Below are 288,358 nucleotides of genomic sequence, written 5' to 3' on the forward strand. Positions count from 1 at the left end.
TCTTTCCTTACACACTTCCTAATTACTGCGAGTTTGCTATTATTCTTGGCTTCTGTCTTTTGATTTATTTTAAGCTCAAGATAAGGCAATTTTGTCTGACAATATGCCAAGTAAAAAAAAAAAAATAAATAAAAAAATATTGTGAATCATAGTACATACAACTTACCATCATCACTCTTAACACAGACTGCACTGTATTCTTTTTTGAGATCTTTATGGATACTTATTTGAACTATAGCTTTCTCCATCAACTTTGCACTTCACATTTTAAATTACAAATTGTGACAAAGATTACTAAAAATAAACTGCAGCATGCAGTGGAGAGAGCTTTTCTTCTGTGTTTAACTTAAGATACTGATATTCAAGACAAACAATGAGTACTTTGACTGACAGCACCATGTCATACAAACAATGAAATTAATTTGCAATAATTCTTATGTACTTTCATACATTTGCAAGATGCTCACTGAAAAAGAAGACACAATCCAGATCCGTGCCAAGGAAATTGATATGAGCACAGAAATGATACTTCATATACACAAAATTTTCATAAATATCTTCAACAAACTTTTGAGACAAACAAAAAATATATGTATATATGTACAAGAATGTGCATACACATGTATGTCCATCCACATAACAACATGTGCACATGCATAGTAGTATGCATGTTTACACACACACACACACACACACACACACACACACACACACACACACACACACACACTTTCACACAAAGCAATACTAAAAAAATCATCAACGATTATTGATCTGCACTGCTCAGTTTTGACTCCCGTCATGCTGCAAGCCTACACAAACTCTTTATGTGGCTTTAGCAAGTTATTCCAGAAGGCTTCTGGTGAGTCAGGAAAGGAACACACTATAGAGTGGCGGCAGACGTACACGCTGAAGATGCCCACCAAGCTCCAAGAGTCAGCACAGCACGAGCACGACCAGAATGGGCACCTGCCGCCCTGCGACACCTGTCACAGCAGCAGTCAGGGCAGGATTCTTGCTATACCACAGTTCCTCCAGGCATGGAAGTAACAGCTCCAGCTGGTGTGGATGTAGAAGGGGCAGTCACCGCAGTTGGACTCGATGGAATATGTGGCACTGGTCCCTAGAATATGCAGAATGTCTTAAGTAGTAGTACTTTACTGATCAAAATATTTTCTAGGTAACTCCTGAAGAAAAATAAACTTACAGTAAAATAATAACTAACGACTGAAGAACAATCTCTGATCAAGTTGTTTGGAGTTAAATGGTCATTAGATGTTGAATCAAGCTCAATCTCAAAAGGATGCAACAGAAACTGATCAAACGTTTTTCTCTTGACAGGACATCCACAACTGTTGTATATATTATCTGCGAGTGATAATATCACCTACAGTTGTATAATTTTTTTTTTTTTTCCAATTAACGTAGAGCGCAAACAGGTGTCAGGACAACAGTCCCATTTTCAGGTGCATACAATGCTCATATGAGTTAACTAACAAGGATTAAGACAGCGATTCTCCGGAACATGACGTTTAATCAGAAAATCCATCTCATCTATATCTAGGCTTCTTGGGAAACCTCTCTAAGAACGGGGCAAAGGCCCAGGCTTAAGGATCTGAATAACATGTTTCCACATAAAGCAAGATAACCATACATTCCCATCCTACCACATAGATGCCCATGTAACACTGTACCAACCACACATCGACATTCAAACGTGGTTGGTACAGCACTAAATGGGTGTGTATGCAGCACTGTGTGCGATTGTACGGTCCTCTCGCTATATGCGGAAATGTGTTATTCACATTCTTAAGCCTGGACCATTGCCCTGTTTGTCGAAAGGTTTTCCACGTAGCCTAGGAATCTATGAGATGGATTTTCTGCTTACACACCGTGTATGTTAGAATCACAATATTTACCCCAGTTAGTCAATTCCTACTCATGTTAGTTGACTTGTACTACATTCTACGCACCTGAAGATGGGGCTGTTGACCTGAAACCTGATTGTGCTTTCCTTTTATTGGAAAATAAAATTTATACAACTGTCATGGAAGTTAACTACTATGAATAAACTAGTCACAGCCTTGTTATGTGTAAGAAGATAGCCTGACATTCAAATTTCACGATTTAAGACAGCCAAGAGACACCAAAAAGACATACGTGTAAATGGATTTGAATGCTGCTCTTACTAATGTGAACCAGCATACTAATCAAAGGTCCACTTTATTACTGGTCATTACTTAAACAATATGTCTTGTGCCATAGGTAACCATTGCACTGTCTTATACGAAAGTCGTGATTATCCTTATGCATTCAGTTTAGTAACTTACTGCTTTGTGTGAAGGCAGTCATCCTCTGACCTTTGCTTTGGACTTTAAATGAATCTTGCATGGTAATATTGGCCAATGACAACATAATATTAAAGGAAACCTGGTTACATGATGTAGCCCAACAGAAGATAATCATATCACATGACTTCAACAATCTTGGTCCTCCAAAAACAAGTCTTATGTCTTAACTTTAGTGGCACCTTGCTCTGTTGGAAAATCTTAAAAGGTACTTAATTACTAAAATATAGATCAAAATGTAGACTGAAAGCCCATTTGACTCTTCCTGTTGCTCTAGTACTAGGGTTCATTTAAGCATTCACCATGAGTAATTTTGGGAAATCAGAAAAACTTAAACCCCAAGGATATGAACCTTTCGTCTCAAATATGAGTCTAGTATCTTAACAGTGCTGGTATTTCACAGATAGTATGATTTACAAGTGTGTCTTGACTGAACATCTTGTAGGAACATTGGACACTAGATGTTGGAACTTTCATCAAGAACAGAAAGCGCCTATCAATTAGCTTCAAAAAAAGTGAAATTCCCTCCACCTCGAGGCAGCGTCCTACTCTGACACACAAATGGAAACATATATGTGATGTATATTGCCTTTCCACAAAACATCAGGCGACTACCAAGGAGGTTTCTGTATATTCAAAAGGTTTTACAGTAACAATAAAGCCAACAGTGCCATACATTACAAGATGAACACCACTAGTGTTAACTGTGTCAATCAGCTTTGCAGCTACTAACCATTTGCAACAAAACAATTAAGTGGTGGAAAAAAATTCTTGCACATTTTCCTAATGTGTAATGTGAATGGTTTTAATTTGTACAAGGATGTCACCAAGCAAAAAATATCTCTAGCAGACTTTATAAAAAAATTAGCATGGACTTTGTAGCTGCAGGACACCAACATTTATGCTAGGAACAAATTTTCATCACAGTTTTCCAGAAAAGGTACCACAAACTGCCAACAACGTAAATGCCACATGCTACAGTAAAGTTTGCTTTTGAAACACATACACACTTATGAAATTATGTTTTTGTTTTATTTCTACTTGAAACCTGTGTGTGTGTGTGTGTGTGTGTGTGTGTGTGTGTGTGTGTGTGTGTGTGTGTTTAAGATGCATGACTATTATGTAATTATTCCTTCTAATTTAGATAGCAGTGTTGAACGTGTTAAAGGGGGATAAGGGCAAGGGGAAAATTGTGTGTGTATAGGGGGAGGGAAGTCTTTTCCCCCCAGCAGATCTTGTTAAGTTAAAAACTGTTATGGAAGCCAGCAAAGCTGCAGAATGTTAAACGTTTTATGTTAGTTTTATAAAAAACAACTGACATTTTTTCTGCTTAAAGCATGCCTGTACATCTTGAGATAATCCTATATATAGCAATGTTCATTCTGATGGTATAACTTAAATACATAATATTAATTTTTTTCTTCATAGTGGGTACCACAGAATGAAGGCATGATTTTTCCACTGTGAATAAAAATTTATCAAGATGACCTCTTCAACAAACAGCCAGTTTACAAACTATAAGGATTGTAAACCATCATCATAAATGGAAGTATATTGTGCAGCTTGTGTGTTTGCTGCATTTTTTTTTGTACGTGGCACCTTGTTTTGGCTATCAAATTTTTTATTATTTAGTTATTCAAATAACCCTTTTGGATGGTATGATCAATCAACTTTGGTTTTGCTTCCTGATGTTTATTTTTCGTTGCTCCTAAGACTTACTTAATCCTTCAAGAGCGTCATTGCCTTTCTTCATGGGTCCACTTCTCTCATTTTGCAGACCTCTTCCTGTTCTGAAATCCTGCCTTTCATGTCCCTTCTTTAAAAATATTTTTTTGTATGTTGTATCCATTCAAATTCCAGTATTTTTGTATCTTTGTCAATTTCAGTGCACCATGTGGGTTTGGATTTGCAGCTGTGTAGTTTAAGATCTGCTGGGTTAATCTGTTATTTTCCATTCAGTATGTGTGTCCATAATACTTTTCATTGCATCAGTTAGCTTTTCCATTTTCAAACAGAGCTCTTTGTTTGCTCTTAGCTTGTATTCAACATTACTATTACTTCCAGGCCCCAATATTTTCCTTAGAATTCTTCTTTCAACTTTTTTCAGTTTTTCAGTATCCTTAAATCTTGTTAGTTTAAGTGTTTCTGGCCTTATCAGTGTTTGAGAGTGTCTTAGTTTTGCGTTACAGAACAAAGATTTTTTGTTATACATCATATCAAATGCCCTTTCCATTGATGTGTTCTATTTTCTATGGCTACCTTTTCTTTTGTAGTGTTTGTTACCCATTCTCCAAGGTATTTAAAGCAGTTTGTTTTACATATTGTGTTGTTATGAATATTAAGAGTTTTGGGATTGGGGGCATCACTGATATTTGTCATGAACAGTGTTTTTTCAAATGATATTTTTAAGTCCTATTTCATCTGCTTGTTTCTGTAGTTCTGCGATTAACTCTTTGGTACAATCCTCTGAGGCAGTAATTAATGCAATGTCACCTGCAAAAGCTAGACAATCTACGGTGATTTTATTTGGATTTCCTTGTAGTTGAACACCCCTTGTATAGTGGGATTTCGTTCATCCTCTCACTACTTTCTCTAATGGGCAACTGAAAAGTAGGGGTGGTAGATCATCTCTGCCTTGAAGTTAAAATATTCTGGGTTATTAGATTGAGTCATATTTTCTATAAAATAATTGACGTTTCTACCCCTCTGCTGGGATATTCCTCAGGATCTTCCGGTATCCAATACTGCTAGAACACTGTCAGAGATCAGTGTCACGTTCTCTTATAAAGGGGAGTTTTCCTGTGTTCGTGCTGGAGTAGTGGTGGCATTGGTTAAAATTCTTATGGCTACCATTGGTGAGCCATTATCATTGGCTAATATTCCTGCACTGATGTAGAAGAAGGGGCATTATTGGCTAAATTCATATGGGTACTATTGGTGCCCCATTGTTATTGGATAGAAAGGCAGTATTCCACACTAATGCTGGAGAAGAGTTATTGATTGAAATTCCTCCTAATGCTATTGGTTGGCCGTCGTCATTGGCTAGATGCGAAACGGAGAGAGAAAGAGAGAGGGGCATGTTTATCCAAAATATTATAGCCAGCCGAGGCGACTTGCAGTGCATTGTTTATGTTGCTCGCTCACCGCAGCCGCATATTCACTTTCTTGATGGCAGGGAGCCATGATGCTGGAAGCCTATAGCCGTCCTCTCTACTGAAATTAGATGCATTGTTGGAAATTCCAACCGCTTCTGCATCAGTGCAGGTATGTTAGCCAATGATGATGGCCCACCAATGATAGCAATAAGAATTTTAACCAATACTAGCACTTCTCCAGCACGAACACAGGAAAACTCCCCTTTATAAGACAACGCGACACTGGTCTCTGACAGTGTTCTAGCAGTAGTGGACAAAGGAAGATCCTGAGGAATATCCCAGCAGAGGGGGTCAAAATGTCAATTATTTTATAGGAACTGTGACATGGCCTAATAAGCCAGAAGATTTTAACTTCAGTGACAATGGCCACAGAAGCCTGCAGACTTGCAACTCTGCCTTACTCCTGATTTTATTTCATAACATTTCAATAGTTACCCCGTAATTTTTACTTTTGATGTGCTTGCTAATGTTCCTTTAATTATTTCTGTTGCTTCATCATCAAGTCCAAATTCCTTTATTAGGTTGCTCAGTGTATTTCTATTAACTGTGTTGTATGCCTTTCGAAAATCTAAAATAGTTATCAAGTATTTCAAGTTTCTGATTTTCTTCATTTCCATTAGGTTATTTAGAATCAGTACTTGCTCTGCACAAGACCTTCTCTATTTTCTATTATATGACATTCAAACTACTGTGTTCCTGTTTCATGTCAGTAATACGACTTGTTTTCTACAGAGTGGTCAGAAACTGTCTGATAAAGCTTGCAAGGGTGTTGCAATGGAGGCTGTGCTGAGAAATGATTGATATGAAAAAAATTCAGTATGTTGCACTGTTTCCAAGTTATTTAGCACTGAAGTTAGCGACTCAGGTTGTTGCGCGCAAAAATTCAAGCAGCCCGCCAGAGACAGTCTCGCTAAATGTTTTCTTTGCTTGGTTTCCTAACTTAAATCCACCCCGTTTCATAGAAGGCACATTTTAACTGGTTATGAGCATTTGAAAAAGAGATATTGCACGGACTCTCAGAAGTCTGTGCATTATCACACTGTAGTGCGTGCAAGGTCTTGAATGTGTGTGCACAATGACCTGACCATCTAACTTTAACACTAAATAACTCTGAAATGAAGCAAATTATCAAATTCTTTTCTTAACAATTATTTTTCAGCTGAAACTCCATTGCAACGTCCTTACAAGCTTTTCAGACTGTTTCTGACCACCCTATATACACGCAAGCACTTAAAAACAGTTACATTAGCTACTACTAATCTGTGTGGCATAAGAGGTGGTCTTATTACAACTTAGTGGAAAAGTTAAGGTACAAGTAATATTATTTTGTTTTCTTGCTTTGGCTTTAGTTTCCACATAGAAATTGGCTAATCACTCTTCCTCAATTTGGCACAAACAATGATACACGTCAAAATCACACAAAAGTGTGGCACAAAGCAGCTCATTTAATTAAAGTATTTGCGCTCACTCTAAAATCTACTCTGCTCTCCACGACTGATTGTAAAGTTTTACCAGAAATGTTTGCATATTATTTTCCTACCTACTTAAATATTTCCAATTTCATTTTTTCAGCACTGCAAGGGCTATTTAATGTACATACACTGATGGAAGTGGAAATGCACTGTGGATCATCAATTGTTATGTACTAGTTTTGCATCACAGGATGTATGTATCACAGAAAATACTTATGATGGTCTAATAACTAAACTGCCAACTATAGCTATGGAAGAGTGCCTCTTTTATGGTGTCTAACAAGATGATGAACATAGTCCTGTGTTGAACTCACTGTTTATTAATAATAACCTTTGATTACTGGCTGGAAAGATAGAGCCAATACAGAGTGCGCAATTGCCTGAGACTTACTTACAGTGGACCAGCTGAAGTGCAACTCATATGAAAAGTGTTACATAAAGGCAGTTCAGTAGCAGTGGAATTTGTTCATAAATAATGTCTTCAGTCATTTCAGAGGAGAATGCACTGGAGAGGAGATGAATTCTAGTGATCAGTGAAGAGAGAGACTGTTTCATATTTCTACCACTAAACTTCTACACACTAGCAGAGCGGTAAGATGGACAGTTACTAATTCTGACCAACAGTTATTCAAGAATAAATGATAAGTGCTTTGCCAATCCACACATCATTAAGCTTATCATCCAGTCATACGTTATACTCTATAGCAATTTTTTTTTTATTTTTTTTTTACAATTGATTATGGAGCTTTTGATTCACTGAGCATGTGTAAAACATCTCAGAATTTTATATCTGACCTCCAGCTTGATCCAAACAACAAATAATTTTCAATAGCACCATGATGCAGGGCAAGAAGGATAGGATACAGTGCTCAGGTAAACATTCAACTTTTGACTGAAAGTTACTGAACTCCCTGTGCTTACATTTAATATTAAGTAATCTATTTTGAGTACTTCTATCCCCTATACAAAATATTCTGAAAGTTTCATGTGGTGCACGTTCTTATTTGGATAACTCCATCTGCCTTGCCTATGAACTATGACATGAATATGCTCATTGTATAACCAAATTCTATTGGCATGAACTTAAACAAACTAAAATAACAAGAGCACAGTGAATCATCAATACTTAGCTACATTACACAACTCAAAACACTAAAATTACTGACTTAAGTTTGATCATTCTTGTAATATCACAAGTTTATTTTTTACCAACATTCTCTATTGTAACACTTTAGTCTGTTGGACAATAAATACTAATATAAATGCAGAGATAAACCCTTACAAGATCTCATTTCAAATATGAAATAAACATCATGTCCCAAACTATTTAACAATCCAAAATGAATTTTTCACTTTGCAGCGTAATGTGCATTGATTTGGAAATTCCTGGCAGATTAAAACTGTGAACCACTTCAGGACTTGAATCCGAAACTTTTGCCTTCTGCGGGTAACCACTTTACTGACTGAGCTCTCCAGGCACAACTGATAACATGCCTTCACAACATAACTTCCATCAATATCTCTCTCCTAACTTGAAAATTCATATTTCTTCCGGGATACCCAGCAGGACTAAGTATACAGGAAAACTACAATCAAATTACCTTCCATTAGGAAAGTGGTTGCACTCAATGACTGTGATAAGTACTAGGACATATATTGATACTATGAAATAGTGCACTGATAATGGCTAGGCACTACTTGAAATCTCCATTTGCTTACTGAAACCTGCTGTGCTCCACCTTTTTGAAACCCATACAAATTTTGGGAGGAAGGCGAGAGGTTATTGCAGAAGTAAGATGTGAAGGCAGGTCATCAGTCTTGCCCGGGTAACCCAGTTTTACAGCAATTGCCCGCTGAAAGCAAAGTTTCCAACTGCAAGCCCCAGTCTGACACAAAGTTTTAATCTGCCAGGAAGTTATTTACACACCATTTTCTGGAAATTCCCTCAGGGTAGGGTACCCGCCACTCTAGTATTTATGTGGGTAACATGTAACTGAAGTTTAAATATTCTACATGGAGAAAGGGAGGACTTGTTAACAAGCGATAAATCACAGTAACTACTGTGTTGAAGTATTTGCCTACTATCCAGCACATCCACCAACATAATGTGAAATAATTATGCCAATGAAAAGTACAGCAGGGACAATAGCTTAAAACTAGCAACCTGTGTATCTTATGATTAAACTGCTGTACACATACCTAATTCACATACAACTGGTATAAAAAACACAATACATCAAATACTTCATTGTAAAGAGATGTACATTCTTTGGACTATGAGTCAACTAACTGCCACACAAACACTTGGTGTACCTTGATGAAACATTTTGTGATGACATATCACAGAACAACAATTCTTAAAATAATAATCATGATGGAAAAGCTTGTATGACAATGTTGTTATATTGAAAGATGCTAAATGAGATCAAATGGGTTGAGGGCATGACAGTATTGTGCAAAAAACAATTATTTCTCAGCCAAAGTATGTAACGATCAGTGTTGCAGCTGTCATGTGTGAGCAAGCATTACTGGGGTGGAAACATAACCATACTTTAACACATCCCATTATTTGGATTACATGACAGTTTATGTCAACTAGTGAAATAAGTGTTTAGACCTAAGGGTGAACATTTTTTCAAAAAACTGACCAGCAATACAACTTGTATGTCCCAAGGCAGGGTGCAGGATTTCTGAGGGATCAGGACTATTACAGTCTTCTTCTGCATCAACAATGTGTGTATACACTGTGCAAAGTGGTTTTGTTTCTAGAGTCTCACGTCACGTTTTGACCCACAGTCATGAACCAATCCGAACCTTGCAGTATACACATAATGTAACTTTTGGTGGTACTTTGTTAGCACAGGTGAGATCCAAGGGGCACACAATATCAAGAAATCAAGCTTGACTGACACAACTAAATGCAGGAGAGACACAGGAAATTTGCACAGGTACAGTTGTCACCTTTAACCATCAATCCTCCCCAATATTTTCTACCATAACATGAAGCAGTTCATATACAGCCCGACACAGCTGTCCACCACGTTCTCTCCAAATGCTTGCCATTTTGCTTTCCACTCAAAAGTTGCATGCAGCTTCACACCACTGTCACACTCCTGATCAGTTTACATTCACTTCACAAATCAGTGATTAGGAAGACTCCACATTCTATTTACTATCAATCACTTGTGATGTTTATGTTTTCCCTAATAGTGTGAGTACTTGGTCCAGAGATTGGGGCTAGTGTTTGATGTGCAAACACATCCTTTGAACTGCAACACAGCTGTGATAAATTCAAAATGAGTGCACCTTCTGCGTACTATTACGCAGTATCCTCTCTGAGTCTAGGCAGCAAATGCACACAATAATTACTTGCTCTAGTCTACTTGAGCCAACTCGGCCCATCACTGAAATAGTGTGTGCAAAAAAGGAAAGTCAACTATGCTACAAACCCAAAAATATATCTGTAATATTGGCTTTAAGTTAGAATAACTACAGAACAAAATAACTAATATGGTAGACTTAGATTTCAGGGTATGTCCTGCTCACTGTAATTCCAATGTTTTATTGCAACTCCTTCACAGTTTAGTGTTGTCCTTTTGGGTGTTCAGCCAAGTTGCAGAGTCAATTTTTATGCACAATATTTGTTTATAGCCAAGTTCAACTCCCACCATCCACTATCCCCTTAGATGCTCATTTACTTTTCAGGACCTGCACTGCTATATTGTGATATGTATATTCTCTCTCAATGTACCAGGTCTGTTGGATGAGATGGCTAATATCTTAATACACTGGATGCTGGGCACCAAACCCTGTTTGAATTGAAACCTCTATTTCCGTTGACTACGTTTTCTGACATATCTGTTCTGACAGACTCATTAACTACACCATCCTAGAAACTTGGCTTTCACCCAGTATCTACATATGTATCTATATTCTGTAAACCATCTTATGGTGTGTTGAAGACAATACTTTGTTGACTGGGATTAAAGAAGGGCCTAAAGAGCTTATTTACTAGTCCCTCAGTCAAAGGGTAGTTCATCTGGAATTGGTGACACGTGTCTGAAATTTTTTTAGCCGACGAAAATGTGTAGGAGTAGTAAGAATCAAGGCATTGAAAGCATTCTAATGCCAGAGTTGAGAAATAATTTACAGATAAGCGAAAGTGCGTAGATCGGGGCAGTAAGCAGGTCAGAGTAGATGAAGGTTTTCCCAGGTTTCATCGGTGCCAAGTGAAACCACATCCACATCTGACATCCCACAAACCTGATTAACGTGAGGACAGTTACGGAGAAAAGAATGCCTTGTAGCTAGGAGATTCAGAACTGTAAAAGCAAGAAGGCTAAAAATGTAATGTACATCAGATGGACCTTGAATAACAAAACAAGATGAGAGAAATAGTTAAGGTAGCAGGTAGACGCCCCACAGGGCTCTGCGTACAATAGGAGCCGTCCCTCCCACAGCCATCCCACCTGCCGATCTGTTATAACCAAAGTGTTAAAATGAGGAACAGCACCCAATATTCAACAGTGATACGCTGTAAATGAGATATAGGTTGCTGCAGACAAAGAGTGAAACTGTATCTAAAAGCAATTAAGAAAGATTAAAAATGGTATAACAGAGGCGGTGCCCTAGAGATAATTTAAAACATTATATCTGAGAATAAAATCCACTTTCACAGAGAAAACGGAATATCAGTTCAACTTATGTGAGCTGTCCACCAATATTAGAAACAAAGAATTTGGAAGAGCCAAACTGAGGGTGCATTCCACCACAACCACAACATGGTGGTGGCTCATAACATAAAATAAAACAAAGGGTTGTCTGTTACGGCTGATGTGGATTTGATAGAGGATGGTGGGTTCCTTCTAGGATGGACAGAGGGAGGAGTGCCATGCAGCAGTAGTCTCACTGATAGTGTGTAGTTTATTAGAGGAGGCAGTATAATACCACATGCTGTTCCATCTTCAGAGTGAGTAGAGGCCTTATTTGTACCGGGGATCATAAAAGAAAATGTGGGAAGAATAATCTCATCTCTAGCCAAAAGACTGGCGAGTTCATTCCCTGAGATATGCACACAACTTGGGACGTTGTGTGAGACAACTGAGGAGGGAGGGCAACAAGGTCAGAGAGAGGGTAATGAATAGCAAAGTGACAAGTGGCATGTAGGCTGCTCATCAAGTCACTATGAAATTAAAATGCAGTCAAGTGAGACCTGCACAATAAAAAGTAGGACTCTGTTAATGGCTAACAGCTCTGCCATGAAAAGATTATACAGGGTGCCCGAAACTGTTATGACAAACTTTTTGAGGTGTTGTAGAGGGTCTTTAGAGGAACAAATTGTGCCCAGAAATGACATCCAATGACATTACAGACCATCAATGTTACAGGCACCGGTGCCTGCCAAAACACCATCCCCTTCGCAGCAACTGTGCCTTTGTACACTTACGGACCATAGGCAGAACATCTTGCAAGGTTCTTTGTTTTTCAGTGATAGCGACTGACTCCCATGATCGCCAGTGGAAAAGATGGGAATAACAGCTTCATAGCAGGCCTTGTACCCTATGAATGCAATGCTCTGTGGGCCTGGTGGATGAATGTTTCGGATATGGGTTTCCATCTGTGTTTATTTTTCTCCTGTACAGCAAAAACATTTGGAGATTTTAAAGGGTCCCAGGAGAAAAACTGGATATGGAAACCCACGCCTGAAACTATCATACATGAAGGCAACAGACCATCACATTCATAGGCAACAAGACCTTTCTACATGGCAGCTAGCTCCATCTTCCCCACTGGTAATTGTGGCAGTCGGCTGTGATCATCGAATAACAAACAACATTGAGAGATGTTCTGCATATGGTCTGTCAGCGTATAGTCATATTTGCTACCAAAGCGATGGCCTAGTGGCAAACACTGGCACCTGTAACTTCGATGCTCTGTACTATCGTAGGATGGCAGTTTTGGACACAGGTACATCTCCTCAATTCATTCCTCCAGACAATCTCTACAACCTCTCAAAGTCTGTCGCAGCATTTCTGGGACATCCTTTATGTTCACACCAATAGAAGCTGCTCTTGGCTGGTGGTAGATGTAAAACCATATACCTCCCTATCCAGAGTTTTAGAAGTGTCAGTGCAAATGACACATCCTGATACTCCTGAAGGATTGAAAGGAACAGATGTTAATTAGTCATGGGGCTACTGGAACTTTAGGACCTCAAACAGATTGGTCCTAATTAGGGGACTGTGTACTAACCAAGGGCACATACGTGGGAAAACACAGAGAGTGCATTCTAAGGAGGTTAGGCAGAGCTACCAGCAGAGGGCTGCAAGGCAGAGCTACCAGTAGAGGGCTGTCAGGCACATTCCAACAAGAAATCCTGAAAGGGAGCGAGTGTCAGTGGTTCGAATGTGATAAGTGGAATGATTAGGAAACTGTCAGATGGTGATTACATAAGTGAGCAACAAATAGTACCATCATAACTGAAGAAGGAAGATTTTCAAATCAGTAAGGAGAATCTCTGGTGGGCTAGTCTGGATGGTGCCAGTGGCCAGGTGAACTCCACAATGATGGACTGAACTTAATAATTTGGAACCTAAAGGTGCTGCTGGGCCATAAATTTGGCAACCATCGTCTAATCTGTATAAGACCTGGTAAATACTGAGGCAAGCAGCCCAAGTTGCACCACAAGAGGCATGGGCAAAGAAGAAGGCTGCATTAAGCTTCTGCAAGCAGTCGGTCTTCAGTTGATGAATATGGGGCAGCCAAGACTGCTTTACATCAAAGAGGAGTCCCAAAAATTTGGATTGTGCAACACTGTCCAACACTGTGTGTCCAAGAAGAGTTCTGTGTCAGCATAGACCATGGCACAATGACAGAAATGACGGAACTAGAAACCATGACAAAGGGTCCAAGAAAGGGGGCCCTTCAGGTGAAACCTGGAAGCTGGTATTGAGCCGTGGTTACAGAGTGAGAGCTGTACCAAATGTACAAGTTGTCAACATACAGTGCAGGGGTAACCAGCAGCCTGACAGAGCTCTGCAGGATGCAGTTGTCTTGGGTCCAGAAAAGCTGAAATCTGGTACTATCTCTAATCCAAAACAACGAGCTGGGTAAAGGTTGACAAAATTGGAAGGGAACCTTGGAATACCCAGGTGTGGAGGCTAAGTAAAATGTGACGGTACGAAGAAGTGTGGTATTCCTTAGGTAGGTCAGAAAAGACTGCGATGAGATGTTAGTGCATAGCAGAAGCCTCTTTGATTATTGTTTCAAATGTAACCAGATGGACCAACATTGTGGTGAGTGCCTACCTGGGGGTGAACAAACATTACAAACTGCGATCGCTAAGGTAGATAGCACTCATACCACTACTGCTTCCAATGAGATATGGAGGGGAAGCCACTAACTGAAGATATCTGCATCAACCAATGCTCAGATCCCCCCCAGGTGCCCTCTCAGGGCCAGTATGGTACCAACAAAATGCATGGTAGCCTCTAAATGCTCAGGAATAGCCAAGCCCATCGAGTTGCCTCAGCATCTACACGAGGCTTTTGTGCTTACTAAATGAAACTAATGAAATATGCTGCTGTTCTTTGGATCTTCTCTGTTTCTTCTATCAGTCCTATCTGGTATGGATCCCAGACTGACCACCATTAATCAACTATTGGTCAAACAAAAGTTTTGTAGGATACCTTCGTCGTGGGTGGACTACATTTCCTTAGGATTTTTACAATGGACTGAGTCTGGCATCTGCCTTACCTACTATTAGTTTTGTGTGTTTGCTCCACTTCAAATCACTACATACCCATACTCTTAGATATTTAATGGATGTGGCTGCCTCCAGCGATTGCAGAGTAATCATATAATCATACAGTAATGGGTTTTTGATTATTTACACTGAGGTGGTTAAAGTCATGGAATACCTCCAAATATTGTGTCAGAGGTCCTTTTACTAGATGTAGTGCAGCAACTCGACGTGGCATGAACTCAACAAGTTGTTCTAAGTCCCCTGCAGAAATATTGAGCCATGCTATTTTTTTGGCCGTCCATAATTGTGAAGGTGTCACCAGTGCAGGATTTTGTGCATGAACTGGCACTTCGGTTGTGTAACATGAATGTTCAGTGGGACTCATGTCAGGTGGTCTGGGTAGCCAAATCATTTGCTTGAATTATCAAGAATGTTCTTCAAACCAATCGCAAACAACTGTGGCTTGGTGACACGGCGCATTGTCATCCGTAATAATTCCACCATTTCTTGAGAACATGAAGTCCACAAACAGCTACAAATGGTCTCCAAATAGCCAAACATAACCAGGACCCGGTCCACTGCATGTAAACACAGCCTATACCATTACGGAGCCACCACCAGCTTGCGCAGTGTGTTGTTGACAACTTGGGTCCATGGCTTTGTGGGGTCTGCATCACACTCAAATCCTACCATAAGGTCTTATCGACTGATGTTGGGATACATCTGACCAGGCTTCAGTTTTTCCTTGTTGTCTAGGGTCCAACTGATATGGGCACGAGCCCAAGAGAGGCACTGCAGGCGGTGATGTGCTGCTAGCAAAGGCACTCATATCTCTTAGCTGCTGCCATGGCTCATTAGTGCCAAATTTCACAGCACTGTCCTAACGGATACATCTGTCATACATCCCACACTGATTTCTGTGGTTACTTCACATAGTTATGCTTGGATGTTGGTACTGAGAAATATACGCAAATGCCGCTGCTCTTGGTCATTAAGTGAAGGCCATTGGCTACTGCTTTGTTGGTAGTGAGAGGTAATGCTTGAAATTTGGTATACTTGGCATATTCTTGATATTGTGGATCTCGGAACATGGAATTCCATAATGATTTCTGAAATGGAATGTCCCATGCTTCTAGCTCCAACTACCATTCTGCATTTCACAGTCAATTAATATGGCCACAATCATATCAAAAACCTTTTTACATGAATCAGCTGAGTACAAATGACAGCTCCACCAATGCACTGTCCCTTTACAATTCATGTACACAATACTATTGCCATCTGTATATGTGCATCTCACTATCTCATGACTTATCACCTCAGTGTATGCATAATATGTTGCATTTGTTTAAGTTGGGAGTCAACTGACAATACCTACAGCAACTGTCATTCTCTGCAAGTCTTCCTGCATTTCGCTATAATTTTTTAGCATGGTCCCTGTGTACAACAGCTTCATATGCATAAAGCTTCTTAGAAATTTCGATGTTATCCACAAACTCGTTTAAATATAATGTGAACTGCAACAGTCCAACAATGCTCCCAAGGGGTGTACCTGAAGTTAGTTTCAGTCACAAAAATTTCTCTCTGTTAAGAATGATGTGCTGTGTTCTGTTTTCTAGAAATTCTTCAATCCACTCATACAGCTGGTCTGTTATTCCACATGCTCATATTTTGTTTATTAGGTGGCAGTGTGGAATTTACTGAATATCTACCAGAAGTCAAGGAAGATGGTGTAAATCTGGGTGCTGGTATCTATTGTTTTTTGAGTCTTGCAAACGGACAGAGCTAGCTGGGTTCCACATTATCTTTGTTTACAGAACGCATGTTAGTTTCTTAAGAGGAGATTTTTAGTTTCTAGAAATGGCATACTACACAAACAGAAAAAAATGTTCCACAATTCTACAACAGACCAACTCCAGACACACAGACCTATAGTTTTATATAAAAATAATTCCAATTAGCTGCTGAAAGGTTTATTGATCCCGTACTATAGGTCTAGTTCACCATTAGTTTTGTTTTCTAGTATGGCCTGCAGTTAATACAGAGAGTACAGATATTGTGTACTTGGTGGTAGTTTAAGTAAAGGGTGTTTGACAATTTCATTTACATTTAAGTTTTCTTAATGTATGTACATACTGCATCTTCACGAGGTTGTTTTTTCTATCCATTGTGAAATGTTACCTACTTAAAATAATTTTGACAGCTGGTTTGAAGTTTCACAGCTATTGAACATACTTCAAAGATACTGTATGTTTACATTTATTTATACATTAAAGTGCCAAAGAAACTGGTAAAGGCATGTGTATTCAAATACAGAGAGATGTAAACAGGCAGAATATGGTGCAGCAGTCAGCAATGTCTATATAAGACAACACGTGTCTGATGCAGTTGTTAGACCTGTTCCTGCTGCTACAATGGCAGGTTATCAAGATTTAAGGAAGTCTGAACGTGGTTTTCTAGTCAGCGCATGAGCAATGAGACGCAGCAGCTCCAAGATAGCGATGAAGTGGAGATTTTCCCATACGATCATTTCATGAGTATACTATGAATATCAGGAATCCGGTGAAACATCAAATCTCTGGCATCCCTGCAGCCAGAAAAAGATCCTGCAAGAACGGGACAAACGACGACTGAAGAGAATCGTTCAATGTGACAGAAGTGCAACCCTTCCGCAAATTGCTTCAGATTTCAATGCTAGGCCATCAATAAGTGTCAGCGTGCAAACCATTCAACAGAACATCATCAATATGGGCTTTCGGAGCTGAAGGCCCACTCGTGTACCTTTGATGACTGCACAACACAAAGCTTTACGCCTCGCCTGGGCCTGTCAACACCAACATTGGACTGTTGATGACTGGGAACAAGTTGCCTGGTCAGAAGAATCCCACTTCAAATTGTATCGAGCAGATGGATGTGTTCAGGTACGCAGACAACCTCATGAATCCATGGACCTGCATCATGTCAGCCGAGGTCTGTTCAAGCTAGTGGAGACTCTGTAATGGTGTGGGGACTGTGCACTTGGTGTGACATACTTAACCTATGACTTATCTTAGAAACTAGGTTAAGGAAAGGCAAATCTAAGTTTCTAGCAGTTGCAGACTTAAGAGATAGATTTTGAGAGAGGGGTATGAAAGGGAAGCAGTGGTTGAGATGGGAGTGAGACAGGCTTGTAACCTATCCTGGATGTTATTCAATCTGTATATTGAGCAACCAGTAAAGGAAACAAAAGAAAAATTTGAGAATAAGAATTAAAATCCATGGAGAAGAAATAAAAATGTTTGTTTGGTGATGACATTGTAACTCTGTCGGAAACAGCAAAGGACCTAGAAGAGCAGTTGAACGGCATGGAAAGAGTCTTAGAGTCTTCGGAGGATGATATAAAATGAATATCAACAAAAGCAAAACAAGGATAATGGAATGTACTCAATTGAAATAAGACAATGCTGAGGGAATTAGATTAGGAAATGAGACACGTAAAGTAGTAAATGAGTATTGTTATTTGGGGAGCAAAATACCTGATGGTGGTTGAAGAAGAGAGGATATATAATGTAGACTGGCTATGCAAGGAAAGCATTTCTGAAGAAGAGAAATTTGTTAACACTGAGTATTGATTTAAGTGTCAGGGGGTCTTTTCTGAAAGTATTTGTATGGAGTGTAGCCATGAATGGAAGAGAAACATGGACGATAAATAGTTTAGACAAGAAGAGAATAGAAGCTTTTGAAATGTGGTGCTACAGAAGAATGCTGAAGATTAGATGGGTAGGTCACATAACTAATGAAGAGGAAATTGTGGCACAACTTGACTAGAAGAAGGGATTGGTTGGTAGGACACATTCTGAGGCATCAAGGGCTCACCAATTTAGTATTGGAGGGAAGCTTGGAGTGTAACAATCGTAGAGGGAGACCAAGAGATGACTACACTAGACGGATTCAGAAGGATGTAGGTTGCAGTAGTTACTCGGAGATGAAGAAGCTTGTACAGAATAGAGTAGCATGGAGAGCTGCATTAAACCAGTCTCTGAACTGAAGACCACAACAACAACATTAATACATTACTAAGGAGAAATTTTTTTTCATTAATATAGAAACGAAATCAGAAAAATGTATAGAAATTTTGTATATAATTGAAGTATATATCTTTGATAAATTTTGCATGATAAACATATTTATGACATATTAGGAAACAAAGAATTATTAGGCTTGCAGTATGTTAAATATAGAGAAGAACTTAAAGAGATAGTTATCTTCAAGGAAGGATTTTGGTGTTTGGTGTAATCTGTGCCACGTTTGTAATTTATATCTCAATGCCCATAGTTAAGTTTTGATTTTCTTATCATTTTTTTAAAAACAGTGCCGTTTACACAATATTATAAACATATTGATGTTAAAAAAAGAACAACAACAAAACTCATAAAATTTTAACCACAGTAGTACTGTGTTCATCTACAATGCAAATGTCGCCTGGTGTCTAAGTTACTCAGTGTGGATGTGAGTTGAATGACAATCATCTCACACAGGAAATAACATTAACCTATATAGTATACCAATATATAGAATAAATTTTAAACCATCTTGGCTTGTGAAGGTACCTTTAATTACTATATTTATCATAGACGATGTATAGGTTGCTGTCTGTAATTGTTATGTGTGTAACCTGTGGGTTTTGGTTCTATATGGTTCATTGTCTTAGAAGGTCAATAAAACTTTCTAGATAGTGAGTGAGTGTGTGTGTGTGTGTGTGTGTGTGTCCTTTTTTTTTAAAAGTATGTTCATTTAAAAAACTTTGCAGTCAATAGAAAAATCCACAAACAGAAGGAGTAGGTGTGGGCAGCATAACAGCCAGAAAAAATAGCCGATATCTTCTTAATCAAACAGTGGAAAGAGAGAAGGAAAGTTGCTACTCACCATATAGCGGAGACGCTGAGCCGCGATAAGCACAATAAAAAGATTGTGTGAATCTTTTAATTGTGCCTATCGCAGCTCAGGATCACCGCTATGTGGTGAGAAGCAACTTTCCTTCTCTCGTATTGTTACGATATCTTCTTAAATAAGATAGAAGAAAAATTTTCCACATGAGAAAAACCACTCTTAAACAAAATCATCTATTATTATGGATATGCAGCTGTTAAATTACATCTCACTAAGGGAACAAAGCTAGCCACCCAACTAACCCAGCAAGAACTTATAGATTACACTGAAAAATAAAATTTATCATGCAAATGGAAATGAATAAGTCCACTGCCTTCTTGGACCTAAAAATAAGCAATATTAACAACATGCATACTTTTGAAATATACAGGAAACCAACAAAAACTGACACTATAAAAAATTAATACTTGTGCCATCCAAAACCTCAAAAATATGCCTTTTCAATGCAATGATAAACAGAATTATACATTTACCATTGGGACAAAGATGCACACACAAATAACTAATAACACTGAGCTACATAGCATATAAAAATAACTTCAACCCAAAAAGGAAAGGGACATTTAGCATTTTGGCCTTCTTTGTGTCATCCTCTGTTTTGACGTCATTATGGTCACAGAGCAGCTGGTTAGAGTGCTATTTTCGTTAACTGATTTAACATAAGACCGAAACTTCTTAGTATTTTACTTTTGAATTTCCTGACTGCTTCCCAAATGACAGTCCTTATGCTAATTTTTGCTTTGTTCAATTTTTATTTGCCTGTGAAGGTTTGGCTACAGTTAAATTAGCAGTGACGCTCGTTTTTGTGACAGCTTTCTAACATGGCTTCTGAACTACAGTAAGTCTTTCCCATCCCTCACAACTTTGCTTGGTGCATGCCTGTTTTAAATGTATTGCGCAGTACTTGAACTTTTTACATTGATGCTCAACACTGTCAGTACTGGAGATGAAACCAGATCCTGTTTTAGTTGAGTGTGTCCTCAAATATTTTAATATTATGCCCCATGTAAAACATTCCATGTTCATGATGAATATGGTACACATCCAGCTTTCTGAGGTGTGTATCACATTTAACATTACATAGAAGACTTTCTATCTTTGTTGACTGTTATGAACTACTCTGGATACCATGTACAATGGCATGCAGAAGTGCAAGAAACGTCAACGACATACCCGAATAAAAGATCCAAGCAAATCAATGGTCACCGAGCACTGCCCTGAATATAACAGAGAAATTAAATACTGTGACAATATTTCATGGTGCAACTGGAAGGTTTCAGGGACAGTGAAGTTGTGGAATCCATTGAAAAAAATGTTGGAAAACCTAATGCACCTGAATGGATGTTACAATTTAAACAAGGCTTGGGGTCTAGCACCCAATTTATTAAAATATTGCAGGCCACTTCACCCACCAGAGTTGGCAAACACTGAGAGAATGTATTTCATGGAGTAAGAATGCAGGGAGGGGAAAAAATGAGCATCTATGGGTGTAGTCTGGTTGGAATTCAGGTAGTTAGTGCAAATACAATACAGCCCCTAACACCTACAGAAGATGATGGGATAGATTGTTGAAATATTGTTCATAAAAATGGAATCATCATAAATAATGCCGAGAAAGGCTACATAAGTTCTGTCCTTCACATGTATTGTATGAAATTAAATATATGTGTAATGTCAAAAATAAGCTGTGTTTATTGTATTAATACCTAGGACGTTTCAAGCTGCTGGCATAGTTCAAATTCTCGTGCTTTGAAAACTACATAAATTTGCCGAAGTTACTCCCAAACAGAATTTGATGTGCAAGATGTGCTAGAGAATGAAAAAGTTTTTATTTTATTAATGACTGTAAATTTTTTGAGTTATGCATTGCACAAGACTTAGCACCCAAGGATACACGAGATGCACTGAGACCACAGATCAACAAAGGACACAATGTATGAAAGCAATGTATAATATGGGAGTTTCTTTTACAAGGGTAATCATTAAGCATAAATTAACAGTTAGTGGTAATTCAGTGCAATCGTATGGCTTTCAGATTTCAGCATGTGTATTTCCAAGATTTTTTGTGAAATAAAAAAAGGGTGGGACAGTTTGCTGAAGGAGCAGAACAGCTGGAAACTTTAAATTCCACTGAGATAAGTGGTTGTGAACAATACAAGAAATGAATCCTGAATTTATTCTCCCTGTGTGTGTGTGTGTGTGTGTTTTTTTTTTTTTTTTTTTTTTTTTTTGGGTGGGGGGGGGGGGGGGTGTTTGCTTTGAGTCATGGTGCTCTTCAAGTTAGTAGAGGCTGGAAATCAGAAATGGATTCCCACATCTTTATTTAAAAAAGCTGCTTCTTAACAAAATGTCTAACTATGACTGTGGCCAACTTTCATAGACTCAAAACTGTCTCGTAGAACACTTACACCAAGTAAAACAGGAACTACACCCTACTGTACCATTGCATCAGTTCATCACACAAACAGCTTAAATTTAATTTTGCATGAAGTCTCTTAGCTTCAAGTACTCTTCAAAGAAAAATTCCAAAAGCAATATTGCAGCCTTTTTGGTTGTAGCTGGTGTATGCTATATTTGGATGCCACTTCAACTAGATCATGGGAGTTTTTACTCTGTATCATTCATTACTACGCTACGATATAACAACGGTACTATCAATGATCTACAGATTTTTCTAAGGGGATAATATATTTGCAGTTGTTAGTGGCATGTGATGTGTGAGGCAGCTTTGGGATGAGGCCAGTGGCACGTACTGCACCTGTCATTGTCAAAGTTTCTATAGTTAAACATTCTTGCACCAAGAATGGGCAACTACGTTTATATTTTTAAATTGGATGACTGGATCAACACAGTTAACCCAGTCACAAGTTAGTATCAAACAAACAATTTGAAGGCAAGGACAAAGCTTATAACATGTACTTTCATGGAAAAAACCATTTTACAATGACAGCGGGGCTGAGGAGGAGGAACACAGCAGAGACTGAAAGGAGAGTGACATCAACTGTAGTTCTTCTGAGCCTGCCACTGAAATGCATTTAAGTGTTTCAACAGGAATATTATTGGTTCAAATAGCAGGCCATCTAACTCAGAGTTCAAACATTCTAGTCAGAAAATACACAACCAATATTCACGCAAAACTTTCTTGACAAAAGCAGTTTTTCCCTGGATGCAACATCTCAACATCTCACAATATAGCTGGAGCAATATGTTCAGCTATAAAGATAGAGGTAAGCTGTATACTGATGGGCAGATGTGTACAGTCCTTCTGCTATTCAAAATCTTCCCTACACTCATTTGACATTGGGTTGTGGTCATTTAAAAAGGAAGCAAGTTTAATGCTATGCTGTAAACAAGAAAAGGCAGCCTTCACTGTTAAGGCCACTAAACTGCATGGAATGGTGGAGATGTGCCAAGAGAGATGTAATGGAGTTTGACAGTGAAATAGTCAGTGTTTTGTTAGTCTACGGAGTTTCCATAAGTAACACAAAGCCAGCATTCCAGAAGAAATGGTAATATATTATTCTTAACCATCTGCTAAAGTATCAGAATTAGCCATATGCCAAAATCTCAAACCTGAGAGAATGAGAGTTATGGTGTCAATCTGCATAAAAACGATATACAAGGTCCAGCAGAAAAACCTCCCCTTTAAGGAAAGCCAATAAAAACAAAACCAAATAAGGTAGAACAATTTTATTTATACTAAATAAAAGTACATATTATGCCATTTTAGAAAATACTCTTATGGTCTTACTTTTTAAATAAAACATCCCTTAAATGGCTTCCTGCACTGTCGACACACTGATTGAGTCTTTCCCTGAAGTTATTCATTACTCTTTGAGTCATTTCAGGTGGAATAGCTTCAACCTCTTGTGTAATTGCTTCTTTCAGGGCTCGTAAAGATTGTGGACGTTGTTCATAAACTTTTGCTTTTAAATAGCCCCAAAGAAAGAAATCACAGGGCGTTAAGTCCGGCGATCGTGGGGGCCAGCCAATGTCTCCACGCAACGAGATCACATGTCCAGGAAACATTTCCTTCACCAATGCCAGTGACTACCGCGCTGTGTGGGCTGTAGCACCATCTTGCTGGAACCACACGTTCTCTATTTCACCAAAAAGCTCCCTTAGTTGCGGTTGGAGAAAGTCGCGGAGCATGGCACAATAGCGTTCACTGTTGACGGTTAAATTCCTGTCATTTTCTTCGAAAAAGTAAGGACCGATCACTCCGGAATTGTAAACAGCACACCATACTGTTACTTTAGGGCTATGAAGTGGTCGTTGATGAAGTTCTTGGGGATTGTGTTCACACCAGTACCTGCAATTTTGGCTGTTCACTGTTCCGGCAAGGTGAAAGTGTGCTTCATCAGAAAAAAATCACAATATCGTTGGGACGAATGTTCCGAAGAAGGTCTTGGCACAAACTTACACGGACACCACAGTCTCGTTCACTCAGTTCCTGCGTAGTTACAATTTTGTAAGGATGCATTTTAAGATCTCGATGCAAGATTCTTCTCACACTTCAATCAGATATCCGTAATGCTGCCGCATGCTTTTAAGCGGATCGTCGAGGAGATTGTTGAACTGAAGCTCTAACTGCATCAACATTTCCGGGGCCTGTTGCAGTCCGTGGTCGTCCAGGTGGTTTCCTTTTTAATGCGGAACCTGTCTCACGAAAGTTAGCAACCCAAGAATAAATTGTTTTCTTATCGGGAACAGGGTCCCGTCGTCCGAGCGCAAAGCGAACGCGAAAAGCACGTTGAGTATTAATAGGCGATTCGCCATTTTGAATAAAATCTTCCACTACGAAGACACGATGTTCACCAGACCACGCCATGGCGTACACTGAAAACGGCACGTAGGCAGCTACTTAACGACGCGCCCCCCACCACTCTGCTCCTTCTACTGTCCGCTGCACGTTACTTTGTAATCGGGGAGTTTTTTATGCCGGACCCTGTACTTGGAATAGAGCAGCAATATAAAACAAAATCAGAACTTCTGTGTATGTTTCTAACAAGGATAACGATTTATATATATTGAGCAATGCAACATAATAAAGCAAGAAGCAAAAATAATTGCACAAGTAGTGGGAATTCTAAAGCTCTGGACCTGTGGAGAGTAAACCGTACTTCTGCTAACTTTCTGCCATATTGCTACATAGCGCCAAACATCAGTAGGCAAAGATCACACAATAGTATCATGTAGCTCTGTTTTTGCTAATGCAAAACCCAATATTCTGTAATCAAGGTTTATAACAAGTTACTGAAAAATGTAGTATGGTTATATTTTCACTAACACCAAATATAAACACATGACCTTTGATTGCTACACCATGCTGGCAGTATCTGTTCAATGACACTGGTCCCAGGTTCAATTCCTGGATATCAACTCCAATTTTTCTGGTGACACAAAGGCCTGCAACAAGGTCTACTTATCCTTATGAAATGAAATAAGAATCCTCGCTAATTAATAAGGAGTGAAACTGACAGGAAAGCAGCAAAATAACATTAAAACTAGCCTTGCAGGAGAACAATATGGTATTTATTACTTACCCTAGTAGCATCATTCCAAAAAAGAAACATTCAAAAATTTTAACCCGACATTAAATGGACTCCATAGAAACCCCAAGGATAACCCAACACGGCCAGCTGCCCCTACCAGTCTTCTGAAGTCTCTCACAAGCAGGTCTGGTTAAACAGTAGTACAATTTCCTTGATGGGTAGGTAATGCTTTCTAAATTCTAGCAACATTGTTGGAAGTGGGGATGTGTAAACTTTATTGCTAGAAGAAACCTCATACTACATTTCAGTGCGCAGTGTGTTCATGTGCAGAATATAGAGTAGAGATGGAGTAATGAGATCCCTGACAGCTCTTGCCACTGCTGTCAGCTTTCAACAGTGAAGTTCGTATGGCTGCAGGCTAAAACAGTAGCCATCCACACAGTTGTGACAATACTGAGGCATACGCATAGAGACATTTACAAAATCGTCTTACGTTATTGATAAAGGAAGGCTCACGAAGCTGCTGCACCCAACCCACTACAACTGTCATGGATTAACTTATATCGACTCAACTATAGAAACATAGAAATACAACACAGAAACTGCTACCTGAAGGCTTTTCAAACTGCACCAGAACTGTTTATTCACACACATTAAAGCACTCACCAATTACGAAGGGTCAGTAATTCATTTATGTTCTCTAAAAATAACAATGCACATCATTAAATGGCACATGCAAACAAAAACTCAGGTTGAAAGCTTAAATTTTCCTCTGTCTGGGTCATAAAATGATGTCTTTATAAAAGGTATAAAGCACGTCTTCATAAAATATAGCCTCACGAAAACTGAAATACTTATTAATCTTCATATGCGACCACTTGTGTCGTCAGCTAATAATCACCATTTTAGGTGAACTGGATGGTGTAGGTATGTGATACCCATTCTTACCTATTGCAGCAGACATACATGTGTGCCTTTGAAAAATTAGCATTCTCTTCTGTATCACTGTGTTCAAACTGCTGACTTCAATATGTGGACAATAAATTAATAATCGGTCCTGAAGAATCAGAGGAACTCTGCAATTCCACACACTATCTTAATCAATAGCATGCAAACATTCAATTTTAGGTGCAAATAGAACAGGGCATTGTGCTCCCCTTCATGAAAGTGAAAGTACTGAGAACACCAGAAGGCAAGTTGCTAACTGTGTACAGGAAAACCACAAATACCAATAGATACCTGCATGCAATCAATTTCCCACCCATCACATACATATCTGCTACACATGTTAACTAAGGTGGCACATCAGATGAGCAACACAGGATGAAACAGCAAAAGCTACATACCACCCTCAGAGTAAATTGTTGACCATAAGACAATAACCCACAAAACGATGATAATACATAATTAGGCTGGCAGTGGAGAGGAAATAGAGTAATGGCACATTCTACAGTACGTGCAAGGAGGCAGCAACCAACCTGGGTCTTCTTCGGTTGAGTAGGCCTCAATCCTGGCTGACACACAAGCAACAATCCATGAAAAATGGTTTTGATATGTGGCACACGTCTGGTGTTTATGATGTGTGCTGATACGGATAAGTTTACAGTGGTGAGTTTGGGAAACCTATTCTCTCTCTCTCTCTCTCTCTCTCGCTCACACACACACACACACACACACACACACACACACACACGCGCGCGCGCACACAATGAATTATGAGGTTCACACACTATTCAGACAACACAGCAAGTCACCAGCAGCAGAACATGAAAATGTGTGCGATGGGTGTACATGTTCCAGGAAGCCTGTGAACTTGCTAAGCAGCCACTTACCATCAACAGGAAGATATGAGAGGTGATTCAAATAGTTAAGCGGCTTGCTAACATGAACTGCGATGATGGATAGAAGCTTCTGTTGTCCTGGTTGCCAGCAATAGCTGGCCTATGGGTTGACAGTGCTCGTGTGGCTGCCCCAAGAGACACGGCTGTAAACATTGTAGCTGAAAGAACAAGTCGCACTGACATGTGGCAACCACCACCGAACATTGTGGGAGCAGTGCTATGTCACGGCAGTGGCTCCCCTCTGATTTGCCAATATCAGTCAATACAAAACAAACAAATAAATCATCAATGGATCATCTGAGTCCAGTCCTTTCACCAAATCAGAAGAACCTGATGATGACCATACGTAATAAAATGACAAGGAGGAACAGTAGTACAGAGTCCTAGTTGGAACTGGCCTGTAAGTCTATATCATCACCCTGATGAAGGTCACCAGTAAAAGTGGCTGAAACAGTGGAAAAATTTATAAAGTGATGCAATCTCAGAGCAAGAATATTTTTACTGAGCACCATTCTCACTCAACTGTAGGATTAACAAAAATCCTACAGCTGTGTCAGTTAACTGACTACTATCTTTTATCCAAACTACTGTACACCTGAAAGAACAAATGATAAAAGTGAACTGAATACAAGAGCTGTGACTTCAACTACTAATTTAGCTTTTTCAATGGGTGAACTGTGTCCCATAATTGAACTTAATACACCCACGTGTAAGCATTGAAACTAATTGTGTGAAGCTACACTTCCATGTTGATAAAATCTCATTCCTCTCCCTCTGGAGAGTAATGTCAAATTATTTTGCGTCTGATACACAGAGCTGGTACACAATTTAGTATCTGGGCCAGGGGTCCAGCTTCTGCCTTCTTTCCACAATGGGTGTTAATAAATGAAATTCTGTACATCATAAGGGTCTAAACTGGCAGTGGCCAGTAGGAGTTGGCAGAAACACATGAAGTGTTAAAATAACTGTCCTAAAAACTACAAATATTTGCATAAAAAACTAGTGTAACATGATAGTGTGATTAAGAATAGTGTGCAGGTTCTTCTTACATAATAAGAAATGGAAGCTACATATCTACCTCACAAAATAAAAATGTGAAATACAAATATTTTGCTATGTCGATTACACTAAGAAAAAAGTACTGACAGTAAATTCTACAATAATACAGAAGAAATAATGTCAGGTACATACCATTTTCCCAGGTCGGGCCCACGTGTAGACGTATCCATCCTGGCATGCTGTCACAAAACAGTCCTCTCTAAACACGAGTGCAGTTAACCTTTCATGAGCTATCTTTTTACACACAAGCGGTTCTAACACAGGACACTCGTCAAATCGAGGACAAGCAGCTGTTCCAATGAGTTTCATCGGATCATCGGCAGTAGAACGATTAGCTGCCGAATGACCACTCTTTTCTGCACTCCCACTTCCACTACCACCTCGAGATGCTAGGCTGAAGTTCCGTTTATGAGCATCCTTTCTGTCACCAAACCCAAAACCTGCTAACCTCTGTGTTAGAGACGGACCAGTAGAATTGTGCATATGTGATGAGAGGTTACCATCAGCTACACAGTCCTTATCTTTCCCTGATGGGTTATCAGTCTGTTGCGGAGAAGAAGTGTTGCCTCGAGATGCTCCTACAGCATTAGCACGACATGTTGTTCCATTTGCATTTGACAAACTAGATGTTGTGGTTCCAGTTACCCTGGGCTTTGGTGGACATGGTGGTTGCTTGAGAATATCTTCCGTTATGTCCCACAAACATAACTGAGTGTCTTGCCCAACAGACCCTAGCCTATAACACGTAGCTGTGTTAACACGCCCTAGTTCATTGTTTACTGGGTGCCTTTCTGTTGGATCGTCCTCATCTGAACCTCCACTAAAATCATCATGACTGCTATACGATGTATAAGGATCAAAAGCTACAACACTGACCCAACTTCGATGCCCCTGACCACGTGCCACAACACGCCTCTCTGCGAAACTCCACACAGTGACTAGGTCATCCTCACCACCGACAACAACATAACGTTCATCAGGTGACCAGCACACGCACAAAAAACCACCAAAGTAACTACGTGCAATCCCAGCAGGTTCCATAGTGTCATAGTTGAAAACACGCAAGAAACCATCTTGTGAGACGACGGCAAGATGAGTACCACTTGGTGAAAATGCAAACTCGTTAACACAACAACCCTCTGATCCAACAACCCATCTGTATAATGGATTGCGTGTGCTCTTTGTCTTGCACGTATGCACAGTGTAACCATCACCTTGTTTGAAAGTTTGATAGTGAGGAGGTGCAGTGCCACATGGAAGCTCTTCATTGTACAGGTACAGTTGTCCACTACTGTGCGAGACCAAGAAAAGGTTTGTCGAACCAGGGACCCATCGGATGCAGGTTACTTTTGTTTTGTCGATCAGCCTCTGTCAACAAAATAGTTTTAGTTAAAAAATATATATCAAAATATATATCATAATATATTTTGTAATCTTTGTTAATTTATATAATATCACTATGTTTTTTCTGTAATAGTTAATACCAATTACATCATGGAAAATTATACAGGTCTACAAATGTGTAAGAGTAAGGTGCTAAGTTTCTTGTCTAGTGATGAAATAATATGCTCTTTAGGTACAATGAAGGATTTATTTTTGTGCTGCTGTAATCTTTTTACTGAACTCAGAATGATTTTGCCACGGGAAGTTTCTTTAGACAGGGAAACAGATGGAAGCAAAAGGTAGCCAAATCCACTGAACAGAGCAGATGTTCCAGGACTTTACTTTAAATCCATCAGTTTTCACACTCCCAAACCAAATTTCACTGTCCTTACTGAAGGACCCCTTTGTCTTTTGTGACCCATACCTTTTCTCTTCAATTTTTGTATTCGGCTGACCGAGTAATTCTGTAGTGTTTATCAGTTATTGTTTTACTCTTTGCAAAGCAGTCATTATACAGATTCCCATTTACATCAAAGTTAAAAATAGATTGGCACCTTCCTAGCACATATTTCTCTAGAGCCTCTCCCACTACAAACGCCCTGTAAGGCTGGAAAACAACCCTCCTGTTTATAAGGAGCACAAAAGAAAGGACGAAAAAAAATTAAGAGCAATATCTATAATCACAGTCTGCTACAAGATTCTCCAATCTTATCTCAAGTTGAACATAAACGTGTTCCTTGAGAAAAGGGAAGTTCTCTCAAAGTAGCAGGACAAGCACAAGAAATGCCACTTGTGTGAAAAGAGCTCAGTTTTTTCACTCAAATCCTTCATAGATGCAGTAGGTTTACTCTGTGCTCCTACATTCTTTAAAAGTGTTTTGACATTGTATCACGTAATCAGCTTATAACCAAAATATTATCATTTGGAATATCTCCTCAGGTATGTGCTTGTCTCAAGGAATTTATGACCAATAGAACTCAATACATTATTTGGATGTGGACTGTTCAATTGAAACTATGCCTCAAGGAAGCATAACAGAACTATTAATGTTTCCAGTACACATAAAGGGTTAATGACACTCCAGATTGCTTGATGGTGATTTTTTTTTGTATAAGAAGTTCATTGCTGGGTGATTGTAAGGAACTTAAGATGACAGAATTTCCACATGGATATTTGGTCAAGCTATCATAAATTGAAGGATTCTTATTAGAATGTGTCTGCGGTCTTATGATCTATACGATGAAAATAAAATCCACTGACTGCAACTTAATTTACATAGCTATAAGATGTAATGCAAGATTTAAATCTACATAACCAGTTTTGGAACTTTGTTTTTTTCCCTCAGATGTTCCTCTACATAAGAAAAATCAATAAATAAATATAATCCACATTTTGTAATTACAAAACTAAACTGTGATAATAAAAGCTCATAAATTGCTGAAATTTTAGCATCTTCCATTACATCAGCACTGAGCTGTATGTTTTGGGACAATTTTTACAAAAACTGTACATGTTTAATAATTATTAAAAGATAATACCATCTGCACCGACAACAATCCCACAATCCCACATTGCATAGGACAAAAGACCAAACCACACACGGTCAATCACAAAAAGAAAAGGAAAACATGTTTTGCTACTACATATCCAAGTCTTGTGTCACTGTTTGTTTGGTACGATCTGATATGTTACAGTGCGTCTCCCTACTTTGTGAATCTACTCCCAAGTTGAAGTTTTTGTTGTCATCTTGCATAAGATGGACATAGGCTAAGCTAGATGGTAATTGAATTTGTTGCTTGTTTACATAGCACACAGTCATGTGGATCCACTACCAGAATTGTATGTTCTACCTAGTGGTAACAGAAGTCCTCTGCACAAGACCATGTACACATGTTCTAATTACATTATCTTATGGTATATTGCTTGGTTATATGAAAGTATGTACAAGAAGACAAGTTGCAATACAGAGGTTTTTGTTACAAAAACATAACTTTCAGCACTGAGGGGTTAAGGTGTAACGTATCATTTCCATTGAAAATGTGTTGCTCATTGTCAACAGTACCAGTGAATGATGCTCACCAAACATACAGTTCATTTTTATTAGTAGTTTTAGGAAGTTTTGGATATGCATATTGTGTAGGGAAATGTATTATTCACTTACTTAGTGGTCATTCCATGCAGCTCAATCAAGCTCATTTCAGCATTCCAAACAATAGAAACTACAGGGTGGGTTTTGGGTTTGAGCTGCTGGAGACTGTGGTCAAGTGTGCGTGAGTTGTGCTTGCTTCTGTGAATGTGTGTTTTCCTATCTGAAGAAGGTTTTGGCCTGTCTGCAACCCAAGGTACCATCTTTGCAGTGATTATCAATCTGTCATTTCAGCATGTTTTGCATTTGAAAGTATGTCTCATAGTCATTAAGTACACATTACACTCATAGTATAGCTTGTTTTCTGCATACTTCCATTCTTTGCTGTTGCATGAAATTATTTTTTGAACCAATACAGTTGAAGTAAGTAAAGTATTTACAAATTATAGGACTCACAGTGTTTATCATGTTTTAATAAGAAAAGCCACTGAGAAAGCACAATCATATACTTTATATTGCTTAAGATTTTCTGATGGCTGTAAAGCTTAAACCTTATCTGCTCAAATAAACTAAAATGTGGAAACTGCAAATTCTGCAATTTATTTCAATGTCAAGGTCACATCCAAAGATCAAACTGACCTCATGCCATAAACATATTATTCAATAAAAGTGAGATGTCTGAATACAGAGTAAAAGAGACACAGGGGCATTTTCAAAGATCTTCGTGTACATTTTCATGGGTTCTGTATTCCATTGCGACAAGTTGCAAATAAGCTCCCAACACAAATAAAACATATTTAGAATCTCTACAAATTCAAAACAAAATTTCATAAAAGTAAGATGATTAGCTAAACCTACAAATTATCTGATTATTTAGATTAAGAAATCGAAGATCCCTCTTTACTGCATGACAAGTACTAAGGCCTATTGCAACAGACATCTGTTCTTGTGGCACATACATAATTATTGTCCTCTGATAAATATTAGTACAATTATATTTTCTTCAAGGTAGCACCTTAAATTTAACTTGAACATGCACAAAAAGTTTACAGAAACTCAGCAACAGTCATTCAAACAGCTTCATAGTTAGTTAACACATACCTTGCCTCTTTCCCCAACGGCTCTCCTACAAGATGGGCTCTACGAGACATTATGGATGATTGGATAAATGCAGGGTAACCTCCATAAACAAGACAAAGAAACCTTTACTAACTAATTGCAATATTATTGGTACGCTTATGGCGTATACTACATTACATAAATCAGTATGGACAATACAACAACTTGGTATGATATGGAAAGAAAAGAACTAACTAGTAGGAAATGTGATCAGACAACTTACATTCTTTGAGAGTATTCTGTGAAAGTTCAAAGCAACTGTTACGGTGACCATAAGGCACTAATGTGATCTTCTCTGTCCCTGTATTTCGGCCCATATCAAGTAAGCCAGATAACAAGTATCACAGAAATTGAAAGATGCACTGCAAAAATTATAAAAGGTTGGTATTGCTTGTACAGAAATGCTCATGTAACTTGTAATCTTTGCAACACATGTGATATTGTTATTGTGAAATTCTACTGCTTTCTCTCATAGGGCATTCATAAGAAGAAGAAGATAGACAGACTAGTGAGTCTGCAGAAATCACCCCTGCCCCGCTACTCTACTATGAGTGTATAGGACAGGGCATTGCTAATATTGGTAACAGTTAGCCTCTGCCTTGCACTGAGCACTGTCTTTTTTACATAAGTATATGTACGTAGAAACAGAATTGCAAATATTGGTAAAAGGTAACATTTGCCTTGCACTGTGCACTGCTTTATTAGTGTGACGTGGATATAGACAAAAGTTCATTCTTTCTGAAAGATGAAATTGTTGTTACCTTCTTTGGTACAGTGCCACCCGGTAGGTGGGAAGTAATGATGCCCAATTTCTTTACCAGAATGCACGTGAAAGCTAAGGTCATATTCTTAACAATTAATTAACCCTTTCAGACCTGATTTTTTATTTACTTATTAAAAAAATATATGACATCATTTTTACATTCAGGTGAGTCTCCTGACAACATTTTTCTAAGAAAAAATTTCATATGATCTCTAGTTTTCTAGATATTTAATGTACACAATTGTGTTCATCAGGTCTCGAGCTTCATGTCATACATTACGGAGGTTAACACTGTGGATCGAGTATGCCACTCTTTATTTCACTTTAAAACAGAAGAAACAATAAAAATAATTCCAAATTACAGTTATTATTTAAACAACAATGATCAAAACACTGATTTTAAGGTTTTGTATGAAACTGTACAAAAAAATTCTGTCCTTTTGGAGACATAAGTGTACTTTACATTTTCTGCACTGAATTCTAGAAATTGGAAATTTGCAGTGACTTGGAGCTCCTACATCATGCAAAGGCAAATGGTCAATGGAATCAAACTGTATCTCTGTAGCTGGTCATAATTATCCTCTTTTTCTTGGTATGACTCTCATGTCTGAAGCCAGTCCTTCATCAGACAGATGCTCCCTCTTCTTTTCAGTCACTTTCTTCTGGCACAGTATCAATCCATCTGCTGCCCTGATACGAAAGGAAAGAAGTTCCATTTGCTTCTTCTTTGGGATAGACAGGTTGTCTGCATCTCATCTGTATGCCAACCAACTCTGCACGCTGGCAAAGTCAACAGCGTGAAAAATCATACGGAAAGGCCATTTTTGAGATCTGATGAAAACTCTGTAGTAGCTTATCAATTGATCAAATAGGTCCACATGATCCATTGCATGATTATATCTTCTCAATATTTCAGGTCTTTCTACTTTCACCCATTTATGGTGTTTTTTGTCCCAACACTCAACTTCATCCACTGAGCCTATACCACCAAACTTTAAACACTTACACATGGTAATGTCATCAGCACTAGTGATTATTCTCAGTAACCTCTGGTTTGTTTCATTATTGTTTTATCATCTAAAAAAGGCAAGTTCTTTCCAAATCTGTTTTGACGGACAGTACCTGCTGCACTGATGCCTTGAGATTTCAGAACTTGAAACAAGTGATAAGGTGAAAAGAAGTTGTCAAAGTATAATTTATGACCTTTACTTTTTCATAGTGGAACAGAAAATTCTAAACCAACAGCAGGACCTAACACAAATTTTTTATAGTATGCGGTATTTAGTTCAGTTGTAGCACCTTGATACAAAAGAAACTCATGCACTATTCCACTCTTTTCACATGAAGACTTTGATTCCCCATGGACTTGGTTTCTGCTTGACGTACTGCTTTGCAGAAAACTTCCCAGTGAAAGGAATAATTCCTTCACTGACACTAACATTCTCTTCTATAGGAAGTTGACTGCAGCATTTTCAAATGGCTGAGTAAATTGGCCTGACTTTGTAAAATTTATCTTTATTTTCAGATGGCTTTTCCAGATTGTTCATCAAGAGTAAATTTGTTTATAATTCTAAAAATCTGTCTCTTGACATGTTTTCCCAACACACATTTACCTTCAGGCTTGTATCCCAATACATTCATAATCTGGGAAATTTCAAGGTGCCAGTCAATATATGCAGACCAAATAGCATCTCTAGTGCTTGAGGAGTTGTCTGCTTGAATGAGGATTTGCCTCGTTGTAATGCATAAATATGAGTGTGTGCTGCCATGCTAGTGAACAAATCATCTGGTATATATCCTTTTTAGTACTGCATTGGAGAACACAAGAGAGATTCTTCATAATTTGGAGATTTGTATGTTTCTGCAATGGTACTTAGAGGCTTTCATTTCCATTTTATGGATTCTTTAGGTGTCATCATTATGTTGTCACACAGGTTATGCAATTCTGGGTTGTTTTCATTGCATAAAAAGTTCATTTCAGCATCCACCACCTCTCCATCCTCATCATCTTCAGATATGGTGTCTCTACACACATCATTCACGCCCACTTTATTTACTCCAACACGTTTTACTATTTGTGGAGCTTGCCTTTCAATAAGTGGTACACTGTCATCCTCATCTCCACTCAAACTAATATCAGAAACGCCACCATTTTCAATTATGTCCATAATCAAGTCCCAATCTTTCTCCACATAAAGATATTCCTTATCCATATTTGTAAGTCAAAAGCCAGCAATATAAAATAAAATCATATGTACAGGTCACTTATTCTCCTACTTGCTGCTGGTACCGAAATTAATGGAAAAATTACCACACATAACTACCATAGCTATGCAAATATAGCTGAGACTCATTTTGGGTTATTTTTCCTATTTTACACCATTAAGGACCTGTTGTACACAAATGTGTACATTAATCTTACCTGACACATAACACAAATATGAATTGAATGAAATTGCTGAAAATTCCACTGAAAGATCGTCTAATGTTTCCAAAAGAAGGAAACCACACAAAACATTCATAGACAAAACCCACAAAGTGACTATAATAGCAATAAAGTCAATGAGTAATGGCTTCCCACAGAGAGACAACACCAGAGAGTATATTTTACTATGTGGTTCACAGACTGCTCACAAGAGAGCAGCAGCTGCTGGAGCATGGCTAAAAGAAACATACACAGATGTCCACAGTGGGTTTGGATACACCTGACATTTCTTGTCAGCGAAATATTAGCGAACAAACTTTATGTACACAATTGTGACCACCAGGTCTGAAAGGGTTAATTTAGAAAAGTTTCTTTTCTTCTTTACTTCCCATTTTATTGTTCCATTCCATTCTGGATCTTCCATTGTTCACTTTATTGCAGGTGCCTTTACCTTAATCATACATTATACTACAGCCAAGTCATCTGAACCATTGCTCGTAATTTTACTGCAATACGAGTGTTTCCCTATTAAAACCACTGTTTTAGTTTTTGCACAAAAAAGCATTCCAAATAAATTACATCTTTTTCTCACTCGTTTGTCTACTGGTTTTTGACTCAGATCCAACAAAACTGCTATTTACGTATATGCTAATTATTGTTGTAAGATACAAAATTCACTCCAAAATATGCTGCTTGGAAACTTTCTCAGGCTTCTCTCTAAAGCAATAACCTACGCAAACCTCATGTAGCTACTGCAATGTACATCCATGTGCACCTCCTTACTCTGGTCAAGCTTTTAGCTCCCTCTACAATTTTTACTCACCCCCCCCCCCAAACCTTCCTTCCATTATCAAATTGACTATGCCTTGATGCCTCCTCAAAATGAGTCTCATCAACCAATCATTTCATTTCGTTAAGTTGCACCACAAATTTATTTTCCCCCAATTCAACTCATTAGTTATCCAATGTAGGCTTACTCCTCTGATCTTCAGCATTCTCATGTAGTCACACATTCCAAAAGCCTCTAGTCTCTTCTTTGATTGAGTTTTTTGTTGTCCACACTTCACTTCATTACCAGTGTCCTCCCCCACCACACCCACACCCGACAAGCAAAGCAAATACAATATTAATAAATTCCTCTTTTTCAGAAATGCTTTTATTCCCACTGACAGTCTGTATTTCATATCCTCTCTACTTTCACCATCCTCATTTATTTAACTCCCCATACAGTAAAATTCATAGATTACTTTTAGTGTCCTTTTCTTAAGTCAATTCCCTCAGCATAGCACAATTTGATTTGACTTTCCATTACGTCTTTTTCATCTTTGTCTGAAAAAACTGAGTTAAATTTCAGGCCCTCCAGGTTTATGAATACTATGTTGAACAGAATTTTGAATGTTGCACGACAAGACGCGGTAATGGACTAGCAAACAAAACAGCTATATAGATCGCTGACAAGAAGTGTCTTAACCTTAATAAAGCAGCTAGAAAAGTGTTGTAGTGAGATTATGTTGACTTCAATGGAAAATCATTGTTTGTGGAGATTGTTGTGTTGACTTCCTGCCAGATAGTACTGACTGGGTAGAAAACTGGTAGACCTGATAGCACAGCAAATAAATAAATGATGTGACAACGATGTAGTTAATCTATTTGTTTTCTACACTGATGGCGTTATTCATGGATCAATATTTAACAAAAAAACTCTGGGATACAGCTGAATGATCTGTCAGCATTAAAAGCACTCTTCCACACTGAAGCCCTTACACTGATTTCAAGGAAGGGCGGGGGGAGGAGGGGAGGTATCTTCACACAACTACTCAGGACTTGGACAAAATACACTACAAAGATATCATGGAAATTTCAGTACAGGAAATTAAAGTAATGGCTTTTATAGGTTAACACTTATATTGCACCTATGTGGATTGAAGTGCAACAGCTATTGACAATTTGGTTATGCACACAAAAATCTGCAGTGATTTAGCTGTAAAACCAATAATCAAAGGTTTATGACGGTCAAATGTTAAAAATAAAATTAACTGACCAGTTAGGTACAGATCACAGAGGAAAGTATTGTATTGTTCTGTAGAATCACGAACAATGACTCAATCACAGTGTTTAACAGAGAAAACATGGGAAGAATGCTGGGGAGAAATCTGTAGTACAGTGTTGATGGAAAATCTAACTATTTATGAAACATATTCGTATAGCATTTTGAATTTTATTTGTCCCTAAAACAAATACGGGCAAAATTGAACAGAAGCAAGGATAAGCAGAGGATAGCTCCTGGGACTGAAGTATGTTTTGCTAGGAAGAGAGAGCTCTGAATAATTCAAAGAGTGAGTAATAAACAAGATCAGAAACACCTACACTACTGTCAAATCCTCCATATGTCATTAAAAAGCAAAACTTATGGACAATGCTACAAAAATAAAACACTCCAAGAATAAGTAAATCACTATATGGAACATTATTAAACAAGAAACAAACTAAACTACTCATTCTAATGATAGTGAGCCCCAGAAAATAGCTCTGGCAGAAATGGTGGCAGTTTCAAATCACTGACCACCAAATTCAATGATTACTTCCCAACACTGGTGGCAAGCAGTACATCCAGCCATTAACAACCCAATAGAGCTGCTTGCTGGCCATACTTGTGTTTCCAGTTGGAATATTAAAAATCTTATTCTGACTTAAGAGAATTACCCTAAGCCACCCTTGTAACCAAACAATATTTCCTAACAGAGTTCAATACGATCTACGAGGGTTGCCCAGAAAGTAACACACCACATTTTTTTCCCCCTACAACAGTTCTTTGTGGAACATAATGAGAATTACACACATGAAAGAATGGTGTCTTATCTACATACCCTATTTTTCCATGTAATCTCCATCCCATTGTATGGCCTTCCTCCAGTGCGAAACAAGGGTGCGTATGCCCTGTCGGTACCAACCCTTCTCTTGTTGGTGGAGCCAGTGCTTCACTGTGTGAACTTTCTTTGCTTATGACAGATGCAGCACTAACTGCTGATGCTTCTGTCCTTGCAAACGACATCAGCTTGCTGCAACATCTCAGGTGTGACAGCTGTGGATGGTCTCCTCGACCGCTGCAAATCGTGGAGCTCCGCCGAACCGTCTTCTGGTGACCTCACCCTCCTTGCCAAGCGACTAACTGTGCTTCTGTCAACAGCAGATGCTCCATAGACTCTGCACATGCATTTGTGAATATTCCCCACAGTTTCTTTCTAAGCAGTGAAAAATTCAATGAAGTCATATTGCTTGTAATGTACATCACCTACAGACACCATTTTGAAACTGGCCTGCAGCTACACTATCTGTCAGAAGTGACGGAAACTTGGCGCGCTCACTCAGGAGACTTCAAATAACACATACATAGGGTTTCGCATTCATAGCATTGTTTTTGACTGAGAAAAAAAAAAAAGTTATCATTGCTTGGTTTGATACACAGCTAACATGTCAGTGTAAGAAATTCTTCAATCTCTTGCTTAACAGCAGCAAGCTCTCGTCAACTAGCAGCAAGCTCTCTCCGGGGCACTAAACAATTTGTCAGCCTCATTGATGTGCCAGGTTCCACTGCAGTTGATGCAAGCCCCGCCGTTTCCTCTGCATGATAATTCTGAGGAAGATCAGGATGCATAGGAAAAAATGCCTTCGGCAACATTTTCAAGTTTTTTTAAAATTTGTTGACCCCCAATTTGTGTAAGGCTTTATTTTTGTCATCTATTTCTCCTCACGTTTTCACCTTTTGTGTCACAGCTACATTCTTTTCAGAAACATGTCAGTTTTCTTTCCATGAAATGTATCAACAGTTTTCCAATTTTTATTCCAAGCATACTTGTGTTATTGTTGCTTGTGTTGAGTTCTACTACTGTCAAAAATAGCTGCAAGAGTCGTACAGAGCTTGGCCAGGGGAACTTCATGGGCTTAACAGTCATTGCTAGTTTGTTACTGGGACCTACCAGGACACACATGCAGGTTCGATTATTTGCGACGCTACAATACACCTACAATACAATGATAGAGAAGTTCGTGAACATGCTTTACAATGTGAAAATCCCTCTCTCACAGATGTTCTGAACAGTGCTCAGTCTTTTGAAGAAGATAGGGCAGCAATAAATGAGAAGCATGGTGTGAAATAGCCCCCCACTGCTTCCTCTCCTCCTCGGCTGCTATTGGTTAGCTTACGTGAGGGGGGTGAGAGAAGACTTTGCGGATATGTGACCACAGCCTCCACGTCATATGGGACAGTGCCATGCTAAGCAGGAATAGCGGCTTGTTAGCATCACATTGGTAGCTGCGGGCTGCTCCTCCACTGTACCCTTATTATTTTGTTCAAAATGAGCGGACCACGTGCCCAAAGCTTTGGGCAACATGCAACCACTGTAAAAAAAAAAGGGACATTTTGCATCTGTGTGCAACTCTCAACCTCATTCACCAGGCATGAAAATTGATGTGCACACTGTTTTCCAAGTGATGGTAGCCTCAAACAGGCTCTATACTGAAATACGTGTGATGGACAAAATGTTAAAACTGCTTGTGGACACAGGTGTAGCAGTAACTTTGTTAAATTTTCCAAGCTATGTGAATCTTGGATCACCGTTATTGTACCCTGTATCTTGTCCATTGGTGAGTTACATCTAATACCCATATTGAGACAGTTTTCTACTTCCATAGTGTACAAAGCAGCTGTTCGGCATTTGACCTTTCTAGTAGTGGATGATGCCACCACTGAAAACTTACTTGGTTTAGACACCTTCAAATATTTTGGGTTCTCTATATCTGATTAAGTGCATCTAGTCAGTTTCCTTAGCAACAACTGGGTGCACTCTGCCCAGATTTATTTCATCCTGTTTTTGGAAGGTTTAGGATGTTGTTCCAATTTCAAGGCTCACATCACAATGAAACCCTATAGAATGCCCCCTTTTTTGTGTCTGCCCAGTCCCAGTAGCTTTATGGTAGCAGGTCAAATTGGAACTTGACTAACTCAGATCTTTGGGTGTTATAATGCCTGTCTCCTCTAATAAATGGTCTATTCCGTTGGTAATTGTAAAAAAAAAAAAAACCCTAATGGCAACTTTCAACGCTTGGTGATTTTAAAATGTGTGTAAATTCATAGTATATTACTGATATGTATCCCTTATCTCAACAAGATGAACTCTTAATATGGCTTTCAGGGACCAATATCTTTCCAAAATAGATCAGTTAGAAGCCTACTTACAACTGCCTCTTGACGATTATTCCGAATGTATACTCATAGTGAATACCCCCTTCGGGTTATATCAACACCCTAGCCTGTCATTCAGCATGGCTGGTGCCCCTGCCATTTTCCAATGATTTTTGGAGCAACTCACAGCCTCTGTGCAAGGGTCCATTAACTATCTGGATGATATCGTGGTCTCAGGTTTCTCAACAGATGAACATTTGTCGAACATCTGTGCCTTGTTCATGGTGCTACAGGCCAACAGTTTGAAATGTGACTTACGCAAGTCATAATTTTTTCAGCCATCTATCGCCTTTCTCAGTTTTAAGTCTTCCATGCTGGTGTCAAGCCTTTATGCTAGCATGTCGCTGCCATTTTAGCTTTGTCGTGTCCTACCAATATCAGAGTTTTATGCTTTTCTTGGAAAGATTACATGCTACTATAAATTTATTATTGGTGCAGCTACAATGGCATCAGCCACTTCATGCTCTCTCATATAAAGATGTCTCTTTTCACTTATCATACACCTGCAAGTGTGCTTTTAGCCTATTAAGGTCAAAATTACACCAAGCACCTTGGTTGGTTACCTTCCAACCAGGCCACAGGCTCTCCAGTATGGCCTCCGAGCTATTCTCATGTACAAATATGGAGACGGTTCTGAATGTCCTATTGTGTACGCTTCCAAAACTTTGATTTAGGTGCGACAGCACTACTCATTCATAGAAAAAGGAGCCTTTGCTATTGTGTACATACTGAAAAACTTCCGTGTTTTCTTATACAATTTTAAGTTTAATTTGATTCCTGATCATAAATCTCTGGTCTCTCTTTTCATCCTTCAGCATCTATACCAGACAAAGCAACCCATCAGCTGCTACTCAAGACACTGTTTTTGCCAAGCTATAACTACGAGACTCATTTCTGGCCCAAAGCACAACACGCCAATGCGGATGTTCTTCTTGATTGCCAATTGGCCCCCATCCAGCATTTAATAAGGATGAACTGTGGCGTTTCCATTTAGTCATCTATGCCTGAAACACCATGGATGTTTTTCCCATTATCAGTTCTCTGATTTCGGTGTCTGTCACGGCCAATCCTTTCTACATCTGGTTGTTCAATCTGTCCATCACTAATGGCCAGATAAACCAGCGGTCACGCATCAGATCGTTTGCATGATTATTATACTCTCCGCCTCTGCCTCTCACAAGGGAACCTCCCCATCGCACCCCCCTCAGATTTAGTTATAAGCTGGCACAGTGGATAGGCTTTGAAATACTGAACACAGATCAATCGAGAAAACAGGAAGAAGTTGTATGGAACTATGAAAAAATAAGCAAAATATACAAACTAAGTAGTCCATGTGCAAGATAGGCAACATCAAGGATGATGTGAGTTCAGGAGCGCCATGGTCCCGTGGTTAGCGTGAGCAGCTGTTGAACGAGAGGTCCTTGGTTCAAGTCTTCACTCGAGTGAAAAGTTTAATTTTTTATTTTCAGTTTATGTGACAAGCTCTTATGTTTTCATCACTTTTTTGGGAGTGATTATCACATCCACAAGAAAACCTAAATCGGGCAAGGTAGAAGAATCTTTTTACCCATTCGCCAAGTGTACAAGTTAGGTGGGTCGACAACATATTCCTGTCATGTGACGCGCATGCCATCACCAGTGTCGTATAGAATATATCAGACGTGTTTTCCTGTGGAGGAATCGGTTGAACTATGACCTTGCAATCAAATGTTTTCGGTTCCCATTGGAGAGGCACGTCCTTTCGTCTACTAATCGCACGGTTTTGCGGTGCGGTCGCAAAACACAGACACTAAACTCATTACAGTGAACACAGACGTCAATGAACGAATGGACAGATCATAACTTTGCGAAAATAAAGAAGGTAAATTTTTCACTTGAGGGAAGACTTGAACCACGGACCTCTCGTTCCGCAGCTGCTCACGCTAACCACGGGACCACTGCCCTCCTGAGTTCACATTCTCCTTGATGTTGCCTATCTTGCAAATGGACTACTCAGTTTGTATATTTTGCTTATTTTTTTCATAGTTCCACACAACTTCTTCCTGTTTTCTCGATTGATCTGTGTTCAGTTTTTCAAGGCCTATCCACTGTGCCAACTTATAACTAAATCTGAGGGGGGTGCGATGGGGAGGTTCCCTTGTCAGTTCTTAGTGGTGTGTTACTGTTAGTTACTGAAGAGTTGGCAGCCAGGGTTGTGAGCCCTTTCTTTGAAAGGGCACAGGAGATTTCCTTTCCCTTCCTTGAAACATTACAAGCATATGCTCCGCCTCTAATGACCTCAATATTCATAGGGTGTTAAGCCCTGATCTTCCTTTCTTTACTACTTGCTGAACTAAAGATTGAATAATGTTAGGGAAACACACAACTTGGTATCCCTTCTCAACATGTCTATTGAGTGTTAAAACTGCAGTCTGGTTTCTGTAAACGTTCTAATTTACCTTTTGCTCTCTGCATTTTATTCCTATTGTAGCTTATGTATTTTACACTGTCAAAAGTTTTCAAACCTAAATATGCTATAAATGTAGATTTGCCATTCTTCAGTTTATATCCTAAGATACGAAGTAGGTCCAATATTGCCTCTCATGTTCCTACATTTCTCCAGAACCCAAACTGATCTTCTTCTAGGTTGACTAACAGTTTTTACATTCTTATTATCTAAATTATTTGTGGCAATAATTCACAACTATGACTTAGAATTGACTGGTTGGTTTAAAAGAGGAGGGGAGGGACCAAACTGATAGGTCATCGGTCCCTCGTTCCGATTAAAATAATTCTGCAAGGGTGGGAGTAAAATAATTGAGACATACAAAACATAGCAGGAAGAAAGGAGAAAACCACAAGAATGACAGAAGGGCAACTAACACTAAAATGGACAAAATCGGACAATAAAACCAGAGACACGCAAGAAACATGTAGAAGAGATAAAAACAAGAGAGCAGATTACCATGGATGGCTGACCATGAGAATAAAAAGGAGAAGCCAGCCACTCTGTAAAAAATTAAAACCTCCACCCTAAAAGCACTAGGGTGGAGGACACAGAGGGGCAAAGGACATGGGCTAAAACTTAGATCAAATGATAAAACTGACCCTCACGAATAAAACTTAAAACTAAAGCTGCTGTTGAGGCATTGCCGCCCAACACTGAAGGTAGGGTGCTGAGAAAGTTAAAAGTATGCCGCAGAGCTGCTAAAAGTGGGCAGTCCAGCAAAAGGTGGACGACCATCATTTGCGAGCCACAGCAACACCGAGGTGGGTCCTCACGGCAGAGGAGGCAACCATGCGTTAGCCACATATGGCCAATGCGGAGCCGGCAGAGGACAACCGATTCCCCGCGAGAGTACCACATGGAAGACTTCCACACATTTGTAGTGTCCTTAATGACACACAGTTTGTTGTACATACTGTTATGCCATTCCGTCTCCCAAAGCCGAAAAACCCTGCGGCATAAGACAGAACGCAGCTCAGTTTTGGAGACATCCATCTCCAGAAGCGGTTTTCGTATAGCCTGTTTGACCAGCCTATTGGCAAGTTCATTGCCTGGGATTCTGACGTGTCCTGGAGTCCACACAAAAACACCACTGAACGATGGGACCGTTCCAGGGCATAGATGAACTCCTGAATGGACTCTACAAAGAATGGTGAGGGTAGCACTGGTCGATAGCTTGTAGGTTGCTCAAGTAGTCAGCACACAGGAGAAATGACTCGCCAGGGCATGAGCAGACGTGCTCAAGAGCACGAGATATGGCCACCAGCTCTGCAGCCATCTTGCAAGGAGTGCTGTTCAATATGTTCTCCATGAACATATGCAAAGCCTATGTGACAATGAGCTGTCAGTGTAAACCACTTAATGGCCCTGGAACAGGTTGAGAAGCGAGAGGAAGTGATAGTGGAGAGCCGTAGAGTTAACAGAGTCGTTAGGGCCATGCGAAAGGTGCAGAATTATCTGCAGCCTAGGTGTACACCATGGAGGTGAACATGAATTGACCTCAAGGAGAGGTGGTAACAGGAAGGATTCCAGTTCAGACAGAAGGGACCAGATGCAAACCAGAATCGTAAGCCCTGACCTGGGCCACTGATGCAGGAGATGAACCGCTGTGGTTGGGAAAAGGAGATGGTAATTTGGATGTGCAGGAGAACTAAAAACGTGTGCAACATAACTGGCGAGCATTTGTGCATGCTTAACCTTCAATGGAAGACTCCGGCCTCCACCAGGACACTGGTCACCGGACTCGTTCTAAAAGCTCCCGTCACTAGGTGAAGGCCACAGTGGTGCACTGGGTCAAGTAAACACAATGCTGAAGATGCCGCCGAACTGTAAACCAGACTCCCATAGTTAAGGCGGGATTGAACAAGGGCTCTGTATAGCTGCAGCAGTGTAGAGCTATTTGCACCCCAGTTGGCATTGAGGTGCTGGCAACACTTCAACTTAAGCTGATGAAGATGAGGTAGCCAAGACAATTGGGCATCGAGAACCAGTCCTAAGAATTGATATGTCTCCACTACAGTGAGTGGATCATAATTAAGGTAAAGTTCTGGTTCTGGATGAACGGTGTGAAGCCAACAGAAATGCATGACACACGACTTTACGGCTGAAAACTGGAAGCTGTGCACTAGAGCACCTTGTGAATGGCTCATTGTAGGTGCCACTCAGCAACGCCAGTACTGGAGGAGCAGTACAAAATGCAGAAGTCATCTGCATAGAGAGAAGGTGAGGCCGCTGGCCCTACAGCTCCTGCTAGACTGTTAATAGCCACTAAAAATAGAGACACTCAATACAGAGCCCTGCGGAATGCCATTCTCCTGAATATGGGGGGGGGACTATGGGATGCACCAACTTGGACACAGAAAGTACAGAGCGAAAGGAAGTTTTGGATAAAAATCAGGAGCGAGGCTCAGAGACCCCACTCATACGATGTGGCAAGGATATGATGTCGCCAGGTCGTGTAGAATACTTTACATAAGTAAAAAAAGATGGCAACCAGGTGTTGGCTTCAGGGAAAGGCTATTCGGATGGCAAACTTGAGGGAAACTAGATTATTAGTAGTAGAGTTACTCTGGTAGAAGGCGCCCTGACATGGAGCCAGTGGGCCACGTGACTCCAGGATCCAACCCAATTGCTGACACACCATACATTCCAGCAGCTAACAAAGAAATTTGGTGAGGCTGATGGGCCAGTAGCTATCCACATCAAGCGGGTTTTGACCAGGTTTGAGCACCAGAATGATGGTACTCTCTCACCATTGCAATGGAAGGATGCCATCACACCAGATCCAATTGAAGATGATGAGGAAATGTCGCTTGCAGTCAGACGAGAGATGTTTAATCATCTGACTGTGGATCTGATCCAGCCAAGGAGCTGTGTCAGGGCAATGTGCAAGGGCACTGAGGAGCTTCCACTCTGTAAATGGGGCTGGATAGGGTTCACTGTGGCGTGTAGTGAACGAGAGAACTTTCAGTTCCATCCGCCATTTGAGGGTGCGAAAGGCTGAGGGGTAGTTCTCAGATGCAGATGCTCGGCAAAGTGCTCGGCTCGGCAAAGTGCTCATCAATTGCGTTTGTGTCAGTAGACATCAAGTCATTGATTTTAATGCCAGGGACACCTGTTGGGGTCTGGTACCCAAAAAGACGTCTGATCTTCGTCCAAACTTGGGAAGGTGACGTATGGCACCCAACAGTCGACACGTCTGTTTCCGTTGTTTTATAAGCTGGCGAATGCGGGCACGGAGGCGGTTAAAGGCTATAAGGTGCTCTGGGGAAGGGTGCCACTTATGTTGTTGTACAGCTTGCCGATGATCTACCGTATTTACTCGAATATAAGCCGCACTTTTTTTCCATTTTTTGTAATCCAAAAAACCACCTGTGGCTTAGAATCGAGTGCAAAGCAAGCGGAAGTTCTGAAAAATGATGGTGGGTGCCACCACAACTAACTTCTGCTGTCGAATATATGTAGCGCTACACAGGCATGGTTTGTAGGCACAAAGATAAATACTGGCGCCTAAACCTCTGCGTCAGTAATAATAATAAAAAAAAATAAAAATAAAAATAAAAAAATAAAAAAATAAAAAAAAAAAGGTGGAAGACGAGCTTTTTTTCCCTCCGCCCTGAGTTTCGACCACTGTATTTTCATACATTATCCAATGAAGTAAATACAAAATCCATATTGTTCATCTTCGAATGTAGCAGCATTTCAATGTACTACAAAAATCCGACTGGCAAGACTGTTTGGGATGTTTGTCAATATGGCCAACTCTCCGTTCTGAATTTTTTCTTACCTGTGAGAAGAGATGGTTGCTAATAGGAAATTTTATGAATTGTGAATCACATGCAGTATTCTCTTCACCATAAGAACAATACGAATATAAACATTTTGACATGTATTGTTTCGTGTTTGCTGCTGTCTCATTTAAATCATGTCTGCCTAATAAACTATGAAACTAGAGTGAGACAACAGCAAACGCAGAAGAATAAACATATCATGTCATGTTTATATTCGTATTATTCTTATACCTAATAGTGATAGTCATAAATGAAGCATGGCAATTGACTAGATTTTTAAATCTAAGATGACTAATTTCTGTGCAGAATGTAACATACTAAAGAGGCGCCTTCAAAGATTTTCAAATGGAGAAAAATTTTCGCTAAACTCTCGTTCAGAACATTTTCTATCATACGCAGTCTATTATTTGGTTCTTGTTGATCATTATCAAAGAAAGCAGCAGTGTGAGTAACAACAAATAGCAGTCTCTTGTCATTGTTTCGTTAATGAGATGACTCCTCTCTTTTTTTTTTAACTGTAAGCGGCGGTAGCGCGCACAAAAGCAAGCCATGCCACGAGCGGTGACAGGCCGTAAACATGCACTCATGACACAGTACGGTAATGCATTTTCAGCTTAGAAGGATGTAAACACCTATAACAAAGAAAACGGTGCTTATCAGATCAAAGAAAAATAAGCAATCAGTTCAAACCAGACAAAGCACGTGAAAAAGGAAGGGTATCCGTATAAATACAGACGGAGCGCCTGACGCATAGCAATGTCTACCTGGTAAAGCTTAACTGCTAAGCTTACGACTCGAACCAAACTAATGTAGCTGTATCGTCATTCATTCGACCTAAATTGTGTCTCATATTACAATGGACCAACTTTGTTTCGATTTGGAGATGCGGCCTAAAACTTTTCTCTCCCCTTGAATTTCGAGTCTCAAATTTTAGGTGCGGCTTAGATTCGGGAAAATTTTTTTTCCTTGATTTAGAGTCTCATTTTTCAGGTGCGGCTTAGATTCGAGTAAATACGGTAGGTACTGTGTTTCGCTGGGGGCACCCTAAACGATGAGGGCTCGCATTTTGCGCAGCAGAAACGATAGTTGTAGTGACCTGCTCAACGACAACATCGATGGCACCATGTGGGGGAGATTCAGCGGTGACAGCAGAGGTGAAGGCTTCCCGGTTTGCCTTGTGTAAAGCCCATCTGGGTAAGTGTCTGTGGGCATGACGCTGCGGGAGTGACAGAAAGATGGCAAAGTGGTCACTACAAGTTTACATACCAACTAGCTCCACAGATGATTAAGAGATGATGCGATAAAAGAAAATATTCAGATAGTGAAGGGAGACGAAAATTTAATAGTCATGGGGGACTGGAATTCGATAGTAGGAAAAGGAAGGTAAAGTAGTAGGTAAATATGGAATGGGGGTAAGGAATGAAAAAGTAAGCCGCCTGGTAGAATTTTGCACCGAGCATAGCTTAATCACAGCTAACACTTGGTTTAAGAATCATGAAAGAAAGCTGTATACATGGAAGAGGCCTGAAGACACTGGAAGATTTCAGATGGATTATACAGGGTGATTCAAAAAGAAAACCACAACTTTAAAAATGTGTATTTAATGAAAGAAACATAATATAACCTTCTGTTATACATCATTACAAAGAGTATTTAAAAAGGTTTTTTTTCACTCAAAAAGAAGTTCAGAGATGTTCACACACACGAGCAATATCAACCCGATACTCCAACTCGTTCCACACTCTCTGTAGCATATCAGGCGTAACAGTTTGGATAGCTGCTGTTATTTCTCGTTTCAAATCATCAATGGTGGCTGGGAGAGGTGGCTGAAACACCATATCCTTAACATACCCCCATAAGAAAAAATCGCAGGGGGTAAGATCAGGGCTTCTTGGAGGCCAGTGATGAAGTGCTCTGTCACGGGCTGCCTGGCGGCCGATCCATCGCCTCGGGTAGTTGACGTTCAGGTAGTTACGGACAGATAAGTGCCAATGTGGTGGCGCTCCATCCTGCTGAAATATGAATTGTTGTGCTTCTTGTTCGAGCTGAGGGAACAGCCAATTCTCTAACATCTCCAGATACTGTAGTCCAGTTACAGTAGCACCTTCGAAGAAAAAGGGACCAAAAACTTTATTGGCTGAAATGGCACAGAAAACATTCACCTTAGGCGAGTCACGTTCATACTGAGTTGTTTCCCGCGGATTCTCAGTGCCCCATATACAGACATTGTGACGGTTGACTTTCCCGTTAGTGTGGAAAGTTGCGTCATCACTAAACACAATCTTTGAAACGAAAGATTCATCTGTTTCCATTTGAGCAAGGATAAAATCACAGAAATCGATTCTTTTAATCTTATCAGCTGCAGACAGTGCTTGAACCAATTTCAGATGATAAGGTTTCATAACTAACCTTTTTCGTAGGACTCTCCATACAGTTGATTGTGAAATTTGCAGCTCTCTGCTAGCTCTGCGAGTCGATTTTCCTGGGCTGCGAACAAATGCTTGCTGGATGCGTGCTACATTTTCATCACTCGTTCTCGGCCGTCCAGAACTTTTCCCTTTGCACAAACACCCATTCTCTGTAAACTGTTTATACCAACGTTTAATACACCACCTATCAGGAGGTTTAACACCATACTTCGTTCGAAATGCACGCTGAACAACTGTCGTCGATTCACTTCTGCAGTACTCAATAACACAAAAAGCTTTCTGTTGAGCGGTCGCCATCTTAGCATCAACTGACGCTGACGCCTAGTCAACAGCGCCTCAAGCGAACAAATGTACAACTAAATGAAACTTTATAGCTCCCTTAATTCGCCGACAGATAGTGCTTAGCTCTGCCTTTTGTCGTTGCAGAGTTTTAAATTCCTAAAGTTGTGGTATTCTTTTTGAATCACCCTGTATAATGGTAAGACAGATTTAGGAACCAGATTTTAAATTGTAAGACATTTCCAGGGGCAGATGTGGACTCCGACCACAATTTATTGATTATGAACTGTAGATTAAAACTAAAGGAACCTCAAAAAGGTGGCATTTTGAGGAGATGGGACGTGGATAAACTGAAAGAACCAGGAGTAGAGGATTTCAGAGAAAGTTTTAGGGGACGATTGACAAGAACGGAGGAAAGAAATACAGCAGAGGAAAAATGGTAACCAGAAGGAAGTCATTAGAGTAGAGGGGCATGAAAGGGAAGCAGTGGTTGAGAAGGGAGTGAAATAGTGCTGTAGTCTATCCATTATGTTATTCAATTTGTGTATTGAGCAAGCAATAAAGGACACAAAAACTTTGGAGCAGGAATTAAGAGTCTAGGAGGAAGAAATAAAAGCTTTGAGGTTTGCCAATGACATTGTAATTCTGTCAGAGACAGGAAATTACTTGGAAGGGCAGCTGAATGGAACAGACAGTGTATTGAAAGAAGGACATAAGATGAACATCAACAAAAGCAAAACAAGGATAATGGAATGTAGTCAAATTAAATCAGGTAATGTTGGGGGAATTAGATTAGGAAATGAGACAGTTGAAGTAGTAAATGAGTTTTGCTACTTGGAAAGCAAAGTGACTGATGATGGTCAAAGTAGAGAGGGTATAAAATGTAGACTGGCAATAGCAAGGAAAGTGTTTCTGAAAAACAGAAATTTGTTAACACTGAGTATAGACTTAAGTGTCCGAAGTCTTTTCAGAAAGTATTTGTATGGAGTTTAGCCATGAACGGAAGTGAAACATGGACGATAAATAGTTTAGACAAGAAAAGAATAGAAGCTTTGAAATGTCGTGCTACAGAAGAATGCTGAAGATTAGACGGGTAGGTCACATAACTAATGAGGAGGTACTGAACAGAATTGGGGAGAAGAGGAATCTGTGGCACTACTTGACTAGAAGAAGTGATCGTTTGGTGGGACACATTCTGAGGCATGAAGGGATCACCTTTTTAGTATTGGAGGGAAGTGTGAGGGGTAAAAACCGTAGAGGGAGACCAAGGAATGAACACACTAAGCAGATTCAGAAGGATGTAGGTTGCAGTAGTTACTCAGAGATGAAGAAGCTTGCACAGGAGAAGGTAGCATGGAGACCTGCATCAAACCGGTCTCTGCACTGAAGACCGTAACGACAACAAGGTGCAAAAATTGGCAATCGGCCCTAAATCATACAGATGATGCTACAAGGAACATCATTGTTACACGATAAATCAGTCATATCTATAGGCCATCAATTCAACTAAATATCTACAATGTAGGAAAAGAGAGATTGTTACTTACTGTAAATAAAACATTTGAAGTTGGAGAAAGGCACAACCAAAAGACTTCCTCCTGGTGCTGCACCTCTTAGCAGTCTAGCCCTGCACACTCCAGACAGCGTTCAACTCTCTCCCCTCCCATACACTACTATCCCTTCCCTTTCCCCATCCCCTCCAGACTGTTGCTTACATCTCACATGATAGTTGCATTCCAATCCGAGATGCTGGAGCTGACAGTTGTGTGTGCATCAGGTGTTCTCACTTGCATGTGTGAAGGTGTGTCCCTCTCCCTTACTGATGAAGGCTGTAGCTGAAACTTTATGTGAGTGTCTTGTACTAGTGCCTGTCGGCAACTTTGTGTGTCTTCTTTATGGTGAGTAGCAATATGTCTTTTCCTACATTATTGATATTCCTACATGAAGTTTCCATTGTTCAACTAAATACTTAGGAATTATAATTACAAACAACTGGAGTTGGAAAGAACACACAGAATATGTTTTGGTAAAGACAAACTAAAGACTGCATTTTATTGGCAGAAGACTTAGAAAATGTAACAGATCTACTAAAGAGAGTGCCTACATTACACTTGACTGTCCTCTTTTCGGAGTACTGCTGTGCAGTCTGGGATCCTTACCAGATAGGATTAATGGAGTACATAGAGAAAATTCAAACAAGACCAGCACGTTTTGTATTATCGGGGTATAGAGGAGACAGTGTCACTGACATGATACAGGATTTTGAGTGAACATCATTAAAATAAAAATGTTTTTTTGTTGCAGTGGAATCTTCTTGTAAAATTTCAATTGCCTACTTTCTCCCCGAAATGCAAAAATATTTTGTTGATGCCAGCCTACAGATGGAGACATGATCATCATAATAAAATAAGAGAAATAAGAGCTTGCTTGGAAGGATATAGATGTTCGTTTTTTCCGCACATTGTTTGAGATTCGAATAATAGAGAATTATTGTGAAGGTGGTTCAACGAACTCTCTGCACAGGCACTTAACTATGATTTGCAGAGTATCCATGTAGATGTAGATGCAGAGGAGAGATGGAAGAGGAAACAACTTAAGTTCAGAGAGAAGGGGCTGGATGTGGATTGTGACCATAATGCGTGATCTGGCAGCCATCGCAGGAGATGGATTTCCATATTTGGAAAGAGAAGATGGTAGTTCGGACACTTAGGCGAGCTGCAAACATGGGTATCATAATTGACAAGCTTTTGTTGACACCTGATCGATAATGGATGAATCCCAGCCTCCATGAATAAGCTGTACACAGGGCTAGTTCGAAAGGACCCTGTTGAAAGTGGTGTACTGGACCCAGTATCTGCAAAGCTGAGCATGATGCCGAACAGTATGCCAGACTCCCATAATCAAGATGGGATTGTATCAGGGCTTTGTAAAGCTGCTGAAGGATCATGCGATCTACACCCCAGCTGGTGTTACTCAGGCAGCAAAATGGAATAAGTTGCAGCCACCACTTTGGCTTAAGCTGGCGAAGATGGGGAATCCATGTCAACCGAGAATCAAAGACCTATCCTAATACGTGATAAGTCCCCAGTAGATTGAGCAGTTGGTTGTCGAGGTAAACTTCTGGTTGGGTGAATGGTATGACAGAGACAGAAGTGCATCACTCAAATCTTGGTGGCTGAAATCCGAAAGCCACGGCTGAGGGCCCATGTCAGGACCTTTCGAACAGTGCCTTGCACTTGACATTCAGCATCACCCACACTAGAGGAGCAATAGCAGAGGCAAAAGTTGCCAGTGTGCAAGGACTGACAACCCCACAGCTGTTTCAATATGATTGATGGCTACTAGAAAGAGAGGGGCACTCACTGGTAAACTCTGGGACTCCATTCTCTTACTTATGTGGAGTACTGTGGAAAGCACCAACTTGAACCCAGAAAGTATGGTGCGACAGGAAGTTCTGGATAAAAATCGGGAGAGGCTCCGGAGACCACACTCGCATAAGGCAAAGAGGATGTGGTGTCGCCATGTGGTGTTAAAGTCTTGTGCAGGTTGAAGAAGAAGTCTATAACATGAAGACATCAGGCAGAAGTTGTTTGCATGGCATGCTCCAGGTAAACCAGATAAGTAGCAGAACAGCCTTGGCAAAAAAACTACCTTGGGATGGAACCAGAAGACTCCCGAGACTCCAGCAGCCAACACAGCTGCCTGCTGACCATGGATTCAAGCAAATTGCAGAGAACATTGGTGAGACTAATTGGATGATAACTGTCCATCTCTAGAGAGTGCTTACTCAGTTTCAGTACTGGAACGATGATGCTTTCTCACCAATGTAATGGGAACTCACTAACAGGTGCTTCATCATTTGGTTGTGGATGTGGTCTGGCCCTGGGACTGTATCAGGGCAGTGGGCTAGGATGCTGGCGATATCCTATTATCTGAATGGAACATTAAATGGCACCAGGTGGCATACAGTAAAGGACAACTGCTTTTGCTCTACACACTGTTGTAGGACATGAAAGACAAGTAGATAATTCTCAGATGCTAAGGCTCGAGCATAATGCAGAGGAAAATGTTCAGCAACGGCATCTGGGTTAGTCTAGAAAGGGCCATTAAGGGTAATACCAGGTACACCTGCAGGTGTCTGGTATCCATAGAGACATCTTATGTTTGCCCAAACTTGCAAAGAAGAGGTATGTGGTCCAATGGTTGAAATGTATTGTTCCCAGCACTCTCACTTCCACTGTTGTATTTGGTGGCCGGCTCAGATACGGAGCTGCTTAAAGGCAATGAGGTGCTCCATCAATGGGTGCAACTTATGGTGTTGGAGAGCCCACATATAGTCTATAATGGCCTCTATGATTTCTGATGACTGCTATGTTACTGTCTTTCGTCGAGGTGGGCCCGAAACAGGGGTTGCTAAATCAGCTGCCAAAACAATGACTGTAGTTCTATACTGGACTGTCTCATTGATATCTCCATGAGGTGGGGAGCCAAGAGTGACAGCAGAGGAGAATACACCCCAGTCAGCATTTTTGTGAGCCCATCTGAGTCGGCATCCAGGTAAGTGACACTAGGGGAGGGGCAGGAAGATTGGGAAAGGGTCACCATCACACAGGTCATCATGGACTCCCAGTGGATGGATGGGAGAAGACATGGGCAGCAGATGGAAATGTCAATGTCCGGAAAGTTCTGTGTGCCACACTAAAGTGTGTGGGAGCACCAGCTTTCAAGAGGCAATGGTCAAGTTGTGCCAGTAAGTTTTCGACATCTTTACCATGGTCAGGGATGGTGGTTGCACCCCACAAGGTGTTATGGGCATTGAAATCACCCAAAATCAGGAAAGGTAGGGTAGCTGACAAACCAATGCAAACAATATGTTCCGAGACACTCCTCCATCAGGAGGTAGGTAAATATTGTGGATGGTAATATCTTGAAATGCCCTTCCCCGAATAGCCACAGCCTCAAGAAGGTGTATTAAGAGGCACAAGTTCGCTATGTAAAGTGTTCAGAAAATGCGCGTGGAACTCCAACCGACACCCTGTCATTGGGAGAACGATTCTTATAATATGCTCACAAGGGAACCTCCGCATCGCACCCCCCTCAGATTTAGTTATAAGTTGGCACAGTGGATAGGCCTTGATAAACTGAACACAGATCAATTGAGAAAACAGGAAGAAGTTGCGTGGAACTGTGAAAAAATAAGCAAAATATACAAACTGAGTAGTCCATGGGCCACATAGGCAACATCATGGACAATGTGAGTTCAGGAGCGCCGTGGTCTTGTGGTAGTGTGAGCAGCTGCAGAACGAAAGGTCCTTGGTTCAAGTCTTCCCTCCAGGGAGAATTTTACTTTCTTTATTTTTACATCGTTATTATCGGTCCGTTCGTTCATTGACGTCTCTGTTCGCTGTAGTAAGTTTAGTGTCTGTGTCTTGCGACCGCATCGCAAAACCGTGCAATTAGTAGACGAAAGGACGTGCCTTTCCAATGGGAACCGAAAACATTTGATCGCAAGGTCATAGGTCAACCGATTCCTCCACAGGAAAACACATCTGATATATTCTATACGACACTGGTAACGGCATGTGCGTCACATGACAGGAATATGTTGTCGACCCACCTAACTTGTACACTTGGCGAATGGGTAAAAAGATTCTTCTACCTTGCCCGATTTAGGTTTTCTTGTGGATGTGATAATCACTCCCAAAAAAGTGATGAAAACACAATAGTTTGTCACATAAACTGAAAATAAAAAATTAAACTTTTCACTCGATGGAGGATTTGAACCAAGGACCTCTCGTTCCGCAGCTGCTCACGTTACCACGAGACCATGGCGCTCCTATGTTCATAGAGTCCTTGATGTCGCCTATCTTCCCATGAACTACTCAGTTTGTATATTTTGCTTATTTTTTCACAGTTCCACACAACTTCTTCCTGTTTTCTCAATTGATCTGTGTTCAGTTTTTCAGGGCCTATCCACTGTGCCAACTTATAACTAAATCTGAGGGGGGTGCGATGGGGAGGTTCCCTTGTCAGTATTGACAAAGAGCTGGGGTCTGCATTGCTGGAAATCAAGTCTCCTGAAGGTCAATGAGTAAGGCAAGGGAAGTGTTTGAAAGATGTTGGAGCTCAGTCAGATGTGTGTGTGTGTGTGGGGGGGGGGCGGGGGGGGGGGGGGAAGACTACTGGAATCTCCGCCTCAGCCACAACAGTGGAACAGGTGGGGTTTGGTGGCGTGGGGGCCACCAGAATGCCAATCTTCTTGGAGGACTACTTGATTGATTGAGTGATTAATTGAGAGAAGTTATGGGACCAAAAGCTGAAGTCATCAGTCCCATGATTCTGGAGTGAGTCACAGACGAAAGAGGGTGTGCGAAAAGTGGACGGGTACAGTCAGGGGAGTCAAATTATAAAATAATGAACAGTAGAACATACAGTAAAGGCAAAACAGGTGAGACCAAATCAAAAAACTGGGAAAAAAGGGGGAGGGGTGGCCATGGGGTCACAGACCGAGAAGATTGTAGAAGTCCTAACTACAACCAGCCCACCCCTGCTCCAAGACTGAAGGAGAAATAAAAACCACTGTCATGGAGGAAGCTGAGGACCAGTTCAACCATCCATGGATCGTCTGCTTATATTAAATTTAAGGAATTGGGAAGACTACACTTAACACAAAGGGCCGAAAGAAGGGGACATTCCAGCAATGTGAGATATTGTCAGTCTGGCTCCACAACCACATTGTGGGGTGGGCAGTTCCGTAGGAGGAAACAATGGGTGAACTGGGTACGATCAATGTGTAAACAGCATAAAACCATGGACTCCTTTCAAGAGGAGTGGAAGAAAGAGTGCCAAACTTCAGTAGACCGCTTGATTGTGCAGAATTTATTACAACGAGCAGTAGCATTCCAAATGGATAGCAGAGACCAAAGGGTGACGAGAGTAGCACCAGTCGATAGCCTGCAGGCTGCTCATGGAGTCTGAACAAATTAAAACACTGTGAAGGGAGGTCCGAGAAACAAAAAGGAGAGTCCCGTGAATGGCTAGAAGCTCTGCTGTGAACATGCTACACGATTCTGGCAATAAATGGTGATCGAAGCCAGTAGTCTCCTACCTTATTGATAGTCTTAGAACCATCAGTATAAAAGATGGTGGCACCCTGGAACTGTGCAAGAATGGTATAGACAAGACGCTGGAAAGCGATATGAATGATGTAGATCCGCAGTTGGAATCATGAAAGGAAATGGAGGTAAGTATCTGCTTCTCCAGCCAAATGGTCAGCCAGTTCATTCCCTGGGATGGCACCCGGGACCCTGGAACAGATCAGTCTTAATCAATGGACTAGGCACCATCCAAGGGGAGGGGAAGTGTATGGAGGAAAAACACGGAGTGCAGTCCAATGAGAGGAGATGCCAACAGGGGAAAGTGAGACGCATGCCAACCAGCAATCCCACCTATGGGTGGGAGAAAAGTGGAAGCCATGGGCAGTGGCTCATGCCTGTCGGATGGCGCCTTGGAGCTGGAGCTCAGCAGACGCTACCGAGTAGGAGCTGCACCAGATGCAAAAATCGTCGATGTACAATGCCAGGGTAACCAGAGGCCCAACTGAGGTCACAAGCCCCTTGACGGTACTGAGGAAGAGTGTGATACTTAGCACAGAACCCTGTGGGATTCTCCTGAATCTGAGGGGCAGTGAGTGAAGTACCAACTCGAACCCGGAAAAGGCGGGATAAAAACTCACAGACAAAGATCTGAAGGGGACCACAGAAGCCCAAGTCATGGAGGGTAACTAAAATGTGATGGCGCCAAGCCATTTCATATGCCTTATGTAGGCCAAAGAAGACCGCGACAAGATGCTGGTGGTAAGTAAAAACCTGTCTGATGGCTGATTCCAATTAGAGTAAATGGTCAGTTGGAGATCACCCTGCCTGGAAGTCACACTGATACAGGGACAAAAGGCGCCAAGATTCGAGAACAAACATTATCTGAAGTTGACCATCCTTTCGAGCTATTGCTTCCAAGTTGGCACATAGGGGGATCCAGTCACTAATGACATTGGAGCAAACCAAAGTGCAGACTGAACCAGATGCTACCCTAGAGCCAGCACAGTTCAGACAGAGCACCCAATAACCGTGAAAATTTGGAGAATGGTATCACGGAAATGCATTTCTTGAAGAACAAGATAGAACGCGGAATAAGAGGAGACAAGATGTTGCATTTCCAGTAGGTGACGTTAGTATCCATTGCAATTACAATGGATGATCATGTGGCGTGAGTCCAAGATAAACATGAAGCAGCCAAGGAGGAGGTCATGTCACTGTCAGTAGTTGTCACTGACAAGGATGGGGTGACATCCGTAAATAAGACGTGAGACTCAGGTTGTGAGGGGGGAGATGACACCTCCGAGGGCACCTTATCTTGGGATTTCTTCTTCTTCTCCTTCTCCTCCTTTTTCTGAGGTGGAGGAGGGCAGGGCACAGGGGTAGTACAGGCTTCTGTAAGATCAGGAACCGAGAGAGTGGAAGACCTTGGGGCACATAGATGGTGTGCCTCGTGGACAAGTGGTGGTAACAGTCTTCTGGCCTGAGAGATGACAAGGCGAGGGGTCCCGGGAGGGAGCCTGATCGCCGGCAGATTCCGAAGAAGGGAGGCACTTCTTCAGCCAGCGAGGGAGAACGGCTCCCTGACAGGAGGTCGTGGGAACTGTAGGGGGGAGGGGGGCAGGCTGAGGTAAGGATGAGGGATAAGAAAGAAAGGAAGTAACAGAGGCAAAGGTTGCAGATAGTGACACTGGATGGATTCTCTCTACTTTTGGGGAGTCTCAGCATAAGAAAGGCGATCCAGGGACTTCTAATCTTGGATCTTCTTTCCTCTCTTTTTAAGATGGGCAATCTGGCAAGCAAGAGGAGTGGCAGTCAGCACAATTGACACACACAGGCAGTGGAACACAGGAGCTTCCATCATGCAGTGGGTGGCCACGGTCATCATGAGAAGGGTCCGTCGTACAGCAGGAAGACATATTCTCAAAACACAAGCACCGCATAAGTGGAGGAATGTACGGCCTTCACGTAAAATCTAACATAACCTTGACCTCCCCTGGAAGGGTATCCCCCTCGAAAGCCAGAATGAAGGCGCCAGTATCTGTGCTGTTACCTTTGCAACCCTTCCCTATACGTCGAACAAAATGAACACCATGCCAATCCAGATTAGCCGGAGTTCCTCTCAGTTTGCAGGATGAGGTCTCTATGAAAAATTATTGCCTGGACCATATTCAGAGATTGGTGAGGAGTGATAGACATCAGGACATTGCCAAGATGAACACAGGCATGAAGAGCTGCGGATTGGGTGGAAGAAGAAGCTCTGATCAACAGCGAGCCTGACCGCATCTTACCAAGAGACTCGTCTTCACCAAACTTGTCCTCAATATTTTCCATGAAAAACAATGGCTTTGTGGCGGTGAATGTGTCCCCATTCATCCTAGTACAGATGAGGTAACAGGGAAAGGGATTCATCTCAAGACGGTGAGCCTGGCCATCCTCCCATGCTGAAGCCAGGGAAGGGAAGGTTACTGGGTCATACAAAGCAGCATTCAAGGATCCTTCACCATTCAAAGAGACAGCCGTTTGAGAATGGCCAGATTTTTGCTGCTTGATATGCTTCAGGCACCAAACATCTGCCCTGATACCACCCACTCTGACTAGGGGCTCTCGCCATGGGCACCACCCAGAAATAGAAAGGGCTGTCTGGCACAGCGAGCGTTGCTGGGAGTTCCGAAGAGGATAAGCAACCACTCCTTGGCACACATGGGGAGGGAACAGCTCAGGTATCAGTAGTGTGATCCCAGTGTTGTCAGGGGGCTCAGCCATATGGGTACATAACAGTTCCAATACACTGACTGTCTACACATGCTGGTAACCTAGCAGGGTGTAAGGGGGCTACAGTGGGGAAGAGAGAGGGGAAGGAAGGGGGGGGGGGGGGCAGAGGAATCCACACCATAGATGCTAGGGAGAAAGTTCTTCCCCATACAGCTCACAGTAAAAACAGGACATTTTGAAGTGGAGGTCAAACCTCAAGTGGGGACCTAAACGCCAAAAAGGATGAAAGAACAAGCAAAAGTAACAAAATTGCAACCAATACAGGAAACCAAGTGGATAGCCAGGCTCTCTTCCTGGTAAGAAAAGCTGGAAGAAGGTGATATGTCTCTGGCTTTGAGGTGGGGACCAATGTCCCTGGAGGGTGGGAAGCCATCTATCCCAAAGTAAGTGTGGAGGAAGTAGCAAGAGGGCATCTCCCAACCATCAGTGGGGCAGGCATCCATTGTTGAGCGATCCTGAGGACCCACTATGGGAGATGTAAAGGGCAGGACTTCCATCACCATAGAGGGTGATGTCGTCGTAGCTGTAGCATATGACACCGTTTGACATGATGGCTGAAACTGCTTGTACTTCTTCTTGGCCTCTTGATAAGTTAGTTTGTCCAGAGTCTTGCATTCTTGTATTTTCTTATCTCTCTGTAAAACAGTGTGATCTGGTGAGTAGGGAGAATGGTGCTTTCCATAAATGACACAGACGGGGGAGGGGCACAAGGAGTGTTCGCGGGCGGCACTCAACCACAATCTCTACAGATGGGGCTAACGCTACAAAGTGAAGACATGTGCCTGAATTCCAAGCACTTTGTAAGCACCACATGGAGGGGAGGGTCCCACATCGCATTGGTATACCATCAGCTAGACCTTTTCAGGCAATGAATCACCCTTAAAGATCAAGATGAAGTCACTGGTAGCAACCTTATTGTCCTTTGGCCCCCTAGATATATGACAAAGTGCACACACAATCGCTCCAAGTTGGCACGTAGCTTATCATCAGATGGCAAGAGCAGGTCTCAATGGAAAATGATGCCCTGATTATTATGGGGAGTGACGGTCAACAGTATGTGACTCAGCTTCTTACAAGAAAGGGGCAGGGGATGCTGTTTTGATCAAAATTGACCCACTTTACATTTTAGAAATGGCTGCCACTTTCACACACTCGTCATCTTAGTTCTCCACAAAGAATAAGGGCTTTTGTGGCCAAGATAGAATCCCCACCAGTTGTGCAAACCAAGTAGTGCGGGGAATACTTCTGTGCTTTCCGCTTAGCTGTATGTTTCTCCTACAGCGCATCCATGGCAGGGAACATTTTAGGGTCATATCTCTCTGCATTAAAAGATGACTTTCCTTCCACAGAGAATGCTGGGGCCATATGACACCAGCAGGAGATAGCTTCATATGCAGCTCATCTGCCATGGTGCCACCCACTCCGAATGAGGGCTCTCCCCATGGGTGCTATCCAGCCTCAGCAACAGCTGACTGGCCAGTAATCCGTTGCTCGGAGTCCCTGTGCCCCAGCCACAATGGGCTCATACTCCTTCGCATGTATTCAGAGTTTCCACCTCAGGCACCAACACTGCAATCCCGGCATGGTCAGGTGTATAACTCTGCAGGTACTTGACAGCCACCTGCCACAATGGGTTGGCTACCTTGCTGGGTTAGGGGTGTATTATGCCATTAAAGGGAAGGGTGTGACGATGGAAAGCAAAAAGGTGGAGCATACACTAAACTGGGCCACCTTCCCTGTATAGCCCACACTTCTGGAGAATTCTGAAAACCCAACAATGGCGACCATGTGTTGATTTAATGAAATGTAGAAAACGATGGAAGTGGAATCTCGAGTCCCAAATCATAAATCACGTCTGCCCCAAGAAAACCATCCAATGGAGAGGCAAGGGGGAAAGGGATAGTGGCAGTATAAGCTTTCAACACGGAAAGAAAGTAATGCTGCAAAGCCTGGGGGCACCTTGTAGCCAAGCACATACTCACAAAAGAGTTGTGAGCCACCTGGGAGGTGGTGGAACTGTCATTTGTACTCAGATGATTCGTGTGAAAAGGTATCTAATGTGATTATGGCTGCACAATCGGAATCAAACAACTTTGAATAACTAATGGTAGGTGTTGGAGCTAGAGACATGGGACATTCCATTTCAGAAACTGTTGGGCATTTCATTATACCAAGATCCACAGTGTCAAGAGTGTGCTGAGAATACTATATATCAGGCATTCCCTTTCACCACAGACAAATGTGGTGGCCGATAGCCTTCACCTAACAACCGAGAGCAGCAGCGTTTGCACAGACTTGTAAGTGCTAACAGACAAGCAACATTGTGTGAAATGCCGGGCAAAAGGGACTCTGACACAATATTAAGAGGTAGCCCATGACTTGTCACCTCAGTGTGTTTTGCACATTAGGTGAGATAGTTGTGCCATGGCCGGCTATCCGAAGGGTCTCAATAATTCTGAGATAATGTGGTCTGCTCCAAACAGGGGCAACAAACTTATCAGACAGACATATGTGCTGCCTGCAATGAAATATCCTTCCTAGATGCCTCCAAAATGGTAGCAGGGCCATTCCGTGCCAAGTGGTCTAATATCGAGACATGTTCCCACATGACCATCATGGATTTTGATGAAATTTTGTATGAACATTCACACATGTTCTCAATGAACACTGGTAAAGTTTCAGATTCAGAAATTCAATACTTTTGGAGATACAGTCACTTGTTTAAGACCATAGCACAGCTTTCTATAGTGTGTCCTTGAATTTTCAGCAACTTTGAGATATCTCTGTAAGTATTTGCATGAAAGAAACAAAACTTGACCATCTTATACAACTTTTAGAGCTCTTTAAAGTAAAATATTAAGAAAAGGATTTCTGAGCAATTTTCATATAGATAATTTGAAGCAAAGTTGGGCGAAAAAATAGCTGTTTAAAAAAATACGAACTTTAGTTTTTTATATCTCCAAAAGTAATTGCGGGATGTACATGAAACTTTGCACACCATAACTCACCAACACAGGGTCTTAGAATATAAAATTTCATTCTCCTATTGCTTTCCATTATTTCACAAATCTAGGGTGAAGTTGACGATTTTTCAAAAAGTGCTAAAAATGGGTATTTTTAGTCAAATTTTTCAAAAAAGTGTTTTCCCCAAACTCTTCTAAACTATGGTCATTAGAAAGAGCATATTCTAAACTATCTAGAAAAGTGGATTTGGTTTTGCAATGCAAGCATATAAGTCCCTAAAAAGTAGCATCATCAAAGAGGCACACTGGAGGTTTGAACACATTTTTCTGGCACTCAAATTATACCTGAAACCTTTTATTATGCCTAATAAATGTTTATTAGTGCCTTGAATAATTGAAATAAAAAGATCTGGTAAATAGGCAATGAGACTGTCAGAAAAACTTGAAAACTATGAGAAGTAGTCCTTCTGCTTTTATCGTAAGTGTTCATCTGCATACAACTCAAAAAAAGTAAAGAATTCAATGAATAATAGTTTCATATTTTTTGGACTTCTCAAAATTGTAAATATTTACAAGTGGAAAATGAAGACCTAATTTTTTGATTCAATTGTATAAAACATTTTTCCAAAAAAGAATCGGTTTGCTTGAATCATGCATCAAGTGATGTAAATTTTCCAATCAATATTGCAGAGATTTTAGTACCTAGGTGTTGTAACCTGTGAATTTTTGTTTTAAAGTTATTAGGGAAACATGTGAAATTGGTTGGTTAAACATGTAAGAGTTTTAATTTAGTATTTAATCACACTTAAATGTAGCCTACTTCCTTGGTAAATACATAACCACTAGTTTCACAGAGAAAATTCACAAGATTCACCGTTTATAGAAAATATAATGGCAACATTTACTTTATCAATCAGATTGTTTCATTATTGTGAGCCTTGTTTGAACAATCAGTATTTCAGTGGTGTGTCTGCAGCCTAGTGAGTGGGTTCTCTTGGACCGAGTGTGGCTTGTTAAGTGATTCGTAAGACCATCAAAGTTTGTAATCTAATTTACAAAAAATTGTTTTGATTGTGTCTTTTATTGCACATATCTCTTATTAGATTTTTTCATTGGTATTATACATTGTGTATAATTTCATTCAGTAGCAATTTGTCTGAAATTTAAGCAGATTATAATTCGCACTTAGAGGCCAAATACATTATTTAGTTACTGATTAGAGATGGATGCAGAAGGGAACAGCATACCTTCCTGTTCAATTGGGCAAGGAGATAGTGGAACAAAGTGTCATGTCACTTTCTTTGTCAAAAAAGCTGCTTTAAAATGGTTTGCGGATTTTAGTGATGAGGAAAAAGAGTTGTTAGTCTGATGTTCTGAAGCAAAGCTGGACAATACCTATCAAGTTTGCCTACACCATGAAGCCCTGTTATTGACACAATATGAGAGGTTACAAAAGAAAAAATGCTTCTAACCCTTTGGGAAGGTGAATCATAATGTTAAGGCAGGAATTCGCACTCTTGATACTGAAACAGCTAATAAGGCTTTTGATATGTTGAAGAAGCAGCTTGTTAATAACATAAAGCCAGGTCAGGAAATTTGTCCGGCTTGCAGGACTACCTTAAATAAACACTTGGACGAAGCTTTATCAGCCCCATGATCACATTCTGATGAGGACTTTACACCAAAAGAATAATTAAATAGTAGCTTATTGTCTATCGGTATTTCAACCCTGAAGAGAACAGTAAGCTACAGAGATAAGCCCCAATATGTGAAGAAGAAAATTCAAAAGGCTCAAAATGTGATAAAAAACAGAATTGTAAATGCAATGGGAGTTAACCGACAAATTGAAGATGCTAGTGAAATTAAGGAATGTGAAAACTGTGCCGACTATGCACATTTGCTGACTGAACTGAAAGCCAAGACGCAGAATGCAATTCATAAAGAACAGATTCAAATTTTAACCTTGGCACCTGTACGTTGGACAGTCAGACAAACAGCAGGTCAGTTCGGCGTGTCCGAAAGAATGGTGAAGAATGCTCGGAAGCTTAAGGCAGAGAAGGGCATTCTGGCACTTCCCGAAAATAGGCAAAGCAGGAAATTACCAGCATAAGTTACTAGTAGAGTGCGAAATTTTTTTTTAAGATTATGAGTATAGTAGGGTGTGCCCTGGAAAAAAAGATAGTATTTCAGTTAGACTTTTAGATAGAAAGACATACATTCAGAAAAGATTGTTACTTTGCAATTTACGGGAAATGTATGTTATCTATAAGAATATAAATGGTCCAGAAATAGGGTTCTCAAAGTTTTGTGAACTTAGACCCAAATGGTGTGTAACAGTAGGATCAGCCGGAATGCATGCAGTTTGCGTCTGTGCAATTCACCAAAATGTTAAGCTTATGCTTAGCAGAGCTGGTATACGTGAAAATTATAAGGAGATTCTCAGCAAGGTAGTTTGCAGTTTGAACTCCAAACAGTGCATGCTACATCGCTGTGAAAGGTGCCCGGGCCCGAAGCTATAGCATCTGAAATTGCCAGCTATTTCCTAGATCATGAGCCACAGGAAGTTATTGTGTTTAAGCAATGGATGCATATCGATCGGACCACACTGGACACGAAGCAAATGGTAGTGGATGAATTTATGGAAGATGTAAAAAATAAAATATGGAGTCTGTCATGCCATCATTACATTGCCAAGCATCAAAGCTTGCATCTTAAAGGCCTTAAATGTCATCTGAAAGATGAAGAGCTTGTGCTCCTAATGGATTTTGCAGAAAATTATTCTTTTATCATTCAGGATGCTGTGCAAGGCTTCCACTGTGACAATAGTCAAGCAACAATTCATCCATTTGTTATCTACCTCTGTCAAAATGAGAAAGCAGAATCTTTAAGTTTTTGCATTATCAGTGATTTTATCAAGGAGCTCATCAAATATATAAAAGCACGGTTTGCACAGATGTCCCAAATTCATTATTTCAGTGATGGCTCCAGTGCTCAATATAAAAATTTCAAGAATTTTCTAAATTTGTGCTATCTTAATTTTTTTGCTACTAGTCATGGGAAACCACCTTGTGGTGGGATTGGAGGTATAACAAAGTGGTTAGCAGCAAGAGCAAGCTTGCAACGACCACTTAATGGACAAATTCTTACTCTCCTAGATCTGTTTCACTTCTGCTCTGAAAACATTAATGGAATTAAATTTGTTTTCGTCGGTAAAGATGAAATTGAAAAAAATATTGTGTCACAAGAAGAGAGGTTTAAACCTAGACAAACTAGCAGGCACTAGAGAAAATCATCACTTTTTACCTATTCATGAAACAACAATTCAGGTCAGCAGAGTTTCAAATGACTGTTTATCTTTTCTAGCAAAAATGGGTCACAGTAATGAAGGAGGCATATTAATGTCTGCTCTCCAACCAGGACAATATGTTGCATGCCTCTATGAAAACGTGTGGTGGATTGGGAATATCTGAGAGACCTCCACAGAGCAAAGGGATGCATTAATAAACTTCATGCACCCACATGGTCCAGCAAATTCATTTTATTGGCCACCAAGAAGTGACAAGTGCTGGGTTCTGGAACACCACATTATTGCAGTTATTCCAGCTCCATCAGTAAATTCGTCTGGCCGGCAATACACCATTCCTCTTTATATTCATCAGAAAATTAATGTAGCATATCAAAAATTGAAATAGGTTAGAGGAAACAATCTAAGGAACCCAAGAGTGCATTCTAATTTTACACAGGGCACTTAATTTTACTATCAGGCTTGGGATCCTGTGGTAAAGAAACCCACCCGTGGCTCTTGTTGCTAAGCTATTGGGCGTGGCCTCTATGGCAACGGGAATGCAGGTTTTCTCAGATGAAATGAAACTAGCAGTGGTTAAGCCACCATGGACCATAGCAACTCATTTATACACTTCTTTTCCAATCAGTAAGCTGGTGTTGTTCATTAAACAGGCAACTAATAAATAGATGATTATGCAAATAAATTCTATGATTTACATTCATTCTTAATAATAATTGTGTGTGTGTGTGTGTGTGTGTGTGTGTGTGTGTGTGTGTGTGGAAGAGGTAGAGGGGGGGGGGGTGACAATTAAGAAATAACATTGTTTCTATTTCTATTCTTTTGCTATTCGGACTTAAGCTAGGTCCTATTCATCAGGACTTCTTATTTCACTTATCCCAGACATTAATAAACATATATAAGGCAAAATAAAAGATTTCAGGTATAATTTGAGTGCCAGAAAAATGTGTTCAAACTTCCAGTGCGCCTCTTTGATGATGCTACTTTTTAGGGACTTATATGCTTGCATTGCAAAACCAAATCCACTTTTCTAGATAGTTTAGAATATGCTCTTTCTAATGACCATAGTTTAGAAGAGTTTGGGGAAAACACGTTTTTGAAAAATTTGACTAAAAATACCCATTTTTTAGCACTTTTTGAAAAATTGTCAACTTTACCCTAGATTTGTGAAATAATGGAAAGCAATAGGAGAGTGAAATTTTATATTCTAAGACCTTGTGTTGGTGAGGTATAGTGTGCAAAGTTTCATGTACATCCCACAATTACTTTTGGAGACATAAAAAACTAAAGTTCGCATTTTTTTTTTGAACAGCTATTTTTTCGCCCAACTTTGCTTCAAATTATCTATATGAAAATTGCTCAGAAATCTTTTTCTTAATATTTTACTTTAAAGAGCTCTAAAAGTTGTATAAGATGGCCAAGTTTTGTTTCTTCATGCAAATACTTACAGAGATATCTCAAAGTTGCTGAAAATTCAAGGGCGCACTATAGAAAGCTGTGCTATGTTCTTAAACAAGTGACTGTATCTCCGAAAGTATAAAATTTCCGAATCTGAAACTTTACCAGTGTTCATTGAGAACATGTGTGAATGTTCATACAAAATTTCATCACAATCCATGAGGGTCATGTGGGAGCCTCTAGACCACTTGGCATGGAATGACCCAGCATGAAGTTTATGCTCACCTGATTTTGGAAGGAAACAGCTGCTGGGAGCTGAAATAAGTGCTACTGACCCAGAACACTGCACAGTTCAATATACTGTATGATCAAAAAGTGGAGACTGTGGTTTACGAGATGTCTGCCAATGGAATTAAATGAAAAATACATAAACTTAAAATTTTCCCTTTTTTTGATAAGTTAATATAGGCTACTTTAATATAATTAGGTTTATGATTCTTGTGGTGATTTGTCTCTCAAGTTGAAAGCTTGTGCTTCCAATATACGTCAGTTTTAACGTAATCAGATTTTCAAGTGACTAATATTATACATGTGGTTGAGCTATATTATTTTCTTATATTGTTACATAACAAACTGCATACCCCTCTTCCACTAGGTTACGTACAAAATTAAAGAAACCTTAACCATATTTATTTTACTTTAACAAAGTTTTCTTCTTTAATGGTTTAAAACATAGGCATTAGATGCACAATGTTTCCTTCTAAACATAAGAAACAGGCACTAAGACTTAATTTCTTCACTAGTATCCTGATGTGAACTACATTCATTTGCAGAATGGACAAAAATTGCTGTCAACTTATCTCCAATGACAGTAACAAAAATCGCAATAGATATGGATATAGATTTACTTTTCATTGCAATTGATCTGTAGTGAGGAGATCCTACTTTACTCATATATCATCAAATAAAAAAATTAAATAAAATATATTTTGCAATACTTATTTACAATGGTCAGATTACTGTACAAGATTTGTCCTGAAGTCAGAGTGTACGCAATGTTCAGGTATGTGATATTATTAATAACATATGCATCAAGCGGTTCTGCTACGAAATTCACCAACGAATACATTGAATTTGGTCACCAGTAAATCCTTAGAACTCTTCTCAAACTGAGCTTTACTGTTAGTTAAGATTTTCATGGCTGCTGGCATGCTATTGAAAATGTGTATTGCTGAATAGTGGACACCTTTCTGGGTCACTGTTAAGTGACTTTAAATCTTTATGAAAGTTATTCTTCTTTCTAGTAATTACGACATGAACTGAGCTGTTGACCAAACTGCTATTAAACGTAGTAACAGGGGATTTTGCAACAGAGAAAAACGAGTACAATGAATACGCAATCAAAGTAAAAGATTGTACGGTGGAAGGAAGCTAGCTGAACATGAGAAACCTTCATACATAAAAGGCACGATTACAAATACCCGTTTGAATTGGAAATATCACCCAGCCATAACATTTTATCCATAGTAATGAATCTTCACAATATTACCCAACTTGAGTCACATGTAAACATTCACAAAACTGGTTGATTTACAATCACGATTTATTAATGGAGAACAACATCCTAAAAATAATAAGTTGCTATACAACTATTTTAGAATAAAATGTAATATCATACCTCTTCATTGTATAGTTTACTCAGTTCTTTCTTGATAGGGTCTATGAGCTGAATTTGCCCAGTGGAGAAACCGATTACCAGTGAAACACTATCGGGTGTCATTGTAACGACGTTAAAATCGTGGCACGTTGGGTTTGTTCCTTTATACATCTTCTTATCTACGGGCTTCGTGAGATCTGCTGCCTACAATCCAATTTCACTCAGTAAATTAGAAAGAACAGTAGATAATCTACAGGACCAAACATATCGTTAGGTTATGTTGATCGCCGTTTTAAGTCTACAAATTACTAGCAGCTACGAAATGACTTTGAAGAGCCTATATCGTGGAATAATGTGAATAACCTACAGTATATTTATTGTCTTACCTTTTTAACACCTTTATAAACATAAACATAAAGTTCCCTGCCAAAATTGAAACAAATCCTGTCACCGTTGCCACTTGGATCAGGCAACGTAACAAACGACACACGAACAGCAGCATTGCCTTGATTGTTGGTATAACCGACCCTGGTGGGTCTTGAATATTCCGAAAGGGTCATCAATCTGTAAGTTCCTTCCCTTGTTATAAACTGTGTTTTTAACTCATCCTTTCCCCCACCATCTTGCACCGCCATTTTCATTCACCGCAGATTTTGGCAGTGGGGATAGCTATTCGATTCATCGTTGGTCGACAGTTGAACTTGTCTGCTAAATTACGACAGAAAATTTGACTGTCTTTGTTGACATTGTGTAAAGTTGTTGTAACCACGTGAGTTTTAAGGTTATGGGTCGTGGGAGGCACAAAGGTTCTTTTAACAAGAAGCGTGGCTCTCACCGAAAAAAGAAGTCTTTTTCCGAAAAGCATTTAAAAACATATTCGTCTGAGATTGTTACCCACGATACAAACAGCAAAAAACGGATAAACCACATTGCAGAAAGAAATGTTTCTTATGCGAAGACGAAGAAAAGTGTCAGACCTGAAGACTTAAATATTGACAGTGGTTCAAGTGAGGAAGAAAATGATTATAGGCAACTACTTTCAACATTGAAAGAAGTGAGTAATGCAGAAAGATTAGAAGTAGGAAGTGATGATGATTTCATTAGCTCTGAGGAGGAAGGAACTCAGGAGAGCTCTCTGCCTGGCAGGGAAGTTTTCCTAAACAAGAACATAGCTTCCAAAGCTTCCAGCCAAATCACGGATCCAGAGAGGAAACGCCCAGGCGACATTCCAAGCAGCCAAAACGCAAATGAGGTAAACATGCCCTTTAGTGCTCTTACATTGCCATGAAATTTATTGTGCACGGTGTTTTACCCAGTGATGAGTATTTAAAAACAATTAAACTCATTGCCTAGGACTGAGTAACTGTTGTTTCACTTGTTGAATTTTATTATATATATATGGAGACTATATGCTAATAATGAGAGAAGGATTAGAAGTTGTCGAGAGCACTTTAAAGATTCATTCATAAATATTACTACTGGTTTTCCATCTCATTTTAGATGCTCTCGAAAGGAGGAGCATCAATGTTCAGCAATCATGCTTGCCTACACTGTTTGAATTTTTTTCTTGAATGCTACTGTGCTTTTCTTGATAAACATGAAGTTCCTTACCACAACTGAAACAAATCCACGAATCGCCATTGCTACCTGGCTAAGATTACATGACAAACGACGTATCATCATCAATATTGTCTTGATTAATGGAATAACAAAAACAAGCCACACCGTACACGTATGCTGCTGTGGGGTTCATAGAGAGCAGCCCCACATCTGCTGCACATTAATTAATTAAGTAATCCATTGTGTTCTGTAGATCCTGCAAGGAGAACCTTCACGGAAATGGAAGAAGCAACTGTGTCTTAATTTCTACTCCCACTGAGAGAAATCAATCATTGAATCAGGCAGCATTGATTTCAGTGTATAATCATGTCTGAGTATGATAGTGCCCCCACACCCCTGTGGTATCTAGAATAAAGGTTGTTTTAACGGATTGTTACAACTGTTGCTCAATATTTTTTCACGCCATATTTAATGCATATTTATTTGTGAAAGCAAGAATTCGAGAAAAGCTTGTAGATAACTGACAGATGTGTGACAAGTATTTTGATACATATTATGTAAGTACATCATACATAAAGTAAAAAAAATATGGAGGGAGGGGGAGCACTTCATAGTAACCTTTACCCATTTCTGCCACAGCTATTTCCTGAAAAATCTTGTTTCATTTGCATTACTATAACTGTTCGTTTCGTGTTTAATTTGAAGGAAGCCCGTCTTAATAGTAAAATTTGTTTTAGTTTTGTTCTTAGTCCATTGTACTTTTACCCCTTTTTTAGATCCTTGTAGTGAGTGCTTTGTCCTTTTTGGTGCAAGTATGTATTTCTTTTGTATTATATGCAATCAATTTTTTTGAAGTGAATTGTTGACATGTCACGTACTATTGTTAAAATGATCCATGGGCAAATAGATGAATGAATTTTTTGTGCATAGTTATGTGTTTTCCTTTTTTAATAACTGCCTTGATGATTTTAACAATGCTAATGGAGATGAAATCTCTACTCTTGACTGCAACTTGTCCTCAGACTTAGATAGAACTCTCTCCCCCTAACAAAAGATTTGGTACTTTAATCCCATGGCTTAACCATGATTTCTACCTATCACACTCAATTTGTGCATTGCTTATAAACAAGCAAATTGGCACAGTATTGTTAGTCTTTGTTACTGCTGAATAGCAATTATAAAACATTCATGAGTCCCATTTACCTGAAATGAATGGAGACCGAGTTTCTACATGAATCTAGATCTGGGGAAATCGGGTGTCAGGCAGAGATTTGTCAGCCTGCTTAGCTGAGTGGTAATGTGCTTGCCTCCCATGCAGTGGGCCCGGGTTCAATTCCTGGCCGGGTTGGAGATTTTCTCCGCTCGTGGACTGGGTGTTGTGTTGTACTCATCATCATTTCATCCTCATTACCAGCATGCAAGTCGCCCAATGTGGCGTCAGCTGAAATAAGACTTGCACTCGGTGCCAAACTTCCCTGGATTGGGCCTCCCGGCCAAAAATGCCACATCATCATTTCATTTTCATGAGAGAAAGTAAATAAAAGAAAAGAATACCACCTTTTATTCACAAATGTGGTTTTTATTTAAAGCGTGGTGCATTTTGAATCCTGCAGTCCAATCATCAAGTCTGTAACATATTATTTTGTCATTATTTTTGTGTGTAGATGGAGGTCTGCTGGGCATCTTACCTAAAGAAACAACATTTTTTTCTGAAAGGTTATAGTCTCTCCTTTATATTTTATAAAAGTAAATCAGTTTAGGCTCCAACAATTACACCTATGGACAACAGAGTTAAAGACCTTGAGTAACAGATGTCAACTGATGGTGCTAATGAAGTTGACTCAGAAGGGTAGGGCCTCAGGTACAGCTAATCGATTCAGCACATATTTGATAAGTCACTTATGTATGATCTAAAATGAAAGATATTGAAGATTCAGTACCTGAACCCTGCCTCCCAAACCCATTTTTCAGTAAGTCAACCTTAATGTTCATTATGTACAGTCAACTCATAGTTGATGGGGTTGATAGATAATTGAAAATTGGGTAGTTTTCATCATCATATATAGGGGTCTGCAAATGCATATTCTACTAGAAACTGAGGAAAGACACTTTTATGACTACAATTTAAATACCTGTAAGGCAAAGAGTGTCACTGGTTTAGCAACCAAGACATCTTGCTGTTGTGCTTCTGGAAACCTGGCAGGAATTGCACAACCATGTGGATGCAGTATTTTTTTAATATAAACCTAATCTGTTTTACACCAGAGGTTTGGAAGGAAAGATTAGTCATTCCATGTCAAACCAACACACCTATTTTACCTCACCCTCTTAGATTTTGCTGAAAGTTGGTATACTTATAGTGGGCACTGAGACTAAGAAAAATACCAAATTTCAATTTTTTATCTCAAACCATTCCTGAAATATGGCTATATAAACTTTTCAAAAACCAGCCAAATTGCCCTAATTGAGCTAGAGAACTGGGAAAGCTGTCATTTTGCAGCATTTTACATGCTCTTTGCAGGGATATGCAACAAAACATAGCTTCTAATTAATAACCTTTTTAAAAATACTAATTAATATTTTGATTTAATTTTAATATTTTTACAAAACGTACATAATTGAAAATTTTCAAAATATTTCCATAACTACTTCATACTATTGTAAATCACATGGCAAAATATAAATCTGGGATGATGATGGATTCATTGTTTAAAAAAATTATTCCGGACTCTTGTTTTTCACTAACGGCCCTAGTTTGACCAAATTGACCTTTAACAAACAGGAATTTCTTTAAAATATACTGAAAGGTAAGTAAAAAGGTATTAGAAATATCAAAACATCACCTTATTAAACCAGAACTAATCCGCATATTTTATAATTAAGTTGATTACTTATTTTAATTTCATGCAACTTCACTAACAGTATATTAACCGATATAACAAAAGGAAGAAATTGAGCATTTAACTACAAACTGAAATAAAGTATGAATAAGTACAAGTATTTACATAATAGTTCTGGTCCATGATGTTTGAAATGGAACTATTAAACAAATTTAATATGTAATGCTTGTTTTTGAGTAACAGGGTTCTGTACATAGCTAAATTTAACACAATAGGTACTAAAAATGATTTTGAAACAACTTTCTATAAAATATACATTAACACTAACCTGAGACAAAAATTAAGTTTTGAGTTGAAAGCAGTTTCCCAATAAATTGTCTTTGAACTTCACATATTACATTTTAATAAAGCTGACTGGGTTTGGTTTACATCACTTTCATTAAGAATGTATGTTCTCCCTGTCGGAGTAAATGGATTCACTTTTGTGAGAACATCCACAACTGACACCCACAGGACATCTGCATGTGCAGGATAAGAGAATGACTTAGCTGGTCCACATGGATGAAGAAAAGTTATTTTCACTTCATCAAGTTCTTCGTTTTTTTCTAAAATGTACCCAAGCCACCAGTTTAAGCCATATACCGTGGTGACGTAGCCTGATACATCTTGTAACTTCAATTTCTCTGGTGATGTAGTTACTTCCCTCTCCCAACTCTGCATATCACCTGAGAAGTATTTGACTATTAATTTTGATGTAGTGTTGGGAATGAAAGTGTGAAATTGCTGTGTTCCTTTGATTGTCAATGCTTCTTCAAGTCAGCTTTTTAAGAATATTTCTGAAGCAGCGTAATCTTCTTGAGTGGAATATGCAAAATCAACATTTGTGATATTATCTGCTGCCCACTCAAATAGACATCGTGCGGTTTGGATCTGAGTTTGGTTTGGCCTTTGCAAACTTCCATGAGCTACCAGTCTCTTTACTGAACCCTCTACTCCATCACAAGGCCCTTTCCCATGTGCTGTGGCTGAAAAGTGCCACTCAGCTTTTATGTTGAAGTCTTTCTCATGAAGGCAAAGGTTCAGGAAGTTTTTCTTATTTTTATACTGAGTGGCAGAACCGTCAGAATAATAGTAGGCCTATATCTTTTTTGGAATCTTTTGAAATTTATTTGTTAGATATGAAATTAGCTTCTTTTGAAAGGTGTAAACCACAGTTGTATTGTGCTCCAGGCAATCAGAAACAATGACAAAGCTCATATGCTCAATTTTGTCTTCCTGTTTGTAATATATAACAAAAGGATGAATGGTAATCTATTGTCTTGTCCAGTGGAAACTCTGAGCTTCATCCTGTAGAACTATACTGTAATTTTCTGAAAAATCACATATGACAACAAATTCAGATTCCATATGGTTTTCTCTTGTGGAGTTAAGGAATGTTCGTAGTTGCTTGGCAATGAAGTCGTGCCGAATCAAAGTCGACATCTTACTACAAAATAAATCTATGAATTCTTCAAACATTTTCTGAACAATTTCCAGATTACATCGGTCAACTGACATCCACTGTCGGAACTGATTTTGTTCAGTTAAGTTTTCATGAAAAGAGTCTTTTAAAATTTTACGTATGACAGTTTCTCCTGGGCAGTATTCACAGTTTCCCATGTTGCAATCAACTGATGATGGGTTGCAAAGCATTTTTGCAAAGCACTGCTTATAATTGTTTAAGCTGCTGTTTGTTACTGTATTTAGTTTGGCATTTTCTATCATTAATTTTGTGTTTTGGTGAGTTGTGCACACGCAGACAGTGTGTGTGCCACTCTGGCTAGCTAATACACAATGTTTTGGTCTCAATTCAGCAAATTTAGAGAAACCTATTTTTATGTTAGGAAACTTGTCTTTAAAATGCTTGTAAGTTTCTTTAAGGTTATACAAAATAAGTCTTTTTGATATTTTTGTTTTATTTCCACTTGTTTCTGTAATTGTCACACAATCTTTAATACCTGGAATTGCCCTGCTAACTTCATCATTTTCATAAAGTAAATGTACAGTTTTGACAGTTTCTGTTGGTAAACACTTCCCTGGTTTTGGGTTTGGACCTTCCATGAATCCTTTCTCTTTCAAAATTTTTTTGGACTGCCGAACAATGTAATTAGGAGCATTAAATTCCCTCATTATTTTCCTGACACTTCACTTTTCAGGTAAACTTGTAAGAATCTTAGGTTTTTTTTTTTTGCTCTACTTATAGAATTTTTAAAGTTTCTTTTAAGATTTTCAAGAACGGATTCATCAGTATCAGTATCTGACGAAGAAGTTTCAGGAGCAACAAAAAGTTTACTTGTCATTGATGAGATTTTCTTCACTTTTGATTTGGCGTAATGCCTAGATGTTAGTTTTCTCTTGTCAATTGGGGACTCACCTAGTTCTTGAAGTGTTGTGTTAAATGTTTTAACAGCTACTGAAGTTGGAGTGAAGTCAGGGTCTTGGTCTCGGATGATTATCTCTGATCCAGAAGATTCTTCTTCAACACTTTCATCACTGATGGGCTCTGGTGTATTTTTCAATTTGGTTACATCTTTCCTACATTTATCAAAAATCTTGGCACCACTTGGTATTTGAGGAAATAATTTGGGCATCCATGTTGTGACATTTCTCAGTTTTTTCTGTCTCTAATAAAATGATTTGACTTCTTCAATGGATTACAACACTGCACTCTTACAGCACTGCACTTTTTACTTGGTTCCATATTTATACAAAAACCACTTATAAACTGTCCTTTAATGTATAGATTTACTTGAAAATGAACTATTAAATATAATAGATACAGACTGGTCAACACAGAGGTAACAATTGATTTGCACTAAAACCACAGTGCACAATAATACTGTAGGCACACAAAGCCTTAGAAGGTAACAATACCGAGCGAGGTGGCGCAGTGGTTAGACACTGGGCTCGCATTCGGGAGGACGACGGTTCAATCCTGCGTCCGGCCATCCCGATTTAGGTTTTCCGTGATTTCCCTAAATTGCTCCAGGCAAATGCCGGGATGGTTCCTTTCAAAGGGCACGGCCGAATTCCTTCCTCGTCCTTCCCTAATCCGATGAGACCGATGACCTCGCTGTCTGGTCTCCTTCCCCAAACAAACCAACCAACCAAGGTAACAATGCAGACTACATCATCCCAACAATGGCTCCAGTCTATGAATTATTGTACAGACATCAAGCCCTATGTATACGGTCCTCTACTGACGTACTACCTTAAAGGTCAGTTTGGTCAAACTAGAGCCGTTAGTGAAAAACAAGAGTCCAGAATATATATATATTTTTTAACAATGAACCCATCATCATCCCACATTTATATTTTGCCATGTGATTTACAACAGTATGAAGTAGTTATGGAAATATTTTGAAAATTTTCAATTATGGACTTTTGTAAAAAAATTAAATCAAAAATTAATTACCATTTTGAAAGAGGTTATTAATTAGAAGCTATGTTTTTTGTCTATCACTGGAAAGAGCATGAAAAATGCTGCAAAATGACACCTTTCCCAGTTCTCCAGCTCAATTAGGGCAGCTCCTAGGGCAATTTAAAAAAAGTATGTTCACACATTTTTGCCAAGTTTTTAAAAAGTTTACATGACCATATTTCAGGAATGGTTTGAGGTAAAAAATTGAAATTTGGTATTTTTCTTAGTTTCAGCACCCACTATAAGTATACCAACTTTCAGCAAAATCTAAGAGGGTGAGGTGAAATTTTTATTTAAAGTGTGTTGATTTGACATGGAATGACTCACATGTAGTTGTGTAAAAATTGGATTCATTAGATGTTATTGGTGCTGTGAGTGTATGTGGTTTGAACGTTTATATAACAATTACCATCCATGTAGTTCTTTCAAGTGGAGTATGGACCTGTAACAGAGTGAGTGATAGAGCTGTAGGGGTGACCGTTGGTGGGGTGGAAATTCCCACTGATTTTTCAGGTTGTAGAGTGAGGACCTGACCGGCATCGTTAAATGTAACAAAACAATATCCAAAATTATGCCATTAATTACTGAAAGTAAAAGTTATTGCTGCTACTTCTGTGCTGACTGGCACCTACATAATTTGATGAACAATCTGCTGAATCCAATAGCGGACACTGCTGAGGGTGCTGGATCAGCTTTGAGTGGAAGTTGATGACTCCCTGATGTGGCAGTTTTATTGCCCATTGGTGAAACAGGCATCGTCTACAGCAGCTTTATTTTTGGAGATGGTGGTGACCATGATGTTGTGTTTTGATTCACATGCCATTTCGGGAAGATCTCGATCCATTTCAGATCACTGCCCAAGTTGTCCGCTCTGATGGTCTGTGATATCAGATGCCAAGTAGTTCTGCTGAATGCTGAACCTGGCACACAGGTATGCTAGGCCTTCAGACGTGTGCAACGCTGGAGTTTAGGGCAGTTTCCACCATGGACCAGATATGTTTTGGTAGATCCTCAGTCTGCCCATCAGTGCTGGCTGCTGTGCTGATGTCAGTACTGGATGCTGGATTCCATCAGCTGTAGCTTTGGATCGCTGATCATCTTGCAGGACAGCGAGTGCAAGACCAACACTAGAATAGTCTCACAAACAAGATGTTATCATACCATAACCAGAGAATCAAGTGCGAATGATGTGAATGCCACCAATCCTACTGATCATGTGCCAAATGCTAGTTGTGGAGGAGTCTTTATGTCAACGAGGAGGGGCTTCTGCTCTATGACATCATTCATAATGACTAATGACTAAATTTATTCTTCTCTTCCATAGTTGTCAGTGATCTTCGATTCCTCTACATTTGCTTAGCAAATTTTGTTACAGGGTCTTTATTGTTTAGTCGAACTCTTGAGTCATTTTTGCACCCTACCAAGTGTGTAATGTGTAACGTTATGGAATTAGCGAAAGCAATTGGCGACTCCATAGAGTGCTGTGTGCACGACAACCGTATACGTGAAATCAGAAGGAAGGGCAGCGTTGGGCATAATTTTGACGGTTTATTGACAGCAAAATCAATTTGCAATCACATAATGATCATTTTCAGTGCTGTAGTGTACAAATTAAAACTCATAGGCACTGGTGACAATTTATTATCAGTAACCAAAGCTATGAAACAATCACAATTGTACACTACAGCACTGAAGATGATCATTATGTGACTGAAAATCGATTTTGCTGTCAATAAACCGTCAAAATTACAGCCAGCACTGACCTTCCTTCTAATTAACACAAGTGGTTTGGTCTAGAGTGTTCTGCTAAGTTGCTCACAGTCTCTGTTAAGAGTGGCAAGGTGGCGGTTTTGCCTGAACCACTAACAGAGTTGGAGTGTTTACTCTTCCTGGCTGGCTGCTGCCTACACTTTTGTGTGGGTGATTGACGCTGGCTGTCAGAACTTAGAAAAATATGTACTCCCATGTTCCCTTATGAGTTTTATTGTGTAACATTTCCATTCACTTCAATAAAATTCATCCTGAATTTTACCCTTTTCTGTCTGTTTGGTTAACTATCTTACACAGTTACATTTACTTTGAACATTTTGTTCCTTTGGTCACAAAATATCTTATTGTAGTTCAACATTATTTTTCTGGGTTGGTTCTATTCACATTATACCTAACAGTTAACCAGTATGTCTAAAAACAAAGATGATGTGCCTTACCAAACGAAAGCGCTGGCAGGTCGATAGACACACAAACAAACACAAACATACACACAAAATTCAAGCTTTCGCAACAAACTGTTGCCTCATCAGGAAAGAGGGAAGGAGAGGGAAAGACGAAAGGATGTGGGTTTTAAGGGAGAGGGTAAGGAGTCATTCCAATCCCGGGAGCGGAAAGACTTACCTTAGGGGGAAAAAAAGGACGGGTATACACTCGCACACACACACACATATCCATCCACACATTTACAGACACAAGCAGAAATAAATAAATAAATAAATAAATATGTCTGCTTGTGTCTGTATATGTGTGGATGGATATATGTGTGTGTGTGTGTGTGTGCGCGCGAGTGTATACCCGTCCTTTTTTTCCCCCTAAGGTAAGTCTTTCCGCTCCCGGGATTGGAATGACTCCTTACCCCCTCCCTTAAAACCCACATCCTTTCGTCTTTCCCTCTCCTTCCCTCTTTCCTGATGAGGCAACAGTTTGTTGCGAAAGCTTGAATTTTGTGTGTATGTTTGTGTTTGTTTGTGTGTCTATCGACCTGCCAGCACTTTCGTTTGGTAAGTCACATCATCTTTGTTTTTAGATATATTTTTCCCACGTGGAATGTTTCCCTCTATTATATTAATAGTTAACCAGTATGAATACATTTCAAAGCAATTTCATGAATTGCTGTTCCCTTTGCATGATTTCCTCTCTTCTTGAGGCAAAAGTAGACTACACAAATAAAAGCTGGTATTACCATAACACTAGCGGTTGATAACTCTCTTTGCCATACCTGTCTTATTATTGTAACAATTGACTGATACTGTCTCTGTCAAAACACAGAATATAATTAGTGACTGCCAGTATCCTGAAAATGTAGCTGCAGCATTGATACTCCTTATTTGGAGTTGCTAGTCTCCCATCGGGCGCCTCCCCAGGTGGCGGATAGGGGAATGTTCACCAGATATGGTGGACACCGAAGAAATAAAATACCCGGGGCAGACCAAAACTAGCAAAACAATAACTGCTGCCTTGCAGTTGGGAGTTGGGTCTCCAAAGGTTAAGATAAGAAAACCCTGAGTAAAAATCACCCATCCCCTGGTAGGGGTTGGACGCAGGGCTGACAGCCCGCTTTGTAAAAAACAACTGTTACGAAACTTCTACAAAGTAAAGTCGGACGGATGAAGGAAGACAGACCTGGCATGGAAAAGGACAAAGAGGATGGAATACAAGTAAATAAAGGAGGGAAAATTAGGAAGAAGAGAAATATAAGGCGTAGATCAGATCTATATATTGGTACTAGGAATGTGAGATCCCTATATCGACCAGGAGCACTGAAAGTAATGCTGGGTCAAATAATGAGCCTGAAGCAAAGTATAATAGCACTACAAGAAATTTGATGGACAGGGAGTGGAGTTTTAGAAAAGAAACAGGTGAATATATTCTATAGCTGCAGTGAAAGAAATCACCAGCTGAGGACAGGATTTGTTGTACACCATCAATTAAAGCATTTGGTAATAGGGTTTACATCCATTAGTCCAATATTATCAACACTCAGGATAAAGGGGGAATTCTTTAACTACTCCATAATTAATGCCCATGCACCAACAGAAGAATCCGAAGAAGAAGAGAAAGACGTATTTTATGAATCTTTGGAAAGAGTATATGATGAGTGCCCAGGGCATGATATTAAAATAATAGCTGGAGACCTAAACGCTCAGGTGGGGAAAGAACAGATTTATAGACCAATAATTGGCCCCCACAGCAAACACGCAACAAGTAATGAGAACGGAACAAGGCTTATACTGTTCACAGCATCTAGAAATATGGTAATAGGATCAACACTGTTTCCACATAAAGACATACATAAGGAAACGTGTAACTCACTGGATGGAAACACAGTAAACCAGATCAACCATGTGTTGATAGATCTGAGACACAAATCGGACCTATTGGACGTGAGGAGTCTCAGAGGCCCAAACATAGATACAGATCATTTTCTGGTATGGGCATGGGTGAGGGCAAGAATATCTAACACAGCAAAAGGAGACCGACCCAGGGCACAGAAATATAATATAACAACTTGAGAATCAGTGGAAGTAAGAGAACAGTATCAGGAGAAGATAACTCGGATTCTGGAAAACGCTGGAGAATATAACAATATTGAAGATCAGTGGGAAACGATAAAAATGACAGTGGAGACATCGGCAAGAGAGGTACTTGGAATTGGGACAAGACAAGTAAGACCATCATGGTTTGATACTGAATGCGAAATAGTAACTGAAGAAAAGAACAAAGCATATGGAAGGACACTTCGATCACACTGTACGAGGATAGTAGAATAATACAAAGAAAAACGGAGGAATGAAAAGAGGACTCACCAAAGAAAAAAGACAATGGATGAAAGCAAGTGTCAAAGAAATGGAGCTCATGAGAAGCAAAAATGAAATAAGAATATTCTATCGAGAGGTGAATGCGGCATGGAAGCCTTTTGGTAGCAAAACAAGCTTAATAAAAGATGAGACAGGGAATATAATAAGTGAAGCGAAGGGAATATGCAAAGATGGCGCAGGTATTTTGATAGTCTCCTCAACCCTAGAATAACTATACCAGAGAACCCAACAGACATGAATGGGGAAGAGGACCCAGACAACAACACTACCCCACAAAATATAGAAGAAGTGAAAACTGCCATGAAGAAATTGAAAAACAACAACATGGCAGGGACAGATGGTATTCCAGCAGAACTGTTTAAGCAAGGAGGCAGAGAGCTGGAACAAAGCCTTCCGAAAATGGTCACCAGAATATGGGAAGAGGAGGAAATGCCCCAACAATGGAAAGAGGGTATCATATGTCCCATATATAAGAAAGGAGATAAGATGGAGTGTGGCAATTACAGAGGGTTCACACTACTTAATTTGGGATATAAAATACTCTCTAATATACTATTCGACAGAATACTCCCCATCATACAGAGGAAGACGGGGCCGTACCAATGCGAATTCCTTCCTGGGAAGTCAACTATAGATTAAATATTCACCTTAAGACAAATCCTGGAAAAAACAAACGAATACGGAGTTGGCACGCATCACCTCTTTATAGATTTCAAAGCAGCTTATGATAGCATAAATAGAGAGCAGTTATATCAAGCCCTAGATGAACTGGGAATCTCTAGAAAGTTGGTAAGGCTGGTGAGAATGACAGTGAACGAAACACAAGGTAGTGTAAGAATTGCAGGAATGATGTCCAATACATTGAGTATTAAAAATGGAGTGCGACAAGGGGATGCATTGGCATGCCTTCTCTTTAATGCCGCGCTGGAGAAGGTGATGAGAAATGCAAACCTTCTGAATAGGGGAATGGTCTTCTATAAATCAGTGCAGATACTGGCCTACGCAGGTGACATAGATATAATAGCAAGAACCCAAAAAGCAATGGAAGAGACATTTACAGCTCTTGAACAGGCCAGTAGGAACATGGGGTTAACTATTAATGAACAAAAAACAAAATATATGGCAGCTTGAAAAGCAATTAGACTAAATATGCCAAATGCAATAACAATGGGCAATTATACATTTGAGAGAGTTGAACATTTAAAGTATCTTGGCTCGACAGTTACATATCTAAATGATACCTCCTATGAAATTAAGCAGAGATTAATACTAGCCAACAGAGCCTATTTTGCCCTTACAAGACTTCTATCATCAAGGCTCCTGACTCGTACCATGAAATTAACTATGTATAAATCACTTATATGACCAGTGCTTACATATGCCTCTGAAGCCTGGACATTAACAACTAAAGATATTGAAACACTGGATGCATTTGATAGAAAGGTACTTAGACGAATTATCGGCCCAATCTGTGAAAGAGGAAGATGGAGGAGGAGTTACAACCATGAGTTTTATATCATATACAAAGACCAACCCATCAGAAGGATAGTGAAATCATCCAGACTGAGGTGGGTGGGACATGTGGCTCGCATGAATGATACAGAAGTACCAAAAAGAATATTGCAAGGAAAGCCAGGAGGGCAGAGAGGACATGGTCGACCAAGAGCCAGATGGGAAGATGGAGTAATCAAAGATCTTTGGAAGATGGGCTATAGAAACTGGGGAGTATTGGCAAAGGACCGAGAGAAATGGAAGGAAATGGTAGAAGAGGCCACATTCTGTCTTGCCACTAAATTTCACGTATACACTGAGGAACTGGAGTGTTCAGCTCCAAATATTAAATGAACTACCCACAAAAAATTGTACAAGTCAAATGTACAACCCATAAAGTGGAATCGTCTGTCTTTCCTTAGCAGACACTTAATCAAAATTTGAGTTAGAAACTTATTGTAAATGACAAGGGGAAATGAATTATCCTGAAAGAAATTTGTTTAGTATTTGCATAGTATTTTAATGAACAACTGCACATTCCATGATTTTTAAAGTATTATAATACATTTACACCTCATGATTTGTAAAGCAGTTAACAGTAGACACTTCTCCACTGATACAGTGAGTTAACTTTTTTTTTTTTTTTTGTTCATGGTGTGGATTCCTGTAGTCATGTCCTAGTTCATGAACCACGGGCAACGTATGAGTGGCCAAGTAAGTGGTCCCGACAGTCGGGATACCAGTTACTTTGGAATAAGGCTGGGCAGCTCGGACATATTCTGAGTCGTGGTCACCTTTGTGCTCATACGGGAAAGACTACCAAATCCACCGGTTAGTCCCTCAGCCGTTAGGGGTAAAACCCAATGGGACTCGGGGCAAGTAAGGCTAGCAACCTGCTTCCCTGGTACTTTAAATATGATGCTGGCAACAATGAGAGCAAAATGCCTCGGACCTTTGGAGGTGACGGAGTCCCACCTCTAACTGACAAACCAGGGACTCCTAAGATACGACTTGGCAAACAAATGGTAATGAGACAGGGAGCTGTTAATATCAATGGGGGCTACTCTGGGAAGAAGGTAGAGCTGGCAGAGGCTGCAAGTAAGATGGGGCTGGACGTTTTAGCTGTTAGTGACATTCGGGTAAGGGGTGAGAAAGAAGAGGAAGTGGGAGAATACAAGGTATACCTGTCAGGAGTCAAAGCAGGAATAGCACAATGGGGTGTAGGGCTTTACATCAGGAAAGAAATGGAACCCAGCATAGTTGCAATAAGGTATGTAAACGAACGACTGATGTGGATAGATTTGACAGTGTCTAGCAAGAAAATTAGGATTGTGTCAGTATATTCGCATTGTGAAGGGACAGATCAAGATAAGATGGATAGTTTTTATGAGGCACTCAGTGATGTAGTTGTTAGAGTAAAGGACAAGGACAGTGTTCTGCTCATGGGTGATTTTAATGCCAGGATTGGAAATCGAACAGAAGGTTATGAAAAGGTTATAGGTAAATTTGGAGAGGATATGGAGGCCAACAGGGACGGGAAACAGCTCTTGGATTTCTGTGCCAGTATGGACTTAGTAATCACAAACTCCTTTTTTTAAACATAAGAACAATCACCGGTATACTTGGGAAGGCAGGGGAACCAGATCTGTCATTGACTATATAATAACAGATCAGGAATTCAGGAAGGCTGTGAGGGACATACGTGTATTCAGGGGATTCTTTGATGACACTGATCATTATTTAATTTGCAGTGAAAATGGGATTGTGAGGCCGAAAGTGCAGGTGGTCAGGTCCATATGTAGGAGGATAAGAGTGGAGAAACTTCAGGATAAGGAAATCAGGCACAAGTACATAACAGTGATCTCAGAGAGGTACCAGTTAGTTGAATGTAGTCAATTACAGTCATTGGAAAAGGAATGGACAAGGTACAGGGACACAGTACTAGAAGTGGCTGAAGAATGTCTTGGAACTGTAGTGTGTAAAAGTAGGATGAAGCAAACAGCTTGGTGGAATGACACAGTCAAGGCAACCTTTAAAAGGAAAAAGAAGGCATATCAGAAATGGCTACATACTAGAAGTCAGGTAGACAGAGAAAGTTATGTTCATGAAAGAAACAAAGCCAAACAGATAATTGCAGCATCCAAGAAGAAATCTTGGGAAGACTTTGGAAACAGGTTGGAGACTATGGGTCAAGCTGCTGGAAAACCATTCTGGAGTGTAATTAGCAGTCTTCGAAAGGGAGGTAAGAAGGAAATGACAAGTATTTTGGACAGGTCAGGAAAACTGCTGGTGAATCCTGTGGATGCCTTGGGCAGATGGAGGGAATATTTTGAAGAGTTGCTCAATGTAGGTGAAAATGCGATCAGTAATGTTTCAGATTTCGAGGTAGAATAGGATAGGAATGATGATGGAAATAGGATCACATTTGAGAAAGTGGAGAAAATGGTCAATAGATTGCAGTGCAATAAAGCAGCTGGGGTGGATGAAATTAAGTCGGAACTCATCAAATACAGTGGAATGTCAGGTCTTAAATGGCTACACAGGATAATTGAAATGACCTGGGAGTCGGGACAGGTTCCATCAGACTGGACAAAAGCAGTAATCACACCAATCTTTGAACATGGAAACAGAAAAGATTGTAACAACTACAGAGGTATCTCTTTAATCAGCGTTGTGGGTAAAATCTTCTCAGGTATTGTTGAAAGGAAAGTGCGAGTATTAGTTGAGGACCAATTGGATGAAAATCAGTGTGGGTTTAGGCCTCTTAGAGGTTGTCAGGACCAGATCTTTAGCTTACGGCAAATAATGGAGAAGTGTTATGAGTGGAACAGGGAATTGTATCTGTGTTTTATAGATCTAGGAAAGGCATATGACTGGGCTCCTAGGAGGAAGTTATTGTCTGTTCTACGAGACTATGGAATAGGAGGCAAACTTTTGCAAGCAATTAAAGGTCTTTACATGGATAGTCAGGCAGCAGTTAAGAGTTGACGGTAAATTGAGTTCATGGTTCAGAGTAGTTTCAGGGGTAAGACAAGGCTGCAACCTGTCTCCACTGTTGTTCATATTAATTATGTATCATATGTTGAAAACAATAGACTGGCTGGGTGAGATTAAGATATGTGAACACAAAATAAGCAGTCTTGCATATGCGGATGACTTAGTTGTGATGGCAGATTCGATTGAAAGTTTGCAAAGTAATATTTCAGAGCTAGATCAGAAATGTAAGGACTGTGGTATGAAGATTAGCATCTCCAAAACGAAAGTAATGGCAGTGGGAAAGAAATATAAACGGATTGAGTGCCAAATAGGAGGAACAAAGTTAGAACCGGTCGACGGTTTCAGGTACTTAGGATTCATATTCTCACAGGACGGCAACATAGTGAAAGAACTGGAAGCGAGGTGTAGCAAAGCTAATGCAGTGAGTGCTCAGCTACGATCTACTCTCTTCTGCAAGAAGGAAGTCAGTACCAAGACTAAGTTATCTGTGCACCGTTCAGTCTTTCAACCAACTTTGTTGTATGGGAGCGAAAGCTGGGTGGATTCAGGTTACCTTATCAACAAGGTTGAGGTTACGGATATGAAAGTAGCTAGGATGATTGCAGGTACTAGTAGGTGGGAACAATGGCAGGAAGGTGTCCACAATGAGGAAATCAAAGAAAAACTGGGAATGAACTCTATGGATGTAGCAGTGAGGGTGAACAGGCTTAGATGGTGGGGTCATGTTACACACATGGGAGAAGCAAGGCTACCCAAGAGACTCATGGGTTCAGCAGTAGAGGGTAGGAGGAGTTGGGGCAGACCAAGGAGAAGGTACCTGGATTCGGTTAAGAATGATTTTGAAGTAATAGGTTTAACATTAGAAGAGGCACCAATGTTAGCACTGAATAGGGGATCATGGAGGAATTTTATAAGGGGGGGCTATGCTCCAGACTGAACGCTGAAAGGCATAATCAGTCTTAAATGATGATGATGATGATGATGATTTTTTTAACACTATATGAAAGGATCATTTTACAACATTAATTTACTAAGATCAAATAAATGCAGTGAATTTAAAATTTCAAAAAAAATGAGAAATTCATTAATGGTGTAGAAGGAGTTAGCCACCAATAAATCCTTTAGGCTTCTCTTAAGCTGAATTTCATTGGTTGTTAAGCTTTTTATGGCTGCTGGAAAGTTATTGAAAATGTGTGTTTTTGAATAATGCACACCTTTTTGTACAAGTGTAAGTGACTTTAAAATCTTGTGAAAATTATTCTTATTCCTAGTATTGATTACATGAAGTGAGCTGTTGGTTTGAAAAAGTGATATTTTTCAATGACAAATTTTGTTAAGGAATAAATATATTGAGAAGCAGTAGTTAGTATCCCTAGTTCCCTAAACAGGCTTCTGCAGGATGTTTTTGAGTTCATACCACGTATAACTCTTATTGAACATTTTTGTGCCCGGTAAACTTTAGCTTGGCTTGATGAATTACCCCAAAAAATAATCCCACATAACATTATAGAGTGAAAGTAAGCATAGTATGTCAGCTTTTTCATTTTTTATCTCCTATGTCTGACAGAATTCGTATTGCAAATAGTGATTTGTTTAGATGCTTCAGCAATTCTGTGGTGTGCTCCTCCCAGTTGAATTTGTTATCAAGCTGTAATCCCAAGAATTTAACACTGTCCACTTCTTGTATCTGCTTGTCATCATATGTTAGGCATGTACTTGTGGATCACCCCTTACAAGTTCTGAACTGCATGTAGTGTTGTTGTTGTTGTTGTTGTTGTTGTTGTTTTGACAAAGAATTGGCTAGGAACCAGTGACTGATGTCCACAAATATTTTATTAGCTGATCTTTCTAAGACTACACTTGATTTGCTATTTATTGCAATGTTTGTATCATCAGCAAACAAAACAAACTTGGCATCTGGTAATGTTACTGATGAAAGGTCATTGATATACACGAGAAAAAGTAAGGGCCCTGAAATGGAACCTTGTGGGACCCCACATGTAATTAGTTCCCAGTTGGATGCTGCATGATAGCTTAATATGTGTCTCTTTCCTAATAACACTCTTTATTTCCTGCCAGAGATATAAGATTTGAACCATTTTGCAGCATTTCCTGTTACACCATAATATTCTAATTTACTTAAAAGGATATTGTGATTTACACAGTCAAATGCCTTTGACAGATCACACAATATACCAGTTGCCTGCAATTTTTTGCCTAATGAATTAAGTACATTTTCACTGTAAGTGTAGATAGCCTTCTCAATATCAGAACCCTTTAGAAATCCAAACTGTGACTTTGACATTATGTTATTTGTGATATGATTGTTATAAAGCTGATGGTACATTACCTTTTCTAAAATTTTTGAAACTGCTGGCAAAATTGAAATTGGATGGAAATTTGATGCTATTTCTTTATCTCCCTTCTTATACAGTGGCTAACTTCAGCATATTTCAACCATTCAGGAAATATTCCACTGATAAACAACTGGTTACACAGATAGCTTAATATGTTACTTAACTCGGAATCACATTCTTTAATTAGCTTTGTCGATATTTCATCATACTCACTAGATGTTTTTTTATTTTAAAGATTTTATGATGGACATTACTTCTGCTGGGGTAGTGAGGATCAAATTCATATTATGGAAGTTACTTGAAATGTCGGGTCTGAGGTATCCCATGGCAGCATCTACAGAACCTGATAACCCCATCTTTTCAATAACAGTTACGAAATGTTTGTCAAAAATTCTGCAACACTGTACACATCTGTGACCAATGTATTATTTATTCTTAATGCTATTTGCCTCTCTTCCTGTCTGGTTCTACCGGTGTCCTCCTTTGCTATATCCCATATTGCCTTTATTTTTTTATCTGATACGGCTATCTGTTCCTTGTAATATATTTGCTTTCATGTCCATAATACAGTCTTTAATATTTTGCAGTATTTCTTGTAATAGCATCAACATCAGAACTGTTTTAGACTGACAGATAGAGTTCTCTTTTTATTTTACAAGATACCTCTATTCCTTGAGTAATTCATGACTTCTTTGTAGACTTTGCTCTAACCTTGGTTAGTTTTGGGGGAAAACAGTGTTCAAATAAGGTAAGCACTTTATTAGCAAAAGTGTTATATTTTTCAGTTATGCCATGAGCACTGTAAACGTCACCCCATTGAATGTCTTTGAGGACTGTCATAAAGTAATCAATTTTTGGCTTATTGATTGCCCTCTTGAGTTCAGATTTAACAGATTTTATGACCCGTTCAGTATTAACATTTAACAGAAGGAACTGCATGTCATTGTCTGAGAGGCCATTAACTATTGGTTTTGTAATATAACTTTGTTCATTGAACTTTTCTGTAAATGTATTATCAATGGCTGTTTGTGAGCAATGGGCTACCCTAGTTGGGAACTTTACAGGAGGAATTAAGTTGAATGATAGTGTTACTAACTCAAATAAGTTCTAATTGGAAGAGTCCTTAAGGAAATCGACATTGAAGTCACCAGCAACCACAATTTCCTTGTACTTCAAACAATGGAAAATCCGGGATGAAATGTAACAATATTATAGTAGGAAAGTTCCCACTCACCATGAAGTGGAGATGCTAAGTCTTGCAGCTCACTCTAAATGGCTGAACGTTATACAGCCGAAATATTAGAAGAAGAAGGAGATTTCTTGCGGCTGCACACCCGAAACTTAATGGAACGGACAGCTTGTTGGTTGTCATGCCTACATAGAATGCAGCACAGTGGTTGCAGCTTAGCTTGTACACCACATGAATGGTTTCACACAGGTAGTCCTGCCTTTGATGGGATAGGTGATGTTAGTGACCAGACTGGAGTAGGTGGTGGTGGGAGGATGTATGGGACAAGTCTTGCATCTAGGTCTATTACTGGGGTGTGAGCCATGAGGTAAGGGACTGGGAGGAGGGGTTGTGTAAGGATGGATGAGTGTATTGTGCAAAGTTTGGTGGATGGCAGAATACCACTGTGGGAGGGGTGGGAAAGATAGTGGGCAGGACGTTTCTCATTTCAGGGCACGACGAGAGGTAATCGAAACCCTGGCGAAGAATGTAATTCAGTTGCTCCAGTCCTGGGTGGTACTGAGTTACGAGGGGAATACTCCTCTGTGGCCAGATGGTGGGGCTTTGGGAGGTGGTGGGAGACTGGAAAGATAAGGCACAGGAGATTTGTTTTTGTACAAGGTTGTGAGGTTAATTACGGTCAGTGAAGGCTTCAGTGAGACCCTCGGTATATTTCAAGAGGGACTGCTCTTCACTGCAGATGCAACGACCACGGGCAGCTAGGCTATACAGAAGGGATTTTTTGGTATGGAATGGGTGGCAGCTGTCGAAGTGGAGGTATTGCTGTTGGTTAGTAGGTTTAGTATGGATGGAGGTACTGATGTAGCCATCTTCGTGGTGGAGGTCAGCATCTAGGAAGGTGGCTTGTTGGGTTGAGTAGGACCATGTGAAGCAAATGGGGGAGAAGTTGTTAAGGTTCTGGGGGAATGTGGATAAGGTGTCCTCACCTTCGATCCAGATAGCAAAGATGTCATCTGTGAATCTGAACCAGGTGAGGGGTTGAGGATTCTGGGTGTTTAGGAAGGATTCCTGTAGATGGCCCATGAATAGGTTGGCATAGGGTGGTGCCATGCGGGTGCCCATAGCCGTACCCCGGATTTGTTTGTAGGTAATGACTGGTTTTACAGGTAGCCCTGCTTTTCATGGGATAGGTGATGTTAGTAACTGGACTGGAGTAGGTGGTGGTGGTGGTGGTGGTGGTGGTGGTGGTGGGATGTATGGGACAGGTCTTGCACCTATGTATGAGCCAAGATGAAAGGGGTTGGGAGTAGTTTCTATTTTTTATTTTTTTATTTTTATTTTTTTTATTTTTTATTTTAAGGGTGGGTGAGTATATTGTGTAGGTTTGATGGGCAGTGGAGTACCACTGTGGGAGGGGTGGGAAGGATAGTTGGCAGGACATTTATCATTTCAGGGTACGACAAGATCTTGGTTAAGAATTTTCAACAATCAGCAGAAATTTCAACTCTACCTATTTTTAACTCCGTCAACGTATTGAAATTTTTGCTGATTGTTGAAAATTCTTAACCATTAGCTGTTCATGCTGATGTAATGAGATAGAATTATGTGTTTTGGTTTCTGTATCAAATTGAAGGTTTGTCTCAATCCTAACCTCTCTTAAAACTTGATTGTTTTCTGTCCTCCCTACTCTAAAAAAGGGTCTTTTCTGAACCCTATAACCATTGGTGTTTTATCATTCATGACATTGCCTCCCCCATTAACTCTCCTGCTATTTTCCCAGCCAGTTTACCGTTCCCTTTCCTGTTGAAGTGAAGGCCATGCCTCGTATAATTCCACCTTTTGAGAGAACCAACAGCAACCACACCAATGTGTGACCCTGCACCTGACATAAGCAGCCATTCCAACTCCAAATTAACTCTCCTAACAGAAGAGTTCAAATAAGGTCGGTCATGGCGCCCAAGAACAGATACAAACTCAACACTAGTATGCTTCAGATGCTGATGCAATCTTTACCAGGTCACACTCTATACTGTACCCAGGATTTCTGTCAGTACTATTACCTGGCCCACCCACTATAACCACAGTGATTTCATTAGTGAAAGTTTTGCAAAGTGATCCTAAATCCTCTGTGCCCTGCTCCAGACCAGCATTAGGTTTAAAAAAATTGGTGACCTGGTATTCTGATCTAGTTCTTCGTGCAAAAGTTGGCCAACACCTCTTTCATGGGAACTACCTAACAACAACACTTTCTTTCTCTTTATTGATTTCCCTACATTCTTACTTTTCAATTTACAACTGAAAGTTTGTTGTGCCCTTTGTACAGCTGCAACTGCTTGAGGCTCACCAGCATCTAACTGAAGCAACAGCTCAAATCTATTTTCCACATTCACCATGAAGCTGTCAGACAAAGTTCTAGGCCTGTTCCTCCAGTTGCCACTTCTCACCTCTCTTTACCCTTCTCCCTCCTTAACCTGTTAAGATCTCCCCTGCCCTTCTCTAACTCAATCTGAAGGGCGACAATTTTCCTCTCCTGTTGTATTTCCCTACCTCTACCACATAACCTACAAAACCACTGATGAGTCTCATTTACTGCCCCTACTCCCACACCACTACAGTCACCCACATGGAAGAAACTACAGCACCCAACACACCAAAGCCACAATCTAACAATTCTGTGGCAAGTCAAGCACTTTTCGCTCGTGATAAACGTAATAGTTTATTAAGAATAAGTCATTTAAATTACAGATAAACATGAAGATATGATACCACAAATTTGGCCTATACGCAACTGTATGCAAACAAAAACAACAGTGCAAAGTTTATGAAACAACAACTTAAACTTTACGCTACTTTCCGGAAATGTGAATTAAATAATGAAGAGGTATGCTACAGTTAAATTGCTAGAGAGAGCAAAGAACAATTAAACGAAAGTCTATAGATTTGCTGCAGCGAAACGTAAACAGAAAATATGACTATAACCTGACTGTATGATCTTTTTGTGTTTTCTGCTATATACGTAAAGAAAAATGAAATAATACACCTATTTACCGTATAATCAGTACTAAACTAAATGTTATTATAATCTAAAATGACTTATCTTTACGAGAACACTAAAACTCACACTAGTCTCCTGGCTGCAGGGCTGCTAACCCCAGCTTGGCAAATTTATTACTGCTTACAGAATTACTGACATTTTCAGTGATACAGTTTGTCATTACTTTACAGGATCAGAGGTTAATATTTTGCTGTATGTCTTTCAAGGTCCTCAGACATTTGCAAACAACACTGAAGTCAACCTCAGTAAGATCATAACCCTCTAGCTTTAAGCAACCTATTTTGCGCAAGACAGAAAGCTGATGTGTATTACCAATGAAACTACCTGAATACAACTCAAGTATTGCTTTCAGCATGAACTAAGCAAGGCCAGTCACCATAACAGCAGTTTCAGTGTGAATTGTCAACTTTCCATGGTCATATTCTGTAGTAAGTAGTGTATAATGGATGTTTCAAATTCCTTATCAGATTGCATACAAGAGGTGCAAATCTCAGTCTTTTTTTAAAAAAAAAAGCTCCTCCTTTACAGCATAACCACAAATGTACATCAGCACTGGCAGGAAATTTTCTGGTATCTGTGACACTCTAAAATTCTCCTGTAACATTGCAGAATATTTGTCAACATTCACACATTTATCGAATGTTCCAGAGCAAGGAAGCAATGTACACAGAGGAATATTTTTATTCAAAGAATTTAGTAGTACCATATATTTGAATCTAATTTCTTTTCACTCTCAAGTAACTGAATGTAACTTACATAATAATTTGTTGTTGTTGTTGTTGTTGTTGTTGTTGTGGTGGTGGTCTTCAATCCTGAGACTGGTTTGATGCAGCTCTCCATGCTACTCTAGCCTGTGCAAGCTTCTTCATGTCCCAGTACTTACTGCAACCTACATCTTTCTGAATCTGCTTAGTGTATTCATCTCTTGGTCTCCATCTACGATTTTTACCTTCCGCACTGCCCTCCAATGCTAAATTTGTGATCCCTTGATGCCTCAGAACATGTCCTACCAACCGGTCCCTTCTTCTTGTCAAGTTGTGCCACAAACTCCTCTTCTCCCCAATTCTATTTAATACCTCTTCATTAGTTACGTGATCTACCCATCTAATCTTCAGCATTCTTCTGTACCACCACATTTTGAAAGCTTCTATTCTCTTCTTGTCCAAACTGGTTATCGTCCATGTTTCACTTCCATACATGGCTACACTCCATACAAATGCTTTCAGAAACGACTTCCTGACACGTAAATCTATACTCAATGTTAACAAATTTCTCTTCTTCAGAAACTCTTTCCTTGCCATTGCCAGTCTACATTTTATATCCTCTCTACTTCGACCATCATCAGTTATTTTGCTCCCCAAATAGCAAAACCCCTTTACTACTTTAAGTGTCTCATTTCCTAATCTAATTCCCTCAGCATCACCTGACTTAATTCGACTACATTCCATTATCCTCATTTTGCTTTTGTTGATGTTCATCTTATGTCCTCCTTTCAAGACACTGTCCATTCCGTTCAACTGCTCTTCCAAGCCCTTTGCTGTCTCTGACAGAATTACAATGTCATCGGTGAGCCTCAAAGTTTTTACTTCTTCTCCATGAATTTTAATACCTACTCCGAATTTTTCTTTTGTTTCCTTTACTGCTTGCTCAGTATACAGATTGAATAACATCGGGGAGAGGCTACAACCCTGTCTTACTCCCTTCCCAACCACTGCTTCCCTTTCATGCCCCTCAGCTCTTATAACTGCCATCTGGTTTCTGTACAAATTGTAAATAGCCTTTCTCTCCCTGTATTTTACCCCTGCCACCTTTAGAATTTGAAAGAGAGTATTCCAGTCAACATTGTCAAAAGCTTTCTCTTAAGTCTACAAATGTTGGAAACGTAGGTTTGCCTTTCCTTAATCTTTCTTCTAAGATAAGTCGTAAGGTCAGTATTGCCTCACGAGTTCCAATATTTCTACGGAATCCAAACTGATCTTCCCCGAGGTCAGCTTGTACCAGTTTTTCCATTTACTGTAAAGAATTCGTGTTAGTATTTTGCAGCTGTGACTTATTAAACTGATAGTTCGGTAATTTTCACATCTGTCAACACCTGCTTTCTTTGGTATTGGAATTATTATATTCTTCTTGAAGCCTGAGGGTATTTCACCTGTCTCATACATCTTGCTCACCAGATGATCGAGTTTTGTCAGGACTGGCTCTCCCAAGGCTGTCAGTAGTTCTAATGGAATGTTGTCTACTCCCGGGGCCTTGTTTCGACTCAGGTCTTTCAGTGCTCTGTCAAACTCTTCACGCATAATAATTTACTCCACTCATTTGACGGTAACCACTAAATCTACCTTCCACATTGTCATTATGAAACTTGCTCAGTAATATCTAATCTGGCTTATAATGTTTAAATACATATGGAATCAGTTGTAAAACCCCATCTAGAGTATTGGCTAGTGCCTGAAAAGTTTGAGCGCTCAAAGTATTGGAGTTCTGAACACACTGCCTCCAATTTTTTAACCATCATCATCATTAATGTTCTTCCGGAAGGCAGATTTTCACATGATAGTTCTCCAGTCTGTTCAGTCTTCTGCCATCCTCTTCAGGTCCGCATAATTTCCTCTCCCCTTTATGTTGTCTGTCATCTTATATCTCTTTCTTCCTCTCAGTTTTCTCTCACAAACCAGTCTTTCCAAAGCATCTGCTAGCAAGCACTCCCTTCTCAATGAATGTCCCAACCAGTTCTTTTTCCTTTCTCTTATAACACTCAGCAGACATCTTCTCTCGCCAACCCTTTCCCGTACTCTTTAACTACTCACTCTTTCCATCCAGCTTATCCTCTCCATTCTCCTCCACATCCACATCTCAAATGCTTCTAACTTTTTTTCATCTTCTCATCTCATCGTCCATGTTTCTGCCCCATATAGTGCCAGATTCAAGACAAAACATTTGCCAAGCCTTTTCCTTAGACCTTTATCTAATTTGCCACATAACAGTCTCCCCTTTCTGTCAAATGCCTCCTTCACAATGACAATTTGAGTTTTCACCTCCTGGTGACATCTCAAGTCTTCAGTTATTGTGCTTCCAAGATATTTAAATGCACTTGCTTGGATAATGGTAGCTTGTCCTATTTTAATATTGGACAGTCTGTGATTTGTACTAATGACCATAGTCTTTATTTTTACTGTGTTTATTTGAGTCCCTTATTCCACACAAGCTTTATTCATTTCTTTCAGCATGTTACTCACTATGTGGCGATTCCACCTGCTTTATATTCTTCGTTTGTTGATGATTGACCTCGATGTCTTCGTACTGCGCTGCTACACTGGCTGAAAAATGGATTGTGGATTCTGACACTGACAACTTTAAATGATGTCACCGATAGATGCACAGTTATGTTTTACAGTACTTTAATTTTCACTGTTCACAACCCCCAAATAATACACAGTTATATGGCCAGTGCACTATTGTTTAAATTTTCCATAAGCCTCATTAATAGTTTGCTGATGAAACTCCACATACTGCTACAATACTTTACTGTTGAACAGCTATGAGCAGTAAAACCTAACCACTACGTTCACAGTTCTTGAAAAATTATCAGGTACGTATGGAGCAGACACTGTCACTGTTTTTACACATGGCCTAATTGTTTAAAACTTATTCCACAGTTAATTTGAAGCATTGTTGTTGTTCTAACCAGCACAGGTTACTCACCAGAAACTCAGCTATAGACTGACTATCTCGTGACCAAAAATTGGGCACTTGTATATCATCACAATAATTGGTACTGAAACTACACATTGTTTGAATTTAAATTTACAGAAATTACGATTAAAACTTAACTCATTAAATTAACTGAATACATCGAACAATTCCGTCTTTTTAACAGTTTCTTCTACTACGAGGGCTATGCCAAATTATTTGTTTAAATTGTAAAATTAACTAATATAGTTATATAAACAATACTTTTGACAAAACTGTTAATTACTTTGGAATTAATGAAGGGCTGGCTTTTGTAACATGTTTCTGACTAGAGCCAAATAGATACTTAAAGACTGCTAGCATTTCCTCTTCCCAATGTTTACATTTATTACAGAATTTATATTTGTTTATAAGATAACAATAGAATTTAAGTTATGAAACAATTACTGATTTCGCCCTATAGTGAAAGTTACTAACTAGGAATAACCAAAATAAATTAGAAAATCAAATACATACATAAAGTTAAGCACAAAATTAGATCTGGTGTTAAATCCTTTAGAACTGAGGGCCAACCTTTCTCTTTTACGAAAATACAGATTATATTCACATGTGTTAATGGTAAATTCTAAAAAGTGAAAAAATGAATTTAAGGAGGCAGATGGCAAAATGAGGGGAGTTAAAATTATCCCAGCTTGCTTCAGCACAACTGTCAGCTCACTTTCTGACACTAATACCATGTCAGCAAATCTTATACGTTCTCTTTCCACCAATACATATTCCTCTTTTCCCATCTAAGCCTTTCGCAATAATCTCTTCAAGTTATGCATTGAACAACAGTGGGGAAAGGCAACAACCTTGTCTAACACGTCATCCAATGCTGCTTCATTCGGACATACCATTTCCAATCCGTATCCTTACTTTCTGGAGTTAATTAGACCCTGTATCAGTTATCTCTCTTTCCAATCTACTCCTTTCCTCTTCAAAATATCCATCAGTTCGTTCCACTGAACTGTGTCTCTCTTTTTCTCTATTGGTACCATGACTGTTGCAAGGAAGTCCTCGGACCATTCCCCTTTGTCGTATATCTCATTACAGAGGTAGACTATTTCTTTTCTTGCCTTGTTTCCCAGACTCTCCAACATTTCTGCTGGCAAATCATCAATTCCATATGCCTTCCTATTCTTCATCTCCTTCGGCGTCTTTCCTACTTCTGCTTCCAAGATAGTGAATCCTTTTCCATCTTCCAGTACATATTGCTCCTCTTCAACCTTAATTTCACTTTGTATTTCCTCCCCCTTATACAGACATTAACTATATTCTTGCCATCTGTTCAAAACCTCCTGTGGTTCTTCAGGTAGAGTGCCATGTGCTCTTTCTATTTCCATGTTATTCCTCTTTCTTTTTACATTAAAAAACTGTCTCACTAGCCAGTCAATACACCATTTCATACTTTTCCTCTTTCTCCATTTTCTCTATTTCATCGCATTTCTGTTTCATCCATTTTTCCCTTGCTTCTTCAGTTTCTCTTCTTAATTCATTATTCAGTTTCCTCTACCTCTTTATGCCTTCTTCAGTTTCTACATTTTTCCACTTTCTCTGCTCTTCCACCTTTTTCAACACATCTCCAATTATCCATTGTTTCCTGGTACTTTGGGATACTCTAATTCCAAGTACTTCTTTGGCAGAGTACATGAGTCCTTCCCTCATTTTCATCCCTTTGTCATTAACACTTTAATCGACACTACCTCTTTCCCATTTTTCCATAAATCTGTTTTCCAAATCTCATGCCTTTCCTACCTCTTTGAGTCTTTCTATGTTTAGTCTTTCTTTTGCTTTACCTCCACAGACTTTTTTCAACTTCACTTGTATTTCTCCCACTACTAGGCAGTGGTCTGAATATATATCCGCTCCTGGATAAGCTTTGGCATTCTTCAAACAGTTCCCAAACCTTTTTTGTATCAGGATGTAGTCCAACTGATATATTTCCCTATTCAAATTTGATATCCATGTGTAACGTCACCTTTTGTGGTGTTCAAATAATGTTACCCACTGCTAATGAATTTACTTTACAGAAACTAATTAGCTATTCACCTCTCTCATTTACTATTCCTAATCCAAATTTTCCTACTGTATCTTCATCCCTTCCTTCACCCACCACTGCATTCCAGTCCCCCATGATGATAATGCAGGCATTTATATTTTCTTTCTCAATAAGTTCTTGTATTTTCTCATAATGTTCTTCCTCTTCCTCATCTCTATGCTGGCTGGTTGGCATATATACCTTTATTAACACCAAATCTTGGGAACTATCCTTCAGTTGTATCATCATCAGTCTTCGATCAACATATTGTACATTCATTACCTTATTTTTCAGATTTTGCCCTATCAATATTCCTACTCCGTCTTCACCACTCTTGATTTCCCCTGAGTAAAAGAGCTTATAATCTCCACTTTCTATCTCCCTGTTCTCTCCCCATCCCATTTCACACAAACCAAGGGCATCTAATCTGTTCCTTTTCATATGCTGTTTTGCATTCTCTGGCTTGCCTACTTGCAATAGTGTCCTCAAATTCCATGTCCCAGTCCTTATCTTTCCTTCCTTCAATGTCCCTTTCTTCCTTTCAAGTATGTCTACTCTCAGTGTTTTCCCCTCTTGGAGATCCGATTGAGCGGAATCTTTAACTCCGGAATCTTTCACATGGAGAGACATACTATGTGCTGCTTGGGAATGTAATGTGGTAGTTTCCCATTACTTTCCGTATAGGCAGTAGGTTGCCCAGCCTATAATCAGCCACTCGCTATGAGTCAGACATTGTCTGTAGCCACCCATCCGGGGTACAGTTGCTACTTGTAGTCCTTTTGTACTCAAAGAGAAAAGGTGCCTCTTCCACCAGTTTCACCGCTCCAAAAGACTCTATCTCTGCTGTTGCTGCCGTTGAGGTCTTATACATATAACAGGAAATGACAGGAATAGGACAGAAAGACATTTTTCTTTTTTTAAAAAAAAAAAAAAAACTGTAAAAAGTTTCCAGAATGAAAAGTTGTTTACCCTAATAGGTTGCCTGTATTGACCATTAACCCTTTCACCTTCATCCTTCATGTGCACCTTTCACATTAACAGTGAGCCACCAGTTACAAATTATTTGTATAAAAGAAGTATTTTCAGATCCTGCAAAATCTGTCTCTCTTGAAGCTAAGACTTATAAAGCAACAACACTTCTATCATCAAAAATCTTCAGCCCAAGGTTAACATTTTGCTTCTGCGAACATTGGTAGGAAATAAGGCCTTAAATGACAATAAATGTCTGTATTTCACCAGAAAACCTTTTTTCCTTCTACATCAATTCTAGATACGGAATGTCTGAAATAACTACTATTTCAAAATTGTCAAAATCTGCAAACTTCAAGACTCTGTCAATTTTATTAATCCAGTTATTACGGATACATTTCAGTACATGTACTGTTTCAAAAATTAGGAACAACTCCCTCGTACTATCATTAGGATGTTGAATGCAAGGCTACAAAATACTACTAGGGATAAGTAACTCATAAGCTTTTCAATTTACTGCATTATTATCTGAAATTGAAGCCAACACTGTAAGCCCAACATTTTCTACTTCAGTAACTAGTATGTAACAACACATTTCTTAGCTGTTGAGCAATGAAATTATTAATTGGTATAACAGTCACATTATCTTCAATTTTGAAAATACACTGGATGTCATGAAAACCTGGGCTGTTTTAGCAAGACAATTGCTTGCAATGTTACTGGCACCATAAATTTTATGTCTTTTAAAGATCAAATGAGGCTCGAAATAAATTTCATTGAGGTGGACATTTACCACAAGTTCATGATCGTTCTAAAATATTTTCATAACTTTCAAATACTCTACACTGCCATCTACATTTACACTATGTAAACTGAACTTATCTTTCAGCTTTCTGACAGTGCATGGCTGTGTATGCTGATGGTGAATGGACATATAGAGAAATTGACAGTAATAAAGTATTCCCACAATGTCTACGACTGTTGTCATTTTTTGTTAGGAACTGAATTGGCTCAATTATCAGCTGGAACTGTGAACATGTATCACCTGAAAATTTATCCTCTAGCACTTCCACTATATTTTCAACCACCAAACATTGTTTAAATTGTCTCCTTCAGGCACTATTGACTCAAAATATTTCAATATTCTATCAAATAGAGGCTTTGTTTTTGCTGAATATATTCAGTGGTCACTATATGCTGAGGAATTTTGTATCTGTATACAGAAAGTGGGACACTTGAACCAGTGTTAATAGTTACAGAACATTAAATAGCTGGTAATTCATTAGTGACGTCAATAAAACACAGCACTATCTTCTTTTCACACTTGATACAGCACCACTGTTTCTTGTTTATATGGGTTGCTCTTAAAAAGTAATTGAATATGTCTCCCAAATTTTTAATAGCAGTTTGTTCTTTACATTGCCTGTAATCTTCCAAACATCTTCCCACTGCTGTCTCAAGATTGTCACGCTCTACATCACGTAATCTTCTACATGAGGGTTCAGGTGTTGTCAAGTATTCCGGTAAATTTGGAAAAATTGAGGGTACTACATTTGGTTTCAGCTTGGGATATCTTCTTTCAAATGTCTTTATTTCTCCATCAACTACAAACTTTTCTGTCCACTCTCCCGTAAAATGTTTTATGCATATTACTCATTCCTTGAGCTTTGAAAAATCGATGGGAATTTTCCTTTGCCACTTTTTCTTTAGTTCCTCATTGCTTGGCAAAAAATGTGTTGACAGCCTTATTTTGAGATTTGTAATTACTTTTGCAGCCAGCCAGGCTACAGCACCTTGGAATTTTTAGTACCAGTATCTGAAAACAGCAATTCATTGTTGCTTTTGCGATTTGTAGATATAGACATTTCAAAATGTATTTTTGCACATTTAATTAGTTTACAATGCAGCTTTTGGCATAACCTCTTGATCAAACACGAGTGTTCTCTGCTTATTAATTAGTCGCAAAAAGTAAGTGTATCAGCTTTTATAAAGTACTTACTGTTCAAAGAACTGCAAATTCATAAACTTTTCTGTGGTGACAGAAGATTGTTAAAGCTAGTACTTAATCACAAGTCAATACAAAGTTCAACATGCTGAGCAACACATCACGAGGCACATGGCTTAGAAACAACAGATATACTCTGCCTGTGTCTCAAACAAGATGGCTTCCACTGCCCAGGCCATTATCTCTAGCCGGCTTTGTATACAAATGAAATGACACAATTTCAGAGACTTTACTGGTCTCATACAGATATGATTTTATGTATATAGACTGAAGTGGCGAGTGTAAATTTGTACCAAGGCCGGGAATGGAACCTGTGCCTACTAGACAGGTGCATTAGCCGCTAAGCAACCTTGGAACAGGGGTTCACACATCACAGGTTACCATGGCATGCCTCCCTCCTCGATCCAATTTTTGGCTACTGCCCCAGTCTGCTTTAAATTCCCTTCCACACATGGATTCGATTCATGGCCTCGGTACAAATTTTCACTCGCTGCTTCAATCTGTTTACATAAAATCGTATCTGTGTGAGACCAGTAAAGTATCTGAAATCGTGTCATTTTATTTTTATAAGTTCCTACACCTGGGTGTCAGGCTGGATCCCCCATTTAAGTTTGATGCTGAAGTGCTATTTGGAGACCTTCGGCAATTCTGTTGGTGTGTGAGGGGGAATTTAAAGTAGACTGGGGCAGCAGTGAGAATTTGGATCAAGGAGGGATGTGTGCCAGAGTAATCCATGCTGTTGTATGAACCACTGAGCCAAAGTTGCTTATTGGCTAATGCACCTGCCCAGTAGACAGGAGATCCGGTTTCAATTCCTGGCCTCAATACAAATTTTTGATTGGCAGTTCAGTCCATATATATAAAATCAAAATGTTCTTTTGATTTTAAATCTCAATGGACTCTGTCTAACAAGTGCTGAATTGTTGCAGGTGCTTTTTTTTCCCAGTGATGCTGGTAGTGACCTGATGATGATGTAAAAGCTGTTTTTGGCCTGTCTTCTGGACATAACTTCAATTTGGTGATATCCACTCCTTAAATCTATTATAGAAAAGAATTCACACTATCCCACATTGTCCAGAGTTTCAGTTGTATTTGAAACTGGATAACTGGGTGTACATCAGTTCAAAAATCTATAATCACAACAGAATGTATATTTTCTTGTTCACCAGGATTTTTTTTTTTTTTTTTTTTTTTTTGCATGATTACTATACTTGCTGAACAACGACTACCACTGTGCTCCCTAATGCGTTCGTTAATCTTTTGATCTATGAACTTTTCTATGAATGGCTGCAGATGTTCTGGTAACTTACACTGCTTAGGGTGCACTGGTGTGGTACTATATGTTGCAATACAAATCTGTGTTATGGGTGTGGCTGGTAAAGGACCTTCTCAATTAAATAAATCTCTTTACTGAACTAACCATGGCTCTGTGACTGATAGATCACTACACTTCAAGGAACTAACCTTGTTGTGTAATGCAGACATGCTGACAATATGCTTGATATTGTACTATATCCCTGACCCATCGATATCTTCTTCATTGAATACCTGTAGTTTAGCTACTGCCTATTCCATTGGAAGATTGCTTAGTTAATTCTAAAACTATTCAGGGTTACTGTTGCCATAACCTGGTCTTTTTCCCCCTAACGTGTGCTGTACTTCTTTGTACCAAACAATGCTATTCACCCTACATGTCATTACTTGACAGACGTTCCTTAAAACATAAAGCTTGTTGTGGAACATTGATGTCTATAGTGATCCAAATTAGCTTTCCTGTACCTGCTGGTACTCTGTCATGCAAAACAACTTTTAATGTAATTGTACACAGTTTAGTTGGTACGATCTTTGCAGTGGGTGTACCTTGTGACGCAGAAACATTTGCAAATGTTACACCCACGGGAAATGAATTCCAGTTGAGTTCAACTGTTTGTTGCCAAAGATTGATTTTAGCATGAAACCGTGTATTCCCATTCGTCACTGGATCTGTGTTTTGCCATTGAACCTAATTTGTTATCTTCAATTGTGTGCAATCTGTATCTCTTTGTTTTCAGTCTCCTCTTGTCCACGAGGTCCAGACTCTCAACCAATATGTGTACCTCAGTATCTACCTAAAAACGTATACTACTTCTTATTTATCCAAGCTATCAAGCAACAACCTGTCTCTGCGTATATTTTTACAACACTGTCATTTACTAGGAATGCTTCACGGCAGAAGGAACATTCCCATTGGTGTTAAACTGTTTCTTTTTGCAGTGTACTTGTCCTGTTTCCTAGCTTCACAATCCCAAGCCTTATGCCCATTCTGTTGGCAATTATAACATTGTGGTTGGTGATATTGTGCCTTTACATGTACCTGCTGACCACTATGGTGAAATTCTTTACCAAATCTGAATATTTTCCATCCAGTGCATGTCCTAGTTGCACTATCCCCTTCTTGCAAGTGCTTAGCAATGGGAAGTTCTGTGACAGTTCTGTGACTAAATACTCAGGATTTTCCAGTCACACCCGTCATGAAAGTCCTGGATGGATTCCTCTGAGAAATATGTCCATTGGTCTTTATTTTCCATTTCTTTGAGCAATACTCTGTCCGCATCTGGTTTGTGTGTCAGCTCATAAGTCAGTACGTTAATTTTGCGTATTCTGACAGAAAATGATTCCACTGTTTCATTCGCCTTCTGTGTTAAACTGTTGACTTTCCCCCTGAAAAATCATGTACTGTTTTGTTTTCTTGCCCGTGATACTTAATTTGGCCACCTGCAACCATGTTTCATTGGACCAGCTGCTTAATGTGGCTGTGGCTAATACATTGCCCATAAACATAGTAACATCCCCTGTTGTTTTTCTGGACAAGGGAGTAATTAGATCTGCTGCTGAAGGTTCAACAAATGATGGAGGAGCATTCACTCCTGTTTGTCCTTCATAAACTTGATTGAGCTATTGTTCTGTGAATAAAGATTGTACTTGTTATGTTAGCTGTTTGTTAAGTTTTTTCTGCTGTTCATTATCCTCCAACAATTTAAGAACTTGCTCCATAAGAGCTTCTATCACCTTATTAGTACTAGCTGCCTGTATTTGTGCCATGTTTGTGCAATTTACCTTTCCCTCTGTCACACCAGTCAAACTAATATTGTCTTGGACAATATTTGAATTGCCACAGTTGCAAAATTAAAATGATTACATTTTATTTCTATGCCTGATCATTAATCAATGGCAGTCCGAACAATTGTTTGCTGTGTGAATGTATTTTCTACTAATAGTATATGTTGCTGGTGCAAATCTATCACATGGTACACTATAATCCATTAAATTACAGATGTTGCAAAGTGTCAGAATGATATGTTGCAAAGTGTCAGAATGAGATACTCTTGCTGGCTTTTAGCCTTGAACTGTGCTAAATCTGCCGGTTCTCTCAGACTATACGAGGTGAAGTCTTTAAAACCTAAAACCCAACCTGGACATAGCAAAAAATACAGTTTTTCTTTTGAGAACAAATAACAAAATCTTTGCTTTGACTGGTCTTCTGTGACTGTTGCTGATTTTGGTGGGCCAGATCGTTGGAGGGCATCCAATTCTTACTGGCGCTGTGCTATAGCACTACTGCACACCAATTTGCAGGTGTTGCCTTCTGCTGGGCTATAAACCCCTTCTAATTTGTCAGGATGCAGACCAAGGATCTGTGTAGCACCATTGTTGTTGTTGTTGTTGTCTTCAGTCCTGAGACTGGTTTGATGCAGCTCTCCATGCTACTCTATCTTGTGCAAGCCTCTTGATCTCCCAGTACCTACTGCAACCTACATCCTTCTGAATCTGCTTGGTGTATTCATCTCTTGGTCTCCCCCTACGATTTTTACCCTCCATGATGCCCTCCAATACTAAATTGGTGATCCCTTGATGCCTCAGAGCATGTCCTACCAACCGATCCCTTCTTCTGGTCAAGTTGTGCCACAAAGTTCTCTTCTCCCCAATCCTATTCAATACTTCATCATTAGTTATGTGATCTACCCATCTAATCTTCAGCATTCTTCTGTAGCACCACATTTCGAAAGCTTCTATTCTCTTCTTGTCCAAACTATTTACCGTCCATGTTTCACTTCCATACATGGCTACACTCCATACAAATACTTTCAGAAATGACTTCCTGACACTTAAATCTATACTCGATGTTAACAAATTTCTCTTCTTCAGAAATGCTTTCCTTGCCATTGCCAGTCTACATTTTATATCCTCTCTACTTCGACCATCATCAGTTATTTTGCTCCCCAAATAGCACCATTAGACGCAATAAATCAATATTCAAAATTATGCCATTTATTACTGAAAGTACGTCATTGCTGCTTCTTAGATACCAGCTGGTGGCTTTGTAATCTGGAGAAGAATCCACTGAATCTATTTGCAGACTCATGACTGCTGAGGGCTCTGCATCAGCTTGGAGTGGAAGTTGATGACTCCCTGATGTGGCAGTTTTGTTGCCTGCTGGTGAAGCAGGTACAGCCCATTAGTAGCTCTACTTTTGGAGATGATGGTGATAATGACGGTTGCACTCGTAATTCTCATGCCATTTTGGGAAGGTCTCGATCTGTCCCAGATCACTGCCCATGTTGTCACCTCGGGTTGGCTGCAATATCAGATGCCGAGTAGTTGTGTAGAATGCTGAAGCTGGTATGATTGGCCTCCTGACCTGTGTAATGCTGGACTTTAGGGCAGTTACCACCATGGGCCAGAGATGGGTTGTAGATCCTCAGTTGATCCATCAGTGCTGGCTGCTGTGCTGCTATCGGTACTGGATGCTAGACACATCCACCGTTCCATTAGATCACTAATTGTGTTGTAGTGCAACAAGTGCAAGACCACACTAGGGTAGTCTCACACACAAGATGTTATCATACTATAAGCAGAGAATCAAGTGCAAATGACATTAATGCCACCGTCTACTGATCAAATGCCAAAAGTTAGTGGCTGTGGAGTATTTATGTTGCCGAGGAGAGGCTCTGCTCTATGAAATCATTCATAATGACTAATGACTGAATTGATTCTGCTCTTCCTGAGTCATCTGTGGTCGTCAGTCATTTGCTTAATGTATTTGTTACAGGTTCTTTACTGCTTAGCCAAAATCTCGACAGTCGTCGTTGCATCGTACCTAGTGTCTCTTGTGTAACAGTATGGAAATAATGAAGGCAATTCGGTGTGCACTGTTCTGACCATTTTCTGCTGAGTTTCTTGCGGTCTCTGTCAAGAGCGACGAGATAGCTATTTAGCCTGACTTAGTAATGTGTTAAAATGTTTAAGCTTCCTGGCCAACGACACTTCTGTGTGGTTGAGTAATGCCGGCTATTAGAACTTATAAAAATATATACTCTCATGTTTCTTTACAAGTTTTGTCACGTAAGAGGACCATTGTAAAATGGCCAGGATTGAAAATTTAATTCTTTATTAATCCCAGTTATTTGAGGAATGTATTTGCCTACCTTGTTACTATTCTCCATTGATTTACTTAACTTATTAACCCTCATATTACTTCCAGTTTCAGTGGCAGGAGGGTGAATGAGAAAAAAACCAACAACTGCAGACTGCATTTGTAAATTGAACACAGGTTCTCTGTTTGGCATCCAGATGCCATGATCATTATATCAGTTGCAATTTCATCAAACAACATTTACCTTGTGGGCACATAAGCAGAAATCATTTCTTTCCTCAGTTCCTAGAAAAATATACATTTGCGGATCCCATGTATGATGTTGAAAAATGTTCAGTTTTAAATTTGTTAGATTAGATGTACTTTTTGTTTCAACAGATACACAATGAGGACATCCTCCGGGATGTGGTACATACCAAAGAGAGGGAAAAAAAAGAATGCACAATAAATTTTTACCAAGAAAAACAAATATGCTGATGTATGTTCTACAGATACCAAATAAAATGGCTGTTTTGGGTATGGGATAACTAAAAAAAGAAAATCTTAAACATGTTTTCATTTAAAAGGTAATAAATATCGTTCCACAATATGTGTAAATGTTCAATACACTCAAGGTGCATATGATAATTCTTAGGCTATTGTAGCCACACGTCATCAAATAGAAATATCATTTTACAACACTTATTTACAATGATCGCATTACTGCACAGAATTTGTACAGAAGTCAGTTGTGGTAAGACACACATTTTTGGATATTATTAGTGACATATACACATCAGTTGGTTCTACTAAGAAATTCATCAGTGGAGTAGGAGTTGGCCACCAAGAAAACCTTTAGGCTCAAGTTAAACTGAGTTTTATTAGTAGTTAAACATCATGTTATGGTTGGTGACAAGTTACTGGAAATGTGTGATCTTGAATAATGGACACCCTTATGGACCACAGTAAAGTGACTTTAAATCTCTGTGAAGATTTTCCTTATTTCTATTATTGACTCCACGAACTAAGCTGTTGGTTTCAAAAAGAAATATATTTTTAATGACAAATTTGCTTGAGGAATAAATATATACCATCAGTTTTGAGTCAGTTGCGTGCCGTGAACTACTTTAATGGTGGTTTTATCAAAAGTGGGTGGTGGAGCGAGGGAGAAGGATAAATTGACAATAATATCTTAGTTTTTCATTTTAGATTGTACGCAAGTGATCTGCCTAATATGAGCTAAATTGGGTGATGATGTCCGAGGCAGTCATGCACCACAGGATACTCACAAATTATCCTTACACCTTTAGACTTTAATAACTTTGAAACTAGACTAGATAATAACAACTGATTTTTCAACGTGTGACAAGATACCTCAAAACTTTTGTTTCCTTATTCATATACATCGATATTTGCTTCCTAGTGGCATAAGCAATGTCCAGCAACTATTTAATTTCTCTCTATATACATTCCAGGAACTCCACAGTGACCTCTTCAAATGTGTTGTGAATGCAAGTCAGTAAGTCTGTGACATTGGTTCAGTAAAAGTGATCTTGTTCCCCAAAGGAAGTAGTCTAATGGTGTCCGATGGCGCTCTGTGTCATACACTCCTGTCGACTTCCTTCCTTTCTCCAAAGCATGCCCTACTACAAGTTAAATCACTTTCTTCTCACAGGAGTTTCACATACCATGAATAGGGAAGTACCACAAACGTATGTCAGCTAGTGCCAACCTACACCATCATTCCATTCACGGTACATCTACAGTGATGTTAATATGGACCACAGTTGTCATGATGCCTTCAAGTACTATCGTAGGTTCCATGGGAGCCCAGGTGAATGTCCCACATAGCGTAACATTGCCCCTACTGATCTACATCATTGGACAGTGCATGTTTTGAGTAGCCATTTGCTTGGTGGATGTCATAACAGGACATGACCATCAACCTGATGTAACAAGAAACATGACTAATCTGACTAGACGACACATTTCCATTGATCCACAGTCCAGTATCCATTATCCCTTGCCCACTGTAATCATAACTGACAGTGTCATTGTGTCACTGTAGGAACACATAAGCTTTGTTTGCTGTGGGGCCCCAATTTAACAATATACTTCAGATCACTACCTATCCTGCTTTGCAGAGCAGGGAATGGGTGTTACAATATGATGGATGTAGAGGAATTCTGGGTAATGTTTAAACTGACTGTAAATCACACTCTAGAGAAACATGTACATCTACATCCATACTCCACAAGCCACCTGACGGTGTGTGGCGGAGGGTACCTTGAGTATCTCTATCGGTTCTTCCTTCTATTCCAGTCTCATATTGTTCGTGAAAAGAAAGATTGTCGGTATGCCTCTGTGTGGGGTGTAATCTCTCTGATTTTATCCTCATGGTCTCTTCGCGAGATATACGTAGGAGGGAGCAATATACTGCTTAACTCTTCGGTGAAGTTATGTTCTCGAAACTTTTAACAAAAGCCCGTACCGAGCTACTGAGCGTCTCTCCTGCAGAGTCTTCCACTGGAGTTTATCTATCATCTCCGTAACGCTTTCACGATTACTAAATGATCCTGTAATGAAGCGCGCTGCTCTCCATTGGATCTTCTTCTCTCTTCTATTGACCCTATCTGGTACGGATCCCACACCGGTGAGCAGTACTCAAGCAGTGGGCGAACAAGTGTACTGTAACCTACTTACTTTGTTTTCGGACTGCATTTCCTTAGGATTCTTCCAATGAATCTGTCTGCCATCTGCTTTACCGATGATTAATTTTATATGGTTTCCATTTTAAATCACTCCTAATGCCTACTCCCAGATAATTTATGGAATTAACTGCTTCCAGTTGCTGACCTGCTATATTGTAGCTAAATGATAAAGGATCTTTCTTTCTATGTATTCGCAGCACATTACAGTTGTCTACATTGATATTCAATTGCCTTTCCCTGCATGTGCCAAACACTAAAAAGACCCACTGTGATTTATTAACAAAATTTGGAAAATGCTGAGAATACACAGATTGTTGCACGCTCAGTTCAGAAAAAAAATGCAGAAATGTTGACAGGGAAAATTTAATGAAAATTTGTGCACCTACAGAAAGATTGATGTATCAAACACACAACAACTTTCACTGTTGTGTGTTAGTGGAAGATGTTGCCGAGAAAATGTGAAAATACTCTTTCTGTGCATAATCAAGTGGGTTGAAGGCTTCTGTTCAGTCCCTCATTGACCAGTGTGGTGTGGCAGTAGAAGACAGCAAAAGGAAAGTTGAAGTTTTAAAATTTCGTGTTTATGAATAACTCACAGAGGAGGGTAACACTGTCGTACCATCATTCAACTACCATACAAACTCCCGTACGCACGGAATAGAAATAAGCATCCCTACTGTTGAAAAGCAACTGAAAGACTCACCAACTCTGCATGGAATTCCAGTTCAGTGTGGCAGAAAATACTCTTCAGCTTCGGCCTCTTCTTACTTTGCATTTATTGTATACCTCTAGCCCAGTGCAAAGTCCCAAGTGGCTGGACAAAAATGCAGGTGACTACCATTTATGAGACGAGTAAAAGAATGGGCACAGAAAATTACAGGCCAATATCTTTAACAATGGTTGATGCAGAGTTCTTGAGCATATTATGAGTTCCCACATATCTTTGAACTATGGATGAAGGGCAACAGGCAGATTCCAGATTTATGGAATGCGTTTGACTCAATGCCACATTGCCAGCTGTTACCAAAGGTACAAGCATACAGAACAGGTTTTAAGAAGTGTAAGTAGCTTGGACACTTTTTAGGTAACAGCATGTAGTACGCAGTCGTAGATGGCAAGTATTTGTCAGAGACAGTGGTATAGTCAGGAATGTTCCAGAGAAGTGTGATACTGACAGCTCTTGTTCTCTGCATACATAAACAAGTGTGATACTGACAGCTCTTGTTCTCTGTATACATAAACCATGTAAGTGATATATACTATGGTGCATGGAAAAGTATCACTATTGACTGACTGTAGTAGGACACAGGATGACTTAGACAGAATTTCTGTTTGGTGTGACAGATGGCAGCTCACTTCGAATGCGCCAGCCGGAGTGGCCGAGCGGTTCTTGGCGCTACAGTCTGGAAACGTGCGACCGCTACGGTCGCAGGTTCGAATCCTGCCTCAGGCATGGATGTGTGTGATGTCCTTAGGTTAGTTAGGTTTAAGTAGTTATAAGTTCTAGGGGACTGATGACCTCAGAAGTTAAGTCCCATAGTGCTCAGAGCCATTCACTTTGAATGCAGAAAAATGTAAGTTAATGCATATGAGTAAGGAAAACAATCCTGTAAATTTCAAATACATTGTTACTGGTGCGATCCTTTACACAATCATGTCAATTAAATATCTACACTTAACTCTTTAAAGTGACAAGAAATGGAAGAAACATACAAAATTCGTCATAGGAAAGGTGAAGGGTCGACTTCATTTTATTGTGACAGTTCGAGGAAAATGTATTTTATTTATAGTGGATAGTGTGCAAAGAACACTTGTGGGACCCATTCTTTAGTATCACTCAAGAGAAATTTGTGACTGGATTGAGGACTTTTTGTTAGGGAGAATGCAGCATGTTATCTAGGATGGAGAGTCATCATCAGCTGTAGAAATAATTTCATGTCTGTCCCAGAGAAGTGTGTTGTTAGCCTTACTGTGTATGTCATGTAGTAATGACCTTGCAGACAGTATTAATGGTAACCTCAGGCTTTTTGCCGATGATGCAGTTATCCATAATGAAGTACTGTCTTAAAAATCTGCATAAATATGCAGTCTGATCTTGGTAAGATCTGAAAGTGGTACAGAGATTGACAACTTGCTTTAAAAGTTCAAAAATGTAAAATTGTGCACTTCATGAAACAAAAAAAATGTACTACCTTGTGACTATAATATCAGTGAATCACTGTTTGGATCAACCGTGCAAATATCTGGGTGTAACACTTTGTTGGGACATGAGATGGAATGATCACACAGGATCAGTTGTGGGTAAAGCAGGTGGTAAACTTCGGTTTATTGATACAATACTGGGAAAGTGCAATCAGTCTACAAAGGATATTGCTTACAAATTGCTTGTGTGACCAGTTCTAGAATATTGCTCAACTCCATGGGATCCTTACCAAATAGTGCTAACAGGGGATTGAACGTATACAGAGAAGGGCAGCACAAATGGTCACAGGTTTGTTTGATCATGGGAGAGTGTTATAGAGATACTGAAGAAACTGAACTGATAGACTCTTGAAGATAGATGTAAATTATCCTGAAGAAGTCTACTGACAAAGTTTCAAGAACCAGCTTTAAATGATGACTGTAGGAATGTACAACAACTCACTACATATCGCTCAAAAGAGGAATCTTGAGGACAAGATAGAATAATTACATCAGACACAGAGGCATTCAAACAATCATTTTTCCTGCACTCCATACGTGGATGGAACAGGAATAAGCACTAACAACTGGTGCAACGGGATGTACCCTCTGCCATGTACTTCACAGTGGTTTTCAGAGTATAGTTGTAGGTGTAAATATAGACATCTGAGATCCCCGTTAGGTTGAATTAAAGTAGGACATCGAAGCAGTTCAGAGGCTTGCAGCATGGTTTGTAACTGGCAGGTTTGCTAAACATACAAGTATTACAGAAATACTCCATAAAGTAAAATAGAAATCCCTGGAGGGTAGAAGGCATTTATTTTTGTGACACTTTTGAGAAAGTTTAGGACTCTGAGAATTGTGATAGACTGCAGAACGATTCTACTGCCACCGACCCAGATCTCACATGAGGACAAGGTAAGAGAAATCTGGGCTCATGTGGATGCTTATCAACAGTCGTTTTTCCCTTGCTCCATTTGTGAGTGGAACAGGAAAGGGAATGAATAGTAGGGGCACAAGGCACGCTCTGCCATGCACTGGAACGTGGCTTACAGAGTATATTTGTAGATGTTGACATAGATTTACAGAGCTGGCAAGCCTCCAGCCTCCTCATTCTAAGATGAAGCGTGGATGTCCAACATCTTGTTGCTTACTCGTGGTTTCGCCATCCTTAAACTGCTTTCCATAGAAGTTCATAAAAGTAGCACATTAACAGCCAAACAGCTTCGTTGTTCCTGTGATGTAAGTTTTCTTACAACATGGTGTAAGGCAACTGCTAAACTCACAGTATCCTGTCACTTTTATCCAACCTTATGGTTGATCCATTGGTTTGGTATGTAATGGACTGGGAGTTTGGGCAGGTGGATGGCTCTCTTCGATGATGGACATAGGCCACATAAGTGACAAACGAGATTTAGAGAGTCCGGAGGACGAAAGTCCCATTACTGAATCCCGGTGCTGGTATCTGCTGTAATATTGCTGAATATGTTGGAACAAAATTTCTGCCTTAATGCACCCATTCTGTTCTGTGAATGGCTTGTGGAGGGAACTAACTGTAGTGGAATCGAGGGTATTATTCAGGTAGGTTCTTCACTGGTACTGTTTCAAAAGGACTGTCGGGTAGATGCAGCAGAGGATAAGTCAGATTCAGAACTGTAGTCCTTGTTATTGTCACTGGAAGCCTTAAAGTTGGTCCTTCAGTATTACTTTGAGTGCTATTTAGCATTATCTCATTGTACTTTAGTTACAATCCTTCTGTTCCCCTTGAGCAGCCTTACTTTTAGCAGGTGGCGATAGCTATGATTGAATCTTACACTGAGTACAGCCAGTTAGGCCTTATTTTCTGAAAGTATGGATGGGTTGTAAGGATGCCCCATGGACATCAATTTTTCATGTCTCTGTGGCAGTTTGGGCCATCCTGGAGGGGCATACCATAACTTACTTCCTCTGCCACCAACACAACTCTTCCACTGTCATCAGTGTGTGTCTCTTCTTATCCTGTGTAATTAGCAGAATCTCCTTTGTTCAGATAAGCACAGATTTCCCTGATGTCCCCATTTTATTGAATATGGAGCTATTGTATAGCATTCTTATCAGCTGTTAGTGCTTGCCAGTCCAATAACTCTCCTAGCTTTCCTGTGTCATCTGAACTATTGGTCTTAACGTGTATGCTAAGATACACACGAACCATGTAGGAGTAGGTTGCACACTTGGCTGTGCTACTTTTCCTTACTTACCCCCTCCTCCCTTTATGGGACTGATGCCAGCAGTGGCGGTACAGCCTCTGACACACCATGAAAGTGTCAAATATGACCATGGTTATCTCAACAAAATAGTACAGACCTTGAGAATGAGAATAATTTTTCTTTCTCTCTACGGTTTGTAACCATCACCTATTGCCCTGATTGGTATGCAGGCAACTTAGCATTCTGTTGTCCCATTCTTGTGCTTTTGTATATGCTTTTTGCACTTATTGCAACACCATCCATAACATCTTTGCAAAATTTCGCACTGCTGTAACATTTTTCCCCACCCCAGGTTTCATTATCTTCCATCCGTATACTACTTTGAATGCGATAGTCTCTGTAGTGCCATTGATCTGATTCTAATATAGTTTAATCTCTTGTAGTTTGTTCCTCAGTAGCACCATTCTTGAACATTGCAAATCTGAAAGTCTAAATGAATGTGGGGTGGTGTATGCTCAAAATTTACATGGCACCACCATTCAGAATACATCAACACACACTTACTTATTCTTCAGTTTGAGTATTAGTAAGGGCAATTAGTTTACCAACTATGAAAATTTATAAGACCACTGAAAACATCAGCACCTACAATTAAAGGGGCAAAATTAATTGTTGTGTTAAGGGTGATGAAAAAAAGAACCCCTCAGTTCATATTTACATGAAAACATAATAATTTGCACATGTGCATTATACATTGGCATCCATTTAATTCCGTCCATACTGAGCATCACCAAGCTGAACACTCGCTAGTTTCAGTGGCAGTAACATGCCACAGTGTCGATACATAATCACAACACAGTTCAGTTGAAATGTTTCTTAATTTAAAGTATTTTAGTAATTTGAAAATCATTAAATGTTAAAGTTCTTCAGTTTCACTGATTTCAGGGCACATATTTTCGCAAAAAGCATGTGCTGTAGTGATTTGAGAATATCTGTCCAAATTCTAGAACCACTCAGCCTTCTACCGTTTCAAATACATGATATTCTAGATACGAGTGTGGGGTGGTAAAATCCTACCTACTGCGTGTCACATGTTTGTGTGTGCAGGTTTAAAATCAGTTGTGTGGTGGTGGAACGGCACCGACAAGTGCCTGTTGGACAATCCATAAACGTGTTAGTGAGTGTGTATGGAAGAACCATGGAATCCATATGCAGCTTTGTGCTTATTGTGTCTCTGACTATTGTTATGTGAAACAAGAAAGGTTGAAAAAGTACTCATAGAGACTCTTGACTCCGCCTTGTTAGAGGCAAGACTTTTTTCAATCTCCTTTTCTGAAAGTCATGGCGTTGAAGCAAACTTTCTTTCGACTGTAAATCAATTTGTTTCTAACATACAACTGTATTAGAGACTTGCTGAAGTTACATATTATGTTGAAAGTGAGAATTTTTATTGTGCTTGAAAGTCAAATACATCGTTGATTGACGAAATATAAAGTTTGTATGGCTACTTATTTCACCAGTAGAAAGAAGCTTGAAAGTTCCTGTACCTAGTGTTATTCGACGGAGAAGAAGTCAAGAGAATTTCCAGCAGCTGGCTATCCAGTAAAGAAGAGTGGCTTCAAACCCTAAGTAAATCATCTCGTAAAGAAGTGGAATGTGGTGTGGGGAAATAAATCAGTATAACCCAGAGCCACACTCACACTTTAAGTCGTCAAAACATTAGAGTGCATGACTGTAGCATGAACCAACACAAAGAGTGCTTACATGATCTTACTTCTGGGCTGTGAAACTGTGAACTGCCCATTTTCAGTGACGTCCGACTACTTACAGGCAGGTGTAGGAACAAACTGTTATATGTAAATTACATTTTGTTTTGAAAATTGGTTAGGCTGGGTTTCACTGTTTTGGATGAACAACAACAACTAATGTGATTTCTGCTTATATAAAATGTTGCTGATCAGAAATTTAGTAGAAAGTACAGGAAAGTTAATGTATCAAAAGTAGATAGACAAAATTAGAAATTTAACAGTGGTTATGATGAAGCCTGTGATAAAAAATGGGGTTGCTGAATTTGTATGCTAATTATCACTGCCGATGAACTTGTGTGCTAATTATCTCTTCAGTTAATTAGTTTCTAATAATTTAAAGACAGTTACATGAAAGTTGGAATGTTTAGTTTTTTGTTGGTGTGTGTGATTAAATGGAATCATGAAGATTATCTCACAATATTTTACACAGATTATACTATAGTTATCTTTAATTATCTTAAGTGAAATTAAACCTAAATAAGAACATGAGATTTTCGTGTAGGCGTTCACATGCTGACAGATAAATATATTGCCGGCCGCGGTGGTCTAGCGGTTCTGGCGCTGCAGTCCGGAACCGCGGGACTGCTACGGTCGCAGGTTCGAATCCTGCCTCGGGCATGGGTGTGTGTGATGTCCTTAGGTTAGTTAGGTTTAAGTAGTTCTAAGTTCATGAACCATGGACCTTGCCGTCGGTGGGGAGGCTTGTGTGCCTCAGCGATACAGATGGCCGTACCGTAGGTGCAACCACAACGGAGGGGTATCTGTTGACAGGCCAGACAAACATGTGGTTCCTGAAGAGGGGCAGCAGCCTTTTCAGTAGTTGCAAGGGCAACAGTCTGGATGATTCACTGATGTGGCCTTGTAACATTAACCAAAACAGCCTTGCTGTGCTGGTACTGCGAACGGCTGAAAGCAAGGGGAAACTACAGCCGTAATTTTTCCCGAGGACATGCAGCTTTACTGTATGATTAAATGATGATGATGTCCTCTTGGGTAAAATATTCCGGAGGTAAAATAGTCCCCCATTCGGATCTCCGGGCGGGGACTACTCAAGAGGATGTCGTTATCAGGAGAAAGAAAACTGGCGTTCTACAGATCGGAGCGTGGAATGTCAGATTCCTTAATCGGGCAGGTTGGTTAGAAAATTTAAAAAGGGAAATGGATAGGTTAAAGTTAGATATAGTGGGAATTAGTGAAGTTCGGTGGCAGGAGGAACAAGACTCTTGGTCAGGTGAATACAGGGTTATAAATACAAAATCAAATAGGGGTAACGCAGGAGTAGGTTTAATAATGAATAAAAAAATAGCAGTGCGAGTAAGCTACTACCAACAGCATCGTGAACGCGTTATTGAGACCAAGATAGACACGAAGCCCATGCCTACTACAGTAGTACAAGTTTATATGCCAACTAGCTCTGCAGATGATGAAGAAATTGAAGAAATGTATGACGAGATAAAAGAAATTATTCAGGTAGTGAAGGGAGACGAAAATTTAATAGTCATGGGTGACTGGAATTCGTCAGTAGGAAAAGGGAGAGAAGGAAACATAGTAGGTGAATATGGATGGGGGGGGGGGAAGAAATGAAAGATGAAGCCACCTTGTAGAATTTTGCACAGAGCATAACTTAATCATAGCTAACACTTGGTTCAAGAATCATAAAAGAAGGTTGTATACCTGGAAGAATCCTGGAGATACTAAAAGGTATCAGATAGATTATATAATGGTAAGACAGAGATTTAGGAACCAGGTTTTAAATTGTAAGACATCTCCAGGGGCAGATGTGGATTCTGACCACAATCTATTGGTTATGAACTGCAGATTGAAACTGAAGAAACTGCAAAAAGGTGGGAATTTAAGGAGATGGGACCTGGATAAACTGAAAGAACCAGAGGTTGTAGAGAGTTTCAGGGAGAGCATAAGGGAACAATTGACAGAAATGGGGGAAAGAAATAAAGTAGAAGAAGAATGGGTAGCTCCGAGGGATGAAGTAGTGAAGGCAGCAGAGGATCAAGTAGGTAAAAAGATGTGGGCTACTAGAAATCCTTGGGTAACAGAAGAAATATTGAATTTAATTGATGAAAGGAGAAAATATAAAAATGCAGTGAATGAAGCAGGCAAAAAGGAATACAAACGTCTCAAAAATGAGATCGACAGCAAGTGCAAAATGGCTAAGCAGGGATGGCTAGAGGGCAAATGTAAGGATATAGCGGCTTGTCTCACCAGTGGTAAGATAGATACTGCCTACAGGAAAATTAATGAGACCTTTGGAGAGAAGAGAACCACTTGTATGAATATCAAGAGCTCAGATGGCAACCCAGTTCTAAGCAAGGAAGGGAAGGCAGAAAGGTGGAAGGAGTATATAGAAGGTTTATACAAGGGCGATGTACTTGAGGACAATATTATGGAAATGGAAGAGGATGTAGACGAAGACGAAATGGGAGATAGGATACTGCGTGAAGAGTTTGACAGAGCACTGAAAGACCTGAGTCGAAACAAGGCCCCGGGAGTAGACAACATTCCATTAGAACTACTGACGGCCTTGGGAAAGCCAGTCCTGACAATACTCTACTATCTGGTGAGCAAGATGTATGAGACAGGCGAAATACCCACAGACTTCAAGAAGAATATAATAATTCCAATCCCAAAGAAAGCAGGTGTTGACAGATGTGAAAATTACCGAACTATCAGTTTAATAAGTCACAGCTGCAAAATACTAACGCGAATTCTTTATAGACGAATGGAAAAACTGGTAGAAGCGGACCTCGGGGAAGATCAGTTTGGATTCCGTAGAAATGTTGGAACACGTGAGGCAATACTAACCTTACGACTTATCTTCGAAGAAAGATTAAGAAAAGGCAAACCTACGTTTCTAGCATTTGTAGACTTAGAGAAAGCTTTTGACAATGTTAACTGGAATACTCTCTTTCAAATTCTGAAGGTGGCAGGGGTAAAATACAAGGAGCGAAAGGCTATTTACAATTTGTACAGAAAGCAGATGGCAGTTATAAGAGTCGAGGGACATGAAAGGGAAGCAGTGGTTGGGAAAGGAGTGAGACAGGGTTGTAGCCTGTCCCCGATGTTATTCAATCTGTATATTGAGCAAGCAGTAAAGGAAACAAAAGAAAAATTCGGAGTAGGTATTAAAATTCATGGAGAAGAAGTAAAAACTTTGAGGTTCGCCGATGACATTGTAATTCTGTCAGAGACAGCAAAGGACTTGGAAGAGCAGTTGAACGGAATGGACAGTGTCTTGAAAGGAGGATATAAGATGAACATCAACAAAAGCAAAACGAGGTTAATGGAATGTAGTCAAATTAAATCGGGTGATGCTGAGGGGATTAGATTAGGAAATGAGACACTTAAAGTAGTAAAGGAGTTTTGCTATTTAGGGAGTAAAATAACTGATGATGGTCGAAGTAGAGAGGATATAAAATGTAGACTGGCAATGGCAAGGAAATCGTTTCAGAAGAAGAGAAATTTGTTAACATCGGGTATAGATTTAAGTGTCAGGAAGTCGTTTCTGAAAGTATTTGTATGGAGTGTAGCCATGCATGGAAGTGAAACATGGACGATAACCAGTTTGGACAAGAAGAGAATAGAAGCTTTCGAAATGTGGTGCTACAGAAGAATGCTGAAGATAAGGTGGGTAGATCACATAACTAATGAGGAGGTATTGAATAGGATTGGGGAGAAGAGAAGTTTGTGGCACAACTTGACTAGAAGAAGGGATCAGTTGGTGGGACATGTTTTGAGGCATCAAGGGATCACAAATTTAGCATTGGAGGGCAGTGTGGAGGGTAAAAATCGTAGAGGGAGACCAAGAGATCAATACACTAAGCAGATTCAGAAGGATGTAGGCTGCAGTAGGTACTGGGAGATGAAGAAGATTGCACAGGATAGAGTAGCATGGAGAGCTGCATCAAACCAGTCTCAGGACTGAAGACCACAACAACAACAACAAGTTCTAGGGGACTTATGACCTAAGATGTTGAGTCCCATAGTGCTCAGAGCCATTAGATAAATATATTGAAAATAAGTCAAAATTGGCAAAATAATAATAATAATAATAATAATAATAATAATGTTTATTTGTGGGAGCGTGAAAACATAACAGACAGGAAGAATCCACCATGCTGTGGTACAGCTTGTACACTTATAAATTTTTGAATTCTAAGCTGCAACACCAGGTAAGAACATACCCCAGTAATTATGATGACTGTTGACATAATGCCTTAGCATCTTTCCTGTTGCTCTGTGAGCCTATTCTGTTTGCCATTTGCTTGTGGGTCCAGTGTGCTCATTCTTAATTTATAAATTTGTAACAAATGCCTAAGTTGCTTAATTACCTGCGACATTAAGTTAGTTCAAAATGGCTCAGAGCACTGTGGGACTTAACATCTGAGGTCATCAGTCCCCTAGAACTTAGAACTACTTAAACCTAACTAACCTAAGGACATCACACACATCCATGCCCGAGGCAGGATTCGAACCTGCGACCGTAGCGGTAACGCGGTTCCAGACTGAAGTGCCTAGAACCGCTCGGCCACACTGGCTGGCCATGAAGTTAGTACCTTCATCCATAATCTCTGGAGTACCAAACTTTAACAAGCAATTATTAACCGTGGCATATGCCTCTGTGTTGGCTTGTTGATTTGGATTAGCTATCGTTTCTATGCATTGTGAAAAGTGGTCAGTTATCATTAGCACATAATGATTCCTTTCTGGTGTCTGCTCAAATAGCCCCAGGGTGTCCATACTGATCATCTCAAATGATTTACCAGTCTTTGGTGATTTCTGCCGTAGAACATGCTGACGACTTCATTTGGTTTGTTATGTGCATGGTACATAGTTCTTTACATGCTACTCTATGCCACAAATATTGTTTGACATGTTATTCGTGTTGTTATACACTCTCCATGTCTTGCTAACATATTGTCATGTGCCTACTTTAATAATTCGTTTTGCAAAGTAGCTAGTATCAAGATGTGAGGTCCAAGTTTCATTTGCTTACATAACACTCCGTTGTGTGCAATGAGTTGTGGTTGTGCAACAGATGACTTGCCATCTTCATCAGCTGCTTGCACCATCTGCCATTCTGTAGAGTGTCCATAAAAGAATGTCCCATAAATTTTAACAGTATCAATTGTAAGTGATATAGTGTGTTGGTTCAAGATCACAATTAAAGAGTAACTCAAACAGTTTTAGTTAAGTGCATGTGTGAGTACTGCTTCATTGTTTTCCCGCTTGCAGCGCCAAATGTGCCACATCCAGGAAATGGCAACTCTTGAGTGTAAAGTGTTTTGTATGCCGCAGTTTGCTAAGAGTGAATCTATAATTTCAGTCCAATGTACGTTTTGTTTAAGAATCATATTTATCAATAATTGTAGTACTAAGTAAAACATCCTACTATTTCCTAGAAATTTACAAGAATTATCAAGTTGCCTTTGTAGTTTTTGTCTCAATATAAGACTTCCCCTGAATGTCATTCAGTGCAACAGTTTTGTTTTAAAATATCCTAGCTGTACTTATTTGCAGATGTTTCCATCATCGACACACTCAGAAATCATTTTTGATCGTTAACACATCAACTGGCCACTCTCTCTCTCTTTACTGTCTGTGTCTGAGCTCTGACTTTTGATATGAAATATCCCTGTCCCCCTCCCCCGGTCTTCCTGAATTTATGATACCATTACAGGCTATGACTGTCTATGTTCTTTGAAGATTGCTGTGATTATGCTTTTTTTAATCATTTTCCTGGCTCATTTAGATTTTAACAAAAGTTTTCTGGATTGTCCCAATTTTTTGCTAGTAATGAGCTCCTCTATTTTTGGTAATGGTTTCTAAACTACATATGCAACTGTGTCATGCAACTTGCTGAACTGTGCATTGTAAAGTGACAAACACGTATATTAAACATGTGTGTCAAAGGGAAAATGCTCTTGAGAATACTATAAAATTACACAGAGACAGAATGATTTTGCAAGTACTTAACTTCTAAGTAGTCAATAGATACACATAAACTAACATCCTAACTTTTGGAACTTTTAGTTTCTTCCACAGGGAGGAAAAGAGGGATCGATTAGAGAAGGTTAGAAAGCAGGGAAGTAATTCAGATTTCATCCTTATTCTGCATTTGTTATCATATTACTATTTATATTATTTAACATTATGCTATTTTTAGATACATATTACTGATGACGTATTCTCTCTTCACATAGGCCTACATGGTTTTCTCTTAAGACGGGATGCTGTATGACTTGGACACTTCTTTCACTCTACTGCATGCTGTGTTCCTTTTTTTACCTGGAATTTTAAATTAGGCAAGCTACTGTTCTCAAAAGGTGGAATTTTGTGTTTATGGAATTTTGAGTTTATGTCCGTGTGTTTGAACAAGCAAAGCCAGTCTTTATAGTTTAAATGTGAATGACATTAACAGTTATACTGATGAAATGTATTATAATATTTATTCTGCAGGTTGCATCTACCGACGAAGAAAAGGATTACTACAACAATGAGTGTGAAGTTGATGGCAAAGGAAATTCAGGGATTGAAGACAGAAGTGATCGCAAATACATTGAAGAGGAGGAAGAAGAAGAAGAAGATGAAGAAGAAGCTGAAGAAGATAATTTGTTGGACCCTTTCATCACCCATTTTAATTTTGAACTTGATTCTTCATTACTTGGGGCAGTTACAGAAGAGCCACCACATGTAATAAGATCACATGTAAAATGGCCAGTTCTTGGAAATTTAACAGTTACCCTACCATGTTCTATTGAAACAAGCACCAGTGATAAATTTGGGGAAGGCAAAATATCTATTAGTGAACAGAAAACCTTTGCTAAACAAGGAACAGTCCCTAAAATTGTCGAAGGTCCAGGCTGGCTGAAATTTTATGTGAAGTCTCAAATTCAGAACAACCTGACAAAAGCCAATTACTGTAATTTGAAGACAGATGAAACTAAAGAAATCATTTCCCTCACTCCATTGCAATGTGAATTGTTCTCAGTAATTTTCAAGTATCAAGATCTATATTTTCCAGAAAGAACATTTAATAACTGTGAACAGATTAAATTTTTATATTGTCTACATGCCATTAATCACATCTTGAAAACACGACTAAAAATTGTGCATCACAATGCAAAACTTTTAAAGAAACAAGAAGTACCTGATGAGTTCAGGGATCAAGGCTTAGTAAGGCCAAAAGTTTTAATAATTGTCCCCTTTAGACATTCAGCATACAGGTAACTTTTGGCCATTTATTCAATTCTTTGATAATATTTGTTTGGTACCATTTTAGTAACTCTGTGTAAAATGACATCTTGTGCTTCATTACTTGCATTCTTCTTTGAATAGACTCATTGCCTATAAACCTGTAGACCATATTCACATTGTATGTGTGTGTGTGTGTGTGTGTGTGTGTGTGTGTGTGTGTGTGATTTTTTCTCAGGATAGTCTTTCCTAATAATGTCTTTTATTAGGTTAGTTGGGCTGCAAAAGATGTGATGAGCAAGTAGATGAAGGATTGCAAGAAAGGAAGGGGGGAGAGCAAAGGAAGGGACAAGCTAAGTCATCAAAGAGAGCAGGTAGGTAGTAGCATGTCGTGGGCACTGAAAAGGGTGTTGGGTACAGGATAATGTTCAGTATTAAACACTGAGAGTGCAATGTGGAGAAAGATACTTTGATGTATAGACTTGATTATTTATGAATTAACTTAAGTCAGAGGGAAAGAGTAATGTAGCAAAGAGTGAGAAAGTTGACTGGCTGTGGGGCAGAAGCACAGTTGGAGTTAATTGAAGGACAGGGAATATCAGAGACTTGGGCATAAGAATTGCAGTACCAAAGGGTGTATTGGAAGGAGAGATCCCTCCTGTCCAATCAGAGAAACTATTGTTGGGGGTTAGATGCAGATGACATGCACTGTTGGACATTGAAACCAAACTTATACTTAACAACATGCTCTACCATCTAGTGGTTAACATTGTTCTTGGTTACAATTTGGTGATACCTCTTCATAGGTTTTTAGGAAATTGACATATTGCCTACTGAAAGTACGTGACCTTTTAATGTTTGTATAACTAGGGGGGAAACGAACATAGTAGAAGAAAAATTGGTAGCTTTGAGAGATGAAATACTGAAGGCAGCAGAGGATCAAGTAGGTAAAGAGATGAGGGCTAGTAGAAATCCTTGGGTAACACAAGGGAAATTCAGTTTAATTGATGAAAGGAGACAATATAAAAATGCAGTAAATGAAGTAGGCAAAAGGGAATACAAACATCTCAAAAACGAGATTGACAGGAAGTGCAAAATGGCTAAGCAGGAATGGCTAGAGGACAAATGTAAGGATGTAGAAGCATATATCACTAGGGGTAAGATAGGTGCCACCCACAGGAAAATTAGAGACCTTTGGAGAAAAGAGAACCACCTGTATGAATATCAAGAGCTCATATGGAAAACCAGTCCTAAGCAAAGAAGGGAAAGTAGAAAGGTGGAAGGAGTATATAGAGGGTCTATACAAGGGAAATGTGCTTGAGGACAAAATTATGGAAATAGAAGAGGGCATAGATGAAGATGAGATGGGAGATGTAATACTGCATGAAGCATTTGACAGAGCATTGAAAGGCCAAAGTCAAAACAAGGCTCCAGGAATAGAGAACTTTCCGTTAAAACTACTGATAGCCTTGGGAGATCTAGTCATGGCAAAACTCTACCATGTGGCAGATGTATGAGACAGGTGAAGTACCCACAGACTTCAAGAAGAATATAATAATAACAATTCCAGAGAAAGCAGGTTCTGACAGGTATGGAAATTACCTAACTATCAGTTTAATAAGTCATGGTTGCAAAATACCAACATGAATTCTTTACACACGAGTGGAAAAATGGTAGAATCCAACCTCAGGGATGATCACTTTGGATTCTGAAGAACTGTATGAACACGCAAGGTAATACTAACTCTACAACTTCTTGTAGAAGGTAGGTTAAGGAAAGGCAAACAGATGTTTATAGTTTTTTGTAGACTTAGAGAAAACTTTTGACAATGTTGACTGGAATACACTCTTTCAAATTCTTAAGATGGTAGGGATAAAATACAGTAGCAAAAGCCTATTTACAATTTGTGCAGAAACCAGAAGGCAGTTATAAGACTAGAGGGGCATGAAAGGGAAGCAGTGGTTGAGAAGGGAGTGAAACAGGGCTGTAGTCTATCCTCAATGTTGTTCAATCTGTATATTGAGCAAGCAATAAAGGGGGGGGGGGGGGCAACTTTAGAGTGGGAATTAGAGTCTAGGAGGAAGAAATAAAAGCTTTGAGGTTTGCTGATGACATTGTAATTCTATCAAGAGACAGCAAATGACTTGGAAGAGCAGCTGAATGCAACAGACAGTGTATTGAAAGGAGGAAATAAGATGAACATCAACAAAAGCAAAACAATGATAATGGGATGTAGTCAGATTAAATCAGGTGTTGCTGGGGGAATTAGATTAGGAAATGAGACAGTTAAAGTAGTAAATGAGTTTTGCTATATGGGAACCAAAATTACTGATGAGAGTCGAAGTAGAGAGGATATAAAATGTAGACTGCCTATGGCAAGGAAAGCATTTCTGAGGAAGAGAAATTTGTTAACATCGAGGATAGATTTAAGTGTCAGGAAGTCTTTTCTGCAGCGTCTGAAAGTAATGGTATGGAGCGTAGTCATGTATGGAAGTGAAACATGGACGATAAACAGCGTAGACAAGAAGAGAATAAAAGCTTTCAAAATGTGACGCTGCAGAAGAATGCTGAAGATTAGATGGATAAATCATGTAACTAATGAGGAGGTACTGAATAGAGTTAGGGAGACAAGGAATTTGTCGGACAACTTGACCAAAAGAAGGTATCAGTTGACAGAACACATTCTGAAGCATCAAGGGATCACCAGTTTGGTACTGGAGAGAGGCATGAAGAGTAAAAATTGTAAGGGAGACCAAGAGATGAATACAGCAAGCAGAATCATAAGGCTATAGATTCCAGTAGTTACTCGGAGATGAAGAGGCTTGCACAGGATAGTGTAGCATGGAGAGTTGCATCAAACCAGTGTTCGGGCTGAAGACCACAACAAAAACAACATAACATTTTGTAATGTCAATGACATATACACTATGTGATCAAAAGTATCCGGACACCTGGCTGAAACTGACTTACAAGTTTGTGGCACCCTCCATCAGTAATGCTGGGATTCAGTAGGGTGTTGGCCCACCCTTAGCCTTAATGACAGCTTCCACTCTTGCAGGCATAAGTTCAATCAGGTGCTGGAAGGTTTCTTGGGGAATGGCAGCCCATTCTTGATGGAGTGCTGCACTGATGGGAGGTATCGATAACGGTCATTGAGGCCCAGCATAAATTCAGCATTCCAAACATCCCAAAGCTGTTCTGTAGGATTCTGTGCAGGCCAGTCCATTACCGGGATGTTATTTCATGTAACCACTCTGCCACAGGCCATGCATTATGAACAGGTACTAGATCGCTTTGAAAGATGCAACCATCCCTCTTCAACAGTGGGAAGCAAGAAGGTGCTTAAAACGTCAAGGTAGGCCTGTGCTGTGATAGTGCCACACAAAAAAACAAGGGGTGCAAGTTCCCTCCATGAAAAACACGACCACACTATAACACCACCACCTCCTAATTTTACTGTTGACACTACACACGCTGGCAGATGACGTTCACCGGGCGTTCTCCATACCCGCACCCTGCCATCAGATCGCCACATTGTGTACTGTGATTCGTCACTCCACACAATGTTTTTCCATTGTTCAATTGTCCATTGTTTACACTGCTTACACCAAGTGAGGTGTCGTTTGTCATTTACTGGCGTGTTATGTGGCTTATGAGCAGACACTGGACCATGAAATCAAAGTTTTCTCACCTCCCGCCTAACTGTCATAGTAGTTGCAGTCGATCATGATGCAGTTAGGAATTCCTGTGTGATTGTCTGCATAGATGATCTGCCTGTTGTACATTATGACCCTCTTCAACTATCGGCAGTCTCTGTCAGTCAACAGATGAGGCCGGCCTGTACACTTTTGTGCTGTACGTGTCCCTTCATGTTTCCACTTCACTATCACATTGGGAACAGTGGACCTAGGGATATTTAGGGGTGTGTAAATCTTGCATACGGACGTATGACACAAGTGACACCCAATCACCTGACCACGTTCGAAGTCTGTATATATATACAAAAAATATTAATATTACTGGTTCAGCTTCACACAGACAAACAAATACAGCTAGGCACTTCAAACATCATAAAGGCATTTAACATTTCAGTGACTGTACATATCATCACGTCAGTCTGTTATTGTGTTCTTTTCCTATTATTGAATTCTAGTCCCCTATCACAGCTAAATTTTCCTCTCCTTTAAATATGTGAATATTTTTTTATTTCACATATATTCTTTCAATCTGTTGATCATTTGTGCTTTTAATTGGCATATGACCTTATACCAGGATATTCAATAATTAAAGTAACAAATTAATGAAGAAAAAAAACTTTTTAATGAAACAATGGAAAATCCATGATGGAATCTGACAATATTAGAGAAGTAAAGTTGCTACTCACCATACAGCAGAGATGCTGAGTCATGATGGGCATAACAAAAAGATTCACACAATTATAGCTTTTGGCCATTAAGGGCTTTGTCAGCAAACACGCAAAGGCAACTTGCACACATGGCTGCAGTCTCAGACAGCTGAAACCACACACAAACTTTTTAATGAGACTTTTACTACTTCTCAACATAATTCCTACAAAATATTAATGAACTTGTCCCCACAATGTGTAAGTTTTTTTATACCTGAAGCAGAGAAGGTTTTGTCGTGTTGTTTGAGTCACTTTCCCACAGATTCCTTGACTGCCTCATTGTTCCTGAACTTTTTTCCCTCATGAACCTCCTTGAGGGGACCAAACAAATGAAAATCTGAGGGAGCCAAATCTATACTATAGTGAGGATGAGGTAATATTTCCAAACCCATTTTTTCAATGGTTTCTGCCATCAGCTGGGTGGTGTGAGGGCAAGCATTGTTGTGTAACAATATCACACCTTTTCTTTGAGGCCCATGAAGTTTGTATTCCATTGCTGGCTTTACGTTTTTCATCAGCTTGTCTGAGTATAAGGCATTGTTTATTGTTGCTGATCTTCCAAATAATCAAAAACGATGATACTTTGCACGTCCCAAAAGATGGACAACACTTTTCTCTTATGGTGCTTGTACTCAGAATTTCTTTCAGACAGATGAGCTTAGTGCTTCCATTCGATGCTTTTGTCTTGTTGACTCTGGTTCAAAATGGTAAGCCCAAGTTTTATTGCAAATTAAAATCTTGTTTAAAAAGGGATGTACCATTTCATATCATTCTTTCAAGTCTCTGCACAATTTAAATCTTGTTTCATTGCATTGTTTGAATAACTCTTTTGAGACCCACCTTTCACTTGTTTAGCTATACTTGAATCTATTACTGATAACATTATGAACTATTACAACATTACCACAACTTTTATTGTTATATATTTAACTGCAATCCGTTGAATGGCATTAGTGCTGGTTTCTCGCAAAGGATTTACACTCAACTGGCCGACCAGGACTTTGCTCTCAAGTCAGTGAAGTTCAACCATTTCTGAACCCTTGTGCCCACTTATAAAAATTTCCACACTTCATTAAACTTTCAGCATACTGTAAAATCATTTGAGAAAAGGGTTTTTCACCTTCAGAAATCATAAAGTGGATTACTCAACTTCGTTCAACTAATATGTAAACTTCAAGCAGACACAGCATCGTTAAATAAAATATTGACATTAAAAACAAACCTATTTTTATTGTCAAGAAGAATACTATTTTTATTGTCAAGAAGAATACTATTTTTATTGTCAAGAAGAATACTCAGTTTTTGACAACGTAATGTAATTTGATATATAAAAATCAACTCACCAAGCAGCGGTAAAATGCACCAATAAAAAAAAGGTTATAATTAGGCAAGCTTCCAGAGCCAGTGACTCCTTCTTCAGGCTGAAGGGTTGAAGGGGAAGAAGTGGGGTGAAGGAAAAGGACTGTAGAGCACTAAGGAAAGAGGTAGATTTCAGAAAAGTCATCCAGAACCACAGGTCAGGGGAGACTTACCAGATGGGGTGAGAAGGAAAGCTTTTCTTCTCATCCGATCCAGTAAGTTTCCCATGACACGTGGTTCTTAGTGATTTTCCCTAGACCTATCCAGCCCCTTCCCTTCCCTTCCCTTCCCTTCCCTTCCCTTCCCTTCCCTTCCCTTCCCTTCCCTTCCACCCTTCTGTCTGAAGAAGAAGTCACTGGCTCCGAAAGCTTGCCTAATTATAACCTTTTATGTGTGTGTTCTGCCGCCACTTGGTGAGTAGATTACTTTATAATTTTTATTGTCAGCTGTTCTCAGCTAATCCCAATGATGGAAACTTAAAATCATGAAAAATAAAGAAAGAAAAAGAAAGGGCTCCTGCTACAAACTTTCATTTCTACTTCAGTTCCTTTGTTTAATTATTGAGTGTCCCTCATACTACCATGGTGGGTGTTGGCTGTGTGTCTATCTTGGCTATGATAATGCATTCACTATGCTGTTCATAGTAGTGTAAGTTCATTCTTATACCTACTCCTGCATTAGCACTGTTTGATTTTGTGTTTATAACAGTGTACTCATTAGTCATAAGCTTTCTTCCTCCTGCCACCAAACTTCACTAATTTCCACTATATCTCACTTCCCCTTTACATTACCTTTTTAAATTTTCTAATCTACCTGCCTAATTAAGAGATATGAAGTTCCAACCCATTGTATATTAGTTTTGTTTTTCCCAATGGTGACATTCACCTATGTAGTCCTTGTCCAGAGATCGATATTTTACCCAAATTGATGCAGGCATCATTTAACCATACAATAGGGCTGAATGCTATTGGGAAAAATAATGGCTGTAGTTTCCCCTTACTTAAGCTATCTGCAATACCAGCACACCAGAGTCATTTGACTGATATTATAAGGCCAGTTCAGTCTGTCTTTCTGACTGTTGCCCCTGCAGCTACTGAAAAGATTGCTGTTACTCTTCAGGAACCACATGTTTGCCTGGCTGCTCCACAGATACCCTCCAGTGTGGTGGCATCTGCGATATGGCTGACTGTGTTTTGAGACATGCAAGCCACCCTACCTCAGCAGGTTCCGTAATTCGTGGAAGGTGGATGATACAGTTGTAAAATAGCTGCAGCAGTGGATTAATGTGTGGTAGCATAACAACTGCCTTCATAATAGTCTCACCTCATAATTGTTAACGCAAAAGCCTCTAACAAGAATCAACATGCAACTTATACAGAGATCATAAATTAAAAGAAAGAAAACAGGAAAAACCATTCCACACTTGAAATATACTTTCTGCAATTTCTAAGGGTGCACATCAGTACGAGAGCCTCATATGAGGCACAGCAAATATTTCCCCTGGTCTGATTTTAGCTTAGTGATAATTGAACAAAATTGATATTTTTCATTAATGTATTGAATAGAATTGGTGAGAAGAGGAGTTTGTGGCACAACTTGACTAGAAGAAGGGATCGGTTGGTAGGACATGTTCTGAGGCATCAAGGGATCACCAGTTTAGTGTTGGAGGGCAGTGTGGAGGGTAAAAATCGTAGAGGGAGACCGAGAGATGAATATACTAAGCAGATTCAGAGGGATGTCGGTTGCAATAGGTACTGGGAGATGAAGAAGCTTGCACAGGATAGAGTAGCATGGAGAGCTGCATCAAACCAGTCTCAGGACTGAAGACCACAACAACAGCAGCAGCAGGTGTTGATTTTCATGACAAAATTTGCATGTTTGATATGTACCTAAGGATGCTTGTAAATGTACTTCCCATCTCTGTAGACCTCCACAAATATCACAGCACCTTATGCCAGCTGTCTTGGTCATCCCCATTTTACTCTGTTTTTAATACTTTTGATGTGTTTAAACCATTATTTGCAGCAAACTACTTCATTTTTTTAATAGTGCTCTTTTTATGTATCCTCTGAGAGAGTGGGTTCTATTCCCATCTTTAACACTTAGACTAACAGATTGGGGATGGGATGGTTGTAGGAGAGAGACCACGTGCCAGATCATGCATTCTGAGGGACACTCGACTGCAGCCACCCACATATCGACCTGACTATTTCTCTTAGCTTATTTTACTATTATCAGTCCTACTGATATTTATTCTATCTAAAGCCATTTTACTTCTTCTAGTACAGATCTCCTCTCCACCCAAGTGGAAGGAATTTCTTCCCTGGATATGGACTTACCCAAATACTTTTACCTCTCTTTCATTGTTATCAGTATTGCTTTTTTCCCAATATTTACCACTCCTACATATTATCACAGTTCATTCAAATTTCTGGATGATGCATCTAACTCCAGATGGAATGTTCCATAAATGAGGGGCTTATGACCTTGTGTCGCTTAATCACCCCCAACCCAACCAATCAAGCAGCAAATCACCCATCCCTCATGTCCATTCTGTTTTTCATTCTTTACCTACCTTCTTTTTACTTTCTCAGCAGCTCATCTTTCTGGTTTTTACACATAGTTTTGAGTACGCAAACACAGAATTGTGGTCATTTGATTATTTTTGGAAGAATTACTCTATTGATTCACACTTTGAGAAGGCATGGCCAAAAATTCATTTTAATTGAGTTAGTATTTCTCCCCTGTAAATAAGCATATTCATAATGGCATAGTCAGTCTCATGATCACCCACATTCCTGAAAATGAGAAACAGTTTTTCAAATAATTATAAAAGCTTTGCATTTATAATTGCAAGCAGTTATTCAGAATAATTGTTCAACATAAAATGATACAATATATAATTTGGTTAGAGTGAAGCATGAATAGTCACACATTTCTCTCATTTTATTTTTCTTTTGACTGTATTTATCATGTTGGCGATGGTTTTTCATAGCCTGCAGCTCCAGTCCTCTGCCAGCCAAATATCTGAGTTAATTCTGCAGCTAACCAAACCAGGATAATGAACTGCAGTGCAGCACACCACACCATTATGTTATCAACTTGTGTCATAGAGCTATGAGGCAGGTCAAACTCAATTCTCAAAGACAGCAATTAAAACAAAAAGTAATTTCTGTGTGTGCATCATTCATTATTGCATGTTTGTGATCGCATTACTCATCCCAGTCCATTATGTAGTGTAGAAGGTTTTTGGCAGTTCACACTCACATTCATTTCCCTATATTCTGCAACCGTGAAATCCTCTTCTGGCTCCTATCCCAAAGATGCTATCGTAACAACTGCCAATTATTGTTTAATTGTTGCAAAATTTCTTTTCTTTCTCATGCTGGGTGTGGGATTTTGAGGAGTATCCAGTAAATCCATGTCTCAAATGCTGCTCATCTTCGCATGGTCAAAACTTTCAGTGTCCAATCTTCCATACTATGTAATAATATCAACTACCTCATAGCATTTTATAAACTGAATTCTTATATCTAGTGTAAACTCTGCATTACACAAACATTCTTCAATTTCATACAAGCATTATGTGTGTAATAAACAAATTTGATCATCTGAGTTCCACATTCATTGAGTTCCTTCGTTTACCACAGCTCCAACACTTAAAAATGCACTACCTAAAAAAATAATAAAAAAAATTGAAGCACCTAGGTTGGGAAGAGGAAATGAAATGGGACTTCACAGGTTGAGAGGGTATGTGATGTTATTTCAGTCATTACAATATCCAATCAAATTCACAAAGGATTTGGTAGTACGAGCCCACTTATCAGTATGATGTTGCACCCCTCTTTCAGATGCATGCAGTGATTCAGTTGGGAAGGGTGTTAAAAGCTGTTGTATCCTTTCCTGAGGCAAGTTGGCCCACAACTGCTGTAATGGTCCTTGACACTCTAGAAACCAGCACTGGGACAGAATTGACATCCAAGCTGGACCCATACATGTTCTACCAGGAACAGGTCTGAGTACCACAATACTGTTGCAGGTAACACATGAGGATGCTTGATGTCCCTGCACGTACAGTTGTACCGTCAGAATTTCCTAAATCACTACAGACCATGACCTGAAGTCATACCTGATTGCTGTCCACACCATGATGCCAGTAGTAACATTGCTGTGACTCTCCAAAACATTGGAGAAATGAGACGTTTCCCCTCTCACCAAAGATGGTCATCCAGTGTAGTGCAGAACCACGATTCATTGCCGAATGCAGTATGACATCATTAATAGGCAGTCCACCGTTCAAAGTTATGACACAACTCCAAACACAGCCATTTGTATCTGTATTGCTTTAATGGAAGTCTACACATTGGACGGAAGTTCACTAGTCTGACTGCTGCTTGTCTCAGACTAATGGTGCGGGATGTCACAGAATGTTGCAGGGAGTCCGTTACATCTTCTCAGGTAGCAGTTGCAGCTGTAAAAGGGTTATGGCATGGTTAATGTGGTCGTCAACTGGAACCTTGATGAGAAGTTTTTGTACTTACCTTCCCATGGAGTTCAACATTGGGCGACTGCCACATCCGAATGCCCCACAGTTCTAGATGTTGCATGATTCGATCAGCCAGCCAAATGGAGACTTACGATGAGGCCTCTTCTAATCAAACACATGCCAATCCCATACATGAAATAACTTTAACTAGAGACAAAAATGAACCACAGAAGAATAAAGTTCTAGTTTGGCCATATCTACGTATTATTTCTACATCTACATCTACATTTACATCTACATTTATACTCCGCAAGCCACCCAACGGTGTGTGGCGGAGGGCACTTTACGTGCCACTGTCATTACCTCCCTTTCCTGTTCCAGTTGCGTATGGTTCGCGGGAAGAACAACTGTCTGAAAGCCTCCGTGCACGCTCTAATCGCTCTAATTTTACATTCGTGATCTCCTCGGGAGGTATAAGTAGGGGGAAGCAATATATTCGATACCTCATCCAGAAACGCACCCTCTCGAAACCTGGCGAGCAAGCTACACCGCGATGCAGAGAGCCTCTCTTGCAGAGTCTGCCACTTGAGTTTATTAAACATCTCCGTAACGCTATCACGGTTACCAAATAACCCTGTGACGAAACGCACCGCTCTTCTTTGGATCTTCTCTATCTCCTCCGTCAACCCGCTCTGGTACGGATCCCACACTGATGAGCAATACTCAAGTATAGGTCGAACGAGTGTTTTGTAACCCACCTCCTTTGTTGATGGACTACATTTTCTAAGGACTCTCCCAATGAATCTCAACCAGGTACCCGCCTTACCAACAATTAATTTTATATGATCATTCCACTTCAAATCGTTCCACAAGCATACTCCCAGATATTTTACAGAAGTAACTACTACCAGTGTTTGTTAGCAGTTACTTCTGTAAAATATCTGGGAGAATGCGTGCGGAACGATTACTCGATCTCTCAAGAGTACAAAATTATACATCAGTTACCGAACCACTAACAATCCACAATGATTATTGAGACACATACCATGTACATCACAACTGTTTTTGTAATCAGGAATCTACAAAATTAACTGTGAAGACTGCCCAAAATTTTATATTGGACAAGCAGGAAGAAAAATTAGTACACAATTTAAAAGGATACATGACAGTAAGTGACAATAACCCATCCACATGTGCTGCACATTTAAAAGACATTAACTACAAAATACCTAATATAGAGGGATCACTTCAAACATTACATAAGTTACAGAAAGGAAAAATCGTGGATGTAATGAAAGAAATTGATATTTACATCCATCTAAAAGATCAGTCAGACAGAGTTTTAAATGAGCAAAAAGACCAGAAAAATGGGAAATTCCTAGACAAGTTCCTACCAGTTCTACGGCAAAGCATTATGGAATCATTGAGCAGTTTTTACTCGACTCTTGTAGTTCTCAGTACTGTTCATAGTAGTGTAAGTTCATTCTTATACCTACTCCTGCATTAGCACTGTTTGATTTTGTGTTTATAACAGTGTACTCATTAGTCATAAGCTTTCTTCCTCCTGCCACCAAACTTCACTAATTTCCACTATATCTCACTTCCCCTTTACATTACCTTTTTAAATTTTCTAATCTACCTGCCTAATTAAGAGATATGAAGTTCCAACCCATTGTATATTAGTTTTGTTTTTCCCAATGGTGACATTCACCTATGTAGTCCTTGTCCAGAGATCGATATTTTACCCAAATTGATGCAGGCATCATTTAACCATACAATAGGGCTGAATGCTATTGGGAAAAATAATGGCTGTAGTTTCCCCTTACTTAAGCTATCTGCAATACCAGCACACCAGAGTCATTTGACTGATATTATAAGGCCAGTTCAGTCTGTCTTTCTGACTGTTGCTCTTCAGGAACCACATGTTTGCCTGGCTGCTCCACAGATACCCTCCAGTGTGGTGGCATCTGCGATATGGCTGACTGTGTTTTGAGACATGCAAGCCACCCTACCTCAGCAGGTTCCGTAATTCGTGGAAGGTGGATGATACAGTTGTAAAATAGCTGCAGCAGTGGATTAATGTGTGGTAGCATAACAACTGCCTTCATAATAGTCTCACCTCATAATTGTTAACGCAAAAGCCTCTAACAAGAATCAACATGCAACTTATACAGAGATCATAAATTAAAAGAAAGAAAACAGGAAAAACCATTCCACACTTGAAATATACTTTCTGCAATTTCTAAGGGTGCACATCAGTACGAGAGCCTCATATGAGGCACAGCAAATATTTCCCCTGGTCTGATTTTAGCTTAGTGATAATTGAACAAAATTGATATTTTTCATTAATGTATTGAATAGAATTGGTGAGAAGAGGAGTTTGTGGCACAACTTGACTAGAAGAAGGGATCGGTTGGTAGGACATGTTCTGAGGCATCAAGGGATCACCAGTTTAGTGTTGGAGGGCAGTGTGGAGGGTAAAAATCGTAGAGGGAGACCGAGAGATGAATATACTAAGCAGATTCAGAGGGATGTCGGTTGCAATAGGTACTGGGAGATGAAGAAGCTTGCACAGGATAGAGTAGCATGGAGAGCTGCATCAAACCAGTCTCAGGACTGAAGACCACAACAACAGCAGCAGCAGGTGTTGATTTTCATGACAAAATTTGCATGTTTGATATGTACCTAAGGATGCTTGTAAATGTACTTCCCATCTCTGTAGACCTCCACAAATATCACAGCAGTTTTAATAAATTTTGCTTTGTGACATAGTTTCTGGATTTAAAAGTATTTCTAGCTTGGAAAGATTTCATCAAATTTGTAAATGTGTAAATCAACACCAGCTACAAAGCAAAAATTACTATAGAACTGTGGATGCTCGCTCAAAGGCATCCAATTATTAAGGTATCACTAAAGCTCTCTTGGGAGGCAGTCATCACCTGTAAGAGCACATGTGATGGCAGACACTTTTGTTTTGTGTTCCATTGTCATCCGCACATTCTGTGCATCTGATTCCCTCATAATGTCTATTTGGAATGACTTCCACATGCAATCGTTGCTTGCATTCCTGACGATGGTTGCTGGATGGTAAGGGATGATGACTGTTCCTATTATAGTATTTTTCCAGCTCTTAAATTTCCACATCTCCCTGACAGATACAGTTCTGACTTAAGTGTTGACACCTTCTTATTTATCTTGTTCAACCCATCGCACAATATGCTATCCTTGATCATGTCATGTATGCTTTTGTGTCTCAGCATGCAGCTTTCTCCATCTGTTGTATAGCTGTCCATTGCACGCTCCGTGATGATATGTTGTGGCAATCTAAGCTGTCTGCAGTGGCATATATAACAGAAACAACATGACTTGATACACATAAACTATTTCATTTACTGTGAAGAGGCTTGTCATTAATCATATTGGTACTGTATTTATAAAAGTTTTCCCAGCGGATAGACAATACCATCATCTTTTACGAGCGCATCCGGGACAGTATTGTTTCTTCTTCCGATATTTCGGTTGATAACATTTCCAGCTCGATAAATCATGGAAAACATGGATTTCATGTCTGCATTCTTTGAGGAATTGTTGTTCTGAATCTTCATTGCCTAGCATTCCAACACATGCCATCCATTTCAGTAATCAGCCACACATTTTGTAAGCACTGTAAAATTGCTGACCTGTATACTGCCATATCCTGGTACTCTACTACCTAGAATCTTGCTTGTAAAATGTCCTGTTATTTAATGGAACTGGTAGACATGTAGCTTCTGTACTATTTTGGTTCTTTTTTCATGATAGTACATCTCAATGAGCTACTTCATAAGTGTGCACCAAGGCTCTGAGCAGCCACCAAGTGCCATACCTAACTGTAGACACACTAAAAGAATATTTAGAATAACATAAACATTATCAAGTTGAAATATGGATTACTGCCTTTTGTGCATACTTGACCATTGAAAAAGTATATATCACAATCAATAGTCATAGGATGAAAACATTAGGGGTCACAAAAGGCAATAGCAAAAAATTTTACAGTGTAGGTAAAGTAATGTAGTCCCTATGGAATCTTAATACACTGAGGTGGTAAATGCCATGGGATAGTAATATGTACGTATACAGATGGTATCATTTACACAAGGTATAAAAGGGCAGTGCACAGGAATTAACACTTTGAACACGGAATAGTGGTTGGGGCTAGGCGCATGGGACATTCCATTTCGGAAACTGTTAGGGAATTCAGTACCGAATTTTAGGCATCACCTTTCACCATGGACAACACAGTCTTCAATTAACGACCAAGAGCTGTGGTGTTTTCATAGAGTTGTCATTGCTACTACACAAACACACTGCATCAAATAACTGCAGAAATCAATGTGAGACATACAGCAAATTGATCTGTTAGGACAGTGGTGAAATGTGACATAATGGGGTATGGTAGCAGATGACCAACATGAGTGCCTTTGCTAATAGCACGGCATTGCCTGCAGCGCTTCTCTTGGGTTCAAGCATATCGGGTGGACACTAGATGACTGGAAAACTGTGGCCTGGTCAGATGAGTCACAATTTCAATTGGTAAGAGCTAATGGTAGGGTTCAAGAGTGGTGCAGGCCCCATGAAGCCATGAACTCAAGCTGTCAACAAGGCACTGTGCAAGATGGTGGTGGCTCTATAACAGTGTGGGATGTTTGCATGGAATGTACAGGCTGTTGTAGTCCAAGAACCAATCATTTGGCTACTTGGAGACCATTTGTGTTCACTAATGGACTTCATGTACCCAAACAACAAAGGAATTTTTATGGACGACAGTGCATCATGTCACCAGTCCACAATTGTTCTCGGTTGATTTGAAGATCATTCTGGACATTTCAACCAAATGATTTAACCAACCAGATCACCTACCATGAACATTGAATATTTATGGAACATAATGGAGATGTCAGTTCATGCACAAAATCCAGAACTGGCAACACTTTTGCAATTATGGACAGCTCTAGGGGCAACGGGGCTCGTTACTTCTGCAGGAGACTACTAACGACTTATTGAGTCCATACCATGTTGTGTTGCTGCACTACTCCAGACAAAAGAAAGTCCGAAGCAGTATTAGGAGGTGTCCCATGACTTTTGTCAACTCAGTGTAAAATGAACCTGAAAACATGTAAAAGGACTAAACAATGAGAAGGGATTCATTACAAAGTTAAAATTCCATTATTTTATAGAACTTTCGGTTTGGCCATAATCTCTGTAATGTTATAGGTGATAGCCAAAAGAATTTAATTACTGTTATTTATGATAAAACTGTTATCTTGTAGGTTTAGACTTTGCAGTTTCGTGCAAAGTGTACCTTCAGTTTATATTGTAGTTCCTACACAATTTCTGACGTAATTTGAACAGATTCTGGGTTTGTAACTTTTGTTCTGCAGTGAACAATCCCCACCATGCTAAATATGCTCTCTTCCACTAGATTTTGATTCATTTATTGTTTTTCAGTGCGAAAAATCTTCTGCCTGGCTACTATAGAATGGTCCAAGTTTGGGTGCTTTACCGTTTTAGGTATTTCATTTTGTATTCTTGTCATGTTTCTCTTTCCAACCTGGCAAGTTATGCACATACTTTTTTTTTTTTATTTGAGATTGTTGCAGTAAGTGTACTGTTTATATGAGGTATATACAAGGTTTAGTTATAAAGTAGTGGTAACACTGCCATAACATAAAGGATGTGCATCAAATGGCATACACACTGTCTGTAGTTGACAGCAGAAGGTCAGTTGAAGTAGTCCAGTGAGTGGTGACAGCTATGTTTGAGTCATTTGCTGTATGTACTGCCTGAAAGCGTGGGATGCCAATTGAAGCACCCTAACAGATGGTCACTGCAGCCTAACACTCCCAATTTCTGGCTAAATCACCTTCCTCTCACACCGAGAAGAAAATGATGGTGCCTTCTTGCACTGAATCACTTCGTGACAATGCGTGATGCCACACGGGAAACCCCTTGCTGGAGTTCCCTGTGTAGGGTGGAGCTGAGAGATACTGGAATGTCCACAGTATTTCTCCGGAATGAGTCCAAGCGAATATGATCTGTTGACCAAACTGAAGTAATCTCTTTGTGTCGTGCACTACAACACAGAGAAGACATCATCCGTGTCATAGGGTGGTCGTTGTGAGACATTGGCAGAGATGGTTGCACTGACGCTACGTGACATCTTCCATCTGTGAAGGAAAGGTGATTGAGATGTGGAGTGATTATATAGAGGGTATGTTATTTGGTGAATGCCTGTCAATGAAATCTGGTATAAATTACAACAGTGTTGTCACTACTTTTTATCCAACCCATGTACACTGTCCAGCCATATTAATATGACCACTTGTCAAAAGCCTGAAAAAGCACCTTTTGCAGTGTGGACCACTGTGTGATATGCAGGAAGAGAGTCAGTAACATTCTGGAACATGTGGAGCCATGCCAACTCCAGTGCCACACCCAGCTGCACTATGTGATCCCAAGGTTCTCTATGGGGTTTAAATCCAGAGGGTTTGGTGGCCAGAGGCATATGGTAAACTCATCCTGGTGCTCGTCAAACCCCACACGTACACTGTGAGCTGTGTGACATGTTGGATTGTCTTGCCTGGCAGATGCCATCATTCTGAGGAAAAACAAACTGCATGTAGGGGTGGACATAGTCCCCAAGGATAGATACATTGTGCTTTCCGTAATTATGAGATGACCCAGGGAATGCCACGATAACATTCGTAGATCATAATGCTCCTTCCTCTGGTCTGGATTGTTCCGACGATTGTGGCAAGGTGTTTCCTTTTAGATGTTTCATGCAGATGTGATTCATGCAGATGTGATTCATCTGAAAAGGCCATCCAGTTGTGGTACACTTCTGTTAATCCCTTGGCTCATCTGGGCAGTTGCGCAGTTAGTTGCTCAACATTTGCATGTCTATTAACTCATACCCATATCCACAGCTAACGTTCCTCCCTGTCATCTACGGCCTGTAGTGCACCACAGTTGCCCGAGTGCCGGTTTTGGATAGTGCCATTTTATCATGCACGGTAGACATTAACCCCAGTGACACACGAACAGTTTACAAATGTAGCCATTTCGGAAATGCTTCCACCCTTGGCTCAAAAGCCAATGCTCATGCTCGTGGGACGTCAGATAAATCACTCCATTTCCCCATTATGACAATGACTGTCCTGTTTCTCATGTTCCGCTAACATGCTTTATGTGCTCTCCTCTGCTAGTGCTGCCACCTGCCATTCTGTGATATAGCATTTGGGGAGAGAGATAATGTGAATTGTGCAGAGCTGTAGTCATTATCATTTAATTGCATCAAAAATTGTCTGTCCAGAAACGTGCACAGGTGTAGATGCATGTGTGTTTAATATGTTATGGCAGTTCTGGAACATTGGATAAATGTTAATTCCTTGTAGTTTTGGTGTGTGGCTTGATATTTACCTTTCCTGTACAATGATGTACAACAACACCAGCGTGGCACCACCAGCAGCAGCTATTCTCTCTTCCGTGTTGTCTTCGTCTCCGAAAAAGTCCATTTAAAAGTGCTGGGAGGTGGAGAATAGGACTTAGCTAGGTATGAGAATGAAAACTTGCGATTTCTGCATATTATAAATTTTGATTAAAACAATACCAGGAGAGAACCATTACAATGTCTTTATTGCATAAGCCAAAATGACTGAGGTACATTAAAAAAATTGATAGTTTTGTTCTTCTCCCTATAATATTTTTGCTGCATGGGGAAGGTACGAATATTTATTCATATGTGAAGGTCTTTAAAGAACCTACACAGTGAGTAGTTATTGCATGTTGATAGCCAAAAGAATTTAATTACTATTATTTGTGATAAAACTGTTACCTTGTAGGTTTAGACTCTGCACATAGATTGTTGTTGTTGTTGTTGTTGTTGTTGTGGTCTTCAGTCTTGAGACTGGTTTGATGCAGCTCTCCATGCTACTCTATCCTGTGCAAGCTTCTTCATCTCCCAGTACTTACTGCAACCTACATCCTTCTGAATTTGTTTAGTGTATTCATCTCTTGGTTGCCCTCTACGACTTTTACCCTCCACGCTGCCCTCCAATGCTAAATTTGTGATCCCTTGGTGCCTCAGAACATGTCCTACCAACCGGTCCCTTCTTCTTGTCAAGTTGTGCCACAAACTCCTCTTCTTCCCAATTCTATTCAATACCTCCTCCACATAGATAGTGGTCACATTATTGTGACTGGACAATGTAGTACCGTGTTTTCAATTTCTTGACCACAAAGTTTCTTGTTGCATTGATTTCCACATAGTAATATAGCCTTCGTTGTGATTTTGATGTATCTTTTCCTTGTGTGTCCACTTTTTACTTGTGTACTGACAGAGTATAATCTTCTTCTGGCAACACCAAATATTAGAGAAATGTGAAATTGGCTTCAGTTGTATGAATTTATTTATTGCAGAATTGTGCAGATGATGATATCAATTCTTTTGCCAGATGAAAAAGCAAATGTTATCAATAAAAGCCGGTTTTTTGAGGAATACACTGGAGAGAGTATTGCAATGCCAAAAAAGAATCCAAAACCAGAGGATTATGAGCTTACTTTTGCAGGAAATACTGATGACAATTTCAAGATAGGTTTATCAGTTACAAAGAAGAGTTTAAAGGTAAGTATATTTTTTTCTTTTTTAAGAAATGCTTGTTTTGTGTGTATATTTATTATGCTCCCATAATGTAATTTTTTTATCTTTACAGTTATATGCTGATTTTTATTCAGCAGATATAATAATTGCATCACCATTGGGACTACGTGTTGTTATTGGTGCTGAAGGTGAGAAAGAGCGGGACTTTGATTTTCTGTCATCCATAGAAGTCTTAATACTGGATCAGACTGAAATATTTTTGATGCAGGTAACACACTTGTAATAAAACTTTGTGAAAGGCAAATAGAAGGTTTTAAAAGAAGGCAGTGCAAAATATGTGATTCAATGTATTTTAGCCAATGGTGAAACAGATATATCCATCTTCTTGCAGATTCATGTATTTCTCAGAACGTAAACATATACATAGAAAGCTTTGATGTTTCATAAATGTCCATGCCTGCAATTTATTTAGTAAAGAAGGAAGCAGTAGGCTGTTCTCCAGACAAAAATTCTGTTGGATTTAATGAAATTCCTCTGATAAAAATTATACAAGTTCTACTCACATGAAACAATATTATGTGGTTGTAACTATTTGCATTTAAATGCCCCATGTGTACTGCAATAAAAATACTTTTTCCTGCTATAATTTTTGAAAACTGCCATTGCAGGTTTATTGTTGGAACATATTAGAGAGACAACCATTAGAAAAAGAAAAGACTTATGGAGCTAATAATCAAAGATGACTGAACAGTAGTGTGTGAATTGATGGAAATAAAACTTTTAAACTTTCTCATTTCAAGTAATTAACATTTCTTTACATAATTTGGTATCATATCTAAACTCTCTCTCTCTCTCTCTCTCTCTCTCTCTCTCTCTCTCTCTCATCATTATTAGTTGTGCCATTTGTTAAGGTTAAGGAAAAGCAGAAGGCATGTACTTAGTGCCAGTCATAAGTATGTCTGTTTGCTAACTATTACCCCTCATATGTGTATGTTGGGTGACATGTCACATGATGCATAATCATGTCCACCCTGGCAAATGCACGCGCGCACACACACACACACACACACACACACACACACACACACACACACACACACACAACCAGCCGTGGGCTCGCAACACTTGTGTGGTGATCATGGGATCCTGAATCATTATGGTACTTTTTCTTTTCCTATGTTGCATTCTTTCTCTTTGACTATATCTTTTCTCAGATTTAGTCTGTAGAATAGATTCCCTGCTCACATCAAAATTTGTTTGTAGTACATCGGTTGTGTGTTTTCCTACTTTGTTTGTCTATTTCATGTCTTATTTCAATTTCAATCCATTCATGTTTCATCCCCATATCCAGGTTTGACCTCCACCTTTCCAAATCCCAAATCATTTTACAGAAGTGCAAGTTTTATGGTGAAGGTTACCTAATACTCGTCATGATAGCCAGTTCATTTGGTAGATCTTTAGATACCCTTTTGCTGCTGTTACCTGCACATACATGCAGAGGAGTAGTGTCTGTCTGTTTAGATGCACTGTGACTCCGGGTAGTGTCCATCAAGCCATATTGTGTTTACTCTGGCTATATATAAGAAGAGCCCTCATTCAGAGCAGGTGGCATCATGGAAACACATGGCACAGTGAAAGAAAAGACCAAAGTTATCTAATGGTGGCCATGACACTCTGACAGTATCTTCAGAGAGACCTGGTGCTTCAGGGCAAATCATTGCAACCCTAGGATTTTTCCCTCATTAGCCACATCATGGGAGGATTACAAATTCAAGCAAACTGCATAATCAGTTGGCACTGAAGTATTCATCTTAGCTTTTGAGGGGGATTCACTTCCCGAGAAAATCAGTCATGGGCTACTATTCTTATGTGTAGCCATATTGATGCCCCACCCACCTTGATGTAGTGCCTCAAATGCCAATGTTTTGCACATATGTCTTCCCGTTGTATGAAGAACGCAGTGTTTGGAGACTATGGTCAATCTCTTCATAAAAACTCATCATGTGAGCTACCATCTTTCTGTGTCAGTTATGGAGGTGATCACCCTCCCCAATACCTGAAGTGTGCTGCCCTAACTAAGAGAAACATAAAATCCCAGAACTTTAGTATTTCCTCTTTCCGTATCCTTAATGTCGACCTCTGGTAGTCACAAAAATAAATTAGCTGTTGGGGGTTATGTGCCCTTCCCGCTTGTGGTTCTTGCTGTTCCATCTTAGGGAAGAGTATCAAGGTGCTACTGACATTTGCACTGATGACAATAAAACCATGGATAGGTCAGGATATGTATGCCTTTACACCTTATGCCAGCTGTCTTGGTCATCCCCATTTTACTCTGTTTTTAATACTTTTGATGTGTTTAAACCATTATTTGCAGCAAACTACTTCATTTTTTTAATAGTGCTCTTTTTATGTATCCTCTGAGAGAGTGGGTTCTATTCCCATCTTTAACACTTAGACTAACAGATTGGGGATGGGATGGTTGTAGGAGAGAGACCACGTGCCAGATCATGCATTCTGAGGGACACTCGACTGCAGCCACCCACATATCGACCTGACTATTTCTCTTAGCTTATTTTACTATTATCAGTCCTACTGATATTTATTCTATCTAAAGCCATTTTACTTCTTCTAGTACAGATCTCCTCTCCACCCAAGTGGAAGGAATTTCTTCCCTGGATATGGACTTACCCAAATACTTTTACCTCTCTTTCATTGTTATCAGTATTGCTTTTTTCCCAATATTTACCACTCCTACATATTATCACAGTTCATTCAAATTTCTGGATGATGCATCTAACTCCAGATGGAATGTTCCATAAATGAGGGGCTTATGACCTTGTGTCGCTTAATCACCCCCAACCCAACCAATCAAGCAGCAAATCACCCATCCCTCATGTCCATTCTGTTTTTCATTCTTTACCTACCTTCTTTTTACTTTCTCAGCAGCTCATCTTTCTGGTTTTTACACATAGTTTTGAGTACGCAAACACAGAATTGTGGTCATTTGATTATTTTTGGAAGAATTACTCTATTGATTCACACTTTGAGAAGGCATGGCCAAAAATTCATTTTAATTGAGTTAGTATTTCTCCCCTGTAAATAAGCATATTCATAATGGCATAGTCAGTCTCATGATCACCCACATTCCTGAAAATGAGAAACAGTTTTTCAAATAATTATAAAAGCTTTGCATTTATAATTGCAAGCAGTTATTCAGAATAATTGTTCAACATAAAATGATACAATATATAATTTGGTTAGAGTGAAGCATGAATAGTCACACATTTCTCTCATTTTATTTTTCTTTTGACTGTATTTATCATGTTGGCGATGGTTTTTCATAGCCTGCAGCTCCAGTCCTCTGCCAGCCAAATATCTGAGTTAATTCTGCAGCTAACCAAACCAGGATAATGAACTGCAGTGCAGCACACCACACCATTATGTTATCAACTTGTGTCATAGAGCTATGAGGCAGGTCAAACTCAATTCTCAAAGACAGCAATTAAAACAAAAAGTAATTTCTGTGTGTGCATCATTCATTATTGCATGTTTGTGATCGCATTACTCATCCCAGTCCATTATGTAGTGTAGAAGGTTTTTGGCAGTTCACACTCACATTCATTTCCCTATATTCTGCAACCGTGAAATCCTCTTCTGGCTCCTATCCCAAAGATGCTATCGTAACAACTGCCAATTATTGTTTAATTGTTGCAAAATTTCTTTTCTTTCTCATGCTGGGTGTGGGATTTTGAGGAGTATCCAGTAAATCCATGTCTCAAATGCTGCTCATCTTCGCATGGTCAAAACTTTCAGTGTCCAATCTTCCATACTATGTAATAATATCAACTACCTCATAGCATTTTATAAACTGAATTCTTATATCTAGTGTAAACTCTGCATTACACAAACATTCTTCAATTTCATACAAGCATTATGTGTGTAATAAACAAATTTGATCATCTGAGTTCCACATTCATTGAGTTCCTTCGTTTACCACAGCTCCAACACTTAAAAATGCACTACCTAAAAAAATAATAAAAAAAATTGAAGCACCTAGGTTGGGAAGAGGAAATGAAATGGGACTTCACAGGTTGAGAGGGTATGTGATGTTATTTCAGTCATTACAATATCCAATCAAATTCACAAAGGATTTGGTAGTACGAGCCCACTTATCAGTATGATGTTGCACCCCTCTTTCAGATGCATGCAGTGATTCAGTTGGGAAGGGTGTTAAAAGCTGTTGTATCCTTTCCTGAGGCAAGTTGGCCCACAACTGCTGTAATGGTCCTTGACACTCTAGAAACCAGCACTGGGACAGAATTGACATCCAAGCTGGACCCATACATGTTCTACCAGGAACAGGTCTGAGTACCACAATACTGTTGCAGGTAACACATGAGGATGCTTGATGTCCCTGCACGTACAGTTGTACCGTCAGAATTTCCTAAATCACTACAGACCATGACCTGAAGTCATACCTGATTGCTGTCCACACCATGATGCCAGTAGTAACATTGCTGTGACTCTCCAAAACATTGGAGAAATGAGACGTTTCCCCTCTCACCAAAGATGGTCATCCAGTGTAGTGCAGAACCACGATTCATTGCCGAATGCAGTATGACATCATTAATAGGCAGTCCACCGTTCAAAGTTATGACACAACTCCAAACACAGCCATTTGTATCTGTATTGCTTTAATGGAAGTCTACACATTGGACGGAAGTTCACTAGTCTGACTGCTGCTTGTCTCAGACTAATGGTGCGGGATGTCACAGAATGTTGCAGGGAGTCCGTTACATCTTCTCAGGTAGCAGTTGCAGCTGTAAAAGGGTTATGGCATGGTTAATGTGGTCGTCAACTGGAACCTTGATGAGAAGTTTTTGTACTTACCTTCCCATGGAGTTCAACATTGGGCGACTGCCACATCCGAATGCCCCACAGTTCTAGATGTTGCATGATTCGATCAGCCAGCCAAATGGAGACTTACGATGAGGCCTCTTCTAATCAAACACATGCCAATCCCATACATGAAATAACTTTAACTAGAGACAAAAATGAACCACAGAAGAATAAAGTTCTAGTTTGGCCATATCTACGTATTATTTCTACATCTACATCTACATTTACCTCTACATTTATACTCCGCAAGCCACCCAACGGTGTGTGGCGGAGGGCACTTTACGTGCCACTGTCATTACCTCCCTTTCCTGTTCCAGTTGCGTATGGTTCGCGGGAAGAACAACTGTCTGAAAGCCTCCGTGCACGCTCTAATCGCTCTAATTTTACATTCGTGATCTCCTCGGGAGGTATAAGTAGGGGGAAGCAATATATTCGATACCTCATCCAGAAACGCACCCTCTCGAAACCTGGCGAGCAAGCTACACCGCGATGCAGAGAGCCTCTCTTGCAGAGTCTGCCACTTGAGTTTATTAAACATCTCCGTAACGCTATCACGGTTACCAAATAACCCTGTGACGAAACGCACCGCTCTTCTTTGGATCTTCTCTATCTCCTCCGTCAACCCGCTCTGGTACGGATCCCACACTGATGAGCAATACTCAAGTATAGGTCGAACGAGTGTTTTGTAACCCACCTCCTTTGTTGATGGACTACATTTTCTAAGCACTCTCCCAATGAATCTCAACCAGGTACCCGCCTTACCAACAATTAATTTTATATGATCATTCCACTTCAAATCGTTCCACAAGCATACTCCCAGATATTTTACAGAAGTAACTACTACCAGTGTTTGTTAGCAGTTACTTCTGTAAAATATCTGGGAGAATGCGTGCAGAACGATTACTCGATCTCTCAAGAGTACAAAATTATACATCAGTTACAGAACCACTAACAATCCACAATGATTATTGAGACACATACCATGTACATCACAACTGTTTTTGTAATCAGGAATCTACAAAATTAACTGTGAAGACTGCCCAAAATTTTATATTGGACAAGCAGGAAGAAAAATTAGTACACAATTTAAAAGGATACATGACAGTAAGTGACAATAACCCATCCACATGTGCTGCACATTTAAAAGACATTAACTACAAAATACCTAATATAGAGGGATCACTTCAAACATTACATAAGTTACAGAAAGGAAAAATCGTGGATGTAATGAAAGAAATTGATATTTACATCCATCTAAAAGATCAGTCAGACAGAGTTTTAAATGAGCAAAAAGACCAGAAAAATGGGAAATTCCTAGACAAGTTCCTACCAGTTCTACGGCAAAGCATTATGGAATCATTGAGCAGTTTTTACTCGACTCTTGTAGTTCTCAGTACTGTTTCATTAGAGTACTGTGATAGATTTCATATATAAAATCTTTGTACCAACTATTGAAAAATGAAGTGCTCCCACAATAACAGAACATATATTTACAAGTTATTTTAAAGAAATTAAATATAGTCATATTTACACCAATGATGAATGACAATTAAACATAACTGAGAACAAAAGCATATGTATATCCAGTGACCTTGCTGGCCAAGATAGTGTTTGGCAAGCATGAAGACAAGCAGTAGAATCTCTCGCCGTGTGCAAGCAAACATTATCTTGGATAAATGTAAAACCAAAGCCCAGGATGGCTTGCCGTGAAGGGCAACAAAATCGGGGTCATCGATGTACCGCTGTGCTGTAAGAGTGCCACCAATGACAACCAAAGTGGTCCTGCTGTGTAAAGAAATGTCACCCCAGGCCGTCACTCCTGGTTGTTGGGCAGTGGGAGGCTAGTCAAACTGGTTCCCCACCACTGTCCGGGACGTCTTTAGACACATCTTCACTGGTCAATGGGGCACATTTTGAAGCTGGACATATCGCTGAAGACAATTCTGTTCCAGTCAATGAGATTCCAGACAGAATACATGTCTCGAGACACCCCAGACAGTGGGAGGATACCAATCTGTCTGTCACCCGACAACCAGGAGTGTTGGTCTGGAGTGCTATTTCCTTACACAGCAGGTCCCCTTTGGTTGTTATCCTCGGCACCCTTACAGCACGATACACTCTGTTTTGTTCCCCTATGCGGCAACCCATCCTGGGCTTACATTTCAGCAAAATAATGTGCATCCGCACATGGTGAAAGTCTTTCTGCTTCCTTTGTTTGCTAAACCCCCAGCAAGGTCACTGGATCTCTCCCCATTGGAGAACGTTTGGAGCATTATGGGCAGGGCCCTACAGCTATCTTGGGATTTTGACAATCTGACATGCCAATCAGACAGAATTTGGTGCAATAACACTCAGGAGGGTGTGCAAAATCTCTATCAATGCCAATCTGAAAGACTGCTTGCTTTATGGTCAGCCGTTGGGTGGCTTGCAGAGTATAAATATAGATGTGGATGTAGGTGGACCATTTCATTACTGACTTTCTCAATTTGTGATGCTCTTTCTGTTAAATCAATCGTATAATTTCTCCAAAATTGTAATCATTTCTATATTTGTACATGTGCGTCATATCTACCGATTTCTGTCCCCTTCGGATAATTCCTTTGTGGCGTGTGTTTTTTTAAGATTGCATTTTACCATCTGCTGTACACTTTTCACGCAACAAAACCACATTTGTCTCTAACCAGTTGATTTCAGGGCTGATGATTGCATTGCAGAGTGTCCTATACATACCACCACCACCACCACCACCACCACCACCACCACAACCTTCTACCCTCGTCCACGTACTTCACTGGAGATTGTCCGGTCACAGTCTCCACTTGCAAATATCAGTTCAGGGAGAGCAGATACCAAACATTTAAATACTGAGTCATTCAGTATAATTTATTATCCTGAAACTGGTTCCTTCCACAAAAGAATACACCACATACTTCTTTTCCTCCTGCAGTAAGAGCAGTGATTCCCATTTCAAATTCTGACCCCAAATTGGTGTTACCACTAATCATGACAGCAATGAGCCAACAACTTGTGCTCCGCATCTCAGAAACCAGAGATCACTGTAAGGCAAAAATACATTACAATGTTGATGTATTGGTATTCACTCTTCCCTACTGATGCTCCTAACAACTTCACATTAGTGTGCTTCGCAGACAGGTCTTATCATAAAACCCCTTTTGTAAATACTATCCTTGTACCATTCCCTACTATAAATCAGTCTCTATTTGCATTCCACACTACAAAAAAATACACGCTCAATAGCAACATCAACAACAAGTGACTCCAACCCATCTTGCAATCTCACACCTGTTTTTTCACTCCTGTTGCTTCCAGTTCTCTTACTTTACTGTCAGACCAAAAAAGGAAAAAAAATCTCTTACCTTTGTCTCAATACTGATAGTTTGTTGTCTTTTGTTTGGGGTGGCTAAGTCTTGCTAAAAACTCACTTTTGTGATGCTACTCATGGTCCTACCTCATTAAATAGGCAGCACAATTCCTGTTCTTCTCCACCTTGGCACAAGTTGGGTAATGCTTGCACTTCTTGGTATTTGTTCTCCAGTGCCTGTGGAAACTTCTTAGCTTCACACTTTGTCTAAACACATTCAAATTCCAGTTATCTCACCTGATATCAGTGGTAATTTGAATAAACCTTCCTCAATCGGTGGTGCTCTTCCTCTGTTAATATTCTCACTGCTGTTTTCAAAGCTGCATTTATTTTGCCTCAACAGTATAACAGATTATAGTAAAGTGGAAATGATGTAAATATACTGAATGTAAACAACTGCAATATGCATAATGATAGACAAAAATGTTCTTAATTTTTTCCAACTTTATGGATTTGCGAACACACTCCGACAACTGGTTAATGTGATCAGTATGGGCTGTGTCCACCTCTGGCAATGATGGGCCATGCTGTGAATGATGTCATCAATGTCGTATTGAGGCAATAATGCCTATTCTTCCTGCAGAGCTACTCGCAAGTCTAGGAGAGTGGATGGTAAATGCTGACTTGAGCACATCCCACACAGCTACATGGGATTCAGATCAGAAGAGTGGGCAGGCCACGCCACGTGTGCAATATCGTACATTTCCAAGAAAACATCAGCCACCCATGGTCTATGAGTCCAAGTATCATCCTGGGTGGCTGACTAAAGGGATAAGAATATCTTGTAGAACAAAGTGGCAATTATATCAAAACGTTAGAAACAGTCACAATCTAAATGCAGCAGCCCATTACAGACAGTATTGTAAGGTGCTTAAAAAAGTTATTTGGAAGGCAAAAAGTATGTGGTATGCAGATAGAATAGCTAAGTCTCAGGATAAAATTAAAACCATATGGTCAGTCGTAAAGGAAGTGGCTGGTCTGCAGAGACAGGTCGAGAATATAGAATCAGTGCGTAGTGGGGATGTCCATGTTACTGATAAGTCGCATATATGTACAGTACTTAATAATCACTTTCTGAATATAGCAGGTGAACTAAATAGAAACCTAGTCCCAACAGGGAATCATATAGCGCTCTTAGAAAAAAGTGTTCCGAGACTGTTACCTGAAATGCTCCTCCATGATACTGACAAGAGGGAGATTGAGTTAATAATTAAATCACTAAAGACCAAGAACTCTCATGGATATGATGGGGTATCTAGCAGAATACTGAAGTCTTGTTCCACGTATGTTAGCTCAGTACTTAGCCATATCTGTAACTTTTCCTTTAGGAGTGGTCGGTTTCCTGACCGATTAAAGTACTCGGTAGTGAAGCCACTTTATAAAAAGGGAGACAGGGATAATGTTGACAATTATAGACCTATTTCTATGCCATCGGTGTTTGCTAAAGTTATCGAGAAGGTTGTATATACAAGGTTACTGCAGCATTTAAATTCACATAATTGCTGTCAAATGTACAGTTTGGTTTTAGAAATGGCTTAACAACTGAAAATGCTATAGTCTCTTTTCTCTGTGAGGTTTTGGACGGATTAAATAAAAGGTTGCGAACGTTAGGTGTTTTCTTCGATTTAACAAAGGCTTTTGACTGTGTTGACCACAAAATATTACTGCAGAAGTTGGAACATTATGGAGTAAGGGGAGTAGCTTACAATTGGTTCGCCTCCTACTTTAAGAACAGAAAGCAGAAGGTAATCCTCCGCAATATTGAGAGTGGTAATGATGTTCAGTCCCAATGGGGCACTGTTAAATGGGGCGTTCCCAAGGGTCGGTGCTGGGGCCACTGCTGTTTCTTATTTATATAAATGATATGCCTTCTAGTATTACAGGTGATTCAAAAATATTTCTGTTTGCTGATGACACCACCTTGGTAGTGAAGGAACTTGTGTGTAATATTGAAACATTATCAAATAATGTAGTTCATGATATAAGTTCGTGGCTTGTGGAAAATAATTTGATGCTAAATCACAGTAAGACTCAGTTTTTACAGTTTCTAACTCACAATTCAACAAGAACTGACATTTTAATCAGACAGAATGGGCATGTTATAAGCGAGACGGAACAGTTCAAGTTCCTAGGCGTATGGATAGATAGTAAGTTGTTGTGGAAAGCCCATGTTCAGGATCTTGTTCAGAAACTAAATGCCGCTTTATTTACCATTAGAACAGTATCTGAAATAAGTGACATTTCAACACGAAAAGTAGTATACTTCGCATATTTTCATACGCTTATGTCATATGGTATTATTTTTTGGGGTAATTCTTCTGATTCAAAAAGGGTATTTTTGGCTCAAAAACGGGCTGTTCGAGCTATGTATGGTGTAAGTTCGAAAACCTCTTGTCGACCCCTATTCAATAGTCTGGGAATTTTGACATTGCCCTCACAGTATGTATTTTCTTTAATGTCGTTTGTTGTTAGCAATATTAGCTTATTCCCAAGAGTTAGCAGCTTTCACTCAGTTAATACTAGGCAGAAATCCAATCTGCATGTGGAATGCACTTCCTTGACTCTTGTGCAGAAAGGAGTGCAGTATTCTGCTGCATCCATTTTCAATAAGCTACCACAAGAACTCAAAAACCTTAGCAGTAGCCCAAACACTTTTAAGTCTAAACTGAAGAGTTTCCTCATGGCTCACTCCTTCTATTCTGTCGAGGAGCTCCTGGAAGAGCTAAAAAATTAAGCAAATTCCAGTGTTACATTCTTGATTTTCTTTATTTAAACTAACGACTTGTTGCCTGAATATGTTTCTTATATTTCATTTCATTCTGTTTCTACAATCGTGTTATAATTTCATGTATTGACTCGTTCCATGACCATGGAGACTTCTCCTAAATGCGGTCCCACGGAACAATAAATAAATAAATAAATAAAAATCTGGGCCCACAGCATCCCTCAACAACCACACTTGAGGTTCCAATATGTGACAGCAGTTAAAACTTCCCGATTCACCTGTACAATTTCATGAAGTGGTGTTCGAATGGTCAACATAATCCCTGCTCATACCGTTGGGCATCCTCCTCGATATCAGTTTCTTTCAACAATGTTTGGGTTCCAAAATGATGTTCCACGTGCCCTCCAGATGTGAATCTGCTGATAATCCCTCTCCAGACCAAAATGGGACTCATCTGTATGATCGTCCAGGTGGCATGTTGATGATTTCACTCTATATGTTCCCTTTTGTGTGAAGACATCTGAGAGCTACGCGTATGGCAAGTTTTCAACAGCAAAGGCCACTCTGCTGAAGCATTTTGTATGCCTTTTGCCTCGTTACGGCACGTCCAGTGGATGCTGCTGCAATGTTGGATGCCAGTTGCCGTGCAGTGTAAGGCGGTACCATTGTGCCCTTACAGTCTTTGGGATATAGTTTTGGTCTCTGCAAACAGTCACCACATTCAAGACCAGTAGAACGATTCACATTAAACCATCAGACCACATGAGTTTGCAACTGTCCTGCTTCTATTCTTCCTGTGGCCCACCATTGCAGAGTGTCTGGTAGGCATCTTCTCTGTGCCATACTGCACCACCTATAAATGTGTACACAGTGATTGTGGATGTGAGTCGATGTGGCAGACACTATCCTGTTTGATAGGGGCCGTGACACCATCGTTGGCATGATTTTCCGTTGACCGGAATGCCATCTTCTGTGCAGAATGCGACTGTATGAACATCTGTTGACAGTTTGCATGATTATTTCAGAATTAGACACTGGACAGGGAAATAGCGATTTGTTGCTTTAATTTTGGACACCAGTGTATTTTATTGTGTTCAAATATTTCTCGCAGTTGTAATACTGTCCGTCTTAAGGGGCTCCAGAACGCCCTATACTTGCAATGTTAAAATAACGCTTATAAATTACATCTTTCCTCACAAAGTATTTGAGGTAGGAAGTTGAACTTTTTACAGATTATTTATTGGAATATGGGCTACAACTTAACACAGGAATTTTACAAAATTTTAGTTCAGTTATTAAAGATGATTTTTTTTTCAATTGTAATGAAAATTCACAACATTTTTTTGCAATTTTTTATTTATATATTCAAAAATATACAGTTTTTTGGAAAAAGGCTGTGTTAATTTATGCAGAAGGTACTGTGTAACATTTACTGAAAGTTTGAAACAAATATGTTTGGAAGATCCTTAGAAAACATGTAATTAGTATGAGAAAGTAAAAGTTTTGGGAATTGAGCGACAAAGATTGGATTAACTTTTTAGTGCATTCCAGGTCCATAGGATGGATTATCTTCATCCTCTGCAAACTCCTCCTCCAGCTTCCTCTTGTTCCTCCTCCTGTTTACTCTTGCTTGTATTTCTAGACTCTTTACAGCCCTGTCTGCAGCCCGAAGGCGTTCCTTGTCTAAAGCAAGCATCGCTCGTACCATGTTAGAACCTATCTTCATTCCCATATTTCTAAATACCTTGCAGCTTACAATGTTGCCATCATTGAAAGTCGCAACAGCATCATACACACCAAAGTGAAGTATTTCTATTCCAACAAATACAGTCTTGGGGATTCTCGACCATATAACACTATTTACACTTTCATTGGGGTTTTGAGTTTTTCCGTGAATACACTTTTTCAACAGTTCAGGTGCTGCTAAGTCTCTGAAAATAGGTTTTATCACCTTATGAGTGTACACTTCACCAGTTAGCAATCCTTTGTTATATTTACACCAACTGTCTTCTTCTTTGGGACACAAGCTATGTTGGGGATTTTCATCGTCTTTATTGTTTACAGTAATAACACATACCTTTGGCTTTCCAACATTTCTCCTTTTCTTAAAAGCCTTCAGAGGATTTCTAATAACTTTACTTTTACTCATTATTATACTGCAACAAAACAGAGACTCAAGAAACAGAATTAATTACGAATATTTTCGAGATAACGACAGAGTAAATAAACATGAAACGATCGACAATCACACCAGCGATATATATTGAACCATCACAGGTTAGCCACAACAGATACTTTATCTCACATCACTAAAATGTACCTGATGAACACGGACGTTAATAATAACACCATTTGACAGCAGTTTAACAGCGCCACAGTGGGTCACACCCATGTAGAACACATTTCAAAAAAAATTTAAAAATAGTTGTAGTCTTCGGAATTGAATAAATTATATATCTATTAAAAGGTAATAGTCTGCAGATTCAGAAAACGCAAAAAAGTAAAAATTGAACTTTTCATGATTTTGAGCCTTTCCGGAGCCCCTTAAGAATTGGAGGAGTGGTTGGGAAGATAAGCATTAATATTATTTATCATGCTACACACACATTCTCACATTTGTACGTTGCATGCTAAATAATAGTAACAATTTCTCAGAATATTTGAATAAGCTATCATCCAGGAAATTGAATGTGTCTGGATTGAGTACTTCTTTCCTCAGCCTGTTCTGCAACCAAGTGACCAGTACTAAGCCAAAACTGCTTCCTTAGCATTTTTGTATGACACACAGGATTGTGACACTTGTTTTTCCCATAGCACTGCATCTGCTTGCATGTACCCAGCCACAAACTTAACTTTTTTTTATCTTTGTTTCAGTAAACTGTGTATACTCACTGAAACAGTGTAATAAACACCACAGTGGCGAATTGAATCAGTAAACTGTATGTTGTGACATACTATTGTTGTCACATAATAGTCATAGTGTTTGCAAACATGATTTATGATACTCATTTTGTATGCCACAATGGTTCAAGTACAGTGAATTCTATCTACAAGGATTAGAGATTTTATCATTTAGTTAAATGCTAATTCTTGCTCATTGCAATATTCTAAATTTGCAACTTGTACTGCTATTTAGTTTGCTACAATTAAAGTTTGCATTCCTTTACCTCTCAGTGTACATTTCAACTATTCTTAATGTGCAAAATTAACCGTGACAGTAAATCTTTACAGAATGAAAACTAACCCAGTTTGTACAGTTAAATGTAATACAATGATCCAGTAACACCATATTAATGTCTAGCCTTTATTGCAACAGTGTTTAAATACTACTAATTTCCAGAGCACAATTTTGGCTTGTTACTCTCCTGAAATTCCCTTATTCCTTTTTTTTTTAACTACCCCATTTTATATTCCCGTCTTCCATTTCCCTCCCCTCTTCCACCCCCTTCCACAGTACCACTCCTACAGCACTCTCCACTATTCCTCCTATACCTCCTTCTTCTTCCTCCACCAGCCCTCTCTCACCCAAGTCCTCTCTCTCTCCCCCTTTTTTCATCCCCCATTGCAGAAGGATGTAGGTTGCAGTAGGTACTGGGAGATGAAGAAGCTTGCACAGGATAGAGTAGCATGGAGAGCTGCATCAAACCAGTCTCAGGACTGAAGACCACAACAACAACAACAACAACAACAACAACATTGCTCCTCAGTCCTTTTGCTTCCTCCCATTTTGCTGCTCCCTTTTTTACCCTTCCTCTTTCCTCTTCCCTTGTTCCTCTCTCCTGTTTTCTCCCTCGGCTTTCCTCCTCCCTTTACCACTACCCCTTCCCCCATCCCCTTCTCTCCCAGTACTGAGAAACATGTAAATTTATTTGATGTATAAGACATTGATTTAATCTATTTGTTCTTTGTAATATAAAAGTGAACTAGATACATTACTGAGCTTTTCACATTTGCATTACTTATTTCAGAATTGGGACCACCTGTTGCACGTAATGGAGCATTTACATCTGCAACCACGAACAACACATGGAACTGATTTCTCACGGGTACATATGTGGGCTATTAATGGGTGGACCAAATTCTATCGACAGTCAATAATTTTTTCATCAGTCAATTTACCAGAGATAACTTCTCTTCTTAATCATCATTGTCGAAACTATGGTGGTCGTGTATTTGTTGAAAATCCGGCTACTACAGGTGCAGTGTCTGGTGTGGTTGTGCAAGTTCCTCAGGCAAGTATTAACTCCTAGGTTACTAAGTGTTTACATAATCTAGTTTACTAAGTGTTCACATAAATGCTTAGACAGTGGTTTTACTGGGTGTCATAAATCAGGAATGCATAGGCCGCATGTGGTCCGCCATTCGTTCGTGTAATTTTTTTCATTTTATTTACTCATCTTTCGTTCTCTCTCAAAATGGAGAGAGTTGGTGCTTGTAGAGCTTAGTTCCATTGACCCCAGTCTAGATGGCAGTGGTGCAGGAGAAACCAAATTAGGAACAATAGTTTGTCTCACAGCACAATATTTTTGAACTTGCAGCCCATACATAGTCACAGTAAGGAGTTTGCAGACAGCAGTCTTAACAAGCGTACACCCCTGGCTTACATGAAAATTAAAAGGTTGCAAAAGATTGTTGAGGTAAATTTTTATGAGCTCCATAAAATACAGGACAAAAGACCAAAATACAAACAAGGAACTATATTGGATCACATTTTGATATCAAATATAAGAAAACTGACTAGGAGGAGGAAAAAAGGGAAGAAAAGAAAGATTTTCCTGTACAGCTTGTCTACCTTTCTCATTCTTCTGCTATATTCACTGGTTACAGAAACTATTCCTATTGACACAGAGTGGTGAGTAACTCATTGTTCTCTTGTTACGTCCTTTGTCTTCATTTTTGTTTCATGTTCTTGCAAGAGAGGGTGGCTTTAGTCTTTGAAATTGAGTTTTGTTATAAGGCTATCAAAGATGTTATGATGATTGAACAGTCTGGAGTTAGACATATAAGGATTTGTCAAAGTGTGCCATAAAGTAAATACGTTCCAAGGTTGTGAAATCATTCAGGTTTTGAAGCATACCAAGTCCACACTATCATCTGTTCCTATGATTAAAATTGCAGTAAATGTAGAAGACAGACATCTCGTATTGAAGCATCATTGCTTTATGAGAGTTTCCCAATACTTTTCCTCACAGTTGCAAGGGAGGAAGAAACTAAGCAACATACACTGAAGGAAAAAAATGCAAAACCAAAAAATAATTAGAGTTATGAAATTTTGAGAACAGATCTGTCTAGGTGTGCTTGTCCGAAAACTGTGCCTGTCTCTAACTTAACTTGTCTTCTTTAAGGTAAATAGCAATCTGTTTTTCCTACATTGTTAACATATTTAAGTAATTAACATTACAGGATTACAGGTTAATGTAATTGCAAGATAAGCCATTACAAATTTGAAATGCTGTTACATTAATAACTGGTGTAACTGCCATAATGCTGAATGCAAGCATGCAAATGTGCATGAATTGTGTTGGACAGGTGCTGGCTGTCAGTTTATGGGCTGGAAATCCATGCCTGTTCCATGTGTTCAGTCGATACAAGGACGGTTAAATCATATGTGAATGATGTTGGAGTTGTCATTCTATGGTATACCATATGTGCTTTACAGGAGACAGATCTGATGATGGAGCAGACCAATGCAATATGTCGACATTCTGTAAAGCATTTTGGGTTACAACAGCAATGAGTGAGTGTTATCCTATGAAAAACACCCCCTGGAATGTCTTTAATGAATGGCAGCACAACAGATTGAATTACCGGACGACGTACAGATTTTGCAGTAAGATGCATGGGATGACCATGAGAATGCTCCCGCTGTCATATGAAATCGTAGCCCAGACCAAAACTCCAGGTGTAGGTCCATTGTGTCTAGTGCGCAGACAGGTCCATTGCAGGCACTCAAATGTCCTCCTCCTAACCAACACAGGGGCATCACTGACAACGATGCAGAACCAGCTTTCATCAGAAAATATAACAGACTTCCTCCCTGCCTTGAAATGAGCTTTTGCTTGCCACCAGTGAAGTATCACTAATGGCAGTGGTTTGAGGTCAGTGGAATACACATTATGGGCATCTGACTAGGAGCTATCCTCTAAGAGCCTAATTTGTAACAGTTCGTTGTTCATAGTGGTGCCAGCTGCTGCTCAGATTACTGCTGCAGATGCAGTACTGTGCCAGAACTACACACCAAACACAATGGTCTTTCCTCTCAGTAGTGCCATGTGGCTGTCCAGAGCCCAGTCTTCTTATGACCATACATTCCCATGGCCACTGTTACCAGCATTCCTGTACAGTGGCTACCTTCCTGCCAAGCCCGTCAGCAGAATTGCAGAATTACACAACCTTATTCAAATTCAGTGAGGTGTTGATAATGGCATTTTTTTCACCTTAAAGATATTCTTGACTAACATAAACTCACCACGACCATTCTCAAAGGTAAGTAATGTTCGTGACTGTTACATTGTGTGTTTAAAGCAAACGTGATTTGCATCCTCATAATATCTCTACTAGCGCCACTCTTATGTGACAGGTGCGAAATTTGAAAAGACGTCATCTTAAACATGCAGAAACACACCTACCAACTTTCATTTATGTCACTCATCTCATTCTTAGTGTTGCAATTTTTTTCTGCCTGTGTGTTTATAGCTACACAGTGATCACTATTGCTGTTGCATAAGAAAAACTTCAATAAAAAAAATTGCAAAGAGCCTCATACTGCCAAATCACATCCACATTATCTGATAAATTGAAAAGATGCACTTCCAATAGTTTTCCTGTTTTAACTACCTATAGTCCCCACAATAATGATATCCTAACAGAATTAGGCCAAAGGCATAGTCACTACCTTCATCAGAAACTATCTGACAAACCTGGTGTTGCCTAGGTATTCATTTTGCCAATTTTCTGTTAGAATCAAAAACAAAAAAATGAACTGTGTCTGTATTGAAAAAAATTCATTTCCATGTATTTGTAAACACATCTGTGAAATTATGAAACACTCATTCAAAGATATATATGCTTAATATACATATGTATAAGCACAGTATCCCAGACAGTTTCTATATGCTTTATGTGTCTACTCTGTGAGTTTGTAAACATTTTTTTTATTATTACAGTATTAATCAATACAAAGATTAATTAACATCATCATCTTGTTGTATTCCTGTTATCCTCTACCAAGCCTCTTTATCCAGCGCATCTTCCTTGTTGATGCTGCAATGTTCCGTTACTCCGTTTATGTGGTCTGTCCAAGAACATCGTGGTCTTCCGCGCTTATGTGTGCCAGGTGGTTTCCATTCATAAACCTTCTTTGGCCACTGATGATCTGGTATTGTCATCATACGTCAATATCATTTTAATTATTATCTTTCAATTCGATTTGTCACTGTATCATTTGCCTTCGTCCTAGCTCTTACTTCATCATTAGTTTTCCTTTCGCTTCTTGATATTCTGGCACTCCTATGCAAATAATTCATTTCCACAGCTACTAGTCTTCTTTTGATATCCGCGTTTAAGATCCATTAAGTTTGTAAACATCCATACGGCAAAGTCCCTTCTTAACTCTGTAGTTAGCTGTTGTTTTTGTCTACAGTCGTTTGCACTTCATAGTTGAAAGCTTGAAAAGCATCATCAGGGGTCAGGTGTTTCCTTAGTTGATTCGGATGTAAGAGTGGTTTAGTAGCAAAGCATAAATGTATTAAAACTTAATGCATGAAGCATCATTTCTTCACTTATCTCAGTGTTTATGAAGTCATATCGCCTGATCTGTGAGTCATACAATGATATAATTTTGTAGGTACATTAAGTGGTATATGTGGATATTATCTGCAAAATATTTTGTAAATAGACTTAGTAGAAAATAAGTAGTAAATTTAAGAGTCATGCACAATGCAGCACTTTCTTACACATCTCAGTGTTTATGATGCCATATCTCCTGAGCTGCAATGATATGGAAGTTTGGTGACAGATGGGCCATTAGGCTTTATGAAATTTTTATATGAAATCATTTCTGCTTTTGGCTGTTAAAACTTTATTTATTGTGATCACAATTTCAACGTGTTGTCATTTTCAAGCATTTTGGAATGTTGTAACCCACTCAATAATATAAAGCTGTGCTATGCTGTGTAAGAGCATTTGCATGTGGTGTTGTAAATTTATCAGCTCTTCTATGTACCATATATGGTATAGAGCTGGTGAAATAATGATGTAAACACTGGAGTTTAAATTTCGTGTAGTAGGCGTGTGAACTGAATCACAGTTTTGCTGCTTTTGTGATCCAGTTATTACGCCTACTACACGAAATTTAAACTCCAGTGTGTACGTCATTACTTCACCAGTTCTATACTGTATATGGTACATAAAACATATGAAAAATTTACAACGCCTCAGCAAATGCTCTTACACAGCATGACACAGCTTTATATTATTTGAATGGTTACAACATCCCACAGTGCTTGAAAATGACAACATGTCAATTTTGCAGTCGCAGTAAATCATGTTTTAACAGTCAAAAGTAGAATGGATTTCATTTAAAAATGCCATGATATGCTTTTGTAATTGCATTCAGTGGCATATGTGGATATTGCCTGTAAAATTTATTACAAATACAGTTAGTAACACAGAAGAGTACATTAGACTGTCATACATGAAGTGGCAGTTTTTCAAACATTTTATTGGTTATGACATGATATCCTCTGAATTATGATAGGTAGGTGGTTCTTACCCCCACAGCGATTGTTGCCTGACAGAAAGGGTTGTGTGCGCCAAGTTTGGTTGAAATTAGTCTGGCGATTTAGGAGGAGATGTGGCGCTCGCTCGCACACACGCACACACACACACACACACACACACACACACACACACACACACACACGTTTTTATAACATCTGTAAATATAGATCATAACTTCCCATATCCTTGCTATTGACACTGTCATTTGGTTTCATAGTGTATGTTCCTAACAGTACTCTCCTTTGCCTGTCTTTGAAAATCACCCTGTGGCCACTTTTACTTTGTGGAAATCTCAACACAAGTATAATACTATGAAGCTTGTCATGTAGTGGTATTGTGACCAGTATCTTGCTGGAGATGAACATGCAATTGGGAACAGTCTCTCACAAGACAGCTACGCACCACTCTCTGTGATGGGATAGGGCACGCCATGTAACATGTGAGCACCTTTTTACTTCATGCTGCCATTTAAAGCCAGTGTTACAGCCTGACTGCTTCATCTGGTGTTCATAGATCATCATGCTTCTCACTCAGCCACTTTGCTGTATTGCTCTACAGGAAAGACTCCCCGTGCTACTGGGACTGTGATTACAAATGTTATTTGGATTGACTGTGTCCGAGCTATAGATGACTTGGTGTGAACTGATTTACAGACTGATGGTTTGGCATGGTAACTATACTAACTCTGTACCTGTTGTCATGTGTGTTCATGGCTGTAGTGAATTTTGTGTGTCTAAAATAACATCAGCATCCCAGGCTTGATATTTCAGGGTTGAATTTTAACAGGCTTCTGTTGGCCAGAAATTATGAAATAATGCTATGTACCAACTTGACTTATTGTTCTACTGGTTTTGGTTCACAAAACAAACCATCATCACTGGAGGGCTGCAGCAGTGCAATAAAACAATGTAGGTTACATGGGCAAATATTGAAAAATGTTCTGAAAACTTATGGTAGTAAGGTTGTTCACAAAGCTGGAAGTTGATGATTTATACATACATATCAGTACAATTGCATCTCACTATAAACTTGGCTCTGTCTTGTCTTTCACAATATTTGCCAATCATTACAGCAACTTATGTCAGATGATCATGATCACAGACTTGACATATGATAATCAAAGTCATCTGGATACACCTTGTATCCCGTTCAAATGGCAAAGATAGTATAAACAGAACTCACAAAAACATATGACCATCAAGGGTCAACGATTGTGGTCGGGAATGACTATAGACTGTATAGTCTACTACTCCAAGTCGACAAATATGGCTTATACGTATCATTGCTAATTTATATATATATATATATACATACAGTTAAAGGAGACAGTTACAAAGAGTGAGTGTAAGTTTCATTCATTGGCAAGATTTAGTGTCTTAGTGTGGCCATTTGTTGTTCTCAAACAAGTGAATAGAGTTGACTAGCTTTTGAAATGCTGAAGTCATTAGAGGTTATGTGTTTTCAACTTGATGGCCACATCATCATTTCATCCCAGCTACCAGAGAAAGAGGTCCACAAATGAAAAATGCAGAAATGGAAGTTCAATAAGGCAAACTTTTCAATGAAATAGTTATGTCTAACTATTGGTAAAACTACCAAGATTGACTGATTCACATTATAAACCACTGTAGCAAGTCTTCTGGCCTATTCAAAAGCAATCTCTACTTTAACAGATTAGCATGTTGCAATGAGATGCAAGTTTGTAGTATCTATAGACAGAAGTGCAGATCATCAGCTGAAAACCTCACTGTCTAATTCTTCTTAGAGAAGATGTGATGAAGTTCTTTAACGCCACCAACTGCGCAGTGTAATTGCCATTGCATAGGAGACCAAGGGGATGATTTCAAGAAGATGCAGGATGTTCCTAGATGCTGATATATAAAAGAATATGAATCCTTAGGTTTACCCAGGCATGGGAGAAACCAATTTTCTGGTATTATAACAATTTCCTTGCAGAATCTAACAATCAGTTTCTTCCAGATAATTATGGAGAAGGGTATGTGGGACTTAGGAATTCCTTAATAATAGAGAGAGATGTCTTGAAAAGAAACTCCTTCAAGGCCATTCAAAGAAGCTTCTTCTTAAAGGAATTCCTTAATACTGTAAAAAGATTTATTGATAAGAAACTCCTTCAAGGCTGTTTCAAATCATCTTCCACTAGAGCTTTTGAAATTTTTTGGAAGTTTGGTATAAAATTTGATCCCCATGTAGTAGGGGCTGTAGTCTTTCCAAATGATAATCATAGTCTCACCTAGTATTGCAAATGTGCACATGTCTATTTAGACTGTTATACTGTATGACCTTGAAAGTGCAATCCAAACACTTCTCATCATATCATGCTGTCACTGATTTGGTTTGTGATTCCTCTAGAATATGTGACATGGATGTGTGACCATTGGTTCAAACACAATATACTAGTGATTTGAAGCCTACAGCAGCAATGATTAGATATATTGCTTCCCTGACATTACAGCAGTGTTGCTGAAGGGGGACCTAGGGTTTTCTGGTTCCTGTAACCTAGGGATTGCTATTGGTTTTCTGTTTCCTGTAAAATGTTACTGATGCAACACCCAGAATCGTGGACCTCTATACCCGTGCTTCATTGAAATTTTTAAGAGTGTCTGATATGGACAGTTGCATTTGAAGAGGAAATGTTATCACCATAATTTCCAAATCCAAACTGTTCAGCTCCTGCTTCATTACTTATCTTCCCATTTCATTCCTTACACAATATTTTACTGCCGTATGATGCCCTTCAGCTTTCTCTTGACATTTCACTACGATCTTGTCATTAAAAATGAACAGTCAGGTATTTTTTGCTCTGTGAGCACGCAAAATTCTTTTTCTGATCATGCTATAAAATGTAACAGGAACCAGAGAGCTTATTTTGCAACTTAAGTCGTTTGAATCCTCATTCCCATTACAGTTGTGTGTAAACTCCTAAGCTGTAAATTACCCTTCAGCACAGTGTTATTTGTTTTTTATGGTGTAACGGTTTATTCTTGCTTCTCTGTTTTCTCCATGTAGGCTCTTTTCCTTTACATTGCCTTTTTTTTTTTTTTTTTTTTTTTCATTAATGAGACATGCCTGCTTTATCATGCATTTTCATCTACATTTGCATACACACTCAGCAAGCTGCCATAGGGCATGTGATGTAGCATACCTTGTACCACCACTCATTTCCTTTCCTGTTCATTTCCAAGTAAAGTAGGAAAAACATCTGTGTGCTTCCATATGAGCCCTAATTTCTCTCACCTTAATGGTCCTTATGCAAAATGTATACTGGTGGCAGTAGAATCATTCTGCAGTCAGCTTCAAATACCGATTCTCTAAATCTCCTCAGTAGTTTTCCCTGAGAAGAATGTTATTTTCCCTCCAAGGATTCCCACTTGAATTCCTGAAGCATCTCCATAATATGTACGTGCTGATTGAACCTTCTTTCTCTTCTTTGCCTGCTACACACACGCGCACACACACACACACACACACACACACACACACACACACACACACACACACAAAATTTCGTGTATCCTTTAACAAACAAATTTTGATTGTTAGCTGTGGTCTGTACGTTGTTAAGTACCATGATAATTTAAATCTTTCCTATTACATTTTCTTGTTGGTTCTGATTTTATTTTGCAGATTCAATCTTGTCTCGTATAGATTACCTGTGTCCCTCTTCTTTTTCATTTTTATAAATATTTTATTTTAGATCTTTCTCCCCATTTATTACTGCTTGTCCTGAATTAGAAACATACAGTTTTTAGAAGTATTCTCGGACTCCCGTTGGTTTACTCACTTTATGTTGTTTTATTTCTCTGACTCTATTCCTCATTCTTTACATATTCATGAACAGTTTTATTCCTAGATGTTTCAGCCCAGTTCTCAGTGATTCTAAATCTCAGTACTTGAGATACTGATAAATTGCGAACAGACCTCCAGTCTTCAATTACATGGCAGTTTCTTGAAAATTATGAAATTATGGGAAGCAGGACATTAAGTAACAACAAATACTCAGCAAATTTGCTCGGTCATTTTTTTCTCTAAATATGTTCAAATGAATGGTGTGTTAGCTCCTGCAGCAAAACTGTGACCATGTCTTTCCCCATCCTTCTTCAGATGTGCTTATATTCTTTCATAATGTAGTGTATGTATAAAATAAAAAAAATGCACTCTACCTGTATTTCGAAATTTGCTTTTATTGAACTTTTTCTCAACTGTATTGTGTTATATATTACAGGTGTTTAATAAATTTGATGCCAGTAATCCACTTGATGCAATTGATGAAAGATTTAGCCATTTTGTGAAAAAAATATTGCCGCAATACAAGGACAGCATAATGAATCACACCTTAATATATATACCATCTTATTTTGATTTTGTAAAGGTCAGAAATTTTTTCAAAGCAGAAGACATCAGTTTTGTCCAGATATGTGAATATTCAAAGGTAAAGTGAGCTTTACATACATTTTGCTACATCATTCTTTTAAATGTTGTTATTTTCTTTTTGCGTTTGATCAGAACATTGTAGAAAATGCTACTTTCAGAGTACTTTGATCGACAATTTCTATTGCACATTCCTTTTGTATTTCTTTATTTGTATTCATAATATTACTATGAATGACTATACGAATAGAAGCAAATTCTTAGAAATTTTCAAATTATGTTTGTTTCTGAAAAAGCTGTTTGATCTTATGTTGTACCAAGGACAAGTACCATAAATTACATTATAGTTAGGATATAGTGTGTTCAGAATGAAATTCTTGGCATTGATCTAACATAATAAAAAGTTAGCCTTTGCAAGATATAAAGTTGTTGTTGTCGTCGTTGTCGTCCTCCTCCTCCTCCTCCTCCTCCTCCTCCTCCTGCTTCTTCTTCTCCTTCTCCAGTTATTTCTTTTGAGATGCGAATTTCTTCTGTGTTTAAAATAGTCTGTTCCTGTGGTTTTATGACTTAATTGTTTTAGATGTGATTTAATTTGCCTTAATTGTTTTGCTTTGTAATTACAAATTTGAAAGGTAATTACCTGATTACCGTTGGTTCTTGATGGCAGTCAATTGACTGCTTCCCACAGAAATGCATTTTACTTAGTTTATTTGGTGCTTATGTTAGCCAACAATGATGAAATAATATTGATCATTTTAAGAACCACAGCTGACAAATTTTAATGCTCTAGTGATTAATGAAAAACACTAAACCTGTCATACAGTGTTGCTTGTAACAGTTCTTGCATGTCTGTCTGTCGTCACTAACAGCTTAGCTGGTAGCTATAATGTATCACTTTTGCAGTGGACTCCTTTCTAAAGCTGAAAATGAAGTATTGGCTGCTCACACACTAAAGCTACTTTCTTTATTGGGAAAAGCTGCAATGTGACCTACAGATACTAGCCTGGGAGAAGGTATCACACTACGCCTCATGGAACTGTACATATGAAAGGAAAGAAATGTCATACCAGACAACTTAACTCACTTGTCTCAAGCTAACAAAAGAGCTGGAAAAGAGGAATACAAGTATTGTTGGCTCTTTGAACAGAAGCAGAAGGGACGTTTTCTGTGAAAAAAGGACAAGTTGTGCTTCATTCAAGTGTTATTTGCATGGTTGACGACATTACTCTAACATGTCACCAAGGGAAGACTAAGAAAAATGTGCAGTCTTAGTTCTGTCCACTCCAGTGTAACACCCGATGTGGGCTGCAGAAAAGAAAACTCCATAAAAATTAGTTTTTATAATAATATCAATTTTATGTAGGTACGTTGGATCAAATGTCAACCAAAAATAAACTAACAATATTATGAAAAGGAAAGTTGCTACTCACCATATGACGGAGATGCTGAGTTGCAGATAGGCACAAAAAAAAGATTTTCACAAATAAGTTTTCTCATTCATAGGAGATAGTTGGTGATTGAAATTTCATGAGCGGAGCCTGCCACAATGAGAAACACCTTCATTTGAGTGATTTCCTATATCACATCTGTGACATTCTCCCCCCCCTATTTCTCAAAAATACAAAATGTGGTGCCCGTCTTTAAACTTTCTCAATGTACTCCGTTAATATTATCTGGTAAGAATCCCACACTGCACAGCAATATTCCAAAAGAGGGCGAACAAGTGTATTGTAGTCAATCACTTTAGTAGATATGTTGCATCTTCTATATGTTCTGTCAGTAAAATGTAGTCTTTGGTTCATCTTCCCCACAACATTTTCTTTCCAATTTAACTATTTCATGATTGTAATTCCTAAGTATTTACTTGAATTTACGGTCTTTAGGTTTTATTAATTTATCGTTCAATGAAGTTTAATAGAGATACATTGATTTATATGTAAGAAATTTGCACACAGTTCATGTATAAGCAAAAGGGTACGCAAAAAGTGCAGTTGACATCCTCTGAATATACATATATCTCCATATAAGTGTTTCCTTATTTGTTACAGGGTAAAAGTATAATTGGTAAATAGTTAAACAGTTCAATCATAACATTTGTTGTCTATTGTTTTATGATATAAAATTTCCAAAATATAAGCAGTTGTTTGCACCTGCAATACAGTGTCACTTATTTTTGTGTGGTGTCACATAAAAATAAAATTTAGCTGGTTCAAATAAAAATGTTCCCACATAATTGTTATACTTGAAAAAATAATTAAAAGCAATAATATTAAAGGACATATATAAAATATCATCACACTTTGTAAAACAAGAAGATGAAGAAGAAGAAGAAGAAAAAGAAGAAGAAGCAGCTTAAAATTCAGTAAAAACCTCCATTGGGCATTCTAGGGTATAGTTCACAGATGGGCATTCTAGCATTAAACCACTAATCACTTTCAGTCATTTAAGTGTAATGATAATTTATTTTCAGTTTTTTGTGATTATCATCACCCTTTTGCATTATGGTGCTAGCCATTTCCTATCCATTGTGGATAAACATTGCTCCAAAGTTATCCATCCAAAATAAGATTTCTTATATTTGCGTCTGTGTTGCTATAGGACGTTTCCTAATACACTACTTACCCACCTCTCGTTTAGTTGTTGTCTCTTTTCTTGTGTTCTGGAATTCAAGAAAGTGCTTTTGTGATCCACTTGTGACCCATTCCCCTGACTATGTGTCTCTCCCATCTCAATTTAATTTTAATTACAGTCATATTAATATCTTCGACTACCATTTGTTCCTTAATGCATTTGTTTGTTTCTCTATCTGTCCTAGTAATTGCCGTTATTATTTTCCCCCGTGCCCAGTGAGTAACACACTGTTATTAAATAGTTTCTGCATTGGAAGTTGATGCCTCACCACCATGTCAATACTGGTAATACACATTGAATGCTTACAAGGGAACCTCCCCATCGCACCCCCCTCAGATTTAGTTATAATTTGGCATAGTGGATAGGCCTTAAAAAACTGAACACAGATCAATCGTGAAAACAGGAAGAAGTTGTGTGGAACTATGAAAAAATAAACAAAATATACAAACTGAGTAGTCCATGCGTAAGATAGCCAATATTAAGGAGACAGTGAAGCCAGGTGCTCTGTGGTCCTGTGGTTAGCGTGAGCAGCTGCGGAACGTGAGGTCTTTAGTTCGAATCTTCCCTCGACTGAAAATTTTACTTTCTTTATTTTCGCGAAGTTATGATCTGTCCGTTCGTTCATTGACGTCTCTGTTCACTGTAATAAGTTTAGTGTCTGTGTTTTGCAACCGCACCGCAAAACCGTGCGATTAGTTGACGAAAGGACGTGCCTCTCCAATGGGAACCGAAAACATTTGATCGCAAGGTCATTAGGTCAACCGATTCCTTCACAGGAAAACACGTCTGATATATTCTATACGACACTGGTGACAGCATGTGCATCACATGACAGGAATATGTTGTCGACCCACCTAACTAGTACACTTGGCGAATGGGTAAAAAGATTCTTCTGCCTTGCCCGATTTAGGTTTCCTTGTGGATGTGATAATCACTCCCAAAAATGTGATGAAAACATAAGAGTTTGTCACATAAACTGAAAATAAAAAATTAAACTTTTCACTCGAGGGAAGACTTGAACCAAGGACTTCTCGTTCGGCAGCTGGTCACACTAACCATGGGACCACGGCGCTCCTGAGCTCACACTGTCCTTGATAGCACCTATCTTGCGCATGGACTACTCAGTTTATATATTTTTCTTATTTTTTCATAGTTCCACACAACTTCTTCCTGTTTTCTCGATCGATCTGTGTTCAGTTTTTCAAGGCCCGTCCACTGTGCCAACTTATAACAAAATCTGAGGGGGGTGCGATGGGGAGGTTCCCTTGTTAGTTTCAGAAACTATTTAGTTTACCAAAAGCACACAGTTGGCCAGTTTTTCTTTTGTGTTCATTCTTTTCCTGCCTATCCTGTCACTGTAATCAATTAGCTTAGATTAAAATACTCATTAACTGGTTCTATGTGTTTATTGTAAATGTTTACTTCATTTGGTCTATGGGTTATACATATTTAATCTCACCAGACCAGATTGTCAGGCCCACTGCTAAACCACCTCTATAAGTCTTTAACTTAATATGCATTTGTGACAAACAGTACAGTGTCATTATCAAAACAATTATGATATAAATATGTTACACTACCATAAATTTAGTTTTTTTCCAAGTTTAGGAACCTGTAGAGTTCCTCTGGAGCACATTAGAATAGTTTTGATGACATGGAATCTTGTTGCCTGAAATACAGTTTATAGGCAAGCAGTGTTTGACTATATTGAGAAGTCTAATGGAAGCTATAGCGTAGGCATGTATATATGCTCTGTACTATTAACAGCTTGATTGAATGCCTTGGTTTTAAGGCCTTTTAATACAAATTTTGTTGAAATTGAAGCAAAGGCTTTCTCAAAAACATCCTAGCAGAAATTGCAATCTATACATATTGCTCCTTTCTGTAACATTTTCATAAAACAAAATTAATACTTTTGGAGGTCATCTTTAGAAATAGTTCCTTTATACATTGGATGTTTGTTGTGTCCTTATCCTTACTTTCCATTAAAACTAAATGTGACACTGAATAATATGAGGATTGTAAATAAACCAGTGGCAACAGTGGTAGGACACACTGTTTAATGAGCTAACCGCAGTTCAGTATATTTTGTCAATGTTGTTGTTGTTGTTGTTGTTGTTGTGGTCTTCAGTCCTGAGACTGGTTTGATGCAGCTCTCCATGCTACTCTATTCTGTGCAAGCTTCTTCATCTCCCAGTACCTACTGCAACCTACATCCTTCTGAATCTGCTTAGTGTATTGATCTCTTGGTCTCCCTCTACGATTTTTACCCTCCACGCTGCCCTCCAATGCTAAATTTGTGATCCCTTGATGCCTCAAGACATGTCCTACCAACCGATCCCTTCTTCTAGTCAAGTTGTGCCACAAACTTCTCTTCTTCCCAATCCTATTCAATACCTCCTCATTAGTTACGTGATCTACCCACCTTATCTTCAGCATTCTTCTGTATCACCACATTTCGAAAGCTTCTATTCTCTTCTTGTCCATACTAGTTATCGTCCATGTTTCACTTCCATATATGGCTACACTCCATACAAATACTTTCAGACACGACTTCCTGACACTTAAATCTATACTCGATGTTAACAAATTTCTCTTCTTCAGAAACGATTTCCTTGCCATTGCCAGTCTAAATTTTATATCCTCTCTACTTCGACCATCATCAGTTATTTTACTCCCTAAATAGCAAAACTCCTTTACTACTTTAAGTGTCTCATTTCCTAATCTAATCCCCTCAGCATCACCCGATTTAATTTGACTTCATTCCATTATCCTCGTTTTGTTTTTGTTGATGTTCATCTTATATCCTCCTTTCAAGACACTGTCCATTCCGTTCAACTGCTCTTCCAAGTCTTTTGCTGTCTCTGACAGAATTACAATGTCATCGGCGAACCTCAAAGTTTTTACTTCTTCTCCGTGAATTTTAATACCTACTCCGAATTTTTCTTTTGTTTCCTTTACTGCTTGCTCAATATACAGATTGAATAACATCGAGGAGAGGCTACAACCCTGTCTCACTCCCTTCCCAACCACTGCTTCCCTTTCATGTCCCTCGACTCTTATAACTGCCGTCTGGTTTCTGTACAAATTGTAAATAGCCTTTCGCTCCTTGTATTTTACCCCTGCCACCTTCAGAATTTGAAACAGAGTATTCCAGTTAACATTGTCAAAAGCTTTCTCTAAGTCTACAAATGCTAGAAACGTAGGTTTGCCTTTTCTTAATCTTTCTTCTAAGATAAGTCGTACGGTCAGTATTGCATCACGTGTTCCAGCATTTCTACGGAATCCAAACTGATCTTCCCCGAGGTCCGCTTCTACCAGTTTTTCCATTCGTCTGTAAAGAATTTGCGTTAGTATTTTGCAGCTGTGACTTATTAAACTGATAGTTCGGTAATTTTCACATCTGTCAACACCTGCTTTCTTTGGGATTGGAATTATTATATTCTTCTTGAAGTCGGAGGGAATTTCAGCTGTCTCATACATCCTGCTCACCAGTTGGTAGAGTTTTGTCAGGACTGGTTCTCCCAAGGCTGTCAGTAGTTCTATTGGAATGTTGTCTACTCCCGGGGCCTTGTTTCAACTTAGGTCTTTCAGTGCTCTGTCAAACTCTTCACGCAGTATAATATCTCCCATTTCATTTTCATCTACCTCCTCTTCCATTTCCATAATATTGTCCTCAAGAACATCGCCCCTGTATAGACCCTCTATATACTCCTTCCACCTTTCTGCTTTCCCTTCTTTGCTTAGAACTGGGTTTCCATCTGAGCTCTTGATATTCATGCAAGTGGTTCTCTTTTCTCCAAAGGTCTCTTTAATTTTCCTGTAGGCAGTATCTATCTTACCCCTAGTGAGATAAGCCTCTACATCCTTACATTTGTCCTCTAGCCATCCCTGCTTAGCCATTTTGCACTTCCTGTCGATCTCATTTTTGACATGTTTGTATTCCTTTTTACCTGCTTCACTTGCTGCACTTCTGTATTTTCTCCTTTCATCAATTAAATTCAGTATCTCTTCTGTTACCCAAGGATTTCTACTACCCCTCATCTTTTTACCTACTTTATACTCTGCTGCCTTCACTATTTCATTCCTCAAAGCTACCCATTCTTCTTCTACTGTATTTCTTTCCCCCATTCCTGTCAATTGTTCCCTTATGATCTCCCTGAAACTCTCTGCAACCTCTGGTACTTTCAGTTTATCCAGGTCCCATCTCCTTAAATTCCCACCTTTTTGCAGTTTCTTCAGTTTCAGTCTGCAGTTCATAACCAATAGATTGTGGTCAGAATCCACATCTGCCCCTGGAAATGTCTTACAGTTTGAAACCTGGTTCCTAAATCTCTGTCTTACCATTATATAATCTATCTTATACCTTTTAGTATCTCCAGGATTCTTCCAGGTATACAACCTTCTTTTATGATTCTTGAACCAAGTGTTAGCTATGATTAAGTTATGCTCTGTGCAAAATTCTACAAGGTGGCTTCCTCTTTCATTTCTTCCCCCCAATCCATATTCACCTACTATGTTTCCTTCTCTCCCTTTTCCTACTGACGAATTCCAGTCACCCATGACTATTAAATTTTCATCTCCCTTCACTACCTGAATAATTTCTTTTATCTCGTCATACATTTCATCAATTTCTTCATCATCTGCAGAGCTAGTTGGCATATAAACTTGTACTTCTGTAGTAGGCATGGTCTTTGTGTCTATCTTGGCCACAATAATGCGTTCACTATGCTGTTTGTAGTAGCTAACCCGCACTCCTATTTTTTTATTCATTATGAAACCTACTCCTGCATTACCCCTATTTGATTTTGTATTTATAACCCTCTAATCACCTGACCAAAAGTCTTTTTCCTCCTGCCACCGAACTTCACTAATTCCCACTATATCTAACTTTAACCTATCCATTTCCCTTTTTAAATTTTCTAACCTACCTGCCCGATTAAGGGATCTGACATTCCACGCTCCGATCCGTTGAATGCCAGTTTTCTTGCTCCTGATAACGACGTCCTCTTGAGTAGTCCCCGCCCGGAGATCCGAATGGGGGACTATTTTACCTCCGGAATATTTTACCCAAGAGGACGCCATCATCATTTAATCATACAGTAAAGCTGCATGTCCTCGGGAAAAATTACGGCTGTAGTTTCCCCTTGTTTTCAGCCGTTCGCAGTACCAGCACAGCAAGGTCGTTTTGGTTAATGTTACAATGCCAGATCAGTCAATCATCCCTGCAACTACTGAAAATTCTGCTGCCCCTCTTCAGGAACCACATGTTTGTCTGGCCTGTCAACAGATACCCCTCCGTTGTGGTTGCACCTACGGTATGGCCATCTGTATCGCTGAGGCACGCAAGCCTCCCCACCAACGGCAAGGTCCATGATTCAGGGGGGAAGTTTGTCAATGTAATCATCCGCAAAGTCTGTTATCTTTTACCAAATGTCGGGGAGCCATTGGGGACTGTTGGCAAGGGGTTCTCTGTTGATGACATTGAATGAAAACCCTGTTGCACGGACTACAAATGCCATGTCCAAAAATCGGTGCCCTTGGAGGGGTTCCTTCAATGTCAGAAGCAGGTCAAAGTCATGAGGATGGAAGGTGTTCCCAGACTTCCCAGTGCCACCATTGACAAAATCTGTTGTCTTGTGACATGATAGGGTGGTTGTCTCACAATAAACATGATATTTGCACCACATAGCCAGACATGTATGTTGCTCCAGAAAGTGGCAGTGGTGGTATTGTCTGTTGATGGTTTGTCCGTCAGGCATAGCATGCGTGACAATAACACAATCTGGATAAGCTTCACTCAACTGATCTCCTGTCAAAATTTTTGTGATCATGACAAACCAGGGTGATGCCACTCATTCGACTGACACTTTTAATTTGGACCCAGTGTTTCATCAGTGGCATCTATGCGCTGCAGAAATCTGACTCCTTCATTGTGGGATCCATCCATGTGGATGCCACCCAGTGCATACTAGTGCTATTTATTTATGTTGGTGACTTGATGTTGAATCTAACAGGATGCAATTTTCCTCATGTCAACATTTCATTATACCCGGGCCGGTGAAACATGTCACTTGACAGCTCGCATGTGGTTGGCTATACTGAAGTTGCGAGGTTGCAATAGCTGCCACTGCACACGCCCACAACTCTGAAGTACGTTTCATAAATGTAAGCTACAATCAACATTTATACGTAAGTGCAATAAAGTATGTTTTTCTAACAATGGAAAGGACGATGAGGGAAACTAAGCATTTGATAGTATATGAAACCGGGAAATAAAAACAGCCAAAGTTAATGACAATATCTATGAAAAGTCGTTCCAAATTGTTACCATTGTAGCTGCACGTAAAACGTCATATAATAATTTAACCCTAAGCATACCAAAGAACAAAGCAAAACATGCAAAGCCTACCTACCCGATTGCAGAGAGAGAGAGAGAGAGAGAGAGAGAGAGAGAGAGAGAGAGAGAGAATTAATTTTGTATACATTTACACTCACCAATTTACAATGTCAGTGGCGCAATTCCATCCAGTTCTCTTTCAGTATCATCAAAATCGGCACCAAAACTGTTGTCTTCTTTGTCGTCATCATCATCATCATTAAGAGAAATCATTAATAATTCATTTTCATTTATAAAGCCATCTATAGTCTGTGTTTCTCTTACAAGTGTAGCAACATGGTCTTCTTGTTTCCTCCATGAGTAGCGTCTACAGTAACAAAACCTCATGTAGCTGTCTTTCCACTTATGTTATAGTAAAGGTCTTGTTGTTACTTCTAATGTATGCCTTGAATTTACTCCAAACCAATTCAGTTGGATTAAAATGGCAGTGATAAGGAAATTACCAAGTGACCCTATTCATTTGCAATTTCATCTACAACATATTTAGGCGTCACAGGCTTATTTTGTTTTACGAGTGAGTATAACTGCAGCTTTGTCATGCTCGTGTTCGCAGCAATGTCTCTCACCTGCAACCACTGCATGACAGTTTCTTTCTGGTCACTAGTGGTGGTAGTTTTATGTAAAATCACAGAATGGTACAGTGCATTGTCCATCACAAACACTGTCAGAACACCGAACCGGAGGAACAAATTTTTAAACCACTGTAGAAACCATGAGCGGTCCATATCATGATAGTAACTGGTTGTTTCCTATCGAAAAACTAAAAGTCCTTCAGGAACAATCCTTCATGGGCCACAATTAATCGGGATCCTCTTCCTGTTGGCTGATGACCACTGCTATTCGGAGTATCATCTGTCCAGCATTTCTCAACCGATTCTCCAGCGTTGACCCAGGTTTCATTTAACCATATGACTGAGTATGTCCTTTCCTACAGTTTTGTGTAAGAAAATGGTACGAGCCGCAATGACATGAGCTTTTTCAAGTAACAGTTTTTGTACATCTAACTTTTTAATACAGAAGCCCATACTTTTTAATATCATATTAAGTGACATTTTCCCCCCTGAAAAAAAGTTCACTTTCTTTTAAAGAAATTAGCAACTTCGCTACTGTGGGATATTCTTTCCTTTTTATAATAGCTGTATATGTGCCGATGAATTGCATCAGATTGGAAAGAATCTATATCTGTAACAGGACGAGGCTCCTTTTTTTCTTTCCCAGATTACTTAAAAACACACTGTTTCTCCCAGCCCCTAGGCTTTCTTCCACACTGTTTACTTCACTGTCAAAGTCTTGAAGTAGCACACCTTTCCTTATAACTGTTCTTTCACGGAGTCCTGGAGTTTTCAAGGTGCGCTCTAAAACTTTATCAGCAGGAATCGAAGCATGCCCATTAACAGAAACAAATTCTTTTCTTGCTCGTAAAACTAACGTGTCCTCCGTAGCAATTCCAAAGCCTGAATATGTAATGGCACTCCACAGTGCAACGGATTGTCGCTTGGGGAACGACATCATTTTGGTGACATTGTTTAACAAACAAAAACTGTAGTCAAGGCAGTATCACAACACAACACAACACAACAGCAGGCATTCGCGAACGAACATACAATATTTACACGGAAGCCGGCAACATGGTAGCATCGACGCTGGTACTGGCTTTTGTTTGGGGCTGTTATTGGTTCAGAAGACGCGGTGCCTCACATTCCTCACTTGATTGTTAGTTATATTACCAACTCTACAGCTCTTGGGGAGTGACCTTGAAGTGACATGTTTCAGCGGCCCAGGTATAGTATGTGCCACACCATTTGATGACCCCTCTACAGATATATGGATAATTCCCAGACAGTCCATCAATGGTCTGTGGAAGTGATGACACTCAGAGTGTCAATCTGATCTTGAGGAATGGATGGCTGACCTATGCAGTTCAAATGCAGTTTCATTCTAATCTGCACGAAATGCCGTGACCCATTATGTAACCATTGTGTAAACTAATGCATTATAACCACAGGCTTCACGTAAACCTCAATAATATTCTGTTGCAGTTTTGACTAGGGCCTCATCAATTTTAATCAATGAACATTTATCACCTTTTTAGAACACGCTGTAGAGCAGTGAAATCAACACTCTTCACTTCAGTGCTACACTACAACAACACACTCAACTTGACGGAACCCCAAATGCTCGCTACACATTGACAACAACATCACCTGATCCCTACCAGTTCCTATTTGCGCATCCCAATCTCCTCTCAGTGGACAATGTTGCCAAGCAGTGTAATGACAAAAGGTAATTCACCAAATTGAAGACAGTTAACAGGTGTTACACACATGAAACTTTATAGCTAAGCTTTTGTACTTGTTTCCTTCTTCAGAGAATCCTTTCATCCACTTACACTTACTATTTACTTATTCTGCATTGTTTGTCACACACACACACACACACACACACACACACACACACACACACCAGTCCTGCCCCCCCCCCCCCCTTTCCACCACACGCGCACACACACACACACACACACACCTCATATGGTAGTTGCAAGGCTGAGAGTGTTACTAGCTAGAGAATACATATAAATCTGCATGGCTGACTATATTTTGCCGGCACTACAATTCAGCTGGGGTGTGGCATTATCTTGATTGTAGTCTGTGAGGGGAGAAAGGAGATGTAGAGTAGGAAGAAAGATTGGACTGATGAGTGGGAGGAAGACGCAGCAGATGCACAGGTTGGGAATGCGGCACCAGTAAACTTACGAGGTGTGGCTAGAAAAAAACCGGACTAGTACTGGTGAAACAATAAAACGAATGCAATAAGGCCGAAAGTCGCGTGGCCTGTCACGTGACTCTCGCTCCGCCTACTGCTCGAGTTTCATCTGCCTCCTGCACTCAGTCTGCCCGTGGCGTCTGTTTTAAGTAGTTGACGTTTTGTCTGTGCGTCAGAAAATGTTGAGTGTACAGAAAGAACAGCGTGTTAACATCAAATTTTGTTTCAAACTAGGAAACGTTTGTAATGTTACAACAAGTGTACGGCGATGATTGTTTATCGCGAACACAAGTGTTTGAGTGGTTTAAACGATTTAATGATGGCCGCGAAGACACCAGTGATGACACTCGCACTGGCAGACCATTGTCAGCAAAAACTGATGCAAACATTGAAAAAATCGGTAAACTTGTTCGACAAGATCGCCGTTTAACAATCAGAGCAGTGTCTGAGTTAACAGGAGTTGACAAGGAAAGTGTCGAACAAATTTACCGATTTTTTGAATGTTTGCATCAGTTTTTGCTGACAATGGTCTACCAGTGCGAGTGTCATCACTGGTGTCTTCGCGGCCATCTTTAAATCGTTTAAACCACTCAAACACTTGTGTTCGCGATAAACAGTCATCGCCGTACACTTGTTGTAACATTACAAACGTTTCACTTGCAGATTTTCCTAGTTTGAAACAAAATTTGATGTTAACACGCTGTTCTTTCTGTACACTCAACATTTTCCGACGCACAGACAAAACGTCAACTACTTAAAACAGACGCCACGGGCAGACTGAGTGCAGGAGGCAGATGAAACTCGAGCAGTAGGCGGAGCGAGAGTCACGTGACAGGCCACGCGACTTTCAGCCTTATTGCATTCGTTTTATTGTTTCACCAGTACTAGTCCGGTTTTTTTCTAGCCACACCTCGTATTTTGTCCACAGCTTGAGGAATTTGTGTGCATCACACAATGACATGGAAGACTGGATTGGCAAGGGTAAATAGAAAAGAGGAGACGACTGCAAAAAGGGGGGTGCGAGTTCAGGATGAGTGAAGTTGGATTGTGGCATAGGGGTAGAGGTGAAAAGATGTTAGTGGAGATGGAAGCCAGGAGGATCACGGGATCGAAGGATGTGTTGCAAGGACATGTATACAAAAGTATTATGACAAGTGCAAGAAGATGGTACTGAGTTGCAGGCAGGTGCAGTTAATAGATTAGTAAACATTTGAGGTTTTGGCCAAAAGGCTTTCTTTGGAAATAGAAAGCCCAAAGACTTTCACACAGGCATAACTCACACACACGGTTTGACTTTGGGCTGGAACTGCAGCCATTCGACGTGGGTGGTGGGGGTGAGGAGGAGGCATGTGGCGAGAACAGGGAGGTATAGCAGGGCAGAAGTGGGAGGTGATGTGCTGCCTGTGAGAGTATACAGGGACATGATGGTGACAGGATAGGGCTGGTAGGTGCAGAGTTGTATCACTGTGCTGGGGGCGTGGGGCAGGGATGGTGGGGGTGGGGGGATGGAGAGCAGAAATGGCCCCCTGTCCTCAAACTTTGCTAGTCCCAGCACTCCACCTAACTATGTTCTCTGGTCCCACTCCCGCACTATACCTGCCTTCAGTTTGCCAACACACCCACATCTGCTTCCATCCTGTCCCCACCGCGTCCCTGAATGCTCTCACAAGCAGCACAACACCTTCCCTCACTCTTGCCCCCCTGTTCTGTACCGCCTCTGTGCCCCCACCACCCAACTTGGATAGCTGTAATTTCAGTCCGCAGTCAGGCCACAGTGGCCCCTTATAGTGTCATGTACATGTGCAAGTTGTGCCTATGTAAATGTGTGTTTGCTTTCAATTTTCGAAGAAGGCCTTTTGGCCAAAAGCTTAAATATGTAGGAGTCTTTTTGTTTTGTGTGCTACTCAGCACCTCATCTCTCTCTCTCTCTCTCTCTCTCTCACTCACTCACTCACTCACTCACTCACTCACTCACTCTGTGCGCACCGGCCGTGGTGGCCGAGCGGTTCTGGGCGCTTGAGTCTGGAACTGCGCGACCGCTGCAGTCACAGGTTCGAATCCTTCCTCGGGCATGGATGTGTGTGATGTCGTTAGGTTAGTTAGGTTTAAGTAGTTCTAAGTTCTAGGGGACTGATGACCTTAGATGTTAAGTCCCATAGTGCTCAGAGCCATTTGTGTCTCTGTGCGTGGGTGTGTGCATGCATGTGTGTATGGGCATGTGGGTGCACATTGGTGTATGGACATGCGGGTGCGCATTGGTGTGAGCTTGTGTGTATACGCGCACACTCTCTGTTGTGGTTATTACAATGTAATTTTTGCTACAAAAATGGTTTTACAGTAGTTCTTTTTTTGTAACAACAGAAAATTATTACTGTTTTAGGAAGGAAAAATGGCTAGAGCAAGGGATATGTTTTTCCATTCAAGCGCTCATTTTTTGCTGTACAGTGAAAGGTTGCACTTCTTCCGCCGTCTTCATATTAAAGGAATTCGCCACATAATATTTTATCAGTTGCCAACATTTCCTCATTTTTACACAGAAATGTGCAATTTGATGCAGGTAAGAAAAGTTTTTTCCACTTTTATTGTATATGTCGTGCATTAAATAATCGGTAGGCAAGTATATATTTATGCTGCCTCTCTCACTCTCTTCCCCAAAAATGTATCTAAATTCATCTTCTTGCACATCTCATTTACGCGAGACTTGACTTGGAAGGTAGGAGACGATGTACTGGCAGAAGTAAAGCAGTGAGGACAGGGCGTGAGTCGTGCTTGGGTAGCTCAGTTGGTAGAGCACTTGCCCACGAAAGGCAAAGGTCCCGAGTTCGAGTCTCAGTCTGGCACACAGTTTTAATCTGCCAAGAAATTTCATATCAGCGCACACTCCGCTGCGGAGTGAAAATCTCATTCTGGAAACATCCCCCAGGCTGTGGCTAAGCCATGTCTCCGCAATATCCTTTCTTTCAAGAGTGCTAGTTCTGCAAGGTTCGCAGGAGAGCTTCTGAAAAGTTTGGAAGGTGGGAGACGATGTACTGGCAGAAGTAAAGCTGTGAGGACGGGGCGTGAGTCGTGCTTGGGTAGCTCAGTTGGTAGAGCACTTGCCCACGAAAGGCAAAGGTCCCGAGTTTAACGAGTCTCGGTCCGGCACACAGTTTTAATCTGCCAGGAAGTTTCATATCAGCGCACACTCCACTGCAGAGTGAAAATCTCATTCTTTATGATATGGGGATCCATTCTTATATGTTTATTAGAGAGTTTGAGGACAGTTATATATTTGCAAGTTTGACATTGAATTCGTATTTGAATTAAATATGAAAGAATTGAACTTCATTGTGACATAATTTACTTAACAAATAAAACAACTATTTGTGCTCTTGTGTGATTGTCATTCTATCAGTGAATGTGGATAACTCTGTTAAATACTTCCTTAACACTTTGTTCTTGTTGACAGGAAGCAAACCAAAATAAAGATGGTGGAAATGAAAGTAATATGACTGTAACTGCTCTATATTCAAAATATGATGCTCAGAGGTTATCACCAATTGTCGGTTTTGGCAGGGCAGTAAGAATGATTTCATCACAGAAAAATGTTCAGATGCTGTTGACAGGAGAGTAAAGGTCTATTCTATAAATGACAGTGCATGTTGACAATGCACTTTATCTCATTTTGCATATTTCATCATCATCATCATCATCATCATCATCGTCATCGTCAACAACAACAACAACAACAACAGCAACTACAACAATGACAAAATCAGTGGTACAAAAGTTACAAATATAAGAATGAGCCTTTCTGTGTACATATTTAAAGTAATGTAATTTTGATAAGCTATTTTTATGTTGCTCTGAGAAATGGTGAATTAAGTGAAATAAAAGAGACTCTTTCATAATAATTTTGTATTGCTAAAAATGTATTTTCCACTTGATATTATTAAAGAATTATTTATTTAACTAATATTATTTGTTTCTCAGTTTTCTCTAGATGGAAAAATGACCTTTATTACCCATTATTGAAGATGTTGGTGGCTCAGAAAGGAGTCAATACGCAGCAACAAAATTTTTTTAATGATTTGCCCAATAACATAAAACGACTTAATAGATAGCACAGCAAGCTTTAAGTTTAACGTAAAATCATTTCCTTTGGGCCACTGCTTCTATTCCATGAACGAATTTCTATTTAAAAGCTGGTAGCCTGTGGAAAAAAAATTAATCATATATACATATCCTCTAAGCTGACTTATCCCACATCATTTCAATAAAAGAATAGTTCATATGATCTGTGGAACATCTAACTCACTAAGTGTAACATGCAGGGATATCTGAGAATGTCTAAGGCAAAAGGCAGTTCATGATGACATCATCACACAAGTAAGACGATCATATGGCGAAATCAAGAGCTGTGTGGGGGTCCAATGTCAAATTGGTTTGAGAAGAGCACCAGAGACCACCAAAGAAGTTCTCTTTTGCCATTCCTTTTCAACATCATAATGCATGGAGTTTTAGAAGCAGTCAAAAGAAAGTACCCAGTAACTAATGCTTTAGTTTTTGTTGTAATTATTTGGACTGAGACAGAAATGAAGTACAAATCAAAATAGAATTCAGCAACACCAAGAGGGCTGGTTTGCTGTTGAGTATCAACTCTTCAACAGTCCATCTAAGACAGGGACAGCTATGGTGTGCAAAACAGCATGTGTGCACAATGTGCTGCTTGTGTGTGGTCTGAGGCTTGGCTTGCCTTGCAATGTCTTGGCTTTGCTCAGTACTTCGTGGAACAGCATAACATTTCATTTAGCAGTGCAGTGTAACACTGTTTTTTCCACGATTTGGTGTGGAATTTTTTGGTTAGGCACAACTTTCTTCAGTTCCACACAATCGTGGAGTCAGTGCTGTTTATCCTTCATTGTTTATTCTTGGTAAGAAAATAAGTGCACAGATCCAGTGGATGTTTGCACAAAGAGAGGTAATCTAGTGTTCTACTGTCCCAACTTCAACAAAATGAGATGGAAAGCACAGAAGAGAAGTATGAGAATTCTCAATACCAATTATGCAGTTGCATAATTGGCAGGTGCCACAAAAAGAGCAAAAAATGATGACGATCAAGACAATTTGTACAGGATTTGTTGTTCTGTATATCAAGAAGCACTTTGCACTAAATTGACAGCCATGGAGCATAAGATTAAATTGGTGGCATGAATAGTAAATTTTCTGAAGTCACACATTATTACATTGTCGGTTGCAATGGTTTTTGATGGAATTGAACAAAGAGTATGGAAATTTTATATATTACTGCAAAGAATGTTGGTTAAGATAAGAGTAATCCCTGGAATTATTTTTTTATTTTTTTTTATTTATTTATTTTTTATTTTTATTTAACACCTGCTACTGTTGAATTTCTGAAGGAAAAATGAAAGCAGGAATGAAAATTAGAAAATCTGAAATGGTTTGCAGATCTTGTGTTTTAAATGGACTTGACTGCACAGTACATGCAATAAGATATTACAAGGTGAGAAACTACTTATTTCTGATGTGGGGATGCATTTAAAACAAAAATCACATTTCTGACAAAAACACTGTCCATTTCTCTGATCTCACTGGTGTTAAAGAAAACATGAATTTTGGAGCACACATTATTGTGTTGAAATAATTACAGGAACAGTTGCAGTTCTAAATGTTTTGAGTACACTGCCTATCTTACATCTGTTTTTGAGCTGTTTTCAAGACAGTATGCTGTTTCAGTTGAAAGCTCCCTGTGCATATGCAGATGGATCTGATCACTCAACAGTGCAATTCCGGTTTAAAAGACAAATTCTTTTACATTAGAACAGTCCAGTAGCTCTATGTTGTTTTCCTTAGGAAAAGCTTCCACATCTCCATAATGGGACTGCAAATGTGATACCATGTTTTGATCAATAAATGTATGTGAAAGGCTTTTTTCAATTACAAAACTAATTAAGCCACAATTACATGGCAGCCTGAGTGTTAAAAATATCAGAAATTGTTTGCATATATCTGTATGTTGATTTTTTTCCCCCAAAAAATAAAAGTAGTGCTACATATGATAACATAGTTTTACATACCTTTATCTCTAAAAACCATTTTTGTGTCATGTCAGACACTTGCTGTACCCACTGTACCATGTGTAAGGATACATTGCAGCCAGAACGCTGGTTATCAGTAGGAATTCCTCTTATTAGGCCTGTAACGAAATAATCTTTTATAAGTAATTTTCAGTACATTTTCTATCAGCATACATAGGATAACTGAAAAATATTAAGTTTGAACAAAATGGTGATATGTTGTAACAAATGTCATTTTCTTCTCCCACAAAATCGAGACAGAAGCTTGCACAGAAAATGGGCTTTTGAAGATATTGCAAAATGGCTACATGTACTGATAGAGAATTCAATTTAGAATGCTAACATAAAATTCCAATTAAAATCATATGTACTGTTCTCAGGTTGTTTTCCACCAATAGGAGGGTGGGGGTGGGGGGGACGGTTTTGAGAAAAACACATTTAAAGTTTTGGGTTACAGTTTTATTGTAGTTAAGTTAAGCATACCTCCAGTCAGCAATCTTCGGACCATACAGCAATCCCTTCATATCCAAAAGGAGATCCTCCTCCATCGTCTTCATGGTCATGGGGGTCTTAGGTATCTCATTGGCTGCTTCTGTCATCCACTGCTCTGCTCATTCGATACGCTTTTCGTCCATTTTTGTGCAGCCGTTGCAACAGGCTTGTCCGATCTCAGGTTCCATATATTCATAATTTCGATAATGCTCGTTGTCTACCACGGTGACTGCAATGTTAACTTTTTTTCTCCACTGTGAAAGATTTTCAGAGACACTTTCTCACAAATCGCCTTGCAGCTCAATAACAGAGTTTCTGGTGAACGTTGGATGAACACTACAGTGAAGTAGACATCCAAGGGAACATTTAAGCAAATAACTGATTTTTATTTTATTTTTGAAAAGAATTTTCAGTTCAATACCCAGACTGTTTCTAATTCATATGTTGTAGTTATATTTGCTGTTGTCTTTGTACAGAGAAAAGTTATTACAAACAAAGGTCAACAAAGAAAAATGTATTGCAAGAAGGCTGTGAGGATCCCCATCTTTTGAAACATGTACCTGTAAGAATGTCTTTGATGGACACCACTCATTATTCTGATCACCTTTTTTCCAAGAGGCTGGTTCCCCTCAGAATGAGAGTAGCCAAAGTTGTATGCCTTAATGGCTTCTATTTCATCCCTTAAAGCAATAAGCTGTAGTGCAAATATTGCTGAGCTAAATCTTTTAAAAAGCTGAAAATGTGGGCTGACCAATTACATTTGATATCTATATAAGAACCCAGGAATTTTGTATCCTCAAATTTTTGTAATGGTTGATGACTACACTTAATGTTAAATTCTTCAAGATTTCTTTGTGGTGTATGAACTCTCATATAATAGGCCTTATCTGAATTGAGTGAGAGACCATTTGAAGAAAACCTCATTTGCATTTTGTTCATGGTTGTTATCCTGCAATTCATCAATGAAATTATAGTACCATCTGCAAAAAGAGCAAACTTACTCTTTTTATCAGTACAAAGAGGGAGGTCATTAATGAAATTAAGAAATAGTGGTGGACCTAACACAGAGCCGTATGGCTTACTGCAAATTAATAGGCCCCATTCTGATGAGGCTGGTACTCTGGATGTGCCATTCAGTGTTATAGCCTGCTTTGGGTCATTTAGGTATGACTGAAGCAACAAACCAACAGCACCACTTAAATAATAATATTTTGATGATTTACACAGTTGAAGGCGTTCAAGAGACAAAAACGGGTTTTATTAAATAGCTTCCAAAACTTGATAGTTAAAAGAGAAAACAGCTTATTCAGGATGAAGAGCAGCACAAAACCCAGATTGCTTTTGTTGAGAATATTTTTGAAGTTGAGAAGCTTGACAATCAGTCTGTACACAGACTTTTCAAGAATTTTTGGAAAGATAACTGAAATGGAGGCTGGATAATATTTTGAGACATTACTTTTATCACCTTTTTAAAAGAGGTATCATTACAGCCAGTTTTAGACCATCAGTGACAATTTCTTCTTGCAGAAATGTGTTGAATATGATGCATAAGAGTCTGCTTGCAAACACACACATCAAAAAAAGTTTTGCATCACCCAGGTTCCCAGAACTTCTGAAGATGGACGTTGACTGTGGATATTTTATCACAGACACAGTCCCCCTGACTGTTCAGAGATGTCACTAAACCCACCTAAAGATGTAAACAACCATCCATGAGCAGCGCCTATTAGACGAAGAGGGTCCAACAGCCAGTCAGTTCCAGTCATTCCACCAGGAAGGAGGTACACGGCTCATGTTTGTAGATCAACCATATCTAGACAGTCATTACCACGGTTTGATCACGTCCGTATTGTTACTTTTTGCCAGGGAGGACTCTCAACAAGGGAAGTGTCCAGGCATCTTGGAGCGAACAAAAGCAATGTTATTCAGACATGGAGGAGATACAGAGACAGTAACTGTCAATGACATGCCTCACTTATGCCGCCCAAGGGCTACTACTGCATTGTATGACCACTACCTACGGATTATGGCTTGGAAGAACCCTGACAGCTAGGTCACCATATTGAATAATGCTTTTCGTGCAGCCAGAGGGCATCGTGTTATGACTCAAACTGTGCGCAATAGGCTGCATGATGTGCAACTTACCTTCCAATGTCCATCGCGAGGTCCATCTTTGCAAACACGACACCAGGCAATGTGGTACAGCTGGACCCAACAATGTGTCAAATGGACCGCTCAGGATTGGTTGTCACATTCTCTTCATCGATGAGTGTCACATATGCCTTCAACCAGACAATCGTCGGAGATGTGTTTGGAGGCAACCCAGACAGGTTGAGTGTCTTAGAGACACTGTCTAGCAAGTGCAGCGAGTGTCTTAGAGACACTGTCCCTGCTGCTTTGGGGTGGCATTGTGTGGGGCAGACGTACGCCGCTGGTGGTCATGGAAGGCGCCATAACAGCTGGACGTTACGTGAATGCCATCCTCCAACTGTTGGTGCAATCATATCGGCAGCATATTGGTGAGGTATTCGTCTCCAAGGACGACAATTCGCGCCCCCATTGTGCACATCTTGTGAATGACTTCCTTCACGATAACGACATCGCTCGACTAGAGTGGCCAGCATGTTCTCCAGGCATGAACCCTATCGAACATGCCTGGGATAGATTGAAAAGGGCTGTTTACAGATGACGTGACCCACCAGCCTTCTGAGAGATCTACGCCGAATCGCCATTGAGGAGTGGGACAATCTGGACCAACAGTGCCTTGATGAACTTGTGGATAGTGTGCCACGATGAATACAGACATGCACCAATGCAAAAGGACATTGGTATTAAAGGTATCGGTGTGTACAGCAGTCTGGACCACCACCTCTGAAGGTCTCACTGTATGGTGGTACAACATGCGATGTGTGGTTTTCACGAGCAATAAAAAGGGTGGAAATGATGTTTATGTTGATCTCTATTTCAATTTTCTGTACAGGTTCCAGAACCAAGGTGATCCAGAACTTTTTTTGATGTGTGTATATAATGAAATTTCAACATTTTACTAGAAATATTGGCTGTGTTAACAGACTTTTTATTTTTTGATGGCCTAATTGTTTTTTCAGTCTCATTCATTGCAACATGAGGTAAGGATTTCTTTGAGGTTCTGATGCTAATAACTATCTGTAGAAGAGCCATTGCTTTGTCCATAGATCCTTTACAACCTTCCACCTCTGCTGCTCTCAGAAAATGTTGGTTGAAGATTTTCACAACCTTTTCATGTTTCTTTTCAATATTTTCACCTTGTCTAACTTCAGGATGCATCACGTTCCCTATTTTTCTGCCAGTTTCCATCTTTATCATTTTCCGGATGATTTGTGTGTTCTGATGTCTCACTTTCAGAGTTTAGGTCTATACTTTTAGACTTATGTATTACTTTACAGACTTCTGCAAGATCATCTTGAATTTACACTACAGATTATTCATATTACATACTTCTGGAACTGGAAAACTTTACTTGACTCAGTGAATTACTCCAAAATATGACACAATATGACATTATGAAATGAAGGAATGAAAGTATTGTATACTGCATTTTCTTTTTATGTCACCTAAATTTCATAGGCAGATTTTCTAATACTAGATTTTATTTGTCATTTAACAAAATGTTTGCATTTTCTGCAAACGAAACAACCTTAGCATCTTTTAATCTTACTGTAGGAAGGTCATTAACATACACAAGAAACATTAAGGACAGTGAGATGGATCCATGTAGCATAAAGGTAAAGCTGTACTCTACCTGAAAGGTTTGAACATGATAGTGCTTTACTAGGCATGGTTCTATTGGAGATGGCAAGCTGTTGCCTTTCAATGACATTTGAAGTGATACCCAGTCAACAGTTTAGGTCTCTAGAGTAAAGGGTGAACCATAATGAAATGTGGCATTTTTCACACTGACAAAAATTGCCAGACCTGAAAGACAATATTGCAGTGTCTGTATTATTCTGAATTATGATGCACTGTGGCAACTACAGGTGTTCTGAAACATGTCACAAAAATAAATGGTAGGGCTAACCAAAAATGGCACCTCCAAGCATAATGTGGTATTTAAATCACCTTTTGGGAATAACATTTGTAATTAGTTTCCATTCAGATGAAGACTGATGCAGTGATACAGGACTCTTTCGCACTGATACACTCTATGTCTTTTTGCATAAATGTAACTTAATATGTTTCACAGAACTTCCTGTGATACAATAATATTCTCATTTACTAAAAAGGACATTGTGGTTTTCTGTCAGACGTCTTTGTCAGACCACAGACTATACCAGTAGTCTGTAAGTCTTATAAATTATATACATTCTTTCTGTGTGCAGCTTCCCTTCTTAGTGCCAGAACCCTTTATAAATCCAAACTGTGACTTGTATAATATGTTATTTGTAGACATATGGTTAAGAAGCAGTAAGTGATTCTGGCAAAAGTTAAGTTGGCCAGGCTAGAAGTTTGATGGTATTTCAGTACCGCCTTTCTTATACTGTAGCTTAATCTTAGCATATTTTAATCAATTGGAAAATGTTACATAGATAAATTATTGATTACCTAATTACACTGAGGCACCAAAGAAACTGATATAGGCATGCATATTCAAATACAGAGAAATGTAAACAGGCAGAATTTGGTGCTGTGGTTGGCAACGCCTGCCTATACAGGGTGTTACGAAAAGGTACGGCCAAACTTTCAGGAAACATTCCTCACACACAAAGAAAGAAAATATGTTATGTGGACATGTGTCCGGAAACGCTTACTTTCCATGTTAGAGCTCATTTTATTACTTCTCTTCAAATCACATTAATCATGGAATGGAAACACACAGCAACAGAACATACCAGCGTGACTTCAAACACTTTGTTACAGGAAATGTTCAAAATGTCCTCCGTTAGCGAGGATACATGCATCCACCCACCGTCACATGGAATCCCTGATGCGCTGACGCAGCCCTGGAGAATGGCGTGTTGTATCACAGCCGTCCACAATACGAGCACGAAGAGTCTCTACATTTGGTACCGGGGTTGCGCAGACAAGAGCTTTCAAATGCCCCCATAAGTGAAAGTCAAGAGGGCTGAGGTCAGGAGAGCGTGGAGGCCATGGAATTGGTCCACCTCTACCAATCCATCGGCCACCGAATCTGTTGTTGAGAAGCGTACGAACACTTCGACTGAAATGTGCAGGAGCTCCATCGTGCATGAACCACATGTTGTGTCGTACTTGTAAAGGCACATGTTCTAGCAGCACAGGTAGAGTATGCCATATGAAATCATGATAACGTGCTCCATTGCTCGTAGGTGGACGAAACTAAAATGAGCTCTTAGCATGGAAATTAAGCGTTTCCGGACACACGTCCACATAACATCTTTTCTTTATTTGTGTGCGAGGAAAGTTTCCTGAAAGTTTGCCCGTACCTTTTTGTAACACCCTGTATAAGACAGCACGTGCCTGATGCAGTTGTTTGATTGGTTACTGCTGCTACAATGGCAGGTTGTCAAGATTGAAGTGAGTTTGAATGTGGTGATATAGTCAGTGCACGAATGGTGGGACACAGCATCTCCAAGGTAGCAATGAAGTGGGGATTTTCCTGTATGACCATTTCACAAGTGTATCGTGAATATCTGGAATTCAGTAAAACATCAGATGTCTGACATTGCTCAGGCTGGAAAAAGATCAATGATGACTGAAGAGAATTGTTCAAAGTGACAGAAGTGCAACCATTCAGAAAATTGCTGCAGTTTTCAATGCTGGGGCGTCAGCAAGTGTCAGTACATGAACCATTCAACAAAACATCATCAAAATGGGCTTTCGGAGCCGAAGACCCACTCATGTACCCTTGATGATGGTGCGACACTATGTTCTATGCCTTGCCTGGACCTGCAACGCCAACATTGGACTGTTGATTACTGGAAACATGTTGCCCAGTTGGACAAGTTGTGTTTCAAATTGTATTGAGCGTAAGGACGTGTACAGGATAGAGAGAGCCCCATGAATCCATGGACCCTGCATGTCAGCAGGGTACTGTTCAATCTGGTGGAGGCTCTGTAATGGCGAGGGGCGTGTGCAGTTGCTGTGATATGGAACCCCTGATTCTCTTAACAGGTGACACGTATGTAAGTATCATGTCTGATCACTTGCATCCATCCATGTCCATTGTGCATAATGACGGACTTGGGCAATTCCAGCAGGACAGTGTGACACCCCACATGTCCAGAATTGCTACAGAGTGGCTCCAGGAACACTCATCTGACCAAACTCCCCAGATGTGAACATTATTGAGAAAATCTGGGATGCCTCACAGTGTGCTGTTCAGAAGTGATCTCACCCCATCATACTCTTACAGATTTATGGATGACCTTTAGGATTCATTGTGTCAGTTCCCTCCAGCACTACTTCGGGCATATGTCAAGTCCATGCCACGTCGTGTTGGGTTACTTCTGCATGCTTGCGGGGGCCCTACACGATATTGGGTATGTGTACCAGTTTCTTTGGCCCTTCAGCATATGTTAATAAACTCATGAGAACACTATTTAATTAACTTTGTTGATATTTGATTATAAGTACTGGATTTTTTTTTCTTTTAAGGTATTTGTAACAGTCATTACTTCTTTTATTGAAGAGTGGGGATAATAAGCACATCATTGAACTTATTTGTAAGTGCTGGTTTCAAGTATTCCATGACTATATTTACTGACTCTAACAGCCCAGTCTTATCAGTGCTTGTTGAAGAGCTTGGTGACACAGACATTTGTTACCAAAATATCACCTGGTCTTAAAGCTATCTTATCCTCATCATCTCTAGTATTGGACAATAGTTCCTTAGCCATGACTTCTCTTTTTAGTTGAAGATATACAAACAAATCTGCAGCATGGACATGGCATCCACATTTGCCAACCAATGTTTGGGTTATGTAGAGGAGGGTTCAGTAACTCGCGTGAGCTGACATGTCTGCTGAGGCTCTTGCCCACATGCTGAGCAGTTCTGATATGGTGTGGTGTGTAGTAACGGAAAGGTGCACGTACAGCATGGTCACGACAAGAGACGCATGGACTGAAATAGTGGATGGCCAGCTTTGACAGTGGTGCTGCCTAATAGCGACAATGGAGAGTCAGCACCAACAATGTCTTCACATTTCAATCTGCAGTTAAAGGAATGTTATCTTTTTACACAAAGAGATGGGATCGCAAAATGCCTGGGTAGGTCGTTGAAACTCTTTACATAAAAATGGAATCAACAATTTGGCTGTACATCCCAAAGTACACCATTAAAGACGCTGCCACTTTATTTACCAATTCTAATTGACACCAAGCTTGTGTTCACCTCAAATAATGTTATTGTCGATGAGAAGTTGAAACGTAATCTTCCTTTCTCTTCAGTTGCAGCACTGTTCTCTTTGGACAGGTAAGTACCATCAGCCACAAGGAAGACTGCACCTTAATAAACTTGTGAACATCATGTACGTGCTGCGTATTATGGTAGATCTTTATTTTTGTTATGGATGAATTGTGCAGATTTTTAAAATATTTTGTATAGTCACTGTTTCTGAGGTAAATAATTTTATAAGCTCACCCATCCCTTCACTAAGAAATCATTACTCAACTTGTACCTTGCACTTCTTTCTCATGTGTTACTGCCACAGTTTCTTGATTTACTTTACTCCAACAAGCTTGTGTCTGTATATGTGTGGATGGATATGTGTGTGTGTGCGAGTGTATACCTGTCCTTTTTCCCCCTAAGGTAAGTCTTTCCACTCCCGGGATTGGAATGACTCCTTACCCTCTCCCTTAAAACCCACATCCTTTCGTCTTTCCCTCTCCTTCCCCTCTTTCCTGATGAGGCAACAGTTTGTTGCGAAAGCTTGAATTTTGTGTGTGTGTTTGTGTTTGTTTGTGTGTCTATCGACCTACCAGCACTTTCGTTCGGTAAGTCACACCATCTTTGTTTTTAGATATATTTGTGCTTAGTTTTATGTATGTAATTGAGTTTCTAATTTATTTTGACTATTCCTGGTTAGTATCTTTTGTTATAGGGTGAAATCAGTAATTATTTTGTAAATTAAATTCTTTTGTTGACTTATAAACAAATATAAATTCTGTACTAATTGTAAACATTTGGAAGATAGTATTCCTAAAGTATATATTTGACTATATTCAAAAACATGTTAGCAAAGCTCACCCATAATTAATTCCCAAGTAATTAACAGGTTCACCAAAAGTATTGTTGCATAGCTACATCATAAACAAATAATTCAGCCTAACCCTTGTACTAGAAGAAACTGTTAAAAAGAACGAATTTTTCAATGTATTCATTTAATTTAATGAGTGATGTTTTAATTATAATTTATGTAACTTAAACACTGAACAATGTGTTGTTTCATTACACATTATTGTAAGGATATATAAGGGCCCAATTTTTGGTCCCAAGACAGTCAATCCATGGTCGAGTCTCAGACAAGGAACCTGTATTCGTTAGATCAACAACAATGCATCCACTTAACTGTGAAATAAGTGTTACACCAATAGGCCATGTGTTAAAGCAATGACAGTGTCTGCTTCAATTTATCTGAAAGACTGTGTGGTTAGGCTTTTACAGCTTGTAGATGTTCAACAGTAAACTATTGTAGCAGTCTGTGGATGTTTACATGCAAACTATTAATGACACTTATTGTAAGTTAAACAATAGAACACTGGCCATATAACTGTGTATTATTGGGGGGTTGTGAACAGTGAAAGGAAAGAACTGTGAAAACGCAACTATGCACCTGTCAGCTAAGTTATTTACAGCAGTCAGTATCGAAATTACAAACCCCATTTTTCAGCCAGTGTAGCAGCACAGTATGTCAACACTGTGGACAATCAATAAAGAAACAAAGCAGGCGAACATCACAACATGGTAGAGGTGTTGGCCAACTGTTGCAAGACGAACTAGGGTCAAGTTACCAGGTCACAAGTTTTTTTAAACCTAGTGCAAGTCTGATTCAGGTGATAGAAGATGTAGGTTCACTTTGCAAAGACTTCACAAAGGAAGACACCATAGCTATAGTGGGTGCGGCAGGCAACAGCATAGAGAGGAACCCTAAATATTCAACTGAGAGTGACATGATAAAGATAGCTTCAGCAATGAGACATACTGGTGTTGGACTTGTGTCTGTTCTGAGGCCCCATGTCCGGACTCATTTAAACTCTTCTGTTAGAAGAGTAAGTTAGAGGTGGAACGGGTGCTTGGATCAGGTATGGGATCTCATATCAGTGGTTCCTGTTGACTCTACCAACAGCTGAGCCTATACTAGGCATGGCCCTCATCTCAACAGGAAAGAGAAGGGAAAACTGTCTGGGCTAATAGCAGATAATTTAAGGGGGACACTGTCACAAGTGGTAAAGTACCAGTTGTTACAAGTGACAGAACAGAGTTTTTTTAGGTTAGGGAGGGCATAAACAAAAGATGTTCAGAGACAGGCTGAAAATGACATTCACATTGATAAAACAGGCAGCCAGAAAGCAAATTTTAATGTCCATAGTTCATGCAGACAGCCTCTGATTGAAATGAGAGATACTCAAAAATTGACAGGAAAATTAGGTTCATCCAGTTGAAGTTCAGCCAGTGCACAAAATCAGGTATCCTTATTGCATCAGCATATCTGAGGACTAAGGGGTAAGTTTATTGAGTTGCTTATTTGTGTTGAAGAATTAGACTTGAGCAAACCAGCTGATATAATCTGCCTCTGTGAACATCATGTGACCACTGCTATAGATATGTAAAATGTTGCAGGATTTGAGTTAGCTTCCTATTTCTGTAGAGAAAATATGGAGGAGGAGGAGTTGCCACACTTGTCAGAAACTGTTGATTTCAAGAATATTGATATTAATAAGTTTTGCCCAGAGCAGCACTTAGAAGCTTGTGCAACAGAAATAGTGTTTCATGATAAGTCCTTTACAATAGTAGGTATATACAGATCACCTTCAGGAAATTTTAACCTGTTTAAAAAACATCTGGAAGCTATGTTGCCCCATCTCACAGTAAAAAAACAAGGAAATAGTGGTTGCAGGTGATTTTTTTGTAGATTTATTGAAAAGCTCTGTCAGTGAACAATCATTGCAGTCAGTAACACTATCATTCAATTTAGTTCCTACTGTGAACTTTGCAACTAGAATATGTAAAATGAATTGAGACTACTATTGATAATATCTTTGTAAACAAATCTAGGGAAAAAAGTCAAATCATAAAACCAATAGTAAATGGGCTATCTGATCACGATGTGGAGCATCTTGTGTTAAATGTTGAAACCTGTCAGGATAAAAAAATCTATTAAATCTGAGTGTAGGAGGATAATAAATAAGTCAAAGATTGGGAAATTCAGGAAATTGCTTGGAGACATAAACTGGATAGATGTCTACTATACTTCTGACTCAAATGGAAAATACAAAACATTCATTAATAAAGTTACTTCCACTTTGGAAATTGTTTTCCCCTAAAGGTAACTCAAATCACACAGAAGTCAAAAAATAAGCCATTGATTACACAAGGAATAAAGATATCATGTGGGTCGAAAAGGAGATTGTATCTACTATCTAGGAATAGCTCTAATGTTAGCATTTTAATGCATTACAAAGAATATTGCAAAATATTGAAACAAGTAATCCAGAAATTGGAGCAGCTTTATTATGAGAAAAAGATAATTATATCAGACAACAAAGTAAAAACTTTATGGGATATAGTGAAGACAGGGACAGGTGGGACCGAAAAGGAAGCGGAATAGATAGCTCTAAAAATAAATGAGATCTTGGTAACAAGTGCATGTAGTGTTGCAAATCTCTTAAACAAGTACTACATTTCTGTTTCTGACAGCTTGGGACTATCAGGTTCGGTGAACACTGCAATGCAGTATCTGAGACCAGTATTTAAAAATAACTTCAGTAAAATGGAAATGACACATGTCTCCCAAAGAAGCAGCATCCATCATAAAATCTTAAAAATCTAAGTATTCTGGTGGGTATGATAATATGTCAGTTAAGTTAATCAAAGAGTGCTCATCCGAGTTATTTGCTTAATCAATCTCTTATCAGTGGAACATCTCCAGACTGCCTAAAATATGCTGAAGTTAAGCCTCTTTACAAGGAGGGGGATAAAGAGATAACATCAAACTATCAACCAATTTCACTTTTGCCGGCTTTCTCAAAAATATTTGAAAAGTTTGTGTTCAAGCATCTCCATAAGCATCTGACTGCAAATAATATATTGTCCAAGTCACAGTTTGGATTTCTTAAGGGTTCTGATATAGAGAAAGGTATTTACACTTACAGTGAGAATTTACTTAATTCGTTAGATAACAAATTAGAGGCTACTTGCATTTTCTATGACCTGTCAAAAGCCTTTGACCGTGTGAACCACACCATTCTCTGAAGTAAATTAGAATATTATGGTGTCACCATCAGTGCTGCAAAATGGTTTGAGTCTTATCTAACTAACAGGAACCAAAGAGTGCCATTGCAAAACACCTGTGCAGTAAGCAGTCAGCCTTCAGCTGATTGGGAATTATATAAAAAACGAAAGCGCTGGCAGGTCGATAGACACACAACACAAACATACACTCAAACAAAATTCTAGCTTTCGCAACCAACGGTTGCTTCGTCAGGAAAGAGGGGAGGAAAGGGAAAGACGAAAGAATGTCGGTTTTAAGGGAGAGGGTAAGGAGTCTTTCCAATCCTGGGAGCGGAAAGACGTACCTTAGGGGGGAAAAAAGGACGGGTATACACTCGTACACACACACATATCCATCAACACATATACAGACACAAGCAGACATATTCAAAGACGAAGAGTTTGGGCAGAGATGTCAGTCGAGGCAGAAGTGCAGAGGCAAAGATGTTGTTGAATGACAGGTGAGGTATGAGTGGCGGCAACTTGAAATTAGCGGAGATTGAGGCCTGGTGGGTAATGGGAAGAGAGGATATATTGAAGAGCAAGTTCCCATCTCCGGAGTTCGGATAGGTTGGTGTTAGTGGGAAGTATCCAGATAACCCGGACGGTGTAACACTGTGCCAAGATGTGCTGGCCGTGCACCAAGGCATGTTTAGCCACAGGGTGATCCTCATTACCAACAAACACTGTCTGCCTGTGTCCATTCATGCGAATGGACAGTTTGTTGCTGGTCATTCCCACGTAGAATGCATCACAGTGTAGGCAGGTCAGTTGGTAAATCATGTGGGTGCTTTCACACGTGGCTCTGCCTTTGATCGTGTACACCTTCCGGGTTACAGGACTGGAGTAGGTGGTGGTGGGAGGGTGCATGGTACAGGTTTTACACCGGGGGCGGTTACAAGGGTAGGAGCCAGAGGGTAGGGAAGGTGGTTTGGGGATTTCATAGGGATGAACTAACAGGTTACGAAGGTTAGGTGGACGGCGGAAAGACACTCTTGGTGGAGTGGAGAGGATTTCATGAAGGATGGATCTCGTTTCAGGGCAGGATTTGAGGAAGTTGTATCCCTGCTGGAGAGCCACATTCAGAGTCTGCTCCAGTCCCGGAAAGTATCCTGTCACAAGTGAGGCACTTTTGTGGTTCTTCTGTGGGAGGTTCTGGGTTTGAGGGGATGAGGAAGTGGCTCTGGTTATTTGCTTCTGTACCAGGTCGGGAGGGTAGTTGCAGGATGCGAAAGCTGTTGTCATGTTGTTGGTGTAATGGTTCAGGGATTCCGGACTGGAGCAGATTCGTTTGCCACGAAGACCTAGGCCGTAGGGAAGGGACTGTTTGATGTGGAATGGGTGGCAGCTGTCATAATGGAGGTACTGTTGCTTGTTGGTGGGTTTGATGTGGAGAGACGTGTGAAGCTGGCCATTGGACAGATGGAGGTCAACATCAAGGAAAGTGGCGTGGGATTTGGAGTAGGACCAGGTGAATCTGACGGAACCAAAGGAGTTGCAGTCTCCCATCCTTCATCAAAGACACCAACCATTTTCTCGAACGCATGGAATCCTTACCCAATCTGTTACCCCCGGAAACCATCCTTGTAACCATTGATGCCACTTCCTTATACACAAATATTCCGCACATCCAGGGCCTCGCTGCGATGAAGCACTTCCTTTCACGCCGATCACCTGCCACCCTACCTAAAACCTCTTTCCTCATTACCTTAGCCAGCTTCATCCTGACCCACAACTTCTTCACTTTTGAAGGCCAGACATACCAACAATTAAAGGGAACAGCCATGGGTACCAGGATGGCCCCCTCGTACGCCAACCTATTCATGGGTCGCTTAGAGGAAGCCTTCTTGGTTACCCAGGCCTGCCAACCCAAAGTTTGGTACAGATTTATTGATGACATCTTCATGATCTGGACTCACAGTGAAGAAGAACTCCAGAATTTCCTCTCCTCTCCTCTCCAACACAAAATTCAAGCTTTTGCAACAAACTGTTGCCTCATCAGGAAAGAGGGGAAGGAGAGGGAAAGACGAAAGGATGAGGGTTTTAAGGGAGAGGGTAAGGAGTCATTCCAATCCTGGGAGCGGAAAGACTTACCTTAGGGGGGAAAAAGGACAGGTATACACTCGCACACACACACATATCCATCCACACACATATATATATATATATATATATATATATATATATATATATATATATATATATATATATATATATATATAGAGGGAAACATTCCATGTAGGAAAAATATATCTAAAAACAAAGATGATGTGACTTACCAAATGAAAGTGCTGGCAGGTCGAAAGACACACAAACAAACACAAACATACACACAAAATTCTTTCCGCTCCCAGGATTGGAATGACTCCTTACCCTCTCCCTTAAAACCCACATCCTTTCATCCTTTCGTCTTTCCCTCTCCTTCCCTGTTTCCTGATCAGGCAACAGTGAATTTTGTGTGTATGTTTGTGTTTGTTTGTGTGTCTTTCGACCTGCCAGCACTTTCATTTGGTAAGTCACATCATCTTTGTTTATATATATATATATATATATACACTCCTGGAAATGGAAAAAAGAACACATTGACACCGGTGTGTCAGACCCACCATACTTGCTCCGGACACTGCGAGAGGGCTGTACAAACAATGATCACACGCACGGCACAGCGGACACACCAGGAACCGCGGTGTTCGCCGTCGAATGGCGCTAGCTGCGCAGCATTTGTGCACCGCCGCCGTCAGTGTCAGCCAGTTTGCCGTGGCATATGGAGCTCCGTTGCAGTCTTTAACACTGGTAGCATGCCGCGACAGCGTGGACGTGAACCGTATGTGCAGTTGACGGACTTTGAGCGAGGGCGTATAGTGGGCATGCAGGAGGCCGGGTGGACGTACCGCCGAATTGCTCAACACGTGAGGCGTGAGGTCTCCACAGTACATCGATGTTGTCGCCAGTGGTCGGCGGAAGGTGCACGTGCCCATCGACCTGGGACCGGACCGCAGCGACGCACGGATGCACGCCAAGACCGTAGGATCCTACGCAGTGCCGTAGGGGACCGCACCGCCACTTCCCAGCAAATTAGGGACACTGTTGCTCCTGGGGTATCGGCGAGGACCATTCGCAACCGTCTCCATGAAGCTGGACTACGGTCCCGCACACCGTTAGGCCGTCTTCCGCTCACGCCCCAACATCGTGCAGCCCGCCTCCAGTGGTGTCGCGACAGGCGTGAATGGAGGGACGAATGGAGACGTGTCATCTTCAGCGATGAGAGTCGCTTCTGCCTTGGTGCCAATGATGGTCGTATGCGTGTTTGGCGCCGTGCAGGTGAGCGCCACAATCAGGACTGCATACGACCGAGGCACACAGGGCCAACACCCGGCATCATGGTGTGGGGAGCGATCTCCTACGCTGGCCGTACACCACTGGTGATCGTCGAGGGGACACTGAATAGTGCACGGTACATCCAAACCGTCATCGAACCCATCGTTCTACCATTCCTAGACCGGCAAGGGAACTTGCTGTTCCAACAGGACAATGCACGTCCGCATGTATCCCGTGCCACCCAACGTGCTCTAGAAGGTGTAAGTCAACTACCTTGGCCAGCAAGATCTCCGGATCTGTCGCCCATTGAGCATGTTTGGGACTGGATGAAGCGTCGTCTCACGCGGTCTGCACATCCAGCACGAACGCTGGTCCAACTGAGGCGCCAGGTGGAAATGGCATGGCAAGCCGTTCCACAGGACTACATCCAGCATCTCTACGATCGTCTCCATGGGAGAATAGCAGCCTGCATTGCTGCGAAAGGTGGATATACACTGTACTAGTGCCGACATTGTGCATGCTCTGTTGCCTGTGTCTATGTGCGTGTGGTTCTGTCAGTGTGATCATGTGATGTATCTGACCCCAGGAATGTGTCAATAAAGTTTCCCCTTCCTGGGACAATGAATTCACGGTGTTCTTATTTCAATTTCCAGGAGTATATATATATATATATATATATATATATATATATATATATATATATATATGGTGTTCCTCAAGGTTCCATCTTGGATCTATTGCTTTTTCTTGTGTATATTAATGACCTCTCATCTGTTACATTGGCAGATGCTAAGTTTGTTTTGTTTGCAGATGGCACAAACATTGCAATAAGTAGCAAGTCAAGTACAGATTTATAAATAGCTACTAATCAAATTTTCACTGACATTAATAAATGTCATTGCCATTAATCTTCGAAAAGACCCACTATATGCTGTTCAGAACTTGTAAGAGATATCCTTCCAACATGTGTATAACATATGAAGACATGCAGATCAAAAAGGCTGACAGCGTTAAATTCCTGGGATTACAACTCGATAATAAATTCCATTGGGAAGGGCATACCACAGAATTGCTTAAGTCCCTAACAAGTCTGTATTTGCAATGAGAATGATGTCAGATGTAGGAGATATAAATATAAAAAAACTTGCATGCTTCATTCCAATTATGGCATACTGGATCATATTCTGGGGTAACTCATCAAACCAAGCAAAAGTTTTTAGCTTGCGGAAGAATCATTTGTGGTGTAAATTCAAGAACATCATCGAGAAACCTGTTCAAGGAAATTTGTATTCTAATCACTGCTTCTCAGTATATTTTTTTATTAATGAAATTTGTTGCAAGTAATATATCTGCAGTAGCCACCAGAAAGATCGTGGGAGGGGCACATCAGCACGGCGCGTCACAGACAGTAGTTGCCGCAAGTAAAGTCCCGTCCACCAGAGGGCACGCGAGAATTCGGCTGTGCCCTCTGCCGGTGGAACAACAACTCAGGCAGCACAGGCCGTGCCCAGTCAGTTTTACATCGGGCATGCCTAGCAGACAGTTCCCAGTCTACACTATGTGAAGTGCGACGGACAACATGAATCGAGTTAATACACAATTGGTGACAAGTAGGGTCATTCTTTCACGTGTTGCATCATTGTTCTGGTTTTGCAGCTTACCCAAGGCATGGAGGATTTAGTGCGGGTTTTGGGTGAGCAGCAGACGGAGCTCATGGTAACCATGAAACAGGCACTTCCGGCGTTGCTCTCCATGCAGTCTGCTACAGAACCATTCCCTCCTCCCTTTCCCCCCGTATGACGAGACGGCGGAGGATTGGGACGCATATGAACATCGCCTTCAGCAGCATTTCCAGGTATTTCATGTTGCCGATGCGGAGGTATGTCGTGCTCTTTTCTTGTTTTGGATATCTCCCTCGCTGTATCAAGTTTTGCAGCTGCTAGCACCATTGCAGGAACCCTCGTCCTTGTCTTTTGACGCATTGTGTTCATTGCTGTCTTCATATTATCGCCACCGCACGCATGTTGTGGCGGCTAGGGTCGAGTTCTATCAATGCAAGAAACAGCCCCATCGGTCTTACCGGGCGTGGGCCTCTACCCTATACGGTCTTAGTTGCAAGTGTCTTTTGTCACGGAATAGGCGCGAGAGTCATATGCCCACGTTATGGTGCGAGATGTCATTGTTCGTTCGGTCCCTGATAGGGAGGTCCGGCAGTTGGAAGACCCTTCCCTTGAGGAAGTCCTGTCCATTGCTCAATCGTATGAAGTCTCTGCAGGTCAACAGTTGGAAGCGTGGTGCGACGTCGTGGCAGTTCAGGGCGGCGCGGCCGCATCCACTGCGTCCGGGGTGGACGACGTGCAAGCAGTACAATCCGGCCATTACGGCCGCTCCCGTACGGCGCGTAAACAGAGTTCCGGCCACCGTCCCCTGTTACCGTCCTGTGAGTCGTGCTATATACATCATGATCTGTCAGAGTGCCCCCAGCATTGGGCCGTTTGTCGCAAATGTAATAAAAAAGTTCACATTGTTACAGTTTGCCGCTCAGCCTCAAAAGAATCGAAGGAAGCAGGTACAGAGGACATGGACATTGACATTCAGGAAGTTTCATCAGGCCAGGCTCCTGACGCATCGGCACACAAACTCTTTATCGAGGTGTCAGTTCGGTCATGCCGATTACAACTGCAAGTAGATACGGGTGCATCAGTTTCCTTGTTGAATGCAGAAACTTACTGTGAACTTGGGTCACCCCCTTTTGCGCCAGTTTACAGGTGTCTCCGCAGTTATGGTAAAGAGTTCATTGCCCTACTGGGTCAATTCACTACCGACGTTATTTACAAATCAGTCACTTGGCCTCTTACTTTTATTGTTGTCAGTGATGCGAGCTCCTCTAACCTTTTTGGATTGGATGCCTTTCAAGCTTTCGGTTTTTCTGTCACAGGCACCATACAGTTGGTCTCCGAAGACGTTCCCTATCAATCATTGGAATCTTTGACCTCTGACTTTAAGGATATCTTTGAGGAGGGCCTGGGGCTTGTTTCAGACTTTGAAGCTCACTTAACGTTGAAGGCGTCGGCTCGCCCACGTTTTCTACGTGCAAGGCAGATCCCCTTGGCTCTCTGCCCTCAGGTAAAAGCAGAGCTAGACCGGCTGACAGCCCTTGGGGTCGTTCTTCCCATTTCTTCTAGTGAGTGGGCTTCGCCCCTCGTTATTGTCAGGAAACCCTCGGGAAAATTACATCTTTGTGGCGATTTCAAGGCCACCATTAATTCCCAATTGGTGGTGGACACCTATCCCTTGCCTCGTTCTGATGAATTGTTCTCCGACGTGGCAGGAGGCCAATATTTTTTGAAAATCGATCTTTTGGAGGCTCATCATCAGAGACCACTTGATAAGGACTCCAAATGGCTGGCGGTCGCCAACACCCCGTTTGGCCTTTACCAATACCAGCGGTTGGCCTTTGGAATATCCAGTGCCCCGGCGATATTTCAGCGTTATCTTGAGCATGTCACATCGACAATCCCTCATTGAATTAATTACCTGGACTACATAATTGTCACAGGCTGCAGCACGAAGGAACACTTGCACAACCTTCGAACCCTCTTTCTCAAATTCAGGTCCATGGGCCTGCGTTGAAACCTGCATAAGTCGAACTTCTTCCAACCGTCCATTGAGTATGTGGGCTACACCATCTCTCAGCACGGCGTCAGCCGCTAGGAAGTTTGGTCCAAGGTATCATCATCCTTCCGTGGCCCACTTTGCTGAAGGAGTTACAAGCTTTTTTATGCAAGATTGCCTATTACCACCGGTTCATTCCCAGGGCTTCCACCATAGCCCACCCCCTGTACTGCCTTCTGCGCAAGGGTGTTCTTTCAATTGGTCGCCTGCATGCGAGCGAGCGTTCACCTCGTTGAAGGGCCTCGTCACGTCAGCGCTTTGTTTGGGTACTTTTGACCCCAATAAGCCATTGGTCCTCACTACAGATGTTTCGCAGTATGGGGTGGGGGCGGTCCTGGCCCATCGCAACGCGGATGGCTCCGAGCAGCCACTGGCGTTTGTGTCTAAAACTCTTAGTCCCACGCAGGCCCATGGCTCCCACATGTAAAAAGAGGCTTTGGCCATTGTCTATGCTGTTACCAAGGTTCACCCTTTCTTGTATGGCACGAAGTTTCAGTTAATCACTGACCATAAACCATTAATATCGTTATTTGGCCCTGCCTCTCAGATTCCGGATAGGGTGGCCCACAGACTGCAGTGCTGGGCCTTGTTCCTCTCTAAGTACCATTATGACATTCATTTTTGCCCTACCGGACAGCATGCCAACGCCGACGCTCTTTCCCGTCTTCCGGTGGGCCCGGATCCTAAGTTCAATCGGGAAGAGATTATGTGTTTTCATTTGCATGTGGCATCCCGCCAAGCATTTGATGGCTTCCCGATCACTAGTTCTAGTGTCACCAGCTGACCCGGTTCTCCAGCAAGTAGTTCACCTCGTTCAGTAGGAGTGGTCATCCCGACCTCCAGGCCTGGCCTCGGACCCTCTTCGTAATTATTTTGTTCTACAAAACCACCTCTCAGTCTTGGAAGGAGTTCTCCTTCTGGCTACCGATGATACAGCTCCTCACGTGGTTGTTCCTGCAAGTTTGCGAAGGGAAGTCCTCACATTATTACATGAGGGGCAGTGGGATGTTTCCCGTACTGAAACCTTGGCTTGCAGACATGTGTACTGGCCCGATATTGACAGAGAAATTGAGCACTTGGTGGCTGCCTGTTCCCAGTGTGCAAGCCAGTGGCTCATTGTCACTTATGCTTATTCCCAATTCCCATATGTGGTTCACTGCTCCTCTACCACTTCATAAGTTGCAACCCAGGCACTCACAAAAATCTTTTCTGTGGAAGGTCTGCCAGTCACCCTGGTATCGGACAATGGACCTCAGTTTATTTCGCAGACCTTCCAGGATTTTTGTAGGTGCTTTGGTATTCAGCACATTTGCTCTCCCCCCTTTCATCCACAATCGAATGGGGATGCCGAGTGCATGTTGCGCACATTTAAGACGCAGATGAAAAACTATGTGCACGAATTTCCTGCAGAGGAGACGTTGATGTTTTTCCTGACGGCATACCGGAACACACCAATGGGAGAACGCAGCCCCACAGGGCTCTTCCATGGGCACCAACCTAGGACTCTGTTGCACCTCCTCCAGCCTGGTCCACACCAGTCTTCGCAAAACGGGGTACCCGGCTTTCCACTGGGTATGTCGGTCTGGTCACGTGGGTTTGGTCACAATCCACGTTGGATACCGGTGGTGGTCCTGCTCCGCAATGGCCGCTGGCTCTATACCTTGCAGGTGTGGGACTGGGAGGTACGTCTTCACCAAAATCAGCTACGTCCACGTTTGGACACTCACCCTCTGACCCCTCAGGCACCGGCTTCCCCATTGCCGGCACCCGTGTTTTTTTCTCAGAGGCCATTACCGCCCCTCCCACCTGTGACTCCACCACACTGCGATGGTTCTCAGCCTTGGTGGCCTCCAGTAGCTCCAGCACTGGCATCGCCATTGTTAGAGATGCCCCAGTGAGAGCCGGCCCCCCTCGCAGGCCCGGTTCCTCAGGAGGCTGGTTCACCTGTGGTCGTGCCTTCCCCATCGTCCCCGCCACTGGGGCTTGCCCCTCCCGAGGTGGAACGGGATCCGGAGTTCGACAGCTTGTCGCCCGTTCTGTCCCGGGCTCAGTTAATGCTGTCTGCTGTACCCACTGGGTCCTTGCAAAACATAATTTTACATTGCTCTGGTAGGAAGAAATGTTTCCTAATGAGCATGTATGTCCCTCTTCGTTAACTTATGTAACTGACTCAGGCACTGTCACACCACTTATTATTCTGGTACACTGTTAATGTATCAACATGTATACATTTGTTTCCAATGATCAATTGAAACTGTTGTATTATATGACTTTTGAAAGGCACACATCTTGTGCTGTGAAACTATGTATTTTTTTTTTTACCTGTTTACATACTTACAAACTAATAATTGCGTACAAAGATTCCATATCTTCCCAAAGGTTTGCCTCCCAGATGTCATCTCATTTCGTGCAGATGCTTCTCAAACACCCCTGATATGTTAGCCCATTTCTGCTGCAAGCTTTTTGCAGACACTGTACATGTTAATGTGACTGTAGGATGAATTCTTGGATACTATCCACAGTTGTGTAATACTGTAGATCTTTCATGCACTTTCCATTACCATTTAGTTTGAAATACCATATGACCAGAATATCTAATGAATGCCCTGAAGGTGCATTTATAGGACAAAGGTTGAAATATAGATTTTGTGTGACATTGCTACAATCTGCTCATACAACGTGGTGAATGGCGTAAAGTCCACAAGAAAGTTTTTTTTTTTTTTTTTCATGTAATGGATATGTCCATCTGAGTTACATTGTTGTGGACAGTAAAGTCACTGGATGTAAGCTGTAGCAAAATTCAACTTGAAGCATCAGAAAGTTAGTTGACAGATTTAAGATTTAAAAAATATATATATCTCTGCTCCATTCTGGAGATGCTTGCAATATCCAGATAAACATGGTTAAAATGTTTCATTTGCATTTATGCTCTTGATAATATAAAAAATCAATAAAAAATACAAAAAATCATTTATATTGCAATGTTCATTCCTCTCACTTATATTTGTTTTGTTGTAAAAAAAAAGTAAGTTTACTGTTTCAATTAATTGAGTTTATAGTTTATTCCAATAATTACATTCATTTTAAGACTTTCATTCATTTCCTTTCCCTTGCAGAAAATAAATTTCCTAATTGTGTTGTTGTATTCAGTGATTGTCAAGCTCCTGCTAATGGACATAAAATATCTTCTTTCCTTATTTATTTACAATGAATTAATATCACTTTCTGAAGTATAAATGACTATACATAAGGGGGTAGTCAAATTAAAATGAAGCAGATGGAAAAAACTAAGGAAATTCTTCAAAGTTAATTGCCATAACTGTTAATGTGTTAATCCCACTGAGAAACAAGACAGTCAGTGCCTATATGGAAAACTGTTTGCATTATTGTACCTAGTTGTGCACCTCTCTGTCTGAAGCAAATCAACAGCCACATGTGTCTTTCTTTAGGGCTCCAAAAAGAAAGAAAGCACATGGGGAGAGATCAGGGCTGTATGGAGGATGTGTAATGGCACCCCAGTGAAAATTGTGCAGCTTAGTCAAAACAATCTTCACAACATGTGGGCAAGAATTATCCTGCAACAAACTGGCACCACCCATCAATATTACTGGGTGTCTGGACTTGATGGTGTACTTCTATTTTTGCAGTGTCCATGTACTGCCATGTGTTAATTGTAGCACCCTGTTCCAGAAAGTCAATGAGCAGTGGGTCCTTGCAGTCAAAGGAAAAGGTTGTACAGACTTTCTCGGATCTGGCATGCTCAGGTTTGGATTTTTTCGGTGGGGATGAATCCTTGTGCTTCCATTGTTGATTCTGAGACTTGCCCTCCAGGTCAAAATGATGACACCAAGTTTCATCTCTTGTGGCAGTATGGGACTGGAAACAACATTCTTCATCATTATACCATTCTAGGTGCTGCAGTGATGTTACCATTCTGTTAAACTTCTGTTCCATTGTCAGGCTTCAAGGAAAGCTCTGCATGCAGATTCGCCAGAACTTCAAACACTCTATCATCATAGCATGAGTGATACCATGAATGATGCCCAACATGAGCCGAATGCCTGTCTCTGTCTGCCACTGGTCATTTCTGATGGCAGAATCCGTTGCAGCAGTGACACAGGGGATACTAAGATGATGAATCTATCCTTGCTGAGTGCCATCTTTCAATGACACCTGACCTCCTCAATTTCATTTGCTACACACACACACACACACACACACACACACACACACACACACACACAGGGTGACCTCACATTGAGCATATCTCACAGACAGATGGCATGGTGATGAACATTCATGCTTTCCTTCCTGATTCCCAGTTCTATTCTGTACACACACCAACTTGCATTATCAACTTCTGCATCATGTTCATTGTATAGTCTGTTTTGTTTTCATTTGACTGACCCTTATACAAAGTTGTGGCAATGGAATGTCCTTGGTGGAATCTAAATAATTTAAGGAATGAAAGTGTGCTCATGGTGGTTTAGTGGGTCAAGCACTAGACATCAGCTATGGAGTTCCTGGGTTCTATCCCAAATAAGTGGTGGGGATTTTTCCTCATTCCAGGATGGCTCCAATGGCTACTGGCCTGCTGTCAGATAAGAATCAGGGATCTTTCCGAGGGGTAAGAGGTGGACAGGTCAATAGTCCCACCAACCTCCTCCTCCTAGTGCCGTGGTGAAAAAAGGCTGCATTCTGTTTTCCTTTTTTTAAATGCTATTTCATATTACTTGACATAGAAGAAAGATGATGCCCCAGAAAGGCTTAATTTCTTAGAGTAAAATAAAAAACTACTGTTTAAAAGTGGGAGGGGAGTATTAGTACTTTCAATATTAATAATGCAGCAGGTGGTGGCCGCATTCTGCTCTGATAATTTTGCTACCTTGCTGTCTCTCTCTCTCAGCAAAACAGTTTGGAAATTTTATACAGTCAGTGTTTCAGTTTCATCCATATTGTGCACATGAGGTCTGTTAGCAAATTTTGAATGCCATTTAATTACAGTTTATATTTTATCAAGAAATAATGTTATGCAGGTTGAATTAATCTCAAGATACATAGCAGGATTCTAAAATCTTTGTTTCTAATGTTTGAATTCACGTGAGATCCCTTCAGCCAATCATCAGATGCCAGTTTCTCCACATGCCATTTTTCAGCAACCTTAAGGAGATTCTTCACTGTTAGTTTATAAGCTAACTGGCAGAAGTTGTTGAGACTCAATACTTATATCATCTTTGAAGATATAATCATGGAAAGGGTCACAGTGAAATTTTGCAGACTTTTCTTTTCTGTTTTTTTGCTCATAACTGCTTTGTATATTGTATGCTAAATGCTAAACCTTTCTGTAAAGCTGCTGCATGCATACTAATATTTTGCTCATTGACCTATTTGTTTGTTTGTTTCTTTGGGCATTCTCATAATTCTGGAAAAACTGAACTGTTATTTAATAACATAAGTTTTCATTTATCCATTTTGAAGCATTATTTTGCCACACATAAATTAATAGATAGCCAGCAATTTACACAATTTACAATTGCTACGTTTCCATAAGAACAAACTGTGCAACCCTAATTTTAATCAACAGACCTGGTCCTTGTAATATACACATTCACTGGCATACAAAACAACCATTTTATTCAGTAGTGGATAATATGACGACATTAAAACTTCATTGCACTCTTACCCTCCACACCGCTGATATCACACTGTTATCATGTGACATGCTTCCTTATAAAATGATGGCATCCTAGAGACAAGTAGCAAATGTAAAACTTCATGAATCATAATCTCAAATGTTTACTACCTCACAGGATAAATAGAATTACAAAGCTCCTCTACATAGCTTTAAAAATACTTAAAAAAGAAGGACAATAATTTACATTTAGAACTACAAATCATAAAAACTAAATTGTTCACTTCCCATCTCAACTGTGACATAATTGCATGGAACAGAGGAAAAACTTGGAGCTGCACACACACTCTTTACTCCCTTCCCACTCCCCACCCCCTCCCACTCCACTGCAGTTAGTTTGCACCACATTGCAAAGCTTATTCAAAGTGAGTAATTATTTTGTTTAATTTTTACAATAAAAAACATGGGATATCTTGACTTTCTCACTGTTGCTGACAATAAGATAAAAGATTGCAATGTTCAGGACAGCTAAGGTCCTCTTCAAATGAAAAACTGATGTGACATTGTCACTATTCCTGTCTACTCAATAAAAACAAAGAAAAATTATATTTGTATGAATACATTGAAACATAAATGCCATAATTATAATAAGGTATTGAAATGTGAATAGTAATAGTAGTAGTAGTGTTCCTAAATGAGGTAACCAAGTAAGATCACACAGTAGTCAGTATACAAGATGAATGTGTATACATTTTGGATGTGTGGGATACACATTTCGATCTTGATCCCAGCATGATTTCTTTGAAAAGTACAATGGCAATTCTTTGCTCCACCCTTGCCTTATTCAAACTGGTGTCCACTTCTAATTAAAAATTTTTATTTGTCCAGCAAATCTCTATGAACTGTGGGATATTGTTTGCATATAAGAGCATGCCCGTACACAAGCACTCTTGCATCTGTACACGTGCGCACACGAACATGCACACGCACATGCAAGCATGCGCGCGCACGCGCGCGCGCGCGCACACACACACACACACACACACACACACACACACACACACACACACACACACACATACAAGTTACATATAACATAAAAAATTTATTGTAATAGTGCAATAAATTAATTCCATTCAATCTTGCTTTAGGAGCAGTAGCAGTTTTGGAATATTTTTGCTTCATATCTGTTGTACATAATATGGTTTGCAAATTATGCCATTGAATAGAAGCAGTGATCTGATAGGAATGCCCTTGGGGTTTAATAAAATAGTGAAAATGATGAAATAACTTTTATTCAATGTGGAGACCATTGTACATTTGCATGTCACTATTTGTATTGGAGGTTTTAAAGGCTGATGTACTTACTGAATGGACATGAAGTTTGTCTTTTTGACTTGTTGTTTCTTTTACACACTAGTGTGTGTGTGTGTGTGTGTGTGTGTGTGTGTGTGTGTGTGGTCTTTTTCCAATGAAGGGCCTGTTGGCCAAAAGGTTACTTTCTGACAGTCTTTTTGTTGTGCCTATTGCGACTCAGCATTTCCGCTATATGGTGAGTAGCAACAATATTTTTCAATATTTTCATTGAACTAATTAATTTATTTCTGAACTAACAAGGTATTACACAAAAATATGGAATAATTTAAACATTACAGAATTACAAAAAAAGAAAGAAAATCATAGTAAGAAGTATTCTGATTGCTTTGTAATGAAGTGCCATGTGCAACAACATATGTAGAAATATAAGCTTTTGAAGAAGCAGTTCATTAACGATAGTCAAATTTCAGTTCGTGTCCATGTATATTATTGTTTGGTGACAGTTGTTTGGAATATTGGCAGTATCACTTTCCTCTGTTTTTATTTATTAGAACCTAGTAAATATGTAATGGATTTTCATTGGCATTATTCATGCAGTATTACATTGAAAATCCATTTATTTTCTTGTTGAGTTTAACAGAGAGTGGTAATGTGGAAAATTAATGTTCTATAAAACTACACAACAATATTTCAGTTGTCAGTGAACACATATTCATCCTTAAATTTGACGAACTCAGAAAGGATCAAAGTTACCTTAACTAAAGTGGTGCTTTTTTTCATGGGTTGTTATTGTAAAAATCACTGCATTCAAGTACTCATATTATGGAGCATGGTAACAATGTGAGGTATTATTAATTGTTTCCTTCCCTGGTCCCAAAGGATGATGTTTAACATTGTCTCACTCTGTCATGCAGATGATGGGTAGGGTGAGTAATTGTGTTGTGCAGGTGACCACTTGAGCATTGTTGTAATGTGTCGTGTTTGTGTTATACCAATCAATTTGGAAAAGAAAGGAAGAGAGAAAAAAGAGAAAGTCTTGTATCCCTAAAGTAGTTTATTTTTATTGTTGTAGTATAAAATATTATACATTTTTTAACAGTCTCTTCAATAGATACTCTAGACGAGATGAAATCCTGTGTCATCCATAGAACTTAAAGTTTTGATTTCAGTCTACGTAGCTCTCTTCGCAAGATCTTTCCGGTGCTTGTTTTTGGTATTTCATTAACAAATTCAACTCCTCCTCGCAATTGCTTGTGTGAAGATACCTGTTCTGTTAAGGGGAGGATAGCAAAAAAGAAACATGTTGATAAGTATCAAAACACCAGAAAATCATGTGTTGTTTGATGATACAAGACATAGCTAAAAACTGCAACAAGAGTAAACAACACAAATCTTTATAATAAAGATGCTTTTTGTCATTAGAATGTAATACATGTGGTGCAGTATTAAGCAGTGGTGTTCATTGCATGGAAAAACAGTTATATGTCATTACTATAAATAATTGAATTAAAATTGAAAATAATGTCCGCTTTACACAGTGTAGCGCACACAAATAGTTTCAGAATATAGTCTCCGTTTAAACATTAATTTACTTTTCCAATTTTCTTTGCAAGTGGAAAACTGTAACCCTTTTACATTGCCCAAGACAGTAGGCATATTTTTTTGTCCGTGCTGCATAGATGTAAAGCAGAACCAGATGTATGAACAATACAGGATCTCATTATGCTCCTATAGTATGTGAATACATTTAGATATTCAAAGTCAAAGGCACATACTTTGTGATCATATCTGTAACTGTGCAACAACAGTGTCACATCATCACATTAGATTTGCTGCTGGAAAATCACTATCAGCACTAAAAAGTAAGAGCGTAGACTTCCATGAGTGGTTATAACTTAGAAATCAGAAATCAAGACAAAGTTGTCACGTTGCAGGTATCAATTGTTTCTACAGTCAAGCACGAGGAAGCAAAGCAGAATCAGTGTTTTGAATCTTCCTATCCCAGCTGTAATAATGTCATCTATTTTGAAAATTCCACCAGAATGAGTGATTTCTGAGGGGTACGTCATAAAGTCTGTTTCAGTGACATAAAGTGAAAAGTGATTCAAAGTGGGACATGTTATCTTACTGCAGCTGCAAGCTGCAGTAAATGTTGCCATGGCACAATTGTCATCCAGAATTTTCTAAGCATGTCAGTCATTCAACTAGTTCATAGGAGTCCATATGTTGTGGACAATTTTCTGTGAGTTTATTGTGCTATTTTTGTGCATGGAATACCTACTGAAAGTCATGCATCAGATAAAGTGTGATATGAGAGATACGGTCAAAAGGGAAATACACTCCTGGAAATTGAAATAAGAACACCGTGAATTCATTGTCCCAGGAAGGGGAAACTTTATTGACACATTCCTGGGGTCAGATACATCACATGATCACACTGACAGAACCACACGCACATAGACACAGGCAACAGAGCATGCACAATGTCGGCACTAGTACAGTGTATATCCACCTTTCGCAGCAATGCAGGCTGCTATTCTCCCATGGAGACGATCGTAGAGATGCTGGATGTAGTCCTGTGGAACGGCTTGCCATGCCATTTCCACCTGGCGCCTCAGTTGGACCAGCGTTCGTGCTGGACGTGCAGACCGCGTGAGACGATGCTTCATCCAGTCCCAAACATGCTAAATGGGGGATAGATCCGGAGATCTTGCTGGCCAGGGTAGTTGACTTACACCTTCTAGAGCACGTTGGGTGGCATGGGATACATGCGGACGTGCATTGTCCTGTTGGAACAGCAAGTTCCCTTGCCGGTCTAGGAATGGTAGAACGATGGGTTCGATGATGGTTTGGATGTACCGTGCACTATTCAGTGTCCCCTCGACGATCACCAGTGGTGTACGGTCAGTGTAGGAGATCGCTCCCCACGCCATGATGCCGGGTGTTGGCCCTGTGTGCCTCGGTCGTATGCAGTCCTGATTGTGGCGCTCACCTGCACGGCGCCAAACACGCATACGACCATCATTGGCACCAAGGCAGAAGCGACTCTCATCGCTGAAGACGACACGTCTCCATTCGTCCCTCCATTCACGCCTGTCGCGACACCACTGGAGGCGGGCTGCACGATGTTGGGGCATGAGTGGAAGACGGCCTAACGGTGTCCGGGACCGTAGCCCAGCTTCATGGAGACGGTTGCGAATGGTCCTCGCCGATACCCCAGGAGCAACAGTGTCCCTAATTTGCTGGGAAGTGGCGGTGTGGTCCCCTGTGGCACTGCGTAGGATCCTACAGTCTTGGCGTGCATCCGTGCGTCGCTGCGGTCCGGTCCCAGGTCGACGGGCACGTGCACCTTCCACCGACCACTGGCGACAACATCGATGTACTGTGGAGACCTCACGCCCCACGTGTTGAGCAATTCGGCGGTACGTCCACCCAGCCTCCCGCATGCCCACTATACGCCCTCGCTCAAAGTCCGTCAACTGCACATACGGTTCACGTCCACGCTGTCGCGGCATGCTACCAGTGTTAAAGACTGCGATGGAGCTCCGTATGCCACGGCAAACTGGCTGACACTGACGGCGGCGGTGCACAAATGCTGCGCAGCTAGCGCCATTCGACGGCCAACACCGCGGTTCCTGGTGTGTCCGCTGTGCCGTGCGTGTGATCATTGCTTGTACAGCCCTCTCGCAGTGTCCGGAGCAAGTATGGTGGGTCTGACACACCGGTGTCAATGTGTTCTTTTTTCCATTTCCAGGAGTGTAAAATTCCAGAAAATTTGAAGTGATGAAGGTCATGCATGCACTCAAAACAATAGGAGTGGATTTTCTCTCATCAGCCTAATCTGAATGCTCACATGTAGTGTAATATCTTAATCACTCTATTGACTTACTTGCAACATAATCAATAATTTCCTGTTCTGTTACTGGAGCTTGTTGAACTACAAAAGCTTTTGGTAGTTCACCAGCAATTTTGTCAGGCACACCAATGACAGCCACTTCATATACTGCTGGATGATTCACAATGATTCCTTCAAGCTCTGCAGGGGCCACCTGTTGAAATTTTTTTAAATTTCGTTACAATACTTTCTGTAGCTTCTGTGAAGCAGGCATAGTAGCTGCATCATATATTTGGGGGTCTGCTTTATTTAAACTAGTGCAAAATTATATTTTTAAATGATAGACATTTTTTCATTTACACAAATGACCCTAACATCAGGCATATTTCATAAATGAAGCAGTAAAATAGTAAGAAGATACTGTGTATAGTAATTCCAAGCTTACTAATATTTTCATTTAATTTTTGTACATTGATAAAATAAGGGATTGTGGTATTATTTACTGTTTCCTAATAGGATTCACTTTATCTCATAGTAACAGCACATATGTTGAATATACAGTGCGTATCTGAAATGAATGCAGAAAATAAGAGGACTGGTAGCAACCCAAGCCTATATCCCTTAGTGTACAGCAATAGGCATCATTGAACAGCATCACACGGCACCTGGAGGTTAGACACACAACATACCATCTGAGCCTTCATGATAGCAGGTCTGCAGGGCAACGATTTCAATGTATTTGTGACATTGAGGTAAAAGTGACATAATGTTGACGTTTTATGACCTGTATTTGCAGACACTCTGGTCAGCATAGTTGTAGATATTCCAGGTGGGACAACACTATGCATTTTCTGCCTTTTACTGGGACATAAACATGTTACTTTGGCTGTGCAAATGCCTGTTTGATATGTGTTGCACAGAAGGCAGCACCTGTGCACACTGCGGAATCTGGTTCCCCTTGTGTCAGTTTGTCATCAAATGGGGACCCTCTTATGTTTATTACTGTGTGGAGTGGACAGGACATGGAGTGTTAGTCTTGGGAGGAAGGAGCAGACATGCTCTGTGGTTATGGGTTGGCAGATGGAAATGCTCATGCTGCCCAACATTTGTATGTTCAGCGGTTTCGAAATCATCGAGTGCCACAGTCACGCAAATTTACTGCCATCTACACGTCCCTTTAAGGGACAGGTTCACTTGGGGTACAGTATCCACTGGCACATTCTCATAATGGCACATGTGTGTTTAAGGCCTACTTCAAAACCCGTGTATTCATTTTGTGTTGCAGGGGCAAAGGCCTGATGGATGTGGTTGTCAACACGCAGTGTGTACACCAGGGATTGAAGAGAAGGAGTAAGCACTGCTGGAAAACACAGCCTCAGCAAGCTTATGATACATTGCATGGGAAATGGGTGGAAGCCATTCCACAATTTGGTGTGTGTAGCATGAATGTGATTTGCACTCCTGTCACCTTCAGAAGGTTCACACCCTTAACCCAGATGATTTTCCTCCTCGAACTGAATCCTGCCAGTGGTTTTTGCAAAGGTGTACCGTCAACCAGACTTTCCAAACCATGTACTTTTTATGAATGAGGCATTCTTTACATGAGAAGGTATGTTCAACAGCCAAAATCAACATGTGTGGGTATGGGAAAATTCACACAATCTCTTCGTTCATGGTCATCAAGGTCGCTTCACTGTCAATGTTTGGGCTGGCTTGGTAGGCAATAATCTGGTCAGTCTATACAAGCTCCCCTGGCAACTGATTGCAAACAGATACTTAATCTTTAATCTTTTTATGAGAAACTTTGCCAGAATTGTTGGAATATGTTCAACTCAATGTGCAACAGTGAATGTGGTACCAACACAATGGTGCACCTGTGTGCTTTGCACATGAAGTGTGGATTCATTTGGATGAAACATTTGGTGAGAAACTGACAGGGCGCAGTGGGCTGGTGGCATGGCCAGCACATTCCCCCGACTTGATGCCCATTGATTTTTTCTTGTGGGGCCACCTGAAATCTGTTGTCTATGAAACACCCATTGAGATTGTTGAAGAGCTGATAGTGCTCATTTTGGCAGCCTCCAATGCAATTTCCACTTTGCCAGGAGTGTCTGAAAGAGTGTGACAGTCACTTCAGCATCATTGCATGGTGTGCGTTCAAGCAAGAGGGCGTAATTCTATAATTCTGAGCACTTTTTGTAACTGTCTTCAAACAAAGGTTATAAATTTTCACCCCGACTTCTCATTTATCTTGATGCCACAAATACATTGAAAATGTTGCCCTGCAGATCTGCTACAATGATGGCTCTGATGGCATGCTGTGTGCTTAGCCTCTTGGCAGTGTGTGACCCTGTTCAATGACACCTAGCACCATATTCTAAGGGATGCGGACATGGGTTGCTATATGGAATGTTCTTATTATGACCCACTCTAACACCCCTCTCATTTTTTATACTCATTTCAAATACATCCTGTACACTGATGAGCCAAAACGTTATGACTGTTGCCCACCATGAGACTGAATGCTGCTTGGTGGTGTTGTTGGAATGCGATGTAATAAGAAAATTGCATAAGTAGAACAGTGATGAATGGGGAATCGTTCTAGCGATGATAGGGGCAGCAAATGGGATAATCCACATGCATAAATGACTTTGACAAAGACCAGGTTGTTATGGCTTGGCACCTGGGAAGCTGTTTGGCTGTTCACTTGCTGATGTTGTGAGCGTCTATGAAAAGCAGTTGAAGAATGACAAGCTATTTGACATCCATACCTCATCACAAAATGTCAAGGTTTGACTGCTCATGTAAAGTGATACATGCAGTTATCTACGGCAGATTTGTTTACACATTATAATGCTGGTGCCGGTAAAAGTGTTTCAGAGCACACCATACAGTGCACATTGTGGAATGTGGTGTTCAGCAGCAATAATCCCTAATACACGTTCTCATGGTGACCCAGTGACATCATCAATTATAATTGTAGTGGTCACAGTATAATCAACATTGGACTGTGGATCAAAGGAATTGTGTAGCCTGGTCAGATGAATCACTTTTCTTGTTACATCAGATCAATGTCTCTGTCAGGATTCTTTGTCATTCAAGTGAATGGTTACTTGAAACGTGCACCACACTATGAATGCAGGCTGGTGGGGACAATATTACGCTATGGCGGACATTCCCCTGGGCTCTGTGGGAGCTGCAGTAGTAACTGAAAGCACCATCACAGCTGTGAATACATGAATATTATGACAGACTGCCTGCATCCCTTCGTAATTTATGTCTTCCCTGATACCAATGGGATCATTCAGTGGAATAACTGTCCATGTCACAAGACCAGAAGTGTGCTACAGTGGTTTGAGGAGCACAATAGTGTATCTTCATTGCTGTATTGCCCACCAGATTCACCTAATCTAAAGTCAACAGTAGTTGCCTAAACCTGACAGAATACATCTGGGATTTAATTGGTCACCAACTCCGTGTTCAAAAACCACCAACCCTTAGTTTACAGGAATTCTGTGACCTGGTTATAGATGTCTGATGCATACTCCAGATACTTACCAAAGACTTGTCAAATCCATGTCACAGGAAATCTCTGCTTTATAGTTTTCAAAAGGAGAACCAACATGGTATTAAACAAATGAACATAATGTTTTGGCTCATCAGGGTATGTGCATCATATCAAAATATATTCATGGATAGAAACTGAATACTAGCTCATATGTGCTGTTGCCATATGTATTGTGGTGTTTAATTTGTGTCAATATAAGTGAGGAATCACCACCATATCTGATATAGAGATGCATGTGCAGTTTCACATCCCTTTTAATTTACATGAAATTTGGAACTTTGAGAAAGGGGATCGTAATTGAAATAATGTGTTTAAATTTCCATGGTCTCCATCTGGATTACAAATAAAAGTAGAGCCTATGCATAAATAAATTTATCATACTAAGTTCTTCATGTTTCAGGTTTCAGAGTGTCTCTCATTGTGTTCCTGTAAAGGGAAAGCTTATGGACATATGGAACAAATATTGTGTTCAAAATTCAAAATTTCTGTCTTACCTGAAATCCTTTGTATTTGATAAGTTCTTTGATGCGATCAACAATGAAGAAATACCCATCATTGTCATAGTAGCCAACATCTCCAGTATGTAACCAGCCATCACTATCTATGGTTGCAGCTGTTGCTTTTTCGTCTCCAATATAGCCTTTCATTATAGCTGAACCACGGCACAGGATTTCTCCTTGTTTATAAGGGCCTAGTGAGCGACCGGTTTCTGTGTCAATAACCTGAAACACCATGATCAGTTACAGAAAATTTTATTATTATTATTACACCAGATATTAGTGACAATCTGTAACTTTTGTACTATTACCAAATTTTGTTGCAGTTGCGAATACATTTGACATCAGCTACACTAGACATTGAAATCATATCCAGAAATCGGTTCTAGAAATATCTTACAGTTGTACTATCAGCACAAAAAAGTATGGGTATGAACTACATCAGTTCAGGAAAAAGTGAAAGGCAAAAAACATAAAAACAGAAGTTTCTATTACTGAAGGTACTCACATAATCATTTATTGATGGTCTTTTACAGCACTGTTGTGTTTCTACAGTCAAGTACTCTCACCAAATTAGTAACTGTGTTGAGATATGTACCTTAGTTGTTGCAGTCCATTAGTATTGCATGCTAAATGACTATTTATGCTCTGTTAAAATAGCACACAGTGTAACTATTCACCATACCACAACATTTCAATAATGAAACTCTCAGTGGCCTATTTGAATATTTTTCTATTTTTTTAAATGCACTTGACCTTGTTGCAGTACACACCAGTCACTCAAGAGGCAGCAGTATCTCATACAGACACAAATGTGAATCAGAAATGAGAAGAAGGTAAATCACAGACTCAGACCTAAAATACTTAAGAACGTTATCTGCATGCTCTCCAACTCTGCCGAGTTACCAGACAAAGTTCTATGTACTAAATATTTTGAGAAAAGAATGCCAGGAATCAATGTAAGAACTGAGAGCTACAAGAAAATGTTAAGGGAAGCATCACCATATGAAGTCTTGCATTAATACTCTATTCAAAGGAAATTGGTGAAAAAAAAATTGAAGCACCAATTAAAATATTTTTATATGTGTAATAATGGTAAGTATAAAGAATAGTGTTTCTTTTTATAAGAGTATAGTGTTGGACAAGTGACATTTTCTCAAAATTAATTCTTGTATCACTTTTTAAATTACCATAACTTTGCTTAAGAACTTTCAAATTAAATAATTTTCAATTCAGCTTATTACTAATAACAGAGGATTGACTCATGAAACAAATTAAAACTCTCATACATAAAAAGCTGTGATCTCCTGTGACTGATATGCAAAACACATTCATTTGCAGAAAGTCTCTCTCACTACAACTTTGCATAAATTTTTAAGGAAAAAGTTAAAGATGGAAATAACTGTAAAGTTTTTGAAAAAATAGATCATAACTAAATTATATTTTTTCATTGATTTAATGTAATCTTTAAGGCAATTTTTAAATTAAGTCTGAAAGAAAAGTTTTATTGAAAATTAATTTAATTTCATTAACATATTTCTTATTTAACATACTTGCTCCAAAAATAGTACTTAATTTTCTTCAAAATATTTCCTGAAATTTAAGTAGGTGGTTATGTCAGGAATCAAGTATGGGATTTATGTGCTATGGAGATGTTAATGAGCCTTAAATGCATTGAATGTGAGACTTCTATTGGCTGTAATCGGTACCCAATGCTATAAATGGCAAATTGCTTGGTGGGAGGGATTGTACAATAATAACACATAAGAATTTTTATACCGTTCATTACATATCTATACTATCTGATCAAAAGTATCCAGACATCCTTATGTAATGTGGAATTGACCATTAGAAGCTCATTGAATTTGAACGTGGACTAGTTGTTGGATGTCACCCAAGTAACAAACTTATGAAGGACATTTCAGCTGTTTTAGAGCTGCCCAGGTTAACTGTTGGTGATGTGATTGTGAAGTGGAAACACAAAGGAACAACCACAGCTAATCAAAGACCATGCAAACCTCAAGTACTGGCAGGCAGGGACTGTAAAACATTCTGGAAGGCCGCTGTAAAAAATTGCATGTAATCAGTGGAAGGAATCACTCATGAGTTCCAAAAGGCTACCAGCTGTCATAATGATTGTGCACAGGGGGTTTAAAAGAATGAGCTGCAATGACCGAGCAGTCCTCATAAGCCACACATTTCTGTAGTCAGTTCCACACAACACCTGAGATAGTGTAAAGAGTGACACTACTGGACAGTGGATGACTGGAAATGAGTTATTTGAAGTGATGAATCACACTTTGATCAGACAGTGTACGTGAAAGTAAATAATATCAATTCTGACTTACTTTTATAAAGTATTATTTTAGATATTTTACTTTTTCTGGTAACTTTAATGGTGCTGCTAACAGTGTCCAATTGGCAGAACATGCTTGTTTGTACATTAAAACATTGTCCTAAAAGTCATTTGTGAAGATATTAATTATTTTCCAAGCTATAGTGGAAAATGTAATTTTCTGATATAAAACCTGAAAGAGTATTAGAAACCTACCCTTTAAAATTGGAATACAACTTAAATTTTCAAGCACCAATCTTAGTTGGGGAATGTGTAAAGCTGAGACAATTTTTATTATTGTATAAGTAATATTTTGGTGTACAGTTCATTTTAATCATACTCCATTGAAGTTAAAGGCTATGACCCAATACCTATTTTACTTGTATGCTAGCAAAATGTACTGAAGCCAAGGGTTGGTATTTCTCTAGCTTCAGTGACTAATTGCCCACTGTCAAGAATCAAATATGTTACTTTAGCAAAATTGCAATTGGGAAGGCCCTAAGCAATTAAATTAAGAACTAGAGACTTTAGTAGCCATTAGCCTTGCTTTCAGCAAGCTACGGATATGCCATCTGTGCCATGGATTGCCATTAAGAATGCTCAATGAACTTGCACTGCTTGTACAGTCATGATAGGTAGGCTGTGAGAGAGGCTTTATTGCCTTGGGTAATGGTGTAAGTAAATTTTCATGTCATGAATGAATGTGTAAAAATTTTCAGAGAAATGTAGCTGAACCATATAGTGGGAAGAATGTGCCACTTGCATAACATAGAATGTTGTAAGTATTACACATCATTTCCCCTACATTTAAACCACCAGGTGAAGAGCATAACAGTGTTGTTTCTACAGCATTTTAAGCGAAAACTTCACAAGATACAGGTTGAAAGATATAGTGATAGATGGGAATGTTGTGCAGTGGTCAACATTGTTGAAATTGTTACTATGAAGAGATTTCCAAAAATTCTCCAAAATAATCTTACAATTTTTTTGAAAATGAATGAAAATTTTTCATGGAACATTATCTGTACAACAGCTTTCTTCATTAGGCAACACAATCAGTTTCATGCAATTATAGGTGCATCTTCAGGTGATAATCTGTATTGAATACAAAAAATGTTTTTGTAAAATGCTGTTAATACTTTGTGTATAATAGTGAGAAAATGGATCAAGTTTTTAGTCGCAACTTGTCACTTCATAAGGCTAGAGAGAATGTATGATGTCCTAACATTCAAGTTGTAAGCCAGTTAATTGCTTAATCTCTTAAAAGGTTGATCACTGAATGGCTAAACTTAGAATTTATACACCATAAGATAAATGTTGAAAGTGTTAAAAATCTTGCTCCAATAAAGTATCTATGGAACAAGAGTGAATCACTGCAAATTAGAAACAGTGGAAATGGATGCTCAAGCTCCAATAAAATTCCTAATGAATGAGAGCAGACCATTGCAAATCTAAATATATAGGGCAGCAACAGTGGTAACGACACCATTTAGGAAAGACGTCACTCACCAAAGCAGTGTTATGATAGACCCATGGTAGAAAAGTTGACTTCTTATTAACTGTAGTTCTAAAGTACAATCCACATTAAAAGAGGAGTGCAGTTAGCATATAATAGATATTCAATGAGTGGATAAAACCATCGTTCATGTACATCACCTACAGACAAGCATGAACCAAAAAATGTTTTAAACCACTGTAGCTCAGCATAAATAGGGAGCAAATGGGGCAGCAAGCAAACACTTGTTAACATAGAAGAACTGATAATAATTTTTTTTTGAAAAATTACCTAGAAAACTGTGCTAAGGCAATGGCAAAGGAACTATGAGAGTTTATAGTGGTCATCCAGTGACAGGTTCTTGCACCAGGCTATTGAGAGTCCTTATATGGTATCCATTACAGTGGGCTATAGTGACAGTTGCACAGTAGAAGAGGTCATAGGGAGGTACTAATACAAACTGAATTTGGACCAGGTAGGTGTGGCATGAAGGAAAAAGAGGCATGCGCAAGATATGGTGGGGTATGGAAAACAGAATGTTATTCACTCGATAAACATCTGAAAAATTGGGACTCATTTACAAGATTTAGCAATAAATCTAAATCATGTTGTAATAGTATGTGGTGGATGAAAAGCACTTTGGTGCTTAAATAAATGAATTTGTAAGTATAAATAGCACGAATAAAACATATTTAAAAATATTTTTTAGAAAATTGTTTGATGCTTCTATACTAAGCAGACTGTAAAACAATAATACCCATCCAGCATGTAAGTTGTGAAGGTGGTCAGTTGGGGAAGTTCAGTTTGGTTAGTCCAGGCGTGGGTGGGCAACTGCTTCAAATATCTCATAATCTGTACTTTTTCTAAAATGTTTAATGTGTTTCCTTTGTTTTCCATAAATGATATTTTAAAATTATTCTACATATGAGAAACTGGGTATCCTGCTTCATGCTAATGCAAACTAATGGCAGATTTAGAGTTGACCAAACTAAAATGCTCCTTTAAAACATAACATTAAAACCATGCCCCATTTGTCCAAATACCTATGTGGACAATTGTTGCAAGTAATGAAGTAGACACCTGTACTGGCTAAAATTCAAATGTCCTTTATGTTTGTAACTGGCCCCTATGTTATCAAAGATAAGAAAAGCTGAACATTATTTTTCCCCTTAAGTTGATTTTTCATCCACTCTGATAATTTACTGAAATGTGGAACTCTGTGGTAGATAGTTCCAGTGCATCAAGATAAGAAACACCAGTTACAGTTACTTCACCAAAGAAGAAAGACCTATAAACTTTCTAACAGGATATGCCACATTAAATATTCAATTTAATGGAGGCTCACTGCAACTGTGCCATCTTGTGACTCCCACATGCACACATTATATGTGTTTACATTTCTGCTTAGGTGAAATGCCAATTCCTCACTGAAGGTGGTGGTGGTGGTAGTAGTAGTAGTAGTAGTAGTAGTAGTAGTAGTAGTTGTTGTTGTTGTTGTCTTCAGTACTGACAAGGTAAGGCCACCAATTGTGAAATTCAGATTCGATTCATACTGCGCATAATAAAAGCTCATGGCCAGAGGTGTAATGTGGCAAAGCACCAAGATGCACTTCTCAGCCGTTGTCGAGAAAATCGACAGTTAAAAGAAACCGTTGCGGTGAAATACTCTCTGCGATTAATAATTTTCTACAGCGTCGTGGCGCAGTGGTAAGCACTCAGGTTCGTAATCTGAAGGTCACCGAATCGAATATATATATAATTCCCGGCAATCAGTTGCAACAATTACGCATATAATAAGTTGTTGAAAGTCGTTTGTGGTGGAAAAACTGGCGACTTCGAACATCATTATGTTTTCCGCAAACAAAGTTGTATTTCAAAAATGTTATTAATTGTCTTCATAATGTTAATCACGTATAGTTAACGGAAGACGTAGAAACGGTATTCCGAAACGAATACGTATAGCGTAAGTAAAACGTTCGAATTAGAATAGAGACCCCGCGAACACAAATTTGTTGTGGCAGGTATGAAATATAAACTCCGTTACTCGCTTGTTACACTTGAAAGACAGATGTTGAATGGGCCGAAACGAGCCGCCGCATAACAGCATAGTTCCCTGCTAACTTCGAAAGAAGGTAGATGCGGTCCCTTGCGCAACTTATAACATCGTCGAAAATCAGTGCGGACGTGAGAGCTTTGGTACACCCTGTTAAACAAACGGAAAAATGGAGGCGGTACAATTGGAGAGCAATCATATATATATATATATATATATATATATATATATATATAAAAATAGAGGGAAACATTCCACGTAGGAAAAATATATCTAAAAACAAAAATGATGTGACTTACCAAATGAAAGTGCTGGCAGGTCGACAGACACACAAACAAACACAAACATACACACAAAATTCAAGCTTTCGCAACAAACTGTTGCCTCATCAGGAAAGAGGGAAGGAGAGGGAAAGACGAAAGGATGTGGGTTTTAAGGGAGAGGGTAAGGAGTCATTCCAATTCCGGGAGCAGAAAGACTTACCTTAGGGGGAAAAAAGGACGGGTATACACTCGCACACACACACATATCCATCCACACATATACAGACACAAGCAGACATATTTAAAGACAAAGAGTTTGGGCACAGATGTCAGTCGAGGCAGAAGTGCAGAGGCAAAGATGTTGTTGAATGACAGGTGAGGTATGAGTGGCGGCAACTTGAAGTTAGCGGAGATTGAGGCCTGTTGGATAACGGGAAGAGAGGATATATTGAAGAGCAAGTTCCCATCTCCGGAGTTCGGATAGGTTGGTGTTAGTGGGAAGTATCCAGATAACCCGGACGGTGTAACACTGTGCCAAGATGTGCTGGCCGTGCACCAAGTCATGTTTAGCCACAGGGTGATCCTCATTACCAATAAACACTGTCTGCCTGTGTCCATTCATGCAAATGGACAGTTTGTTGCTGGTCATTCCCACATAGAATGCGTCACAGTGTAGGCAGGTCAGTTGGTAGATCACGTGGGTGCTTTCACACGTGGCTCTGCCTTTGATCGTGTACACCTTCCGGGTTACAGGACTGGAGTAGGTGGTGGTGGGAGGGTGCATGGTACAGGTTTTACACCGGGGGCGGTTACAAGGGTAGGAGCCAGAGGGTAGGGAAGGTGGTTTGGGGATTTCATAGGGATGAACTAAGAGGTTACGAAGGTTAGGTGGATGGCGGAAAGACACTCTTGGTGGAGTGGGGAGGATTTCATGAAGGATGGATCTCATTTCAGGGCAGGATTTGAGGAAGTCATATCCCTGCTGGAGAGCCACATTCAGAATCTGATCCAGTCCCGGAAAGTATCCTGTCACAATTGGGGCACTTTTGTGGTTCTTCTGTGGGAGGTTCTGGGTTTGAGAGGATGAGGAAGTGGCTCTGGTTATTTGCTTCTGTACCAGGTCGGGAGGGTAGTTGTGGGATGCGAAAGCTGTTGTTAACTGCCTACACAACCTGACAACAGCTTTTGCATCCCGCAACTACCCTCCCGACCTGGTACAGTAGCAAATAACCAGAGCCACTTCCTCATCTTCTCAAACCCAGAACCTCCCACAGAAGAACCACAAAAGTGCCCCACTTGTGACAGGATACTTTCCGGGACTGGATCAGATTCTGAATGTGGCTCTCCAGCAGGGATACGACTTCCTCAAATCCTGCCCTGAAATGAGATCCATCCTTCATGAAATCCTCCCCACTCCACCAAGAGTGTCTTTCCGCCGTCCACCTAACCTTCGTAACCTCTTAGTTCATCCCTATGAAATCCCCAAACCATCTTCCCTACCCTCTGGCTCCTACCCTTGTAACTGCCCCCGGTGTAAAACCTGTACCATGCACCCTCCCACCACCACCTACTCCAGTCCTGTAACCCGGAAGGTGTACACGATCAAAGGCAGAGCCACGTGTGAAAGCACCCACGTGATCTACCAACTGACCTGCCTACACTGTGATGCATTCTATGTGGGAATGACCAGCAACAAACTGTCCATTCGCATGAATGGACACAGGCAGACAGTGTTTGTTGGTAATGAGGATCACCCTGTGGCTAAACATGCCTTGGTGCACAGCCAGCACATCTTGGCACAGTGTTACACCGTCCGGGTTATCTGGATACTTCCCACTAACACCAACCTATCCGAACTCCGGAGATGGGAACTTGCTCTTCAATATATCCTCTCTTCCCGTTATCCAACAGGCCTCAATCTCCACTAATTTCAAGTTGCCGCCACTCATACCTCACCTGTCATTCAACAACATCTTTGCCTCTGCACTTCTGCCTCGACTGACATATCTGCCCAAACTCTTTGTCTTTAAATATGTCTGCTTGTGTCTGTATATGTGTGGATGGATATGTGTGTGTGTGCGAGTGTATACCCGTCCTTTTTTCCCCCTAAGGTAAGTCTTTCCGCTCCCGGGATTGGAATGAGTCCTTACCCTCTCCCTTAAAACCCACATCCTTTCGTCTTTCCCTCTCCTTCCCTCTTTCCTGATGAGGCAACAGTTTGTTGCGAAAGCTTGAATTTTGTGTGTATGTTTGTGTTTGTTTGTGTGTCTGTCGACCTGCCAGCACTTTCATATATATATATATATATATATATATATATATATATATATATATATATATATATATATATATTACAAAAAACTAATAATAAAAAAAATTGCATGGCGCGAGATTCGATCCGGTGACCTTCGGATTACGAACCCGAGCGCTTACCGCTGCGCCACAACGCTATAGAAAATTATTAATCGTAGAGAGTATTTCACCGCAACGGTTTCTTTTAACTGTCGATTTTCTCGACAACGGCTGCGAGGTGCATCTTGGTGCTTTCCCACATTACACCTCTGGCCATGAGCTTTTATTATGCGCAGTATGAATCGAAAATGAATTTCACAATTGGCGGCCTCCCCTTGTGAGACTGGTTTGATGCAGCTCTCCATGCTACTCTATCCTGTGCAAGCTTCTTCATCTCCCAGTACCTACTGCAGCCTACATCCTTCTGAATCTGCTTAGTGTATTCATCTCTTGGTCTCCCTCTACGATTTTTACCCTCCATGCTGCCCTCTAGTACTAAATTGGTGATCCCTTGATGCCTCAGAACATGTCCTACCAACCGATCCCTTCTTCTAGCCAAATTGTGCGACAAACTCCTCTTCTCCCCAATTCTATTCAATACCTCCTCATTAGTTATGTGCTGAAGGTGGTATGATCCAGAAAATCTACATCATCATGCAGCAACATTTTGCTTGCAAAGTTGGCACACATCCACTGTCTACAGGCTTTGGAGCTTGCAACAGCAACAGATGATAAGGAATGCAAAGTTGGCACACAACCACTGTCTATAGGCTTTGGAGCTTGCAACAGCAACAGATGATAAGGAATAACTGTAAGTATCTCCTTGAAAGTCCCCACACAGATGTCACTGGAATTGATAATTCACAATTAGCCTTCCAAACTGTTTCCTGAGGGCTACTCTTGAAAGTCTCCCTCATTCAACACATTCTTAAGTCACTCTTGGTCATTCCATACTCTTCCCTTTACACACAGGTATTCAGACAAAACTGTTTGAGTCGCTCTTTCATTAGATGTATTATTTATAGTTGTAAGTTAAATGCAATAAATGCTACAAAACTGTAGAACCTGTATATTCATTTGGAAGCACCCTGTATATTGCACAAATTGGATGTGGTTTTGATGTACATTTTAAAGAACATTTAAGATTGACCAACTCTAAGTCTGCCATTATTTCACATTAGTGCAAAACAGGACACCCAATTTCTAGTATGGGGAATAATTTTGAAATATTATTTGTAAAAAAACAAAGGAGGCACCTGAAACGTTTTAGAAGTGCATATGAGATATTTGAAGCAGTCATCTATCCACACCTGGAACAACCAAACTGAGCTGAAACACTGATACCTTTTGGCTAATTTTGATTGCCTGATCTTCCCCAATAGACCACCTTCACAGCTTGCGCACTGGATGTGTATTGCTGTTTCACAGCCTCCTTAGTAGGGAAGCATCAAATATTTTTTTAAAAATATTTTTAAATATGTTTTATTCATGCTATTTATACTTCCAAATTGATTTATTTAACCACCACAGTGCTTTTCATCCACCACTTCCTATTACTACATGTCTTACATTTATTATTAAATCCTGTAATAAGATTACCAATTTTCAGATGTTTACTGAGTAAATGACATTTTGTTTACCATGCCCTACGCATCTTGTAGATGCTCCATTTTCCTTCGAGCCATGCCTGCCTCATCCACATTCAGCTTGTGTTACTACCACTCTGTGACCTCTTCTACTGTGCGACTGTCACATCAGCCCACTGCAATGGATGCCATACAGGAAGGACTCTTAATACCCTGGTGCAAGAACCTATCACCAGATGACCACTTTAAACTTTTGTAGTTCCTTCCCCATTGCTTCAGTACCATTTTATAGGTACTTTTTCAAAAAGTTTATCTTATCAGTTCTTCCCTTTTAAAAAGTGTTCACTTGCTCCCCCATTTTCTCCCTATTTATGCTTGACTACCGTTGGTTAAAAAGATATTTTGGTTAATGTTTATCTGTAGGCAATCTACATGAACTATGATTTTATCCATCTGGCAGAGATCTAGTATGCTTTAACTGCACTCCTCATTTAATGTGGATTGCACTATAGATCTACAGGATGTTTAATAAGGTGTCAACTTTTTAAATCTTGATTCTATAGTATCAGAGCTTCGGTGAGTGACATCTTGCACTACATGGAGCCTGTTACAACTGTTTCTGCCCTACATGTTTTAATTTGCAGTGATCTGCTCTCATTTCTACATATTTTACTAGAGTATGTGCATCCATTACCACTGTTTCTGCCCTGTATGTTCTAATTTGTAGGGATTTGCTCTTGTTCCCTAGATGCTTCATTGGAACATGAGTTTTGATGCTTTTGGCATTTATCTTATGGTGTATACATTCCCAGTTTAGCCATCCAATGATCAACATTTTAAGAGGTTACACACTTAATCAGTTTGCTGCGACATTGCACATTCTGACTATCCTTGTGAAATGAAAATGTGTAACTAAAAACCTGTTCTTCTTTCTCACTATTACATGCCATTTATTAACGGCATTTTATAAAAACATTTTTTGTGTTCAGTACAGATTATCACATGAATATGCACATATAACAGTGTGAAACCAGTTATGTTGTTTATTAAGGGTAACTGTAAACAGCTAATGCACCTTGAATTTTCATTCATTCTCAAAGAATATTTAAATCAGGGTGTATACACAGACAAGAAAAAATGATTCCCAGATTTTTCGGTTAAAAATACACTTTTCCTGTGTGAAAATACATGTTTCCCATGTTAAGTGACAGAATACTTTCCCTTGGAGCTGTAAAACTTATCAGTCCTTTGAATGGTAAAAGTTTTATACACCTGCGTAGAACTTACCGACACTTTATCAAGTGAAATGTAGCAAATAAAACATATTTTAGAAAGATCTTTGACACGCTGCAGCATGTACGCTACGTATTTTTGCACATTCTTACATTTCATTCAACTTTCCAATGCACGAATATTTCTGTGCATGTAGCTGCTTTTGGATCAAAAGTGAATCTGTTTAAGACTTTTGCCGTTTGTGTCTCTGGTGTAGCAACAGTACTGAGATTGGTTCATTCTGTGTTAGAAAAAAAGTTTTATTACTTCTGACATTTTATTGTCATTTGACTGAAAATCCAGTGAAGAAAACTTTGCATTGTTGAATAGATAGACGAAGTCTTTCTGCAAAAGGTCAGGTCTTCTACTGTTTACTAGCCACTTGAAGTTCTTAAAGGAAAACAAAATTCTTCATTGTACAGGGTGTTACAAAAAGGTACGGCCAAACTTTCAGGAAACATTCCTCACACACAAAGAAAGAAAATATGTTATGTGGACATGTGTCCGGAAACGCTTACTTTCCATGTTAGAGCTCATTTTATTACTTCTCTTCAAATCACATTAATCATGGAATGCAAACACACAGCAACAGAACGTACCAGCGTGACTTCAAACACTTTGTTACAGGAAATGTTCAAAATGTCCTCCGTTAGCGAGGATACATGCATTCACCCTCCATCACATGGAATCCCTGATGCGCTGATGCAGCTCTGGAGAATGGCATATTGTATCACAGCCATCCACAATATGAGCATGAAGAGTTTCTACATTTGGTACCGGGGTTGCGTAGACAAGAGCTTTCAAATGCCCCCATAAATGAAAGTCAAGAGGGTTGAGGTCAGGAGAGCGTGGAGGCCATGGAATTGGTCCGCCTCTACCAATCCATCGGTCACCGACTCTGTTGTTGAGAAGTGTACGAACACTTCGACTGAAATGTGCAGGAGCTCCATCGTGCATGAACCACATGTTGTGTCGTACTTGTAAAGGCACATGTTCTAGCAGCACAGGTAGAGTATCCCGTATGAAATCATGATAACGTGCTCCATTGAGCATAGGTGGAAGAACATGGGGCCCAATCAAGACATCACCAACAATGCCTGCCCAAACGTTCACAGAAAATCTGTGTTGATGACGTGATTGCACAATTGCCTGCGGATTCTCGTCAGCCCACACATATTGATTGTGAAAATTTACAATTTGATCACGTTGGAATGAAGCCTCATCCGTAAAGAGAACATTCGCACTGAAATGACGATTAACACATTGTTGGATGAAACGTTCACAGAAGTGTACCTGTGGAGGCCAATCAGCTGCTGATAGTGCGTGCACATGCTGTACATGGTACGGAAACAACTGGTTCTCCCGTAGCACTCTCAATACAGTGACGTGGTCAACATTACCTTGTACAGCAGCAACTTCTCTGACACTGACATTAGGGTTTCAACTGCACGAAGAATTGCCTCGTCCATTGCAGGTGTCCTTGTCATTCTAGGTCTTCCCCAGTCACGAATCATAGGCTGGAATGTTCCGTGCTCCCTAAGACGCCGATCAATTGCTTCGAACGTCTTCCTGTCGGGATACCTTCATTCCGGAAGCCTGTCTCGATACAAACGTACTGTGCCACGGCTATTGCCCCGTGCTAGTCCATACATCAAATGGGCATCTGCCAACTCCGTATTTGTAAACATTGCACTGACTGCAAAACCACGTTCGTGATGAACACTAACCTGTTGATGCTATGTACTGATGTGCTTGATGCTAGTACTGTAGAGCAATGAATCGCATGTCAACACAAGCACCGAAGTCAACATTACCTTCCTTCAATTGGGCAAACTGGCGGTGAATCAAGGAAGTACAGTACATACTAACGAAACTAAAATGAGCTCTAACATGGAAATTAAGCGTTTCCAGACACATGTCCACATAACATCTTTTCTTTATTTGTGTGTGAGGAATGTTTTCTGAAAGTTTGGCCTTACCTTTTTGTAACACCCTGTATATTTGCAGGTTACAAGAGAATCCTAAATAAACTTTTCAGCAAAGTACCATTTCATACTTCCCATTGTCCTTAGGAAACTAAAGAAAAATAAATGTGGTGTTACTTCATAGTTATTGTCAATTTTTATGGCAGTAGATATACTCCCCATTGTAAAAACTATGTTACAATCAATATAAATGATACTATTCACATTCATCCAACATTATATTCAGAAATGTAGCTTTCTGGCCACTTGGAGTGCTGCTGCCCCATAGTACAACAAAAAATGAACAGCAGTGTTGCGACTGTATATGTTTTGGACTGTGATGCATACTGTGTGTTCTAAATGGTACATTTTCTTTGCATCTTAATTTCCCCCCCCCGCAATATTATTCTGCGTTAGCGGGCTAAAGTAAAATTCTTTGTTAGAGTATTAGTTCTTACCATCAAAATTATAAAAATTTACCTGCTAATTAAAACAATGGAAAATTCCCAGAGTTAAAAAGAAAATCCTGGATTTTCTCAGATTTCCTGATTGTCTTGAGACATATACACCCTGAAAATGATTTTAAAGGATTTTTTAAGATTGTGTAGGAGAATTTTTTGAAATTTCTTTCCAGCAAAAATGTATAATCTAAGCTGTGGCTGCCCTAACTACAAAATAATTGTTGAATTTAGTAGATCAGGTAAAAACACTGGGAAAAAAAGGAAGCTGGGGAATCAAAGGGCTTGGTGGATCTTGTAATGTGCCATCCCGAGGAAGTAAGAGACAGTTAACTAGATGCAACTGTAATGTATCTACACTTTAGTCCTTCATGAATGGTAGCTGCCACTGAAAGCCAGGTAATGGGAGGCATCTACAAAGAACAAAATTTGGCTTCAAGTTTGGATTCTGGATGATTCCTTCTAAAGGCCAATATAAGCACTTCAGAACAATTAATTATACCATTTCCCTGAATTCTACTGATGCTGTAGGTATAGCTGAGCAATGCTGCTTCCTCAGCCTCCTACTTGTTACCAGATATGGCTACCACACATCAGCTAAAGGGAAACTGTACATTTAAACTAAATGCACTCAGATACCTCATCAGCCCCACCTGGGAAGCAGATCATAGGATTCACTTACACCTACATTAAGTCATTAATTCTGCACATGTAGGCACAGATGTGATGGGCAGCATCAGTACTACACCTCCTGGACATCATATGTGTAAATGTAGGTATGGAAGCATTGCACATCACAGACAAGCCCCATGAGTAGTATACTAAAAGAGGAAGGCATCCCGCCATCAAAGACTGTATGCGAATTTCTTGTCAGCTGTGGAATAACAGTCCACAAAAGCCTAATTACTCAAGCTAACAAGCTGTGTTCAACTGAAAGTGACAAATACTCATTATGAATTAACTGAGTGCTGGCAATCTAGTGAGAGTAAGATTATAAATTTTGAGTAATAAACTAAATGGACTGCATACAGATATCCCTGAACCTGAAAAATTCTCTGTATCTTGTGGTAGCAGATGATTAAGCAGCCACCAAGAGAGTCCTATGCTCTACCACAAAATTTCATCATGTGCTGACTACCTCCTCACTGACACCCCTCACACCACTTTTTCAGCAAAATGTCAGACTCGCTCACCATGGAATAGTGTATTGGCTGCTTGACCAGCTTCTCATCATGTTAATCATATAATTATGCACTAATGTTACAAGTGAGAGAGTCTTAACAGTGATGAACCAGCCAGAATATAAAGTAACTAATGAAAAAAATGATTAGTCCCTAAAAATGAACAATCATCAACAATATTCCTAAAGCTTTTATTATATTACAGGCCAAAAGTCTGACAATATAAATAAACGTATGTTAGTGTGTTCCGTAAATGTATTATCACTGCATTAAAGTTACTATTCTAAGAATAATATTTACCTTTACTTCAATGCCAGGTGCCGCCACTCCTGATGAGCCCATCTTATTTTTACCAGGGGGAATTCTAGTAACAATAAGTGTGGCTTCTGTGAGTCCATAAGCTTGAGTAATTTCTTCAACACTGGGGAGGCGTTTCTTGAAAGCTTCCTGTAGGTCAGAGCCTAGAGGAGCAGCTCCACATCCCACACGTCGAACGCTTGATAAGTCGTAGTTGGCTACACTTGGATGATATGAAATCAGTGCTACTATTGGTGGCACCAATGCAAGTGACTGAACCTGTGCAGCGTAATTGATATTATGTGCAGCATAACTGATATTAGACAATTAGGACACTCATTTACAAGCATTAAACACCATATACAACACATTCTACTCTACATATTATATAATGCAGTCTACATTGTTATGTCAATAGTAACAGGAATTCATAAATATTTTCTTTTTACACTAATTCAGTTCAAATGTAATTTAGTTGACCACTGTATTACATGCAGTCTTGCAAAATACCCTCTGTCTGCAAGAGCTTTCAAAATGGACAACAAATATTATCCTCATTACACATGTCTATGCTACAAACACTTTTTTCCTCAGTGACAAATTACCCTAAAATATGATGCTGTAAGATATTAGTGAATGGAAATAGGAAAATTAAGTCAACTACAAAATGTGATACACATATAATGCAAAAATTGTAGAACTTAAAAATTAATACGATATTTGACATGTGGCTTGTAGTTTGTGTTTTTATCAATAACACCTAAGAAATTAGAATATTATGTTTCAGTTATGGATTTACCATATTGCATTATTTCTGGTAGGCCACTTTGGCCAAATGGTCAGTCTTTGTGCAGTCAGGCCTCCAAAAGTTAGCAATGTCTTATACTTTCTTAGCCAACTCAGAAGAATAGTTCTTAACCAAACATTAACATTAGTGTACTATGAAACAATTTACTCCTTTCATAATTACAGAATTGAACTATAGGGCTGTGCAGCCAAAGTACATTTAAAAAGAATATTTTAGTTCCAGAAAAGAGCAATAAAATTTGTACATGGCCATAAAGAATCATGTTGTGAAGTGTTTGTGCAGAACAAATACCTAACACTAGATATATTCCTTATACATATTTAAATTATTTACATTTTGAAGAGTCAACCAATGGAAGTTATCAAGAGCAGTGATGTACATGATCATAATACCAGGATAAAAATGAAGTATTTCTGGAAAAGAACAACTTTAAAAATTGCACATGGAAGCCCACACATCAAAGTTGTGATGTGGTTGAACAAACTACCAAACTCTTTATGAACCTGGGTGGAGAATGATTTTCAACTCAAAATTAAAATCTTTCCTGAATTTTAAAGCAGTGATTGTGACATTAACCAGTAGCAGATAAGCTGTAGAGTAATAAATGTATGAAACAGACATAAGATGCAGTAGCTGTAGTGTGAAACATAATTTGTAAGTGTAATTTGTCATATTTCTGATACTTGGAAAAGCCATCATTGTGATGGGTCCATGCAAAGAAAATTTAAATAAATAAAGAAACCTATCAATCAAACATTTAAACTAAGCCTTAGCAGACACAGCTCAAATGATAATGGAACTGGCCTACAATTGGTTCACAGCTAACAGTTTAATTTTAATTTTATGATGGTTCATATTATGCAAGTTCAGATAAGCAGTAATGACTTGTCTGCACCAAGAGTGGAAATTAATGATTGCACACTGAATGAAGCACAGAGTGTAAAATTTCCTGCAGTCCAGCTGGATAAATAGTTAAATTGGTGTTATGCCCTAAGTAACATCTCTCACTATGTTGGCCTAAGGACAAGGCTTATTTCACATAGTTATGCTCATTGTTGTCTCTTGGAATTATCTTCTGAGGCAGTGCACATACAGTAAATAGAGTGTTTGTTCAGCAGAAGTTGGCAGTAAGTATAATGTGTAAGGTAAATAAACTGTACAACTTACAAAAACCTTTTTAAGAATCTTGGTATTCTCACACTCACTTCCCAATATATTTATTCCTTAATGGTTTTTGTTGCTGACAATAAAAATCAGTTTCAGATGAACTGTGATTACATACTCACAGTACTTGATACAAAATTAATTTTGATGTAGATTTTGCCTCCTTATCTGAAGTTAAAATTGAGTTATGAGCTCTGGTGGGAACATATAAAACAAGCTTCCACAATACATAAAACAAGGAATTGGGAATCCATATCATTTGAAAAGAAAATTGAAAACATGTTTCTTGTAGAAATTATCAGAGTATCTTGACCAAGGAATTGAAAAGCTGTGTTAAATGCATGGCTAGCAGCAGTGTTCATTGAAAAGTGGCATGACAAGTAATAACGTATTTAAAATGGATTCAGTGTTTGCAGATGTAGATAAATAATTTCTTTGAAAAATACCATTGTAATCAAACAAATAATAAGCTATCAGTAGTAGCTATCTAGTTTGGAATATTTTTGATTCCTCCTGAAATGTGAAAACTGGTATGATGTATACAACAGTAATGATACCAATGAAAACTGTGATAAGGTTATGGCCCCATTTAAGTATTTTAAAAATAGCTTTCCCCAAGAAAACACTACATTTAACTCTTTTCAAAAACAAACATTACTGCCTATTTCAAAAGATATAAACAAATACAAACATAAGTTATTTTAAAAAAATTAAAAAAAATAGAAAATGACAAACTACTCTCTAATTCCATGAGCAAAACTAAAGAATCCTGGCAAATTATAAGAAGAGAAATGGTTGCTAGTTCACACAGCAATATAAGCTGATTGTGAATAACAGTAAACTAACTGATCCTAGACAAATGACTAGCACTTTCAATCATTATTTCTCAAACATAGCACAGCAATTGAAAATTCGCATCTTGACAAACATCTATACTGTAAGGGAGTACAGTCAGATCAAAAAATTCATGCAAATACATTATTTATGTATCCAGTGACACCCCGAGCAATCAAAAATTATAAAAGGATTGTTTAATGAACAGCCAGTGGGTGCTTATGAGATACCAGATGCTATCATCAGAGCTAGTGCAAAATATATTGTGGAACACAAGCAGACAGAGTAAGAGTGGCACATTTCCAAATAGTCTAAAAAGTGCAAAAGTAACACCTCTGCATAAGAATTGTGCAAAATGTGAAGCTGCTAAGGATAGGTCAGTTTCAGTTTTGTCAGGATTCAACAAATTCATGGAAAAATGTTTCTTAGGCGGTTAACAGCTTTTTTAAATAAAGAAAGACTGATAAATGACTCACAACATTGGTTCAGAGCTGGTGGAAAGTCAACCTAGTCTGCAATTTTTATCTTTTTGAATGAAATACTAACAGCAGTGGATGATAAGCAACAGGTATCTGGGATATTTCTTGATCTTTGTAAAGCCTTTGATGTTACTGATCATGACATTCTTTTCCACAACTTAAGTAATCATGAAATTAGAGGCCAGTCTGAAAGGTGGATTCATTTTATCTCAACAATCATCAACAGATTATGAAAATAAAATAAAAAGACATTGAAGACAAAAAATTCTAGTTTTTGCAGTAATGAGCAAAAATTCAAGTAGGAAGACCCAAAGGTCAGTTCTGGGACCTTTTCTATTTCTGCTGTATGTAAATGACTTGGCTGATAAAATACACAATGGAACCACAAAACTCCTTGCAAATGGCACTAATATTCTAATTCAATCAAACAGTGAAGAAAATCGGTAGGAAACTGCAATGTCAGTTATGCACAGTTTAGCACAGTGGCTCAGGATCAATAGGTTCATCATTAATTCTGAAAAAACTGTTGTAGTTAACTTTCACACCATACAAAACCACCATCCTGCAAACCCTGTTTTCATCAATGAAGGAAAAATATGTCTCAATTGTGAACATACAAAATTTTTAGGCATACATATTAAGGAGTGGGAGATGCACCTTAAAACTCTAAATGAAAAACTGAACACACTTACATATACTGTTAGGATTCTCACTCAAAATATAAGCTGCTAATCGTTGGCAACAATGTACCGTGGTAGTGTACAATAATTGCTGATGTACAGAATAATTTCTGATGGGGATTCCACAATTTTTTTTAAAAAAATTTAAAATACAGAAAAAGATTATTGGAGTGATAAAGGGAGCTAAATGCAGGGATTCCTGTGGACCATTTTTAAAAGTCTGAAGATACTACCTCTGCCTTGTTTTGTACATATATGAAATAGTATTTTTTACAATGTACCATGGTAGTGTACAGTCATTGCTGAAGTACAGAATAATTTTTGGATGGGATTCCACAATTTAAAAAAAAGTTAAAATACAGAAAAAGATCATCAGACATTTTCAAACATAACTATGATACAAATGCATATGAAAATAGACAGGAGCTGAAACTACACATTAACACAGTAAGTACAAACTTATGAAAAAGAAGAGAGTATCATACTGGAGTTATGTTGTATAATCAAATGCCCTCTTACTAACAAATGCATACCAACATTAAGTACGTTTCAGGTAAATTTCAAATAGTTCTTGCTTGACCACTGCTTGCAATCTGTCTCTGAATTTCTGGAATATTATAATAAGTAAACCTCAATTAATAAATGTTGTTAATAATGTTTTGTGTCACTTCACTATAAGTTACTTTGTACTGATCATGTAGTCTCACATAATAACTACAGCTGTCATATGTAGAAGCAATGTAGTATGTCAGTTTATATCATTGTACACTTTGATTGTGTTGATCTTGCAGTCCCAATGACTACTGTAATCATAGATTAATTATTTTTACCCTTTTCCTACATCATATGTATAAACAATGTACTAAAAATTATTCTTGGATCAAATGAAATAAATAATATAGGAGGCAGCAAATTTTTGTAAGTAGCAGCTTACTTTCTAGTTTACTTGATTAAATTTAACTGGAATAATCATGAACAGCACTAAGCAGCACAGTAATAGTTAATAGAGTATACAGATTAAGATTCTATGTTTTCAATGTCTTCTGTTAATGTATACATTCACCTAGTCCATATGCCTGAAGGTTTTGCTTCTTGATAGGATCTACGGAACTATGTGATACAATTATTTCATGAAAAATATGTTCCTCACTATCTTGCTAAACGTGAGCCCAACTTGTGGTGTTCTCTGGCACATGTAGGGCTGGGTCTAGAGAATGAAATAATGGAACACAGAAATGTTCTAATGGTTTCTTTATTGGAAGCGGACACAACTACAGTACATATAGTATAGTATAATGTATATAGTAGGATTACACAGGATAGCTTACTAACTTAAGCTGTCCCAGAAAAAAACACTTCTTCTGTCCTTGTGGGCACTACTATTCAAGTGCACCTGGATCTGGTGTGCATACCAAAGCAAAACTAAATACTAACTTGAGGGTGTCCATATCATTTAACATAATACACTTCAGCACATGCATATAAATTGCTGCGGGTGACACACAGTGTGTGCTCACAGCTTGAGGTGTGGACACCAGCATGTCAAAAGGCACTAAGCAGTCTACAACTTGCGAACACACCTGTGCAATCTACATAACTTAGACAAATATATCAGTTCACAGTTATAACCAGACTGGTCACATTCAATGTTATCATGACAACAAAACACTGATGTGCACTTGTAATACAGGGAGAGGTGGATGAAGCGACCATGGATGAATTCACTCTAAGCTTAATCACACACAGCACAAACAATACAACTAAATACTTTGGATGAAATGGTGAGGGAAATGGTGCATTATACGAGAAGTCACAGTTACACACTAATACCATAATGTACATGAAACACAAAAGAAACTGGTAGGTAATAGCTGCTAACCAGGGACTGTACAACTGGTCCTTACTAGTGTAGCGATTTGGCCAAAAATTTTCTGTCAAAATTTCATCTTCTTGGATACACCGAGAAGATAATATGTAATTTTTTTCACCTGTTATTCCTGCTAGTCATTTATTTGCACTCTGGTAGTCCGAATCTATGCATTTCGCTAGTAATTATAACAATGCTGAACATTTGCAAACCCAACAAACACATAATCAGACACCAATTGGCGTTCATCAGTTCAGCTTTACTCCACTCATATTGTATAGCCCCATCCCCTTTTGTCTGCGGAAAGTTTACTTCTAGATGCGACGAGGATTCTCCTGACAGAGACATCATGTACACTATGCACGCATTCAAAAATCAACTTATGATTCATTCAGAAATCAACTTAAAATGTGTTCAAAAATGTACAAAAACCTACAGGGATGCATTTCAAAATCATATGAATAATCGATAGACCAACGTGCGCTGGATGCTAGGCGCTTTGTGAAACAAGTTTTTTTTCCCACAAGAATATGAATTTGACACCCCCATTTCCCAGTAGCATCTAGCTGCTTGCTGCGACTGCTTGCACAACCAACAGGCACATTCCTGTAACCAGAAGTGGGAGAATCTACTACTCAAATGTGACTCAATTGCGCATGCACAGGAGTCCGCTCATTACTGCTAAAATGAATCTAATGTAAACAGTTGTGACTTCATGCTCATCGGAGGCAATTTGTTGTTATGAAGCATTGCTTAGTGTTCCTAAGGCCTCTGACACATTTTGCTGTTGGCAGACGCTTGCATGAGCACTGTGTGTCATTGTTGTATATGGAGCATTTCCTTTGCAATTTAAGTTATTTTCGTTTTTTTCTCTCATTTATGTTTTATTGTTGAAGTATTATTCTGAAGTATGGGGATATAGTAATATCCTTTGGTAGAGTATCTTTTCTTACCAGTCAAAATTACAAAAATTTAACTGAAAACTAAAACAATGAAAAATTCCTGGAATTCTAAAAAATTCCTGGGTTTTTCCCAGTTTTCTCCTGGATGAAAAAAATCCCAGGTATTTCCTGGATCTCCCTGTTGTCCCGAGTCATAAAGCCTGGTCTTCCACCTTTAAGCTCTCAGGTTTTCAAATCTTGTCTGATGCAGTCCCCAACAATCAGTCTTTGCTTCTCATCCAGTGCGGTCAGTCTCCCCTGAACTGTGGCTCTGTGTGACTTTCCTGAAATCTACCCCTTTTCCTAGACCTCTCCAGTCCTTTTTGATCACCTCTCTTCCTTCTACTTCAACCCTTCTGCTGGAAGAAGGAGTCCCTGGCTTCAAAAGTTTGCCAATTACAAGCGTCTTTTATGTGTGTGTTAGCTGCCGCTTGGTGAGTAGATTTTTTATCTATTCCATTAAATTATTTAATCTAACCTGAAGGTTATCCATAGTGTAGTGTTACAGATCAAAAAGCAAAAGGTCATGGGATCAAATACCATTGTGTGTTAAAACTTTGTTTTTATTTTTAAATCTTTATCAAAATGACTGATTATTATTATTTTCATTTAACTGGTTTCAATGAAGTTTTTTAGCTTTAATATTTTGTCCATGATTTTACTCATCTTATTGACTTTCTATTTGCTTTTAATTTTTTTCCTATCATTGTTTTTTTCATTTGGAATCTGCCTCTATCACCTATAACCTGTAAATGAGTTCTAACAAGGGCTGCTCATTGGCTGGTATCGCATCAACTCACATAGCAAAAGCGAGATGTTATAGTTAACATTTCATGCTGAAACTGAATTTTTTCTCTCTTAAGTTTGCTCGTACAGGTCAGCATTAATTTTCCATGAGCAAAGCGAACATAATTAATAGTTCTCCTGCAGTTTACTAATTGCCATATTCTCAGATACATTGCACATCAAGAGATTGTGGTTAGATTAGTACATGAGTACATTCAGGGCTACAAAATGCATTCAGTCATTGAACATTTAATATCAGCTGTGGACAGAGCATCTTGCATTCCCACCAAACCTGATGGCAGTAGCTTTCAACATCACTTCGCATTACATGAACAGCATTTCAGCATTTGTGAAGTGATACACTGTGCTTGCATGTCGTTTTTGACCAAGCGGCAGCTAATGTGGCAACACTGCAGTGTCAAGTGACAGACATCAACTATCAAGTAATTTTAAATAGGTTATAGGAATAATATTATATTTAGGAATAATATTATATTTATAATAATATTATAATAATATTGGCTGGAAGAATGTGGGACACGATATGCTGCACCAACAATTCACACTGTCATGTAGCAGTGTGTTGTGCAGGGAAAGACCATTGATACTGCGTGTTTCGGAAATCAGAATATGTACGTTTTGGAAGGTGACAATAAAACACAACAAAGAAGAAAAAGAAAAGGACAGTCACTGAGTAAAGTAATGTGTTAGGGAATAGTAACAATGAGGAACAGCACTGGGCTGGGGCATGGAAGGAAAGCTATTAGGCAAAATCAATCAATGGAAAGTCTAAGATGGGATAATAACAATATTATGAAAATGACAGATTGCTATTCACCACATTGAGGAGGTGATGAGTTCCAGACAGATGCAGTGAAATGACTGACAACACATTTAAGCTTTTGGACAAAAAAGTCATTCAATTCAGAAATAGAACAACACACACACACACACACACACACACACACACACAAACACACACTAGAGCAGCATATACAATTTCACTTCAGAAAACTCTCCAACCTGTTCATCTCCTGCTTTCAACTTGTACTACCACTACCTGCCACCTCTATAAGTGCTTCCATCAAACCTCCCCCGCAGCCCCTCAGAGCTGACAAACCCTGCCTTGCAGACCTGCTACATCTACTATGCTGTCAGAAACTCACTCCCAACACCATCCAGGATCCAAACAAACCCAAAACACTGCCATCAGCCTTTCCTCCAAAAGCCTCAGTACCACAGAAGAATCAGTCCTTTCTAAGAGCTGTATCTTTTACCCCACTCTTATATTCAATAAAGCTGGACTTGTTAAAGAACTTCTCTCCTTCTTCCATTCCCTATGATGGAAACACTTTTTTGCTGCTAACCTAACAATCAAACTCAATCCAAAGCCAATGTTGAACCTTCCTGACACATTTCACTCCTTCACCCAACCCTGATCATCCCCCAGTGCCCCTCAACCATCCCTGTTAACATTCCAGAATTGCTTAACCTCTCAACATGGAAATCAATCTCACATCTGCAGAAAGAATTGCAATCCACCACCTAAAAACTGATCCTGATCTTATAATCATACCTGCCAACAAATGTGGCACCACTGCATTTTTTGAACCTCAGGGATCACTTGGTTGAGAAACTATGTCAGCTGACAGATTTGTCCATCTATAAAACCTGCCACAGTGACCCCATTTTAGAAATCTAGCATGATCTCTAATCCCTCCTCAAATCCTAAGGTCCATCCCAGAACCTCTCCTCTGAGTCTCTCTCTCTCTCTCTCTCTCTCTCTCTCTCTCTCTCTCTCTCTCTCTCCCTCTCTCTCCCCCCTCACCCTCACCACTCCCTTCATTCCTACCATCTACATGCTTACTAAAGTACATAAACACAAACAACCAGAATGCCCTGTTGTGGCCAGTTACTATGCCTCCACAGAGGATCAACACTTTAGCCTCTTACATGTAACCTATCCCCCTTCAAAAATGACACCAATAATTTCCTCTAGCAACTCTCCATAGTTCCTGTACCTTTATCACACGGCACTCTGCTCATCACTGTCAATGAAACCTCCCTCTACAATAACATCTCCAATGCCCATGGTCTACAACTTTCTTCCTATATCCTCACCCCCAATTATTTCTACTTTGAAGCCATCGTCTACAAACAAATCCATGGTACAGCACTGGGCATCCACATGACTCGATCCTATACCAACATATTCAGCAGCCATCTGAAGAATCCTTCCTAATCATGCAGAATCCCAAAGCCCTCATCTGGTTCACATTCACTGATGATATCTTAGTGATCTGAACCCAGCATGACAACACCCTATCCACATTCCTCCAGAACCTCAATACCTTCTCCCCTGTTCATTTCACCTGAATCCAACAAGCCACCTCCACTTCAAGAATGGCCACATCAGTGTCTTTGTCTGCATCAAACCTATCAATCACCAACAATATCTCAGCTTTGAAGGCTGCTACCCAATCCATATCAAGAAGTCTCTTCCATACAGCTGCTCATGGTCATTGCATCTGTAATGATGAGCAGTCCCTCTCTTAGTAAGCAAAGGGTCCCATTGAAGCCTTCACAGACCAAAATTAGCCTCCCATCCTTGTTCAGAAACAGATTTCCTATGTACTGTCTCTCCAGTCACCCACCACCTCCCACAGTCACCCACTGTCTGGCCAAGAATGAGCACACCTCTCATGACTAAGTACCATCCAGGATTGGATAAAATGAAACACATTCTCTGCCAGTTTCAGTCACCTCTCATCATGCCCTAACGTGAGGAATTTTGTATGAACTATCCTCTCAACCCCACCCACAGTGTTATTTCACCACCCACAAAATCTGCACAAGATCCTTGTCCAACCCCACTGCACCCCTAACCCCAACCCATTGCCTCACAGCTCATATCCCTGCAGTAGACCTAGATGCAAGACCTGTCCCATACATCCTTCCACTATCACCTGCTCCACTCCTGTTATAGGCTTCTTGTATCCCATCAAAGACAAGGCTATCTCTGAAAGCAGCCATGCAGTCTACAAACTAAGTTGCAACCATTGTGCTGCTTTCCACGTTACTATGACAACTAACAAGCTATCTGTCCATATGAACGGCCCCCAACAAACTGCAGCTAAGAGACAGCTGTGCCACCCAGTTGCTGAACACATTATCCAGCACGCTGCACTTCACTTCGGTGATAACTTCACAGCTTGTGCTATCTGGATCCTTCCTACCAACATCAGCTTTTTTCGAATTGTACAAGTGAAAACTCTCCTTACAACATATCCTTTGTTTCCATAAACCCCAGGGCCTCAATCTTCGTTAGTCCCGGTCCACTGCCTACTGACTCCAGCACTTCACATGCCCTCTATTCCATTAGTGTGCCTACTAACTGCTCCTCTTCTCTATGTCTCTGCTGTCCAATTGCCTCCCCCTCCTCCAAGCACAACCTCTCAGTACTGCACTAGCCCTGTCTTGTCCCCACCACATCCCTCCATTCTCTCACAGGCAGTACAACATCCCCTATTACTATGCAGCTATCCCTCCCGCCCCAGCCAATGACTCCTTACCCCCACCACCCACCCCAACTGGACTCATGTCAGATGCACTCGGAATTAATCCTAAGCAGCTGAAGACAGTGATCATGTAAGTGTCATTCATGCTTTCGTGAATGTGTATATGTTTTCTGTTTCTGAAGAATGAGTGAAAGCTTGAATGTCTAGCAGTCTTTTCATTGTGCCTGTCTGCAACTCAACACCTTCTCTACATAGTCAGCAGTGATCCATCTTCTTCTTTTTCTTGTGATTATGTCCAACATCAGTATTGGGTCAGCATGGTTATTAATGGATTTGGCATGATTCTTACTATTATCACCCTGCTACCACCCAGGACAGAATCTATGCATAACAACTTTCAGATGTTGTGTTATTCACGTGAAAGTAGGTGAAAGTTTTATAAATGTTTATGAAGTTGTGTAACTGAGGAGGGACTTCGGAAACAGCTCTGTATTAACCTAGTGAGATAAGGGAAACCACCTAAAAACCACATCCAGGCTGCTCGGCACACCGACCTCTGTTGTTAATCTGATGGGTAGATTTAATCTGGAGTAAGCACACCTCTTCATCCGAGTAGCAGCAGTTAAGCACACACAGCTACCTGGGCTGGTGAGTCTCAATCTATCCTTTTCGTAATTTTGTTGCTATTCCATCCTGGACTTTCCATTGTTTGTTATGGTCTTAAGTTACATGCGTTTATATAAATCCTTCATGAACCTTCCATTAACTATCATCTCAGTCTTCTTGCCACTTAGAATTCAGCAAACATCTTCTTCAGTCCACCTACCATGTCCCACATATTTCTGTCAAATTTTCATTGTACGATTAATTACATCTGCTATTTGTTTGCTCACCTGTCTCTCACAGTAATTCCTAACAAGCATCTCCCAACTGCTGGCTCAGCAACTCTCACTTTGTTACATTAAATATCCATGCCAGCTAATGAGTGAGGTGGCACAGTGTTTAACACACAGGACTTGCATTTGGGAGGATGATGGTTCAAACTGGATTGAGGTTTCCTACGATTTCCCTAAATGGCTTCAGCCAAATGGCAGAATAGTGCCTTTGAAAGGGCACAGCCAACTTTCTTCCCCATCCGTCCTTAATCCGATGGGACCAATGACCTAGCTGTTTGGTCCCCTCTCCCAAATCAGCCAACCAACTATGCCTGACTGTCACTAGTCAATACACACAGCATACACTCTGATTGAGAACACTCCATTTCAGACATATTCAAAGCTATATTTGAAACTCCTGTTTACCTTACTACTAGACCATTTTTACTGTTCTGTTGCTTTTTCTATTCACCCATTGTTTTCTTCATTTAGCCTAAACACCGTATAAAATCACATACTCTGGCTCTGTGACTTCATGTATATTATTTTATTCTGAATATGTTGTTTACAAATAATTTTCATCTTATTGAGTTAGATGTTCAAATCTGATACCAGACATGCTCTATTAAATTCTTACATTAAATGCTGAAGTTTTATTCCAGTTTAAGTAAACAGTGCCATTTTGTCAACAAAACAAAATTGGTTTAGATATGTTCAAGTAGCAGTGATTTTTTTCTGTTTTCCTAGTTTAAGGACCTGAATGCATCCTCTAGGATTAATGGGAACAGTTTTCACATAATGGGATCTCCTTTTATAACTCCTCTTTCAATTCTAAATGCAGTCTGACTAACCTTTTTATACAAGTATTTTTGGTAGAATGTGATAATATTTGTAAAAATCTTAAAATATCATTTTATTTACATAATTGTATATGATATATTGAATATAGTGCAAATATATGGAATGACACAAGAGTAATGGTCACTATTCAGAGATATGACAGGAACAATCATTCAAAGCAAAAAAAATCTAGTAATCGTAGACTCTATAATGCATACCTTAAGAGCTATGAATACTTCTTCATCTTCAATTGTGTGAAACAAATCTCTTCTACTGTGAGCTCTTTGCTTTCCAAATTTTGGGAGGAGGTAGTATGGACCAAAACAATAAAAAATGTTGAGTAAATGTGGGCTCTAAAGTGTGTACCTTAAGAGCTATAGGCAATTGTTCATCTTCGATACTCTAAAACACATCTCTTCCACTGAGCAAGTGCTCTGAAAGTATATATTTTAGAGCCCATGGTTTTTTTTTTTTTTTCTCCCCCATACTAGCTCCTCTGTAAATGCGGAAAGAATAGAGGTTGCAGTAGAAGAGATTTTTTACAGTGACAGAGACAAACAAGTGCTCAAATCTTATAATCCAATGTTTAATTGAAGTTTTTGCTTCAACTGAGTGTTCCTGTCATATCTCTAAATACTGACCATTCCTCCTGGGGCACTGTATATAGCTTGTGCACATATATTAGAGGTGTGACTTTACTCCTCATATGAAGATCTGGTACACTATTGGGACATAAAAATGGAACTATTTCAAAGAGGAAACGTATTTGAGAAATTTATAATACCTTGTAATCCTGTATAAGTTGCAGAAATGTGTCTATGTCAAATTGTGTCATGATTATCATGGCAACACCTTCGTCAAAGCATCCAATCATTATGTGAAGACCAAAAGCATGAAAGAATGGCAGATAAGCAACCATTTCTTTTCCATATTCTTCATCTGGATTAAAATCAGGATGTCTGTTTACAATGAAATCAATACCCTTCATTAAAAAAAATAGCACTCCTAAATTTCAACAAACATTAGGCATAATCTTAAGTTACATATATTACATAATAGACACTGCAAAATCATGAAACAATCTATTTAAGAATACCTTAAAATAACAATTTTTTACAGTATATGTGTATTAAAGTATACATAATTAATTATTTATAAATCAAATAATTATTTTTCATCTATTATGCAATTATGTCTGCTTTTAGACTTGGCATTAAAAATAAGCAACTTAAATACTAAGATGGTATCTGGTGGATTTGACCTCCCTTGTTGTAAGAAGAATATTGATTAAGAAGAAGGCAGATTGGTAGAAAATTTGTTTTTTTTGTGTAAAACTCTGGAAAATGAGTGTATTGTCATAATATAATTCTTTTCAGTTTCATGCCTATTGTACTTGTGACAATGAGGTATCATCAGTTTCTTTGTTGTTTTGTCATTTTTCTCATGTTCATTCCCTCTGTGGTATTTTGATAAAACTAAATTTAAAAAAATAAAAATTTGTTCCATTATTTTATATTCCTATTCTTCTCCTTACTTGGTTGTTCTCTTTTCATATTTGATTTTAATAATCTTCTTTGAGATTTTATGCTCCTGTATTTTTTATGTGTGAAGGGATCACTCTTTCTTCATCATTCATAGCATCTAATGAGGTAATTTGAGATTTTCACAAATTTCATGCAAACTCAACTCAAATGTCTTCCATTTAACCTAATGTTCAGATTTTGACTATCCAAAATATTATAGGTAAGATAAATATTATTGCACCTGCTATGATGCAGCACACTCTTAATTACACAGAAAATATGAATACACTATCACCATTTGATAGCTTCAGTTCTCATCAAGTTATCTTAAATTACATAACACACCTAGAAAAGAATCCAGACAGTGCATGGTCAAGCAAATATATCAATAATCAATAGACCAGCAATAAAAAAATGTAATCTAGTTGAAATAAAGTAAACAACCAGGTCATGAAGTATGGTGAGGTGTAGGCTTCACCACATGATTCAAAGTGTCTTGCAGCTGCCCGGCAGCTGGACTTTATCTCCTGCTTGACGTCAGCAGCCAGGCCCATGTGATGGTCAGTTAATACACCTTACCAGCTGCTGTTGGTGTCATTGACACCAGATATTGCAAGGTATTAAGCTCATAGTAAGATGATATAAATAGAGGTTGATAAGCCAAAACATTGTGACCACTGGCTGCCGCAACATTTGATGCCACCTGGTGGCACTGCAGGCACATAACATGGTAGCAAAAGTAGGCAAGCAGAGCAGACATTGATGAGGAATTGCCCTAACGAAGATGTGGACTGGAAATGGACAACTATGCACTAAATGGTGGAGATGTCCATGACTCTTCACAGAATGTTGGGTTCAGACGCTAGTCTGCTCTATAAATTAGGATAGATGGTGATCTGTGGCACCTCTCCCAAAAGAGCACAATGCTGGTGCATACACAAGTGTTTCAGAGCACATAGTTTATTTTACATTGTTGAACATGGATCTGTGCAGCATACCACCCCTACGTGTTCACATGTTGACCCAACAACATCATCAATTATGACTGCAGTGGCCATGGGACCATTGGGATTCGAATTTTTATCAATGGAAATGTGTCGACTGTTCCAGTGAATCATGTTTTCGCTACACTAGATTGATGGTCGTCTTCACAAATGGCATCATTCAAGTGAATAGCAGCTTGAAATGTGCAGTGTGCCATGGTGCAGGCTATTGGGAGCAATATTATGCTATGGGAGACATTCTCCTATGCTTGCATGGGACCTGTGGTAGTAACTGAAGACTGCTGATAGCTGTGAACCACCTGCATCCCTTCATGCTTGATATCTACCCTCATGGCAATTTCATACTTCAGCAGTATAATTGTCCATGTCTTGGAGCCAGAATGATGCTACAATGGTTTGAGGAGCATTATAGTAAACTCATGTTGATGATGTAGTGACCAAATTTGCCTGATGTAAATCCTATGGACCCCTAACTGGGTTGCTATATGGTGTCATCACTGTGTACACAAACCAGGGGCCTGTTATTTATGCGAATTACATGACCTGTGTGTAAACATCTAATGCCACATACCTCAACAAACCTACCAACATACTCTCACATCCTTGACATGCAGAATCAGTGATGTATTTCATTTCAAAATGGACAGACAAGCTATTAAGCAGGTGGTCATAATGTTTTGACTCATCAACATAGCGTACCCCCTACTTAAATTGGAAAGTAAGGTCAGAAGTGCCCCTGTTGCTGTTGTGATTTCTGTACCAGTAGCAATTAGGTGTTAATGAGCATGACATCTAAATATTCACTGTCCATCTTAACACCTCATATTGCTGTATCCTCTCTGCTTCCAGTGAGAGTGTGGTGCTGAGGTGGTATTCCAGTCTCTAAGCCAGTACTTGAAGTCAGCAGTGCTGGGGATGGAAAACAATCCCATTCCATAGGGGACCAGCTCCTACAGCACTTAACCTAGCAATATAGGTCTGCCAGGCATCAAGCATAATCTGGAAGAGATGGTGGTTGTCTTGAACATAAAGCTGCCAAGTGGGGGCACAGCTGGTTGGCAAGCCATACATGCATGGCTCCATTGGCATCCACAGTGAACATATGTCACCACTGGGTGGCTCTAATGATTCCTAGTATCCATCCTGGAACTCTCATATAGGTTTGAGTCCAGTCATCTGTGCCCAGTAAATAGGCAACAGCTGGGCTGTCGTGTGCATGCTGTAGGTCCCAGAGGGTGCAGACTCAGTGGCTATCCTGCAGTTGTACCAGGATGTGCCCCTATATTGGTGTAGTCCCATAGGATGCCAGGAACTGGATCAGGATGTTGGCCTTTTGTACAGCATCTCCACATCTGCATCTCAAAGGTGCAGACAAACTGCTTGTCTACACCATTGGAGAATGGATAGAATGGTGCCATTGTCAGATGTATTATTCAGTACTGAGAGCAGAAATTCTAAAGTATACTGGATGAAAATTGAGGGCCATTGTCTGACGTGATTGTTTTAGGGCTCCTTCAGTGGCCAGTATTTTCTGCAAAGCACTTTTTTCACCTTGCTGTGTTATTTGATGTTTGAACTACACAAAGAAACTTGGAAAGTGAGTCTACATTGTTGAATCAAATCTCTCTGAGGAAGGGGCTAGTAAGACCATGTGGATGTACTCCCCCAGGCACTGCAGTGTTGAACAGGCATGGAACCATGCGGGGTACTGACTAAATAGACATGCAGGTCTTGCAGCAGGGGGCTACCCTTTCACTGTCCTGTGTCACAGTAGGCATGTTACTTTGTGAGTGCCTTCATAAGTCTCATCCCCCAGTGGTGAGCATGCAGGAGGTTTATGACATGCTGATGACCACCTGGCAGGCATCATTGTCTGATGCCAGTACCAGTTTTTGTTGTAATATCTAGATCCTGTTTCTCAGGGAAAAATATGTTTGGAGTTCTGCAAGGAGGTTGGGTGGGAGACTTTGTGGCCAACATTGGTGAATTTATTTGAAGATTTGTTTGAGGATAAGGCCTTCAGCTGTATCCTTCACAACAGTGGACGAAGAGTCAGGGAATTTTTGTAGACAATTTTTTAAGGTATCATTTATTCAGAAGCACAGTGTTTCCTGAAAGCCAAATGTGGGATCTGTTCACATAGATTGTCTGGATAGGACATTAGCATTGGCATGTTGTGGCATTGGTCAATAGTGAATTGAATAATTGTAGTTGCTGAGGAATAGCATGCAGTGTTGTAGTCATTGTATCACTCTTTTTCTTCCCCCCCCCCCCCTCTCCTTTTAACACAGTTCTTAGGACCAAACAAGGAAATTAGTGGTTTGTGGTACATTATGATGTGAAATTTTGACCATAAGGAATGTTATGGAACTTCCGAATGCCAAAAATGATAGCCAGTGCTTATTTCTCAATTTGTGAGTAGTTTATCAGGCATGAAGTGAGTCTTTTAGATTCATATACATGGCCCACACACATTAATGTGTCCACTGCCTATGTTGACATCAAGGTGCAATAACCAATCATAGACAGCAGGTGGCAGTACAAGCAGTGGGGTCTTCATAAAGTGTGTCAGGAGCTGTGGAAAACAGTGCAGACATTGTCGTAATGTGGGAATGGAGCAGTTCATCTGATGTCCAAAAGGGTATGATTTTATTAGCTTCTGAGCCAAGGGTGGAAGCATTTCCAAAATCATTAAATTTGTTAACTGTTCATTTGCTACCTTGCTAAAGCATATCGTCCATGGCTAAATGGTGCTACCCAAAACCAATGCTGAGACAGCTGTGCCACAAATGACAGTGGTGAATGACAGCTGTGGAGGTGTGATTGGGCAACTGTTGAGAAACTGATTACCCACATGAATCAAGGGGCTACCAACAGTGACTCCTCAATGATCGTTCAGAAAATGTTGTTTCTTATGGACCTCTGCAGCAAGCATTTTGTTTACACTGCCATGCTGACTGCTGTTCATCAGAGTTGAAGGCTGGATTTTGCATGTCATTACTGCAACTGGTTGTTCACTGAGTGGCAACAGGTGGCTTTCTCAGACGAATCATGTTTTCTGCTCCATCGGACAGATGGCTGTTGATGTGTACAGTGTGAAATGCCTGAAAGCAAACATTCTGCATGAGTTATGGTCTGGGAAATGTTTTCATAGCATTCCCTGGGTGATCACATCATTATGGAAGGCACAATGGACCAACAAACGTCTACCCCTACATGCAGTTCACTTTTTCTCAGCATGTTGGCATCTACCAGCAAGACAATGCATGTGTCAAACACCTTCCAGTGTGGTTTGGAGAATACCAGGGTGTATTTACATCACCCTGGTCACTAAACTCTCCAGATTTAAACCCTATCAAGAATCTGTTAGATCATATCAATCTCGCTGTTGACACCGTGGGTCCTCAACTGAGAAACCTTGCACAGCTGGCCACAGCAATGGCATCAGCATGGCTCCATATCCCTCTTAGTACCTTCCAGAACCTCGCTAATCTCTTACTGCACATCTTGCAATGGTCCATACTGTAAAAGGTGATTATTCGGGCTTTTGAAAGGTGATCACATTAATGTGACCGAACAGTGTACGAGGTCTGTTCAAGAAGTACTGGAACTTTGTCCAAAAAATTTTTCTGTGAAACTTCCTGGCAGATTAAAACTGTGTGCCGGACCATGACTTGAACTTGGGACTTTGCCTTTCGCGGGCAAGTGCTCTACCATCTGAGTTACCCAAGCACGAATCACGCCCCGTCCTCCCGAGGAAGTTTCATATCAACACACTCTCCACTGCAGAGTGAAAATCTCATTCTGGAATTTTTCTGTGCTTACCTTTGAAATACTCTCCTCCACAATTGATACACCACTCCCAATGCTGTTTCCACTTTTGGAAGCAGTCTTGGTATGCCTCTTGCTGGATTGCATGAAGCACCATCTGTGAATTTCCTTTTATCTCATCTGTCATTGCAAATCTTTGTCCTATCAATGAGGTTTTCAATACTGGAAAAGAAAAGGATCTGCAGGGGCCAGGTCTGGAGAGTACAGAAGATGAGGCAGCACAGTGATTTCGTTTTTTTTTTTTGTGCAATAGTCATGCATCAAAATGGATGCATGTGCAGGTGCATTATCATGATGCAAGAGACATTAATTGTCTCTATACATTTCAAGCCATTTCTGTTTCACATTTTATCACAGGCATCGCAACATATCCCGATAGTACCATCAGTTAATATCTAGTTCCTGTTGCATGAATTCATGATGAACTACTCCTTTAAAGTCAAAGAAAACTATCAGCATGGCATTGAGATGTGACCTGACCTGACAAACTTTTTTTGGTCTTGGAGAATATTTCCTGACTCACTGTGAAGACAGAACCTCGGTCTCAACATCATAACCATAGATCCACATCTCACCACCAATTATGATTATTTTAAGGAACATATTGTTCTCATTTGTGCGATCCAAAATCTCTTCACAGATTGTGAGATGAAGGTCTTTCTGGTCTTGACTTGTAGGCCATGGGCCAAACTTGATGGCAACATGATGCATTCCTAGATGCTGTGTCAGGATTTCATGACTTGATCCAACTGAAATGTTACATTCTTCTGCAATGTCTCTGACAGTCTGGCTTTGATCAGCATGCAGAATTCCTGTGATGTTCCTGATGTGAGCATCATTGGTAGGTGTCAAAGGGCATCCTGAATGAGAGCCATATTTAACTTCAATCCAAATGTGAACCATGTGTAACACTGAGTATGTATTAAGCACTCATTACCATAGGCTTTCTGCATCACTTGGTGTGTATCTTGAAAGGTCTTCTTGAGTTTCATGCAATATTTAATGCAGTTACATTGCTTCTCTAAGCCTGCAATCTCAAAATTTGCAAACTTTGTCACACAACGTTCTACTCAATACAGCACTAAACAATTACTAACAGACATACAACAATGAAGCTCCTAGCAGTTACACATTAAATACAGGCATGTGCAAGAATGCCAACTGTATTTTGCTCCAACACATCATAGGCACAAAACAACGAATGTTCCGGAATTTTTTGAACACACCTCATATGATGCCAACCATTGCTTTTGTGAGAAAGAATGGTGCTGATGCCATGCTGAGACATGTCACTGACCAGCGCAAGACATTTGATTTTATATTACGTTTAAATTTGTGAAAAGCCCCCTGACACTGCTGTGACCATTCATATTTTGCACCTTCGTTGCATAGTTTGTTAAGGAGTCTGGTGATCTGGATGGTATTTGATTATATTTTGCAGCATCAATTCTTTTGCTGAGGAATGACTGATGGCTTTTTTAAATTTGTAGACCTGGATTTTTCCTATGATTCCATAAGTTGCTGGGTCAACTGAAATCCTTTACAAATAAATATGTGACCTAAATACTCCACCTGTTCTTGAAATAATTTGCACTTTCGTAGGTTCCATTTTAAGCCATTTTGTTGTAGTGTCTGGAAAAGAAGGTGTAGGTACACTATATGTTGCTCCTTTGTAGCACCTCTTACTAATATATTATTGAGATGATTGACTGTTTCACAATGTTTGGAATCAACTGGTGCACTATCAATTCTGAAAAATACCCTACTGTATGTATACAATCCAAATAGAGTATTGATGACCATGAATTGATGGGACTGTTTGTCTGGTGGCAACTGTAACTAAGCTTAAGAGAGATCCATTTTGCAGAAGTACTGTCTACCTGATAGTCTTGACATCATCTCATATGGCCTTCAAATAGGATAAATGGCAATCTGTGATTGTGCATTTATAGTTGGTCTTAAGTTAGCACAAACATGTTAGGAACTATTTGGTTTTCGTAACACTACCAATAGTGTTACCCATTGATTGGATGTGGCAGGTGTGTGAATGTTTTCTTTCACAAAAAGATTTAATTTGTACTTGATGTCATCTCAAAATGCTGCTGGTACTGGTCTGCCTCTAAAGTAATGAGATGCTGCAGAAGACTTTAGCTGAATGCGAGTTATATAATAGTTCTTACACCCTCAGCCTGGTGAAAGTAGGTCTGAAAATTGGTGCATAGTGAGTCAAGATCATGGTTCAACTGCCCATACAGTGTTGCTGTTGACTGCTATATTTAAATCCACAGATGAAAAAGTGTCCATTCCAAAAGTGTTTTTTGTCCATTGTGACTGCATAACTAGGAAATAAATTGGATGGCTGACTCTTTTGTACAGTGCCATCACTGTGCATTTAGCATGCAAAAGTATGCAGTGGGGTTGTAAAATTTGTGATATCACCTGTAGAGACAGAGACCCAATCTGAGTATAGATTTCCTCATCTATAGTAGAAACTGGGGAACTGGAACAGAAAAGAAATTTTATTATGTGTTTGTTGATTGTTAGTGGGAGAGAGAACTTTTGCAGGAAAAGGTTCAACTGTGGCTGTAATGTGCTTATAGTGCTGGGGTGTTGTTGGGGTAACACAGTGCCTCTTTTACAGCCTTCTGCCACATATCCTTACTTACAGCACTGTGCACAACATGTTTCACTGTACAGGCCCTGAGTGCATGCATATTTAGCAAAACAATCTGTGCAGCCTCAATACTGCTTCCTGTTGTTGTAGTGAGGTTGGGTGGTAGATGGAGTATGTGAAGACTGGAGTCAAGTTTTGTGCCAGTGGTGATGTGCTGTTTGGGCTTTGTCCCTAAATGAGCATTTGGATTCAATCCTGAGTTGGATGACAAAGATGACCTTGATGAGTTCTGATCACACTTACTGGGGTGTGTATGGGATTGCTGTGTTACACATTCAACCTAACTCGCATCAAAATTTTGCTATCCTGCATTCAATCTTTTAAGCAGTTTTACATAAGATATGCTGCCTTCCTCAAAATAGTGCCATGCTACAGGTGGAATTTCGAATGTTTTTGACAGTAGGATTTGTTTACTGCAATGCTTGTGAACAAACTTCTTTATAGGGTGCATTTTTAATTATTATATTACCCACTAATGATTCAGCTTAGGACATTTTACAATTCTGATTTCAACACAAAAATTGACACTTATGGGTCAGTCATTTGAGATCAGCTGCCCATACAGCGTATAAGTGTTGTGACTTCTTGCAACATCTAAGAAATGAAAGCGTACCAAATACAACATGTGTTTGCATCTTGTAATGCAGAGAGAACAAACTGGATTTCAGACAAATGTAAACACACACATTTATTGAGAGAAAATATTTTTTTTGTAGAAGACACCATAATAGGAGTTACTAGATAATAAAATGTTTTTTGTAGAAAATATCATAGTTTGGGTTAGTAGATAGTAGAATTTTTTTGTAGAAGACTCTATAATTGGGGTTAGTAGCTAGTAGAAAAACACTATTTAGCAACATCTTTTCTCTTACTCATCTGGAAGTTGCACTGCATACATCTGTATTATGAGCAAAATCAACTGTGGCTTCTGGATGAAGTTGTGTGAATGGTGGTGGTGGAAACTGTTCTGACCTGATGAATTGCTATAGTGTAACATGTTACAGCTGTTTGTTGTTCCAAAAGTTTCTTTTGTAATTTGTCTTATCATGCCTCATATTGCATTTGAAGCTGTTACTGTCACAGTTTCATGAATTCTGTATCCATGATCACTGAACTTAATCTGTTGCCCTCACAGAAGTTCCAAGTTTGAATTCTTATTACCAATACTATACCTTCTGTGATGCAACACACCTTTTATCCCACAAATGTAGATACATGGTAATCACTCGAGAGTTCATAATTCTGTTGCACACTGCATCAGCATAAATTGTAGACCACACAAAGGTAATAATCCAGACAATCAAGGGTCAAGCAAATCCATCAATAATCCATGAACAACAATGCAAAACATAATCCAGTTGAAATCCAGTAAAGATCCACGCCACGATTTAAAGTGTCTTGCAGCCAGCCAGATGCCTGGTCTTACCTCTGTCCTGACACCAAAATTCTAGCCCTCATGATGACCTGCTGGCACCTCCTACTGGTCTCCAGAGGAGTCAGTGACAGTGGACATTGCAGAGTGTCATTCTAGCTGTTGTATGAGAGAGTTGTAGCAGAAATCCTGATCAGTTAGATTTGTTTCACTACAATGAGATGGCACACTTTCGCTTTCTCCAAATTCCCATCCAGCCACCTCGATGCAGGTTTTTTGGGGTTTATCTAGACTGATTAATGTTAATACCAGAATATGTCCTTCACAAAGAACAAGATGGCTTTCCTTCCCCAACATCAACCTATCTGTGTGCATGTTCCATTTCTAATGATCTACTAATCTATGATGTGTTTCCTTTCTTCTCAATCTTTCTTCCTAGATATTTGAACTGACCCTCTTCTGTCATTTCTCTCTTTCTTTTTCTTCAGTAATCTGGAAATCATACTGCCTTTTCTACTGAATTCAGATGTGTGATGTCCTGTCAGAGATTGTCCCATGCCATGTCTCTCACTTGTTCTGTTCTCACTTGAGTACTTTGGGAGCTTGTGATTATACTATACTTCTCTGGAAGCTGCTGTGGTGCTCAGTCTTGTACTTATGATGATACAATTGCTGAGTTTATGGATTTGCTCTATTGACTCTGCCACGGCATTGACATCGTAGCTTATGATAAGTTAACAGTTTTCTCTGATATAATTTACACTGATCAGCCAGAATGTTATGAGCACCAATCTACTATTGATATAAACCCATTCAGGTGACAGCAGCGTTACCTGGTGCAGAATGACTGCTAGTGAGACACATGCATGGTGCATGCAGTATCAGTGAGTGTGCTGTTCACGTGCCAAATGGGAAAGACGTGTGATCTATCTGAGTTTGACTGAGGCTAGATTGAGATGGCCCAGAGGCTCTGCACGAGCATTTCAGAAACTGCATGACTTGTTGGGTGTTTGAGGAGTGCTGTGGTGAGTGTCTTCAGCACTTGGGAACAGGTGAAGCCACATCTAGGAGTCGTGGAGTTGGGTACCCACCTCTTGTTACAAATGTAAGATGTTGTGGGCTAGACAGACTGGTAAAACAGGACAGGTGGTGAACTGTGGCAGGACTAACATCAGACTTTAATTCTGGATGGAGTACAAGCACGTCTGAACTCTCAGATCACTGAACACTCAGACGATGGGCCTCCATAGCTGATGACCTATGCATATTTCAATGTTATAACCACACCATCACAGCATCAGCAACTTGACTGAAATGGGCACATCACCATCGGTACTGGATGTTGGCACAGTGGCAGAGCGTTGTATGGTCTGATAAACCCCGATACCTTCTTCATCGTGCCAATTGGAGAGCGCAAATCTGTCATCTTCCAGGAGAACAGCTCCTTGACACCTGTGCTGCGGTATGAAGACAAGCTGGCACCAGCTTCATTAACATTCACATTGGCACATGTGGGGAACATTCACATTGGCATCCATGGGTTCAGTGGAGATCATGCAAGGCACCATGACAGCCAAGGATTATCATACACTGGTTGCAGAACACATACACCCCTTCATGAGGACCATGTTTCCCAACTGCAATGGCATTTTTCAACAAGATAATTCACCATATCTTAAAGCCAGGAGTGGTTTAAGGAACACAGTGGCGAGTTCCAATTGATGTGCTGGCATCACAACTTGCCAGATCTGAACACAATCGAACACATCTGGGATGTGATTGTACGTGGCATCAGAGCTCATCGCCCTCCTCCTGAGAATTCACGAGAACTAGGTGACTTGTGTGTACAGATGTGGTGATAACTCCCTCCAGCAACCTACCAAGGCCTCATTGCTTCCATGCTATGATGTGTCGCCACTGCTATCCTTGCCAAAGGTGGACATACTGGCTATTAGGTAGGTAGTTATAATGTTCTGGCTGATCAGTGTATACTTATGATGACTTATCCACTATCTTTATGGGCTTGCTTGCTGAACTCTGAAATTAAATCTATGCACTTACTCTGTATTGTTCGGCCCCTGTGCTGATATTGTAATTTATACTTATGATGTCTTACCAATTTTCTTTATGGGCCTGCTTGCTGAACTCTGCAATGAAATCTATGGGCTTATTTTGTAGGGTTTTTATCGAATTAGGCCACATGTTTGGCACTACAATATTGTTATAAATCGTGTATCAGGTACTACAGTAATGTTTTGCCATGTATCAAGTACTACTATTAGGTTTTGCACTTGAAAATGTAACCAAATATAATACAGATATGAAGAAATATGTACCACGATACTATCTTTGATATTTAAATTTATATAAATCTATAATGTTCATTTTTATTCTCACATGATGAAAAAGGAAAGAAAGGTTTTGGACACATAGTAATTACAGCTGTATTAGTGGCCATCAACTTATCTGGAGATCTAATATCTTGAGAAACAGTTTAAGTGTAGCTGATAGGTGGTTTGCTTTGTAAATGACCACACCTTGTGTAAAAAAACTGAAATCAATCAAACTCTTGAGAAATGCAGATTGACCCTTAATCTAATGAAATACCTACCTTCAAAATTTATGTCTCTTTTAAAACTTGTTACCACTACTAATTTATATCTCATTGAAAAGCTTAAAAGACAGAGTAAACACAATGAAATTTAGATAATTTCGAAACTTTTCAGTTGGGATAAAATGTAAGTATTTATTACGTAAATTGCAACTTGGATTGAAATTCTGTAACACTAAAACAATATTTGAACTTGAAAAGCCATGCTGACAAACAGGCCAGTGTGAAATTGTAATTTTGTCTTTATGAACATCAACAACACCCACCGAGAGTTGCTGAAAACAGGAATCCTAAATTACATTACTCTAGATGTAATCATTAAAATGAAGTGAAGATATTACTATAAAGTTAGTGTCATTTAATACTGAAGCTAAATCTGAAAAGTTATTAGTACTGGTAACCTACATAAGAAAGTCCATGTGTAAAAACTGTGTTGATTCTTGACAAGTGTGAGATGTATGGTACGGAAAAGCTGAGGAGGGAGTTACTTGTCAAGTGTGGCATGAGACAGATGTGTTTTTGTAACGTCCACAAATCTAAAGGTGTTGTATGATGTTAGTGCCCATATTGCAACTTTAATATATTTGATACACAAGTGGGGCCAGAAGCACCAATAAATCATGAAGATTACTGAAACTAACAGCCTTTTTTAAATTTCTTGAAAGTAAACTTAGAAAATCATTGAGCAAACTCTTGCAGAACTGCAACTATGAAACTGGAAAACTACATTACTAACTACTAACACAGTTCATGATTCGTGCATCTTAGTTGCATGTTGCCTATCTAACAGCTTCCAGGGGCAACAAATACTTGTTTTTCCATATTTAATATAATCATTGACCAATTTTGAAAATTTAATATGCTGTCAAAATCTATTCATTAAGAGGGATAGTGTTATATTAAAGGTTTAACACAGTAAGGCAAGTATTACAGTTGGGAACTGTGTGTATGTTTTCAGGCAGCATAGATCACTACACACAAGTTACCCTGACTATATTCATCAGTATTTGAGAATGAAAATACTTAATGACATCCAACAAAATTTAAACGCAATTTCAAACCTTTATGAAATTTCCTGGCTGCCACCCCCCACATAATAATGAAAGGGGAAAAAGTATCATTTACAACATTTCTGCTGTTCATGGAGTAAAATTTCAGCATCATGCTTGACATTTTAATTTATTATTTCCTTAATACTAACTCTATTCACTATATATTCTGCAGATGGTACCCACTTATATCACTGAATGTACCTGCAAAATTATGTCATTGTATGACCCATAATTCATGAGATATGACATCATAAAGATGAGATGCTTGAATCTCTAGCTTTAAACATTTTTTTTCATTTTTTGCACCCTTCATATGCATAAACTTGCATACTTTTTCTTCCTAATTTTCAGTTGAATTGTGATCTGCTTCCAATAGGGACTGTGAAAGTGTATCAGCTTCCTTGTCTTAAGAACCTTCTATATATTTTGTTTCATACAGTAGTCGAACAGCTGAAAGCAAGGGGAAACTACAGCAGTATTTTTTCCCGAGCACATGCAGCTTTACTGTATGATTAAATGATGATGGCGTCCTCTTGGGTAAAATATTCTGGAGGTAAAATAGTCCCCCATTCGGATCTCCGGGTGGGGACTACTCAAGAGGACGTCGTTATCAGGAGAAAGAAAACTGGCGTTCTACGGATCGGAGCGTGGAATGTCAGATCCCTTAATCAGGCAGGTAGGTTAGAAAATTTAAAAAGGGAAATGGATAGGTTAAAGTTAGATATAGTGGGAATTAGTGAAGTTCAGTGGCAGGAGGAACAAGACTTTTGGTCTGGTGATTACAGGGTTATAAATACAAAATCAAATAGGGGTAATGCAGGAGTAGGTTTAATAATGAATAAAAAAATTGGAGTGCGGGTTAGCTACTACAAACAGCATAGTGAACACATTATTGTGGCCAAGATAGACACAAAGCCCATGCCTACTACAGTAGTACAAGTTTATATGCCAACTAGCTCTGCAGATGATGAAGAAATAGATGAAATGTATGACGAGATAAAAGAAATTATTCAGGTAGTGAAGGGAGACGAAAATTTAATAGTCATGGGTGACTGGAATTCGTCAGTAGGAAAAGGGAGAGAAGGAAACATAGTAGGTGAATATGGATTGGGGGGAAGAAACGAAAGAGGAAGCCGCCTTGTAGAATTTTGCACAGAGCATAACTTAATCATAGCTAACACTTGGTTCAAGAATCATAAAAGAAGGTTGTATACCTGGAAGAATCCTGGAGATACTAAAAGGTATCAGATAGATTATATAATGGTAAGACAGAGATTTAGGAACCAGGTTTTAAATTGTAAGACATTTCCAGGGGCAGATGTGGATTCTGACCACAATCTCTTGGTTATGAACTGCAGATTGAAACTGAAGAAACTGCAAAAAGGTGGGAATTTCAGGAGATGGGACCTGGATAAACTGAAAGAACCAGAGGTTGTAGAGAGTTTCAGGGAGAGCATAAGGGAACAATTGACAGGAATGGGGGAAAGAAATACAGTAGAAGAAGAATGGGTAGCTCTGAGGGATGAAGTAGTGAAAGCAGCAGACGATCAAGTAGGTAAAAAGACGAGGGCTAATAGAAATCCTTGGGTAACAGAAGAAATATTGAATTTAATTGATGAAAGGAGAAAATATAAAAATGCACTAAATGAAGCAGGCAAAAAGGAATACAAACGTCTCAAAAATGAGATCGACAGTAAGTGCAAAATTGCTAAGCAGGGATGGCTAGAGGACAAATGTAAGGATGTAGAGGCTTGTCTCACTAGGGGTAAGATAGATACTGCCTACAGGAAAATTAAAGAGACCTTTGGAGAAAAGAGAACCACTTGTATGAATATCAAGAGCTCAGATGGCAACCCAGTTCTAAGCAAAGAAGGGAGGGTAGAAAGGTGAAAGGAGAATATAGAGGGTTTATATAAGGGCGATGTACTTGAGGACAATATTATGGAAATGGAAGAGGATGTAGATGAAGACGAAATGGGAGGTAAGATACTGTGTGAAGAGTTTGACAGAGCATTGAAAGATCTGAGTCGAAACAAGGCCCCGGGAGTAGACAACATTCCATTAGAACTACTGATGGCCTTGGGAGAGCCAGTCATGACAAAACTCTACCATCTGGTGAGCAAGATGTATCAGACAGGCGAAATACCCTCAGACTTCAAGAAGAATATAATAATTCCAATCCCAAAGAAAGCAGGTGCTGACAGATGTGAAAATTACCGAACTATCAGTTTAATAAGTCACAGCTGCAAAATACTAATGCGAATTCTTTACAGACGAATGGAAAAACTAGTAGAAGCCAACCTTGGGGAAGATCAGTTTGGATTCCGTAGAAATATTGGAACACGTGAGGCAATACTGACCTTAAGACTTATCTTAGAAGAAAGAATAAGGAAAGGCAAACCTACGTTTCTAGCATTTGTAGACTTAGAGAAAGCTTTTGACAATGTTAACTGGAATACTCTCTTTCAAATTCTGAAGGTGGCAGGGGTAAAATACAGGGAGTGAAAGGCTATTTACAATTTGTACAGAAACCAGATGGCAGTTATAAGAGTCGAGGGGCATGAAAGGGAAGCAGTGGTTGGGAAAGGAGTGAGACAGGGTTGTAGCCTCTCCCCAATGTTATTCAACCTGTATATTGAGCAAGCAGTAAAGGAAACAAAAGAAAAATTCGGAGTAGGTATTAAAATTCATGGAGAAGAAGTAAAAACTTTGAGGTTCGCCGATGACATTGTAATTCTGTCAGAGACAGCAAAGGACTTGGAAGAACAGTTGAACGGAATGGACAATGTCTTGAAAGGAGGGTATAAGATGAACATCAACAAAAGCAAAACGAGAATAATGGAATGTAGTCAAATTAAATCGGGCGATGCTGAGGGAATTAGATTAGGAAATGAGACACTTAAAGTACTAAAGGAGTTTTGCTACTTAGGGAGTAAAATAACTGATGAGAGGATATAAAATGTAGACTGGCAATGGCAAGGAAATCGTTTCTGAAGAAGAGAAATTTGTTAACATCGAGTATAGATTTAAGTGTCAGGAAGTCGTTTCTGAAAGTATTTGTATGGAGTGTAGCCATGTATGGAAGTGAAACATGGACGATAACTAGTTTGGACAAGAAGAGAATAGAAGCTTTCGAAATGTGGTGCTACAGAAGAATGCTGAAGATAAGGTGGGTAGATCACATAACTAATGAGGAGGTATTGAATAGGATTGGGGAGAAGAGAAGTTTGTGGCACAACTTGACTAGAAGAAGGGATCGGTTGGTAAGACGTGTTTTGAGGCATCAAGGAATCACAAATTTAGCATTGGAGGGCAGCGTGGAGGGTAAAAATCGTAGAGGGAGACCAAGAGATGAATACACTAAGCAGATTCAGAAGGATGTGGGTTGCAGTAAGTACTGGGAGATGAAGAAGCTTGCACAGGATAGAGTAGCATGGAGAGCTGCATCAAACCAGTCTCAGGACTGAAGACCACAACAACAACAACATCAAATTGCTGGAGAAATATGGTGAACTTACTACAGGCCCAGTGTACAGGAGGCAGTAGTTTCTCAGTCACAGCATATCTGCTCTAATCCTTTAATAATATTCTTGTTGCAAATACAACAGTTTGTTGTCTTGTTTCCTCATGTTCTACTTTTGTTTGGGATAAATGAGCCCTCAGTCCATATCCACAGAGTCACAGCACACAGAAAAAGGTAATGCGAAGTTAGGTCCCAGCAAGGTGTTATAGTTACTTGAATGTCCTTTGTTTTCTTGTGTCATAAGCTTCTTTACATTTCTGATCCCATTTTCAGATGCCATTTTTTCTCAACAGGTTACTTAAATAAGACACATTCATACATTGACCAGTGATACGTTTTCTATAAAATCCATCAAACCAAAAATGATTGTGATGGTTTTTTTATTCTTACATGCAGGAAATGACATATTTTCCAAATTTATCTAACTTTGTCCAATCACAAAGGCTACTACTCAAGCAATTATGTCAAAAACAGAGGATAAGTACCTTGCACAAATAGGGAGGCCAAATGCTATTTTTTCAGATAGTGGTGACAATTTATATCGAAAACGTGAGAACTTTATTGGAAGAAGAAGGATACAACACATTTTAATTTCAGCATACAAACCATCAAGTAATCTAGTAGAGAGGTACTTATGGGAGATAGGAATAGTGTATTGAATCTACTGTAGTGAGAAACATCCAACTTGGGTTGTAAACGTTACAGCCTTTGAAGATGTAATGAATAGTCTACAACATTCTCTAGAAAGAGATATGATAGTCAAGGAACTTATGACAAAACAAAATGAGGATAGGAAGAAGTGACATGATCAGAAGCTAAAAATCTCAGGGTTATAGATTTAGTTTTAATGATTACATGTGAGAGATAAAAATTGAGTACTTTGCAATTAAAGAAATTTTTTGCTATCTACATAGGACCTTTTGTAGTTTTACAAAACTTTCACCTATATGCACAGAATGCAAAATCTAGAAAATTATTTGGCTTGAGAAATGTAACACCGTAGAAGACAAACATACAAATGTCTTTCAACATATCCGCTGGTATATGATGATTATTACTTTGAAAAGAAAAACTTACCACAAACATATGACCTCAATGGGGCACTCAATCTATGAATGCCTTCTGCATGGAAAATACATAGGTCATATCTCTATGACACTATTCTCATATAGTCCATTACCTGTACTGCACAAATTCTATTTTCTGAGCTTATTATTCAAATGTACCTATTTATATTGTGTTATAAAAATCTTACACGAGGGCTTGCTGGAAAGTAATGGTGCTGAATTTTTTATTCTGTTCTCAATGTCAGTTGAGATATTACACTGTGACACTACTTGCATAATAGTCTCCTTCTGAAATTGGACTTGTTTTTAAGCAAAGTATGTCAGTGGAAACATGATGTCAATGTATGTGGTGACTTTAATATGTACTTCCTTACCAACAAGAGAGATTGCAAAATCTTACAATCTGCATAGCCTTATAAATGAGCCCACTAAAACAAGATCCACTCACATGACAGCCTTTGACCAAACTCTTGCAAATAGAAATGTGCTTATGCCCAATACTAGAAGTACACAGTGTAGGACTCTGCAATTACCAAGCTGTTGTACTAAATGTCAATGTAAACAAAGATACCACAAACCCAATGCCACTTAAAGCTTTATGGAGGTGTTACATTCTGGATAACTTAAACAGACTAAACACCCTCCTAAGAACAGGGAACTGGATGGAGATGTATGCAGCCAATTATGTCAACATAAAATTTAAGTGGTCCACCATTTTGAAGAGAGAATCCCACAAAAATCAGTAAGGATAAATAATAATAAAGGAAACATGAACTGGATTACATCAGCTATAAAGAGCTGAATAAATAATAGAGTTCTCCACATGTATAAAACGAAGTAATGACTCCCCTCAAGCAATCAAACACTATAAAAGCTACACATCTATCCTAAGGGGAGTGATAAAACAGGTTAAAAGATTGCACAATGATGAGTACATTGTCAAATCCAATAACAAATTAAAAGCAATGTGTAATATTAAAAAGGGAAAAAGGGTAAAACAAAGTTATAAACAAAAACATAGAAATTAAACTCAATGACGAATTGATATCTAGTCCTTAAGCTGTGGTGAACACATTCAACCAATTCTTTATGGGAATAGCTGAAAATATGGTCAAAAATAATGCAAACAGAAAATATCAAACACCAAACCAGAAAAATTGTACATCTACAGAGTCAATATTCTGCTAGTCACTGAAGATGTTTCAAAAGCCCTCAGAGAGTTAAAAAAATTTTATTCAGCTGACACTGATAGTATTCCAGCATCTGTCATAAAAAATTGTGCACATACTATTGCTGAACTACTGATTCACTTCTACACTCCTTGAAATGGAAAAAAGAACACATTGACACCGGTGTGTCAGACCCACCACACTTGCTCCGGGCACTGCGAGAGGGCTGTACAAGCAATGATCACACGCACGGCACAGCGGACACACCAGGAACCGCGGTGTTGGCCGTCGAATGGCGCTAGCTGCGCAGCATTTGTGCACCGCCGCCGTCAGTGTCAGCCAGTTTGCCGTGGCATACGGAGCTCCATCGCAGTCTTTAACACTGGTAGCATGCCGCGACAGCGTGGACGTGAACCGTATGTGCAGTTGACGGACTTTGAGCGAGGGCGTGTAGTGGGCATGCGGGAGGCCGGGTGGACGTACCGCCGAATTGCTCAATACGTGGGGCGTGAGGTCTCCACAGTACATCGATGTTGTCGCCAGTGGTCGATGGAAGGTGCACGTGCCCGTCGACCTGGGACCGGACCGCAGCGACGCACGGATGCACGCCAAGACCGTAGGATCCTACGCAGTGCCGTAGGGGACCGCACCGCCACTTCCCAGCAAATTAGGGACACTGTTGCTCCTGGGGTATCGGCGAGGACCATTCGCAACCGTCTCCATGAAGCTGGGCTATGGTCCCGCACACCGTTAGGCCGTCTTCCGCTCACGCCCCAACATCGTGCAGCCCGCCTCCAGTGGTGTCACGACAGGCGTGAATGGAGGGACGAATGGAGAGGTGTCGTCTTCAGCGATGAGAGTCGCTTCTGCCTTGGTGCCAATGATGGTCGTATGCGTGTTTGGCGCCGTGCAGGTGAGCGCCACAATCAGGACTGCATACGACCGAGGCACACAGGGCCAACACCCGGCATCATGGTGTGGTGAGCGATCTCCTACACTGGCCGTACACCACTGGTGATCGTCGAGGGGACACTGAATAGTGCACGGTACATCCAAACCGTCATCGAACCCATCGTTCTACCATTCCTAGACTGGCAAGGGAACTTGCTGTTCCAACAGGACAATGCACGTCCGCATGTATCCCGTGCCACCCAACGTGCTCTAGAAGGTGTAAGTCAACTACCCTGGCCAGCAAGATCTCCGGATCTGTCCCCCATTGAGCATGTTTGGGACTGGATGAAGCGTCGTCTCACGCGGTCTGCATGTCCAGCACGAACGCTGGTCCAACTGAGGCGCCAGGTGGAAATGGCATGGCAAGCCGTTCCACAGGACTACATCCAGCATCTCTACGATCGTCTCCATGGGAGAATAGCAGCCTGCATTGCTGCGAAAGGTGGATATACACTGTACTAGTGCCGACATTGTGCATGCTCTGTTGCCTGTGTCTATGTGCCTGTGGTTCTGTCAGTGTGATCATGTGATGTATCTGACCCCAGGAATGTGTCAATAAAGTTTCCCCTTCCTGGGACAATGAATTCACGGTGTTCTTATTTCAATTTCCAGGAGTGTATATCTGTTCTTTTCAGGTAGGTACTTTCCCAAAAGCACTGAAAACATATAAAGTAATTCCTGTTTTCAAAAAAAGTAATAATAAAGACATGAACAACTATAAACCTATCACAATTTCATCCTGTTTCTCTAAAGAACTTGAAAAAATTATGCACTAAAACTGATGGGTTTCATAGATAAAAAAGATTTATGGAGTTAGTCCCAACATAAGTTTAGAAACAGTAAAGCTACAGAAATGGCAGCTTGCATTATATGATACTAGATCTGTAAGATACAAAACAACCCACTATAGTCATATTTCTAGATCTGTCAAAGGCTTTTGACACAGTGTATCACGAAATACTGCTGGAAAAAATTGAACAATATGGTATCAGAGGACTTGCAAAAGAATGGAGTGCATCATTCCTAAGCAATTGCATACACAAAGTCAGCAAGAAGTACACTAACTAATAACACAATCCAATACTTGAAATGGGAATCCTATGTAGTAGTAAAACTGGGACGTCTACTTTTCCTCCTGTATATTAACAACTTGAGCCTAAATATAGATGTACACAAAACCATAATATTTGCAAATGAAGCAACTGTACTATGCAAAGGAGAGAACATAGATGCTGTTCAGAAAGCTATGAACTTGACTACTGAATAACTGAGAAACTAGGCTAAAATCAACCGATTAACCAACACTAAAAAGACAGTTTCCATGAACTTTCACACCAAACAAAATGCAAATTCCTCTCAACTACTTCTAACAGCAAATAACCAACCAATAGTTACTAAAACTGTATTCAGATTGCTAGGTCTCTAGGTGCAAGGTAAACTGAAATGGAGTACACATACTGAAGAGGTAAATGCAAGAATAAGTACTGGCTGCTATGCACTGCATGTGCTGAACTTATGTGCTAGCCACAAAACAATCACAGTTGTACATATGTGTCCATAAAGGTCCACATAAATATGGTGTGATATTCTGGAGAAATTCTACAACTGCCCTGAGCACTTTCAGACTCCAGAAGAGGGCCATGAGGATCTATGGACTATTAGATCACATTGATTAATAAGTAGATATTAAATAAATAAAAACTCTCTCCTGCTAGAGAACCGTGAATTGTAGCATGTAACATGGTGGTGTGTAGTGTAACTATGTCGGCACATGAGAAACAATGTGCTGTAAGTGAGTTTCTAACCATGGAAGAGTTTTTACACACAGCAGTCCTCCTTCAGCATGAGAATGCCAGACCACACATGAATGCTGCAACAATGTGATGCATTGGGTTCACTATCATCAATCATGTTCCATGCAGCCCTGGCATAACACCACCCAATTAACATCTGTATCCTAGACTTAAAAGGACCTTCAAGGACTCCACTTTGATTGTGATAAAGTGGTGCAAGCAGAGATGAGGCTGTGGATCCATCAACAAAGGAAAAAATTCTACAGTGATAGTATCAACAAACTTGTCCATTATTGGGAGAAATGTGTTCATCACCCGACTGACTATGTTAGGAGAGAAATATATCTAAAAACAAAGATGATGTAACTTACCAAACAAAAGCGTTGGTGTGTTGATAGAGACACAAACAAACACAAACACACACACAAAATTCAAGCTTTCGCAACCCATGGTTGCTTCATCAGGAAAGAGGGAAGTAGAGGGAAAGATGAAAGGATGTGGGTTTTAAGGGAGAGGGTAAGGAGTCATTCCAATCCTGGGAGCAGAAAGACTTACCTTACGGGGAAAAAAGGACAGGTATACACTCACACACACACAAATATCCATCCACACATATACAAAAATGGTTCAAATGGCTCTGAGCACTATGGGACTCAACTTCTGAGGTCATTAGTCCCCTAGAACTTAGAACTAGTTAAACCTAACTAACCTACGGACATCACAAACATCCATGCCCGAGGCAGGATTCGAACCTGCGACCGTAGCGGTCTTGCGGTTCCAGACTGCAGCGCCTTTAACCGCACGGCCACTTCGGCCGGCACACATATACAGACACAAGCAGATATATGACAACAAAGGCAAAAATTCTACAAGAGACAAATATGTAGACACAAAGAATAAAGAGTTAGAATTTTATTAAAGCTTGTTTTATTTACAAACTTCAAGAGTTTTCAGATGGAATTTCAGAGACACTACTTTTCAGCTTGCCTTCATAATTATAGCATGAAAATAAAAATTAAAGTGTATCTGATTTATGTTCAGATGAATAAACAGGGAACTAAAGAGAGTCTGACATATGTTCAGATGAATAAGTAGAAAATTGGGGTCTAATAATAAGTATAAATTTTCTGTGTTGATACGCAATATGCCTCAAATGAAAATATATATCTTACTTTTCTAATGTTTAAAGCACATCTGTAGTACATCAGTGGAGCCCTAAATGGATGTGTATTAATAGCATACTAATTCCAATTGCTAAGTAATTTGGCATGTTTACGTGAGAGACAAATATCAGAATGACTTTAAAAAAAGGTTATTGAAAGAGTTACCAGAAGTCCTGCAGTACTTGACTATTGGGATGGATTCTGTTTTGATCCAAACAAGCTACTATCACATAATTTATTAACTACAGTATCAATTTTTGGTTTTGTTTTGTTTTTCTTGAATAATATATACATACACTTATTGAACAATGTTCATTGTGGTTTCATGTGTTAAATGGGATGTAATTTTTGTGTCTTTCCTAATTCAAACGTTTTTCTTTTGAGCTTGAAATACTGGAAACCTGAATGGAGTATATGTGACCTCTTTTTGGGGAATTGTTAATGTTGAGGGTTTAAAGTGGATGCATTTGTCCTATACATTTAGACACAGATACATCTCACTCTTATTTATAAGAGATACTTATATATAATGTCAATGTTTTTAATTAAAGGGGTTAGGGAGGTTGTATCACTTTGAGGAAGGAATTGAGCTCATTGTCTGAGAAGTTTCATCCCAATGTTCCATTTTATTTTGGTCTCTGGGCACCTACCTATCCCTCAGTCACTTTCTGGTCCAGGGACATACATCTGCATCTAGTCAGTACAGTATCTTAAATATTATCTACAATATCTCAAATGCTTTTTTATATATTTATGCTAATATTTTGATATTTATCAAAAAGAATTGTTGCTGTTCTGAACATCATAATAAAAATGGCCATATCTCAAATAAGTAAATTCTAATGCAAATGTGAGCAAAATTAATAGATAATAGAATTCCATCCCTAGTGGATTATCTATAGAATTCTAGGGGGTGTTGTAAAGAATTAGGTTGTGTATCAGATGCTAGGGCTGCATTACTAATTTTCCATTTATGACGTATGACAGTTCAGATTTGCACACCCAGATGTTGGTAAATAAAACCTGTAGTTGAAGAAATACACATGAGAATACAATCTCTGATAATTATACTTACAGAATTTTATATGTTCAATTTGTATTCTTATGTGTAGATTAAAGAAAGAAAGGTTTCTGACTTATAGTAATTACAACCATGTTTGTGAACATCTACTTATCCAAAGATAATATATTGAGATGCAATTTAATTTTGGCTAGTAGTCATCTCACTTCAACAACAACTACCCCTTGTTTAAGAAACATAACAGCCAACCAAACTATCAACAATGAAAACAATCAATTATTGATAAAATTATTTAAGGGGATAGATAAAAAAATATACTTATCAAGTGGCGGCAGAACACACACACATAAAAGACTGTTGTGATTGGCAAACTTTCAGAGCCAGTGGCTCCTTCTTCAGGCAGAAAGGTTGAAGCGGAAGGAAGAAAGTTGAAGGAAAAGGATTGGAGAGGTCTAGAAAAAGGGGTAGATTTTGGGAAAGTCACCCAGAACTGCGGGTCAGGGGAGACTTACCGTACGCTATGAGAAGGAAAGACTGTACAGTGAGTCTCCCTTGACCTGCGGTTCCAGGTGACTATCCCAAAATCTACCCCTTTTCCTAGACCTCTCCAGTCCTTTTCCTTCAGTTTTCATCCTTCCCCTTCAACCTTTCTGCCTGAAGAAGGAGCCACTGGCTCCAAAAAATTGCCAATCACAACAGTTAACCAAACTATTAAGGAACACAAATTGAGCCATAATTTGATGAAACATTTAGCTTCAAAATTTATATTTCTTTTTAAAAAAGTTATTGTCTTTTGATAATACATAAGTATCATTTAACATCTTTGATGACAGACAAAAAACAGTGCATTTTAGAATACATCAAAACTGGTAAATTGTGATATGGTTCAAGAATTAATTATGTACTTGTAGCTCTTGGGTGTCCAACCAAATGCAGTTACTTACAAAACTTGATACTTCAACAGTGTACCTTGCTATCATCTTCAGGTGATTCCTATAGAATGAGTATTTTTGCTACATCATGCATCCTTTACACTCTTATTGTTCCCTAGGTGGAATGACGGGGAAAGATGTAATCACCGAATGCTGGATACAAACTACAGCGTTCAGTGTGTTTGCTTGTCTGTTCGGCTTGAGAGTTACTTTTGACTGATATTGTGACTTCAGCTGGCTAAGCTATGGGATCACTCTTAACTGAGAGTCAAGCTGCTGTCTCTATTGTTCACACCCTCAGTCACTGCTATTTCAACAGACTCCTTTAGAACACAGCCTCAAAATGAAGAGGTCTGTCTTAGCATTTCCATTTGTTCATATTTCATTGAGTGCCCTACAGCAATGCAGTGCTCCTGGCATGTTTCTTCAACTGTTCACACAATCTGCTTCATATATACCTTACTGCATTTGCATAGAAAATGATAAACACCCAGTTTATGAGGCCCCAAGTCAACCTTCACCATACCTAATAGGGCATTTGATTTTATGTCAAGCCAAGATCCTGCTGATCTTGTTTCACACTTTGTCAGTGTTTGTGGATGGCAGATATGCTGTTGTCTTATACATCTTGTTGTGTTCTATTTTCTGAGCCTATACCTTCTACCTGAAAGTACGAATATGTCAGTTTTGTCTCCCACTGCATCCATTCTTCTTTAATACAACTTTAAGATGGTTGAGTTGTTGTGTTAAGCTTTCTTTGGAAAATGTTACATGGGCTCTGTGGACCAGTGCATGTAGCACACCCTTATGCTTTGAAGGATAACATGCACAGGAAGTATGGAAATACAAATCAGTGTGGGTGGCTTTCCTGTACACAATGTTTCCCATAGTGCATCAAAAGAAGGGAGTTCGCCATTCTCTTCCATCTCCATAGTGAATTTCTTGCTAGGGTGCAGAGAGTTCTGATGCTGGAAAAACTCCTGGAGCCTTTTACTGACATATGGACACACCACAGATGTGTCATCAAAAAAACTGAAAAAGCATGTGGGTTTCAGTGCAGGTTCTTACAGAGCTTTCTCTTCAAAATCCTCCATGAATAAATTTGCCACAACTAGTGGTAGTGCCATTCATTTGTTCATAACAGTCATAACAGTCACTTTCTCCTCAATGGCGTGCTGAATTCACATAAGACATGGCAACATATGCAAATTCCGCTGAGACTGCAAGGGAAGGACACAGGTTGTGAGAGGCAAAGTTAAAGGCCGTAAATCACCATTATTGTTAAAACTTTTATCATTCTTCTAACTTTCATACAGTCATCTGCAGCTGAATGATTCCCTGTTGTTGTTTATGACCTAAAACTTCCATTATCATAAATAAACTCCCCAATGAGTTTAATGTAAAAAAATTTATATTTTTCTGAACCTTAAACAACTTTTAGCCACATTTCCATCCTTCAAATCTTAAGTTGTATAGTTACTATGAAACAGTGCAGCTTTAACTTCATGTTCTCTTTATATCTCACCATACCTCTCGTCACATAACTATGGTTCTCTTGTGCAGTAAGTAGATTTTTTTGAAACAATGTAAGATTCTACCTTGTAATAATTCATGAAGTGTGTGTATATTGCCAACATGGCTTGCTTTTTCCATTCCATACTACAGTAGTTTTCGTTCTCGTCTGGAGTGTGTATCACAGTTACCCTGTATCTCAGTTTTATCTGTTACTAATTTCATCTATTCTTGTCAAGCTCTGATTTTAAATGGTGATTTGTTCTTCAGTATTTGTTCTGTTGAAATGCATTTTCCATGCACTGTAGGTATATTCCTTTCATTAATACCTCTTTTATGGCTACAAACACTTCTGTAGCTGTTTCATCCATTAACACTTTGACATGTTATTAGACTTCAGTAATCTCTCATAAATTCCCATATTTCATTTTTCCTATTATTGAGATGTATCATAATTTCATACACAGAAACTTTAATTGGAGTCCTCAGAATAGTGTTTTGGGTCCACTATCACGCAACAGATGTGTTATTAGATTATTAATAATACTTTTTTGTGAATTCATAAGAAAAAGGTATCCAGTATATGTAGGATTGGTCTACCATTTCACAAGGAACAATTAATTGCAAAGATGTCTTCACCTGAACAAAACAGTCTCAGTAACTGATAAGAATGTTGCTGTTGTAAGCAGCCCTAAAGCGAATAAACATCCATGGATCCAATCAGAAGATAAACATACCTCCATGTGGTAGAGATCTGCAATCATTGTCTTTTATTGCACATTTTATCAGCCAATGATTGAGAAACATATTGTTTATTCGGTGTGACGAGAGTGATGAAAATGTTTATTAACACCATGTATCAGCAGTATTTTGTTTTCCTTGTAACTCCAACAAATTTGATTTTTTCTCAGACAGCGTTATGGAAACATCATGAGAAGCTCATGCTTGAACATAAATGCAGAGAAAGCAAAGCCTGCATTTTGGGCTGTTGTGTATGACCTTGAACAGCACCTGTGCAATGTCCTCAATATGTTGAAAGTATCATTCATGGTCAAAACAGTGTTCTGTGTTGTTGTGAGAGCACTAAGTTGAAGCTAAGCGATTTAAAATATGGACAAATTGTTAGTGCTTGTATGGTGGATGCTTCTGTAACCGTGGTAGACCATGGTTTTTGGTGTTTCAAGAGGCACCATATCAAAGATTTATACCATATACAGGGAAAGCAGAAAAACATCATCCGCTAAGTCAGAACACAGAAGAAAGTGTGTGTTCAGTGACTGTGACAGATGATCACTGAAGAGGAGGGTGACAAAAATAAGAGGATCGTTGCAAAAGTTATTGCTGAAGTGTATGTAGCACTCACAAACCCTGTCAGCACAAAATAATGTCAAGGGAACTCCACAAGCAGGACACTCCAGACTAAGCTGGAATTCCAAAAGCACTCATCAGCGATGCAAATGCCCATAACAGGAAAATATGGTCCTGAAGCCTTGAAACCTGGACTATGGAGCAACGGAAGGAAGTCATTTGATCTTGTGAAGCTTGTTTCATACAGTTTCCAACTTCTCGCCAATTTTAGGCCCTAAGAGTGAAACATGGCGGAGGTTCGATGATGATCCAAGCACCCATATCATAGTATTCCATGGGCTCCATAGTTACTTTACAAGACTGCATTGACACCATGGATGATGTATATAACTGTTGACTGATTAGGTCCATCCATAGTACAAAGTTTGTTACCCAATACTGATGCTGTGTTCCGAGAGGACAGGGCCCCTCTTCAAACACTTTGCATAATCCAGGACTGGTTTTGTGAGCATGAGGATGAATTTTCATATATGTCCTGACCACCACAGCCATCACATCTCAATATTATGTAGACTTTGTGGTCTACTTTGAAGAGATGAGTTCGTGATCGCTATTCACCTCCATCATCATTACCAGAACTTGTCACCATTTTGCTGGGAGAATGGTACACAGCCTTGTCACATTAATGTGACTACCACATATTTTCAATGTGAATACAACTACTCACAGATGTCAGGTGGCAGCACTATAAGTGGAGGGTATATAAAGCCTGTCTGTGGGACATGGAATACACAGCAGTCACTGTCGTTATCTGTGAAATAAAACAACCCTTTTGTTTTACATTCCTGTTTCGAAAGTTCCATAATTACAATGGTATCTAATAAGTGATTTCACATAATACATTAAATCTCATAAAATTTATTATTCCTTTTGGTTACTAGTCGGTCATGCTTGTCCAATATATGTTTGTAAGATTTTGCATTTACAAATGAAGCCATAATTTTAAAAAAATTAGGTTAGCATTGTTATCTTTCAGTGTTTTATATAATATGGTGTAAATCCTATGTAAAAGTCTTTTTATTGTATACTCCAGATTCAGCATAAAATAAGCAAGGTTTTGTGGATAGTTACTCATAAAAGTGTTAAACGTTTAATTGTTAATTTAATAAATTTGTACTGTAGTTTTGTTGACTTGATTGTTAAAAATACATATAAATAGGAGGAGCACAAGGCTCAAGAATGGACAGTTAGAGACAGTTTTGAGACACAACCATTGTGTCACAAGTGTGTGCAATAATCTAATTGTTGTAATACAGTATCGTGACTATGTAGCCTGTTTTGTGGAGTGGGCTCCCTCTAAGAAGAAATGGTGCAGCTTGTCATAAATAAACCACTATAAAATGACTTGGTACCTGGATTATTTCATGGAATTCATGTAACTTGATCCAGTTAGCAGATGAAATAGACTGAGGAAATGACGACTTCAGCAGCAGCAGCAGCAGCAGGAAGCAGATTACTCCAAGTTACACCAAACTAAGATATGTATAAGAAATCAACTGACTATGTATGTATCACTGCAGAACTAATTACTAAAGTGTAATGTTTTGGAAACTGTTCAAGCAGTAAACATTTGCATTTGTCTCAGAGTAATTCTCTGAGTGGTGGAGGCCAATGTGATCAGTAAGAAACACCGCCATGATCACATTTTTTTTTTATGTCTATGGAACACAAGAATAACAAAAAAAATTAGAGGTTTTTTTGTTTAAATCAAATAATCTCTTTTTCAAGTTGGAAATTTTTGCCCCAGCAAAATTTCACTGTTCCCCGTGTAACAGTTTTGTTGCATGTGGAAATGGAGCAACTTATCTGACATCCTAAAGGGTATGAGTCAATGGTGGAAGCATTCCTGAAATGCCTAAGTCTGTAAACTCTTTTGTGTCACCATGGTTATACAATGCCATGCATGGCAAAATTATGCTATCCAAAATCAGAGCTTAGGCAACTGTGGTGCACAACAGGCCATAGGTGACAGTGGTGAACAACAGCTGCAGAGATATACGTGAGCAAATTGATGTACAGCTGATGAGCAACTGACATCACAGATGAACCACATTACCACCAACAGCGCCTCTTCAATGTCTGTTCAGTGAATGCTGCTGCTTATATGCCTCCACATCAGGCACCCGGTACATGCACCCATGCTGACAGCTGTTCATGGGACTGAAGGCATGCCAATAGCATAATTGGGTGGCCACTGAGTGGTGAGAGATGGCCTTTTCAGATGAATCATGTTTTATGCCCCATCGGGCAGATGGCCATTGATGTGTACAGTGTGAAACATCTGAAAGCAAACACCCTGCAATAAGCATTGGAAGGATCCAGGCCAAAGGGCACTCCCTGTGTCCAGGCCAGAGGAGGGAGCATTATGGTATGGATAATGTTTTCGTGGAATTTCCTGGGTGATCTTGCCATTCTGGAATGCACAATGGATCAACACAAGTATGCATTGATCCCTTGATCCCTGGGCACCGTGTCCACACCAACATGCAGTTTATTTTTCTTTGGCATGATGGCATGTACGTGCAGGACAATTCAATGTGTCACACATCTCATAATGCATGTGTGTAATTTGAAGAGTATCAGGATGAATTTACCATACTCCCAGAGTCATCCAACTTGCCAGATTTAAGCCCAATGGAAGATCTGTTGAACCATCTCAATTGGGCTGTATATGACATGGATCCTCAACCAAGAAACCTAGCACAGTTGGGCATGGCACTAAAGTCATCACAGCTCCACATCCCTGTCAGTATCATTGAAAAACTCACTGACTCTCTCCCTGCATTTATCGCAACAGCCCACATTGTAAAAGATGGAAAGATGGTTATCCATACTTTTGATAAGTGATCGCATTAACCTCACTGGACAATGTTCAAGATTCCCTTGATAACTGTATAGGACCTGTATTTATCCAATCCAAAATTACTTATTTCCTTTTATCGAAGGCCTTCTATCCAACCCTTGGGGTGGGGATCATCATACTGATCAATACCCAAAAGAGTTTTGTGCATTAGCCATTTGTTATCTGGAACTCCTTTCTCCAACTAAAGACAGTACAAGTAGTCACATGAATTTTTTACATCCGATACAGCAACAAAATCTTATCTGAAGAACTTACAGCATGTTCCAAGTTAAAAATTGCTGGATCAGAGCTTTTGTTTTCCATTCAAAGCTATAAATCTCATCATTGCCTTTTCCATAGAGCATATTCCATTGTTTCTTTGCCTCTCATACTTTTCTGTTGTATCCTCCGTGACTCAGTGCACTGTCTGACCTTTATGTATTGACCCAATTCTGCAACTATTTCCTCTGTTTTAAATAGTTATCACATCAAGATTCTTTCCAGATTTTGTATATATGAAATATCTACTGCTGCTTGATGAACAGAAAATTTTGTTCTCTTTGTTTCAATGTAGTTTCATTTTATATATTTGTTTAGTTTGTTGGGACATCTTCTGAAATAACACCTCTGACCATGGGCTGCACACCAAATAGTGTGAGATCTATGGACTTCAATCTGGTTTAGCCCTCACTGCCTTTCTGATGTATCTTGAATTGAGTGCTGTTAATAAAGTATTATTATACCAAACCCATGTCATATAAATTGATAGTGCTACCCCAACATCACATTAGAGAAAATATTCACACTGTTGACCCCACCAAAATCCTGATATGTGTGAACATCATCACGAACCTTGCTAAACATCGCTCCTACACCGACCACAGTTAACTGACAATACAGTGCCACTTCGGTGTTTCCCTCTACATTGGTACTCCAGATAAGGCTCACTTGGACAGAGAATATCTAATTGACACATTCAGTGCCCTGGAATAATGCACCCAGCTCGCTCCATTGAATAACCATGCAGGTACTGTGAGTCAGTGCAGTGTTAAACAGATACATGTTACCCAAGTACTTGGACAGTTCGATGCAGAGGTTTAACTGAACCATCTCTACACTACACAATTCTTTCTGAGCATGTGATCTGACCAGCTGAATTAAACTTGGACAGTTTTTTCTTTGTATAATCAACAATGTGTTAGCAAAATTGTCAACAATGGCAGCTGTCCTGCTCACTATATTCATCACACACTGCACAGTAGTGAGAAACCGAGACAACACAATTTTGCCCAACTGCCACCAAAGCATACACTGCCTCTCCCCACTGCAGTAGCCTAATGAGATGATGCGACCTCGCCCAATCACTGCCAACGGAGACAGTGCATCCTCCACTCTACAGCAGCCAGCTGAGAGGGCCCAAATCAACCTGATCACCACAGATTGAGTCAGCTCCTCCTCCCCATAGAGTGCTGACCTCACAACAGCCAAAATAAACAACACATTGCGTTCTATTATGCCACATTGGACACAATTGTGCTGGTTCCATTTACAATGCAGCACTTATGCATAGAATTGCAGGCTGCAGAGTACATTATGAGTTGTGCAACTACAAGCACAACCCCAAGATACTGTCTGACTGGCAATAAAGCAGGACCACTGGCACACCAAATCTAAATGACAACTAAGCTGAAGTCATACTGCAGCAAAAATACCGCCTGTGCAAAACCTTGTTCAAACTACTTTCACTGCAAAATCATTATGAATTCTCTGAGAAATGGTCCAGTCATGTCTTGTTTATGTGCCAGCCATGACATGACCAGTCAGGTGCATCTGCACAATGCCACCACTCCCCCTGAGAAATGATCTGATTGTGTCTTGCACACGAGCCTGAAATCGGATGATTGGTGGCATTCTTCTGTGAGTGATGACACAAGTTCCCCAGTTCTCCACACCAGAGTGGGGGACTCTGTGGGAACACCTTGTGAAATAATACCTTTGACCAAGAGGTGCACACTGAGTAGCGTGAAATCTGTAGACTTCAGTCAGGTTTAGTCCTCAGTGGCATTTGAATATGTCTTGTATTGTATGCTATAAAGAAAGTATTATTATATTGAAACTGTGTTTTATAAATTGAAAATGCAATCCTTACATCCCATTATGGAAAGTATCTACAAGTTCATTCCAGCAGTGTATTACATCATGAAAATATGTAGAAAATAAAACATCAAGAACTATAAATTGCTAGGACACCTTAGAAACTACAATAAGATCAAGAACAGGAGAAAAAATATTTATTATTTTCACCAACCTGAGACAAGCAAGACTAACAAGAAAATTGTCATGTGACAAAGCAACTCCTTTAGGCAGTCCAGTAGTACCAGAAGAAGTAAGAATAAATGCTGTGTCACTACTTTTGACATCATTCTTCACAGGCTTATGGAACTTTTTAGATTGTAGCAGAAAACTGTCAAGTTCCTCATCGATACAACAATATATCTCACATCTTGAAGTAATTTTCTTGGCAGCATCCAAGATAGCTGTTGCTGATCGCCTTGAATAGAAAATTGCTCTTGGTTTTGTCAGTTTGAGCACATGTTGCAGCTCATCTGTAAAACATTCACCAAATATTCCAGCTGAGAAACCACATTATTCCACAACTGTATTATTAAATGTACTCTTTCTGTCAGAAATCATGAACTACCTCTGACAAACTACCATCATTAGTATCGTATTACTGAGTATGATGTGGAACATAATACAGGGGCCTGTTTTCTTGTTTCACCACTGGACACTTTAGTTCCTATCTTCCTAAGACCAAGCTTAATAACAATGTGGCTAGATACCATCTGTATTTGGCACTTCCCATTCAATAAGTTTTAATTTACACTTCCCTTTGCATGGTGTAAGTTTTGCATGGTATGTAGTAGGTGACAGAGATCTACAGATTCTCCTTCCAGTCTGCTTGTTCACTGCCACAACCACTAAAGCAGCTCAGCCTGCCATGATGGAGACTCAGGAGCACACATGCACTGAAGAACAGTGGTTAAAGCAGGAAAGCTTAGGTTTCTGCTAGCCTGGGAAGCTTCACAGGACTCATTCAGCCTACTGCACCTGACAAAAGGTTACGCTATCAATTCAGCATGACTACAGAATAGCCAGGTATATGTTTGTGTAGGGAGTTTCACTGCAGCTCAGCTATCTTAATGCTAGGAGCAGCAAAATGAACAAACTAGACTTAAAGGAGATTGAGGAGAAATTAAGAATTGAGCAATACATACCAGTCATGAAACAGAAGTCAAGTCCAGCATGGGAAAAGTTTTTGCATGTTATGAGGCAGCTTCAGATAAAGTGGTAGGTGTCTCACAATGCAAATTATGTATAAAGTTACTTAATAATCACTTGAGAACCTCAAGTGTGTTGCAACATGTATGTACATTTGACCAGCACTTTCCTAGCGCCACAAATATTTTGAATGAGGACAAGTGTGTGGAAGTGTGTGCTAAGGACATGAGGCTATTTAGCAGTAAAAAAGCTTCATAATTTTATGGCAGACATTGACTGAAACAGGAAAAGAAAAATGGCTCAGTGGTTATTAGAAACACATTCCGGTGGTATGCAACATAGTGCGAAGGGAGCTTAGTATGAAAGAAAAGCTTCTTCTCTCAGATCTGCAATTTTCAGATTGACATGATATGAAAAACAAAGTTAATATTTGCTACAATGCATTTGAAGAATTTTGAGTGAACTGTTTTGGCCACCTGAAATGATTTCAGTAAAGCCACACTACATATCCTGGAAAAAGTAATTAAAATTGATATAACTGGGGTTATACTTGGCTGAAACACACCAAGGTTACAGAAACTAGATTTCCTTAACTTTACTTTAATTGCAATTGCAGTATAATAGACATCTTCAGCTTCTTAGGTGCAAAGGTTCTTGACTTTCAGTGATGATTCGCCTTACCACAGAAAACATTTATTACAGGTGGCCTGAAAATGGTCTGAATTGAGAGTAGCCAGTACTAGCTGAAACAGGGTGAAGCTGCAGAGAAAACAGTTCATACAAAATACATAAATATGCCGAAAATATACCAAAAATTAAAAAAGGGACAAATAAGACCCAAGGTCTACAAGGACTCAAAATGAATATACATATTATTGAGCCTCACCTTGTGAGGTTTGAGTAAAAGAAGACTTTTCATAAAAAAAGGACTTTTCATCAACTTGCAAAACCTACTCATAACACTGCAATGAAGGCATACAGAATAAACTGCTATGTAGTGTAGCTTTGTGAAAAGACAGGTAGGTGAGCAAGACTCCTTTAGCTTAGCCTGCTTTGGTTGGGCACAGCATGGCTTGGATGGGAGTAGAGCAGCCTGCTTGTTCAGCTGGTAAATGTGTGGCAGCTTCCCTGCCTAGCTGAAGGCAAGCATGGTCAGGTTAAACACAGAATGTGTACACCTGTGGTGGTCGACAGCATTTTGAGGATGGAGCAACATGCAAATTAGAGAATTGATGATGATAAAAATTATTTCACATATGGTTGCTACATTCCAAGAAGTGATTTCTGGGTCCATGAGGAGCACTATAGTACTTTGTTATGGACTTGTACACTACCCTGCTTTGTTCCTTGTACTAACCTCCTATCAGTGTTTGTAAATATTTTTGAAATTTTCTTTTCATCAGTGTTATTCATCTTCTATACATTTTTTTGTGTAGCTTATTATTCATAATATGGATTTTAAATCTTATCCCTGTTGTTATTTCTGAATTCTTTCTTTACAGCTCATGTCCCTTCTACTTCATAATATGGAAAACCTTTTTCCACCTGCACCTTTCCATCTTACCTTTTTTTCCCTTTTTTTTTTTATGTCACCTGATGAAAGATAAACTTTTGCATATGATACATTAAGCAAACTTTGTTCTTTTTTATTATTAATATTTAGCTCTGACAGTATGTACTATAGGTATTACCCTAAGAGACAGATTCTGGTAAACAGACCAGTCACAGTAAGTAAAGTATCATCTTTGTCTCATGATGAAGTGATACCAAATGATTTGGAAAAACATGTTCCTATAAAACTTGTGTACAGTAAAGTGAAACAAACTTCCAACCGTGTTTCAAACAGACCCAAAAAATTACCAAAGAGAAATGAAGATTTTTTATGGTTTATCCCAAGGAAGTGCAACCGCCACCTAACATAGATTCCAGGGCTGAAAAAACAATTAAATGTTCTCCATTGCCCCATAATACCGTACTCCTCCCCTGCTGTGACAGTAACTCTATCTTATTTCTGCACTTAAATGTCAGGTCTCTGAAAAATAAAGCTGATGAGCTTGGTATACTATTAAAAAGTAACAAAAGAATGATTTTATATATAAACGAACATTGGTTAAAGGAAGAGGATATAAAACTGTATGTACCATCAGGTTTCAGATTAGCTACATACTTCTGCAGACCCAGTGAATCCTATGGGGGTTCATCCATATATATTAGCAATGATCTAAACTTAAAGTTTTCTGTTCTTGAAGTTAGTGACCTATGCATTAAAGGTGTTTTTAAGCAGCTGCTTTTATTATACCTAGTATACAGCTCATAACTGTGTCTTTATATCACACTCCTGAAAGTACTGTAGAACAATTTATAGAATGTTTAGAAAAACTTGTGATCAGTATACAAAAATATACTAAATGCAAAATTTTAATCTTTGGGGATCTAAACATAGACATTAGGAAAATGACAGCCAGAAATGTTAATTTAGTAAACATGTTAAGATCCTATAATCTCTTTTGTGCTAATGAAAGTCCTACAAGGCACTCCTCTTGTCTTGACAATCTAATAACAAATGTATACAAATGTGATTTTGAAATAGGCTTATTTAATGTCGATTACCTGTCAGACCATAGAGGTATATGGGTGAAACTAATTACTAAAAAACCAAAAGAAGACGAGGAACAAACTCAGTGTGTCAGACTATCTACAGATACAAATATTAGCAAGTATAGAGAAGAACTTAAGTCTATAGATTGGAATACTGTTATACATTCCTCCAGAAATGTTGATGAAGCCTTCAGCACATTCCTCAAAATCATTTCTGAAATCTTCCACACGTGCTGTCCACTGGTTAAAAAACAAAAAAGTTAGGAAACCTAGCCACTCAACTTTACAGAAGTGGTTTTCACCCCAATTACAAAAACTGAGACTATTGGTAATTACTTGTCACGGTAAGGTCAAAAAGGGAGCAGTAGATAGAGAAACTTACAAAAACCTGAAAAGAAAATATAGATCTGAAATTAAAATAGCCAAGTGTAAGGCAAATGGTGATTTCATTAAAAAATCACACAATAAATGTAAGGCTGCGTGGAAAGTAATAAAAGCAGAGCTAGGTATGGATATAAACTACAAAGACAACACAAATGCTGCTAATGTCACTGCTGATGATTTCAATCACTTTTTTGTCAACTCTGTCAATCTTAGCCTTCCAACCCACAGCAACCAGAATTCCAATTCAACACATACACCTATTTCTCACCCCATATCTGGCAGAAATTTTCAACAAAACATTACAAACATAGTGTCAGCTTGTAAATGGAGAGAAGTACAAGTAACTGATATAATTAAAGCAACCTCTAAATTAGGATACTCTAGATCTGAGGATGTGTATGGCCTGTCAAACTATGTAATTAAAAAAGTTGTAGATCCCATAACATATCCTCTTTGCATACTGATAAACTGGATGCTCTCGAGTGGACACTTTCCAGAATGTCTCAAAAAAACAGTTGTCATACCATTATACAAAAAGGGTGACAAGTCCTGTATCAATAATTATAGACCAATTCCACTTGTGCCTATTCTCTCAAAAATAATAGAACATTGCATACTGCAGCAAATATGCATACACCTATCAGACAATAATATATTAAATGATTCTCAGTATGGATTCAGGTCAAACTTATCAACAGTCAAAGCAGTTGAAAACCTTATCTCTTTTGTACTAAGCGCATTTGAGTCAGAATTATCTGCTGAAGCCATTCTAATTGACTTGAGTAAGGCTTTCGACTCAGTTAACCACAAATTATTATTAGATAAACTGTGTTGATATGGAATCAAACACTTGGAACTCTCACTAATTGAATCATACCTCAGCAATAGAAAACAAATAGTAAAGCATAATGACCAACACTCACAGACTGTAAGTATAAAACGAGGTGTTCCTCAGGGCTCAGTGCTTGGCCCTCTACTATTTATATTGTTTGTAAATGACTTTCCGAATAACTTACCCTGTAAATCTATCCTCTATGCTGATGACACAACATTAAGCTAATTCTGGAAAGGATATAAACATACTGAAGGAGGAAAGTGAAGAGTGTCTCAAAATATCTAATATCTGGTTTAAAGCTAATGACTTATCTATGAACCATGAAAAGACTGTCAAGATAATCTTCAGTTTATCAAACAGTAACATGGAATTATCATCTGTTAAACTACTAGGAATACACATTGACTCAAAATTAACTTGGAGACACATACAGATTATGTATGTCGAAAGCTATCACGAGTTATCTACCTACTAGCCAAACTACACACGTGTTACACAAGATTTATTGCTTCAGTCATACTATGCCTTCTTTCATTGCCATCTACAATATGGCATTCTTTTATGGGGTAACTCTCCAGGAGCCAAAAAAATTTTCACTTGGCAGAAGAAAGCAATTAGATGTTTTTACGGAATCACTGACAACAAGACCGCATGTAGACCTTATTTTAGAGACTTAAAAATTCTCACATTCCCATCTCTTTACATATATTGTTGCCTATTAAACATAAAAGAAAACTTAAACCACTACACTATAAGGAAATCAGTTCATCAACACAATACTCGACAAACAAATATGATTGATATACCCACAACCAGGCTTAAGAAAACCCAATCTAGCTATGAATACATAGGCACAAAATTATTCAACACTTTACCCGTACAGGCTCAATTGGTTTCAATGGATATTTTCTAAACTAAAACCAAAGTGTGGATGAAGAAAAATACTTTCTACAGTGTAGAAGAATTTCAGAATAGTTGTAAAGATGATCTAATTTATTGATAAACTAAGGCTTACTGTTATGTATAGTTATGAATGTAGAGGCAGCTAGCTATAAGCTAATAAGGTACAACACTGTCTTTTTTTTCCATGTAATATTTTTGTTATATGAAACATAATGCACAAATAGCTGTAATACTTCTGACAGCATTGATTGCATGTTAATGCTGATAAATTATGGCTTACTGTTATGTATGGATCTAGGTGTAGAGACTGTTGTAAGCTAATAGTTTACAACATTGCTATATTTTTACTATGTGATATTTTGGTATGTAAAACATAATGTACAAATAGCTGTAACTCTTCTGACGACATCGATTGCATGTTAGTGCTGAAAGATGGATAAAATAAATAAATAAATAAATAAACAGGTCAGCACTGCCACTGTCAATACTACTAAACCTTTTCAGACAAACAAACCAAATGGGAAGCATCCACCACAGAAAGAGGCAGTTAGTAAACCATCAAGTCATATGGACCTCATTCTGTCTTATGGCTCTAATGGATGAAATACAAAGCCTGTCAGGGGCAACCATTAAGCCTCCAGACTAAGTGTCCATCCGTTGCAGGATTCCAAGCCTGGTAGCAAGACACAGTGTAAGAAAAACTTCACTAAAAAATTGGTTCCCATACTACAGTGGAACACCAACTGTTTAGGACATAAGTGGAGGAACTGAAACTATCAGTGCAGGAATGTCCACTGTGCTTGCATTTACAGGAAACACATTTTAAACTTATTGGCACCCCTGTGCTATGGGGCTATACCTTTCACAACAAGCATTACCCAACAGTGGAAAGGGCCAAAGGAGGGGTGACTGTGTTTACCAATAATACAAACTGCTCTTCTGCTCTATCACTGACCTGCAACCAGTTGACATTGAACTTCTACATCTACATCTACATCTACATTTATACTCCGCAAGCCACCCAACGGTGTGTGGCGGAGGGCACTTTATGTGCCACTGTCATTACCTCCCTTTCCTGTTCCAGTCGCGTATGGTTCGCGGGAAGAACGACTGTCTGAAAGCCTCCGTCCGCGCTCTAATCTCTCTCATTTTACATTCGTGATCTCCTCGGGAGGTATAAGTAGGGGGAAGCAATATACTCGATACCTCATCCAGAAACGCATCCTCTCGAAACCTGGCGAGCAAGCTACACCGCGATGCAGAGCGCCTCTCTTGCAGAGTCTGCCACTTGAGTTTATTAAACATCTCCGTAACGCTATCACGGTTACCAAATAACCCTGTGACGAAACGCGCCGCTCTTCTTTGGATCTTCTCTATCTCCTCCGTCAACCCGATCTGGTACGGATCCCACACTGATGAGCAATACTCAAGTATAGGTCGAACGAGTGTTTTGTAAGCCACCTCCTTTGTTGCTGGACTACATTTTCTAAGCACTCTCCCAATGAATCTCAACCTGGTACCCGCCTTACCAACAATTAATTTTATATGATCATTCCACTTCAAATCGTTCCGCACGCATACTCCCAGATATTTTACAGAAGTAACTGCTACCAGTGTTTGTTCCGCTATCATATAATCATACAATAAAGGATCCTTCTTTCTATGTATTCGCAATACATTACATTTGTCTATGTTAAGGGACAGTTGCCACTCCCTGCACCAAGTGCCTATCCGCTGCAGATCTTCCTGCATTTCGCTACAATTTTCTAATGCTGCAACTTCTCTGTATACTACAGCATCATCCGCGAAAAGCCGCATGGAACTTCCGACACTATCTACTAGGTCATTTATATATATTGTGAAAAGCAATGGTCCCATAACACTCCCCTGTGGCACGCCAGAGGTTACTTTAACGTCTGTAGACGTCTCTCCATTGATAACAACATGCTGTGTTCTGTTTGCTAAAAAATCTTCAATCCAGCCACACAGCTGGTCTGATATTCTGTAGGCTCTTACTTTGTTTATCAGGCGACAGTGCGGAACTGTATCGAACGCCTTCCGGAAGTCAAGAAAAATAGCATCTACCTGGGAGCCTGTATCTAATATTTTCTGGGTCTCATGAACAAATAACGCGAGTTGGGTCTCACACGATCGCTGTTTCCGGAATCCATGTTGATTCCTACATAGTAGATTCTGGGTTTCCAAAAACGACATGATACTCGAGCAAAAAACATGTTCTAAAATTCTACAACAGATCGACGTCAGAGATATAGGTCTATAGTTTTGCGCATCTGCTCGACGACCCTTCTTGAAGACTGGGACTACCTGTGCTCTTTTCCAATCATTTGGAACCCTCCGTTCCTCTAGAGACTTGCGGTACACGGCTGTTAGAAGGGGGGCAAGTTCTTTTGCGTACTCTGTGTAGAATCGAATTGGTATCCCGTCAGGTCCAGTGGACTTTCCTCTGTTGAGTGATTCCAGTTGCTTTTCTATTCCTTGGACACTTATTTCGATGTCAGCCATTTTTTCGTTTGTGCGAGGATTTAGAGAAGGAACTGCAGTGCGGTCTTCCTCTGTGAAACAGCTTTGGAAAAAGGTGTTTAGTATTTCAGCTTTATGTGTATCATCTTCTGTTTCAATGCCATCATCATCCCGGAGTGTCTGGATATGCTGTTTCGAGCCACTTACTGATTTAACGTAAGACCAGAACTTCCTAGGATTTTCTGTCAAGTCTGTACATAGAATTTTACTTTCGAATTCACTGAACGCTTCTCGCATAGCCCTCCTTACGCTAACTTTGACATCGCTTAGCTTCTGTTTGTCTGAGAGGTTTTGGCTGCGTTTAAACTTGGAGTGAAGCTCTCTTTGCTTTCGCAGTAGTTTCCTAACTTTGTTGTTGTACCACGGTGGGTTTTTCCCGTCCCTCACAGTTTTACTCGGCATTTTACGATTGCCTTGAACTTTTTCCATAAACACTCAACATTGTCAGTGTCGGAACAGAAATTTTTGTTTTGATCTGTTAGGTGGTCTGAAATCTGCCTTCTATTACTCTTGCTAAACAGATAAACCTTCCTCCCTTTTTTTATATTCCTATTAACTTCCATATTCAGGGATGCTACAACGGCCTTATGATCACTGATTCCCTGTTCTGCACTTACAGAGTCGAAAAGTTCGGGTCTGTTTGTTATCAGTAGGTCCAAGATGTTATCTCCACGAGTCGGTTCTCTGTTTAATTGC

General features: G+C 39.5%; 3 protein-coding genes across 5 annotated transcripts in view; 1 reads left to right on the forward strand and 2 right to left on the reverse strand.

Annotated features, from left to right (window-relative positions):
- Window positions 1-291: 291 nt before the first annotated feature.
- LOC126193366 (WD repeat-containing protein 20) lies at window positions 292-69,877 on the reverse strand. 2 transcript variants are annotated; one of them, XM_049932681.1, is made up of 5 exons: window positions 69,623-69,877; window positions 69,258-69,440; window positions 28,176-29,411; window positions 26,976-27,127; window positions 292-1,123 (listed from the first exon to the last, which is right to left on the reverse strand). In XM_049932681.1, the coding sequence occupies exons 1-4, from the start codon at window positions 69,875-69,877 to the stop codon at window positions 27,023-27,025; spliced, it is 1,779 nt and encodes a 592-aa protein (XP_049788638.1). In that variant the 3' UTR covers window positions 292-1,123; window positions 26,976-27,022. The 2 variants fall into 2 exon arrangements, with proteins under 2 accessions (XP_049788638.1, XP_049788639.1); XM_049932682.1 differs by lacking the exon at window positions 26,976-27,127.
- Window positions 69,816-181,759, forward strand: LOC126193340 (U3 small nucleolar RNA-associated protein 25 homolog). Of its 2 annotated transcripts, XM_049932678.1 has the most exons (8): window positions 69,823-70,488; window positions 122,271-123,037; window positions 141,716-141,920; window positions 142,009-142,164; window positions 156,871-157,134; window positions 165,927-166,133; window positions 180,247-180,423; window positions 181,315-181,759. In XM_049932678.1, the coding sequence occupies exons 1-8, from the start codon at window positions 70,021-70,023 to the stop codon at window positions 181,477-181,479; spliced, it is 2,409 nt and encodes an 802-aa protein (XP_049788635.1). In that variant the 5' UTR covers window positions 69,823-70,020; the 3' UTR covers window positions 181,480-181,759. The 2 variants fall into 2 exon arrangements, with proteins under 2 accessions (XP_049788636.1, XP_049788635.1); XM_049932679.1 differs by lacking the exon at window positions 165,927-166,133 and having other exon boundaries at window positions 69,816-70,488; window positions 156,871-157,138; window positions 180,251-180,423.
- A 29,111-nt stretch (window positions 181,760-210,870) lies between these two features.
- Window positions 210,871-288,358, reverse strand: part of LOC126193392 (uncharacterized) — a 139,070-nt gene continuing 61,582 nt past the window's right edge. Inside the window, exons 4-9 of the mRNA XM_049932683.1 lie at window positions 279,428-279,725; window positions 246,496-246,670; window positions 232,923-233,198; window positions 217,721-217,948; window positions 213,713-213,872; window positions 210,871-211,093 (exon numbers count right to left, since the gene is read on the reverse strand). Coding sequence (XP_049788640.1) covers window positions 210,975-211,093; window positions 213,713-213,872; window positions 217,721-217,948; window positions 232,923-233,198; window positions 246,496-246,670; window positions 279,428-279,725 — 1,256 coding nt within the window. The 3' untranslated portion in view covers window positions 210,871-210,974. The remainder of the gene's footprint in view (window positions 211,094-213,712; window positions 213,873-217,720; window positions 217,949-232,922; window positions 233,199-246,495; window positions 246,671-279,427; window positions 279,726-288,358) is intronic.

Source organism: Schistocerca nitens, chromosome 1, assembly GCF_023898315.1.
Source record: "Schistocerca nitens isolate TAMUIC-IGC-003100 chromosome 1, iqSchNite1.1, whole genome shotgun sequence".
NCBI classification, from domain to species: domain Eukaryota; kingdom Metazoa; phylum Arthropoda; class Insecta; order Orthoptera; family Acrididae; genus Schistocerca; species Schistocerca nitens.

What these genes read in the sequence shown, in the direction of transcription:
- LOC126193366 (XM_049932682.1), bottom strand. Translation starts at nt 69,877, where the DNA reads ATGAAAATGGCGGTGCAAGATGGTGGGGGAAAGGATGAGTTAAAAACA. An exon ending in GTAAACTATACAATGAAGAG is followed by an intron (nt 29,412 to 69,257) that starts GTATGATATTAC and finishes TTTTGTTGACAG; the next exon opens with AGGCTGATCGACAAAACAAA. An exon ending in GGGCCCGACCTGGGAAAATG is followed by an intron (nt 1,124 to 28,175) that starts GTATGTACCTGA and finishes TGCATATTCTAG; the next exon opens with GGACCAGTGCCACATATTCC.
- LOC126193340 (XM_049932678.1), top strand. Translation starts at nt 70,021, where the DNA reads ATGGGTCGTGGGAGGCACAAAGGTTCTTTTAACAAGAAGCGTGGCTCT. An exon ending in TTTAGACATTCAGCATACAG is followed by an intron (nt 123,038 to 141,715) that starts GTAACTTTTGGC and finishes TATTTATTGCAG; the next exon opens with AATTGTGCAGATGATGATAT. An exon ending in TGGTTGTGCAAGTTCCTCAG is followed by an intron (nt 157,135 to 165,926) that starts GCAAGTATTAAC and finishes TATATATTACAG; the next exon opens with GTGTTTAATAAATTTGATGC.